The sequence below is a fragment of the Oncorhynchus keta genome, chromosome 19 (assembly GCF_023373465.1).
Source record: "Oncorhynchus keta strain PuntledgeMale-10-30-2019 chromosome 19, Oket_V2, whole genome shotgun sequence".
NCBI classification, from domain to species: domain Eukaryota; kingdom Metazoa; phylum Chordata; class Actinopteri; order Salmoniformes; family Salmonidae; genus Oncorhynchus; species Oncorhynchus keta.
Genome location: NC_068439.1, coordinates 72,750,288 through 73,006,660, shown reverse-complemented (window position 1 = coordinate 73,006,660; position 256,373 = coordinate 72,750,288). Strand labels below are relative to the sequence as shown.

Sequence of the window (256,373 nt, the reverse complement as noted above, 5' to 3'; positions counted from 1 at the left end):
TAGTGTGTAGGAGTGTGGTTGTCCATGGAATAAACACTTGTGAGAATAAACACCTGCAAGCTCTTCTCCAGAGCATTCTAAAAGAGAGATTCTTCCTGTCTCTCTCCCTGTAGGCCCTGGTCAAAAGCAGTTCACTACATAGGGAACAGGGTGCCACTTGGGATGCAGACAGCATCTCTCCATATTTCCCCTTCCCGTGAGTGACGATTCCCAAATCTAGGTTGTGTTGACATGGCCGTAAGGCCGTCTCTCTGCCTTGGCGAGAACTGCCGAGACAGCCTGGAGCTGACAGATTGGCAGGTAAGATCATGAAGATCAGGTAGCCATGTGACCAAGTGACACTCTCAGGTCCATGGTGGTGACGGAGTCGTCCCACAGTTTCTAGGTTTTGGGTGCTATATGTAGGAGGATGACGGAGGGATGATGTGGTGTTTACTCCAGACATAGCTTGTTATAGATTAAAGACAATCTTTACTCTGGGGTTTAGCCTGATCCCCAAGTACACGTCACTAGCTTCCTTAAATAGAAAGGATGTGTCTGGAAAAAAACATAGTCATTTAAAATACAGTACACTCGGATTTGTATTAGACTTCTTTGAAATCAATTTAGAGTTTATTCATCTGAACAGTGAAGAGTTATTTCATAACAGTGACGTTGAACAGTACTTCATTGAAACTTTCACTGATCAAAATGACAACATTGTCTGCAGACAAATCAGCTTCTGTGAGTTAAACCAGTCCCTATACCAATCAAGGTTGGTTAACTTAAAATATTAATATCACTCTTTGATGCAGAGCAAGAGAACAGTGTATCTTATTAGTTTATCTCATAGGGGCAGGGTGGTAAATGAAATGCAGGTATATTTAGGCATTGGTGGGTAAATTAAATGCAGGTATATTTAGGCATTGGTGGGTAAAAATTTATTTTTTACCAGCCACATTGGTGGGTGGTCACAGAGCATTTGGGAACAGTTTTAAAAAAAAACCAAAACCCAAATGTAGGCCTAAAATGTTTTAAAGAATTTATGATTTGTATTTCTTGCAACTTTCTGAAGAAGTTACGTCATGGGAATAATGGATTCGCTGAGAACATTACGAAAACAATGCGCAGCTTCAGTGGGGAAGAAGTCCATCTGTTGTATTTCTGGATGGCCAGATAGCTACCAACAATGACAAGAAACTGCAACGTTGGCAATCATAAGTGACTGGTTTCAGCTAGTTTCATCTTGTTATTGATACCATCTCTTGTTTTGAGGTGTTTTGACTGATTTCATGTCAATGCTAATATGGCAAAAAAAAATCACTAGCTAGATAACCAACAACTGTACTGATGTCTTTGAGAGACAACAAGTGCTCATTGTGCACATTTATTTATGTTTTCAAAAAAACATTGGATACGAAATATTGATTTACACATTGTCAACAATCTAAGCCAACCCGCTCTGTTTTGCGCATGTGTCAGCTCCGTTGCTAATAACCAACCCATAACAGTCTCATGTCGTCCTTAGCAAGAAGTATACGCTATTCACAGCTCCACCACTAGAGAGAGCTCTTTCATAACTTTCTGTAAATTCATATTCAACACGAGTGCTCTGTCGTCTGTCACCTCTCATCCACAAAACAAGCAAGTTTGAATCAACATGCAGTTGAAGTTAACGCCTAAGCATTTGTAGTTGGGTTTTTTTCTAGTAAGGGCACACAATAAAAGAAGTAGCAAAAAAAATACGTGTTGCCCTTTTTTAAAGTCTGCTTTTTAAAATGTCTTAATGAATCAAAATTGATTTTACATTCCTATGTGAGGAAATTCATGCTGTCCCTAAAATGTTGAGTCAGAAGGTACGTTATCAGGAAGTAACCCAGTGAGCAAAATTGGTTTGAAAGATATATTTTCCACGTATTTTCAGCGGTCTTTTGAAACTAAAAATGTGCTCATAGGGAAGGAGGGAATGATCAGCTCATTCCCAAGACTGCAATCTGCAGACCAAACCTAGTAAGCAAATACATTTTCATTGAACGTGGTATTATCATTGCCCCCACGCTGTATTCAACAGGCACACAAAAGCAACCATCAGTTATGAATCTTATGAAAACTGAACTGCTCATTGTTTACACTTAACTGCCATTGAATGTACAGTACCAGTCAAAAGTTTGGACACACCTACTCATTCAAAGGGTTTTCCTTATTTGTACTACTTTCTCAATTGTAGAATAATAGTGAAGACAACACATCTATGAAATAACACATATGGAATCATGTAGTAAGCAAAAAAGTGTTAATCAAATCAAAATATATTTTATATTTGAGATTCTTCAAAGTAGCCACCAATTGCCTTGATGACAGCTTTGCACACTCTTGGCATTCTCTCAACCAGCATCATGAGGTAGTCACCTGGAATGCACGACTGCGTGGCCAAACATGACTCAAACACCATCATTAAGTTTGCTGACGACACAACAGTGGTAGGACAACGATGATACAGCCTATAGGGATGAGGTCAGAGACCTGGCAGTGTTGTGCCAGGACAACAACCTCTCCTACAATGTGAGCAAGACAAAGGAGCTGATTGTGAACTACAGGAAAAGGCGGGCCGAACAGGCCCTCATTAACATCGATAAGGCTGTAGTGGAGCGCTCGAGAGTTTCAAGTTCCTTGGTGTACACATCACCAACAAACTATCATGGTCCAAACACACCAAGACAGTCGTGAAGAGGGCACGACAACACCTTTTCCCCCTTAGGAGACTGAAAAGATTTGGCATGGTTCCCCAGATCCTCAAAAAGTTTTACAGCTGCACCATCGAGAGCATCCTGACTGGTTGCATCACCGCCTGGTATGGCAACTGCTTGGTATCTGACCGTTAGGCGCTACAGAGGGTAATGCGTAAGGCCCAGTACATCACTTGGGCCAAGCTTCCTGCCATCCAAGATATAGGTCTTGGATGGCAGGAAGCTTGGCCCAAGTGATGTACTGGGCGGTGTCAGAGGAAAGCTCCAAAAATAGTCAGAGACTCCAGTCATCCAAGTCATAGAGTGTGTTCTCTGCTACAGCACGGCAAGAGGTACCAGAGCGCCAAGTCTCCTTAACAGCTTCTACCCTCAAGCCATAAGACTGCTGAACAATTCATCAAATGGCCACTGGACTATTTATATTGACCCCCCCCCCCATTTGTTTTGTACACTGCTGCTACTCGCTGTTTATCTATCTATCTACCTATCTATCTATCACTTCACCCCTACCTACATGTACAAATTACCTCGACTAACATGTATCCCCAAACATTGACTCGGTACCGGTACCCCCTGTATATAACCTCTTTATAGTTATTTTATTGTGTTACTTTTTATAATATTTTTTAAGAGACAAGTCAGACACACCACTGTAAGCCACACAGGAATGGAAAATTACTGCTGAGCCCTTAGAAAACACTGGACTATTGTTTTCTCCTGCAAGTTTGTATAACTGTATATGCATGGGCTTGGTCTCATGAGTAGAAGGTGTTGAGGTATGATGAATGGAGTGAATGATTGATTAATAAATGTAGTACTCCGGAGTGGTAGATTTATTTTGCAGATGTGGCTCTTTTCTAGAACTTAGAGGACCACAAAGGAAAATTATTTTATTTTTTACTTTTTTGTGTTATCCTCTATTATTTTAAATGCCTTGTATCCAATCAAATAAAAAACATATTTTGCTGTTATCTTTTATCATAACTGGGTTCAGATGTAATATCACTGTACCTAGAACACCTACTGACAAAAATTATTACAAGCACAATGTAAATAACTGAAGTTTCATTTCAAAATGCTATGTATCTACAGCACCTTCAGAAAGTATTCACACACAGACATATTTACACTTTGATAAAAAATGAAAAGCTGAAATGTCTTGAATCAACAAGTATTGAACCCCTTTGTTATGGCAAGCCTAAATAAGTTCAGGAGTAAAAATGTCCTTAACAAGTCACATAATAAGTTGCATGGACTCACTCTGTGTGCAATAATAGTGTTGAACATTATTTTTTAAATAACTACCTTATCTCTGTACTCCACACATACAATTATCTGTAAGGTCCCTCAGTCGAGCAGTGAATTTCAAACAAAGATTCAACCGCAAAGACCAGGGAGGTTTTCCAATGCCCCGGAAAGAAGGGCACCTATTGGTAGATGGGTAAAAATAAAAAAGCAGACATAGAATATCCCTTTGAGCATGGTAAAGTTGTTAATTACTCTTTGGATGGTGTCTCAATACACCCAGTCACTACAAAGATACAGGCTTCCTTCCTTACTCAGTTGCCAGAGAGGAAGGAAACTGCTCAGGGATTTCACCATGAGGACAATGGTAACTTTAAAACAGTTACAGAGTTGATTGGCTGTGATAGGAGAAATCTGAGGATGGATCAACAACATTGTAGTTACTCCACAATGCTAACCTCATTGACAGAATGAAAATAAGGAAGCCTGTACAGAATACAAATATTCCAAAACATGCAACCTGTTTACAAGGCACTTAAGTAATACTGCAAAACATGTGGCAAAGCAATGAACGTTTTGTCCTGAATACAAAGTGTTATGTTTGGGGCAAATACAATACAACACATTACTGAGTATTTTCAAGCACATTGGTGACTGCATCATGTTATGGGTATGCGTGTAATCATTATGTTTTTTCAGGATAAAAAATACAAAGAATGGAGCTAAGCACAGGCAAAATCCTAGAGGAAAACCTGGTTCAATCTGCTTTCCATCATACACTGGGAGATTAATCCACCATTCAGCAGGACAATAACCTAAAACACAAGGACAAATCTACACTGGAGTTGCTTACCAAGAAGACAGTGAATGTTCATGTGTAGCCGAGTTACAGTTTTGACTTAAATCTGCATGAAAATCTATGGGAAGACTTGAAAATGGTTGTCTCGCAATGATCAACAACCAATTTGACAGAGCTTGAAGAATTTTGAACAGCATAATGGGCAAATGTTGCACAATCCAGGTGTGCAAAATTCTTATAGAGTTACCCAGTAAAACTCACAGCTGTAATTGCTGCCATTTGTGATTCTAACATGTATTTTCTCAAGGCTTTGAATACTTAATACTATACTAAATAAATAAGATGTTTCAATAAATGTGCAAAAAAACATGTAAAACACGTTTTCCCTTTGTCATTATTTGGGCATTGTGTGTAGATGGGTGAGATTTGTTGTTGGCTGTAACACTACAAAATGTGGAATTAGTCAAGCGGGATTTATTATTTATTTATTTGATTATTTGTTACCTTAATTTAACTAGGCAAGTCATTTAACATTTAAAATCATTTAAAATTCTTATTGATATGAAGGCCTACCCCGGCCAAACCCGGACGATGCTGGGCCAATTGTGCGCCGCCCTATGAATAATTTCTGAAGGCACTGTATTTTGAGAAATATTGGTAAATGAGCTTTTATTGTTTAAAGAAATGGTGAAAGAGACACGAGTGTTTTTTCACTGTCTAATCATGGTGTATGGTTGTTTAGATGCTCTTATCTAGAGTGACACAGTCAGTGCATTCATCTCACGATAGATGAGACATTCACATATCACAGTCAAATATACAGGATAAGAACATTCCATTCCAGCTAAACAATGGATGGACACGGTTGCGTTTTGCAGAACAACACATTCATACACATCTCCAATCTGTGAATTAAACATGTGAAAACAGTCATACACACATATGAAGGTACCCATAAGCAATCATTTTTTATGAAAAAACACAAATGAAAAATATTGGTGGATGTGGCGTTTTGGAAATAAACTCTTCAACTATCCATATTAGATTCATAATAAAATTCCCATATCATAAGACAGCAAAATGTGTGATTTGTCCTGTTCCTGTAGCTAAGCTATAGGGAAGGAAGTTCGGTGCCGATGACGAGCACTGCTGTGAAAAATCTCTGGATTTGCTGACAACCTCTTTCTTAGTTGGCCTTTGCCCAATGTCCTGTTTTGATAGCTTGGGCCTTCGTGGAGTATGCAGAAGACCAAAGATTTATGTGCCTTTGAACAGGTTATGGTAGTAGGTGCCAGGCGCACCGGTTTGAGTGTGTCAAGAACTGCAACACTGTTGTTTTTTTAATGCTTGACAGTTTCCCGTGTGTATCAAGAATGGTCCATGGGCCAGCATCCCTGTGGAATGCTTTAGACACCTTGTAGAGTCCATGCCCTGATGAATTGAGGCTGTTCTGGGGGAAAAAGGGGGTTGCAACTCGATATTATGAATATGAATATGTATTATAAATGCATCATGAAATTAGGGCTCTATTCACTCTATATTGTGGAAGTTCAGAAGTTTAGAGACTGCATTCACTTGAAACACTGTATATATGCTCTTAATTGAAAGTTAACTTTACATTTCTATCAAATAATCTGTAATGCTTTAGGGATGCAGATTGAATAGAGCCCTTAGATCAACTGTCTAACCCCAATAATGCACCAAAATATAAGCTTGTTTTACTCTGTGTGTAAGCAATGTAATTAGAAACAAACACTGTACAGCTTCATTACATGGTTAAAACTACAATATTGATCTTGTGGATGGTCCTTGCATCCATAGTTCCATCTATGAATTTGGTTACATTTCACCAGACCCATCCCTAAACTGTTTACTCAAAAATGTGGTGGGGTGTTACTTTGCTGATTGTCTCTTTAAGTTTTTTGTTTTTTTTTGCAAAATAATCAACACACGTTTTGGAGGAAACATAAACCCCATAGGGAAGTCAAAAATCAACTAAAACTTCAAAAAAGTTAACTATATTATCTGGCATGTACAATATCGATGATTCATGCAAAAGCTGTTGCTCCTTTAGTTTATTATAACATTTTATTTAGTGAATAGGCAAATTCTTCTCAGTGGAGAACCGTGTGCCAGGCAAGCTTGCCTTAGTCAGAGTGAATCTGTTTCTAATGGAGTCCCTGGAGCCCATATTACAGCCTGTTACATGAGCAAACACAGAGAAGAACAGATGGCTGGAAATGTTTTGAAATGAAGTAATACATTCACCCATAACAAATCTCTCAGCAAACACATGCCATGTTTCCCCTGCTGCCACATGCTGTATTATCTTACTGGCCTGTAAGTTAAAGGGATACGTTTGGGATTTTAGCAATGAGGCCCTTTATCTACTTCCCCAGAGTCAGATGAACTTGTGGGTATCTCTGTGTCCAGTATGAAGGAAGTTAAAGGTAGTCTATACAGTATACTTGCTCTAACGCTAGTTAGCATTGGCTCGCAAAGCTACCTGTTAACTTCCTTCATACTGGACACACAGTAGATGAAAAGTCTCATTGGCAAAATCCGGAAGTATCCCTTTAAAGATAATGGGACTAATGTTTATGGCTAATTGTTGGATAGATACTCCACTGTGACATCCATCCATAGTTCCTAGTCTGATAGCAAGATTTACAATAACACCAGTTGTTGTTGTTGTTGTGTCAGTAGCACTATACCTACTCTTGTGTATAAGTCAATATGTAAATCATGTATATTGATATTGATGTGTAATGCAAATGATCAATCCATCACATTTTCTGATTTACGAATGTTCTACTGTTAAGGCTTCTTCCCCACCTACTGAATGTACTGTACAGAGCTGCATTAGTCACTTCAATTTACCTCATTATTCTCATTCAGTCTGTACCACACACACACAAACACACACACACACACGCACGCACGCACGCACGCACGCACGCACGCACACACACACACACACACACACACACACACACACACACACACACACACACACACACACACACACACACACACACACACACACACACACACACACACACACACACACACACACACACACACACACACACACACACACACACACACACACACACACACACACACACATCAGAGCTGCGTCAGTACATCCGGTCTCTTTGCACTCAGCCCTTTTTCCTGTCTCTTTCATCCCAGCATCATCTGATAAAACCGCAGCAGCCCACAGCTTCTCACAGCAGCAGTGGCGGACTTACCATTAGGCAGAAGAGGAAACTATCTCAGGCACCACATCATCAAGGGGCCTCATGAGCTGGGCATTCATTTTATAAATATATATAAATAAAATAAAAACTCAGTTTGAGGCCACTGTGGCCACTGTGCCCAGGCTAATGAGGCCACATTGTTGACAAAAAAGGCCACCACAAATGTACATTTGGAGCTAGTTTCTTATGACAAATGTTTTTTTGTTTTTAGTGGTGTGACAGCATCGAGGGTATTACACAAGGTTAAATTGAGTTCCTCAGTTAACCGATTTTTGTACTCTGACTTACTTGGGTAGGTGGAGGGAGTCTGGAAGGGTGTCTAGGAATCTTTTGGTTGTCCGAGAATTTTTAGCACGGCTTTTGATGATCCTTGGTTGGCGTCTGAGCAGATTCTTTGTTGCGATTGCAAAGGTAATAAAATGGTGGTCCGATAGTCCTGTTATGGCTAGGCGTGGCGCTACCGACCCACCTCGACAACATCCGGGGAAATTTCAGAGCGCAAAACTCTATTTACAGAAATAATAATATTAACATTCATGAAAATACAAGTGTCATTCATCAGAAAAATATTAACTTCTTGTTGATCCAGCTGCTGTGTCAGATTTCAAAAAAGGCTTTACGGCGAAAGCACACCATGCGATTATCTGAGGACATTTTTCAACCAGGCAGGTGCGCCACGAAAGTCAGAAATAGTGATAAAATAAATGCCTTACCTTTGAAGATCTTCTTCTGTTGGCACTCCAAAAGGTCCTAGCTACATGCAAATGATCCTTTTGTTCGATAGTCCTTCTTTATATCCCCAATAACTCAGTTTAACTGGAGCGCTTCATTCAATAATCCACCGGTTTCACTCCTTCAAAATGCACACTAAATGAATCCCAAACGTTATCAATAAACTTCTCCAAACAAGCCAAACAACGTTTATAATCAAACCTCGGGTACCTTAATACGTAAATAAACGATGACATTTAAGACGGAGAATCATTATTGTCTTTACCGGAGATAAACAACAAAGAACGCGCTCTCATCCACGCACATGAAAACACTACAGCCAAACTTTAGAAAAACTAAAAATTCTAGCTAATTTTTACAAAAACAAGCCTGAAACCTTTTTCTAAAGACTGCTGACATCTAGTGGAAGCCCTAGAAACTGCAATATGGGAGGTTTTCCCTTCATATTAAACATGATAGCCATTGGAAACAGTGGTAGGCTGAACTTTTTTTTCTGGATGGTTTTTCCACGGGTTTTCGCCTGCCATATCAGTTCTATTATTACTCACAGACATTATTTTAACAGTTTTAGAAACTTCAGAGTATTTTCTATCGAAATATACCAATTATATGCATATCCTAGCTTCTGGGCCTGAGTAACAGGCAGTTTACTTTGGGCAAGATTTTCAACAAGACGTCAAAATACTACCCCCTAGCCCAAAGAGGATTTATTAAGATCCACAATATTTGTTCAACGGGACAAAATAACTACCCAATGTTTATATCCCAGCACAAATTAGCTAGCAACAGCAAGCTAGCTAGCTATTTCCATAAATGTTTAATAGTTTTCGACCTGTCCCCAAATTAATATAGTTGGTTCAGAGGTTGTTTTGATATTTCAACCTGTGTCCTGATCGCGTCTGGTGTGGGAGGACAAAATCAAAATGCGAGTGATGGCGCACGCAGACGCACACGTGCACGCGGTCTAGGCAGCATGTAATGCAAAAATATATATATTTAGCTTTTAATTCAATAGGTAAACTAACGCATACAAAGCAGAAAGAGGACCATTACCAAATAATCTGCGGAACAACAAAACTATTTTAATCCCAAGATTGTCTGTCCGACCGCCCACTCCCGCCCGTAGTATGAAAAATGCCCATTCCCATGGGTCCCGCAGGCATCCAGTGGGAATGCAGCCCTCTAGTGCTGTAATTACACAACACTATGCTCATCATGTCCTAGTAGGATCAGATGGTGACAGAGGTCCCCGCAGGGCCAGGCAGCCAGGTAAGACCAGTCTACAGAGCTCAAGGCCTCTATCAACAATATCAGTGAATGATACATTCCATCTTGAATTGATGGGTGGACCTACAGTAGCTACAAGACAGCAGCTTAAATGTAAAGCTACAGTCTGGGATCTGGGAATAATGGTAATTTCAATTATTGAACCGTTGATTCTATTCTTAAATAATATCATGAATAAATGTACACCAATGTAATTCTTTGTCATGCCTCATTTTAGGAGGATCAGATGGTGACAGGGGTCTCAGCAGGGACAGGCAGCCAGGGAAGACCAGTCTGTGAGGGAGGTGAGGTGAAATATTGCAAATACAACACTTTCTTCTCTCTGTGCAGCAAACACTGTACAAGCCAGATACTATTTTAAGGCAGTCTGTCAAACCACCAAAGTTGATTTCCAAACTGTACCAAGGGTTGATAGAGGCTTTTCCCAATGACACAAAACATGTCAAATAAAAATGTGAGGAAGCTGGTAGAAGCTATTGATGATGATGAACTGATGTGTTTGAATGTCCAGTCAGGTTCATATCATCTCATAAATAAATTACTGCAGTTGAAGGCCATCCATAGGACGTACTATATGCCAGTGAAACTGAATTACATGCAGTCATAAATGTCATTCCTCTGCTTGAGGTGTAAAACACAAAAAGGGACATATTTGCATATGTTATGGTGTGAAATCTGGCAAAGAGTATGTTATTTTATCTCAGCAGGTCTACAGATTCTCACTTCTCCCTGTTTTTGTTTACTTGGAACTGTTGATACTGGAGACTGTTATCTGAAGAAACTGTGTAACCAAACATTTATAGCGGCTAAGAAATGCATGGCCATTAATTCGAAGGTTGATTATCCTCCCACAATGTCAAGTTATGTATCACTATATTAGATGCATTATAAGATTAAGTGTATACTGAGCAACTTTCATACGGAGTCTGTATTGAAAACATGCCCACGTCAGGGGAGATACCTATTTAGGCTGTTGGGCTGGTCAGTCCTGGCCCTGGGGGTCTGGCGTCCTGTGGGTTGTCACTCTGGCCTTTGCCTAACACACACAAAACCAGTAATTAACATTTCACTAAGAGTGTTGGAGTGTTGGGTCGGGGCGCTTGCAGGGTGGTGGACGACTAGGGAGAGGACAGGGTGACCCAGCTGTGTGCAAGTAAAAATAGCTCTAAAGTACTGTTAGTCCCATGAGATTAATTATAGGGAGGATTTGCTGTTTCTGTGTGTTAATGTATATATATATTTAAACCTTTCCCTTGGGCGTGAACTGGGAAGGAAATTGTGTTGGGAGTTGAGATATTGACTAGACTTGTGGGGGTCGGGAGTGCAGACGGCTCGGTCTGGCTGGCCGGTTTGGCTGGTCGGTCTGGCTGGCCTGTTTGGCTGGTCGGTCTGGCTGGTCGGTTTGGCTGGTCGGTCTGGCTGGCCGGTTTGGCTGGTCGGTCTGGCAGGCCGGTTTGGCTGGTCGGTCTGGCTGGCCGGTCTGGCTGGTCGGTCTGGCTGGTCGGTCTGGCTGGTCGGTCTGGCTGGTCGGTCTGGCTGGTCGGTTTGGCTGAAATATGATATAGTGGATGTCTTAATAAAGACAATGAAAGGTCTTTGACTTTACATTTACATTTACATTTAAGTCATTTAGCAGACGCTCTTATCCAGAGCGACTTACAAATTGGTGCATTCACTTTGTTCAAGAGTTCATTTATTCATTTGTTAGGTTATTGGTTAAAGGTGCAACACAATATTTATTATTGAATTACCTTTGATCTAGTTCAGTCTTATTAATCACTTAAACATATTTAAAAATGATCTCCAACCTAGCTTGATGACAATGGCCATTTTTGTTTACTTTTCTATTTTAAATGGAGACTGCATATTGGATTGTGTAAAAATTCAGAAATAAGCTTTAGATGCCCCAAAAATAGTGTATATCTTTGTCTTATAGAACCACAACGATAAGAGTCCAAGTCATTCGGATTACCAAGATCACACAAACATCTTCAAATGGAAACTGCTGTGTCTGCGTGTACGTGTGTGATGGTGACTATCAAGAGTGCAGTGATGGGCCTCAACATCATCTTATAACCGGACAGCACTAAAGTGGTCAGAACCAAACCAATCAGTTAGAAGTATATAGCGGGTGAGGGAATTCACAGCCGACTGCTCAGACGGGTGAGGGCATACCAGCCAACCGTTTTTACATGGTCCTTCTAAACGGATTTAGTGTCCAACAGTTTTTTACATGGTCCGTAATTTCTCCAGATGTAGTGACCAAACATTTGTACAATTACTGAACATTTGAGAAAGTTTGAAAATCACAAAATAAGTGACCATTATCTTGGCAAGAGTATCCAAAAGGAACTGATAAATCTGGTTCCACAAAAAACAATACAGGCAATTGTTGAGAAGATTAAGAAGGCAAAATACTTTGCTGTCATCATGGACTGCACGCCAGATATACGCCATACTGAAGAGCTGTCGGTGGTATTACAGTGTACAATAATTGCACATTGTTGATCATTGCTAGACAGCAATTTTCAAGGCTTGCCATAGATCTTCAAGCTGATTTAAGTCAAAACTGTAACTAGGACACTCAGGAACATTCAATGTCGTCTTGGTAAGCAACTCCAGGGTATATTTGGCCTTGTGTTTTAGGTTATTGTCTTGCTAAAAGTTTAATTTGTCTCCCAGTGTCTGTTGGAAAGCAGCCTGAACCAGGTTTTCCTCTAGGATTTTTCATGTGTTTAGCCAATGACAAGCATACCAAGAGCATACCCATAACATGATGCAGCCAACACCATGCTTGAAAATATAAAGAGTTGTACTCAGTAATATGTTGTGTTGGACTTGCCCCAAACATAACGCTTTGTATTCAGGACATAAATTGAATTTCTTTGCCAATTGTTTTTGCAGTTTTACTTTAGGGCCTTGTTGCAAACAGGATGTATGTTTTGTATTTTTATTCTGTCATTTAGGTTAGCATTGCGGAGTAACTACAATGTTGTTTATCCATCCTCAGTTTTCTCCTATCACATTAAACTCTGTAACTGTTTTAAAGTCACCATTGGCCTCTTGGTGAAATCCCTGAACGGTTTCCTTCCTCTCCGGCAACTGAGTTAAGAAGGATGCCTGTATATTTGTAGTTACTGGGTGTATTGTTAAAAGCGATATTAAATGTCTGATTTTTTTTACCCATCTACCAGTATATTTACTTCTTTGCGAGGCATTGGAAACCCTCCCTGGTCTTTGTCGTTGAATCTGTGTTTGAAATTCACTGCTTGACTGAGGGACCTTACAGATAATTGTATGTGTGGTGTACAGAGATGAGGTAGTCATTCAAAATCATGTTCAAAACAGACTGGCCTCTGCCTGGGGCCTCCAAATCACTAAGTCCACCCCTGCACGCCAGAGGAGGTATGCACATTGTGGCAACACACAGCAGGTGACTCATCAGTGGGTCCAAATGAAAGAAGAATATAATTCAGTCTTGTGACCAGTGACCACAGGGTTGGCTGCAGGGTCATGGATAAAAATATGTGAAATTGAGAAATATTCATAATACAAACATTGCTCAAGTGGTTTACTGGGTCACTTGAATGACCTACGATGGGAATGATTTGCTATTGGTAAGATAAACAAAGGAAAATAATCATAAACCAATTAGTCCGGATGGCTGTGTTCTGATAGCTGTGTTCTGATGGCTGTGTTCTGATGGCTGTGTTCTGATGGCTGTGTTCTGGGCTGTGTACTGATGGCTGTATTCTGATGGCTGTGTTCTGGGCTGTGTACTGATGGCTGTGTTCTGGTGGCTGTGTTCTGGGCTGTGTTCTGATTAATTATTGGATAGTCAAACAACATTTTTCAATTCATTGATTTCACGGAAAGTGAGCCTTCCATCAGTTAACCAACTATGGCAGTGTTGTGCATTTGTGGCCCCTCCCTCTTGGATAAGTGGATTCAGCACGGTGTCAAAATAGCAAGGTGGTGGGCAGTGCAATTGACTACTGACTGTCATTTTCCTGGCCTTTCACACAAGCTGGCTTGCTGCTTCAGAGCCTGGTGTTTGCGCTAGGGGTGATGGCCCCCCTCAGACTGTTGCTGTGATAGCGAGGGCTCAGCCATTATGCAAGAGAGGGATGGGGCACCAGGAGGGCTGTGGGTTTGTGGCTGCCAATATTCTATCGAAGCACCTTGGTTTTGGGTATTCTTTAATGAGGAATACCCCAGGGTGTTATTTTGTGACCTCTCCAATTCAAAAACAGTGGACTACATTGAACTCGTACATAAATTTACAGCTGTACTACTGCTTTTGGTATGCCAACAGCTAACACTTGTTGGCTTATTATGAGTGTATAATAGACTGATAGGCTCCTTAGTGACTGGTGAGCACTGTGTTGGGGACATTCCTAATATGGAGCCTGGCCTGCACAGATCGCTGACCTCAACTCTATCGAACACCTTTGGGATGAATTGGAACGCCGACTGTGAGTCAGTGCCCAACCTCACTAATGCTCTTGTAGCTGAATGGAGGCAAGTCCCTGCAACAATGTTCCAACAGCTAGTGGGAAGCCTTCCCAGAAGAGTGGAGGCTGTTGTAGCAGCAAAGGGCGGGACCAACTCCTTATTAATGCCCATGATTTTAGAATGAGACGTTTGACAAGCAGGTGTCCACATACTTTTGTCCATGTAGTGTACATCCCAAAAAAGCACAATCCCGAAACAATTATTCTATCCATGACCACAATATAATTTGAGTGTTAGTCTAATCACATAGACAAAATACAAGATCTTGTGAAATCCATCAGAGCAGATGTAATTTAAGATGTGCTGTGTCAATGATCTTTGCTCGTCCATATACTTATATGTACATATTCTCATTCACCCCTTTAGATTTGTGTGTACTAGGTAGTTGTTGGGGAATTATTAGATTACTTGTTAGATATTACTGCACTGTTGGAACTAGAATCACACTCACATTAACATCTGCTAACCATGTGTATGTGACCATTTTTTTTTTTTTGACCTCAAGCAGAATCCTGTCCCTCTGCTGAGGTTGCCCCTGGGGTCGGTAGGATCAGGGGACCTCATTTATGAACATAGATATTTATATACAGTACCAGTCAAAAGTTTGGACACACCTACTCTTTCAATGGTTTTTCTTTATGTGTATGAGTACTTTGTATGAGAACTTTTGACTGGTACTGTATACAGTACTGTGCAAAGGTTTTAGACATGTGGGAAAAAAAGTAAGTAAGTGTAAAGTAAGTGTTCTTTCAAAAATAGACATGTTAATACATTATATTTATCAATGAACAAAATGCAAAGTGAGTGAACTGCAGAAAAATCTACATCAAATCAATATTTGGTGTGACCACCCTTTGCCTTCAAAATAGCATACATTCTTCTAGGTTCACTTGCACACAGTATTTGAAGGAACTCAGCAGGTAGGTTGGCCCAAACATCTTGGAGAACTAACCACAGAACTTATGTGGATTTAGGCAGCCTCAGGTGCTTCTCTCTCTTCATGTAATCCCAGACAGATTTGATGATGTTGAGATCAGGGCTCTGTGGGGGCCATACCATCACTTCCAGGACTCCTGGTTCTTCTTTACGCTGAAGATAGTTCTTAATGACTTTCACTGTATGTTTGGGGTTGTTGTCATGCTGCAGAATACATTTGGGGCCAATCAGATGCCTCCCTGATGGTATTGCATGATGGATAAGTATCTGCCTGTACTTCTCAGCATTGAGGAGACCATTAATTCTGACCAAATCCCCAACTCCATTTGTAAAATTGCAGCCCCAAACTTGCAAGGAACCTCCACCATGCTTCACTGTTGAACCTCCACCATGCTTCACTGTTGAACCTCCACCATGCTTCACTGTTGAACCTCCACCATGCTTCACTGTTGAACCTCCACCATGCTTCACTGTTGAATCTCCACCATGCTTCACTGTTGAACCTCCACCATGCTTCACTGTTGAACCTCCACCATGCATGCTTCACTGTTGCCTGCAGACACTCATTTGTGTACCGCTCTCCAGCCCTTCGACGAACAAACTGCTTTCTGCTACAGACAAATATTAAACATTTTGACTCATCAGTCCAGAGCACCTGCTGCCATGTTTCTGCATGCCAGTTCCTGTGTTTTTATGCATAGTTGAGTCACTTGGCCTTGTTTTCAACTTTTAGCAAGCTATTCATACTAAATCAGTTGTCCCTGCCTCTGCCTTGTGCCAGGCTCAACAGATGCAGCTTCAGGCTCAGCATCCCTGTCCCCCATCCCCGTACCCCTGAACCAGCTCCACTCCCAACTGAGCAGCATTGTGTTGAATGACATGTCAGTTGGCATAATTGCAGGGGGTCCGTGGGATTTTAAAAAATATATTATTATCAAAAAAATAAAAATGATTCAATCCTTTTCAATGATAAGAATTCAAAAACTGTAATTATGTTTCCACATAATGATCTTTATATGAAACAAAAACAGCCTAGAGTCTGTATTGGATGCTGGACAGTTTGAAGCATTGAGTGACAGTCTGTATAAGTGACAGCCAATGTTAAAATAATACCTTCAAGTCATATGGCCAAGGTATGTCTCTGATGCAGACTGAAATATGGTCGTTTACTGACATATAGTGGTGGTGATACACAACTGCAGGTAATTTGGGTCAATATTCTACAGGATTCAGTGCTGTTACATTTTTTCTGTGTTGCATGCAGTTCATTTAAGTCAACAAAATGGTAGTAATTGAAATTTTGGTTATGATGTTATTACAAATGGTATTATATTATAGGATATATTATCATATGCGTCATGTACACTCTACAGAGCCAGGACCCTCTTCAAGTGGTACAGTTTTGTTAGGGAGGAGTCTGGAAGTGGAGGAGGAGGTGAAAGACAGTGCCGGCAGTACCAACGCAGATGATGAGGATGGAGCAAATGAGAGAAGGTGCACAGAAAGAGACGGAAAGTGAGGATGTTGAAAAACAAGCTGTAGATGGCGAGTTATGTGGGAGAGATTCAGAGGAAGATCATTTTCTATCAGATGATCCGGGTTTGTGGCCAGCAAAAATAACTGATATGGACAGGGAGACTATTGTTAGGAAATTGGCCACAAGAGATGAAGACCTAGAAATGCCACAGGATTCAGACGGAAACCTATTCCCAGAATGCTTGCAGTATACTAAGGCAGCCAATGGAAGAGAGAAGGTGAAGAGAGACTGGGTAATTCATAGCAAAAGTACTAATGCACTATATTGCATCCCATGTGTGCTTTTCTCCCGTGGACAAAAGATACCTTCCCTTAGTGCACTGAACAGTCAACATGGATATAAAATGTCCGATGTGAAGTGGCGTCGTATATATGATAAATTCCCAAGCCATGAGCCATGAGAGGAATAAGGCACACAGAGACTGCTACTTGAAGTGAAATAATTTGCAACAATCTGTAATGGCAATTAGTGGCATTGACTGTCAGTTGCAGAAGCAGATACAAACAGAAACTTAGAAAAATAGAGCTCTCTTGCAGAGAATCCTAGATGAAACACTGCACTTGGCATCAAGGAATTTACCTTTCAGGGGTTAAAACCGAAGACCTAAATGACATCCACAATGGTCATTTCCTAGGCACACTAGAGCTCTTGTCTCGTTACGATCCACTGCTGAATGAACACTTATAAAAAATCAGGGACAGTCTGACACATTATCTGAGCTCTGACATTCAAAATTAGTTCATTGAATTATGTGGCAGAGGAGTTTTGAAAATAATTCTAAAGGAAAGGGAGGATGCTATTTATTATTCTGTAATCTGTGATGCTGTGCCAGACATTTCCCATACTGAGCAGAATGTTGTGTTGTTAAGAAATGTGAGTTATAACAAAGAAACAGATGACTGAGAGATCACTGAACGATTTCTTGAATTCAAGAACTTTCACAAAAAGACAGGAAGTGAGATAGCAGAGATGATTGAAAACGTGCTTCATGATCAAGGGATAGACATCGGAGATTGCAGAGGGCAGGGATATGACAACAGGGCAAACATGTCAGGGAAAGTCAAGGGAGTCCAAGCCCAAATATGAAAGAAAAATCATCTGACTACCTTCTCACCTTGTGCCTCCCATACCTTAAATGTTGTAGGTGGTCAGGCTGCAGAGTCAAGCCCAGAAGTATCAACATTTTTTGGCTACATCAATCGCCTTTACACACCTGTTAGTGCCAGCCCAGAGCGATGGGCCATCTACAAAGAGAAAACAGGTTGCTCATTGTATCGCCTCTCTGATACCCGCTGGAGGGCAGGGATTGACAGTTATAAACCTGTAGTAAAACACCTACCTTCATCATCAAGGCCCTTGATAGCATACCCAGGAACATGCAGTCTCACCAGCGAGGCCAGAACAGAAGCTAGTGGTCGGAAGAACTACTTCATGTCATTCAACGCTATTGTCCTTCTCATTGTCTGGCTGAAAGTACTGCAATGCATTGAGGACATGTGATTCTCTAGTCAATAAAAATATCACTTGGCACAGAGGCAGCCAATATCAGAGCCTTAAAGGAAGAGATGCAGGCTCTTAGAGATGTATAGGAGTCTCTCCTGTCTGAGGCAATACTAATTGCTGATTGCTGGATGTTGCACCTCAATTTAGCAAGGAACACAGCCGCCAGAGGAAAAGGAAGAGATTCCACGATGAGACCTCTCAAGAGGAGACAGCTCAGGACAGTGCAGCAACGGTGTTTCAGAACACAGTGTTTTTTACTGGACAACATCATAAGTGACTTGGACACTAGGCTCCACACCACTGCAAAAATTGTAGAATAATTTTCTGCTGTTCTGAAAGTTGGGCAGATTAGTGAGGATAAAGTCTCTTCTGTGTGCCAACCACTGATCATGAAGTGAAGTTGAAGTTTCATATGCTGCCACTTTCCCCTCTTGGTCTCCTGGATGCAATTTGTAAGATGCAGCTGCAAAGCATTTATGGAGAAGTGTGCATTGCTTTACGTATATTTTGCACACTGCCTGTGAATGTAGCTGGTGGCAAGAGTGCTTTCAGTAAGCTAAAACTGATAGAAACTATTTGAGGTCCACTATATCCCAGGACAGGCTTTGTAGTCTTTGCATTCTGTCCACTGAAAGTCAGTTTGCTAGAAAGCTGGACTTCAAAGACTTGATCAGTGACTTTGTGAGCAAGAAGGCTCTGCACCAAGCTGAGCAAGGGCCAGTGTGTCACACCCTGATCTGTTTCACCTGTCTTTGTTATTGTCTCTACCCCCCTCCAGGTGTTGCCCATCTTCCCCATTATACCCTGAGTATTTAGGCCCGTGTTCTCTGTTTGTCTGTTGCCAGTTCATCTTATTTGTCAGCCTCTGCTTTTCCCCAGTCTCTCTTTTCTCATCCTCTTGTTTTTTTTAACCTTGCCTGTCCTGACCCTGTACCCACCCGCCTGACCACCATGTCTGACCCTGAGCCTGCCTGCCGTCCTGTACCTTTGCCTCATCTCTAGATTACCGACCTCTGCCTGACCTGACCCTGAGCCTGCCATCCTGTACCTTTGCCTCATCTCTAGATTACCGACCTCTGCCTGACCTGACCCTGAGCCTGCCATCCTGTACCTTTGCCTCATCTCTAGATTACCGACCTCTGCCTGACCTGACCCTGAGCCTGCCATCCTGTACCTTTGCCTCTGTTGCTGTAATAAACATTGTTACTTTGACACGGTCTGCATCTGGGTCTTACCTTCATACCTGATACAGTGAGAATTGTTAAATGGCATGTCTATGGATATTGGATCACTACACACATGATGCCCACAGGCTGAGAACAAGACTGAGAACAGACTAAGAACAAGATCTCAAAGTAATGGCTGGATTGCCATAAAATGTGTTGTGCACAATCAAGACCCTAAGTGGAAGAAACCTATTGATTTGATGACCACGTGACCTTTCCTCTAGCGCCACCATCAGGCCTTTTCATTTCCATTTGGTTTTCCATTTCCACTTTTCCAGCTGCTTATTTTCTAGTTGGTATGTAACTTAGTTCAACAATCTGCTGCTGATTTTATTATTTGGTTTGTCATATCATTCTATAGATGATAATGTTAATTTATTTTAATTGAAGGTTAATATTGATTTATTTTTTAAATTTTACCTTCATTTAACCAGGCAAGTCAGTTAAGAACAAATTCTTATTTTCAATGACGGCCTAGGAACAGTGGGTTAACTACCTGTTCAGGGGCAGAACGACAGATTTGTACCTTGTCAGCTCGGGGGTTTGAACTCACAACCTTCCGGTTATTAGTCCAACGCTCTAACCACTAGGCTAACCTGCCGCCCCGTATATATATATATTTAATTTATATTTATTTGAAGGTATTCATGAATTGAATTTTCAATTAAAAATTACATTTAGATTGTAGAAGATGGCCTTTAGCACATTTCTTATAGAGGGTCTTGTATCAAATAGTGAATTCCACTGTATGCAGAATGTTGCATGTATGTCTACACAGTGTTATATTTTCACAGCTCACTGTCAGTAAATATCGTACAGTAAATATTGGACTACAAGAGAGTTGCAAGCCTGCAAAGATAGAGTTATCTTTGAATGGTCGATTGGGTTCTGGAAGTGTGTAGATACAGCAATTGCGCAGGGTTTGAGTGGCCTGTGGTGGTGGGGCCCAATGTGATATCTTTTCTTGGGGCCCAATATGATATCTTTTCTTGGGGCCCAAAATCTGGCACCTCCCTATGGTATTCCTGGTCACAGCCGGTGGTGACAGTCTGGGATCGAACCCAGGTCTGTAGTGACGCCTTAGACCGCTGTGCCACCTGGGGGGCGGGTTACTTCTACCTCCAACATTGTGACCTTCCATTATAGAGCTTTGCTTAGGGTGTGGATTGAGGTCTACACAATCATATCATATCAGTTTTGTTCTTTGCACCAATGGAAAGTCTTCAAAACTATGAGCAAACCAACCTCTGTATTGAATACATGAAATTGGATTATGATGATACCGATGAATGAATCACAATGTGCTTATTTTTTACTTATTTATGACCATATTAAATGGGCTGAGTTACTAGCCTCTGCACTCTTCCATACTGTCTTTGGGAGGTCATGCTAGGTCTTTTTCACTATGCTCAACTCCATAATGTATGTTGAGTCTCTGATGTTATTTTCCTTCCTGGGCTTTACTCGACCTTGTCTCAAGGTAGCACTAGTGGTCTGTTGACATCCCTTAGGGGGTGTGGGGGCTGTGCTTTGGCAGAGTGCGTGGGGTTAACTCCTACCTGGTTGGCTCTGTCCAGAGGTGACTTTGGATGGGGCTACAGTGTCTCCCGACCCCCGTCTCTGTCTCCAGTATCTATGCTGCAATTGCTTGTATGTGCCGCGGGGGCTAGGGTCAGTCTGTCCTATCTGGTGTACTGTGTGATCTTAGGCATGATTTCACTAATTCCTCTCTATATGTCTCCCCTCCCGGAGGACCAGAGCCCTAGGACAACCTGCCTCAGGACATCCTGGCTGTGCCTGTCTCCAGGCCACCTGGTCATGCTGCTGTATCCCATTCTGCTGCTCTGATGTAGCCATCATGGTTATTATTTCACACTGCTCGAACCTTTGAACATCTTGAAAAACTATCTGGCCTTAATTAGACACACAAACTCTTAAACCTCTACGCGGTACAGCCAGAAGAGGACTGGCCACCCCACTGAGCCTGGTTCCTCTCTAGGTTTCTACCTAGGTTCTTGCGTTTTAGGGAGTTTTTCCTAGCTACTGTACTTGCTTGCTTGCTCTTTTGGGGTTTTAGGCTGGGTATATGTAAAGCACTTTGACAACTGCTGATGTAAAAACGGCTTTACAAAATACATTTGATTTATAAAAATGTGGATAGCAACACCTTGGGTCCATACTTGCGAACAATAGAAAACGTTTTACGGTCAAGCTTTTTCTTGACTCAAAATGCGCATCAGCCAATTAAAATCGTTGACGTAGTAAACAATTCATGTTAGCTGTTCCCATTACAGAACCTGACACATTTAGCTTTATGCTAATCTGACCAGGTGGCAGTGATTATTTCCGGTATCTGTCACGTCTACCCACCACCCCACCCCCACCCCATTTGGCTATTTGTTAGACAACTCGTCTATAATTAGATACATGTAGCTTCTCTTTTGTCATTATAAACTCAGCAAAAAATGAAACGTCCTCTCACTGTCAACTGTGTTTATTTTCAGCAAACTTAACGTGTAAATATTTGTATGAACATAAGATTCAACAACTGAGACAAACTGAACAAGTTCCACAGACATGTGACTAACAGACATTGAATAATGTGTCCCTGAACAAAGGGGGGTTCAAAATCAAAAGAAACCACCAGTATCTGGTGTGGCCACCAGCTGCATTAGGTACTGCAGTTCTTGCTGTGAGATGTTACTCCACTCTTCCACGAAGGCACCTGCAAGTTCCCGGACATTTCAGGGGGAAATGACCCTAGTCCTCATCCTCCAATCCAGCAGGTCACAGACGTGCTCAATGGGATTGAGATCTAGGCTCTTCGCTGGCTATGGCAGAGCACTGACAGTCTTGTCTTGCAGGAAATCACGAACAGAACGAGCATTATGGCTGGAGGCATTGTCATGCTGGAGGGCCATGTCAGGATGAGCCTGCAGGAAGAGTACCACATGAGGAGGAGGATGTCTTCCCTGTAACGCACAGCGTTGAGATTGCCTGCAATGACAACAAGCTCAGTCCGATGATGCTGTGACACGATGATGCTGTGACACACCGCCCCAGACCATTTACCATTTTGCAAGGTAAATCAATGTTAAAGTTTACATACTGTAGCTGGCCATATATGGATGTTACATTTGACTTTATGGATTGGTTATGTAGGCTTCTTCTAACCCATCGCTCTCTACCACATATAATAATATGATTAAATTATATCTTTACATTAAAAACCAAAGTCTATCAGAATTCCAGTACTTCCAAAAAATGTTATACCCCTTGATCTCCAAGAATAAGACTTGGAAATATGGAAGTACAGATTAGCCACATTGTTTTACCTGAGCATGACACCAAAACGAAGGACTTATTAGCCAGCGCTATTCTGTTGTTTAGGATGTTGTTGTCATGGAGGACTGATTGGCTCATTGATTCGAGTTGAAAAACAAGCGCTGCGCTCGTGGGATGGCATGCTTTGAGCACTACTGAAAAGTGCTATTTACATGTGAACAATGAATGCCATGTGCTTCATTTTCTATAGGCCTGTTGTTGACCTTTTTGTTGGTGACACTTTGATGTCTTGATAATATGCAGCTGTTTAAAGGGCAATTCCACAGATGAAATAATTACAAAACGGTCGCCCCTCCTGTGTTTTGGTAAAAAGCAGAGGGTTGGGCCTGGATAAATGTAACCACTCTCAGATTAATAGATAGAGAAATGGATGCAAGGATGACCATCCATGATATCAACATTATTGTTTTAACCAGGTTATGAGGCTATACAGTGTTTGTTTACATTTACAATGTTTACAAACGTTGGAGTAAACATGCTTATATTTTGGGTTCTAAAGGGGTAGGACAGTTGAACTAAACTCACAAGGCATTTACAAGTTATTTTCTTCAAGAATCAATATATATATATATATATATATATATATATATATATATATATATATATATATATATATATTTATTTATTTATTATTTTTAAGTCCAAAAGTCCAAAAATATATTATTTATAAGTCCAAAAATGGATGTAGCAACTACAGATGACCTCTAAGTCTTTCAACAGTGTGTGAGTTTGTGTCCATTAGGACTATGGATTTTTTTTTCTTCAGCATCAATTAGATTGAGCAATAAAAGCCCCACTTGTATTCCATAGGCTGGGATCCACACTGTGCAGCTGTTATTCCATAGGCTGGGATCCACACTGTGCAGCTGTTATTCCATAGGCTGGGATCCACACTATGCAGCTGTTATTCCATAGGCTGGGATCCACACTGTGCAGCTGTTATTCCATAGGCTGGGATCCGCACTGTGCAGCTGTTATTCCATAGGCTGGGATCCGCGCTGTGCAGCAGTTATTCCATAGGCTGGGATCCACACTGTGCAGCTGTTATTCCATAGGCTGGGATCCACACTGTGCAGCTGTTATTCCATAGGCTGGGATCCACACTGTGCAGCTGTTATTCCATAGGCTGGGATCCACACTGTGCAGCTGTTATTCCGTAGGCTGGGATCCGCACTGTGCAGCTGTTATTCCATAGGCTGGGATCCGCGCTGTGCAGCAGTTATTCCATAGGCTGGGATCCACACTGTGCAGCTGTTATTCCATAGGCTGGGATCCACACTGTGCAGCTGTTATTCCATAGGCTGGGATCCACACTGTGCAGCTGTTATTCCATAGGCTGGGATCCACACTGTGCAGCTGTTATTCCATAGGCTGGGATCCACACTGTGCAGCTGTTATTCCGTAGGCTGGGATCCACACTGTGCAGCTGTTATTCCGTAGGCTGGGATCCACACTGTGCAGCTGTTATTCCATAGGCTGGGATCCACACTGTGCAGCTGTTATTCCATAGGCTGGGATCCACACTGTGCAGCTGTTATTCCGTAGGCTTGGATCCACACTGATTCATAAGCAGTGATCCGCAATGATTCATAAGCAGTTTAAACTTTTTGAAGTTAACCATCATTGGGTTTAAATACACATTTAGATTTAGACAGCCATCCACAACATCCACAATCCGTAAGGCGCAAATAGCTAAATGATATGTAGATATCAATAATAAGTGATATCAGTATCACCGTAGACTACACCACTGCTGTCATCCTTACCTCCAAGGGTTTATTCAAATTGGATAATATTTGGATGCCGACAGCAGTCGCACCATTGGAAGATTAGACTGTAGCCTACAAAACCCTATACCTGCTCTTTTCCCGTGATCCATCAAACACATTTGGTGTGTCATCATAGTGGTCAGACTCACTCAGGTGGAACAAACTTAAACTTGCTCCTTTTTTCAATGATGATTTCAATGTCATTGAGAAAACAGAGAAGTGTCAAATATATTTCTTCGCAAACATCCTTTCTGAATTTAAAATGAATCCTCCCGAGTGGCGCAGCGGTCTAAGGCAATGCATCTCAGTGTTAGAGGCTTCACTACAGACCCTGGTTCGATTTCAGGCTGTATCACAACCGGCCGTGATTGGGCAGCGCACAATTGGCCCAGCGTTGTTAGGGTTTGGCCGGGGTAGGCCGTCGTTTAAAGTATCTGTAATCTGATTACAATATTTTTGCTGGTAACGTTTTTGTAATCCCTTACATCCCTTTGTAATCACTTACATCCCTTTGTAATCCCTTTGTAATCCCTTACATGTAACGGATTACAGTTACCATTTTTTGTAATCCCTTACATGTAATCCTGTATGTTGCCGTAGAATACTAAATAAACCCTTTCTCAACAGAATAATGTAATAGATTGATATAATGAATGCTTTACTGTAGATGGTGTCAAACTGAGCATTACATTCTCGCAAGATGCAGAAAGAAAGAAATCATATTTCTCCACTCTTGTTCTCAAGCCCAAATTTGGCCTACATTTGTTGTATCGTTTCACTGCAAGAATTGCTTAATTCTGCAGGAGTTATTATTAAGGCTATGTGAGAGGTTATAGATGTACAGTCAGTGTCCAGATATCAGTTTCCATTTCTATCACATCTTAACAGTAGTCTACAGTTCTCTTGACATGCCATAGGCCTATTTGAAGTCCCGTCTTGTGACTGTTGAATTTTCATGACGCCAAACAATCATCACACACAACGTCGTCTTTTACCACTTCACCAAATCTTTTCCAAACATGACTTTTCTGGCCCTCCCTTATTTTCAACTCTCCTTGTGCAGCTTTTGTCTTCTTGAATTAAACTTCGATAATGTCCTTTTTGCCTCCATGGATTGACGTTAACAGTTTCAAAATCATTATTTGGCGATTGGCTGTATAGGCAATTTGGCACGCAAACAGTTAAGCCCTAAAGTTTAGGTTTATGCACTAATGCCTAAAATAATGAAAGAAAAACCTCCATGTAGACTGTAGATACAAATTGCAAAATAATTATACATTTATGGATAAAAATAAAAATAAAGTATCTTTATTCAACCCGCCTTTATTGTGTTAGTGTGTTGCAAAGGGAAGTGCAACCAAGAAAGGCATTTTGAGACTGAGAAATTTTTTAAAAAAGTTATATTTTTCTAATATTCACAGCAATACACTGTCCAAAGCTCAAGTCAGCGTCTCGTCCAGTTTCGCTCGAAAGAAACACAATTGAACAACTTTATGGACCCCTTGGTTTTTCTGGGTCTTTGTTATTGATAGGCCTGGGGAGCGATGTTGAACAAGGCACTTAACCCCAACTGCCCCAGGGGCGCTGGACAATGGTGACCCTGGCCGTGACCTCACTCCCTGCGGGTGTCTCAGGGGAGTTGGGATATGGTGACCCTGGCCGTGACCTCACTCCCTGTGGGTGTCTCAGGGGGAGTTGGGATATGGTGACCCTGGCCGTGACCTCACTCCCTGCGGGTGTCTCAGGGGAGTTGGGATATGGTGACCCTGGCCCTGACCCCACTCCCTGCGGGTGTCTCAGGGGAGTTGGGATATGGTGACCCTGGCCGTGACCTCACTCCCTGCGGGTGTCTCAGGGGAGTTGGGATATGGTGACCCTGGCCGTGACCTCACTCCCTGCGGGTGTCTCAGGGGAGTTGGTATATGGTGACCCTGGCCGTGACCTCACTCCCTGCGGGTGTCTCAGGGGAGTTGGGATATGGTGACCCTGGCCGTGACCTCACTCCCTGCGGGTGTCTCAGGGGAGTTGGGATATGGTGACCCTGGCCGTGACCTCACTCCCTGCGGGTGTCTCAGGGGGAGTTGGGATATGGTGACCCTGGCCGTGACCTCACTCCCTGCGGGTGTCTCAGGGGGAGTTGGGATATGAAGAAACACATTTCCATGACACACTAACACTTGTACCAGTGTGTAAAAGGACAAATATAAGCACCCCCCCCTAAAAAAATATTTGTACTATTATTATTGAGTATGTAGTTGTGCAACAGTGTGGAGGGTAGTGTGAGTTCACTCTCCAGTCGGGATGGAATTTCCACTTTGTCACACACACAAAACACAAGATTTATCATAAGCTACACAAAACAAAAGATGTGTCAAAGGTTTGGTCACCTTGATGGAAGCTGTCAGTTTACCTGTTCAAGAAATTACAATGTTGGTTAATGCTGAAATTGCTCAAATACACACAAATTATTGTTGTTCACAGTTAATGAATGTGGTCCCAGGATTCTAGAGGAGCCATCGGCTTTTGGCCTAGTAACTGGCTTGGCATGGCCTGGGCACTGGCATGTGCTTATTTTACCACTCTAGGCCTGGCACACTGTAGAACCTCCAGTTGTTTACTCTCTGGCCTGGTAATCTGCCCTTTGGGGAATTTTGAGTTACTTTCACCCAACCTTTTATAACCTACAACCTCCTGTCCATGGAGGAAATGATAAGCTATATTTTATTTGAGAAATAAGTATGAATAGGCCATGGATTAGCTGAAGGAGTTAAGCCACCAGAATGGCCAAAAGCACATTTAACCTGGGGAGCTTTGGTCTCAGCTATTGGGTTGTACAGGCTTATTGGGCTATATATCAAGATTTAGCAGTGGAAAATATCAGGAAAGCATTACCAAGATTAGTCACACGACAGCCTATGGCTTTAGAGGCATGAATTCATAGTCTGAAAGTTAATTCCATTACGGCATACACAAACTACACAGGTCTGACATGGGGTTGATTTGTGTGATGCTGAATGTTAAAGTGAACAGTCATCACAATCAATTACGAACTATTACGTCTGTGTGTGTGTGTGTGTGTGTGTCCAGAAAATATGTCCTTTGTGGCCCAATAACAGTACAGTTTTACAACTACATAGACTGACCAGGTGAATCCAGGTGAAAGCAATGATCCCTTATTGATGTCACCTGTTAAATCCACATCAATCAGTGTAGATGAAGGGGATGAGACAGGTTAAAGAAGGATTTTTAAGCCTTGAGACAACTGAGACATGGATTGTGTATGTCTGCCATTCAGAGGGTGAATGGGCAAAACAAAAGATTGAAGTGTTTTTGAACGGGGTAGTAGGTGCCAGGTGCACCGGAGTGTGTCAAGAACTGCAAAATAACACATTTTCTGTGCATTCCTTAATGAATACAAACCTGGTTTGTGTATTTCTAGTTTCCATTAGTTTGGGTTTGTTCCAGTATTCTGTTGTCTCTCACCTGTAAAGGCCACGGTGGGGTGGTCCTCCAACCCCTCCTCCTCCCCCGACAGCATCTTGTTAGAGAAAGCCGTGTTAAAGAGGACCACTGTAACAGTCGTTACCTGACCAGTCACAGCATTAGAGAAAGCCGTGTTAGACCAATGGTTCTCCAACCTCTCCTCTGGGACCCCAAGCTCTTCCACGTATTTAAACTATTCCTGAATTAGCACACCTGATTCAACTAATGTCCAAGTTCCTCTTTAGTTTCATCAGATGTGCTAGTTCAGAAATAAATAAATACAAATGTTAAATGGCTAGGGGTGCTGGAGGAGAGGTTTGGGAAACACTGTGTTAGATAGAGGGGGCAGTACATATGAAAGAGAGAGAGATAGTTATTAATCACCTTTCTGTTTTCTGAGGAGGAGTGGACTACTGCAGAAAGACCCACCCTGGCTGCAGGCAGGAACAGGAAGAACACATACAGGAACAGGAAGTGAAGGAGAGAAAATAAGTTAGTGAGAGAGGGGATGTATCCCCCCAAATGGCACCCTATTCCCTATATGGTGCTATACCTTTGACCAGAGCCCTGTCCACTCAGTTTAGATCTGTGTTGTGTTGAGAGAGCTCCTGGTAAATTGTGAAAAATTGAGCAAGAGGTTGTTTGATAATGTGTTGTTTATTCTGTATCTCCTGTTTCTCTCCTGCACATCCCCGTGACAACGAGTGTGTGTGCTTGCACGTGTGTGTTCTAGAATGGTTTTGACCTTGCTTTCCTCAGATAAAATGGCCACTGAATGTCCCCCCAAGGCTCTTTGAACAAGGGAGGAGAGGGAGAGCGAGAAGGAGAGATTATAAATTACACTCCCTTTGATAAATATACTTTTTTAACAGCGCAATACAAATAGTATTTTGTTGATTAATTGATTGATATGATAAATAATTTTTCAAGTGTATGTTAGAATGTATCTACTGTAGTAATATGATTGTAAAAGGGAAGATGCTTGTCTCATCGCATCACTCCAACATTATTGCTTTGGTCAAAGGTTTTATCAGTTCTTGGGCCCTTATCCTTTTTATCTTTGCACCATTAAAAACAAAAACAACGACGGCCCAATGAAATAACATGTTGTCCATTTATAGGCCTCAGGGAAAACGAGGTGAACATTTCACACAGAAATCAACACAAACTTGGAATGGTGTGTTTTTCAGCATGGTGTATTTTTCAGTCTTGTAATATTCTATGTTGTACTTTTGGCTATGTAGATTGTACAGTAGGTTACTCAATTACATGTGTGATGCTCAGTGCACTGCTAAGCGGAGTAGCATGATGTACTACAGTACCCATAATGCTCTGTACATTGCATCCAGTTTTACTAAAGGCCTTTACACTATGGAGCACAGTACAATAAGTAACCAATCTCCTGTACAATAAGTAACCCAATACTTCCGTTTATCTTGAAAGATTAGCCAGACTGTGAAAATGTAAATCGTCAAGGTTACCAAATAGAATTCAATGAACTGAATTTATCAGTCTTTCCCAAACATTCCTCTGCACATCCTGTCATTTGTTTTGCAATCGCTGTCAATCAATGCATCTTTATTGTTAATGATATAGCTCCTCATAATCCTGAGGTCTTTATGATGACCGGAACAAGGTCGTCTGATAGGAGCATGCTCATCCAGATACTGGAACGTCCCCAGCTAAACATTTCCTTTGTTTTTCATTGTTACATACTGTACATGTCAACAATCCTTCAGATTTGATCATTTGTGAACTTTTGCATCTTACTGAAAGTGTTAGGTTTAACAACAGGCAGTGTTGAGGAGTAATAAACTACATGTAGTTCAACTAGTCATTTAATTACATTTTGCTGTAGCTTGGTGGTAGTTGAACTAAATTAAAATATTGGTGTTTTTTTTCAGCACATTACTTTTTGACATGTGTTGTAGCTAACTGCTGGAACTACACACTACTTTTTTTGCTAAATTAAAACCAAATATGGGTGAAGTAGGGAATATTTGGTTTTCTTTTCCGACATCTGACCTGCCCAATCCTCACTGAAACATTGTTTTTGTGTTTAATAAGCTAAATTGTATTTGTCACATGCGCCAAATACAACAGGTGTAGTAGACCTCACAGAAACACGCTTACTTACAAACCCTTAACCAACAATGCAGTTTTAGAAAATACAAAAAAAAGTAAGAGATAAGAAAAACAAATAATTAAAGAGCAGCAGTAAATAACAATAGCGGGGCTATATACAGGGGGTACCAGTACAGAGTCAATGTGCAGAGGCACCGGTGTCGAGGTAATTGAGGTAATATGTACATGTAGGTAGAGTTATTAAAGTAACTATGCATAGATAATAACAGAGAGTAGCAGCAGAGTAGAAGAGGGTGGGGGGAGGGCAATGCAAGTAGACTGGTTAGCCATTTGATTATCTGTTCAGGAGTCTTATGACTTGGGGGTAGAAGCTGTTTAGAAGCCTCTTCGACCTAGATTTGGCGCTCCGGTACCGCTTGCCGTGTGGTAGTGGAGAGAACAGTCTATGACTAGGGTGGCTGGAGTCTTTGACAATTATTAGGGCCTTCCTCTGACACCGCCTGGTATAGAGATCCTGGATGGCAGGAAGCTTGGCCCCGGTGATGTACTGGGCCATAAGCACTACCCTCTGTAGTGCCTTGCGGTCAGAGGCCGAGCAGTTGCCATACCAGGCAGTGATGCAACCCATCAAGATACTCTCAAGGTTGCAGCTGTAAAACCTTTTGAGGATCTGAGGACCCATGTCAAATAGGTTTTGTCATGCCCTCTTCAAGACTGTCTTGGTGTGCTTAGACCATGTTAGTTTGTTGGTGATGTGGACACCAATTAACTTGAAGCTCTCAACCTGCTCCACTACAGCCCGTCAATGAGGATGGGGGTGTGCTCGGTCCTTCTTTTCCTGTAGTCCACAATTATCTCCTTTATCTTGATCATGTTGAGGGAGAGGTTGTCTCATCGTTGCTGGTGATCAGGCCTACCACTGTTGTATCATCAGCAAACTTAATGATGGTGTTGGAGTCGTGCCTGGCCGTGCAGTCATGAGTGAACAGGGAGTACAGGAGGGGACTGAGCATGCACCCCTGAGGGGCCCCCGTGTTAAGGATCAGCATGGCGGATGTGCTGTCACCTACTCTGACCACCTGAGGGCGGCATGTCAGGAAGTCCAGGATCCAATTGCAGAGGGCGGTGTTTAGTCCCAAGGTCCTTAGCTTAGTGATGAGCTTTGAGGGCACTATGGTGTTGAACGCTGAGCTGTAGTCAATGAATAGCATTCTCACATAGGTGTTCCTTTTGTCCAGGTGTGAAAGGGCAGTGTGGAGTGCAATAGTGATTGCATCTGTTGGTGCGGTATGCAAATTGGTGTGGATCTAGGGTTTCTGGGATGATGGTGTTGATGTGAGCCATGACCAGCCTTTCAAAGCATTTCATGGCTACAGACGTGAGTGCTACAGGTCGGCAGTCATTTAGGCAGGTTACCATAGTGTTCTTGGGCACAGGAACTATGGTGGTCTGCTTGATACATGTTGGTATTACAGACTCAGACAGGGAGAGGTTGAGGTTCAGAGAGGTTCAGTATTACTTGCCTCGAAGCGAGCATGGACGTTATTTAGCTCATCTGGTAGGCTCGTGTCACTGGGCAGCTCTCAGCTGTGCTTCCCTTTGTAGTCTGTAATAGTTTGCAAGCCCTGCCACATCCAATGAGCATCAGAGCCGGTGTAGTACTATTCAATCTTAGTCCTGTATTGACGCTTTGGAGGGCATAGCAAGATTTCTTATAAGCTTCCGGGTTAGAGTCCCGCTCCATGAAAGCAGCAGCTCTACCTTTTAGCTCAGTGCGAATGTTGCCTGTAATCCATGGCTTCTGGTTGGGGTATGTACGTACAGTCACTGTGGGGACGACGTCCTCGAGGCACTTATTGATAAAGCCAGTGACTGAGGTGGTGTACTCTTCAATGACATCAAAAGAATCCCAGAACATATTCCAGTCTGTGGTAGCAAAACAATCCTGTGGTTTAGCATCTGCTTCATCTGACCACTTTTTTATAGACCGAGTCACTGGTGCTTCCTGCTTTCATTTGTGCTTGTAAGCAGGAATCAGGAGGATAGAATTATGGTCAGAGTTGCCAAATGGAGGGTGAGGGAGAGCTTTGAACCTGTCTCTGTGTGGAGTAAAGGTGGTCTCGAATTTGTTTTCCCTCTGGTTGCACATTTAACATGCTGATAGAAATGAGGTAAAACTGAATTTAAGTTTCCCTGTATTAAAGTCCCTGGCCACTATGAGCACCGCCTCTGGATGAGCATTTTCCTATTTGCTTATGGTGGTATACAGCTCATTGAGTGCAATTTTAGTACCAGCATCGGTCTGTGGTGGTATGTAGACAGCTATGAAAAATACAGCTGAAAACTCTCTAGGTAGATGGTGTCGTCTATAGCTTATCATGAGATACTCTACCTCAGGCGAGCAGACCCTTGAGACCTCCTTAGATATTGTGCACCGGCTGTTGTTTACACTTAAGCATAGGCCCCCGTCCCGTTTCTTACCAGAGGCTGCTGTTCTATAGAGTGTATAACCCGTCAGCTGTATGTTCTTACTGTCATTGTTCAGCCACGACTCGGTGAAACATAAGATATTACTGTTTTTAATGTCCCATTGGTATTTTAAATATGCTTTCAGTTCATCCCATTTATTTTCCGGCAACGTTAGCTAGCATGACGGAAGGCAAAGGCAGATTAGCCACTTGTCGCCTGATCCTCATAAGGCACCCTGATCTTTTTCAGCAAAATCTCTGTTTCCTTCTCCAGCGAATGCTGGGGATCTGGTCGGGTGTCTGTATTATATCCCTTCCATCCGACTCATTGAAGAAAAACTCTTTCTCTAATCTGAGGTGAGTAATTGCAGTTCTGATGTCCAAAATATATTTTCGGTCATAAGAGACGGTAGCAGCAACATTATGTACAAAACAAGTTACGAACAATGTGAAAAAACAAACAAAATAGCATGGTTGGTTAAGAGCCAATAAGACGGCAAGAATCCCCCCAGCGCCATCATCAGATACTCCAGAGTGATATGTTGCAATTTGTGTCTATGACATTTCAGATTTACATAAGAGCATTTTTCAAAGTAGTTTGGATGTAGTGAACTACTTTTTCATAAATAACTTTAGTGAAGTAAACTATATTTTTCTTTTGGATAGCTTTAGTGTGGCTTAACTTCTTCCAGTGTGAAGTAATTGGTAGTTTGGTAAACTATGTTTTCAGAGTAGCTTCCCCAACACTGCCAACAGATGTTGACTCTACTTTTGATCATGCTAGTTGAAGGGCCAGAACTCAAGTCAACTGAAGATATAACAGTACACACACAGTTATTATAACAACAACATCAACATGTGTATAAGTAGTTGATAACCGTGCATGTCTTTCACATGGGCCAATTGATCTAGAGCCATGAGATGGTGTTGTGCTAAATTCTTTATCTATTGATTACACAATAAAGAGGGCGAGTATTACACCTGGGTCATGTTGATGTCGTTGGCAGTTGGTTTATCAGTGAGGCGTTCATTATTGCAGGTTGAACCCACTCAACTCAACTATGATCAAAGTCTGAGAAAATGCTGAGTGAGGCATGAGGCATACAGTATACTCAGCCCTGGGGGAACATTAACCCATTCCTTCCTTTACTTTTCTCCCCCTCATTTCTTCTCTCCTTCCTTCTTTCACTCCCTTCCTTCAAAATGGTATCTGTTCTGTGAAGCAGTAGAAGAGACCTGCCTTGAGTAAAATACAATTATTTGCGTTGAATGAACTGTGTGGGTCTGTCACAAAAAAGTATAGTTTGCACACATTTTTTATTTTTTTTATTTCACCTTTATTTAACCAGGTAGGCCAGTTGAGAACAAGTTCTCATTTACAATTGCGACCTGGCCAAGATAAAGCAAAGCAGTTCGACAGATACAACGACACAGAGTTACACGTGGAGTAAAACAAACATACAGTCAATAATACAGTATAAACAAGTCTATATACAATGTGACATATCGTGTGTGACATACTGTAACATATCGTATTTCCAGGTGCATAGAGAACATTACATGTTTTGTGGAGAATCTAAGATCTCCAGTGTTGGAGTTTATTCCATTTTATTGTAACTACCCAAAACATTTTATCTCAAAAAGTGAGATAAAACATCAAACGTGAGTGACAGAAAAAATGTCTTTCAGCAGAGAGAGTTTTGAGCTAAGAGTGTCAACTTGGTATTGTGTCACTGTTGGTCACCATGTGTTCACCACTGTTGGCCACTTCGTTCCTGGGTGAGCATCATCATCATTTTACATGTAACATTACAACATTCCCTAATCTCCCAGGGATGGGACAGGTCTTTTCTCAGTAGGACTGTGTCCCAAATGGCACCCTATTCCATATATAGTGCTCAACTAGGGGCCCTGTTCAAAAGTAGTGCACTCCATAGGGAATAGAGTGCCATTTGGGACAGATCCTATACACAGTTGTCATGTGATTCGACTTCGAGGAAGGGGCTGTGTTGTGGGGGGAGGGGTGGGGCATTGTGGTATAATCCATTTTGGCAGTTATTTTCTCTTTCTAATCCTTTGGTGTTGACCCTCCTATAGGGCTCCCGAGTGGTGCAATGGTCTAAGGCACTGTATGTCAGTGCTAGAGGCATCAATACAGACCCTGGTTCAATTCCAGGCTGTATCACAAATGGCCTTGATTGGGAGTCCCATAGGGCAGCACACAATTGGCCCAGGGGTGTCTGGGCTAGGCTGTCATTGTAAATAAGAATTTGCTCTTAACTGACGAGTTCAATAAAAATATGTAGTCGAGTGGTTAGTTCCCCACTATGTCTATATGGGGATATAGACTGAGAGATAGGCATAGTGGGGAACTAACCACTCCACTACATATTTTTATTGAACTCGTCAGTTGCCTAGATCATTCCCATTACAGAGTATTCTTACGAGCTTGGCAATATCACTGACATTCTCAATGGTTCTTCCTCATTCCCCTTCAAACTGGCTGAATCATCACTCCAAGTCAGACTGGCTGCAGACAATCATTTATCCCAAATCCTGATTCACCCTGATGCAGCAGTGTCCTACACTGTGGACATTATTATTATTATTACAAATGTAGAGAGTCATTCATTACTAATAGTTTGATTTTGGTTACTTAATTTATTTATAGGAAATGATGGGTGTTCATACTGGTAGGGCCACATTCAGGGTTGTCTGTGTGATCTGATGTGTCTTGAAAAAACTTCTGATTCAGAACCAACTTTCAATGACCTCAACTTGGTAGTTTCGGTACCCTTATTATTTTGTTTTTCTGTGGAGAAAGCAGACGTGAAACTGTCCTGTCAGCAGTGTATTATGTAACTATTTAACTATCTCTTGCCCTTAAAGTCGCAGTGTGCCAAGCCCATTGAACCAAACTGCAGAGGTCATCTGTACTCTGTGGGGGAGGGTTAGGGGTTAGGGGTTAGGGGACAGCGATGGCAGCTAGCTCTCTGGAACAACAGTGGAGACTCAGGGCCTCACAGCTGCACTGACTGACCACTGGGTTCTGCCTCAGAGCCTTACCACTTGTTTATGCCTCACAGAGCCTCGACTGACCACTGGGCTCTGCCTCACAGGGCCTCACTGACTGACCACTGGGTTCTGCCTCAGAGCCTTACCACTTGTTTATGCTTCACAGAGCCTCGACTGACCACTGGGCTCTGCCTCACAGGGCCTCACTGACTGACCACTGGGTTCTGCCTCAGAGCCTCACTGACTGACCACTGGGTTCTGCCTCAGAGCCTCACTGACTGAACATTTGTTTATGCCTCACAGAGCCTCGACTGACCACTGACCACTGGGTTCTGCCTCAGAGCTTCACTGACTGACCACTGGGTTCTGCCTCACAGACTGACCACTGGGTTCTGCCTCAGAGCCTCACTGACTGACCACTGGTTTATGCCTCACAGGGCCTCACTGACTGACCACTTGGTTCTGCCTCACAGGGCCTCACTGACTGACCACTTGTTTATGCCTCACAGAGCCTCGACTGACCACTGGGCTCTGCCTCACAGGGCCTCACTGACTGACCACTGGGTTCTGCCTCAGAGCCTCACTGACTGACCACTGGGTTCTGCCTCACAGACTGACCACTGGGTTCTGCCTCAGAGCCTCACTGACTGACCACTGGGTTCTGCCTCACATGGCCTCACTGACTGACCACTTGGTTCTGCCTCACAGGGCCTCACTGACTGACCACTTTGTTCTGCCTCACAGCTGCACTGACTGACCACTTGGTTCTGCCTCACAGGGCCTCACAGCTGCACTGACTGACCACTTGGTTCTGCCTCACAGACTGACCACTGGGTTCTGCCTCAGAGCCTCACTGACTGACCACTGGGTTCTGCCTCACAGGGCCTCACTGACTGACCACTTGGTTCTGCCTCACAGGGCCTCACTGACTGACCACTTAGTTCTGCCTCAGAGCCTCACTGACTGACCACTGGGTTCTGCCTCATAGACTGACCACTGGGTTCTGCCTCACAGAGCCTCACTGACTGACCACTGGGTTCTGCCTCAGAGCCTTACCACTTGTTTATGCCTCACAGAGCCTCGACTGACCAGTGGGTTCTGCCTCACAGGGCCTCACTGACTGAACACTGGGTTCTGCCTCACAGAGCCTCACTGACTGACCACTGGGTTCTGCCTCACAGAGCCTCACTGACTGACCACTGGGTTCTGCCTCACAGAGCCTCACTGACTGACCACTGGGTTCTGCCTCACAGAGCCTCACTGACTGACCACTGGTTTATGCCTCACAGGGCCTCACTGACTGACCACTGGGTTCTGCCTCACAGAGCCTCACTGACTGACCACTGGTTTATGCCTCACAGGGCCTCACTGACTGACCACTGGTTTATGCCTCACAGGGCCTCACTGACTGACCACTGGTTTATGCCTCACAGGGCCTCACTGACTGACCACTGGTTTATGCCTCACAGGGCCTCACTGACTGACCACTGGTTTATGCCTCACAGGGCCTCACTGACTGACCACTGGTTTATGTCTCACAGGGCCTCACTGACTGACCACTGGTTTATGCCTCACAGAGCCTCACTGACTGACCACTGGTTTATGTCTCACAGGGCCTCACTGACTGACCACTGGTTTATGTCTCACAGGGCCTCACTGACTGACCACTGGTTTATGCCTCACAGGGCCTCACTGACTGACCACTGGGTTCTGCCTCACAGAGCCTCACTGACTGACCACTGGTTTATGCCTCACAGGGCCTCACTGCAGCACTGGGTTGCTCCACCCAGCGGTCTATGGGGGAAGCATGGTAGGACTGGTCATTATGTCCGTGGAGGACCAGACCATCTGTCTCACTGGCCTTGTTCACTGGAGTCCAGCCAGGTTGTGTGATGAGTGGGTGGGGTGAGGGTTGTTTGAAAAGGGGGTTTGGGGATGGTTGAGGGGGGGACACAGGGCTGAATTGAATGCTCTCTAAAAAAGGCTAGAGCAGGTGGACCAAAGCTCACAGGTTAAAAAGGTCTAACTGAAGCTAAAATGATTCCTCCTAGTCAGGACATTTGTAAGCACAGGCTACATCATCAATGTACGCAACAAAAGCTAAACGAATAGGTAGTCAACAGAAAACTATATCTATTGTGGTCCTTCTGTGGCTCAGTTGGTAGAGCATGGCGCTTGTAACGCCAGGGTAGTGGGCTCGATTCCCGGGACCACCCATACGTAGAATGTATGCACACATGACTGTAAGTCGCTTTGGATAAAAGCGTCAGCTAAATGGCATATATTATTATATTATATTATTATAAAAATCAGATCAGGGAAACATCCTCAGAAAGGTGTCTGGACAGATTAAACCAGCAAGTCATCAGCACTAGGGTTCCCGAGTGGCGCAGCTGTCTAAGGCACATCTCAGTGCTAGAGACGTCACTACAGGCCCTTGTTCGATTCCAGGCTGTATCACATCCGGTCGTGATTGGAAGTCCCATAGCGCACCATTGGCCCAGCATCGTCTGGGTTTGGCCATCCTTGTAAATAAGAATTGGTTCTTAACCGACTTGCATAGTTAAAGGAAGGAAAAAAAGATATACTAAAATGTTATGTAAGCTTTCAGCTATGGTTGATGACCAGAGGGAACATACTATTGCTAGAAATCTGTCTATAGAACATGCATCCCAATTCAAGTTAATGTTCTGACAATGGCTTCTGTCAAATTGCCACCTGATCAGCTTTATTCTTTCTAGAGACTATTTCAATACATACAAAATCCCACATTCAAAATGGTGTTACAGAGGAAAAAACTTTAAACCCAGACAAGAGACCTACCACATGCCGACCCCCACCTCCCTGAACCATTTGGCCACATTTTCCAATCACTATGGAGAGCAGCCTGGGACTCGAATGTAAATCAAGTGAAACAACGGTGAGTGCAGTGTTCAGTCTGGCCTGGTAAAAGCCAGGTAAATGTGGGCAGAGAGGCAGCAGGACGCTGGAATGCTGTATAGACTACTAGAGCAGTCTGGCTTTGTGGAATGCTCCCCCAGGGCTACTTACATAAGACCACCTGCCTCAGGGCTGTTCACTGGGCTACAGAGGTCGGCCAGGGGCTAATATGGCATACTGCCCTGCCTGGAGATGGACGCTAATTCTCAGTCACGAATGACATTTGTTCCCACTGTAGATTCCCTTTCAAAAGTACTGTAGATTCACTTTCAATGTAGATTTATTGTGGAAAATGGCATTTGAAATGGCTAAGAAGCAGTATGGTTACATGTATTTTAAGGCCTTCAAGTGGCTTTAATAGTCTTACTTCTAGACCAGTCTGATGGATCAGTATCATTGCAGATATTAACTGAGTGTGACTTAAGTGTAGACCTAATGTCCAAAGAAACAGTATGTAAATAGAGACACAAAACAGCTTAACAACTGTACCAAACAAGCATGTTTAATTTTCACAATGACACATTGACAGGTACTGTAATATATCAAAAACACATATCTAAAATCCAAAAAACAACAACTCAATTTGCACAGAGAGATCGAGTCTCAAAGACACCGAATAATAGTAACCAGACATTTTCAAAACAAAGGAACGTGTCAAAATGCATTTCCCAATACAATGCTTCTATACTGCATACACATTAACTCTGAGTGGATATCTGAAATGCATCCTTGAATCATCATATAAAATGATATCTTTGTGATGTTGATAATAAATGATACTGGATGAGGAATGATCAGATTTCCTTCTATCTGAAAAGGCCACTAAGATTACTGTCAAATCGGCACATGAAGCCTAACAAACTCATTCACTACAAAGAAAGGAGAAGCTTAGGCCCAAGTGACATTTCGATAAAAGTTATTCTTGCTATCTGAGAAAACAAGGAAGTAGGCTACTGTTTTGCAGCACTGTTAGCTTGTTTTGAAGCTCTGTGATTCACAGAACACTTCAGTTTGGTCATGCAACATCGCAGCAGAAGGACTAGAAACTAAAAACCTTCAGCATGGATTTTGACTAGGTCCCTTCCTCAACATATTCATGAGGAATATTAGTATGAATTTCAACAACCCATCTGAATGTCCTCCAGCATAGATTTAAAACAATATAGTTGTTGACATTTTGCAGTACACATTTATTTCAGTGATAGACGCACAGGCTTGCAAGGCCGATTTGATGTTTGTTGAAGTTTGCCAATACAAGCTAGGCTAACCTCCAGTACTTATTACAACTGTACTCAGTGCCATTTAAAATCAGTTTGAAATAAAGGCGAGGTGTGAATTTTATTTTTTAAACACAGCATCTGCTTTCAACTCACAGCCATTAAAACAGAGTCAAGGCCAGAAAAGTCAGAATTAAAAGTAAAATGCACCATTTCAACAAAAAAAAGTCTACAGCTTAGATGGTTGGTCAAATATTCAAGTGGCAGAACAATTACAAAAAATGTAATCCATCATCCAAACTAAATATTATGAAAGCATTGACAGAGAGAAATAGATCATTACTAAACTTAAATACATAAATATTTTTGTTGTAATATAATCATTTTCCATTGTGCGCCCAAGGCTAATAAAATAGAGATGTTCAAAGCCTATCCAACAGAAATGTAATAACACATAAATGAAAGGTTCAGAGATCGATTTTAAAAACCTGCGGAGTAGACAGGTGTGCGTTGCCTTGCATATGTAGTATTTTCTCTTTGTCCTTGTTGGAGTCTCCCCTTGTCCCTTCTGCCCTGCATTGAGAAGCTTTGGCACAGAGACACCATGGAGGGACAGGACCACACACACATCACAACATGGTGCTAATGAGGGGTAGGCCACACATGCAGCAGGCCAGACCAGGCTGAACCCCAGCCTGGGTGAGAGGTGAAGTCACAAGTATCATCAATGTGCTGCTCTCTGTGACACTCAGAGAGTGGGTCAGGGGTGAGGGGATCAGGGGTCAGGGGTGAGGGGGTAAAGGTGGCTAGGTGTAGGTTGTGAAGGTGGGGTAGGCAGTGGGAGGGTTAGGGGCTCAGAACAGAGGGTGTCATCAAACCAGACCGCGGCGGAGCCATTTTTCAACCCATCTCCAGAAACCGAGAGCGCTGTACAAACGACAACCCGTCGGCAAGTTTAGCCCGCACTTGAAAAGAAAAAAAAATAAAACTCCTCCGACTGTCTGATCTGGTCTCTCTCACAGAGAAGACTCCACCTCTCGGGTGATGACGACCTCGGGCTCCGGCTGAGGAACCACCTGGACAACTGCAGTGGCCGCCTGCTCCAGGACTGCTGCTCCCTGTGGGGTCTCGTTGATTACATCTATGGCCGAGGCCGCCAGCGCATTCCCCTCACCACTCAGGATCTTCTCCGAGCCTACCGGACCAGCACCAGCCACACCCAGCTTGTCAGCAGCGCCACAACACAGCTTAGGTGCGCACTGTGTCCGGCAGGAGAGCTCGCAGAGGGAGGCACTTGACTCGGAGTTGATGGTAACAAACTCAGGCTGGATGGTGGTGGCGTGGATGCCCTCGTCATGGAAGAAGTCCTTGATGCGCTTGGCCACGTCCATGTAGGACGTGGGGTCGTGACACTTTATGTGCGCCGTGGCGATGATGCGTGAGCCCGCCAGTTGCCAGATGTGCAGTTCGTGGATGGCCAGCACGCCTTCCAGCAAGAGCAGCCGCTCGTTGAGGCGATGCATGTCGATCTGCTTGGGCACCGTCTGCAGGAGGATCAGTGCAGACTCCTTGAGCAGTGGGTAGGTGGTGTAGAGCAGGATACCCACCATGATGATGCACAGCGTGGGGTCCAGGTACAGCACCCAGCACGGTCCCACCACGGTCCGTTGAAAGCTAGAACTGTTGCCGTCGGTGGAGTGGCTGTCGATGCATGGGTTGAAGCATGTCTCGCCGGGCGGGCACGGCCGCCATACGAAGGTGAAGATGAGGGCGTTGACCACCACGATGACAGAGCCCAGGGCGTCGCCCAGCACGTGTAGGAAGACGCCGCGCATGTTGAGCGAGGCCTCGTCGTGGCTGTAGTCCAGCTCCTCGTAGGGAGCGCTGCCGTTCATCTGCATCTCACTGTCGTTACAAACGATCTCTGAAGGAAGAAGACAGAGACGAGGGGTTAAAGAAGTACAAGGGAGGCAAAAGCACAGCCCTGTCACAAATTCATCCTTCCTTCCTTCTTAGCTACCTTAAAATAAGCATCAACCTATAAGTGATTAGATAGGTGAAAGCAGAGTGACCACTATCCCCAATGACAGGCAATTCAGATAGGTAGGAAGGATGCATTTTTACAGAGCCCACATATTTGAAGACAGGAGGAGGAATTTCAGAGAAAATGGTGGGGACTCTTCCAAGGGATGGAGAAAAGAAAATGGAGTTTTTTTTTTTTTTTTAAAGATGAGGAATGACTAATACATAAATTGTGAATGACTCACATGTCCAGCTGCAATTTATCAGCTGACTGGTCCAACTACTGACCCAAACAGAGCATAATGATTGATGACTGTGTCTGGGGTTTTGGAGGACATGGTTGAGGTACCGCGATAAACACAATCATAGGAAGCCGCGTCGTGTTAAACATGAAACCCATTTACTTTGACGTGGGAAAGAAAATAGGCCATAATACATCACCTGAGGCAGGCCTCCAGTTCTAGACATGAACTACAACCAGTGTGGTGGTGGAAGCCAGTAAATTAACCAACCCCAACCGACTCCCCTGCTTAACACCGAGGATCTTCAAATTGTCTGCAGACAAGTGAGACGGCCTAGCACTATGCTACAGCTCATACAGTTACATAATGGCCAATGGCACCAGAACTAGTGCTAGACTAATAGCCTCTTGCTTGGCACACAGCGACGAAGGGGAAATTTATCGGGCTTATAGTCTGGGTGTCGGTCACTGCCTTCGATGATGTATGGCTGTGTGGCAGCGACCAGTGCACGGAGAAGGGAGAGATGGGCAGAGCCTGACAGGCCTAAGGTAGGGGGCAAATGACAGTCTCCTGGTTCTACCATTTTCTGTACCAACAGGAAGCAAGGCAAAGGGCAGTACTCAGTTCCCAAACCTCAGTATCAGCAAGAAGATGGTCAAACAGTGTTTTACCTGAAACTGGAGGATCACCAAGTCAAAATCATGATATCCTGTTAATATGATAAAACAATAGGGGACATGAATCCCTGAAGGCATGTGACAGTGACTTAACACAATTATAAAACAGAAAGAAAAATGGCGTATAAACATGGGTTTTGTGGAGCCAACTTCCTGTTATGGGTGTAGCAGCACCAGTAGTGACAAAAGAGATCATGTGTCTTCATAAAAAGGTCACGATTTGAATGTGTAACAGTTCAAATATGCATAAAATTTACCCAATGCAATTGGAGAAACCAAATCAGGATGGTGAAACTCCTCCCAGTTTGGTTTTGTAACAGGTCATGACTCGTCCGCCACCATGTAAAACACGTCATACTCATTCCACACAGGGCCAAGTGTCTGCGAGTGTTTGCTCCATCTCTTGTACTTGATTGATGAATTAAGGTCACTAATTAGTAAGGAACTCCCCTCAGCTGGTTGTATAGGTCTTACTTGAAAGGAAAAAACTAAAAGCTGCAGACACTCGGCCCTCCGTGGAATGAGTTAGACAGCCCTGATGCAAGACATCTGCAGGCTGAGTGGGGGCTAGATACTTCCGATAACAAAGATCAACTCAAAAAAAACTTCTGTTACAGTGAGGGTGAAGGGGACACAGGTTAAGGAACCATTAGGTCTTTCACTGACAAGCTCAGAGGCAAAACCTCAGAGGTCATAATTATCCAGTTATTGCCTGATAACGACATAAAACATGGTTTCCTAAAGTGATGAAAATAATGAATGAGTTACAAGGTCTGTCTTGCGCTCTCATTAACTCTGCTAAAGGTACTTCAAAATGGGTGTGCAGAATGGACACAGCCATGGACCACGTTGTTCTGTATCAAGTCACTGCTGATACCAGTCGCTGAAGTTTATGAATATAACAGCCCTGTCCCGGTTCCTGTTCAAAACTTAAAGTGACTGGCTGGATTTCATCATGACGCTGCCAATACGGCTTTGACTGGTCTGGTAAAAAGGCTCCTACAGCTTACAGGGCAACAGATGATGCCCAAGCCAGGAGACACACATCAGCCCAGTTACACCTTTGAGATTGTAGTGGATATTGATCCCATCTACAATACTACAGAAGAAACCCAGCCAAGACCATGTGAGACTGGTATCTTGATCAACAGGGCAGTTGTGTTGAATGTCTCTCCTCAAAGGCAGAAATATCAACGGGTTTTCCATGTAAAGGACCCATGAGGGCCAACATGTGAAGTCCATATAAGCATGTCAAATTGGGTGTCAAATGAAAGCTAAGAGTCTATTTTTGAGAAATTACGACACACATATATATATATATATACAGTACCAGTCAAAAGTTGACACTCCTACTCATTCAAGAGTTTTTATTTTTAGTATTCTTTACATTGTAGAATAATAGTGAAAACATCAAAACTATGAAATAACATATGGAATCATGTAGTAAGAAAAAAAAAAGTGTTAAACAAATCTAAGTAGCCACCCTTTGCCTTGATGACAGTGTTGCACACTCTTGGCATTCTCTCAACCAGCTTCGTGAGGTAGTCACCTGGAATGCATTTCAATTAACAGGTGTGCCTGGGAAAGAAATTCCACATATGAACTTTTAGCTTCTTAAAGCGTTTGAGCCAATCAGTTGTGTTGTGACAAGGTAGGGGTGGTATACAGAAGACAGCCCTATTTGGTAAAAGACCAAGTCCATATTATGACAAGAACAGCTCAAATAAGCAAAGAGAAACAACAGTCCATCATTACTTTAAGGCAGGAAGGTCAGTCCGGAACATTTCAAGAACTTTTAAAGTTTAACCAAGTGCAGTTGCAAAAATGAAGTGCTATGATGAAACTGGCTCTCATGAGGACCGCCACAGGAAAGGAAGACTCAAAGTTAGCTCTGCTGCAGAATATATTTTCATTAGCGTTAACTGCACCTAAGATTGCAGCCCAAATAAATGCTTCAGAGTTCCAAGTAACAGACACATCAACATTAACTGTTCAGAGGAGACTGCTTGAGAATCAGGCCTTCATGGCCGAATTGCTGGTGAACAGATGAGCTCCACATGTGTGGCTCCCACCGTGAAGCATGGAGGAGGTGTGATGGTGACACTGATTTATTTCGAATTCAAGGCACACTCAACCAGCATGGCTACCACAGCATTCTGCAGTGATACGCCATCCAATCTGGTTTGAGCTTAGTGGGACTATTATTTGTTTTTCAACAGGACAATGACCCAAAACACACCTCCAGGCTGTGTAAGGGCAATTTGACCAAAAAGGACAGTGATGGAGTGCTGCATCAAATGGCCTGGCCTCCACAATCACCCAACCTCAACCCAATTGAGATGGTTTGGGATGAGTTGGACCGCAGAGTGAAGGAAAAGCAGCCAACAAGTGCTCAGCATATGTGGGAACTCCTTCAAGACCGTTGGAAAACAATTCCTCATGAAGCTGGTTGAGAGAATGCCAAGAGTGTGCAAAGTTGCCATCAAGGCAAAGGATGGCTACTTTGAAGAATCTAGAATATGTTTTGACTTGTTTAACACTCCTGGTTACTACATGATTCCATGTGTTATTGCATAGTTTGTCTTCACTATTATTCTACAATGTAGAAAATAGTAAAAATAAAGAAAAACCCTTGAATAAGTAGGTGTCCAAACTTTTGACTGGTGGTGTATATACACGCACATATTTTTTTTGACAATCATTTTCCATCCTAAAAAGTATGAATAGGCTTTGATAAAAAAGGTATTAGAAACACAACCAAAACGAATGTTGAAGTAAACACCCCTGCCAACTAATAAACACATTTAGTTCAGGATCATTTTCAGCCTTTTGTAAGTTTAAGAAACCTGACCTCGTGCCTTGAAATTCCATTGCCAAAAACCCACATATCTTCAAGATATTTTCTAATTTCTCTCACTCATGGAGGGAGGATAATGACATTTCACAGAAGTAACAAGGTATACCTATCAATTAGTTACATTATGAAGTGATTAAAACTCATTTGTTACCAAATCGGTAACAGACTTCCTGAAATTGTATTGGCTACAATGGGAAATCATAGTAGTCACAAACCACAATTGGGTCGACTGTACTGTTCTCCTTTCCTCTGGCATACCGTTAGGCTTTTGTTCAGATTAAATTTGGTCAGTCCGCCCTGGCCTTAATTTCAACGCCCATAGACGTCTGGACTGACCTTCATTTGATCCAAACATGGCCATCCATGATTGGTACAGTACATTCAATACATCAAAGAGTGTAGTACAGTAAAGAAAAGTAGAGTAAAGTTCAGTAGAGTACACAATAATTTACTGTTATGTGCGGAGCTTTAATGTCAACTCTTGTGAAACATAGGTGTCTATGGTTGGCTCAGATTTGGTCCGGTCCAACCAAATTTGATCTTGTTTGATGACGGAGCTCAATAAAATAATAGCCAGTGTGTAGAATATATAATAATATAAATATAATATAAAAACGGAGGATATTGCATGTTTATACATTTGTGTACCCATTTATGATACGTCACCATGATGACAATGACATTCATATAAACAATTATGCATTTCTGTGTAGTACAGTTCAGGGACCCATGATAATATTCCGTTACTGCAATTCTGTTTCCGGATGTAAATCCACTTATTTTTTTGCAACCTAAGGTGTTATATCATAGCTGACACCCCATTCTTTCTGCAAACAAAGTTAAATCTGAATTTGCAATATCATTACATTTTGATGACAGAATATCTCATTTTAAAATCAAGCAATACATTTGACAATGTTTCTACGATTCTACTAGATAAGATACATTACATTTTATTTTAATGGTAAATCTCTTGACTAACTGGGTAAATTAAGATGGCATACGCCTACTTACAATACAGGTGAATGCATATTCAAACTTCCATTTGAGACTTATATTAGCTTACTGATCAACAATATTTGCATAGAAGCATCACTCCAGCATGCCACACCTGTATGGAAGGACATCATATAGGAGAATAGAAAAGAACAGGGATGATTATGAAACTATTATTTTTTGTAAATTTCCATGATCTGGATTTAATTTTAGACGCCAGGACGCATCTCTAAACAACTCCACATGAGCCCTATTATTGGTAAATTACCTAAACTAATATTTGCAACAGGAGTTCGATTTAGGACACTGTCAACTCATCCATTTCTCTCAATACTTCACCTATCTGTTGGAGAACGAGCTAGCACGCTGCTGATTTTCCCCTGCTGGACATTCCTCGGCATTGTGCAGTACTCCTGGCTCAGGCAGTGATTGGCAGTTTGCATAGCAGCATTTTTGCAATGATCGAGAAGTACGAACAGACTACAAAAGGTTCATATCGACCCCACCGATTATCCGTGGTCCCCCCCAAAAAAAGGTTTTTGTTTTGCATATATTTAATTGAGTCTCGGGGCAATTCCATCCTTAACAAGAATACCACAGAGATAGCTTAGTTTGGACTAAAGATCGCTACATCTACGTTATTTAGCCAGCAAAATCCCAGAAGTTTCAGTTATTTTAATAAATTCCCTGTCTGTGTGAGATTATGTGAGTGTGCTCCGTCTGCCCCCACTCCCCAATAAAATATCTTATTTTAAATCGATGAAACCACATAGCTAGCCAAGTACAGTGGTTACAGCATGTTGACAGTATAGCTAGCTACTGTAATTGACAAATGATTGATATAACTTACCATGTCTACGTCTCTCGGTGTTCACGCCATTAGGGGGGCTGTTGTGGCTTCCTACCAGGTTGTTGGTCTCCTCTCCTGATGATCCATTCGGTCTTTCTGACTTGCATAGTTTACCCCGCTTGTTTTTCTTATTTCCGTGAGAATGGCCTCCTCCTCCGTGGGAGTGCCCGTGTCCACCACCTGCGTGTCCGTGGAACAAGCACAGCCCGAGGAGGTTGACCAGGAGCCCGGCGGCTCCCACACCGATAACTACATGGGGTTTCTCGATTTCATGTGGGTTGGTGAATCGCTCGACGGCCTCCAATATTATGGTAAAACAGAGAGCTGTGAGGAACACTGCGTTGACCAGAGCACCCATCACTTCAGCCCGGATCCATCCGAAGGTGTTTTTATTTGTCGATTGTGTTTTCTGAGCGAAGCGCACGGCCACCAAAGCCACAAGCAGCGCTATGACATCCGATAGCATATGAAAGGAGTCCGAAAGCATTGCTAAAGATGCAGTGATCCGACTGACGACAACCTCCACGATAAAAAAGCCAAAAGTCAATGAAAGCATGCATATTAGCCGCACACGATTAGGTTCACAAGCCATGTCTCTCCGCTGATCACTTGTTAACGTCAACTGAGTTAGCTAGCTAGCTAGCTTACGATATGCACGTACGATGTTACGGTATACTAGCTGTAACGTTAGCTACAACATGCGAGCCAATCGATAGGCATATGATGCGATTCCACCACGTCTTGTAAATATTTATACGGTCGCTAACAATTCGTCATTGTCGTACGATTACCACCGACTCCAATTCCAGATACAGCTAAGACCGACGTTGGTTCCTCAAAGGCAGACAATTGGGAACATTCAAAGACAAGGGCATATTCCAGAAACGTTGACCGTAGACTCCGATTTGCAGACGGCTGAAACTTTGCACCCGAGCCGGTAAAGTTTCCACACGGAATAAGGCGACGGAGGGGCACGCCCTGGTCTTTTGCTATTGGTTGTTAGGGATAAAGTAGAATTTGGTTGGTCAATTTATACAACCATTTCACGTGGACGGAGCCCGTCGTTGCTATGTAGCCACGTTGAGTAATGCAAACATTTAGACGTTGCGGACTCCAACATTCTGACTCATCATTTTTTAGGATGGTGTGAAGCATCCGCACACGGCCCCATGTCTTATTTCTGTGGTTAAACAAAATGTTATCCATCCGAAATACATTAGGTTAGACTACGTTTCAAACACCCAACTGAAAAGATTACTAAAGTCCTACTAGACTATAGGTTTAAATATAAATCGACGTATTATTTCGCAATCTGTTCTAACACTTTTGAGAGGTTAAATGTCCTGGCAATACTTCAATAGAATAAACAACTTTGAATGCATCTCGGACTGGGCCCTCACATTCACAGGATTCACGTTGGTGGAAGCGCTTTACCTGCAGATTTCTCCAAAGCCACTATCGAAACAGCTTTCAACCTTTCCAACATGAAGAGAAAATATAAGGATAAACGACGACCTCATGTGGGAGATACTGATAACTACAACCCTTCAGATACACAGTAGCCTACATACATCACCATACACCATACATCATCATACATTTAGTTTCCCATTCCATTGTTTGAAGTGAAACAAGCCAGTCAATCACCAGATAAACTCTACGAGGTGTGCACGGAGATCAATGCATGCAACAGAAACCTTCCATGTAGAAAAATAGATAATGTCGATATACATTCTGCGACAGTAATCACTCTGATTACATCGGCATTAAATGTTTACAAGAGGCCATTCACTACATGTTATGTTCCCACATAATTTACATGACCAAATTTAAATGCAAACTTATGTAAAGATGTAAATTAAGTTTAGAAACATACATTGGGGCGGCAGCGTAGCCTAGTGGTTGCGAGTTCAAACCCCCGAGCTGACAAGGTACAAATCTGTCGTTCTGCCCCTGAACAGGCAGTTAACCCACTGTTCCCAGGCCGTCATTGAAAATAAGAATATGTTCTTAACTGACTTGCCTGGTTAAATAAAGGTTAAAAAAAATACCAAGAGTTGAACTTCATGCAACCAAAATAATGTACAATGATGCCAATTTGAGAAGAAAAACAGGAGACAATTCAAGGGTAAAGATCAATCAGTTGACAGTTCAACAGAAAGTAATGTCTTGTCGGAAACTCAGAAATGTTCGACTTGCTTGCTCGTTGTAGAAAAATGATACCGAGTTTAACCATTTGGGAAGTATCAGAATCAAACAATAAGAAGCTCTAGGCAAATAACTTATGTTAATTTTAAATCGGAGATTCTGAATTTCCGACATCATGTGAACGCAGCATGGAACTTTGCACCCGAGCTGCTTAAGTTTCCACTTTCCACACATAACTAAAGGAAGGCCCTGGTATTTTGCGATTGGTTGTTAGAGATAAAGTACAATTTGGTTGGTCAATTTTTACAACCGTTTCACGTGGGCGGAGCCCAGCGTTGCTATGGAGCGACGTTACGTATTGCAAACGTTTCAACGTCATCGTTTGGAATGCGCTGCGAACTCATCCAAAATTCTGACTCATATTTTTAAGATAGTGTGTAGCATCTCCACACGGACCCCGTGTCTTATTTCTGTGTGGTAACAAAATAGTATAAATCCAAAATACATTAGTTTAGACTGCATGTCAAGCACGATTACAAACTGAAAAGACTTGGCCTACTAGACTATCATTATAAATAAAAATTGTGTATTTTTTTCACCCTCTGTTAAAACATCTTCGAGGGTTAAAATGTCCTACTTAAATAAACTGAACTTAGAATGCATCTAAGGCTGGGCCATCACATTCACATGATTCACTTTGTTGTCGGTGCTTTGAAGAGAAAAGGACATCTACATCATGTGGGAGATACTAATAACTACAAACCTTTAAATGTACAGTACATCAACAGGCTGCAAGTGTTTCCCTTTACATTGTTTCAAGTGAAGCTAGTCATTCACCAGATAAACTCTTTACTTGGTGTGAATGGAGCTCAACACATGCAACAGAAACCTTTCATTTAGAAGAGATAATGTAGGTCTACATTCTGCAACAGTAATCACTGATTAAGTCTGCCTTTAATGTTCACAAGAGGATACTCATTACTTATGTTCCCACATCATTTTCATGGCCAAACTTCTATGCAAACTGCTTATGTTTAGAAAACAAAAACATGTAAATGAAGTTTAGAAACACATTTACCAAGAACTGAACTTCATCATGCAACCAAAATAAAGTACATGATGCCCCTTTGAAAGAATAGGAGACCATTCAAGGGCAAAGGAAGAATAAAGCATTAAGGACAAAGGTCAATCAGTTGACAGTTATTCAGAAAGTGGACCTGTCTGAAACAGACATTTGTTGAAGGTCAACAGTGCCTGTTTATTGCCAACCCATCCCAATATCATATTTGCAAAACATTGACATATTTCCAGAACAGAAGTGTATGCGGGAGTGTACACCTATTTATACATCTTCAGATAATGTACTAACATTGCCCTTAAAATATATTTTAATGCCACCATACAGTATGTACATAGTAGTTATAGATCACATATTCACAAATCAGAACTTGAGTGCAATTCTGTGCATCAACAACACATTTTAAATGTCAAGGTTGAAAAAACACAAAACACCACTAAAAATATATCTGGCACCCAATATTTTGGCAATTTCACCATAGTATAAACCAATCACCATGATACAAATAAATTAAAAGCTACATAATTTCCCAATGGACCACTAGGTTTCAATAGCTCTGAAACTAATGTTAGTCAGGAAAACTAAAGCAGAGACCTGATACTTCTGGGTCACACCTCAGACGACCATATATTCATCCATCCACATGACACTGATAGTGAGGCCCTAAGCAGTAGACTCTGTGGGCTAGCGGATGCCTAGGATCTGCCAGCTCTTGAGCTGATATAGCCTCTCCACCTCCCCCAGGGCCTGGGCCCGCATGTTGGCTGCCTGTAGCCTCTTCTTCAGCCCCAGCTCCTGGCTCTTCACACTCTGCTTCTGATCTGGCCTCTGGTTCTCTTTGCTTTCTCCGGCAAAATGGACCTTCTTTCCAGGTGAAACGTTCTCCTCTCCCTCATCTAAGGGGCCAAGACAGCAAAGAGTTATACAATTTTATTGAACTCTACAAAAAAACAGCTTTAGATAAAGACCCTCCTTTGTAGAATGCCTCTGGGATTTTTCAGACTACCCAGAAATGTTCAAATTCACAACTTAACTCAACAATCAAATATGCTTCCCCCTTGTATTTAATTTAAAAACATGGTTACCCCATGGCTACTGTATATTATATTGAACTTCAATTACAAAGCAAAACAAGTATCCCTCATTTACCTCCTGGTTCCCACCCCATGTTTGTTGCAGGTTTTATTGCAGTAAAAAAAAAATATATATATATATATACACATTCACAAGGTTAAAATTAATAAATACACTAAAATGCTAAAATTTCCCCAATTACAGAAGTGAACACAATGCAATGCTCAGTTCTTCTCAATGTTCAGGGGGTCCAGAGGCCTTCGCTTGACTCCCATACCCATTTCATTGGAATAGAGCAGTGGCAGGGCCTTCTGCTGTTTCACCAAGTTGTAGCTCTTCAACAAACTCTCCGCTCTAAAACCAAAAGCAAACATTGTTGGGAGTCAAAATGGATTATACCTGCTTGCAGTTTTATAGCAAGCAATGAGATTATAACACCAAAGCAGGAAGCAAAAGTAGCATTAGCACAGCTTGGAGGAGGATTAAAGCCTTAGGATTTAGTCTGACAAACAGCCGTTTGCTGCATTTCAAGTAAATTAAGTGATCCAAGAGAGCACCGTTTTACCTGGCAAGCTTCTCATTTGATAGTCTCTCGCGAACACAAAGCTCCTGCTCCCGCTCTGTAGGAGGAACACAATCACCAGATTTAAATTAAACATACCTCAGGTTACAAACAAGTCAGTCTGTGTATACTCGGTAGCGTCGCCAGTGACACATTGACCTCCTTTACAACCAATCATTTCAACAAGACTGACCCCAAAAAACATGCACGTTCCAACACCACAGGGTCTCACTGTGACTAGGACATTATAGGGTCCAGGGTTGAATACATTGTCAATTCAGGACATTAATTGAAATGGACATTCACTTCCTGAATTGGCTGAGCTAAAACCAGAATTGAGCCCGACCCTGATAAGGGCAAATGACACTCACGCTCCAGCCTCTCCTCTCGCTCCTTCAGGGCCTTCTCCCTGTGCCGCAGCACCTGCTCCTTCAGTCTCAGCGCCACAATAGTAGGGGTGGTTGAAGACTCTGCAGGCTTTGGTTTCTCTGGATCAGCCGACCTCCTCCGGTGTCTTGCCTGCGCCCGCCTAAGTTCATCGGCGACCAGGTCCGCCAACAGGCTGCTCTGGAGAATGGACTCAACTGAGGGCCTCAGGTAGTCCTGGCAACAAGGCACAACAGTCAAATCGACAAAGCAAACTGGCAGTTTGAGTACAAGGGAGTGAGGGATCCAAATCTCTTGAAGTTGAAAGTGTGCACACGCACACACGCACACACGCTTGGTGATTCAGACAAACAATCATTTCAACAGAAGTGCAGCAGTGAGGAGTTGCTCACAAGATGCCCTGAATTACATATGGAGATCAGTGCTGTGAAACATGTTCCAAACCTTTAAATTGAGCATTCTGGACAGGAGTGTATTCAGCTCCTCTGAATACCGGTAGGGGATTCTCCTAAACTTTCCCTCTCGGATCTTCTCTGCCAGCTCTTTTTGGTTATAAGCTGTGAAAGGAGGCCTATATGGAAGAAATGCATGCGTCAGTCAGACTTTAATCTCATCTAATGCATTGACTGGGGGATATTGAGTAAGAATATAGATGACAGGCAAGGTTACTCACGATAAGGCACAGAGTTCGTACAACAAGCACCCCAAGGACCAGATATCTGATTTCTCATTGTAGGACATGCGATTTATTTGTTCCTGTAAAATATGGAAAAAAAGTGTCCACACATTGAAAAACTGATTAGAGAAGCTGAGTATTTCTCTAAAATCACAATGAAAAAAATAGATACTTTTAAACCATAATCATAGTTCGAGTCGGTATTGAAACACAGGGGAGTACAGACCGCCAGCAAAAAAGGCCTATATATACACACTTTGCTTAGGAGTGCATTTCACACTACTTTTGGATTCTAAATTGGATTGTAAGGCTCGTATGAATGTCCTGCGTAATATAATGTGTGTCATTGTAGCCAATCAACTGCATAATACTTAAAAACACTTCAAATCAGTTAAAATTCCCCTTGGCTAACTTTGCCACAACCTATATCATTGACCATTAGCATTCTAGCTCAGTGGTTCCCAACCTTTCTCAGATACTATACCATCAAATACATTTTTCTCTGCCCGGAGTAACCCTGAAGTACCACCTCATGTGAATTTTATCAGTAGGCCTATGATCTCATGAATCTTCTCTTCAACCCCTTGTGGATAGGCCAAGTACCCCGCAGGCATCCTAGTAACCCGGGTTGGGAAGCACTGTTCTAGTGAACTACTGCATCAAAAATAGGTATTCTAAGATCACAATCAAATGTTATCTCACCGAATGTTCAAGCAATAATCAAAACATTGGAAGAGATTGAGAACCCATCTCCCAAAGACCGCAGTAAATCTAGGCTGTTGAAAGGGCGCAGATGGCGAACGGCAGTTATCCCCCACGGTGGCAGTTGTTCACAGGGCTACTTGTTCATGACATGAATAGCGACTTGGAGTATAGGATTCACAATTATATGATTGCCTTTGCTACGGACTCACAGGAGACATGTAGTATGGGGTCCCGACAAAAGTCTTTGCGAAACTGGTGTCATGGTTCAGGATACGTGCGAGACCAAAGTCGCCAAGCTTGACATTCTGCTTGACATCCAGGAAGATATTGGCGGGCTTAAGATCTCTGTGCAGCACTGTGGCCCCACCATTGCTCCGGCGATGGCAGTCCTTCAGGGCGAGAGTGAGCTGTGCCATGACTCGCATGATGAATTCCTCCTCCAAGTAACGCCTGGACACCAGGAACACAACATACAAGTTTCATTAGTCACATGTAAGGGATACACATGGACGATGTCTAACGAAATGCTTTCTTGCAGGTTTCTTCTCAACAATGCAACAATAAATAATAAAAATGCGAACATAAAGTAAATGGCTCAATAGAATAAACATTTTAGCATAAGTATAATACAGGAACACGCAATTTATAGTCCAAAATACACACGTGTATGGGGGGGTATAAACTGGGCAATATACTAAGTGTCTGGTAGCAGCAGTTGTGATGTGTATGTAGCGTGTGTATGTAGCGTGTGTGTGTGTGTGTGTGTATACAGTGCATTCGGAAAGAATTCAGACCTCGACTTCCACATTGTTATGTTACAGCCTTATTTTAAAATTAAATTGTTTTTATCCCCCCTCATCAATCTACACAATACCCCATAATGACAACACAAACAGGTTGACATTTTTGCAAATGTATAAATAAAATGAAAGAACACATTTACATAAGTATTCAGACCCTGTACTCAGTCTTTGTTGAAGTACCTTTGGCAGTGATTACAGCCACGAGTCTTTTTGGGTATGATGCTACAAGCTTGGCACACCGAAATTTGGGGAGTTTCTCCCATTCTTCTCTGCAGATCCTTTCAAGCACTGTTAGGTTGGATGGAGAGCGTTGCTACACTGCTCTTTGTCGGGGTTCAAGTCCGGGCCACTCAACGACATTCAGGAGACTTGTCCCGAAGCCATTATTGCATTGTCTTGGCTGTGTGCTTATGGTTGTTGTTCTGTTGGAAGGTGAACCTTTGACCCAGTTTGAGGCTCTGGAGCAAGTTATCAAGGATCTCTGTACTTCGCTCCGTTCATCTTTCCCTCAATCCTGACTAGCCTCCCATCCCCTGCCACTGAAAAACATCCCCACATCATGATGCTGCCACTACCATATGGATGGTGCCAGGTTCTCTCCAGACATGACACTTTGCATCCAGGCCAAAGGGTTCAATCTTGGTTTCATCAGACCAGAGAATCTTGTCTCTCATTGTCTGAGAGTCCATTGGGTGCCTTTTGGCAAACTCCAAGCAGGCTGTCATGTGCCTTTTACTAAAGAGTGACTTCTGTCTGGCCACTCAACCATAACCATCCTACAGGGTGGCAGGTAGTCTAGTGGTTAGAGCGTTGGGCCAGTAACTGAAAGGTTGCTAGATCGAATTCCGAGCTGACAAGGTAAGAATCTGTCGTTCTGCCCCTGAACAAGGAAGTTAACCCACTGTTCCTAGGCAGTCATTGTAAATAAGAATTTGTTCTTAACCGACTTGCCTAGTTAAATAAAATAAAAAAATAAACATTTCAAAACTCAAAGGGTGTTGCACTGTCGCAGTTCACCACCTGGTGTCAGAGTGGGATGGCCATCAGAGAGGTGTATACATGACACATGATGAACAAGGGAACCAAGGTCAGCACAAAACACACACACACCTTTCTTTGATGCATCTGGTGATGAGGCTGGAGAGGTCACCGCCTTCACAGTGCTCCATAACGATGTACAGTGTGGTGTTGGTCCGGTCAATGATACGGTCATAATATCTCACAATGTTTGGATGCTTCAGTTCACGCAGGAGATTGACTTCGGACACCAGCATCTGCTTCTCGCTCTCAGCCATTGTGCCGTAGTCCAACTCCTTCCAAACTAGAATCTATGACGAAACCCAGACAACAGAACTAAACATGTATTGATTGGCCAAAGCGTGTTGATGTTGGGAAACATTTTAAAGATAAACATACATAGTGTAGGGTACTTTGGTTTTACGTCAAAATCCTGGTTTAGCTAAATGTTAGCAGTGTGGTTCATATGTATAGTTAGCTATATAAACACGAGCCATATCATAAAACCACACAGTTCCTCACAGTTGTAGGCAAACATGGCAAATGCTTTAGTATTGCTGATGTGGGGAGTCCTGGTGTTGTTCCCCGCTTAATGTCCAATGAGGTCATTTCTAAAATAAAATATGCCTGTCCACTTAGGGGACACCTTTTGTTTCGTCTCAAGAGCATCCCCCAGAGGCAAACGTTACGCACTGGCTCTGGTTACCTTGACAGGTGCAATGAGAGCATGCAATGCAAACATAGCTAGGTAACGTTGGTCGAACAACGCCGTACTAAACGGCGGAAACACTTACCTTGGCATCAGATTTCCTCCGTATTTTCTGACATTTTCCGTAAGACCCTGACCCTATGGTATACAACACCTCATAATCTTCAACACGAGATGGCATTTTGTCGTAGCGAACGTTAACGCTACTAGTATAGAACTAGTTAGCTAAATGCAGAATGCAATGCAAGGTAGCTAACGCAGCTATCGAAAGCAATAACGACTATTCTGGACGTTTTCTTTCTTAAAATGTCGTTAGCAAACGTAAATGCTGATTATATCTCTCCGATAACGTATTGATAAAATTGCTTGCTAACTACTCGTCAAAACAACGTGTTTTATGTTGATAACACAAGCGACGAAAGGGAAGCAGGGATTCCTTGCGGTGGTTTCAAATTGGTGCCTGAATTCTTCAATGTGATTGGTCCGTATACTACATATAGAATACTCTGATTGGCTGTAATGAAGACACAAGCTGCTGGTTGCTAGGCATCTGAAACCCGCGAGATTTGGCGCGGTTGTTTAAAGGGGAATAAATATTTTGCCGACGGGAACGGTTCTGATGATACCTCAGTGACGGAAACGTTCTATCAAAGACAGTACGATTGCGTGGGAAATAGATTTGCATACCGCATTTGTCCAAATTAAAATGTAGTAATGTAATAAGTACACAGAACCCCACATGTCATGTAGGAGACGCGCTTAACCCAGAGCGATTTACAGGAGAAATTACGGGGTAAGTGCCTTGTTCAAGGGCACATCGGCAGATTTTTTCGCCTAGTCAGCTCGTGGATTCGAGTCAGTGACCTTTCAGTTAGCGACATTTTCAGTTACTGGCCCAACGCACTTAAACGCGAGGCTACCTGCCACTACGTGTGTATCTCACCACAAGGTGGCAGAAAAAGCGAACTCTGCTTTTATCCTGCCCCATGAAACTGAAAACTAAAGGTGGCCACTGTCCATGCAAGTTAGAATAGAATAGCTTCGAGTGATTGTCTAGTACTTCCACACATCTATCTGATAACTTATCAAAGTACATTAGGTCCATATATGCCAGTTATAATATAATAAAACAAAATATAAGAAAAGAGAATAGAATATCCAGTGTAAATAAAAAAAACATTATTTTCGTGAACTCTACAATTCCACTCAGATTCTAGTGGATATCAAGATACAGACAGCCCTGAGCACTCTGGTGTTTTTAAAATATTTTTTACATATGCCTCATTGACTTTATAATCATTTTCTGCTGCTTAGCTTGTCATTGTGAGAACATGTGGCAGCCAGGCTGAGTTCTCTGTCTGTCCCACAGTCCCAGAGCAATGATGAATATGATTATCAGTCTGCATCATAAATCACTGTGTTAGACATTGTTAGCAGTTGACCTCACATAGCAAGTGCCACATTTTTGTGATCAACTGATCTACCCTCATCACAGAGAAAGTGATACCCTACAACACAACACTGCTCATTGATTTACTGCCTCCATTGACAGGGCGGTTGTTTGGTGTTTGTTCTAAGGTTGAGTGGGCCAGCTAGGCTAGATGATAGGCACCCATGAAATCTGCAGAGCGTATTGATTACTGTGAGGTACGTTGAAACTCGAAACAGAGACCTCACACTCCATCCGGGGATATCAATAGCCCTTTACCTGGGTCATATTCATTCATGCAACACCATCGCAAAACATTTTACAACAGAAAACAAAAAATTAGCATTTCTCATTGGACACGTGCAGGTATTCCTTCCGTTTCAGTTCACTTTCTTCTGTGTAGTGCCTAATGAGCATGACCCTGAACTTGTTAGTGTGAAATGATCTCGTCGTTGTCATCATATCACCAAGCATCTTCCCTGTTGTGATGCACTCTGTGAAAGACAGGGGCCCATGTAGACAGGCTAGTTTGCGACAACAATATCTAATTCCAATTATACCTGTGCACTTATTAATTGCCCCAAAAAGGTCATTGCCACTAGGGCTGTTTCCATGGCGCCGTCTCATGCACACAGGGGAGGCTATCGGGAATCAAGATCCAGCAAAACACGGTATCAATCCTCAGCAGCGGTGTCATGTAATTAACAAGGTCACCTGCAGAGTCCCTCTAGGGGCATACCGTGGTGACAGGCATCTTCAAATTACCCCCGTGTCACTCGTCTCTCTCCCCTGCCGTCACACTGCGTCGTACACACACACACGTCAGGAGGACATGGCAGGGCTCACGGTGCGATGTAAAAGAGTCTGTCTGTCACCACAAAGGTAATTTCCTACAGAGGGGCTGTTATGGTACCAGCGTCCCTCTTTCTGTAAGCAAGGCAGGAAAGTTGGGGTGCTTAATGTGAGGCTGACAACCAAAACAACAAAGACTGCCGGGGGCGACTAGGGCCCCTTGGGGGGCCACGCTAGATGTTACCCATCTCTCTGAGGGCCAAGAGCTAGGAGGGAGAGACAGTGGACCCCGTTTGAATGGCACACGATCACAACAGGGGTGTCAGTTAGTTTTCTTGTCTATATCCTTTGGTCTTTTTATATACCGTGTGTGTCAATGTGTATATGCTTGTGTACTGCGTATGTGTGTTTATGTATCTGCATGTGTGTGTGTACCGGCCATGCCCCTATCCGAGGAGTTGATGGGTCTTTGGTGTCACTGGGCATGGAAGGTGGCGGAGCTGGTGGCTGCAGGTGGCCTTCCCCCCGCAGATCACCCTGGCCTTCCCCCCGCAGCAGATCACCCTGGCTTCCCCCCCGCAGATCACCCCCTCCCCCCCCTGCAGATCACCCTGTGATGCATTTAGTGTACCTGTCACTGCAGGCATTCTGGGAGCGATCCTATAGCCTAGCTTACCTGCGGCTGGGCATGGTGGAGTCTGTGTGCAGTCAAGAACATACCGGTACGTGTTTGTTTCTACACTGATGTGTTCACATTGGCTCCGGGGTGAAGTTTCCCTCAAGGGACAGATCTAGGTTAAGCTTCCTCTCCCCTAATCCTAACCATCAGTGGGGGAAATGCAAAACTGAACCTAGATCAGCATCTAGGGCGGGGATCGGCAACTTTGATGAGGGAGGGGGCCACAAAAAAAAACATTATTCATCACGAGGGACCACAGTGGCTCATGGTTCTGCGTACCCACATCATATATATACATATACACAAGGGTGGCCGGCTGCCAGTTGCCCATCCCTGGTCTAGCGGCAACTTCATCCTACACCTTTCACATGGGTAAAACAGAAAATTACTAGGCATTCAGAGAAGAATATGTATGGGGTTGTTGTAAATGTAGATTATTAATATTAATTCTGTAGTCTCTGGCTTACGCTGGCCATGAAAATGCACAGCTCTGACACGTTGTGAAGAAAGGAGATCCCTGGTCTGACTTTGGTCCTCCCTCTGAATCCCAGATTAGTCGTTTTGCAGGTCAGCAGGGTCCTTATAGTCTCTCCTGTGCATCTTTAATCCCATTTTCCAGCTCACTTCCCAGTGCCTAGGCCCTGGCTACCCATTGGCTGCCTACAGCCATGTGGCTCTCGCAGAGACCCGGCCCCCCTCCTCCTCCCTTCCCCCATCACTCCAGCTGCTATGGCAATGACAAGCCAGGCCGCCCTTGCTCTAGTTCCTCGTTTATCATCCTATACATGATGTAACATTTTACTACATCTGCCAGTCAGGCGGCTTAGTTTAACAAGTGACCACAAGGCCTCTCATTCATGACCTCGCCCCATAGTGGTTTATGCCTACCTGGCAACAAATAAATGCAACAATCTTAGTAATTCAGTCCTGTGCCAAATGATAAGCCTAGAAGGATAAAGAAAAGTCTGCAGTGACAGATACTCTGTGTAGATAGAGCAAGTGTCTGTTCAGAAGGGTGCGAAACGTGACATTTTCAGATAGAGATGCATTTTGTAGAACAGGCACGATATTCTGTCATGCAGAATTGGACATAAAATTGTAATTAATAAATCTGACACTATCTGCAATGTTCTATAATGTTAATACACACCAGGAAGAAACGTGGTGGCATTCACTCACTTCCTCTAATATGGGCTCTGTTCAGAATGGCACAGCATAGCAAAACATTTTGGAATGGGAAATGAAAATCTATGAACGAATTTAGTTGTGCCTCCTCGGTTTGAAGGGTTTTCTATCCTAAGGACGACCCGTTTCAGAGCTGAAAGAGGATCTGTAATGTAAACTGTTGGGTCCCTGTGGCCAAATGACAGATGCCACCGTTAAACAAAGAGCAGAGACCAAAAGCAAGGACAGGCTTTAGTTACCTGGAGACCGCCCTGCGGCAACGGCATCACTATCAGTGCCTATATCAATAGAAAATGAGGAAATAAGCCTGACAATAAACCTGACAGATGCAATCAGAGCACCATAAATCACTATTTATTGTGCTGAGTTTCGGTGTGGGAGACAGGGGTTTGCTTACTCATACCACTCCAAGACATAGAAAAAAATACAAATACATTGTGAAAGAGTTTGATTCACAAATGTTACGCTCTCTTGTTATTTTTTAGTTCTTTCCTCACCCTGAGACATGGCTGAGCTGCAATTGTTTTTTTTTCTTCTTCAAATTAAGGAGTAGGCCTTCATTAAAAATGCCTCATGCACCGCAGTCTAAGTTCAATCAGGTCTCAATAGCTCACTAGTATATCACACATTCTATGAGAGTGACATACTGTAATTCACCCTCTCTACACATTCTCAGTATATTAGTGAGATAATGGCTCCTAATAAAATGTATATAAATATATTTAAATATGTATTTACATAAAACTCCAACAGAAGTTTGTGTGCCATCTGAAAAGGGGTGCGTCAGACACTTCAAAAACCAACATCAAATACTGACTATGAGGCAAAGAGAATGAGGCAGAGAGAATGAGGCAGAGAGAATATGAGGCAGAGAGAATATGAGGCAGAGAGAATATGAGGCAGAGAATATGAGGCAGAGAGAATATGAGGCAGAGAGAATGAGGCAGAGAGAATGAGGCAGAGAGAATGAGGCAGAGAGAATATGAGGCAGAGAGAATATGAGGCAGAGAGAATATGAGGCAGAGAGAATATGAGGCAGAGAGAATATGAGGCAGAGAGAATGAGGCAGAGGAAAAAACAGACAAGCTATCAGGATCTTTATGACCATCACTTTTATTCCAGCACAAGTTCTTTGTGTTGTAAAATGGCTGTGTAGCTAGGAAGAAAGGGAGGAGTACAAAATGGAAAATGACAGAGTTTCTACTGTCGTTTGTTAAAATTCTTAACGTTGTCATTGTTTTTCTTTCCTAAAACCATATCTAGAAAATATGATTTTCCCCTGCCTTGCTTTGGAGAAGCAAGAAAAAAGAAAAAAAGATGAAGCTTCATTTTGTGTCACTCTCTCACATTGAAAAGCAATCTCACGGGACGGCACAAAGATGACCGCTAAAAATGTACGTCCCGATCCTCAAATTGACTCCTGATCTCCCGAACCAGCCAGCCTTCTACCTTTCATACACAGCCTGTTACTGGACAGTATTATCCACAGTTTAAGAGGTAAATCATGACTAAAATGCATTCCGTTTGCATTCCTTAAACATCATGATTGTAGCTGTTCATCTAAAGCATAATACCTCTCAGGTGCGTTTATATATATTTTTTGATTAAAAAACCCCCCATGGTATTATTAAAACAACTTTTGGGAGAGAATTGGTGCATAATTGCTGGGCCGTGTCTGAATTCCCCTCCAATGTGAAGAGTGATTTCTTCCTGGATGGTCTAGTCTCAAATCAAAACATAATACCCTACCAATGGACAGCTTCTTGGTACCCCCCTAAGATCTAAAAGGACTGGATAGAGATCAGTAAATTGGCAATATCTTTAATAGGCTAGGTGGGAGATTTGCCATATACTGCACACATCAATCAAGTCCTTTTAACATCTCTAAGTGGGAATCATCCAGTGCCTAGGGGGGAGGGGCCTATGTCCCTGTCCCATTAATTCCACCAATCAACCACTTCAGAGCTGTGATTATGTCAAGAAAGATAAAGGAAAGGATGCATTTCAGAAGTATTCCAACAGGGCCATATGTGTATCAATGAGCAGTGTGACAGTGCAGGAGATGAGAGCCTGGCCGAGCCCTCTGGATTCATGAAGCGCGAATGAATAACATCCAGGTCAGAGGTCAAACCAAAGGTCAAGGAACAGGGAAGTGACTTGTCTCAAAAGCCGTTAGCTTTCTCTTCCTCATTTTTTTCTTGTTCTTTAAACATTTATGATATTTCAAAATTAAAAACAAATCAGAAATAGTACAGACCAAGAGAGAGATAACATCGGTTGCAGTCCCTCACAACATTGAATTTCTTCCTCAGCTTTGTTATGTACAAGAATAAACATACCCATGACGAAGGACAGTTCAAGTCATTTAAAATTGAAATAAAATCTGACCACTAATAGTGATTTGCTGTCGAAACTCCGTTATCGTGGAGCAGCGCAACATCAATTATATATATATAAGAGGGGGGTTATGCTGTAAATTTACAGTAACGACACCTATGAGTGTGTAAGCCAAAATCTCAAATTTCGAATGCAGAGCATTAGGGTAGCCACATCTATAAAAATAATATTTGTATTACGTCATTCCCCACCCCATTACTTAGATATTTGTAAAACTACAATATGGAGTCCAATGGGGGCAAATTGAGCTTCGTCCTCCTTTTTCAGTTTGGCTTGCCGAGACGTTCCTATGTGGACAGAGATCCACTCTGCTCTGTGTGTACGAGTGAGGACAGGGGGTGGAGAGAGTGTGAGGGGAGTTTGTTTTCAGGGTGGATCGGATCAGAGTGCTGTCCCAATGTGCCATCAGTGTTCTGTCATCAGCGTATGGGCACTGTTCCTCCTCCACTGTGTCCTCCTCCCCCCCTTGGTTCCAGAACCAGGTACCCCCAACCACATGTTGTGGAAACAGTCCTAACCAGAGCCTGACATCGTCGCCAGCGTCCCTTTAGGCCCAGACGGAGGGCCGCTAGTGTAAACAAGAAGATTCCCCTGCAGTCAGTCAGTTCAGAATACTGTCGAAGACAGACAGAGTAAAGCCTCCATGACTTCAACATAGATAGATAGCGACGACGACCACAACAAATGCAATGGCCGTTGTTAAGGGGAGGGGCAATTTAAAATAAACAAACATTAACAGCTACCATTCAGGAATATTTCCTGGAGTAGAAGAGGGGGGTAGTAGGGATCCTTTTAGTGCAATGAAGGCTAGAGGAGAGGGGTTGGCATGGTAGTCTCTGATGGTACATACCACAGCCCCCCCCTCTCTGTAGGGTGGGTCAACCGCAGAATCAGCAGGCCTGAAGCGAGGTCCAACTGGGGGTTGGTTCACCCGAGGGTGGGGGTTGGTTCACCCAAGGGTGGGGTTGGGTACAATGGCAGACACAATGCATACTCGCACACTGTAAAACTACACCTAAAGACCAGGAAGAGAGTCCACTTGAAAACACCCCCAGTTTCAGTCCTGAGCCCCATTCTTGATTTGAGAATGATGCTCCATTGGAGAGACCAACTAGATTGGGGCGTTTATATCCAAGTAGTAAGTTTGTGTAAATGATTCATGTTCAGAAGTATGGGCTTCAGTCAATTGTGTGTGTGTGTATGTCTGTCCGTCTGTCTGTGTGTGTAGGTATTCATGTATCCAGGGGGGAAAATAGCCTCCAACATGGCAATTTTTTTTCTCAGTTTCTCCCGGTTTTTGCTAAATGTACATTCATCCATCATAGGGAGGAGAGATGGCGCCGGGGCGGGCGAGCCATCGACTGATCCAGAAGCAGTGCCATTAGGGTCTGGTCCACTTTTAAACTCCATCCTCTTCAGCACACTCAGAACAAACAGCAGTAGAAGTACTGGAGGACGCTGTACCACAGGTAGCCCGAGGCAAAGGCCAGGGATTGGATGAGACAGAGCCGCACTGGGTCAAAGGTCATCGCCCGGGAGACGGCCTCCTTCTGGCCTTTCGGTGGAGGGAAAGCTCCTGTTGGGGGGGACACGGGAAGGAATACAGTCAGCGACATTGTGATCACGCCTCAATGTGGAGTCACTTCTCTGAAATAGAGGGAGAGAGGCCAGAAAGAGAGAGCTCAGAAAGAAAGGGAGAAAAAGAGGGAAAAAGAAAGCAGTGAATACTGACCTGTTTCGTAGAAGTGAGCCAGTAGATCCTCCTTCTCCACAAACCTCTGGTACAGCCAATCTGTCAGGGGCTTGGTCTCTACCGGAACCTCCTTTATGGGGTACACCCTGGGAGAGGATCAAGGGGAGAGAAGTATTACATTTAATTCAATTGATTTAATATGTTCCTATATGTTTGCGTTGGCAATGTATGTGGTTTCATTCATTCATTCAGACAGACAGACAGACAGACAGACAGACAGACAGACAGACAGACAGACAGACAGACAGACAGACAGACAGACAGACAGACAGACAGACAGACAGACAGACAGACAGACAGACAGACAACAGTATTATTTAAGTATTTTCTCAACGAAGGCTGGCTGCATTGATCGGTCTCCTCACTCCCTGAGCCGAGTCTATCCCAGAGAAGAGTCTATCACAGTGTGTGTGTGTGTATGTGTAGAGAGATGGGAGAATGAGCTGCAACCCAAGTTTGTTAATGAGTTTATCAGAGTGTGTGTGAGCGTTCGTGTGTGTGTGTAAGCAGTACAAGCCTCAGCTCTTTCAGGAGACTTCATTAACAGACAGGCTAATCACGGTGACAGGGAATCCATTCCTGCCCTGCCTTGCCCCTGACTCTACAGAGACACAGACAAACAGCAGTCCCAGCAAACAGAGAAATGCTGCAGGGCTGCCTCACCTAGCTGGTCCCAGATCTTGTTTGTGTGGTCTTGCAAACTTGGCAAGTCAGCACAAACGTATCTGCGACCAGGCTAAACCTCACCTGCCCATACGAGAGAAACCACAAACTCGGTCACTTTATCAGGGCTAAAAACTGCTGGCTGTTGTACAGTGCCGTGCCGGGTTTTCATTAGTCAGCTCCGTTGTCACAGGGCCTGTACAGAAATGGCCTGTATCACACCACGGCACTTCTGAGAGGATTGGATAGATCGAAACAATATGGTAGTAGCTCCACCCAGCTCTCTGATAGGCTTGTTGATCCTTTCAGATCCAAGTCTAGTCTCTTTTTTTATTTATTACTTTTTGTGTGTGGAATTTTACTCCTTTTTCTCCCCAATTTCGTGGTATCCAATTGTTAGTAGCTACTATCTTGTCTCATCGCTACAACTCCCGTACGGGCACGGGAGAGACGAAGGTCGAAAGCCATGCGTCCTCTGAAAAACAACCCAACCAAGCCGCACTGCTTCTTAACACAGCGTGCATCCAACCCGGAAGCCAGCCGCACCAATGTGTCGGAGGAAACACCGTGCACCTACACTGCACCCGGGCCCGCCACAGGAGTCGCTGGTGTGCGATGAAACAAGGATATCCCTACCGGCCAAACCCTACCGAACCCTGGTTCGAACCCTGATTTTTGGTGTTGTTTTAAAATGTTACATTTTTTTAACCTTTATTTAACTAGGCAAGTCAGTTCAGAACAAATTCTTATTTACAATGACAGCCAACCACGGCCAAACCCGGACAACGCTGGGCCATGCCGTTTAATCATCTTCTTGATATGCCACACCTGTCAGGTGGATGGATTATCTTGGCAAAGGAGAAATGCTCACTAACAGGGATGTAAACAAAAGTGTGCAATGTTCTTTTGAGAAATACGATTTTTGTGCATTTGGTACAGTTCGGGGAACTTCTATTTCAGCTCAAGAATCATGGAACCAACACTTTCCATGTTGCGTTTATATTTTTTTTCAGAATAGTTCCAGACAGCCTGACCTGAGAGAGAAACAACACTATTTATCTCTGTGTGTGCGCGCACCACTGTGGGTTCCTTTTTAAGAGAGTAGAATCCTAATCGCCATTCCATATTTAGTTGTTTATTGGGATAGGCGGATACGAAAGAGAGAAGGAAAGATAGAAGTAGACAGAGGATTAGATCCCAGGCCAACACGTATGGCATATGCACTGCAGCCTGTGATTGTAGCTGCTAGACCAGCCCCAGACCAGAAGGATCCAGTTAGCTCTCCAATAACACCTTTACCATAGAGGCTGTATAGACTTCATACAGAGTCAACCGGGGTAGCCTGCAGGCATACTTCACCCTGCACATAAACATTTGACTGCTAACTGTGGAGCGATACATTGGTTACATGCACACAATATGATTCTTGTGTATAGTCCAATTAATATAATAGTTAGTTTGAAACCTTGACATGCTTTGCAAGGACAACTTTTTCCTCTAATAATCCTGGAAACATCTGAAATCAGGCTACCTGATGGGACTTTTGATAAATGCAGAAAATAAAACATTTTCACAGTGACCATATTATTTGGACATATAAAGTTGGCATGTGAAGAAAAATCATGAGATGCTTACTTTGAGTTTTTCTGAACCCGTAAGATAGAGGCTACCGGTGCTGGTAGATCTGCAGATCAAATTCACCGCTGGAAAGCCCATTAAGCTGTTTACATGTCCTAATAATTAAAATGATTGCTCAGAAAACCAGGCTTTTTAAGTAAGCAATTGAGTAATTGCTTACTTTGATTTGGACCTTATTCCGATTAAGACAAGCAGAGTAAGGCGTTTACATGAATAATGTAATACTCTGGGTACTGCCATAATCAGTTTAATATCTAATCAATAGTGTGCATGTAAACATATTGATTGCTTCCAATAGGGGTTTGGTGTCTGATGCGACTGGGTCATGTCCATTAGGGCCTAACGTAGCAAAACATTTTACAACGGAAAACAAACGTTTCTTATTGGACAAGTAAAGGTAGTACCTGCTCGTTTTGGTCTGTTTTCTTCCGTTTGTGCCTAATGAACACAGTCCTGATAGAAACCATACACTGGAATTACTCAGGAGTGTTCAGCCAGCTTCACCTTCGACTTTTTACTAGGGTCGCCATGGCGATGCTAGTCCTCCAAGGAAACCAGTCCCTAAAATGTCACTTTTCATATTCATACTCCCAATAGACTAATAATCCCCACAGCCCTCATTATACACATCACCTGATTATACAGACAGGTGGAGAGAGGAATAGAGCTGTAAAGGAGAGCCGGAGAGAGGAATAGAGCTGTAAAGGAGAGCCGGAGAGAGGAATAGAGCTGTAAAGGAGAGCCGGAGAGAGGAATAGAGCTGTAAAGGAGAGCCGGAGAGAGGAATAGAGCTGTAAAGGAGAGCGGGAGAGAGGAATAGAGCTGTAAAGGAGAGCCGGAGAGAGGAATAGAGCTGTAAAGGAGAGCCAGAGAGAGGAATAGAGCTGTAAAGGAGAGCCGGAGAGAGGAATAGAGCTGTAAAGGAGAGCCGGAAAGAGGAATAGAGCTGTAAAGGAGAGCCGGAGAGAGGAATAGAGCTGTAAAGGAGAGCGGGAGAGAGGAATAGAGCTGTAAAGGAGAGCCGGAGAGAGGAATAGAGCTGTAAAGGAGAGCCGGAGAGAGGAATAGAGCTGTAAAGGAGAGCCGGAGAGAGGAATAGAGCTGTAAAGGAGAGCCGGAGAGAGGAATAGAGCTGTAAAGGAGAGCCGGAGAGAGGAATAGAGCTGTAAAGGAGAGCCGGAGAGAGGAATAGAGCTGTAAAGGAGAGCCGGAGAGAGGAATAGAGCTGTAAAGGAGAGCCGGAGAGAGGAATAGAGCTGTAAAGGAGAGCCGGAAAGAGGAATAGAGCTGTAAAGGAGAGCCGAAGAGAGGAATAGAGCTGTAAAGGAGAGCCGGAGAGAGGAATAGAGCTGTAAAGGAGAGCCGGAGAGAGGAATAGAGCTGTAAAGGAGAGCCGGAGAGAGGAATAGAGCTGTAAAGGAGAGCCGGAGAGAGGAATAGAGCTGTAAAGAAGGGCAAGAGAGAGGAATAGAGCTGTAAAGGAGAGCCGGAGAGAGGAATAGAGCTGTAAAGGAGAGCCGGAGAGAGGAATAGAGCTGTAAAGGAGAGCCGGAGAGAGGAATAGAGCTGTAAAGGAGAGCGGGAGAGAGGAATAGAGCTGTAAAGGAGAGCGGGAGAGAGGAATAGAGCTGTAAAGGAGAGCCGGAGAGAGGAATAGAGCTGTAAAGGAGAGCCGGAGAGAGGAATAGAGCTGTAAAGGAGAGCCGGAAAGAGGAATAGAGCTGTAAAGGAGAGCCGGAGAGAGGAATAGAGCTGTAAAGGAGAGCGGGAGAGAGGAATAGAGCTGTAAAGGAGAGCCGGAGAGAGGAATAGAGCTGTAAAGGAGAGCCGGAGAGAGGAATAGAGCTGTAAAGGAGAGCCGGAGAGAGGAATAGAGCTGTAAAGGAGAGCCGGAGAGAGGAATAGAGCTGTAAAGGAGAGCCGGAGAGAGGAATAGAGCTGTAAAGGAGAGCCGGAGAGAGGAATAGAGCTGTAAAGGAGAGCCGGAGAGAGGAATAGAGCTGTAAAGGAGAGCCGGAGAGAGGAATAGAGCTGTAAAGGAGAGCCGGAAAGAGGAATAGAGCTGTAAAGGAGAGCCGAAGAGAGGAATAGAGCTGTAAAGGAGAGCCGGAGAGAGGAATAGAGCTGTAAAGGAGAGCCGGAGAGAGGAATAGAGCTGTAAAGGAGAGCCGGAGAGAGGAATAGAGCTGTAAAGGAGAGCCGGAGAGAGGAATAGAGCTGTAAAGAAGGGCAAGAGAGAGGAATAGAGCTGTAAAGGAGAGCCGGAGAGAGGAATAGAGCTGTAAAGGAGAGCCGGAGAGAGGAATAGAGCTGTAAAGGAGAGCTGGAGAGAGGAATAGAGCTGTAAAGGAGAGCTGGAGAGAGGAATAGAGCTGTAAAGAAGGGCAAGAGAGAGGAAAAAAGATGACAGGGGTTTTTCTATACAAAAAGGCACTTTAAAAAAGTGCAGAGAACAGGAACGATTCAACTTCCCCACCAAAATCCCCAAAATTGATATGGCTGCAAACTCCCTTTCAAGTGCGTGTGTGCGTGTGTGCGTGTGTGTGTGTGTGTGTGTGTGTGTGTGTGTGTGTGTGTGTAAGCACATGTAAGGACAAGAGGTGCCTAGCTAGCTGGTGACCAGGCAACCATGGAGGTTATGAATTAAGTTGATTGTAGTCACGGCCCAGCAGAAAGTCCCCTAGGTGGGTTAGGAAAGAGCGTCTTGTCTCCTGCCTCTCTCATTACTGGGCCTAATGAGTCTTTAGCCTTAATCTGAGCCTGGCCCAGCAGTAGCAGAGAAAGGGGCCTCTGGGAGCCAGAGTGGGGTCTGGTGGAGGGCTGGAGGGGCCATGGTTCACACAGATCACCCGGATGTCAGCATCATAGCCCTCAGAGACCAGAGGGAGGTCCGTACCGGACTGGCTGGAGCACTGGGTCATGTTAATTCGGACCAAACTGACTGTGTTTTTGAACAAACACAATCTTGGATGCAGTGGACGGTGGAGTGGGCAGGAGAGCGAAAGTGAATGCCTCTAGAATGACAGGGCTGTACAAAGTCAACCCTTGATATAAATCATAGAGATCATTGTGATGCCATCGGAAAAGAAGACTAATCAAAGTGAAAGTCATACGAAATGTATATGGTAAGCCATCCACCTTATGAGAAGCCGTCGGTGTGAGGAGGCTGGGGTCCCCTACACAGCTGAGCCTAGATCGGAGAGAACTGAAGTGAAGTGCATGCCAAGTGTGCACTGCCTTATTAATGTGTGTGTGTATGCACCCTCAAACACAAACACGTGCTCACACACAAACACGTTTGTTTGTACTCTAATCAGTGCAGTAATATCAAGGGAAAAGCAGCTAAGGGAACCTGAGGAGATGAACGCTGTCAGAGGAATGGACTGAACTTGGCTGGGAGTGAGTGAGTGTGTGTGAGCGTGTGTGTGTGTGTGCAATCTCCTTTAATGAATAGCTGTAGAGCGGCAACAGAGTGACAGAAACAGCTTTTTTAACAGCCTTGGCTTTAGGCTTCACCCTACCTGAATGCCTTAACCAGGGAGTGATCTATGAAGTCCTAGTGTCATATCTTAAAGTATCCTTTTCAGCACTATCCCTTTAATTCCAGGTTGACATGAGGCTAGCGCCACTTTAATGGGTTATGGTTCCCAAATGGCTCCCTATTCCCGATATAGTGCACTACTTTTGACCAGAGCCCTGTGGATGGGAGTGGGGGAATTCCTAACAGTGCCACACCAACTGTAGGCTTCTGACTGAGGCTATTTCGCTACCTTTTAAGTAGCTGCTTTATGTTGCGTACAGCACTATCAGTGTAATGGCTGTAAAGTAGGTTCAAAGTCCTCTCTGTCTGCACAGAAGTTAGGGCGGCTTCTCCGTACCGCAGCAAGGGCGGCTCCTCCGTACCGCAGCTAGGGCGGCCCCTCCGTACCGCGGCCCCTCCGTACCGCAGCTAGGGCGGCCCCTCCGTACCGCAGCTAGGGCGGCCCCTCCGTACCGCAGCTAGGGCGGACCCTCCGTGCCGCAGCTAGGGCGGCCCCTCCGTGCCGCAGCTAGGGCGGCCCCTCCGTACCGCAGCTAGGGTGGCCCCTCCGTACCGCAGCTAGGGCGGCCCCTCCGTACCGCAGCTAGGGCGGCCCCTCCATACCGTAGCGAGGGCTGCCCCTCCGTACCGTAGCTAGGGCGGCCCCTCCGTACCGCAGCTAGGGCGGCCCCTCTGTACCGCAGCTAGGGCGGCCTCTCCGTACCGTAGCTAGGGCGGCCCCTCCGTACCGCAGCTAGGGCGGCCCCTCCGTACCGTAGCGAGGGCTGCCCCTCCATACCGCAGCGAGGGCGGCCCCTCCATACCGTAGCGAGGGCTGCCCCTCCGTACCGTAGCGAGGGCTGCCCCTCCGTACTGCAGCTAGGACGGCTCCATACTTCCGTCTGGACAGTATGTCACATGAATAGGGGTTACTATGGAGTCACAACGTCTCAATGTCCCTACTTTGCTAATTAGCAGTGATCCATTAGTGGCACTCCAGGCACCTTGTCACCTAATTTATCAGGTGATTTACTGGACAACAGCACATTTAAGTTTATTTTCAGCAAACTTAACATGTGTAAATATTTGAATGAGCGTAACAAGATTCAACAACTGAGACAAACTGAACAAGTTCCACAGACATGTGACTAACAGATATGGAATGATGTGTCCCTGAACAAAGGGGGGGATGAGAGAGTCAAAATCAAAAGTAACAGTCAGTATCTGGTGTGGCCTCCAGCTGCATTAAGTACTGCAGTGCATCTTCTCCTCATGGACTGCACCATATTTGCCAGTTCTTGCTGTGAGATGTCTTTCCTGTAACGCACAGCGTTGAGATTGCCTGCAATGACAACAAGCTCAGTCCGACGATGCTGTGACACACCCCCCCCAGACCATGACAGATCCTCTACATCCAAATCGATCCCGCTCCAGAGTACAGTACAGGTACTGTTTTAGTCGTCTCACAGTACGGACATTGCAATTTATTGCCCTGGCCACATCTGCAGTCCTCATGCCTCCTTGCAACATGCCGAAGGCACGTTCACGCAGATGAGCAGGGCCCCTTGGCGTCTTTCTTTTGGTGTTTTTCAGAGTCAGTAGAAAGGCCTCTTTAGTGTCCTAATTTTTCATAACTGTGACCTTAATTGCCTACCGTCTGTAAGCTGCTAGTGTCTTAACGACCGTTCCACAGGTGCAAGTTCATCAATTGTTTATGGTTCATTGAACAAGCACGGCAATCAGTGTTTAAACCTTCAACAATGGAGTTCTGTGAAGTTATTTGGATTTTTACGAATTATCTTTGAAGGACGGGGTCCTGAAAAAGTTTAGTTTGACTTAGTTTAGTTAGTCTGGGTAGCTATTTTGTTAACTATTTAGCAGTCATAGCTTGGGGGTAGAAACTTTTCATGGTTCCAGAGTGCAGTAGTACAGTGAACAATCTATGACTAGGGTGGCTGGAGTTTATGACAATTTTTAGGGCCTTCCTCTGACACCGCCTGGTATAAAGGTCCTGGATGGCAAGGAGCTCGGCCCCAGTGATGTACTGGGCCGTACGCACTACCCTTTGTAGTGCCTTGCGGTCGGATGCCAAGCAGTTGCCATACGAAGCAGTAGAACTTTGAGGATCTGAGGGCCCACACCAAATATTTTCAGCCTTCTGTGGAAAAAGAGGCATTGTCGACTGCGTTGGTGTGTTTTGACCATGACAGATCCTTAGTGATGTGGACACAGAGGAACTTGAAGCTCTCGACCTGCTCCACTACAGCCCCGTCGATGTGAAAGGTGGAGTGCTCGGCCCTCCGTTTCCTGTAGACAACAATCAGCTCCAACAAGCCACACTGCCAGGTCTCTGACCTCCTCCCTATAGGCTGTCTCATCGTCATCAGTGACCAGGCCTACCACCGTTGTGTCATCGGCAAACTTGATGGTGTTGGAGTTGTGCGCAACCACGTAGCCGTGGGTGAACAGAGAGTACAGGATGGGACTAAGTACATAACCCTGAGGGGCTCCAGTGTTGAGGGTCACCGTGCATATGTGTTGTTGCCGACCCTTACCACATGGAGGTGTCACATCAGAGAGTCCAGGATCCAGTTGCAAAGGGAAGTGTTCAGTCCCAGGGTCCCTAGCATAGTGATGAGCTTGGAAGGCAATATGGTGTTGAACACTGAGCTGTAGTCAAATCAAATCAGTGCATACTTTGAGTATGCGTCCTGGTAATCTGAGTATGCGTCCTGGTAATCTGTCTGGCCCTGCTGCCTAGTGGATATTAACCTGTTTAACCTGTTAAGTCTACCCCCTACTTTTTCGAACATTCTGTTAAAAATCGCGCAACATTTCAGCGTCCTGCTACTCATGCCAGGAATATAGTATATGCATATGATTAGTATGTGTGGATAGAAAACACTCTGACGTTTCTAAAACTGGTTAAATCACGGCTGTGACTATAACATAACGTGTGTTTCATCGAAAAGCGGAAGAAAAACTGATCACCAAAATCTGAAAAATATATCAATGCGCCACTTGCATGTATTGTCTATTGAAAGCAAATTAGATGGGGCTGAGATTGCAAGTCCTACAGCTTCCACACGATGTCGCCAGTCTTGTCAATTGCCTGCGCTTTGTTTCTTGGTCAAACGAGTAAGAGAGCCCATTCCTTCCGGTCTCCGACAGGATGTTTTGGAGTAGAAATTTCTGAACATGATTTCAAGACGTGGAGCTATTGAATACACATCGCCCCGTGATCAATTTGATATATTATTAACATTTACTAATACCTAAAGTTGGATTACAAAAGGATTTCGAAGTGTTTTGTGAAAGTTTATCGTCGACTTTTTTAATTTAAAAAAATGACGTTGCGTTTTAAAACAGTGTTTTTTCCTTGATCACACACTCTTCATAGATCGATATTTAGGGTATATATGGACCGATTTAATCGAAAAAAAGACCCAAAAACGCGAACGTTTAAGTTCCTTGCTCAGAACATGAGAACATATGAAAGCTGGTGGTTCATTTTAACATGAGTCTTCAATATTCCCAGGTAAGAAGTTTTAGGTTGTAGTTATTGTAGGACTATTTCTCTCTATACCATTTGTATTTCATATACCTTTGACAATTGGATGTTCTTATAGGCACTATAGTATTGCCAGCCTAATCTTGGGAGGTGATAGGCTTGAAGTTTCAGAGAAACATAGGATATTACAGTTCTTCAGGTCTCGTTGATAGAATTGTCTCGAACGGAGCTCGTCCAGTTTGTTCTCAAGTGATTGTAAATTCGCTAATTAAACAGAGGGTGGAGGTGGATCATTTACTCTCCGCCGTAGTTTCATCAGGGCACCAGCACGTCGGCCTCTATATCGCCGTCTCTTTATTATCCTAGTGTAGGGGGATTAGGGCCTGGTCAGGGGTGAGCAGTATGTCTTGTGCCGCCGTTTTATTTAAGTAGAAATATTAATCCAAATCAAGGTTAGTGATCGCTGTTCTGAATCTGTTTATGGTCGTAGGAAACGATGGAGGTAACATTATGTACAAAAGAACAGAAAATCAGCGCATAAAACCCCAAAATAGCAGAGTTGGTCAGGAGCCTGAAAAACAACTGCTATACTTCCCATCGCCAATCTTCCTCAGAATGAATCTATAATTACAAGATCTGAACAAGAGCCTTAACATGTTCTTATTATATGTTCTATGATGAAGAGGGCCAGACCAAGATATGGATCTCAACCTGGCCAAGCCTTAAAGCCAACAACCTGGCTGAGCCCTAAAGCCAACAACCTGACCGAGCCCTAAAGCCAACAACCTGGCTGAGCCCTAAAGCCAACAACCTGACCGAGCCTTAAAGCCAACAACCTGGCTGAGCCCTAAAGCCAACAACCTGACCGAGCCCTAAAGCCAACAACCTGGCTGAGCCCTAAAGCCAACAACCTGACCGAGCCTTAAAGCCAACAACCTGGCTGAGCCCTAAAGCCAACAACCTGACCGAGCCCTAAAGCCAACAACCTGGCCGAGCCCTAAAGCCAACAACCTGGCCGAGCCCTAAAGCCAACAACCTGGCTGAGCCCTAAAGCCAACAACCTGGCCGAGGCCTAAAGCCAACAACCTGGCCGAGCCCTAAAGCCAACAACCTGGCCGAGCCCTAAAGCCAACAACCTGGCCGAGCCCTAAAGCCAACAACCTGACCGAGCCTTAAAGCCAACAACCTGGCTGAGCCCTAAAGCCAACAACCTGACCGAGCCCTAAAGCCAACAACCTGGCCGAGCCCTAAAGCCAACAACCTGGCCGAGCCCTAAAGCCAACAACCTGGCTGAGCCCTAAAGCCAACAACCTGGCCGAGGCCTAAAGCCAACAACCTGGCCGAGCCCTAAAGCCAACAACCTGGCCGAGCCCTAAAGCCAACAACCTGGCCGAGCCCTAAAGCCAACAACCTGGCCGAGCCCAAAAGCCAAGAACCTGGCCGAGGCCTAAAGTCAAGAACCTGACCGAGCCCTAAAGCCAACAACCTGACCGAGCCCTAAAGTCAAGAACCTGACCGAGCCCTAATGCCAACAACCTGGCCGAGCCCTAAAGCCAAGAACCTGGCCGAGGCCTAAAGCCAAGAACCTGACCGAGCCCTAAAGCCAACAACCTGACCGAGCCCTAAAGTCAAGAACCTGACCGAGCCCTAATGCCAACAACCTGGCCGAGCCCAAAAGCCAAGAACCTGGCCGAGGCCTAAAGTCAAGAACCTGACCGAGCCCTAAAGCCAACAACCTGACCGAGCCCTAAAGTCAAGAACTTGACCGAGCCCTAATGCCAACACAACGCAGCCCAGCCCTGGATAGAGACTAAGAGGATGAGAGAGGTACAGAGATAAAGAGAGAGGTGTCAGTATAGTTGGGGTCAGTCATTACCTGTAGTGTACATGTGTGACCGTGGGGGGTCTGTAGCCAAAGATCCACGTCTGGATGTCCATGGGCCTGGCTTTGGGGTACGCTATGGTCACATCCACCACCCACTGTAGGCCTTTGGGTTTACTACCTGCACAGATGGAGATAGAGAGAGTTAGGACATGAATGAGCATCACAGGCAGACAGTGAGGATGATATGGACAGGGGAGAGAGGTGGGAGATGAGGAGACAGGGCAGAAGGGAAGAGAGAGAAAGAGGGATGACAGATTGGAGGGAGAGAGAGTAAGTGACTAAGGGGTGTGTCTGTGTGTATGTCTGTCTGTCTGTCTGTCTGTCAGAGTGGGTTGTGCATCCTTAGGCTGTGACAGAGGGGACGAGAGAGGCTGAGGGGGGTTGAAACCATAAGGAGAGGAACGTCTGGCCCAGACACAGGCTGTGTATGAAAACCTTAGTAGCCGTCACATCCTTGATCCTCCGTCCTTGTTTCCTTAGTTCCTCTTCAAAGCTCATTGGAGGGGAGGATCCATAGTCCCTCCCTCAGATCTACTCCTCCAATGAGCTTAGAGAAATTGAGGAAGCGAGGAGACAAGGATTTGAGGATTAAGTAAGCTTTTCAGACACAGAGCCATGGCATCACAGGGCGGACAGAGCTAGCAGGCGAGGTAGGCAGTGACATGGTCCAGGTGATTATCTGAGGATAAACCTCATCGCTCAAGCCGAGCCTCTGATCTGTGACATAAGGCTGCAATGGCCTACAAATACAGATGTAGCCTGTTTGGCCTTTGTGTGTGACTGTCGGAGACTGTGTGCGTGTGTGTGACTGTCGGAGACTGTGTGCGTGTGTGTGCGTTGGAGACTGCGTGTGTGTGTGCGTTGGAGACTGCGTGTGTGTGTGCGTTGGAGACTGCGTGTGTGTGCGTTGGAGACTGCGTGTGTGTGTGCGTTGGAGACTGCGTGTGTGTGTGCGTTGGAGACTGCGTGTGTGTGTGCGTTGGAGACTGCGTGTGTGTGTGCGTTGGAGACTGCGTGTGTGTGCTTTGGAGACTGCGTGTGTGTGTGCTTTGGAGACTGCGTGTGTGTGTGTGCGTTGGAGACTGCGTGTGTGTGTGGGTTGGAGACTGTGTGTGTGTGTGCTTGTGTGGGTTGGAGACTGCGCGCACGTGTGTTGGAGACTGCGCGCGTGTGTGTTGGAGACTGTGCGCCCACGCGTTGGAGAATGTGTGCGTGTTTGTTAGAGAATGTGTGCGTGTGTATGTGTTGGAGAATTTCAAACTCAGTGAAGAGGTGACTCCGGCAGAGTTGCAAAGAAAAAGCCACATCTCAGATTGGCCAATAAAAAGTAAAGGTTAAGATGGGCAAAAGAACACAGACACTGGACAGAGGAACTCTACCTAGAAGGCCAGCATTCCGGAGTCGCCTCTTCACTTTTGACGTTGAGACTGGTGTTTTGCAGGTACAATTTAATGAAGCTGCCAGTTGAGGACTTGCGAGGCGTCTTTTTCTTAAACTAGACACTATAATGTACTTGTCCTCTTGCTCAGTTGTGCACCGGGGCCTCCCAATCTTTCTATTCTGGTTAGAGTCAGTTTGCGCTGTTCTGTGAAGGGAGTAGTACACAGCGTTGTATGAGATCTTCAGTTTCTTGGCAATTTCTCGCATAGAATAGCCTTCATTTCTCAGAACAATGATAGACTGACGAGTTTCAGAAGAAAGGTCTTTGTTTCTGGCCATTTTGAGCCTGTAACTGAACCCACAAATGCTGATGCTCCAGATACTCAACTAGTCTAAAGAAGGCCAGTTTTATTGCTTTTTTTAATCAGACCAACAGTTTTCAGTTTTTTGTGCTAACATTATTGCAAAAGGGTTTTCTAATGATCAATGAGCCTTTTAAAATTATAAACTTCGATTAGCTAACACAACGTGCCATTGGAACACAGGAGTGATGGTTGATGATAATGGGCCTCTGTACGCCTATGTAGATATTCCATAAACAAATCTGCCATTTCCAGCTACAATTGTCATTTACAACATTAACGTCTACACTGTATTTCTGAACAATTTGATGTTTTTTGAAATGGACAAAAAAAATGTGCTTTTCTTTCAAAACAAAGGGCATTTATAGGTGACCCCAAACTTTTGAACGGTTATACACACACACACACACACACACACACACACACACACACACACACACACACACACACACACACACACACACACACACACACACACACACACACACACACACACACACACACACACACACATATATATATATACACACTACCGTTCAAATGTGTGTACATGCGCGGGCGTGTGTTTTACAAATTTAAAGATCAGATGGAGGAAGAAGAAAAAGATTGTCAATTTCCGCAGGTCTTTCAGACTAAATCACTTAACTGCACTTGGACAACTCTGCTGTCTCAAAACTTTGCTAAGATGAACACAGACAGAATGAAAGCAGAGTTCTGATGCTGTTCAACAGAACATCTATTCCTGCCTGGGCAATGTTGAACATTTTGTATCAGGCCAACAGTGTTCCAATCTCCATGAGGGTAACAGGGATCTGGTTCTCTGCATAGTGAAAGCCGAGCAGCCGCAAGTTCCGAAACAGGCGTGGTGCCAAGCTATCACTACCTCCCTGTAACGCAGTGACAAACAATACTGTAATGACAGCACAGCCATTAATTTGATACCACATCGCAGTAGCCTGGATGCTGTAAACAGTTAGAGGGAGCATACACAGGGTGTCCATCTCAAATGGCAACCTATTCCCTATAGAGTGCACTACATTAGACCAGAGCCCATAGAGAGTAGTACACGAATAGAGGAAGTGGGATGCACACAGGGACAAAGGTCTCCCTGACAATGAGGCTAGTCAGGCCATGCTCTTAACCAATCAGGAGGTTCCTGGGTTAATGGACACCTGTGATTAGTCACTGAGCACGGGAAAATCCCATACACAACTTATCAAAAACCAAAAGGCATAGCACCAAGCGAGTCATCAACTAACTGCCGAATGCGTTGTCATCCCTGTACCTTGTACAAGCGGCCATTAAGACTACAACGTTTCCCCTGCATTTCCACATCAGCCCGTTTAACAGCAGTTATCAGATTGGCAACCATGCTTCGGTTGAGTGGCTTGAATAGGCTGAACAGGCCAAGCCACCAGCGAGAAACTCGGCAGTCATTGGCTTTGGGTTTACACATTCTGTTGTTATTTACCCCGGGTGACATAGAGGGGCCGATACACAGCGGTGGTAGAGGAGAAGCGAGGTGGCAGCGTGCTGTGTAGCTGATACACAGCGGTGGAGGAGAAGGCAGAGAGCTGTGTGGCTGATACACAGCGGTGGAGGAGAAGGCAGAGAGCTGTGTAGCTGATACACAGCGGTGGAGGAGAAGCGAGGTGGCAGCGAGCTGTGTGGCTGATACACAGCGGTGGTAGAGGAGAAGGAGCTGGCAGCGAGCTGTGTGGCTGATACACAGCGGAGGTGGTGGAGAAGGAGATGGCAGCGAGCTGTGTGGCTGATACACAGCGGAGGTGGTGGAGAAGGCAGCGAGCTGTGTGGCTGATACACAGCGGAGGTGGTGGAGAAGGAGCTGGCAGCGAGCTGTGTGGCTGATACACAGTGGTGGAGGAGAAGGAGATGGCAGCGAGCTGTGTGGCTGATACACAGCGGAGGTGGTGGAGAAGGAGATGGCAGCGAGCTGTGCGGCTGATACACAGCGGAGGTGGTGGAGAAGGAGATGGCAGCGAGCTGTGTGGCTGATACACAGTCGAGGTGGTGGAGAAGGCAGCAAGCTGTGTGGCTGATATACAATGGAGGTGGTGGAGAAGGCAGAGAGCTGTGTGGCTGATACACAGCCGAGGTGGTGGAGAAGGCAGCAAGCTGTGTGGCTGATATACAATGGAGGTGGTGGAGAAGGCAGAGAGCTGTGTGGCTGATACACAGTGGTGGTGGAGAAGGAGACGGCAGCGTGCTGTGTGGCTGATACACAGTGGTGGTGGAGAAGGAGATGGCAGCGTGCTGTGTGGCTGATACACAGCCGAGGTGGTGGAGAAGGCAGCAAGCTGTGTGGCTGATACACAGCCGAGGTGGTGGAGAAGGCAGCAAGCTGTGTGGCTGATATACAACGGAGGTGGTGGAGAAGGCAGAGAGCTGTGTGGCTGATACACAGCGGAGGTGGAGAAGGAGATGGCAGCGTGCTGTGTGGCTGATACACAGTGGTGGTGGAGAAGGAGATGGCAGCGTGCTGTGTGGCTGATACACAGCCGAGGTGGTGGAGAAGGCAGCAAGCTGTGTGGCTGATATACAACGGAGGTGGTGGAGAAGGCAGAGAGCTGTGTGGCTGATACACAGCGGAGGTGGCGGAGAAGGCAGCGAGCTGTGTGGCTGATACACAGCGGAGGTGGTGGAGAATGCAGAGAGCTGTGTGGCTGATACACAGCCGTGGTGGTGGTGGAGGAGGAAGAAGCAGAGAGCTGTGTGGGCGATACATTAACATCAAATCCCATTTCCTCCAAGTGGCCCAATATCTGCCTGTGTGAGTCAGCAGAGTGAGGCTCTCGGCACCATCTTCATTTCACCTATCATGAAGGTTATGGCACTCTCCAGTCACGTGGTGTTTTTTTGTTGCTTTTTTATAATGATTTATTACAAAAAAACACAAGGAAGGGGTAACATAAAAGTATTAGAACACGAAGGACAAACAATACAGCATCAAGACACTATCAAACATGTATCAGTCTCCGCAACAGAGCTATCCTTATGTGTGAGGGTGCGTGTGCATGATAGTGATATGAAATATATGTCATAGTTTCCTTTTTCATGATCACAATCTTGTGAATCCCGAACCCTCCAAGATGCCCCCACAGCTGTCCCTCAACCATTCGAGACCCCTCCCACAGTCCCCCTCCCCCAGAAAAATTAAAAATAAAATGAATTCCATTCCCCACCCCCAAGAACCCCCCAATGCACCAACAACCAAGAGAAAAAAGGAAAAGACAAGAAAACAGCAAACAATGCAAAAACAAAAACACACAAAAAAGTTAAACAAAGGACATCAAGGACAAACTGAAATCGGAACAGCAATGCCCACTTTATATGTTTGTGTGCATGTCTGGCACTATTAAATGTATGTGTGTGTTCTTATATGTGTTTAGTGAAGAGAGAACACGTGGTGTTTGTTTACAAGCACACAAAGACGAGAAACCAGAGCCTTGTGAGTCACTCACTATTGTGCAGAATACACCAGGTGATCTAATTACAGTATGGAATTCACAACAAAATGTTTCTCAGCTAGATATCATCTAACTATTAAGTTAACTGTCTAAAATGTGCTAAATGCTATGCAGTTGTGCATTCGATTTGCTAATTTAGTAGCTAGTTAGCCATCTAGCTAAGTGGTTAGCTTCTTCCATTTAGTTAGAGTTCTCTATGGGATTTTACATGTACTTGTTAGCATCGCTAACCTTCGGATTACAGAGTATCAGTGGCGTTTAAAAACAGCCCCTTGTGTTCACTGCCGGTATTACCGAATATCCCAGTATGGCACAAGGTCGGTATGAAGGTATGACAATCTGGATACAGCCCAAGCCTTGTGTTTGTGTGCGCCTGTCTGTGTATGTGTGTTTGTGCTCACGCCTGTGTGTATGGGTGTATGCAGCCTGGGTGAGGAGGGGTAAAATAAACATGTCATTTTCAGAGCATTTTCTTAATTGCGGAGATATCCTCCCACACAATCAGTGTATTTAGGCCTGGTCCCCAGAAAGAGAAATTAATCTACCGATAACTGTCGCTGGGGGTCCAGGGAACCTCAGTTGCAATTTCTGGCTCCTTCATGTGTGACACTGTCTGTGTTTCGCCACCCCCATCCATCCAGCCCACGCCCTCCCATTTAAAACAGTATTCTCAGAGGGCACTACAACAGAGAAGTGATGATTTGATGCGAGTATTCCGTCAACAGGCAGCAAGCTCAATACAAAACTCCCATTTGATCAAGATCTGCACCACACATTCTGTGTATAGGAAGAGTGACAATATTTACAGGAACAGTATGGTAGTTTGAAAGAATAACTGTCAATATTTATCAAAGAGTCTACCAGTGAAATAAATTAGTTTTGAGAGTTGGATGTGTAGTTTACTGACAGTGTGACAAGATTTGCCACAGGGAGGTATTTTGAAAGAGTTATTTTACTTGAAAACTAGGCCTACTCAAAACGTGTTTTTATTAATCCACTTTTTTGGATGGAATCAAAAGCTTAAGATAAATTGTTGAGTCTCATGCCAAAATCGCATGTCTGATTACTACTTCAATACCCACAATCTCCTTCCCCCCCATTTGAAAAGTATAGAACGAAGGCGTGTTATACTCTGGGAAGCACAGGCATTGTTGATAACTGCCCGGGAGAGTCAAAGAGCAAGAAGAAGAGCGTGTGTGTGTGTGTGTGTCGGGAGCTTCTTCCTTGACTGTGTTAACGTGTGTCTCAACGGATGGTGATGCGTCCTGACAACATATTTTCCAGGAATCGGTGACTATCTGGAATCAGGTAAAATACCCTTTAAACCAGGGTAGGGTCGATTTGAATGGAAGTCAATTAATTCAGGTCGTCAACTGAACTTCCAATTCAATCATTGAAAAAAAGGGCACCAATGTTCAATGACTTCTCAATAAACTGAAAATGAGAAGCTTTTTATATTAAAATTATAATCGCTTAATAATTTCAATTGACACAAACCCTGCTTCAAACACATGAGACCTTTGCTTGGTGAGCCCTGGTGGCTGACCTGATCCTAGATGACTATAATAGGTGAACAGATGGTTCTGTCTGTACCCGTCCTCGATAGTCTGACAGGATTAGGGCGGGGGGGGTCAGAGTCCTCTCAGACCTCAGGTGACTAGGAATTTGGATGCAGGGTAAGGTGAAACGGAAGAGCGCGCGCGTGTGTGTGTAGGGAGCTTCTTTCTTGACTGTGTTAACGTGTGTCTCAATGTGTGTGTGAGAGAAGTGACAATAGTAAAAGAGTTTATGTATGTACATGGTGTGTGTGATCCATTAGCTCCCCCTCCCTGCCCTTTGTGTGTGTGTGTGTGTGTTGGTTACCAACCTGACTGGCTGGGGTGCATCGTGCTAGCCTCCTTCCCCAGGCTGCCGTTCTCCTGCTGCGGTCCTAGGGTCTTCAGGATCACCTGGGTGGCGCCTAGTCGCGGCAGCGTCACGTGCGTCAGGGGCGGTAGTGAGTTCTTCTTGGCAAACGCCTGGCTGGTTTCCCGTCGCTTGCGCAGGAAGCCGCCCTCCGGGAAGAGCACGATCCACTTCCTGTCGCGGCTGCGGTAGTACCGGTCCAGGTGGTCCTTTAGGTAGATCAGCTGCTTGTCCCGGTACGCTTTACCCTGCAGGGTAATCAAACACAGAACGGGGTGTCATGAGGGCGCTATCAGGGCTGTCTGCACGAGGGACAAAGTTTAAATATGCAGAAAATGTAAAGGGTCCGCACACTAAATGATTTTGCAAAAAGCTTCCTCTTTAATTTGTTTTATTCTTTATTACTGTGGTGGTGTACAGTCATGGCCAAAGGTTTTGAGAGTGACACAAATATTAATTTCCACAAAGTTTGCTGCTTCAGTGTCTAGATATTTTGGTCAGATGTTACTATGGAATACTAAAGTATAATTACAAGCATTTCATAAGTGTCAAAGGCTTTTATTGACAATTACATTAAGTTGATGCAGAGTCAATATTTGCAGTGTTGACCCTTCATTTTCAAGACCTCTGCAATCCGCCCTGGCATGCTGTCAATTAACTTCTGGGCCAGATCCTGACTGATGGCAGCCCATTCTTGCTTAATCAATGCTTGGAGTTTGTCAGAATTTGTTTGTTTGGGATTAAGGTCTGAGGAGTTTCCTGGCCATGGACCCAAAATATTGATGTTTTGTTCCCCCAGCCACTTAGTTATCACTTTTGCTTTATGGCAAGGTGATCCATCATGCTGGAAAAGGCATTGTTTGTCACCAAACTGTTCCTGGATGGTTTGGAGAAGTTGCTCTCAGAGGATGTGTTGGTACCATTCTTTATTCATGGCTGTGTTCTTATGCAAAATTGCACCCCCCCTTGGGTTGTGCCGTGGCAGAGATCTTTGTGGGCTATACTCGGCCTCGTCTCAGGATGGTAAGTTGGTGGTTGAAGATATCCCTCTAGTGGTGTGGGGCTGTGCTTTGGCAAAGTGGGTGGGGTTATATCCTGCCTGTTTGGCCCTGTCCGAGAGTATCGTCAGATGGGGCCACAGTGTCTCCCGACCCCTCCTGTCTCAGCCTCTAGTATTTATGCTGCATTAGTTTGTGTCGGGGGGCTAGGGTCAGTCTGTTATATCTGGAGCATTTCTCCTGTCTTATCCGGTGTCCTGTGTGAATTTAAGTAAGCTCTGTCTAATTCTTTCTTTCTCTCTCAGAGGACCTGAGCCATAGGACCATGCCTCGGGACTGACTACCTGGCATGATGACTCCTTGCTGTCCCCAGTCCACCTGGCTGTGCTGCTGCTCCAGTTTCAACTGTTCTGCCTGCGGCTATGGAACCATGACCTGTTCACCGGACGTGCTACCTGTCCCAGACCTGCTGTGTTCAACTCTCTGGAGACAGCAGGAGCGGTAGAGATACTTTGAATGATCGGCTATGACAAAACAACTGACATTTACTCCTGAGGTGCTGACCTGTTGCACCCTCGACAACCACTGTGATTATTATTATTTGACCCTGCTGGTCATTTATGAACATTTTAACATCTTGGCCATGTTCCATTATAATCTCCACCCGGCACAGCCAGAAGAGGACTGGCCACCCCTCAAAGCCTGGTTCCTCTCTACCCAGTACAGCCAGAAGAGGACTGGCCACCCCTCATAGCCTGGTTCCTCTCTACGTTTCTTCCTAGGTTCTGGCCTTTCTAGGGAGTTTTTCCTACCCACTGGGCTTCTACGCCTGCATTGCTTGTGGTTTGGGGTTTTAGGCTGGGTTTCTGTACAGCACTCTGTGACATCAGCTGATGTAAGAAGGGCTTTATAAATACATTTGATTTGATTTGACAGAGTGATCTCCAGCCTTGTCCTCAACACTCACACATGTGTTAACGAGAGAATCACTGACATGTCAGCTGGTCCTTTTGTGGCAGGACTGAAATGCAGTGGAAATGTGTTTTGGGGATTCAGTTAATTTGCATGGCAAAGAGGGACATTGCAATTAATTGCAATTCATCTGATCACTCATAACATTCTGGAGTATATGCAAATTGCTATCATACAAACTGAGGCAGCAAACTTTGTGAAAATTAATATTTATGTAATTCAAAACGTTTGGCCATGACTGTACACAGAGGGAAAACATTTCAAGACGTATTACAGCAGAAAACTAAAATCTTATTGGACAAGTCCAGGTAGTCCCTGGGTGTTTCAAATATTTTATTCTGTTTGGTGCCTAACGAACTAGTCACAACCCAGTTTAGAGGGTACACTACACTATCAGTGTAACACTCAGCCAAGCTACATTGAAATAAATGGACAGCAAGGTTCATATGAGCTGTGGTTCCATTAGCAGTAGAGATAAAACTGGCAGGGTTTTTGGATTGATTGCCAGTTAGGCCAGGTTCAGAAGCAGTTTAACAGGCATCAACACACTGAGGCTGGATTCATGTGCCAGTATTGGGTTTCTGTATTTGTGTGATTAGTACATATGGTATGTTATACAATAGAGTTATACATGTTGGTCAAGTTATGTACGCTATGGCTTTTGTAGTGTCGGCATGTGCCTTCATGTTCGACTCAATTTCTCAACCCGTAATAATCTAAACCCCAAAACTTCATACACAACCTTAAAAATACTTTTGGACAGCTGAAGCAAGCACACAATTTTTCCTTCAGGACAATTACCTTTTCTAGTTTGCATGTGTCGGCATTTGCCTTCATATTTGTATGAGAGAATGTAAGTGAGTCCAAGTAGAGCTCCCGATACTTGGTACAATATGCAGTAACATCATTCTAGAACCTTGGCTGCCAGGTTGTGTGTGTCAGCATTCATGCTAGTGTGAGTGCCATGTGGCGCAGTCCAGGTAAAGAGCATAGTATGTAGTAATACATCATACCAGATCCATATATTTTCATAAGATGTAAATATATGGCTCTGCATCACACTGTCTACTGTTGTGTTATGTATGTTGTGCAATTTGTAATTTTAAAGCTTGTATGCGTGCGATGCATGCCAGTCCGGTCAGTCCAGCCTAAGTAAAGAGCGTGGTGCCAACAGTGCAGATGTTCACTGTGTGAGGTATTTGGAGGGAAGAATGCGAGCCACGTGACAGGAAGGCCAGAGGACCTCATGATACAATCACAATACTTAGGTGCCGTATATAGCGATTCTCACATTTCTACATGTACTGAGATTCAATACTGCGATTTAATGTTCCAAACATATTGCTCACTATATGTCTGCTGCAGAGAGACAAGAGATAACATGATATAATTAGTTTTGGTCAGTCATGGAAATAAGTGCTGTAAACATGCTGGCTTTATTTAAAAATAATATAGAGAAGCTAAAGGTTGAAAATATCAGAGTTTTGGCGCATTTACTTTATGATTATTTTTACAACTCAATACTTGGGAGTCAAAGTATCGATACATCATCCAAAATAATATTGCGATATGTAACTATCCACCCCCCCATCGCCACTGTCCGTCTGGCCCCGTCCATCTGTCTGCTTGCCTCTGTCTTCTCTCTCCGTCTGTCGGTTCGTCCCCCAGGCAGAACACTGCTCTCTGTTCTTTTGTCTTCCAGCTGCTCCCACACTGCAGGCTGGGTCACTCCAGGACAGGGGGCTAAACTACTGTACAGTACCATAACACTGCTCTACTGTCCACTGGGCCTGTCTGGCTGTTCCCTGTTAGGAGGTGGAAGCTGTAGCCGTTTCCTGCCTGGCTGTTCCCTGTTAGGAGGTGGAGGCTGTAGCCGTTTCCTGCCTGGCTGTTCCCTGTTAGGAGGTGGAGGCTGTAGCCGTTTCCTGCCTGGCTGTTCCCTGTTAGAAGAGGAGGCTGAAGCAGTTTCCTTCCTGCTGCGCTGATATACTGCTCAGTTGGAGTGCATGGGTAATGAGTGTGTGTGTGTGGTAGGTAATAAAGTAGGTAAAGTGTGTGTGGTAGGTAATAAAGTGTATGTGTGTGTGGTAGGTAATAAAGTGTATGTGGTAGGTCATAATGTGTATGTGTGTGTGGTAGGTCATAAAGTGTATGTGTGTGTGGTAGGTAATAAAGTGTATGTGTGTGTGGTAGGTCACAAATTTTATGTGGTAGGTCATAAAGTGTATGTGTGTGTGGTAGGTCATAAAGTGTATGTGGTAGGTCATAAAGTGTATGTGGTAGGTCATAAAGTGTATGCGGTAGGTCATAAAGTGTATGTGTGTGTGGTAGGTCATAAAGTGTATGTGGTAGGTCAAAGTGTGTGTGGTAGGTCATAAAGTAGGTAAAGTGTGTGTGGTAGGTCATAAAGTAGGTAAAGTGTGTGTGGTAGGTCATAAAGTAGGTCAAGTGTGTGTGGTAGGTCATAAAGTAGGTAAAGTGTGTGTGGTAGGTCATAAAGTAGGTCAAGTGTGTGTGGTAGGTCATAAAGTAGGTAAAGTGTGTGTGTGGTAGGTCATAAAGTAGGTAAAGTGTGTGTGTGGTAGGTCATAAAGTAGGTAAAGTGTGTGTGGTAGGTCATAAAGTAGGTAAAGTGTGTGTGGTAGGTCATAAAGTGTATGTGGTAGGTAATAAAGTGTATGTGGTAGGTAATAAAGTGTATGTGGTAGGTAATAAAGTGTGTGTGGTAGGTAATAAAGTGTTTGTGGTAGGTAATAAAGTAGGTAAAGTGTGTGTGGTAGGTAATAAAGTAGGTAAAGTGTGTGTGGTAGGTAATAAAGTAGGTAAAGTGTGTGTGGTAGGTAATAAAGTAGGTAAAGTGTGTGTGGTAGGTAAAAGGACAAATACAAACATTGGTGAAAAGGTAAAACACATTTTTAGGCATTTTCTGATTTTTAAAAAAATAGATAGAGACGATGACAGTGTGGAAAGATGGATAGAGGTTGCCAGAGCGCAGAAGGCCAGATTCAAACCTATGCCGACACTGTAGATGTGTGTGCCGGACGCTGCGGCATTAACCTTCCGCTAGATCAGCCAGACCACATAAAACGATATCTGATTACAAGAGCAGTTAGGTAGTCATCAGCTGAGCAAAAGCCAGCCAGATGGATCGAGGTCTCTGAGAGTCTGTCTGTCTCACCTGTCTGATGAAGAAGTCCCCATGGATTAGAGACACCAGGCCGAAGTTAGTGTACTTGAACACATGGTCCATCAACCACATCATCTTCCTCACCACCTAAAGGACAGAATGGAACAGACTGTGGTCACACACACTCTATAGCCATAGGTCTGGACACACACACACAAACAAACACACACAAATATTCTACGTAGCCAAAGATGCATCTGTGCGCACACACACAAAAACACAATCTATATAGTCATAGGTATGAAGACAGTCTACGTAACCCTGCTGATCAGCTTTGGCCCATTCTGCCATTTTGGTCACTAACTTCTTTCAGCACTAAGAGGATAACTGGGCTGAGGAAGCATGTGATGAGGTGGATCATGTCATCATGTTGGGTGCACCACAAATTAAAACAGGCCCCGCTCTCCACCTCTTCCAGAAAAACCCTAACCCTCAAAACTGCCACAATTCACCCCCTCTTCATTCCCCAAACCAAGTGCTCATCCATATGATGGCAGTGGGCTGCGTGTAAGGTATCTGGAGCATCAGCATTTGTGGGTTCGTTTACAGGCTCAAAAAGGCCAGAAACAAAGACCTTTCTTCTGAAGCTCGTCAGTCTATTCTTGTTCTGAGAAATGAGTGGGAGGCCCCAGAATAGAAAGAGTGGGAGGACCCAGTGCACAACTGAGCAAGAAGACAAGTACATACGAGTGTCTAGTTTGAGAAACAGACGCCTCACAAGTCCTCAACTGGCAGCTTCATTAAATAGTACCCGCAAAACATCAGTCTCAACGTCATCCAATGGAGAGGCGACTCCAAGATGCTGGCCTTCTCGGCAGAGTTCCTGTGTCTGTGTTCCTTTTCCCATCTTAATATTTTATTTTTATTGGCCAGTCTGAGATAAAGGTTCCCTTTATAGCACACTACTTTTGACCTGGGCCCATAGGGAATCCCATAGGGCTCTGGTCAGAAGTAGTGCACTATATAGGGGACAAGGTGCTATTTAGGACGCCGTCAGTGAGTTTGGGACAGATCCATTGGCTGAGGGACTGGGTTCTCGCATCCCATCACAAGACGTGCCAATCTTTTCAGGTTAAACTGGAGGGAGGCTGAGAATCAGATACTTGCTGGCTAGCCAGAGTACAATATCAGTCAACATGTAGATGTGTGTGTGTGTGTGTGAGTGAATGTGCGGATGACCCTGTGTGTGTGCGTTAGGAAAATGTGGTGCCAGATATTTGACTACATTTTGTTGAGAAATTTAGCAGACCCATTTACATTGGCTGTGTAACCTTATTAGGGCATCCACCCATGGTGCTCAGAATGACAGAAATCACATTTAGATGACAATTAATCTTTAAAAAGTTCCCACACGACTTCTTTAGCTACCTACAACTACAAAACTTTATTAGGGTGACTCTCAAGGGACAATGGAACCTACCTTAGATGTCACCTATTGAACAACTCTGCCACGCAGACCAACCACTGTCCAAGACCATTTCCCGTGTTTACAATGCTCTTATGTCAGGACTAACACTGCCTGGGCTAGATAAAGCCCGACTTAGATGGGAGAGAGATCTGGGTATTGATCTTGATGAGGATCTATGGAGTGACCTATGCAGGGGATGGGGTTACATCCACATTGAACTCCAGATACAGACTGATCCAGTTTAATTTCCTCCATCAGCTCTATATCACCCCATCTAGACTGCACAGGTTCAACCCAGATATCTCCTCCCTATGTATTAGATGTGGCTCAGATGAAGGAACATTCCTCCATTCCACTTGGCAGTGTTCAAAACTACACGGTTTCTGGCAGGGGGTATGCGATACCATATCCTCAATTCACGGGGTTGCATTCCCTTTAGACCCGGAGGTCTGTCTACTGGGTAACCTTACTAACACCAATCTTAGGCAAAGCCATACTATAAAGCTAACAGAAATATTGCTAGCGATTGCCAAGAAATGTATTGCCTTGAAATGGAAATTGGATTCCTCCCTGCCAGTTGCAATGTGGCTTTCGGAAGTTAATTGTTGTATCCCTTTGGAGAAAATCACTTACTGCTTGAGGAATAAGTTAAAGACATTTTACAGAATTTGGCAACCTTTTATTGACTATATGGAGAATCTCCCCCCACATCTCATTGATTGAATCTATATATAATCCTCACATAATGTTTCACACGTAATGTATATTATGTAGCCTACGGCAGGTGATCCAATGTCTCGTTATTTATTTATTTAAAAAAAATATATTTTAAATTTTTTATTATTGTATGTTTGTTTATATAATTATAATTATAATTTATTTTTGTTACGTCCGTCTGTTACTTTGTCCTATCGTTGTCTAATATCTTTTCACTTTTGTTTTGAATGTTCTTAATTGGAAAATGCAAAAATAAAAAATAAAAAAAATAAAATAAAGTTCCCACACAGTCATCCTATTTCCCAAGTAAAAATTGCCTTTGAATGACCAAACCATAATTCGAAATATTTTTATGTAATTAAAATGCTCAGAATTTCTCCGAATCTCTAAGTACCAGGAAGCATAAAAGAACAGGCGGTGAGCGTATATTCATGAACTCGTCTTGACTAACAGCTCTTTGAAACACCTTTGTGGTCGTTTCCAGGTGACAAGGTAAGCAATGGGCAACATGTTGTTGATGACCTGGGTCCGGTTTCCCAAAAGCATCTTAATTGGAACTACCCATCCCGGATCCGGGAGAATTGTCATTAGCATAGCCTCAAAAAAATATTACTAGAAAATATTCATATTCATGAAATCACAAGTGCAATATAGTGAAACACAGTTCAGCCTTTTGTTAATCACACTGTCATCTCAGATTTAGAAATTATGCTTTACAGCCAAAGCAAGACAAGCATTTGTGTAAGTTTATCGATAGCCTAGCATAGCATTATGTCCAGCTTGCAGCAGGAAGCTTGGTCACGAAAATCAGAAAAGCAATCAAATGAATCGTTTACCTTTGATGATCTTTGGATGTTTTCACTCACGAGACTCCCAGTTAGACAGCAAATGTTCCTTTTGTTCCATAAATATTATTTTTTATACCCAAAATATCTCCGTTTGTTGGTCACGTTATGTTGAGAAATTCACCGGAAAGAGAGGTCACAACAACGGCAAACAAAATTCCAAATTATATCCATAATATCGACAGAAACATGGCAAACATTTTTTAAATAATCAATCCTCAAGGTGTTTTTCAAATATCTATTCGATAATATATCAACCGGGACAATTGGCTTTTCAGTAGGAGCGAGAGGAAAAATGACTACCTCTGTCCGAGAGCCCTCAGCTGGCCACTTACGCAATGTAGTCGTTTACGCTTATTCTTCAACATAAAGGCGCGAAACTACATCAAAATGCTGTAGACACCCTAGGGAATATGTAGAAAAGGGAATCTCGTTGATATCCCTTTCAATGGCCAATAGGGGTGCATAGGAACACAACGGTTTAAAAATAAGAGGCATTTCCTGATTGGATTTTCCTCAGGGTTTCGCTTGCAATATCAGTTCTGTTATACTCACAGACAATATTTTGACAGTTTTGGAAACTTTATAGTGTTTTCTATCCTAAGCTGTCAATTATATGCATATTCTAGCATCTGGTCTTGAGAAATAGGCAGTTTACTTTGGAACGTTATTTTTCCAAAAATAAAAATAGTGCCCCCTAGTTTCAAGAGGTTAAGTGTAAGTTCCTCGTTAGAACCTTGGTAGGAGCATTATTAAATGGTAGGAGCATTATTACATCTTGGAGCTGTTCCCCAAAACCATCGTTATTAAAGTTGCAATGTAACTTTTTGGGAGACCTGACCAAAATCACATAGAAATGTGAGTTATAGATCTGTTACGCGTCGAAAGCAAGAAGCGGTAGATCTGTTCTATGTGCGATATTTCTATGCTTCATGTGCTTAAGCTCTGTTTTTGCATTTTTTACCCTTAGTTTTGTACACCAGCTTCAAACAGCTTAAAATACTATATTTTGGGTTATTGATGATACAATGAATCTCTACACAATGCAAACTAGTAGGATTTTAGCAACCAGGAAATAGCTGAGTGATTTCTGCACATTACACCTTTAACGTTGCTTTTGAAAACGCTCGTAATCTAAGGTCTGCTTCAGACCACTCGTAGAACTGCGAAGTGCGTCGTTAGATGCTTTTTTGCCCTCCCTCATCACTTAATACAAAGATCTCTGCCATAACATAGAATCACATGGTTAATCCGTCTCGCTGTGACTGCAATGTCAGAACAGTGGACTACAAATACAAAAGTTGCCAATGTATTTGTAATTGATAAAAACAAGTATAAAAAGATGCTTAAAATAAAAAAACTAAATGACTGCATTAAAATAAACAGCAAGCTATAGGCCTATTTCAATCATATTGAAATATATTTAATGTTCAATCAAATGAGCTCTATTTTGATACTTGTAGGCTAGTCTGTAATTTGTCGCCTAATGGTGTGCCAAATCAGGGATAATGCATTTTTATAGGGTAAGCGTTAGAATAAGCTGCCTCAATATTAGAAGCCATATGTTGTAATATCTCTGAACCGATCCGTCGTCAGTATTTTGAAATCAATTTAATGGCGGGGGTTCCTACTAAGCTAACATATGGAATTGTGGTCATACCATGGAGTATTTAGATATTGTAGGACCCCTTAAGGTATTAACATTTTTTGGGTGAAATACATAATTTGTCCTTACAGCTAATAGTCCATGGAAACGTTTGCTTCAAACATGGATAAACAGTTCGTACAAAAAAAAATATCAAAGGTTCGAACTGTGTCTGTCCTAAATCTGAGAGATAAGAAAGATCAAGTATTTAACCCTTTATTTTAGGGACTAAACTATCTCCATATACAGTGCATTCGGAAAGTATTCAGACCCCTTGACTTTTTCCACATTGTTACGTTACAGCCTTATTCTAAAAATGAAATAGTTTTTTCTCCCCTCATCAATCTACACACAATACCCCATAATGACAAAGCAAAACAGGTTATATGCATAAAAAAAAAAAGTAATATAACATTTACATAAGCATTCAGACCCTTTACTCAGTACTTTCTTGAAGCACCTTAGGCAGTGATTAGAGCCTTGAGGCTTCTTGGGTATGACTCTACAAGCATGGCACACCTGTATTGTGGGGTTTCTCAAATTATTCTCTGCAGATCCTCTCAAGCTCTGTCAGGTTGGATGGGGAGCGTTGCTGCACGGCTATTTTCAGGTCTCTCCAGAGATGTTCGATCGGGTTCAAGTCCGGGCTCTGGCTGGGCCACGGAAGGACTTCGAGATTTTTCCCGAAGCCACTCCTGCATTGTCTTGATTGTGTGCTTTGGGTTGTTGTTCTGTTGGAAGGTGAATCTTCAACCCAGTCTGAGGTCCTGAGTGCACTCTAGCAGGTTTTCATCAAGGATCTCTGTACTTTGCTCCATTCATCTTTCCCTCTATCCTGACTAGTCTCCCAGTCCCTGCTGCTGAAAAACATCAGCAACCATGCTTCACTGTAGGGATGGTGCCAGATTTATTCCAGGCGTGACACTTGGCATTCAGGCCAAATATTTCAATCTTGGTTTCATCAGACCAGAGAATCTTGTTTATCATGGTCTGAGAGTCCTTAAGGTGCCTTTAGGCAAACTCCAAGTGGGCTGTCATGTGCCTTGTAGTGAGGAGTTGCTTCCGTCTGGCCACTCTACCATAAAGGCCTGATTGGTGGAGTGCTCCAGAAATGGTTGTCATTCTAGAAGGTTCTCCAATCTCCACAGGAACTTTGCCAGAGTGACCATTGGGTTCTTGGTCACCTCCCTGACCTTTCTCCTCCGATTGCTCAGTTTGGCCAGGCGGCCAGCTCTAGGAAGAGTCTTGGTAATCCACTGTGTTCTTGGTGACTGTCAATGCTGCAGACAGTTGTTGGTTCCCTTTCCCAGATCTGTTCCTCGACACAATCCTGTCTCGGAGCTCTACGGACAATTCCTTCGACCTCATGGCTTGGTTTTTGCTCTGACATGCACTGTCAAGTGTGGGACCTTATATAGACAGGGACCTCATTTTTGTGACTTTTCAAATCATGTCCAATCAATTAAGACTTACCACAGGTGGACTGCAATCATGTTGTAGAAACATGAAGGACAAGCAATCGAAACAGGATGCACTTGAGCTCAATGCAGAGTCTCATAGCAAAGGGTCTGAATAATTAGGTAAATAAGGTATCTGTTTTTAACTTAGGTTGTTAGAAATGTTTTCACATTTATTCTGTGTTTGTGAGAGTCTCCTCTTTTCATAGAGGGGTTATTAAAGGAGGGGTTTGTCGGTTCGGATGCTACAGACAGTCTCATGGTCTGTCTGACAAACACCGCTCGAGCTCTGCAACCATTCACCGCAGATGGGGAAGGGCGACATTTGCGGATGCAGTGGAGTGAGACACAGCCCATGCAACAACAACAAAAAACATCTCTAGCCTATACTGACGAACTTATGGCAATTGTTTTGTTATGCTAATTAGATGTCCTTGGCGGCGCTGACATCGACTCTAGGGGGTTAAGGAAAGATTTGAATGGCAAAAGCTGAACCGAGAGCAAAGCTCCCTTACTTTCGATCTGATCAGCTCCAACAACGCACTTAGCGACTGTTCTCTCTGTATAGGCCTGACAAGGAGTATACAATAAGTGTACTGGACAATTTATTGGTGCCTCTGCATTATCATTATTAATGACAAGAGTTGTATTTATCAGACATCTAATTGATAATTTACAATAGGCCAATATAGCCAAGAGATGTATCAACATGAACACTCATGAGAAATAAAGGTGAGAAACAATGGTGAGACATTTGACATAAATTATTAAAGCCATAAGCCTAATATAGGCACCCGGCCACCCTACAGTGTGCAGGACCCCATTGATTCGCACAATTTAACACTCATCTCCAATCCGAATGCTTGATTTAAAAAATGTTTTTTTTAACAAAAATGTGACATATCATGTAAAATTAATTACTTAGGGTTTAGGAAATGCAACCAACTACAGAGATTGATGGGGAGGAGAGCGGGAGAGGAGGGGAGGCTCAGTCACACTCAAGATTGTAGCGCGAGACAAATCCAGATATGGCCTCCTAGTCAGGCCTCTCACATTGGGTATACAGGGGTCCTGGGATGGATAGCTCACACAGCTCCCCCACATACAGAGCTGGATCAAGGGTGACCTCATTGAAGAGGACATCCAGGAGCCTGTCTACGTATATATGCCATTTTACGTAGCCTGTAATGTTTTTGAAAATAGAAATGTTTGTTAAATGGGTAGTGAATTTTATTGTATTTACTGTTGTAGGTTATGATGCTATTTTTTTGTAAAAGTTTTCAATGTTTGCATTTTGAATGTGTGTGTGCGCCTGAAATGCTCAATTGACTTGAAATGAATAACTATCCCTTACAATATGTTGGGTCTCTTCACAGCATATCCCTTCTTTTCCTTGTGAAAGCTGATTATGTATCACAGCATTCCTGCTGTGGTGGTTGTCTGGGAAGCTGTGCAGTCAGTAGATGTTGAATTTTCTAAAATGTCTATCATTACAGCTTGATGATAGTGGAAAGACAAAAAGGTGATGGAAATGATTAGCCCCAATCTACATCAACTGTAAGACAAAAACAAACAATGGAATGTCAGAATATGATTTTCAGAGGTAAATTACAAATACCACACACGCCGCAGCTCCTTTTGCAGCCAACATTCCTTCATGTCAGCTGTGTGCTGGCAATTCTCAGAGGGCTTGAAGATGTATGTTGAAGAAATGTTGAAATGTTGGATGTTGAAGAAAAAACATTGGTGTGTTACAGAAAAATATACCATTCACAAGTCAAAACAGCCACAGTTACAGCCACAGCATCAGACTAAAACTCTGATACTTACATTATGGTCAGCGCTTGCGAGATCCATTTCAATGATGGCAAAGCATCCGTCTTCAGGATTAGCTTCCTGGCAAGACCCATCAAATGTTCTCCCCAACTGATAGTGCAACTTCGCTCGACATATTCACTTCACACACGTGACATGGTCATACTTTTTGGTGCAGCCTGTTATCCAAAATGAAAGTGTAGCCACTGCTGTCGGATGTGTTCATTCTTCAGATAATAGTATAACATTAAATTAAACACTATGGCATCCAGTCACAACAGTGTGGCTTTTCTGCCGTGCTAGTTGGTAGCCTGCTCGCTAACAGTAACACAGGTGAAAAGGGATTAGTTACCAGTATGGTTCTGCCACATTCCGCTTGAGCAATCGTACAGTTTGTAAACAAAGCTTGAGTGAAGTGAGTTTGTGTTTATACACCTTTATACCACCTACCGTTAACCAATCATTTCAATGCGCAGCTCTACGGAGCACTCCACATTGTTACAAAATTTGGGAGGCGTATGGCGTCGCTGTATGGAGCTCAATTATTCCTCTGCAAGCCTCGAGTCCACGCATTTACTTCACACGCTCCACATGGAGCCTCCGGACCACATTATTGGATCAAGCATAAATCAGCTTTTACTCTATCAGGTCCTGAGCCTGCGGGTTTTGTGTTCTATCTGATAATTAATTGTCCCTGATTAGAGGGGAACAATGAAAAAAGCTGTGAAATTGGCTTCGAGGTGCAGAGTTGAGTTTGAGGGCTATAGATCGATAAGACCAGTCAAATACATTTACTGCGGCTGGTATTTCCATAAATATTTTTTTTTGCTAAAAAGCATTATTTTGCTATGGGATTTATTCATCTCCTGGACAATTAGCCAGAGGCAATATTATTGCCAAATGTCGGCTAACGGAAACCCTGGTTGAAAATGCCCTTTTTGTTACAAGTTTTAACAGAACGATGCATAATGCACATTGATCAAACTCATTTCTTGTAGAAGGCATTACAGAAAACTAACAGGTCTCATAAACAATCTCTTAAGCATAAGCCCACATGCTAGTGAGTAGCCAGCTAATATTTGTATTTTATGTTTTGCCAAGTGCGACCTATTTGCTAGCTAACAAGGAGAACAGTTGAATTGTTATGAACACACCCTTCTGTCCATCTCCAACTGTTTGAACAGCATGCTAGCCTGTCCACGTGTTGAAATCAAGTGACCTATCTTATTTCTCAGAATGAGTTGCCAATTCCACATATAAATTTGTGTTTTATTCTTATTGCACATTTATAAAAATACAGCTAGTATAATAGTATTTTTGGCTAAAATGCTGCTAGCGGTACCGTGACAAACTGAGCATACATTTTCCAGAATCAATGTGAATTGATACTGCCATTTTAGTAGTGTCTGTTCTGTTCTCAATGTGAGGAGTTGAGACATAAAAATTGTATTGTTAGAAAAGTTAACTTCTCTATTACAGTAAAATAATGTCTCAATGCGTTTCAGTGTCCATATGAACAATTCTGTTGGATCAAAACTGAAATGCAAATAGAGAGCTGAAGAAATAATCTCTTCCTTACTGCTGTGAGTAGCAGTGGGAGGGGCTTGGTGTGTGTAAATATTAAGATGCACACAGTCTACAGTCATTGAACACATCGCAGAAGGATCCGACACCATAAACACGAGAGCAAGCGGACATAAAATGCTAATAAAATGTAAAAAAAATTAAATGGATTTGTGCAATACAGGCATTCTGAAGATCACACCCCAAACAATAATTAATTTAATTAATTAAATATTGCACAGGCCCAGCCCTAAATTGAGCCATAAAATTGCATTGAAATTGCTTAGGAACTATGCACACTTTGGAGAGGTGTGGCCACGTGGAGACACCAGTTAGTCCTCTCACTCAAACTCTTGTCATTTTTTTGTCTTATGTTGCACCTACCCCACATTTTACAGGAATAGTCTTATGTTACTGAATGTATCCAGGGTATTTTAATATTTTATCTTTAACAAATGTAGAAAAACATACAGTAAATGTAAAATGCACATTAAATCAACAGTGTAATGTTTGGATTCAGTATTGTATCAGGTAAACTGTTGGGTACACACCTTTGGTCTAATACATGCCCCCTTTCAATTGCTGCAATGGTTATGCATATGTTTTTCATACTTCTTTTGTAAGAAACATTTCAATTTAGCCCTATCCAGTTAGGTCAATCCCCATGAGTGTAACTGGATGAAACAGCTTAAAATGTGCAAATTTGACATTCCTAAGATAAACAAAGAAATACCACTAGATTTGAACTCCAGGCTCAGGTCTTTGGTCATTATCGCTTCTGTCCTTTTACCTTAATTATTTACTTTCACACAGTAGAACTTTGGTTAAATATGTCATTTTGGTTAAATATGCAAGTCACAAATGACGATATCTTATCTTTGTCAAACACATTCCAGGTAGTGTGTGTCACTGTGGATACTAGATAGTCAGTTTGTCCTGCTGCTACAATGGCTAATTATTAATATCATTCATCTGATAAGTAATATTATGCAATAATGTTGCGGAGCAGAATAGCAATCTCCCTTGGAGAATAGAACTGCTTCAGTGAATATTCCAACCCACACACAATCATCAGCCCACCTTGAGCAGTATATTAAGCAGGATATCACACCCAGACCATAGCCCTGAGTGCCCTGTGCAGCTCCCCCGTGATCAGCCCACCTTGAGCAGTATATTAAGCAGGATATCACACCCAGACCATAGCCCTGAGTGCCCTGTGCAGCTCCCCCGTGATCAGCCCAACTTGAGCAGTATATTAAGCAGGATATCACACCCAGACCATAGCCCTGAGTGCCCTGTGCAGCTCCCCCGTGATCAGCCCACCTTGAGCAGTATATTAAGCAGGATATCACACCCAGACCATAGCCCTGAGTGCCCTGTGCAGCTCCCCCGTGATCAGCCCACCTTGAGCAGTATATTAAGCAGGATATCACACCCAGACCATAGCCCTGAGTGCCCTGTGCAGCTCCCCCGTGATCAGCCCACCTTGAGCAGTATATTAAGCAGGATATCACACCCAGACCATAGCCCTGAGTGCCCTGTGCAGCTCCCCCGTGATCAGCCCACCTTGAGCAGTATATTAAGCAGGATATCACACCCAGACCATAGCCCTGAGTGCCCTGTGCAGCTCCCCCGTGATCAGCCCACAGAGAGAAGCACAAGATTGAACTTCACTTAACTTTATAGAGCAGTGATGACCAATCCGGTCAATTGCCAAACATTTCTGTAAAAACCCAACGATAAAGACTTGTGTTCCTATTTGTTTTTTAGTTTTTTTATTTCAGCTCAGGCTGTTGGCAGTAGGTGCACCCAATTCAGCTGCCCCGCATGCCAGGTAGGTGAACTGTTGCCAGTTTGAACCATTTCATCTGTCTGAAGGTCCAAACTCTGCCTTCCCGGCAGGTCCAGAGAGCAAATCAAGTGCACTATAAGGCTTACCACTGGTCTGCAGTAACGTAGCAGGCATAAAAGATTGCTACAGCAAAGTTGATACTGTCAGTGCGACACGAGTTTCCCAATCAGCTGGAAGAAGGTGTCCCTTTTTGGTCATTGTCAGTGGAGGAAAGGGAGAGCAGAGGGAGGATGAAAGGCAGACCCTCAGTCTGCTGCCCTCTCCTTCCGCTCAGACTGACCATCAGATGCCAGGCACCATCAGTCCAGTAATATAAAAATAAAAAGCGAATTATTTCAAATGTATGCTCACTCAGCTGTGCCACAAGTAACACAGCAAAGGATCTATTATCAGTGTGATCATATAGCCTACCTCACTGTTTTAGAGTTTGCCCTGTTAACACCAACATTTCCCTTTTCTGTGGCACTTGTGATTGAATCAACACAATATTAGCCACTTTCAATGCAATGAACTATGCAAGAGATTTTGCTGCAGGCAGAACAAATCGGAGTAGGACTCTATTGCATTGACACGCACTACTCAGCAAACACAATCAGAGGTGGAGTAGGCCTACATGCAAATAGACCATTGCCATACATTGATCTGTGCCATTTACTTTCAACTGGACTGGAATTACAGCGTGAGTATATGAGCTTGTTTTGAGATCAAAGCGAGAGCTGCATGTATCCACGAATGCACATTTTGTTCATATGTTTTGCTAGTTAGTGAGTTATTAGCCCACATATATTATTTGTAGTCAGCAATAGGGGAGTCATTGCTTCCTACAAGAGCACAAAACTTGTACATTCCTAGGCATCTTTGAAAAGCGAGTCAGGCAAAGAGCTTTTTTTGTCTTAAAGGGGCAGTGTTGTATCCTGAGACAAGCTTGAATATGCAAAGTAGTCAATAGGCAGAGGGTAGCATCATTTGTCTAATTCTCTGTAATAATATTATGGGAATAATAATGCATTTATTTGTGGTTTCTTGCATCAACATTTTCAGTCACCTCTTAGTCTGAAGGACAAGTGATTAAACAGGTTAATGTCAAGCCCTACATGTTTCTACCGAAAGTCTCTTGGAATGTACGCCTATATTGAACACCACACACAGGCTGCTACTGTAGGCTGAATGATACAACAGCTATTTCCATGTTAAAATGTTAAGGGATTTATTTTCACCACTGTTTTTAATGGTAGGCCATTTTGGTAGGCCTACATATAGATCAAATAGCCACAGTAGCCCTCTATGGCCACTGTTAAAACGGAAAATTACAAGTGGGTACAGCCTCAGTTTTCACAGTAAACAAGCGCTGGAAGTTGCACCGAATTTTCAATGTCCAGTTTTGCGCTCAGTAGACCTGACATTTTTTTCAGTGCAGGATTTTAAAATATTTTTTAAAAAGGGAAAGTTGGTCCCCAGAAACACAATCATCCAACCACATTCCAGACATCCGAGTCAAGTGCCCCTAAGTGGGTTGAAAGAGTTCAATTCAGTACCAGTCAATTCAAGACATTTTGTATGGAGAAATAGTCCTACCTCTTACATTTAAGGACAAGTTTAACTGTCACTTCTAGATCTGTTAGTTTCATCCCTGAATTCACTTGAAGTGATTCGTAGTCTAGGACAGGGTTTCCAAAACTCAGTCCCGGGGCCCCGTTTAGATTTTGCCCTAGCACTACACAGCTCACTTAAATAACCAACTCATCATCAAGCTTTCATTATTTGAATCAGCTGTGTAGTGCTTGTGCAAAATCGAGGACAGAGTTTGGGATACCCTGGTCTAGGAGGCTACATTTCAATGCCAACTATGGAGGTGTCCATTACCGTGCCCTTGTCCTGCAGGCACATCATGAGGGTGCACACGTCCCCTGTGGCTTGGTGGTTGACGATGACCATGGCTTCCTCTTCAGAAAGGGGCCTTACATCGTCGCCCCATTCCATCACTGGAGAAGACGCAACACAAATGAAGTTAGTGGACACATCACAGTGACTGCACTTCACATCACTTCAGAGGATTCATAGCTAGGCCTACATCCTATCAAACATCTAACAGCAAATCACTTCAGAGGATTCATAGCTAGGCCTACATCTCATCAAACATCTAACAGCAAATCACAACTTGTAGACCTACATTTTTTATTTTACCCCCCTTTTTCTTCCCAATTTCGTGGTATCCAATTGTTAGTAATTACTCTCATCGCTACAACTCCCGTACGGGCTCGGGAGAGACAAAGGTCGAAAGCCATGCGTCCTCCGAAACACAACCCAACCAAGCCGCACTGCTTCTTAACACAGCGCGCATCCAACCCGGAAGCCAGCCACACCAATGTGTTGGAGGAAACACTGTGCACCTGGCGTCCTTGGTTAGCGTGCACTGCGCCCAGCCCGCCACAGGAGTCGCTGGTGCACGATGAGACAAGGATATCCCTACCGGCCAAACCCTCCCGAACCCAGACGACGCTAGGCCAATTGTCCGTCGTCCCACGGACCTCCCGGTCGCAGCCGGCTGTGACAGAGCCTGGGCGCGAACCCAGAGTCTCTGGTGGCACAGCTAGCTCTGCGATGCAGTACCCTAGACCACTGCCCCACCCGGGAGGCCCAGGCCTACATTTTAGTACAAAAGCTTGAGAAGACCCGTTCAAATTAGACTATGTGTCATCACATTATCCAAAAATAGCTTTTCCTTGTGAAAGGCCCATGTTGCGCTGAAAGAACACAACCATAACACGACATTGGAAAGCAACTGAACACTAAAGAGGTAATCTAGACATTTAGCAAATTCTATACCAATCTTGGAAAGAATGTTTCGCCATTAAGTCAATGCCTAAAAACACCACACCACTTTGGTTTCAAAATGGACATGGGCCAGTCTTTATCATTGATGCTCATTAAAGTAGAACTTTCTTGGACTCCAAGACTCCACCCATACGTAGAATGTATGCACACATGACTGTAAGTCGCTTTGGATAAAAGCGTCTGCTAAATGGCATATATTATTATATTATATATTACTCCATTCTACCCTGGCTGATTTACATTGGCACACTATTCAAGAGATAGCGTGCTTAATGGAGTCTAACATGGTGGGTGACAACAATAGGCCTTCCACATAATAAACAAACAAGCTTCATTTGTTATTTAACTCAATTGGACAAGGGTGAGTATTAATAACAGTAGAGCGACCCCTCTGGAGACCTGGGGGAGACTTTTAGGGTATCACTAAAGAACTAAAGCCACAGAGTTAGACAAATCAATGAAAGATTGTGAGTGAATCCCCATGGTTCTGGGAGGCTCTTGCTGACTGAGGGCCTGTGTAATGCTAATGCTAGCGAGCCCAGGGGTGCCTAGCTAGAATGTACTGTTCTGTGGGAAGGCTAGGTTGGTGGAGCGTGCAGAGTTACATTTTCAAGGGATTACTGGCCAAATGAGTCCCAAGAAGTGGACTAGAACAGAATATGGCTTAGCTATGGCATGCAAGACCAAAAAAACATTTTAAATTATAATAAACCACTCACTGGTAGCTGGGTTAGCATTTTAGAGCAAATGTGAATAGAAAACATAAATATACACTTTTGATTGCCCACACAATGTGGAAATTTGCCTTCATGGAGTCATTGCCATCAAACAGTATAAAACACTGATGGCATAATAAACATGAAGTCTGTAAGAGTCATTGAGATCGTCCCTTTTAGTCTTCACGATGACAAGACAGAAAATGTTTGGCCAACGGTAAGATCTCTTTAGGCCGTTGCTAGGCGATATGATATCTGATCTATATGCAGCAGCCCTGAGGAAACCTTTCATCGAGTGTTCCATTCTCTCATCATAATGATGAATACCCACTGAAAACATTATTAACGGTCAAGTTAGCACAGTCCTACGATTACATGCTTGAGTTACCCTGTTGAAAAAGGGCACAAGTGATCGCTCACTCCTGAAACGAATTGTAGGAAATGGTGTTTATCAAGTGTCAAATCAATAGATTCTTGGCAGATTTCCAATTGCAATATTAACATGAAGACAACAGCTAACGGGTATAAGATACACAGACATGAAATCCAACCCTACTACTGTTGAAATAGCATTATGTACAGCCTAGGCTAACCATAACAGTATCACCAAAAAGACAAAGAAAGGATGAGAGTTGTGAGTCCTGTACATTTGGCAGCACACTCAACAAAGTGTACAGGACCTGGTCGCAGGCTGGTTTCATGGTAGGAATAATGACAAGCAAAATAGAAGCAACTCTTTGTCACCACCATCAAATTCTACTCAGCATATGGGCTGCTTGGTAGTCGTTACACAGAAAACTAAGCTAGCCCATCGATCACAATTCATGACAAATTCAGGCGAACATGCTTCGTCCATGCCTCATCCCATTCAGATACCATGTTGACTTGGATTGCAAAAACAATTACAGTAATCTTAAATGAACTGACTGACTGAGAAATGGGAATGATCTGACACATTGACAAGTTGAAAGTGTGGGAGTGCTTGGACGCCCATTCAAAGAAAACATGTTCGGCTTGCTACTTTGTCAAGCCTGGTGAATTTCAATGATACAAAGTGCTCAGCCGAGACAAAGGCCTCGTTCAACACGGCTTCTGTGGAGATGTTTCACTCCTCGTTGATTGTCTCAATCAAGAGGGTTTTGTTGGGGGGAATTAGCCCTTTGAGTGCCCATAACACAGCAAGGTCAGGACCCATTCCCTGAAGTGGGGCAAGTATGCATCAGAAAAGGAGCCTGATGGAAAGAGAAAGGCCCGATTAGAAGCCATTGTTATTCACCAGAGATTTGGGGCTCTCAAGTGGTAGTGATTCACAATGTCGAACAGTGCTCAATGACATTGCCAAGTTCTCCAAATGATGGAGCTAAGACGGTGTCTCTCACATGACTTTAGGCCTATCTCCACAAAAAGAAACAGAATGTAAAATTTAGGGAGCAACACATCTTTATTTTTTATTTTACCTTTATTTTACTAGGCAAGTCAGTTAACAACAAATTCTTATTTTCAATGACGGCCTAGGAACAGTGGGTTAACTGCCTGATCAGGGGCAGAATGACAGATTTGTACCTTGTCAGCTCGGGGATTTGAACTTGCAACGTTCCGGTTACTTCAGGTTACTAGTCCAACGCTCTAACCACTAGGCTAACCCCTGCCTCTCAGATATCAAGTGAAAAAACGTAAGTGTAAAAGTGTCACTGTGGCTTCTGTGCTGGTAGTTAGGCCTATTTACATGTCAGGCTACTGCTTGCCTTGTCATTTTCATATTCAAATACACATACAACTGTTCCATTGTACATATAACTGAGCATGTGACATCAAGGTGGGAAATTAACTTCTTGGTCCAACAGCCACTGTTGCAGGTAGCCAAAAATAATAATATACCAGCCACTTAAATATTATTACCCTAGAAATTACAAATAACAGATGAGCATGCTTTGTAATGTTTCTAAAACAAGAAATATATTACGAGTAAGAATAAGTAATGTGGTATATAACTAAATTCAAGTTATGTGCCCGGAGTATTTTAAACAATGTATCTTAATGTAATTGAGATACAATAGATGTAAAGCAGATGAACAGTTCTACAAATGAACATCAAGAATCAGCAAAGCGTCTGCCCTGCCACAAAATGCTGATTGATACAGCTTAGGCTAGTTATAAATAAAGTTCAGGGCGCTATGCTGAAAGTTTTTACTGGGAGTACATAAGTTGAAATTTAGGAGCACAATGAATGTGTTAATGATCAGAAATAACTAAAAGTTAATGAATGAAAGACATTTGGATTGTTCCACGCTAAATCAAGCACAATGTAGCCCCAAATATTTGAGTCATTAGTAGAGATAAAACATGTTCTGCTACCCCTTTAAGGTGTGGGCCGTTACCAGCTAACGGGGCACTCCATGTCTGTCAGATACGACAATCTCCATGTCTCTTCAATAGCAGCAGACAATTGCAGAAAACTTAAACTAATATTTAAAAACATTGTGTGAACAAAACAAATGTAACTGGCCAAGAAACACAGGGACTAAGTCACACTTTAGTAGCGTTTCGGGTTAAACAGACCCAACTTCTAAATTAAAAAATGTTTTTTTAAATATAACAATCACAAATGCTCTGTGACCACCCGCCAATGTCGCTGGTGAAATAGACATTTTGTCCAATGCCAAAAATCTACCAGCATTTGGCGGGTGTTAATTACCCATCCTGTGTGACATCTTCAACATCTTTTGTCAATATCAAAATCAGCCCGATATCAGCTCAATAGCAGTCAGGTTTATCTAGTCTACTCATCATGCAAACAAAAAAAATGTCAATGAGTATAGGAGGGAAAAGCAACTTATTTGCCAGCCTCGATTCATTCCCACCTCAGGAAAGACATCCTAATCCCCATTAGAATAGAAATTGAGAGCAAGCAGTATGACACAATGACAGAGCCCCTTCACTCTCGGGGGTCCCAAGTCCCCCAGAAGGGTTGATGAAGGTCACGTAGCCATGCCTCCATCATTAAGCAGCAGGTAGCCTAGTGGTTAGAGCGTTGGACTTGTAACCGAAAGGTTGCAAGATCGAATCCTCGAGCTGACAATGTAAAAAATATGTCCTTCTGCCCCTGAACAAGGCAGTTAAACCACTGTTCCTATGCAGTCATTGAAAATAAGAATTTGTTCTTAACTGACTTGCCTAGTTAAATAAAGGTAAATAAAAATAAAGTGCTGATGTCCTCCATTGTGTGGAGTAAGAGGAATAGGTGATATTTGAGAGACAGATCTACAACATGGCTGTCATGGATCATTCATTAGGGAAATTGTCTGAGAAACAGCCCGGCAGCATGATAGTTGAGTAAAAAGGAACATTTTTATTCCGTTACGGGGGTCACTGTCCCCGTCACACACCCCTTTCCTCTAGGTCTCTCAGGGAGAGTGGTGATTTTGCAAGACACTCAACCCTCCTCTCCAGTATATTAACATGTGCACATGCTCATCTTCTCTCAGTGAGGCTACAGAAGGCAGAAGAGGCATCATTATACAATTTCCTGTGACTCACTTCCTGTGTCAGGTTATTTAGAAGTATGCAGTCAGTATCACTTAACAATAGAAATAGCCCATGACGGGAAAAAATATTGGAAAATCAAATTACTGCTTTGACTTCAATACAAATGCCCTTTCTCTCATGCATTAAAAATAAATTAATGTAATGGCTTGATGCCTTTACCCCTAAGGTGATCATTTTTCAATCGTTTGTATGAATTAACATGGGGGCTATCAGACATAATTTGTGCAAAGTAGAGCGGGTCAATGTTCAAAGTTACAGGACAGGACAATGCAGCCAATTCTTGGGATGAATAAATAGGACTAGAGACCAAAATCAGGTCAGGATCACCACGGCCTGCTACAGATTAAATACGGCCGATTGTCACCAGCCCAGAAATACCAAGGCAAGTAATGTAAAATCCACATTTCTAATGGTTTCAATTTCAACCTAATACAGGCTACTCGAGCTTGCTTGTTCTTAACATTACAATTCATCTATTGGGATAAAATATTGTCTAACAGATTTGTCAAATGAATATACAGAAATAAAAAGCAGCATGGCCAAATTACGTTGAACGGGAAGACTTTCACAATACTACGGAACAACAACGTGACCAAATAACAGGTCAACATTTCTAATCTTGAGTCAGTCTCAAGGCACATAGTATATACAAGTTTTGTTGACGTTGAGTGTGAGGTTATTTTCCTGACACCACACTCCGAGGGCCCTCACCTCCTCTCTGTAGGCCGTCTCGTCGTTGTTGGTAATCAAGCCTACCACTGCGGACGACACAACAGTGGTAGGCTTGATTACCAACAACGACGAGTTGATGGGAATTGATGGGAAATGATGTAAATATATCACTAGCCACTTTAAACAATGCTACCTTATATAATATTACTTACCCTACATTATTCATCTCATATGCATACATATATACTGTACTCTATATCATCGACTGCATCCTTATGTAATACATGTATCACTAGCCACTTTAACTATGCCACTTTGTTTACTTTGTCTACATACTCATCTCATATGTATATACTGTACTCGATACCATCTACTGTATGCTGCCCTGTACCATCACTCATTCATATATCCTTATGTACATATTCTTTATCCCCTTACACTGTGTATAAGACAGTAGTTTTGGAATTGTTAGTTAGATTACTTGTTGGTTATCACTGCATTGTCGGAACTAGAAGCACAAGCATTTCGCTACACTCGCATTAACATCTGCTAACCATGTGTATGTGCCAAATACAATTTGATTTGATTTGATTTGATATGCTCTTCCAGCATTCCATTCTAGTGGGATAAAAAAATATATATATATATATATATAAAAGCAATAAAATCACTGCATGCCACCGTTCTGTGAGGCTGAAATCTGATCATACTTATTATTATTATTATACTTCCTCAGCTAAGATAATTTTAAGTCTTTAGAGCAAATATTATCTTGAAATCTTTTCCACTGCACCAGCCAGTCATTGGCTGCGCTGTCAGTGGAAACCTAATCCCACCCGTCCCAGCCTACAGGGCCAACCTTGTGCACTTCAGTTAAAATAACAACCCAATGTCTATATGCCAAGACAAATTAGCGAGCTAAATTGTCATAAATGTTTTATGCTTTTTGACCTGTCCCCAAATTAATATAATTAGTTCAGACTTTTTGATATTTTAACCTGCGTGTTCTGATCGTATCTGGTGTGGGTGAACAAAATCAACTTGTGGAAGACCGCATATGGTCTGGTCAGCATGTCATTCACAAGTGATAATGTATAATTCACAAGTGACAGGCTAATATTGCCACCCATCAGACTGTTCTTGATTTAATCTCGTCTTTACATATACTAAATAATATGTGTGAAATTTGTTTTGATTTAGAAAGGCTCATTATCATGCATCTGTCTGGAAACGGGCAGAGGGAAAAAATACATGTCATCTATGTACTTAAATAGTTTGTCTCACGCGTTAGTTTGTCTCAGTTTGTCTCACGCGTCGTATCGCTAGCAGCATTTTAGTCAAATAAAGATTGTTATACTAGCTAGCCTGTTATAAATGTGCAATAAGCATAAAACAATTACATAAGGAATTGGCAACTCATCTGAACAAAATGGACAGGCTAGCATGTGGTTCAAAACAGTTGGAGACTGGGTACTAACTAGCACGTGGCCTTGTGCTTGAGACCGGTGTTCATTTTCTAGAATACCTGCTACATTATTAATGAACGTGCATTTATGCATGGTTCTGGTCACATTTGTAAAAAAAGTACATTTTTATAAAAACAGACCTGAATGCCAGATCAGTGATTAAAGCAAAAAAAAAAAAAAAAAAAAAAAGCAGGTACAACTATTTTGATATAATAATTAAATTACAAGTGAGTCAGTCGTATGGTTGTGGAAGGAATATATTCAGCCTCGGTATGATTACACAAGCTCTGAATTCATTAAATAATGTCTCTGTTTTAAATGCAGTGGATTTGACCTTAAATTGTACAACAAAGTTTATTAAGAGAAAGCATTAAAATGATATACATATACACAAACACAGTCAAAAGTTTGGACACACCTACTCATTCATGGGTTTTCCTACATAATAATAGTGAAGACATCAACACTTTGAAATAACATATGGAATCATGTAGTTACCAAAATGTTAAATCCAAATATGTTATGAGATTCTTCAAAGTAGCCACCCTTTGCCTTGATGACAGCTTTGCACACTCTTGACATTCTCTCAACCAGCTTCATGAGGAATGCTTCTAAGTAGATGCAGCGGTCTAAGGCACTGCATCTCAGTGCTAGAGGCATCACTACAGACACCCTGGTATGAATCCAGGCTGTATCACAACCGGACGTGATTGGGAGTCCCATAGGTGAGAGCAAAATTGGCCCAGCGCCGTCTGAATTTGGCCGGTGTAGGCCGTCATTGTAAATAAGAATTTATTCTTAACTGACTTGCCTCGTTAAACTCAACCCAAACCATCTCAATTCAGTTGAGGTCGGGTGATTGTGAACGCCAGGTCATTTGATGCAGCACTCCATCACTCTCCTTCTTGGTCAAATAGCCTTTACACAGCCTGGAGGTGTGATGAGTCACTGTCCTGTTTAAAAACAAAATGATAGTCCCACTAAGTGCAAGCCAGATGGGATGGCGTATCGCAGCAGAATACTGTGAGACCATGCTGGTTATGTGTGCCTTGAATTCTAAATAAATCACCGAGTGTCACCAGCGAAGCACAGCCACACCATCACACCACCTCCTCCATGTTTCACGGTGGGAACCACAAGAGGAGATCTGTTCACCAACTTTGCGTCTCACAAAGACACAGCGGTTGGAAGCAAAAATCACAAATTTCAACTCAGACTAAAATGACAGATTTCCACCGGTCTAATGTCCATTGCTTGTGTTTCTAGGCCCAAGCAGGTCTCTTCTTCTTGTTGGTGTCCTTTAGTAGTGGTTTCTTTGCAGCAATTTGACCATGAAGGCCTGATTCAAACAGTTTCCTCTGAAGAGTTGATGTTGAGATGTGTCTGTTGCTTGAACTCTGTGAAGCATTTATTTGGGCGGAAATATTAGGAACAGTAATTCTAATTAACTTATCCTCTGCAGCGGAGGTAACCCTGGGTCTTCCTTTTCTGTGGCGGTCCTCATGAGAGACAGTTTCATCATAGCGCTTCATTTTTGCAACTGCACTTGAATAAACTTTCAAAATTTCATATTGACTGACCAGGTCTTAAAAGGACTGTCGTTTCTCTTTGCTTATTTGATCTGTTCTTGCCATAGTAAGGACTTGTGTCTTTTAGCAAATAGGGCCATCTTCTGTATGCCACCCCTTATTGTCACAACACAACTGATTGGCTCAAACACATTAAGGAAAGAAATTCCACAAATGTACTTTTAACAAGGTACACCCGTCAATTGAAATGCATTCCAGGTGACGACCTCATAAAGCTGTTTGAGAGAATGTGCAAAGATGTAATCAAGACAAAGGTTGGCTACTTTTAAACAAATCAAAATATATTGTATATTTGAGATTCTTCACACTTCTTTGGTTACTAAATGATTCCATGTGTCATTTCATAGTTTTGATGTCTTCACTATTATTCTACAATGCAGAAAATAGTAACAAATAAGGAAAAACTCTTGAATGACCGGGCCCTTACCTGGGCACCTGTCTCGGTCTACTACGGCAGGGGCTCTCACCCAGGCCACCCTTCTAGCATTGGGGAACATCCCATGCCATGTTGATTTCCGCACATTTGTATGAATTAACATGGGGGCTATCAGACAGAACTTGTGCAAAGTAGAGCGGGTCAATGTTCATAGTTACAGGACAGGAAAATGCAGGCAATTATTTATTGTGTTGAATAAATAGGACTAGAGACCAAAATCAGGTCAGGATCACCACGTCCTGCTACAGATTAAATACAGCCGATTGTCACCAGCCCAGGAATGCCCATGCAGAGTTCATGTAAAATCCACGTTTCTAAACAAATAGGTTTTAATTTCAGCCTAATACAGGCTACTAGAGCTTGTTCACAACATTACAATTCATCTATTGAGACAAAAATAATGGTTGACAACAGGTCAGATTTGTCAAATGAATATGCAAAAATTAAAAGCGGCATGGCCACACTACGTTCAACGGGACAACCAATGTGACCAAAGAACAGAAAGTCAACATTTCTGATCATGAGTCAGTCTCAAGGCACATAGTATATGATCTTCCAGATCTTCCAGCGTTCTATGCTAGCGGAATCAAAAAAAGAACAAAAAGAACTAAGATCACTGCCACCGTTCTGATAATACTAATATTTTTCCACTGGACCAGCCAGTCATTGGCTGCGCTGTCAGTGGCAACATAATCCCCTCCTGCCGGCCTACCGGGGTACCCCTCTTGGCCTACTGGGGCAGGGGTTCCCTAACTTTCTCACTCAGGCCTTCCTTCCAGCAATGGGGAACATCCCACGCCATGTGTATTTCTAAGGCACAAGAACTGTGCATTCTACTATCACAACTTTCAAGAATAAGTTGAAAGCTGGAGGGAGTCGGAGTCACAACCACCCCCAAAAGTGAGCACGCCACAGTTTGGGAACCACTGTACTAGAGCACCTGTCTCAGCCTTAGTGGAGTGAGGTGACGGGGTGCAGCTGTTCCTCAGTGGAGTGAGGTGACAGGGTGCAGCTGTGCCGATATTTTTGCAGGAATCTCCTTGCGAATGATTTTGCCGAAAATTGTATCTCCGCCGGCCTGGGCAGCTTGAGCTTTTGCTATAAAAAAATAATGAACTCTTCACAAATTTGCATGTGCCTTAGTGGAGTGGTGTGACAGGGAGTGCTTAGTGGGGTGGTGTGACAGGGAGTGCTTAGTGGGGTGGTGTGACAGGGAGTGCTTAGTGGGGTGGGGTGACAGGGAGTGCTTAGTGGGGTGGTGTGACAGGGAGTGCTTAGTAGAGTAGGGTGACAGGGAGTGCTTAGTGGGGTAGTGTGACAGGGAGTGCTTAGTGGGGTGGTGTGACAGGGAGTGCTTAGTGGGGTGGTGTGACAGGGAGTGCTTAGTAGAGTAGGGTGACAGGGAGTGCTTAGTGGGGTGGGGTGACAGGGAGTGCTTAGTGGGGTGGTGAGACAGGGAGTGCTTAGTGGGGTGGTGTGACAGGGAGTGCTTAGTGGGGTGGTGTGACAGGGAGTGCTTAGTGGGGTGGTGTGACAGGGAGTGCTTAGTGGGGTGGTGTGACAGGGAGTGCTTAGTGGGGTGGTGTGACAGGGAGTGCTTAGTGAGGTGGTGTGACAGGGAGTGCTTAGTAGAGTAGGATGACAGGGAGTGCTTTGTGGAGTAGGGTGACAGGGAGTGCTTAGTGGGGTGGTGTGACAGGGAGTGCTTAGTAGAGTAGGGTGACAGGGAGTGCTTAGTGGGGTAGTGTGACAGGGAGTGCTTAGTAGAGTAGGGTGACAGGAAGTGCTTAGTGAGGTGGTGTGACAGGGAGTGCTTAGTGGGGTGGTGTGACAGGGAGTGTTTAGTAGAGTAGGGTGACAGGGAGTGCTTAGTGGGGTGGTGTGACAGGGAGTGCTTAGTAGAGTAGGGTGACAGGGAGTGCTTAGTGAGGTGGTGTGACAGGGAGTGCTTAGTGGGGTGGTGTGACAGGGAGTGTTTAGTAGAGTAGGGTGACAGGGAGTGCTTAGTGGGGTGGTGTGACAGGGAGTGCTTAGTGGGGTGGTGTGACAGGGAGTGCTTAGTGGGGTGGTGTGACAGGGAGTGCTTAGTGGGGTGGTATGACAGGGAGTGCTTAGTGGGGTGTTGTGACAGGGAGTGCTTAGTGGGGTGGTGTGACAGGGAGTGCTTAGTAGAGTAGGGTGACAGGGAGTGCTTAGTGGGGTAGTGTGACAGGGAGTGCTTAGTAGAGTAGGGTGACAGGGAGTGCTTAGTGAGGTGGTGTGACAGGGAGTGCTTAGGGGGGTGGTGTGACAGGGAGTGTTTAGTAGAGTAGGGTGACAGGGAGTGCTTAGTGGGGTGGTGTGACAGGGAGTGCTTAGTGGGGTGGTGTGACAGGGAGTGCTTAGTGGGGTGGTGTGACAGGGAGTGCTTAGTGGGGTGGTGTGACAGGGAGTGCTTAGTGGGGTGGTGTGACAGGGAGTGCTTAGTGGGGTGGGGTGACAGGGAGTGCTTAGTGGGGTGGGGTGACAGGGAGTGCTTAGTAGAGTAGGGTGACAGGGAGTGCTTAGTGGGGTGGGGTGACAGGGAGTGCTTAGTGGGGTGGGGTGACAGGGAGTGCTTAGTGGGGTGGGGTGACAGGGAGTGCTTAGTGGGGTGGTGTGACAGGGAGTGCTTAGGGGGTGGTGTGACAGGGAGTGCTTAGTGGGGTGGTGTGACAGGGAGTGCTTAGTGGGGTGGGGTGACAGGGAGTGCTTAGTGGGGTGGGGTGACAGGGAGTGCTTAGTGGGGTGGGGTGACAGGGAGTGCTTAGTGGGGTGGGGTGACAGGGAGTGCTTAGTGGGGTGGGGTGACAGAGAGTGCTTAGTGGGGTAGTGTGACAGGGAGTGCTTAGTAGAGTAGGGTGACAGGGAGTGCTTAGTGGGGTGGGGTGACAGGGTGCAGAGGAAGTCATATGACAGGTCGTATTTCCACCCTGCTTTTTTTAAGGTAAAAAGATACATGTAATTTTAAACAAGGTTACTTTTAATAGCGACTAGCATCTGTCATATAATCTGAGCCTAGAGAAAAGTTGTCTTCAGGCCTGGAGGGAAGGCAAAGTCATTCAGCTACCAAAGAGTGGTAAAGTGACCTTTACTGGTTCTAACAGCAGGCCTATCAGCTTGGGTTAGGGTTAGCAAACTGTTGGAAAAAACTGTGTTAGACCAAATACAATACTATTTATACATAAACAAACTTACAGACTTTTAGCATGCTTATAGAGAAGGACACTTAACATGTACTGCAGTGACACAAATGACTGATGATTGGTTAAAATAAATATAGAATAATAAGATTGTGGGAGCTGTACTGTTAGATTTCAGTGTGAAAACGTGTTAAGGATTTTCAACTTCTGCCATATTATGGCTTCAGAGCTATCTAATAGAACTCAAAGGGTTTTCTTGAATAGAAGCTTCTTGTCAAACATGTTAAATGTGGCGTACTGCAGAGCAGCTCTCTCGGCCCTCTTCTCTTTTCTATTTTTACTATTGACCTGCCATTGGCATTAAACAAAGCATGTGTTCCAATGTATGGTGATGATTCAACCATATATGCATCAGCAACAGAGCTAATGAAGTCACTGAACCCTTTAAAGAATGCAGTCTGTTTTGGAATGGGTGGCCAGTAATAAACAGGTCCAGATCATCTAAAACTGGTAATGAATGTTGTGGCTGTTAAACAAGGTGAGACTAAACTACTTGGCGTTACCTTAGATTGTAAACTGTCATGGTCAAAACATATAAATTCAATGGTTGTAAAGAAGGGGAGAGGTCTGTCCGTAATAAAGAGATGCACACTCCAAAAAGCAAGTACCGCATGCTCTAGTTTAGTCTCATCTTGATTATTGCCCAGTTGTGTGGTCGAGTGCTGCAAGGACAGACCTAGTTAAGTTGCAGCTGGACCAGGAAAGATCGGCACGTCTTGCTCTTTTTTTTTTATAATCAAAGGGCTAATATAAATAAGATGCATGCCATTCTCTCGGCTTTGAATAGAGACCGACTGCATCACTTATTTTTAGAAAAGTGTAGAAAATTCCAAATGGTTTGCAGTCAACTTACGCAAAGCGCTGACACACACTTACCGCACCAGACATGCCACCAGGGGTCTTTTCACAGTTCCCAAAACAACAAATTCAAGAAACCATACAGTATTATATAGAGCCTTTATTGCATGGAACTCCCATTTCATATTGCTCAAATGAACAGCAAACCTGGTTTAAAAAAACAAAACTCACGACAACACATCTCCCCTATTTGACCTACATAGTTTGTGTGTATGTATTGATATGGAGGCTACGTGTAACATTTTTACATTTATGTAGTTCTGTCCCTGAGCGGTTGTCTATTAATGTTCTGTATCATGTGTTTCATGTTGTGTGGACCCGAGGAAGATCCCAATATAGAGCATTTCTCCTTCGCCAAGATAATCCATCCACCTAACAACTGTGACATATAAAGAAGCTGATTAAACAGCATGATCATTACACAGGTGCACATTGTGCTGGGGACAACAAAAGGCCACTAAAATTTACAGTTTTGTCACAACACCATGCCACAAATGTCTCAAGTTGAGGGAGCGTGCAATTGGCATGCAAAATGCAGGAACGTCAACCAGAGCGGTTGCCAGAGAATCTAATGTTAGTTTCTCTACCATCAGCCGCCTCCGTCATTTTAGAGAATTTGGCAGTATGTCCACCGGTTTCACAACCGCAGACCACGTGAATGGCATCGTGTGGTCGAGCGGTTTGCTGATGTCAATGTTGTGAAGAGTGCCCCATAGTGGTGGGGTTATGGTATGGGCAGGCATAAGCTATGGACAACGAACACAATTGGATTTTATCTATGGCAGTTTGGATGCAGAGACACCGTGACGAGATCCTGAGGGCCACTGCCGCAAGCAACTCATGTTTCAACATAATGCATGTCGCATGGATCTGTCCACAATTTCTGGAAGATTAAAAAAAATCTGTTCGTCAGTGGCCTGCATACTCAGACATGTTACCCATTGAGTATGTTTGGGGATTCTCTGGATCAAAGTGCACAACAGAGTGTTCCAGGTCAAGCCAATATTCAGCAACTTCGCACAGCCATTTAAGAGTTGGAACACTCCACAGGCCTCAATCAACAGCCTGATCAGCTCTATGCAAAGGAGATGACGTTCTGTTGCATGAGGGAAATGGTGGTCACAACAGATACGGACTGGTTTTCTGATCCACGACCTTAACTATGATAAGCAACAGATGCATATCTGTATTGCCAGTCATGGGAAATCCATAGATTAGGGCCTAATTTATATATTTAACATTGACTGATTTCCTTATACCTTCCACTTCATGATTGTGTCCCACTTGTTGTTGATTCTTCACAAAAAATACAGTTTTATATCTTTATGTTTGAAGCCTGAAATGTGGCAAAAGGTCGCAAAGTTCAAGGGGGCCGAATACTTTCGCAAGGCACTGTATGAACTGTAAGGCAGTAAAATGTTAGAAATATTGCGTTTATATTTTAATTCAGTATAATTGTTTTGTTTACTCAGGTGCACTTGATCTGATATTAGGTTTTGGTTAAAGAACTGAACATTAAGAATCAAAAATATGCAAAAGTAGAGAAAATTAGAGAGGGGCAAATATGTTCAGTATTTCAAGTTTAGCAGTGCATTCAGAAAGTGCTTGACATTTTCCAGATTGACTGACCTTCATGTCTTAAAGTAATGGTCTGTCATTTCTCTCATTTCTCTTAGCCCCACCTTGACTCTATCCACATTGTTATGTTACAGCCTTATTCTAAAATGGGTTAAAACATTTTCCCCCCTCATCAATATGTATTATAAAAAAAATGTATGTCATAAGTATTCAGACAATTTACTCAGCGATAACAGCCATGGTTATGATCTTGGCACCTGTATTTGGGGAGTTCATCCCATTCTTTTCTTTTCTGAAGATCCTCTCAAATTGTCAGATTGCAGGGCGCTCCCCATACACAGCTATTTTCAGGTCTCTGGAGATGTTTGATAGGTTCAAGTCCGGCCTCTGGCTGGGCCACTCAAGGACATGCAGAGACTTAGTTGTGTACTTAGTGTCACTGTCCTGTTGGAAGGTGAACCTTCGCCACAGTCAGATAACCTGCTCCAGAGTGCTCATCAAGGATCTCCCCAATTTCATGGTGTCCAATTGTTGTAGTAGCTACTTTCTTGTCTCATCGCTACAACTCCCGTACAGGCTCGGGAGAGACAAAGGTTGAAAGTCATGCGTCCTCCGATACACAACCTAGCCGCACTGCTTCTTAACACAGCGCGCATCCAACCCGGAAGCCAGCCGCACCAATGTCGGAGGAAACACCATGCAACTGGCAACCTTGGTTAGTGCGCACTGCGCCCAGCCCGCCACAGGAGTCGCTGGTGCGCGATGAGACAAGGACATCCCTACCGACCAAGCCCTCCCTAACCCGGATGACGCTAGGCCAAATTGTGCGTCGCCCCATGGACCTCCCGGTCGTGGCCGGTTACGACAGAGCCTGGGCGCGAACCCAGAGACTCTGAGGCACAGCTGGCACTGCAGTACAGCACCCTTAACCACTGCGACACCCGGGAGGCCCCCGATATGCTCACTCAACTATGGGACCTTATAGACCGGTGTGTGCCTTTCCAAAACATGACCAATCAATTGAATTTAACACAGGTGGACTCGAATCAAGTTGTAGAAACATCAAGGATGATAAATGGAAACAGGATGCACTCAATTGAGTCAAATAGCCTAGGGTCTGAATACTTTGCAAAAATACTGTGACATTGTGTAGATTTTTTACATTTTAAATTCATTGCACTGTATTTGCAAGCTTTTTATTTTTTACTAGGCAAGTCAGTTAAGAACAAATTCTTATTTTCAATGACGGCCTAGGAACTGCCTGTTCAGGGGCAGAACGACAGATTTTGTACCTTGTCAGCTCGGGGATTTGAACTTGCAACCTTTCGGTTACTAGTCCAATGCTCTAACCACTAGGCTACCCTGCCACTAGGCTAACAAGGAGAACAGTTGAATTGTTATAAACACAGCCTTCTGTCCATCTCCAACTGTTTGAACTGCATGCTAGCCTGTCCATTAATGAAAAGAAGTGATCTCATCTTTGACAGAGAAAACCTGCCCTAGAGCTATCATACATAGCTACTGGATCTCCGCCCAGTCAGTGCTGAGCAAATAAACCCTCCTCTTGCCTCATCTCTCCCATTAATGGAGTTTCTGTTTTTAAACAGGGTTAGCTGATTGAGTGAGGGAGGAGAAGAGCATAAACTGTGGTTTTGGAGTTTATTTGGTTTCCTAGGAACGCCGAGACTCCCATGAAGATAAAAAACAAACCCTCCTCCACAGTGAGTCAGGAAGTCTTTACTCCCAAAATGCAACTCCCAATCTGCTCCAAACTCTTGCAGATCCAATGCTTGAAACCAACCCATTTAGACTTTTATTGGAGAAAATGGAATATCAGCTTTCACTGAGAATGCAGATGACTTAGCCTCATAATTAAGTCCAACATTTAAGCAAAGACCTAGATAAAATGATTCATTACAATGACATTGTATGTGGCATAATTCATCTTTAACTGTTGGGCTTTAAAAGATGACACAATCTGAAAGATTTCCTGCTTTTCAAATGGTTTCTGAAGCTAGGTTTCCAGCCAATTGGCAGATTTACCATTCGAATATTCTATAACCCGCATAAAGAAAATATGCACATTTTCCCACCAGTGTTGTTTCCACAGATAAAAATCACTGCTTGATGACAACGCACAGTGCACTCTTTCATTTTAAGTTTTCAAGTACCCCAAAAATAACACTTTGCACACTCTTGGCATTCCCTCAACAAGCTTATTGAAAAATGCTCCAACAATCTTGGAGTTCCCACATATGCTGCGCACTTGTTGGCTGCTTTTCCATCAATCTGCGGTACAACTTAGCACAAACAATATCAATTGGGTTGATGTCAGGTGATTGTGGAGGCCAGGTCATCTGATGCAGCACTCCATCAGTCTCCTTGTTGGTCAAATAGCCCTTACACAGCCTGGAGGTGTGTTTTGGGTCACTATCCTGTTGAAAAACAAATGACAGTGGGACTAAGTGCAAACCAGGTGGGATGGCATATCGCTGCAGAATGCTGTGGTAGCCATGCTGGTTATGTGTGCCTTGAAATCTAAATAAATCACAGACAGTGTCACCAGCAAAGCACCGCACACACATCACACCTCCTCCATGCTTCACGGTGGGAACCACACATGCAGAGATATGTTCACCTACTCTGCGTCTCACAAAGACACAGTGGTTGGAACCAAAAATCACAAATTTGGACTCGTCAGACCAAACGACAGATTTCCACCAGTCTAATGTCCAATGCTCGTGTTTCTTGGCCCAAGCAAGTCCGTTGTTTTTATTGGTGTCCTTTAGTAGTGGTTTCTTTGCAGCAATTTGACCATGAAGGCCTGATTCACACAGTCTCCCCTGAACAGTTGATGTTGAGATGTGTCTGTTACTTGAACTCTGTGAAGCATTTATTTGGCCTACAATCTGAGGTGCAGTTAACTCTAATGAACTTATCCTCTGCAGCAGAGGTAACTCCGGGTCTTCCTTTCCTGTGGCGGTCCTCACGAGAGCCAGTTTCATCCTAGAGCTTGATGGTTTTTGCGACTGCACTTTCAAAGTGCTTGACATTTTCCGGATTGACTGATCTTCATGTCTTAAAGTAATGGTCTGTCATTTATCTTAGCCCTATTTTGTAAAAGACCCAAGTCCTTACTATGGCAGGAACAGATCAAATAAGCTATCTTCTGTATGCCACCCCTTTGTCGCAACACAACTGATTGGATCAAACGCATTAAGGAAAGAAATTCCACAAATGTACTTAACAAGGCACACCTGTTAATTGAAATGCATTACATTACCTCATGAAGCTGGTTGAGAGAATGCCAAGTGTGCGCAAAGGTGTAATCAAGACAAAGGGTTACTACTTTGAAGAATCTCAAATATAATTATATTTTTTTGGTTACTACATGATTCCATGTGTTATTTCATAGTTTTGATGTCTTCACTACTATTCTACAATGTAGAAAATAGTGAAAATATTAAAAGCCTGGAATGAGTAGGTGTCTGAACTTTTGACTGGTACTGTAACGTACATAAGTATTCAGAACCTTTGCTATGAGACTAGAAATTGAGCTCAGGTGCATCCTGTTTCTACGATCATCCTTGAGATGTATCTACAACTTGGAGTCCACGTGTAGTAAATTCAATTGATCAGACATGATTTGAAAAATACACACCTGTCTATATAAGTTCCCACGGTTGACAGTACATGTCAGAGCAAAAACCAAGCCATAAGGACAAAGGAATTGTCCCATAGAGCTTCGAGACAGGATTGTGTAGAGGCACAGATCTGAGGAAGGGTACCAAAACATTTCCGCAGAATTGAAGTCCGAGAACACAGTGGCCTCTATCAATCTTAAATGGAAGAAGTTTGGAACCACCAAGACTCTTCCTAGAACTGGCTGCACGGCCAAACTGAGCAATCGGGGGAGAAGGGCCTTTGTCAGGGAGGAAAACCAAGAACCTAATGGTCACTAACAGAGCTCCAGAGTTCCTCTGTGTAGATGAACCTTCCAGAAGTACAACCATCTCTGCAGCACTCCACCAATCAGGCCTTTATGGTAGAGTGGCCAGACAGATGCCACTCCTCAGTAAAAAAGGCACACGACAGCCCACTGGGAGTTTGCCAAAAGGCACCTAAAGGACTCTCCGACCATGGGAAACTAGATTCCCTGTTCCGATGAAAACAAGATTGAACTCTTTGGCCTGAAGGCCAAGCGTCACGTCTGGAGGAAACCTGGCACCATCTCTACAGTGAAGCATGGTGGTGGCAGCATCATGCTGTGGGGATGTTCTTCAGCGGTAGGGACTGGGAGACTAGTAAGGATCGAGAGAAAGATGAACAGAGAAAAGTACAGAGGTCCTTGATAAAAACCTGCTCCAGAGCGCTCAGGACCTCAGACTGGGGCGAAGGTTCACCTTCCAACAGGACAACGACCCAAAGCACACAGCAAAGACAATGCAGGAGTGGCTTCGGGAGAAGTCTCTAAATGTCCTTGAGTAGCCCAGCCAGAGCCCAGACTTGAACCCGATCAAACATATCTGGAGAGACCAGAAAATAGCTGTGCAGCGTTGCTCCCCATCCAACCTGACAGAGCTTCAGAGGATCTGCAGAGAAGAAAATGGGAGAAATGCAACAAAACCAGGTGTGCCAAGCTTGTAGCACCATACCCAATAAGACTTGAAGCTATAGTCATCGCAGCCAACGGTGCTTCAACAAAGTACTGAGTAAAGGGTCTGAATACTTGTGTAAATGTGATAACATTTAAAAAAAAAAAATTAGCACAAAAAAAATCTAAAGAACTGTTTTTGCTTTGTCATTATGGGGCATTGTGTGTAGATTGATGAGGAAAACAAACAATTTATTCAATTTTAGAATAAGGGTGTAACGTAACAATTTGGTGGGTGTTTATATTTATCCTGTCTCACACGTACAAGTGTGTATTATACGCATGTGAAACAAATCATTTTTTATTTTATTTTGCATATCCCAACTCCCCCAACGAAACACCGTCGAACGGTGGGACCATGACCAGGGTCAGCCATGATCAGTCGCTAGCCTGGAGCAATTAGGGTTAAATGACTTGCTCAAGGATACAGATATATATAGATAGATATATATATATATATATATATTTTACATTGTCGGTTTGGATATTCTAACAGTCAACATTTTGGTTACTGGCTCAACGCTATAACTGCTAGGCAACCTGCCACATTTCCGCAGCCCTCAGTGGCAGTGCTGTTGGGCTGAAATACAAACTCAGTATTGTGGTTTTCAGTGTCAGCATTGAAGCTTTCTCAACAGTCTAAGAATGCCGACCATAATGGAGAGAAGAGGGAGGAGGATGACAAGTTGGATGGCTGATGGGAATACCACCCGTGTGATATATACAGTGCCGTCAGGAAGTATTTATACCGACCTATTTCACAACCAGAATTTAAAATTTATTAAATTGTTTTCTCCCCCCCACCCAGCTACACACAATACTCCATAATGACAACGTTATTGTGGAACATTTGCCTATTATTATTTTTTTAATTCTTCAAGCTCTGTCAAATTGATTGTTGATCATTGCTAGACAAGCATTTTCAGGTCTGGCCATGGATTCAAGTAGATTTAAGTCCAAACTGTAGCTCGGCCACTCAGGAACATTCCGACTTCTTGGTAAGCAACTCCAGTGTAGATTTGGCATTTTGTTTTAAGTTATAGTCCTGCTTTAAGGTGAATTCATCTCCCAGTGTCTGGGATTTTGCCTGTGCTTAGCTCAAATCGGTTTCATTTTTATCCTTTAAAACTCCCTGGTCCTTAACGATTACAAGCACACCCATAACATGATGCAGCCACCACTATACTTGAAAATATGGAGAGTGGTCCTCAGTAATGAGTTGTATCGATTTGCCACAAACATAACACTTCATATTCTGGACAAAAAGTAACATTTTTTGCAGTATTACTTTAATGAGTAATACTGTATCTTTGCAGTGACTGGGTGTATTGAGACACCATCCAAAGTATAATTAATTACTTCACCATGCTCAAAGGGATATTCAATGTCTGCTTTTTATTTTTACCTAGGTGCCCTTCTTTGCAAAGCATTGGAAGAACTCCCTGGTCTTTGTGGTTGAACCTGTGTTTGAAATTCACTGCTCGATTGAGGGACCTTACAGATAAAGTTGTGTGTGGGGAAAAACACATTGAGGATTGATTATAAAAAACGTTTGCCATGTTTCTGTCGATATTATGGATCTAATTTGGAATATTTTTCGGCGTTGTCGTGACCGCAGTTTCCAGTGGATTTCTCAATCAAACGTGAAGTACAAACGGAGGTATTTCAGTTATAATAATAATAATAATAATAATAATAATCTTTATGGGACAAAATGAACATTTGCTGTCTAGCTGGGAGTCTTGTGAGTGAAAACATCCAAAGCTCATCAAAGGTAAACAATTTAATTTGATTGCTTTTCTGATTTGTGACCAAGTTGCCTGCTGCTAGCTAGGAATAATGCTATGCTAGGCTATCGATAAACTTACACAAATGCTTGTCTTGCTTTGGCTGTAAAGCATAATTTCAAAATCTGAGATGACAGGGTAATTAACAAAAGGCTAAGCTGTGTTTCAATCTATTTCACTTGTGATTTCATGAATATGAATATTTTCTAGTAATATTTTTTGTCCGTTGCGTTATGCTAAGTGTCAGTTGATGACAATTCTCCCGGATCCGGGAGAGGGAGTTCCAAGTTAACTCAAGACATTTCATTGGTTATTTTTAAATTAGTAAAAATAAATTCCACTGACATTACAGTGACAAACTCAATTTAATCCATTTAAAATTTCAGCCTATAAGACAATTTTTAAAAAATCAAGGAAGGGGTGTGAATATTTTGAAGGCACTGTAGGCTATTGAAAATGTGTGGTTGGGAGAGTGGTAAAAATATACAGGTCCAGATCTTAGACACACTGCACCACAACGTATAATTTCAAAATTATATATAAAATTGCTACCGCCCTCACTTTTCTCCCAAACACAGTACTTTCCCGAAATTCTCCTTTAACCAGGCGTAGATAAGTGACAGTAATTATGTTGACAAGGACTTGAGTGGCTGCAGCAATGAGTCACGCAAGATACTACGACTCATGGCAGCTTTAGCAGTCATTTACCTGTTCCTTAAAGTAACAGACCTGTAAGTAACTACTGACCTTGTGTAAACATTTGTCATATGTGGAGGATGGGGCATGAAGAAGTCAGGAAAACCCCCGTTGTGCATAGGCAGTCCGGTCACAGACTCCAACAAGGACAAGGTACTATCCCAGCAGTTCAGCAAGCTCTTAGCTTACCTGCCTTGGTACAGGGGTAACCTCATCTGCAATATGCTCATCAAGGTCCCATTACACAAGTTGCAAAAACAAGCCCAGGTGTTCTAGAAGCAGACGTCTATGTATTATTTATCAGCAGGCCATGTTCATTACTTTGTAAAGATTTTGCTCTGAGAGAGCAACGTGGCTCCCAGACACCCAATTGAAAGGAGGGAACGAGTAGAGGTCGATCGATTATGATTTCAACACGATACGATTATTGGAGGACAAAAAAAGCCAATACCGATTAAATCGGCCGATTTTTAAAATGTATTTGTAATAATGACAATTACAGAAATACTGAATGAACACTTATTTTAACTTAATATAATACATCAATAAAATCAATTTAGACTCAAATAAATAATGAAACATGTTCAATTTGTTTTAAATAATGCAAAAACAAAGTGTTGGAGAAGAAAGTAAAAGTGCAATATGTAACATGTAAGAAAGCTAACTTTTAAGTTCCTTGTTCAGAACATGAGAACATATGAAAGCTGGTGGTTCCTTTCAACACGAGTCTTCAATATTCCCAGGTAAGAAGTTTTAGGTTGTAGTTATTATCGGAATATTTCTCTCTATACCATTTGTATTTCATTAACCTTTGACTATTGGATGTTCTTATAGGCACTTTAGTATTGCCAGTGTAACAGTATAGCTTCCGTACCTCTCCTCGCCCCTACCTGGGCTCGAACCAGGAACACAACGACAACAGCCACCCTCGAAGCAGCGTTACCCATGCAGAGCAAGGGGAATAACTACTCCCAAGTCTCAGAGCGAGTGACGTTTGAATCGCTATTAGAGCGCACCCCGCTAACTAGCTAGCCATTTCACATCGGTTACACCAGCCTAATCTCGGGGGTTGATAGGCTTGAAGTCATAAACAGCTGAGCTGCTGGCAAAACGCACAAAAGTGCTGTTTGAATGAATGCTTATGAGCCTCCGGGTGCCTACCATCGCTCAGCCAGACTGCTCTATCAAATCATAGACTTAATTATAACATAACACACAGAAATGCGAGCCTTAGGTCATTAATATGGTCGAATCCGGAAACTATCATCTCGAAAACAAGACGTTTATTCTTTCAGTGAAATAAGGAACCGTTCCGTATTTTATCTAACGGGTGGCATCCATAAGTCTAAATATTCCTGTTACAATGCACAACCTTCAATGTTATGTCATAATTTCGTAAAATTCTGGCAAATTAGTTTGCAATGAGCCAGGCGGCCCAAACTGTTGAATATACCGACTGCGTGCAATGAACACAAGAGAAGTGACAATTTCGCCTGGTTAATATTGCCTGCTAACCTGGATTTCATTTTCGCTAAATACGCAGGTTTAAAAATATATACTTCTGTGTATTGATTTTAAGAAAGGCATTGGTGTTTATGGTTAGGTACACGTTGTAGCAACGACAGTACTTTTTCGCGAATGCACACTGCATCGATTATATGCAACGCAGGACACGCTAGATAAACTAGTAATATCGTCAACCATGTGTAGTTCCAACTAGTGATTATGATTGATTAAGTTTAATTCTAGATAGCAACTTACTGTGGCTTCTTACTGCATTCGCGCAACAGGCGGGCTCCTCGTGAGGCAGGTGGTTAGAGCGCTGGACTAGTTAACCGCAAGGTTGCAAGATGGAATCCCTGAGCTGACAAGGTAAAAATCTGTCGTTCTGCCCCTAAAGAAGGCAGTTAGCCAAAAACAAAAATACTGCCCCCAAAGGTTAAAGAAACGTACCCATTTGAAACAGCCTATTTCTCAGCCCCAGGAACTAGAATATGCATATAATTGTCAGATTAGGATAGAAAACACTAAAGTTTCCAAAACTGTAAAAATATTGTCTGTGAGTATAACAGAACTGATATTGCTGGCGAAAGCCTGAGGAAAATCCAATCAGGAAGTGCCTCTTATTTTGAAACCTCTTTGTTCCTATGCATGCCTATCCTCCATTTGAAAGGGATATCAACCAGATTCCTTTTTCTATGGCTTCCCAAAGGTGTCAGTCTTGACAGTTTCAGGCTTTTATTTTGAAAAATGAGCGTAAGTGGATAGGTGGGGGCTCCGAGTGAGTTTTGTACAACTGAGTAAAGCAGCCATGGTTTCTCCCGCTGTTATTGAAAGACCTACACACTCGGTTGATATATTATCGAATATATATTTTTAAAACAACATGAGGATTGATTATAAAAAACGTTTGACATGTTTGTGGACTTTATGGATATTATTTGGAATATATGTCTGTGTTGTTGTGACCGCTCTTTCTTGTGGATTTCTGACATAATGCAACAAACAAACGGAGGTATTTTGGGTAAAAAAATTATCTTTATGGAACAAAAGGAACATTTGTTGTGTAACTGGGAGTCTCGTGAGTGAAAACATCCGAAGATCAAAGGTAAACGATTAATTTGATTGCTTTTCTGATTTGTGACCTAGCCCACCGTTCCTAGGCCATCATTGAAAATAAGAATGTGTTAACCGACTTGCCTAGTTAAATAAAGATTAAATAAAAGGTGTAACAAAAAAAATACAAATTATATATCTTTTTTAATCGGCGTCCAAAATGACCGTTTTTTTTGAAAACTTGAAATGGGCCCTAATTCAAATCGGCCATTCCGATTAATCGGTCGACCTCTAGTAAAGAGTGCCGAGGGGAAAAACACACCTACAGTGCCATCAGAAAGTATTCAGCCCCTTTGATTCCCCCCCCACATTGTTACGTTACAGCCTTATTCTAAAATGTATTAAATTGTTTTGTTCATCAATCTACACACAAAAATAATGAAGCAAAAATAGGTTTGGAAATGTTTGCACATAATAAAAAATTCATTCAACAGCTTACAGACGGTAGGCAATTAAGGTCACAGTTATGAAAAATTAGGACACTAAAAAGAGGCCTTTCTACTGACTCTGAAAAACACCAAAAGAAAGATGCCCAGGGTCCCTGCTCATCTGCGTGAACGTGCCTTAGGCATGCTGCAAGGAGGCATGAGGACTGCAGATGTGACCAGGGCAATAAATTGCAGTGTCCGTTCTGTGAGACGCTTAAGACAGCGCTACAGGGAGACAGGACGGACAGCGGATCGTCCTCGCAGTGGCAGACCACGTGTAACACCTGCACAGGATAGGTACATCTGAACATTACACCTGCATGCGGGACAGGATGGCAACAACTTCCCGAGTTACAACAGGAACGCACAATCCCTTCATCAGTGCTCAGACTGTCCGTAATAGGCTGAGAGAGGCTGGACTGAGGGCTTGTAGGCCTGTTGTAAGGCAGGCCCTCACCAGACATCACCCGCAACATCGCCTATGGGCACAAACCCACAGTCGATGGATCAGACAGGACTGGCAAAAAGTGCTCATCACTGACAGGTTGCGATTTTGTCTCACCAGGGGTGATGGTCTGATTCGCGTTTATCATCGAAGTGCTGTGGGGGCTGTGCTTTGGCAAAGTGGGTGGGGTTATATCCTTCCTGTTTGGCCCTGTCCGGGGGTGTCCTGATGGGGCCAGTGTCTCCTGACCCCTCCTGTCTCAGACTCCAGTATTTATGCTGCAGTAGTTTGTGTCGGGGGGCTAGGGTCAGTTTGTTATATCTGGAGTACTTCTCCTGTCCTATTCGGTGTCCTGTGTGAATCTAAGTGTGCGTTCTCTAATTCTCTCCTTTCTTTCTCTCGGAGGACCTGAGCCCTAGGACCATGCCCCAGGACTACCTGACATGATGGCTCCTTGCTGTCCCCAGTCCACCTGGCCATGCTGCTGCTCCAGTTTCAACTGACCTGAGCCCTAGGACCATGCCCCAGGACTACCTGACATGACTCCTTGCTGTCCCCAGTCCACCTGGCCATGCTGCTACTCCAGTTTCAACTGTTCTGCCTTACTATTATTTGACCATGCTGGTCATTTATGAACATTTGAACATCTTGGCCATGTTCTGTTATAATCTCCACCCGGCACAGCCAGAAGAGGAGTGGCCACCCCACATAGCCTGGTTCCCCTCTAGGTTTCTTCCTAGGTTTTGGCCTTTCTAGGGAGTTTTTCCTAGCCACCGTGCTTCTATACCTGCATTGCTTGCTGTTTTGGGTTTTAGGCTGGGTTTCTGTACAGCACTTTGAGATATCAGCTGATGTACGAAGGGCTATATAAATAAAATTTGATTGATTGATTGATCAAAGGAATGAGCGTTACACCAAGGCCTGTACTCTGGAGCGGGATCGATTTGGAGGTGGAGGGTCCGTCATGGTCTGGGGCAATGTGTCGCAACATCATTGGACTGAGATTGTTGTCATTGCAGGCAATCTCAATGCTGTGCGTTACAGGGAAGACATCCCCCTCCCTCATGTAGTACCCTTCCTGCAGGCTCATCCTGACATGACCTTCCTGCATGACAACACCACCAGCCATACTGCTCGTGATTTCCTGCAAGACAGGAATGTCAGTTTTCTGCCTTGGCCAGCGAAGAGTCCCGTTGAGCACGTCTGGGACCTGTTGGATCGGAGGGTGAGGGCTAGGGCCATTCCCCCCAGAAATGTCCGGGAACTTGCAGGGGCCTTGGTGGAAGAGTGGGGTAACATCTCACAGCAAGAACTGGCAAATATGGTGCAGTCCATGAGGAGGAGATACACTGCATCATTTAATGCAGCTGGTGGCCACACCAGATACAGACTGTTACTTTTGACCTCCCCTTTGTTCAGGGACACATTATTTTATTTCTGTTAGTCACAGGGCTGTGGAACTTGTTCAGTTTATGTCTCGGTTGTTGAATCTTGTTATGTTCATACAAATATTTACACATGTTACGTTTGCTGAAAATAAATGCAATTGACAGTGAGGACGTTTCTTTTTTTGCTTTGTTTAAATTAGATCTTTATTTCCTTTTCAGGACATTGGCAAAAATGTTTTAAAAAAAACATGTTTTCACTTTGTCATTAATGGGTAGTGTGTCCATTTTGAATTCAGTGGAATAAGTCAAAGGGTATGAATACTTTCTGAAGTCACTGTAGGTTAAACATTTACAAGTAGGTGTACATGACAAATACAAGGGGGATGACCTGTTCAACATGAACTTCCTAGTTCCTACAGACAGTAGATATTAGTTTTGCACTTGAGATACAACCATCCTGAAAGGGGATCAGGTAATCATTGAAAAAGGTTGTTGCCTTCAATAACTTGATTACAATGATCCCACAACACCAGTCTGAACCATGTAGGCTAATGACCAATAGTGCGTGTCCACCATAGCCCTTGCATTCATAGCTATCCCAAGTTTCAAACAACTCTGAGCCAAGGAAAAGCATGTTGTGTGGCAGCTTACCTGTATAGCCTGCAACCCAGCCCCACAGTGACACCATTGCCAACATCCATTTGAACATTATTCCTTCAATGTGCCAGAAATAGTGACTGTCCATTATTCTCAGAGGTTGAAGAAGAATGCAGTAAAGGCAATACGAAGGGATTGCTACACAGTTATTGATGAACACAAAGATGAAACGAAGGAAGGCGTTCAAGAGTACCCAGCCCAGTTTGCGGGCGCCTTCTAGAAGCTGTGCCATACTGATACACACTCCTGTAGGAAGAGGGAGAAAACCAGTAAGCTAGCTAGTAAATACATTTCAGACTGGTGCATTTCTAATGTGTGTAAAAACTTGACATTGACAAGTAAACATGGCTAGCTAAGACTATCACACTGTAAGCTAGCTAATAAATGTAGTTGGCTACAAATATTGTTTGGTCGTTATAAATTGGAGAGCACACAAGCTAGGTACAGTAACATTTAGACACCTGAAAAGGGAAGCAGTCTTTCTAGAGGCTACAGTGAAATGCTTACTTACACGCCCTGAAACAACAATGCAGTAAAGAAAAATAAACAAGTGCTAAGGAAGTATTCACTAAAATAAACTGATTTAAAAAAAAATTATATATATATATATATGATTAAAGATCAACAATAAAATAACATCAGCGAGGCTGTATAGGGGAGGCGTCAATGCAAATAGTCCGGGTAGTTAATTGATTAGATGTTCAGTAGTCTTACTGCTTGAAGCTGTTTAGAAGCCTCTTGGAACTAGACTCGGCACTCTGGTACTGCTTGCCGTGTGGTAGCAGAGAGGACAGTCTATGACTGGGGTGACGGGAGACTGACCATTTTTAGGGCCTTCCTCTGACACCGCCTGGTATAGAGGTCCTGTATGGCAGGAAGCTTGGCCCCAGTGATGTATTGGGCCGTACGCACTATCCTCTGAATTCATGTACCAGCAATCGGTTTTATAGCTACACATGATTCTACGTTACATAGTTAATATTATTGAGCAGGACTCAGGGCGGATACCGCCGGGTTCAAATCACATCACTAGTCCAAATCTTGGGAGACCAGCCAAAAGTGTTCTTTGCATTGAATGAATGAACCTACAACACAGTTTTCTGCGTCCAGTGGTTTCCGTAACTAGCTAGTTAGCTATTGAGATATACATACTATTATTAATAACAAAGTAATTAGTAATTACATTAACGATAGCTAACTGTGTTGGAATCTTTACCCAGGAAAGAAAGTCAACCAGTTCGTTAGCTAATTTTTGCCCAGGTGCTCTGACTGAAGCAAGCGGCAAAACTTGTCCACAAAAACTACTTAGCCAGCTAGTAACGTTAGACCAGTAGTTTATTTAACTAACTAGTTATAGGTACAACGGTTGTTACAAAGCTGCATGGATAAGCGTGTTTCGGCTAATGTTACCTGGCTAGCTAACTAATAAACCAACGCCGCCGTGACTCAACATGCTATGTCATTGGTTTTAATCATGTCTTACTAGTTAACATTAGCTAGTAAATCAAATCACGGTCAGAGGTTTGTCAGCTAGTTAGCTAAACATCCATGTTCTTATCATACTCACCCAATCTTACTATCACTCCGTCCAAATGCCGGACGATAAAACAAGCCAGCTAACGTTAGAGATAGCTGGCTTAAAATGGATGAACACCAAGTCACATGTATTTAGTTAACATGTTAGATCCTTCAACGTTGAGTAATACATCATCCTGTCTATGTGCCGTTCAGACTCCGGTCACGGATAGCTCGCCGCTATCCATGTATTGTAACGTCTTCTTTAGCGTTGCTGGGTTGTTCTCAATCAATGGCACTCGAATAATTCCATCGATGCAACATCAGTTAGCTAACTAACGTTAGTAGATCGCAAGCAGGATAGCCAGGCATCAGCTATATCCCTTGCGTCTCTTTTAATCCAAATGCAACAATCCCTTGATGAAAGAGCCATATAACACGCCTTTATTGTTTTAATGCAAAGGCGGCCGCGTTTCAGTTCGTACATCGGGTGATGTTGAATAGATTCTGCCGTCTGCTCCTCTAGCTTGTAAAATCCGTTCGATTATATCTAGCTATTCTGCAGCGGCCACCAGAGGAGAATCTCTGTCGTTCTTCTTCTTCGGGAATTATGTTGGCGGATCGCATCCAATTTAAACTGCATCCCCCTGCCACCTACTGTACTGGAGTGTGAGGCCATTCACGGCCAAAATACATTTATTTGTGTTAAGGTACAATACAATTTGAGAAAGGGAAAAATTCCATTGGCAACTATTATCCATTTAAAATTAAACAATATTTATATAACAAAGAAACACCCCATTCCACAATTTATCTCCTCTAATCCTTCTCCAGACCTAAGGTCTGGGAGGACAGAACACTACCAATCAACACCCTCTGCAACTGTACTGCAGTAAAACCTCACAATCCCAAGTATTTGCCGCTGCCACCATAACCTCTATTTTCTGTGACTTTCGATCCATTTCTGCCGTGCAATTGACAACCATAGCTATGAATGCCAAGAAACCTACCTTACTGAAGCACATATTCTTCCCATCACTCTCTGCCTACTCACAGGAATCATCTCAGGATCCCTCACCCTGTAACCATCTACCTCCCTCTTCATTGCTTCAGCATACAACACTTTCTGTTACTCTGACAACAACCTCAACCTGCCTTTCTCTCACCGGACACCTCTGATCTCCAGCCCCATGGGCACTCCCACAACTTTCTCCACCGAAACTACATATTCCTTCGTCTCATGCCCTCCTGCATACTTCTCATATCTAGGACTCTCCCTCCTACATACTGCTGCGAGAATCTGTGTTTTGGGATTATCTCCCTGCCCTCTGACTTTCTCCTCCAATGGGTTTTGAGAAGGAGACGAGGGGAGAGAGGACGTGAGGAGTATGCAACTGAGATCTTCCCTATGGCGACGATGCTGACCAAAAACTTGGATTTGAGCAAATGCCGACTGTCACCACCGACCACCAAATGATTTTGAGCCAGAGATGATGATCAGTAATTTGTTTTACAAATAAATAGTATCAGTGTCTACATCAGTCCATCACTGAAGCTATTGTGGAATAAAATGAACTGTACCTAACTGAAAAAAACATACATTTCTGAAGGACATGTAACAATAACAGAAGGGGCTGCATACAAGTCAAATTGATCAAGATACTGTCGTCCATCCATACTTGTTCCAAATATCATTATTACCGCTCAATGATTTTGTTTTGCCACCATCGAACATTATTCTACAATAGTCACTGACCGCCCCCTGCTGGTCTTGTGAAGAACAGCGCCGAGTAAAGCGATGGAAGGTGGAAATTGTTTAGAATACTTTCACTGGCAGTCAAGGGCACCTTATGCTGAGGCGGCCCTTCCCATGGAGAATTTAATTTAATTTAATGGCTAAATGCTGCATTCTCTTCACTAAACTACAGATGGAGTAAGTAGCTTTGCTGAACATTTATATTTCCACTTTACAAGTCCTTTATTGAAAGCTAATTAAGGCACAAAGATATATTAAGTGATGTATAATATTAATATTGTGATCTTGCAGACATTGATTTAGCTTCGATCTAACTTCATTAAATAAGCACCATTCACCACAAATACGCCTGATTAGCCTGTTCTCTGGGCAGCCGAACGAGCAGAGCAGACTGTGCGTTATGTAGAGAATCCCGCACATGCGCAGAAGCTTTGGCTCGAGCTGTTGGGAAAAGGGTTCCAGACAACTCGGATCCGCAGCCAATCCGTATAATATAATGGGCATTTGTCCTACTTCCCCCACGTGACAACAATTAAACTACACTCGCACAAAGACGGAGCTTCAGTAAAATGTGGTCTTTAACAATTGGAAAATGTATAGAATATTAGTAAACAGTCACCTGAAATTCTGCCAGACAAGCAACCTACTGGGGGGGGGGGGACAAGGCAATGGGTTAGAGGGGTTTTATGAGGGTATCACTGGAAGCGGGCATGTACACTACTCCTCTGGGGTGGCCGGGGCCGGCTTGGGCCTAGCCTACTGTGCCTGCTGCTGTTGGTGGTGGTGGCAGAGCTGCTGGGAGTAAAGGTCCTCCGGGGACTGTTGGAGCGAACCATTGAGAAAAGCTCAGCATTGCATGTAGATAGGTTTGGCTGCTAGGCTGAAGTAGCAAGGACATGCACATTAAGAGAAGATGATATCCAGGCCATATGACACCCAGACCATACTCTATTTTTGTAGGAATACATTAACCAAGACCATACGTGCATTCATGACAGCTGAACGTGCTGTGGTCAGCAGGATACAGGAAGAAAGATGTAGGCAAGATAACTGATGACTAACACGTAAAACATAAGCATGCAGTACATACATTATTTTTAGAACATGGAAAGAGTTCTGCCATCGTTGTAGCCAAAAGCAGATACTAAGGGGGAGTGGCTTTGTTTGCATATGTGATGTGCACAGGTGCTGTGTATGTATAAATGCAGAGAAAGTGTTAAGAAGCGGCGGCTATTCCGCGGACCCAACTTGTATTAAAGTCTACATTGAATTCAAAAGTTCTTCTGAGTGTATTATATTTCTATAGACAGTATTATATTTCTGAAACAATTATCTACGACAGGACTTGACCGACTTGACTCCATGCAGATCTCGTCCACCACTGAGGCCTCCAAGTTAACCGTGTGGCTGCCCAGGATGGAAAAGATGAGCAGCAACTAGGTGCTGAAGTAGTCGTTGTGGGGCTCCACACGCTGCTCAATTTCATTGGTCTTGCTGACCAGTGGAATCTAACAGGAAATTAAATATGCTAACCATTGGTAGTTGTACTATTTTTTCTTTAAATTAAGATAAAAGTTCTAAAACCATAGTAGCTAGAGACATTGTAACAGTATAGGAGTACAGCCTCAACAACTTACAACATCAGCCCATTACGGTATACTGTATATAACCATTGCAATATTCATTACTAGGGCAGGGGGTGGGATAGCTGCAGAGTCACCTAGTATTCCAGCCCACCAGTCTTGGTCTGGAGAGCGGAGCTGACGTTGAGGCAGACAGACTGAATCTTGCCGAACAATCCGGGGGTAGAGCCATGCTGCACCACGCCCTCCACCTTCAGAGGCAGCTGTTGGTTGTTCTGCACCGGGATTGGCTCGGTTGGGGTCCGAGGAGATGGGGAGAGAGCAAGCTGGAAAAGAAAAAAATGTACAATAAGTCTGGATCAATTTCAATAAATAATTTAGATGCAAAATACCACTTCTAAAAGGTAATTCCATATATGATATACATTTTACAGCGTACCAAATACCAATGCATCAAACGGCCCCTAAAGCAAGAACTGAGCTCCAGTAGTGTATACCCAAAAGTATTTCCATTGCTTTAGTTAGTTCCCTTAAAATACTGGTTGACTGGAGGTTCTGGAAGAAGTACCTCTGGAAGGACAGTGCAACATTAAGCAGAGATATGACCGCGTCACATCAAATGACTGCACACGGACTATAAGCAGGTGGCCAGTCACTGACCGCCAGGGAGGTGATGCCCTTCTGGTAAGAGCGCAGGGCCTCGGTGATGGCCGCCATAGCTACACTGGAGTCTCTGTCCTCCAGGCCGCTAAGACACAGCACGGCCTGGGAGAACTCCTTTAGACCGTTGAGCCAGAAGTAGAAATGCTCAGAGGAAACATGCGTCTGCAGACTCTGGTACAGCTTGCTGGAGAACTCATGGCAACCCTACAGAGAACAGAGAGGGCCAGACAGGTCAGAACAGACACATCAGGACAGTAGGGTGGAAATACTGCTACACTGATATCTAAGGCATCAGCATCAGTAACTAATGACTAAGGCTTGAATACTAACTTGAGTTTTCACGGAAGTCTGCCAATGACATCAATGCATAATTTATGCAAGTGTCAAGTTTAGCATGCACATTTAGGATTCCACCCTAAATGAGGGCAACAAAGATCTTATCTATAAATACAGTATAGGTCTAATCTTTCCTCTTTACTTACTTCACCGAGAGAGGACTACAAGAGCCTCCTTAACATCACTCACTATATTAGGTTAATTTGACAGGGACAATAATTAACATTCCTGTAAATGTCCAGATTTAATGAGTCTTGACTTCCCACAGACTAGAAACTCACCATGCGCGAGGTCTGCCAACCGATGGCCATGTTCTCCAGCTGCTGCTTGATCACCGTCTTCACCTCCGCCGACAGGGACGACTGGCTAGCCACAAACACCACAGTCGCCAGGGAAAGGTGACACATGCCAGATGTTAGTATCTAGTAGGTGATGATTGGAGAACAGCTTTGGAAACAACTTGAATAGACTTCACACACAAAATTTATCAGAGACCATTATGACATATGAGAACAAATCAGTGCTCACTTCTTAGCTTCCTATTAACCCTTTACACTCGTGGGAATTTGCCTAAAATTAAATGTTTCAATTTCAATATACTTTTATGACTCAAAGAAGAGTCTTCAACTATAAGGTGCTTTTTTGAGCTCTCCTAGCTGTGTCTTGGAGGAAAGAGAGCAAGCGCACTTGTAGTTGTTTTGAACACAACCCTGCATCCCTGCCATCACACAATTACTGTTGTTGTTTACGAATCCAAAAACGGTCCATTATAAAATCGCAATCTAGGTCAGGTAGGCATTATTTGAAAGCTTTTTATATTGCCAACATAACTAGCTAAGTTCTAAAATACAATATTCCAGTGTTAGGCTTTAAAAATGCAATTCAGGGAAACAGACCGGAATTTCGATGCGCATAGAAAGGAGTCATAAGTACGTTCATGTGTGTGTGCCGCCACTAATTTTCTTCACAGTAGACAAACATAGGCTCATTCTATTGAGAACAACCCAGGGTATGACAGTATGTCATCTTGTAACTGTACATCAAATATAGGCTCATTCTATTCAGAACAACCCAGAGTATGACAGTATGTCATCTTGTAACCCTCCATCAACATAGTGATCATAAACGTTGACACTGTATATTATATGACTTTTATAATATGGAAATGTGAAGTGCATATTTGGACTCACGGGTGTTTGGCTTGCTTGTATGACATCAAAGCAGTATTTATTATAATCCTCAATATCTCATCTATTAAAATATATCAAGTCATCTTAATTTACAACATTTCCCTCACTCAGACAACAAAACGTGCAGAAGTTGCCCAATTAGCATTTTTTTTTCAAATTCAATTTAAATACTACACTTTTACTTGTCCCCTTAGGGCAATAACAGTTAGTATTAGTGCTTTGTGTATCTCTCAGCAGGAGCACCTGCAGCTTGTCGGTGAAAGAGTGAATGGCCACCCGGTAGAAGTCCACCAGATCCCCCAGCATGCCCTATCCCAGCACGGGCAGCTGGGTGGCGATGGCCGCCCAGGCGTGGCATATCAGCACGTTTGAGGGGTCGCAGGCCGAGTGCAGCTGGGGGCGACTCTTCAGCAGCTGGACCAATGAGGTGAGAGCCATCTGGGTTGAGAGAGGGAGAGAGTAAAAAGTACACAATTACAACAAATGTGTTATAACTGTTTATTATAGATTTTATTGTAAACTATTGATAAACTAATAGCTAATCAACTACAGTTTACATGGCACTTTACATGACTACCAAGGAGGCCAAGCATCTTTTCCCCTCACTGTACAAGTACTGTATAGACACTTGGACCAGGGTGCTATTCACCTTGAGCGTGGCCTGAGTTCTGGGGCGGTCGTCCTGACTGCAGAGCACCAGCAGAGACTCCACCCCCATCACGGTGTCCTGCTCCAGATGCATCATGTCTGGGGAGGGAAATCAGGACAATACCGTTAATATAGATACCACTTTCATCCCTAAATAACACAGGCCAGGCAGAAACAACCATTACAAAAAAAAAACATTTTCTTGGCAAAGAACAAAACACTGCAGTTAATTAAATGGACGAGTGTTACTTTATTACAGACAATCCCTAATACTGTACTGGTATCTGTGAAGATCTGTGAAGACCTTGGAGTGCACCAAACCCATTTTAACATGAATTAGTCCACTAATGGAAGTTTTTCTTATGTAGAACCTATTTTGGATGGCTGTGAAGTGTGAAGACCTGTGATGGTCAGGTAGCTAATTAAAGATGAGTGAGAGGACATCTCATCCTACTACCCTATACACACACCTTTCTCTGGATAGGAAATGGCGATGTTGGCGGGCACAGTGACTCCATAGGCAGAGAAGGCCAGGTTGCTGTGGTAACAGCATTCCTGCGCTAGCTTAACAAGGTCAATGAGCCGAGAAGGGGTGAAAGCATCACCTGAGAAACAGAAAGAAGGAATGTTTTGGAAAGTTTTGAACCCAACTTCAGTAATTGACTGAATGTCACAAAGCCCCAAAACAGCAGGGCTGGTAATCACAAAGAGTCTTCGAGTAGGTGTGCTGGTAAAGGATCAGTTTTGTTAGGTAATAACTCCTACTCTGTGAAGCTTTTTGAATACGTTGTTGAATATGTAGTAAATATATATTTTTTAATGATTTACATGAAAGTCAGTTTGAGAATAGCTACAGTATGTAAGCAAGGTAATGCATTTCAAGGAAAATAAATTAACACAGTATTATGAAAACATGGATTATCCTCATATAATAACCAATGAAAGATAATTCACCACTCGCTGTTGGATTATGGAGTAGGGAATTTGCAGGTATGTGTGGGACACAAGACCCCACCTGAGTGTTTTCTCTGTTCCAGAGATAGGTGGCCTTTTTAGCCAGGAGCTTCAAGTCCTGGATGGCCAGTCTCTTGACTGTATTCCTAGGGTCCTCCTTCATGTACTGGAGAAACAGCTGTAACTTCAGATAGACAGAGAGAACAGACTATACATTAAACATTATTCAAAGCCTCCTACTGATCTCACAGAAACTTAATCTAAGGAAAGGAGTTTAGATGTTCTGGCCTGGGTGGGTGCTACAGCATGTTCTCCACTTTTGCTAAGCTATGCTGTCTTGGGACTTCAAGTGCATATAATAAACAGGTCATTTGTCACTCAAATTCTGTACTTGGACATCTGTTTGTCTGTTTTGAATTAGATGTACTCTGTCTGCTGCGGTGATAGGTGTCATGCCAAATAGCATCCAGCTGCCAAAAACTAAATTTGAATTGTGAGACTAATGATGACCAATCTTGCAAATCTGAAACACAGCTACTGTGTGGAATGTGGACTAAACCACCATCATAATAATCAAGCTCTAATGGAAAGTCAAAGAGAGCAGCATGCCATGATACCTGAGCATGATTGCTCTGGTCACAGGGTCGTTGCTGTGGACCGAGGTAAAGTCAAATTCAGGTTGGATAGTCGACGGATATTTGTCTGTAGTTTTCCATACGTCCACCAACAGCAGTTACGGACCGTCAACATAGTGACAAATGTAATTTTTCAAATTTCAATAGCTCTTTAAGCATTACTCCTAAAACGTTGAAAATTGGCTGTTGCTAACCCGATGGCATAGACACACACATTGCACTCACTTATTTTGTCGGTTTACATCTCACACCATTTTAAATTATTTATTTACATTTCTGAAATTCAATAGCGTCTTGTTCATGTGACCCATACACCTCAAACATGGTTCATAGTGTACACTCTGTGGGCCAACACATTGCACACCCTTTTGTTTGTCCATTTGCATCTCATGAGATTTTATGAGAATTTTTAAAAGATTAAAATTTCAATAGCTCCTTAGTCTTATGACCTACAACCCTCAAACTACTTTCAGAAAATCCACTGAGTAGCCTTATATGTAGCACAACCTATTGTTTGTCCATTTTAATTTCACACGTTTTAACATTCATTTTTAATGTTTCGAATTTCAATAGCTTGTGTGACCAACCTACAACCCTCAAACTATTGTCAGAATATCCCCTGACAAGCCTTATATATTGCACACCCTTTTGTTTGTCCATTTTAATCTCACGCAATTTTACATACATTTTTCAAACTTTCTCATTTCAATAGCTCCTTGGTCATGTGACCTACTGACCCCAAACAAGGTTCAGAACGTCCACTTCTATGTTGCACACCCTTTTGTTTGTCCATTTTCATCTCACAAGATTTTACATTAATTGCCTGCTCTGCTCCCCTGAAGGACAGTGTCACTCACACACCTATTCACTTGGGCCTTCTCCCTGGGGCCTTCCTGTACTCCAGGCAGGCCCCATTGACCTGGTGACCTCTGACTCCATGCCTCTACTTCCAGACCGACTGCTCTATCCCTGGGCCTGAGAGCGTATACTCCCTGGAACTACAGACCTCCAGACCTACTCTCCCTACCCGGTCAACACCCCTCTTACTGGGCATCACCCATCACCAAGTCTCAGCCATCTCTATAACTTGCCCACCAGCGGAACCGGGGCATCCACACTTAAGCACCCCTCCCCGGACTGGGAGTGTCTGAATGTAGCTAGCTAGTTTTAGTTTTTTTTATCACTGTGACGAATAGCAAACAAGCTAGCTTGTCATTTTAATTGTAGTAGCTAGCTTAGTAAGCTAGTTGCTTGATGACTGGTTAACTGTACACACCTTTGTCCAACTCCATGAAAGCTGAATTTGTATCAAATGATTGTTCCCCATAACCAGCCTCTGACAAGAATGGACGTGCAGTTAAAAGCGACATTGCTTATATTTGAGATTTCACGTGAAATAACTTTATATTCTCTTCAACGGTATCAATTTAGCATGTTTTTTAAATCTTTTTTATTAATATCAAATCAACACATAAAGCACATGAGGGAACACAAGAATACATAAATTACAAACAATAGACAATCAAGCTAGGGGGTACAATATCACATTACAATTACACAAGGACCTTAAGGGACATGCATATAATTACAATTCTAACAGCTTTTTTGTTAGTAGAGCATTTAACCGTCTTAAAATACAGTTCCATTTCTTTTTGTTGGGTACGAAAATGTGGTTTTCTGTTTGTAAATTTACATTTGTGTATATGAAATTTGGCCAAAAGAATAATGAAATTAATTACATAAAAATTATTCCGCTTATTTCTATTGTATGTAAAGAATCCAAACAGTACATCTCTCCACAATAGTGTAAAATCTTCATAAATGTGTTCAATTATAAACCTACTGATGTCTTGCCACAGTTTTCTTACATGCATACAATGCCAAAAAATATGCACAACTGTTTCTGGGTGGTCATTACAAAAGGAGCAATTTGAGTTGATGTTTTCCTTAAACGTCTTCATATAGTGGTTGGCAGGATAATATTTATGAATAATTTTAAAGGAAACTTCCTTAATTTTGTTAACAAGTAGGCATGTATGTGGCAACATCCAAACTTTTTCCCAACAGATATTATCAATAAATCCATTCCAATAAGGCATGACATAAGGTATAACATCCTGCTGATCAATTTAGCATGTTTCATTCCGCACAAAGGTAGAAAGTGACGTGATACAGGAAGTGTCAGCTTTCCAACCAATCAGCGAGTGTGATGTAGGTTTCGCGGGGGATTTGTGTTATATTTATGTTACTTAACAACAACAAAATATATATATATATATATGTGTATGTTACTTCAGTACGCGCGAATGGGGAGCCACGAACTGATGACCACCGCACAGAAATCCATTAAAAAAAATCGAAATATTAGAAAAATCGTCTCGCTTCAGAAATGCTTTTTCGCTCCATTGTCGACAGAGGAGTCCGTAGACGGAGGTGCAATGGTAACAATGTCAACTTATAGTGATCCAGACAGTATTCCGTCTGGTTTGACTCTTATTAACGTTAACTAGCTATAACTTTAGTTAACCTAAGTAAGCTAGCCGTCTACTTCAGCGTTGTTGGCTACTAGGCTGGCCATTGTGTGTCGACTATAGCTAGTTCAATCTACTCAGTCGATTGATGACTCGTTCATTTAAAAAAAAAAACAATATTATCCTGATCATGTTACTATCTTATTTATACTCGATGCCATATTTTAATTGAATATATGTGTCTTGTTAATTGTTGTTGTGGGAAGTACTGGTAGCTAGCTCTACCTAATGACTAACGTGTAAGCCAAGGAAGGACCTACTCAGGCCGGACGGGGTTTAGGGTGGCTCTCCATACAGTATTACACTGCATGTTCCTGAGTGGCTATTTGTTTAATTCCCAACAGACCTCAACCCAAAATACAATTTGTCCTCTCTGCTGGACTGCTACCAGTGTACCCGTCATGATGAACACATCACATACGGGAATCTGGGGGTCGCCTTCGCTACAGGTAATATAATAAATATTGTACTCAGTCTTTGAGGGGCGACAACTATAAATCACTGTCCTGATTTCGTTATTTATTTGATTTATTTATTTATTTGTACTGCTTATTTTCCTGGCGATTTCAGCCCCGGGGCTGCAGGGCGTCCTTGCAGTGGCCAGTGAGGAGGGAGTCCTGAGGCTGTACAACACAGAGAACCGACAGAGTCCACTGCTGAAAGGTATGTTATGCCTGAGTGACAGAATCACACCACCAACAGAGTAACTCTAGTACCTTGTTTATTCGGCTCAGACAACAGATTGTATGATCATGATGCTCCCTTATGATGCAGACCTCCTAGGAAGGTTGTGAGGCACACCACTAGTTGTGTGACTAGCCAATAGTTGTCGCAGCTGTCTGAATCACCAGTCTGGCTTGTTTTGTTGATGGACCATGAAATATCATCAGAGGCCAATTGAGGTACAAACTTAATGTATTCTATTCCACAGAATGGTTGGCACATGATAATGCTATCTGTGACCTTGCTTGGGTGCCAGGGGAGGCTAGCTTGGTGAGTAGAAGTTTTTCCTGGTTGTTTCACACAATGATCAGACTAGTATTTTTTTATAGACATTTTGTAGGACACGTGATAAAATAATGTTTGTATTTTCACCATCAGGTGACTGCGTCAGGTGATCAGATGGCCAAGCTGTGGGATGTGACAGCAGGGGAGCTCCTTGGTAGCTTCAAGGGGCACCAGTGCAGCCTCAAGTCTGTTGCATTCACACAGCAGGAGAAAGGTACATTTCTAATCAATTCTATATAACTTTATTGCCCCAGAGTGGCAGCGCATGATACGTTGTAGACATTCTTCCTGAATGCAGAGACACTGCTTGCTCCATGCTCCAGCCATGCCACAAATATTTGATTAGTCGTAGGCATCATCACTGACCAGCTTCACAGCTCAGCTACTGAAAACAAAGCTCTTCTTAAACGACTGCTGCAGAGTTTCTGTTTTACCCCAGGAGACCCCGTGCTTTTTAGGCCAAATACACACTTAGTTTTTTGTGTCCGGACACTTCTTCATGAGTAACCATGGTAACCGTCCACTCTGGCTTCTCTCTTCTCACACAGCTGTGTTCTGTACTGGGGGCCGAGATGGGAATATTATGGTCTGGGACACAAGGTGCAGCAAAAAAGGTAAGGCCAGATATAAAAGTGATTCGGATATTCTTTAGTGTAAACAATGTTTGAGTTTTTCAGTGAGTAATCTTGAAACCCGGAACTAAAATCTTGGGTTATTGCATCAGATGCTTGATTAAGTTCCGCTGGGACACGTGTTAGAAAATATACTATAACGTGGAGCGATAGCAGGCCGGTAGCTCCACTCCCCTCTCTCTGCAAGTTGGCCAAATTTCCCCTTTCCGAAATTCGAAAAGAGGCGTACACCTGTCCAAATGATCAGTTACAAATAAAATAATGAAAAAATCAAAGTACCTTGTTAGTCATCGCTTCCTACAGTTTGTTGGCAGACGCTACTATACCAGTTATGTTATGTAGTCTGTCCAAAAGAGATTATTCGGTGAGTAATGGAGTTTGTTTTTCCCTCAGATGGCTTCTACAGGCAGGTAAAGCAGATCAGTGGAGCTCACAATAAGATGGACAGAAACACACTCTCTAAGACAAAGAAGAAACGCCCCGGCACACGCGGCATGGACCCCTTTGTGGTGAGTGGTAATACCCTAATACCCTTAACTGACTCGGTGTCAGCTTTGTTTTTAATGTTGAATAGTGGACTGGGATAACTGATTGTCTCCATCTCTCTTGTAGGACTCCCAGCAAAGTGTCACGGTGGTTCTGTTCCAGGATGAACACACACTAATCTCCTCAGGTGCTGTTGATGGGTAAGAATAATCTAATAACACAGGACCATATTCATTGAGACACACCGTAACATAATGTTTTACAACGGGAAACTAAAGCAAGCATTTCGTATTAGACAAATTCAGATGGTACCACCCTGTTTCCTTGCTTTTTTTGCAAACTGAACATGACCAGATGTCGTAAGGATGTATGTGAAGCCTGCATCACGCAGAATGATCCTGACATTAATTGTGACGTATTTATCCTCCTAAACAGGATAATCAAGATGTGGGACCTCCGGAAAAACTACACAGCGTACCACCATGACCCCATCTCACTCCAGGTGTACCCGTACCCAGGGACTAGCACACGGAAGCTAGGTGGGTTTTCTCAAACATGGCTATGGCCTAATTTGAAATCTTCAAAATTGCATCTTCCCTATGTTGAATTAGGCTAATAATTTGTCAGATCTCACTGGATTGGTAAAAGTTCTTTGGTGTCTGGAACTCCTACTTTCACCTCGCCAACAGTATCAGATCAGTGATTACTTCAAGGAATGAAGGAAACATTTGACAAGTATTCAAATAGGGCCTAGGTTGAGACAATTTTTGGGGTTTCCCAGTGTAGAACCTAGCCTATGTTGTTTCTGTGACAGGTTACTCAGGGCTGGTGTTGGACTCCACTGGCTCCAACCTGTTCTCCAACTGCACTGACAACAACATCTACATGTTCAATGTCAGCGGGCTGAAAACCACTCCAGGTAAACAAATGCTCCATAAAAAGCTAATTCTATGTTATTATGTTTCTATGGCTACATCCATCAGAAGCATGTCTGCATTCAGCCCATGACTTTGTTTTATAGCAAGTTAGTTACCACCCATTCACATTCAGCTCCAGCACGCCATTGTTTCAATCTGCCAGTACCACTTTTTACCACCAGATGGGGCTGCACACTACTTCTGTTCAGTTGAGGCTATTTGATGTATGGGAAGCTGTCTGTCAGTTTGGCAAAAAGGCAATACTTTGGGAAGATTAATTTTCTTAAATAGCTAGTTGTACAGCATGGGGTTGCCAACCTTTTCAAAATGTTGTGTGTAATTCCCCTTTTATTCTGGATGTGGCTGTTTTAATTGCACATTTAGCAAGTGAGGAATGTGCTGGTCTAGCGATGGTTCTGTACTGCTCATTTCATGGCAAAGTTAGAAAATAATAGATAATGATATACCTCTGCCAGGTAAGCCTATTTTTCAGTTAACATTTTAATTGAGAAGATTTTGGGGATAGTATTTCTGTCAACCCACAAGATGGTTGTCACATCCACTGGCTGGCTACGCATGGAGTGCAAGACAAACGAGCGCACCACATAGACAGACAGGGACAATACTACTGGAAATTAATGATTGTGTTTGGCTTTTTAAACCAATATTGACAAAGTAAGTGTGGGATAATGTCAATGTTGCGTTGATTAGATATTAGCTGGGAGCTAATGGTGTCTGATATTTGTGAGATTTATTTATGACAGTTTGTGATGGAACACCTGAAAATTGCATGTACTTTCAGAATTGTTTGCTGACCATCGACCTGTTGGAGACCCCTGTTGTACAGCATGACCCCTGTTGTACAGCATGACCCCTGTTGTACAGCATGACCCCTGTTGTACAGCATGACCCCTGTTGTACAGCATGACCCCTGTTGTACAGCATGACCCCTGTTGTACAGCATGACCCCTGTTGTACAGCATGACCCCTGTTGTACAGCCACATAATGAATTTGGCTAGTGTCATTCATGTGCCTGACACGTATCATAATAAATTGTCTTTACAATAGCCCAGAGGTTGTTGAATGGCTGAGTGGGTACCTCCGTGTACAAGAGACTGTCTGACTGAAAGATGAGAAATAACTCTGTGTTGTTAATGAGTCATCAAAGTCTGGGTTGTGTTCATTGGGACATGCAACAGAAAACAATTCAGGTTGCAATGGAAAGAGAAAATTAGCTGTTCTTATTGGACAAGTCCAGGTAGTCCCTCCCTGTTTTACTCAATTCCCCTTTGGTGCTTAATGAACTGATCGTTTGTGTGAATGTATTGATATTTAATTCTGTCCTTGATGTTCTTGTCTATTAATGTTCTGTATTATTTCATGTTTTGTGCGGACCCCAGCTGCTGCTTTTGCAACAGCTAATAAGTAATCCTAATAAATACCAAATACGGCCCTGGTATTGTTTGCAACCACTATTCCTTAGGAATTAGCCAAGAATGTGGCCCAGGGGGCTTTGACCTACCATGTGACCAGTCTCTTGACCAATCAAGAAGTAATATATGGAGAGCCTCTTCAGGATCCTATTTGTTGACCACTTTGTGTATTCGCACTGTGTACTCTGAACAACTGAAATGTTGTTCTGGTGGTTTCAATGTCTAGTTCTGTGCAGGTTATTCCTGATGTTCATGTCTTTCTATTGCAGTGGCAGTCTTCGGTGGTCACCTCAACTCCTCGTTTTACGTGAAGTCCACTGTTAGCCCCGACAACCAGTTCCTGGCTAGTGGCTCAAGTGACCATCATGCGTACATCTGGAAGGTGAGCTGCCATTTTGATTTGACCAATCCAGTGAAAACCTTTGAAAGGCAGACTGATAGACGATGGCTGACAAATCAACATGCTTTGACTATTCTATCCATGCATTTATTAGTGTCTTACCAACTTATATTTCGATTTCAGATCTCCGACCCAAAACACCCTCCCATGATGCTTCAGGGCCACAGCCAGCAAGTAACCTCCATAGCATGGTGCCCCACAGATTTCACAAAGGTGAGATCCAAGATTTGGTCAATTTTTCAGATTAGTTTGAGAACACTCATCCTACAGCAGCCAGGAAAGATACCCTTTAAGCTGCCTTTATATCCGTTCTGTGTCCCTGGAGAAAATGTTTTGTTTGATCTGCTCATTCTAAATATTATTATTTTGCCATAAAACAGAATTGTGGTCTGGAGGTGGAGGTGCAGGTGCAGGTTGGTAACCTGGGTAGACCAGACTAAAAGCTGTGTTCACCATTGAAACAATGATGAGTGCAGCATTCAGTCTGGTTTAACCAGGCTAGGAGAAGTGCAGGTTGGGGCCCTGTGTAATCTCATGTTCTGTCTTGGCAGATTGCTTCCTGCTCTGATGACAACACCATACGGATCTGGCGTCTGGACCGGGGTACAGATGGAGCAAAGTCTTCTGTCGGAGAGGCCAATCTGGTGGGCTGGGCATGTCCTAAACCTGCCACCACCATGCCCAGTCCAAGTGAGTACCACTACTGCTGCTATCTATCAGTAGAGAGGGGGTCCATTAAATGTTATACATTCCAGTCAATTAAAGAATTGGATAGTACATGGTTCATCATTACTAAAATGGCAGTATCTAAAATTCCATATCCATTGCTGTGGTTACATCCTCAAATGCTTTTACTGGTCTGTATAGCCTGTATATTTCCAAGCATAACAAATATGACTATCTCCAATGATTCTTGAACAAGCTGAACTCTTGATTGAAACTAAAACTCTGTTTCTCTCTCAGTGCCTTTGAACCAGGCGGAGTGCACCCCAGCCAAGAGTCCCTGGCCAAGGCATCTGGGGGCCCTGGCCTCCCCCCAGCCTGCTGCCTGTGCCCCCAGAGGAGCAGACCTGCCTCTCGCCTCATGCACCACCGCCGCCTCCCCCCTTCGGGCCCAGGGCTCCAGGGCCACCCTCATGCGTCAGAAAACGCCCTCCATCAGCAACTGGTTTGCCCGGACTCCCGGGGAACAGATCACCCCTCCTCTCCGCAAGGTGCTTAGCCCCTGTCCCATCCCTACCCTTTCCTCGGAGAGGACGGCCAAGCGCCGGCTGGAGAATGTTGACAGTGGGGCGGCAGGGGGCTGTGAAGGTTCAGGGGAGTGTGACTGCATCACAGGGCTCTACCCCGCAGCCAAGAGGAGCCGAGGACTAGCAGGAGTGTGCTGCCCTAGCCAGGAGCCACCTCATGCGGCCACAGAGAGGAGCGAGGCCTGGGGAAAAGCAGACCTCCAAGTAGAAGACCAGAGGCCTGTCCCAGACACACAGGCTGACAAGGAGAAGAGCTCTCCAAAAGGGGCAGACTGGTTGTCAGCAATGAGCCAGAAGCTGAGGAAAGGTGTGGTAAAACCCAGCAGCACTCCCAGAAGCACCAGTGCCCCCAAGAGGCAAGATGGCAGGATACCGACCTCACCAGTATACACAAGATCCTAAAATTACAAGTTGACCAGAAATGTATGAAGTCTATTGATGTTCTTAACAGGATTTGCGCCATCTCTTGGACGTGTTTTTCATAATGTGATAACACATGGTGTTCAAAATGTAGAAAAAACATTGATGTCTCTTACTGCATAACCAGGAACCTGTTATCATTTACCTTTCTGCTGTTCCCTCCTTCTCCCAGGCAATGTCCTCTCCCTCCTGGGCAATGCGCTCACTGAAATCCATTAAGAAAATATCTTCCGAGTTCCAGCGAAGGACTTGGGAGTGATCAGCTTGGAATAAAATGGTTTTCTCCGTGCTGATTCAGAGACAATATTTATATTTGTAATAAAATATATATTTCCTATATTTGTATTTTAATTTGGATCACTGTTCAACATAGAGAAATCTTTTTAAAGATATGAGGGTTGATTCTTAACCTTAATATACCCAATATTGCACCCATTTGAGAATCCTTACAATGAGTTTTCCACTCAACATAGAAGACAAACTTACAAGAGATTCCTGTTCTCACGTTTTTATTTTGTACATTACCTTTTGTATACAATGATCCGCTTCCCCTCCACCAATCTTAACCATTAAATGTGTCTAGGGGCAACTTCACCCTAAGTTTGAATTCCAGTCTTGGTTCCCCATTCTGAATAATTAGCTGTGTCACTACCATATCACACTATAAGTCATGAGTATTCAAAGGCCACGAGACTAAAATTACCATTAGTAAAGTCTGTCAGATTTCCCTACAAAATATTTAGATGATAATGCAGCAAGCAAGTCCCTAGACATGACAATACTTATAAAAGTAGATTAAAACCAAACTTTGGGTGAGTTAGTAGTGTTGTTAGTACTACATTATAACAGTTCACAGCCCATGCAATGCTGTTCAAAGGTTTCTGACACTGGTCTCCAACCTGTTTTTCCAGTATACTTTCCACTTCTGTTGTTGTAATGTGTTTGCACTGTGTTAATCCTGTCTTCACATAGACACATTTTTACTGAAATGAGACTAAGAATGCATGATAGTTTGTAGTCCTGTCAACCTGCAACATTCTTTTGTGTCTGTCTGAAACATGGATGTCTGGTGTCTGAGCTAGTGCCTCCATCATGAGAACATTTTCTTCTGCTCTCTGCATGTGATCACATGTGCAAAGGTTAGCATGCTACTAGTGCTGGGGGCTTACATTCAGAGGATCACATGATTGTGGGGTCAAACAATCTTTTTAACCTCACACCCACCACACTGTTGGATCTCTGCTGCAAATATAGGAGACATTAATTGGATGTTAATGTATCCTCTGATGGATAAATATATCAAAAGAAGCACTCGCCTGAAATGACAATGTTGACATTTTTCGTTTATATGGACACAGTATCCTGCCTATTTATAAACCTTTCCAGTTGCCAATTTACTATGATTTGTTTTCTGTGCATATTGTCACATGGTTTAGAGCCCGGTCTTCAATTGGTTTAAAAAAAGACACGAGCATGCCTGTTTCAACATTTTGGTTGGACACTGCAGTTGTCTGTCAAAGACGTAAACTTTTGTCACAAATGCAACCCGACAACGATGTACTCATAAAGCTGTTAATGTTTGCACTGAGTTTGCAGTGTGGCAGCTTTTTACATGGAATTGTATAATCTAATAAATCGAAAAAGTTATTATTGACGTCCGAGCACAAGTAAAAAGTGATTATCGGTGTGTTCAGTGCAACTCGATATTTCCGACTAAATGGACACGGGAAAGTACTGAACATGACTCCATTGGCGCCGTGGTTCTTCCGATATACGAACGTTGCTGAGTAGTTCGAGGTTGCCAGACTTCATTCGTCCAGACTGTTTTTCATTTTGACAAAGCCAACTACTGCTAGAAGACACGGAATACAATATTTATTTTTCTTGTGGAAAATAGTATGAATTTCATCATGACAGTTCGCTTTAAATTGTAAATGTTCATATTATCTAGGTAACGGTACGTTTTAACGAAGCAGCTAGCCAGATAGCTAACGTTATCCAAGCAGCCAGCTGGCTAGCATTAGCATTTTTTGTCATTTAAAAAGCTAGCACTGACAGCTAGTCTTATGCTAGTTAGCATAGGTGTTCTCTCTGAAGTAGCTAACGTTAGCCGGTTAGCGATACAAATGACAATTATAGCAACAGGTTGCTATATTGCAGAAATTACAATTTAAATATACACAGCAATTTAGTTAAGCAGTGTTTCTGCTGTCAGTCTATTAGCTAACGTTTACCTAGATACGTTTTCTCAAATCTGTCATGAGTTGGCTGGCTTGTTGATACGCGTAGCGTTAGCTAACGCTAGCTAGTCTTCTAAACAGCTCGCTGGACTCAACAAGCGGGACGAAAATGCGGGCTTTACATGGAAACTGATTAACTAGCAAGCTTCAGTGGATCAAACAAGCAGAAGGTGTTTTTCAAAGTTTGCTGCCTACGCCATTTCAAGTTGCAGAAGATTTTGATGCTTCTGAACTGGGAGACATAGACCACTTGTGGGAAACCCTAAATCTATCGTTGGTGCACATGTCCAAAAATAATTTTACGATACAGTTGATGCTTCAAAATGTCGGCTATCTCTGCGTCTGAGAAAGTGGACGGGTTCACGCGAAAATCAATGAGGAAGGCCCAGAAACAGAAGAAATCTCAAGGGTCGTCCCAGTTCCGAACTCAAACTTTTACCGAGCTTTCACCCTTGCCGCAGCTCAAAGGTAAGAAAATAAAAAATGCTGCCTGAAATAGTCTCAAGTGAAAGGGTGGCGGTGTTTACACTTCCCGTTTACTCTAGCAAACGTTATCAATACCTGACGTAGTTGGACATTAACTATTTTCTACCAAGCTGTACAGAGATAAAATGTGTTGGTCAATGAAACGCGGAAGCTTTGGGTAGCTAATGACAGTTGCATTTTCAGCCTCTGTTCTTTGACACCCAGCTGTGATGTATGCTCACAGGGAGGACTGAAGTGCAATCCTGGCAAAGTAGGCTACATCGAGAGAATGAGAGATTGATCTAATTGCTGATACTTTTGTGTATATTGTGCACTGCCTACGTTTTAGCTGGTGTGAAATCTCCGTCACTGCCTGTCAATTTCTCCACTCAGAAATAGCACCTTTGTTATTTATGCATGGTAATTGCTCTTGACAGCTATATATTTTGTACAGTCCTACTAGTCACGACGCATCTGGATAGTTGTTGGTTATTTTCCTGTACAAGACATATGGGCCAAGGCCAGACACATGCATTAATTTATATTTTGAATCCATGAAAACTACAGAGCCCTCTAAACATCGGCCTACTACATTAACTTTATATTGTTTGTTTTGGTAAGGAGAAGCCTGCATATGAATTAAATGTTGCTTTCTGAGAATTTCATCCTAGCTGGAGAGTGATATTTTGTACACCTTGGCAGCCAGTAGAACTGTAATGTAGCCTATCTGATCTATACTGAACAAAAATATAAAAGCAACGTCTAAAACCAACGTGTAAAGTGTTGGTCCGCACAGCTATTGAAGCGGACTGAGACAACATTCCACAGGCAACTCTGTGAAGGAGCTGTCAATACTGGCCGGTTTTCTGATCCACACCCCTAGCTTTTTTAAGATGTCTGACCAACAGATACATATCTGTATTCCCAGTCCTGTTAAATCCAAGATTAAGGCCAAATGAATTTATTTCAATTGACTGATTTCCTTTATATGAACAAAAATATGTTGTGTTTATTTATGTTCAGTGTAGCTTCTGTCCTGGGCCCTGAATGTAGTGGCAGATTGCTAAATTACAGGTAGCCTTTGTTTTACTCAGAGGTTCTTCAATATGGAGTCTTGACATAGAACAGTGACATTGAAGAATGTTCACCTTACCTCATATCGTGCAACATTGCAAGTAGTTTCACTGGAGGGAATGGGAATTGTATGCTGCCAGTGCATTGTTACTGTTAAATCTGAGTCTGTTGCTATGCCCTGCCATATGCCCTGCAATTTTTGTTTTATAGGACATTTCAAGATGGATACTATAACAGTTGCCTCAAAATGAACATTTCCAAGGTCAAATTCCTCAATCCAAACTGTTGTCACACAGTGAAACCTATAGATAGGGATTACATTGCTTCATGCTCAGCAGTATTATTGGGATTGAGAGAGCGGTTCAGAATCCAAAACCACTTGGCACTTAAGTGCATACCTCCTTTTTATTCTTCATTCAGCAATTATGCCAAATTCATTCCTGGCCACACATACTGTATCTCAATCACATGTGTGAATTGAGCGCCAGTGTTGAACTTCTCCTAGTCAATCCACACTTTGCACGATCAAGAGCTTGGTTATTATCTGATGAACTCCTAGTGTGTGTGTGTGTGTGTGTGTGTGTGTGTGTGCGAGACAGTCCGCTATATCTGGGGCCTTGGATGGGGCAGTGAAGATGGGACTGAAAGCCTCACACTGTAGCCTAAATGAGGTGATTGTGGTGTGCGTTTTTAAAAAGCAGGGTTGCCACCCTAGTATCAGGATCCAGCCTGGGTAGTAATTGTTCATTCAACCATCATGAATTATTCCTGACGGGAGAATTGACTAGATAATCCAAACCAGGTCATTTGTACAGTTCATTAAAGGAAGTTGTTCCCCAAATGCAGCTACAAGGCATCTGTGTTACAATGACAATTTGATCTTTAATGTTTATGCAGAGTAATTTATTGAGCCCCAATAGAGAATTATGTGTCGCTGAAGCCTTTCTGGGAGAGAAATGTCAATGTATTCAGGAATATGAAAGAATGTATCTCCTTTCACCTTAAGAGTCCATATTGGAAACTCAAGAGTCACAATATCATCACGTCTACTGCATGGTATGAGGGAAGACTGCTGAAACTTAATTTGCTAAAGCAAAACCTCTTACTGACTTCAGCAGTCAAGTTCAGACAAGTTAGCCTGCCAACATGTTGAAATGACGAGGGGGAAAAGTGCAGACACTGAACCTTGGGCCTACATGGCATTGACTAGGCTAATGCTGCTTATGGATTGAGGGAATGTTTGACTTGTTTATTTGTGACTTTTCACCTTTTGTTTGGTTAGAAACTTAATGTGCCATTATACACTACTCTGAATAAAGTAATTGATGGATATTACAGATCTTATTTTATTTTACCTTTTATTTAACTAGGCAAGTCATTTAATCTTAAGCCCACCTGACACGCAGGCGTCCCATCTAGCCATCAGGAAATGCAAATGCGCCACGCCAAATGCTAATAGCACTCGTTAAAACTCAAACGTTCATTAAAACACACATGCAGGGTACTGAATTAAAGCTACACTCGTTGTGAATCCAGCCAACAAGTCAGATTTTTAAAATGCTTTTCGGCGAAAGCATGAGAAGCTATTATCTGATAGCATGCAACACCCCGAAATACCTGAAGGGGACGTAAACAAAATAATTAGCATAGCCGGCGCTACACAAAACGCAGAAATAAAATATAAAACATTCATTACCTTTGACGAGCTTCTTTGTTGGCACTCCTAGATGTCCCATAAACATCACTATTGGGTCTTTTTTTTTTTATTAAATCGGTCCATATATACCCTAAATATCGATCTATGAAAAGTGTGTGATCCAGAAAAAAACACAGTTTTAAAACGCAACGTCATTTTTTTAAATTACAAAAGTCGACGATAAACTTTCACAAAACACTTCGAAATACTTTTGTAATCCAACTTTAGGTATTAGTAAACGTTAATCTATCAAATTGATCACGGGGCGATGTGTATTCAATAGCTCCACATCTTCAAATCATGGTCGGAAATCTCTCTTCCAAAACATCCTGTCGGAGACCGGAAGGAATGGGGTCTGTCTTCCTCGTTTGACCAAGGAACAACTCCCAGGCAATTGCCAAGACTGGCGACATCGTGTGGAAGCTGTAGGACTTGTAATCTCGGCCCCATCTAATTTGCTGTGCCATAGACAATACATGCAAGTGGCGCATTGATATTTTTTCCACTTTTGGTGATCAGTTTTCCTTGGGCTTTTCGACGAAACGCACGTTCTGTTATAGTCACAGCTGTGATTTAACCAGTTTTAGAAACGTCAGAGTGTTTTCTATCCACACATACTAATCATATGCATATACTATATTCCTGGCATGAGTAGCAGGACGCTGAAATGTTGCGCGATTTTTAACAGAATTTTCGAAAAAGTAAGCCCTAAGCTTAAGTGGTTTTAAGAACAAATTCTTATTTTCAATGACGGCCTAGGAACAATGGGTTAACTGCCTGTTCAGGGGCAGAACGACATATGTACCTTGTCAGCTCGGGGGTTTGAACTTGCAACCCTCCGGTTACTAGTCCAATGCTCTAACCACTAGGCTACCCTGCCGCCCCGTGTGTCACAAGCGGCCCCACACCAGAAGGACTGGTGCCGAGGGAGAGAGCTTAGGGGGCTTCGGGCTTCCCTCGGTGGGATGGTGTCCCACCTGCGCCCCCCCCCCATGACCTGCAGCAGCAGGCTTCCTCTCCTGATCTTTAAACTCAGAGAGGGAGGGGGGTGGGTATGGAGCACATTCTTTCTCCTCTGTTTGAATGTAAATGGACTACTAATGCCGATTTATAGAAATAAAGCTGATCAGTAAAGTTCTCAATTAGTCTATTTCATTAGTGTTTAGTTGCTAGTACTAACATGGTTAACTAGCTAGTATGTGGTTTCATGGCCCTTTCGATTCTGCGAGATAGTTGTAGTCGACCATAACCTCCTAGGCTACTCTTGTCTGAATGCGTGGCATTTTATTAATGATGTCGCCGACTGGTTCAGCTCTGGGCGATATGCTGGAGTGACTCGCACCCCTTGAATGGAGGATTGTGTAGGGGAGGGGGTTGGTATGTGGGTGGAGTGTTTTGTCGGGGGCAGTATTCCAGGCCAGTGACGTGTTACTGCTTGTATGCATTGAGAACCTTTTGAGACTCAGAAAACTCCCGACATGAACTCTGAGGGAGTACATGAAGAACAGAGTGGGAGATAATCAGATGTGCACCATGTTGCATAAGGACAAAGTGCAAGTACAAAGAAATGTGTGACTTGTTTTCAGCATTTCTGACAGAATGACCTGCAGAATGAATAGCTCTGCAAGAATGCATGTCTATTTGAGTGACGTGACAGTAATTAGGCACAATGGTTGGGGGTGATGACAGGAGCTAACTGGACTTCTTGGTGAGGTTATGATCGCCATGACAGGGATGCTCGTGTGTCGTCAGGCAGGATTCTGATTCACCCCACCAGCTCTCTTGCTCTCCCTCTCTCCTTCCCTATTTCTCTGGAGCAGAGACCTCATCGCTCTTGTTTTGGCTAACCTAATCTGTATTTTCTTCTGATCCCCATCTGTATGCCAGTGAGAGTAATCGGAGAGGTAGCTTAATGTTGTCTTGAGTGAAATGGGTTGCACAGTGGACGAGTTGCTCACCTCTTCTGTAGTGTGGCTAGGCTCTGATGTGTTGATTTGAGCGCTGATTGTTATGGCAAATTAATTTGGGACAACTTATTTGTGGTTAGCACACTGTGTGGTTGTTTGACTCTGCTCAGGTGTGGGCCCCACACAGAGGTTTACGCCTCGCTCATTTGATTCATGACTGGTTTCGTCAGTGGTTCCCAGGAATGCTTCCTGCCTACTCCCCAGAGGACCCACTCTGGTTCCCCCTGTTGTTCCCAATCAGCTACAGGTCGATTTGCTATGTCATTCACGTTTAAGTGTTCCCTGGGTATTAAGATGGATAGGTGAAGGCCTGAACTGTTTTGATTTCTGTTAAATCCATATCCTTGACAGGGAGCGATGTGGTTGAGTACCTCCGGTTTGATATAATTGGCTTAGCTGTGTCTGCACAACACTGATAGGGGAACAACAGCTTTGGTTTCATATTTAATGCCTCCATCCTCACATCACCTCTTTGTGTAAAAGTCATTTTACACAAATAATTAACAATTTTATTAATGTTGTGAAAGTGTTTTCCTCTGGTATAGTCCTCAATAAGCCCACACAACATGGGCATATTTCCCAAAAAATAAACAGCTTGGCATTGCTCAAATTTCTTGACGCATTCTAATAGGCTACCCGTCATAACTTAATGGCATTATTACAGTTTAACCCACAATCTATGCATCATGACAATAGCCTAAATGTGAGTTTTCTCAGCTTCAAGTTCCTTGGTATCCACATCAACAAACTAACATTGCCCAAGCACACCATGACAGTCGCGAAGCGGGCACGACAAAACCTATTCCCCCTCAGGAGACTGAAAATATTTTGCATGGGTCCTCAGATCCTCAAAAGGTTCTACAGCTGCACCATCAAGAGCATTCTGACTGGTTGCATCACTGCTTGGTATGGCAACTGCTTGGCCTTCGACCGCAAGGCACTACAGAGGGTAGTGCGAACGGCCCAGTACATCACTGGGGGTCAAGCTTCCTGCCATACAGGACCTCTATACCATATACCACATCTAGTTAAATAACTACCCGGACTACTCGCATTGCCCTTCCCCTCTCCACACCACTGCCACACTGTTGTCATCTATGCATAGTCATTTTAATTAACTTGACCAAAATGTACATACTCCCTCAACCAACCGGTGCCCCTGCACATTGACTCTGTACCATATATAACATTTTTTTTACTGCTGCTTATCTGTATTTTTCTTAAACTTCACTGTCGGTTAGGGGCTCGTAAGAAGCATTTCACTGTAATACCTGTATTCGGGACATGTGACTAATATAACATTTTATTTGATTCATGCTATGTTTGTGCTCCTTCCCAATATAAAGTAATTGGTCAGTTTGGGTAAGTACCTGTGTGCAGGAATGAGAGGGGCTGTGGAACCTGTTGTACAGAAGCTAAATGGCTTTACTACACAATGTTTGGCCAGCTATAATGCATGAATCACAGTATAGCACGCTGGGGAAGTACTGCAGCTGTAGATATTCTGATCTTTCATCCTGCAGTAGAGATTCTGGAGTGTTTATAGCCCCATGTTGTGTGATAAGACACTGAATTGACGACTCACTGGGAGACCTGCATTGTTGCCATGGCAGCCAGAAGCCCTGCAATGTATTTCTCAAAGCATGCTAGACCAATTTTTATTTTATTTTTTTATTTTTTTGGTTTTCTTGAAGATTCATTTAAAGTCAGACTTCAGCGGTGTTCTAAAGCTGGTTTCTGATCAAACCCTTGCCATTCTGGAGCAATTAAAACACTAAGTTAGGTCGATGGCTAAGTCTGTGTCCTGCTTTGTTAAATACACAAAGTTGCCATTGACAACTCCTGACTAATAGATTGATAGGCTTTGTCATATGACTCACTTGTTTCCACTGTGTGTGCTAAAACAGGGTTTCCCAAACTCTGTCCTGGGACCTCTCCTGTGTGCATGTTTTTTTCCCCCCCCTAGGACTATACAGTTTATTCAGATAATGAAAGCTTGATGATGAGTTGGTTATTTGAATCAGCTGTGTAGTGCTAGGGCAAAAACCAAAACTTTGTTTACATATCAAGAGGTTTCGGTGTGCTGTTTTGATTTGGCTCAATGGATTAGTTGGTCTCTTTTTATTCATATGCAAACTGACTCATTTGCAATGGATGCTTGTCAAGTGGTAAATATGAGTGTAGTCTAGTTGTTTGCCATTTGTTCATGTTTTTCAAAAGAAGACAAACGAGCAGAGGACATGCTCCCTGTCAACCACAACCAGACACTTTGGAGATCACTTACATCAAGTTTAGCCTATTGTTAGCCCATCACAGCCTGAGGCAGGGTAGCCTAGTGGTTAGAGCGTTGGACTAGTAACCGAAAGGTTGCAAGTTCAAATCCCCGAGCTGACAAGGTCGTTCTGTCGTTCTGCCCCTGAACAGGCAGAACGACACCATCTACACTAGGCCGTCATTGAAAATAAGAATTTGTTCATAACTGACTTGCCTAGTAAAATAAAGGTAAAATAAAAACATGAAATTCTGTGTGTAAATTATGGGTGGGAAAGCAAAAAGCAACCTTGGGTCTTGGCTGCAACAGTGTGTAACTACAGGGTTACAAGATCAAATCCCCTGGTTGATGATTATGTAATACAAATATTATGCATTACAAATAGAAAGCAGTACTAAATGTAACCTGATGTTATTACAACATATGGGCCAGACTGAACAATGTGGAACATATGTCTTTTATTTTTTCTTAGGTGATTTAGATGTGTGGGACAAGATTTAGTACCAATTTGTAAGTCGCTCTGGATAAGAGCGTCTGCTAAATGACTTAAATGTAATGTAAATGTGTAGTGTTATACCTCTTCATGAGGTCAGACATGTAAGCACAGCCCCCTCGGTTAGTCTGGCTGACAGACGTCTTTCTCGAAACCCAGTACAGAGCTCCACAGTGCGACCATTTTACTGGCATATGCGCCTAAAAATAGATGTGGACGATCTGTAGAAGTCAAGTATGAGCACGTGCGAGTTGATTTATAGCAAAGAAAATGCTGCCATAGCTATTTTCAAAGTATTTCTGACGTTTTGTCTCATAGCTGTTAGCTAATCTCATAAAGAACTACGAACTCAAAATAAATTGAATCTTTCAGCACGGGCACTGTTGCGCGTGGTATCCTTCTCTCACCGCAACGGAGCTGAGCGCACTGTGAAGTGCTGAAAGATATGTTTTGAGCATAGATGTTGGTCGAATTTACCCAATACTCTACTAAAGGGTGACTTTTTCCTTGTTTCTTGGCCATTTACGTCGTTTTGTTCACAATCTTGGTTGTTTTTCAATGTTAGTTTGACCTTGCTCAACTGCTAGGGAAGAAATATCGGAGAATCGAATTTATCTGACAGACAGGAGTGCCTCGTTACCACGGTAACGGCCCACCCCTTAAAAGGGCAGCTGATCATTGTTCTCATGTTCAAGAACTTTGTGTTTTCTTATCATGAAAACACTAACTCAAATACTTTCGTTGTGTGCCTAAATTTATTTTAGGAGCACATGCTCCTTGTAACGCATTGATCACACCGACAGCGTCATTGCATGCAGCATAATTTGGATTTGTATAAAACAAGTTCAACATGTACCTTCTGCTGCCATTTCTGTCAAGCCATCTACACATATAGTTTGATGCATATGTTTGATAAATCCAATGTACGCAACACATCAAATGCACTGCAAATGCCTTTGCAACGCAATGCTGCAAGACAAACGCAGCGTTTCATTGGAAATGAATATAATTATGGTGTATCAAAATGCAATGTTGCTGTCGGTGTGATCGAAGCGTAAGAAATATCAGCATAGACACACACCTGCGCTGCGGATTCCTGGACGACAACCTCATGAGCATGATTGCAATGCCTACCAGGTGTGTGTGTGTGTGTATATATGTATGTATGTATATTCTATATATAAAAAATAAAAATAAACTTATTTTGAACTTCACAGGACCGTGTAAAAGCCCGGGCTTTGTGCGTTGGCGACGTCTACTCTTAGCTGAATGCCCGGGCCCTTATGGACACCAGGGTTTTTATTTATGGTGTGTTGAGTGTTTGTTATAAGAAATCAGACTGTGGGGAACTTGCCGAGAGTGCATTGGTTGTATGTGGACACTTTGTGTGCACTGACTCACTCTCCAGTGCATTCTAGTGCAGAATAAGTCATGCTTAGCAATTACATTGAGTGTCTGAAGGGAGCAGTCTTCATTAAAACGTAGACAGATTTCCAGAGTAGATACAATATTACCTCATCACACCTGCAGCTGAGCCTTTTTTACCCCACAGTCTCATGAGGCCTATTACGTGATCAGCTACACTGTCATTTAATCATATTCAAATATTCTAGTATAGTGTTATTTCCTTGTTATAAACCTATCGATCCCTTGGGATTTTTTGCTAATTGTTCTTGCTGTGTTTAACACGTGTTCATTGTCAAAGAGTAGTCGGCATCAGGCCCACTAGGCCTCCTGTTTTTGTTGCAACACACTCTTTAATCGTCTCTTTGACTGCTCTTTTCTGTTTTTGTCACATGCTCAGCCGGCATCATTCGGAGTGAACCCTAAAGAAGCCTTTGCAACTGGTGTGAGAAGCAGACCTGACTGACCAGTCTTCCCCCAACCGGTTTAGCAACTGCAGTGGATTGTGCGGTATCAATCGACATGCATTAATGCCCACAGACTAGGCTACAGTAGGCTGTAGACTGTCTGTCACTCCCTCATTTTATGACTCGCTTCACATGTTCATGCACTTTCTGTTTTCAATCGACCCCTACGTCGTTGCCATTTTGTACTGGGCCTGTCAGTTCTAGGCCACTTTTTTTCAAAGCTTGACAGTGACATGAGAACCACATGTCTGTTTCTTTTGATCTAATCCCCCTGTGCTGTCATACCCATATTTAATTTATTCTCCATTGCATAAGGTCGTCTGACCCCTCCACTCAGAGGTTGCTGTCTATTTTTACAGTGTGAGAGGGTGGGAATATTCTGTGAAAGTGAATCGGCTGAATAACTAAATAAAGTTCAGGACTTGACCTATCAATATGTAAGCTAATAGGGAGGAGTAACGAGGTCCTGTGAAAGCTGCACCATGACTATCTAGAATGGAAACTGGCAACAAGTCCCGTTGGCACCAATCTACAATTTATAGCTTAATTTACAGTACACGTTTCTGATAACCTGCCAGTTGACTGAGCAAATCGTTAGGGCAAGTGTCGCTGCACTATTGTCTGCAAGCAGGCCTAAAGTGTAAACCCTGTTCTCTTTTGCGTCTCTTTCAGATTGATGTGGCGTAGCAATGTAACCTACATTCTGTAATATAGAATGTGTTCCTTGTGTGATTGGGAATATGATCATAAAGCACAAGCCTTATCAGGAGCCAGCGCTAGTGAAGCAGTGTCTTGTGTCCAGCGGTGGGGAAAGTACTCAATTGTCATACTTGAGTAAAAGTAAAGATACCTTTTTAATAGAAAATGACTCAAGTAAAAGTGAGTCACCCAGTGAAATACTACTTGAGTAAAAGTCTAAAAGTATTTGGTTTTAAATATACCTAAGTATCAAATGTAAAAGTATAAACCATTTCAAATTCCTTATATTAAGCAAGCCAGACGGCGCATATATATATGTTTGTTTGTTTTTTACGGCTAGCCGGGGCACACTCCAACATTCAAACATAATTGACAAACATTTGTGTTTAGTGAGTCCGCCAGATATCAGAGACAGTAGAGATGACCAAGAATGTTCTTTGGTAAGTGTGTGAATTGGACCATTTTCCTGTCAATGTAACGAGTACTTTCGGGTGTCAGGGGAAATACAGTGGGGCAAAAAAGTATTTATTCAGCCACCAATTGTGCAAGTTCTCCCACTTAAAAAGATGAGGCCTGTAATTTTCATCATAGGTACACTTCCACTATGACAGACAAAATGAGAAGAAAAAAAAATCCAGAAAATCACATTGTAGGATTTTTAATGAATTTATTAGCAAATTATGGTGGAAAATAAGTATTTGGTCAATAACAAAAGTTTATCTCAATACTTTGTTATATACCCGTTGTTGGCAATGACAGAGGTCAAACGTTTTCTGTAAGTCTTCACAAGGTTTTCACACACTGTTGCTGGTATTTTGGCCCATTCCTCCATGCAGATCTCCTCTAGAGCAGTGATGTTTTGGGGCTGTTGCTGGGCAACACGGACTTTCAACTACCTCCAAAGATTTTCTATGGGGTTGAGATCTGGAGACTGGCTAGGCCACTCCAGGACCTTGAAATGCTTCTTACGAAGCCACTCCTTCGTTGCCCGGCCGGTGTGTTTGGGATCATTGTCATGCTGAAAGACCCAGCCACGTTTCATCTTCAATGCCCTTGCTGATGGAAGGAGGTTTTCACTCAATCTCACGATACATGGACCCATTCATTCTTTCCTTTACACGGATCAGTCGTCCTGGTCCCTTTGCATAAAAACAGCCCCAAAGCATGATGTTTCCACCCCCATGCTTCACAGTAGGTATGGTGTTCTTTGGATGCAACTCAGCATTCTTTGTCCTCCAAACACGACAAGTTGAGTTTTTACCAAAAGGTTATATTTTGGTTTCATCTGACCATATGACATTCTCCCAATCTTCTTCTGGATCATCCAAATGCTCTCTAGCAAACTTCACATGGGCCTGGACATGTACTGGTTTAAGCAGGGGGACACGTCTGGCACTGCAGGATTTGAGTCCCTGGCGGTGTAGTGTGTTACTGATGGTAGGCTTTGTTACTTTGGTCCCAGCTCTCTGCAGGTCATTCACTAGGTCCCCCTGTGTGCTTCTGGGATTTTTGCTCACCGTTCTTGTGATCATTTTGACTCCACGGGGTGAGATCTTGCGTGGAGCCCCAGATCGAGGGAGATTATCAGTGGTCTTGTATGTGTTCCATTTCCTGATAATTGCTCCCACAGTTGATTTCTTCAAACCAAGCTGCTTACCTATTGCAGATTCAGTCTTCCCAGCCTGGTGGAGGTCTACAATTTTGTTTCTGGTGTCCTTTGGCAGCTCTTTGGTCTTGGCCATAGTAGAGTTTGGAGTGTAACTGTTTGAGGTTGTGGACAGGTGTCTTTTATACTGATAACAAGTTCAAACCGGTGCCATTAATACAGGTAATGAGTTGAGGACAGAGGAGCCGCTTAAAGAAGAAATTTCAGGTCTGTGAGAGCCAGAAATCTTGCTTGTTTTGTTGGTGACCAAATACTTATTTTCCACCATAATTTGCAAATAAATTAATTAAAAATCCTACAATGTGATTTTTTTTCTCATTTTGTCTGTCATAGGTACACTTCAACTATGATGAAAATTACAGGCCTCATCTTTTAAGTGGGAGAACTTGCACAATTGGTGGCTGACTAAATACTTTTTTGCCCCACTGTATATGGTGTAAAAAGTACATTCTTTTCTTTGGGAATTTAGTCAAGTAAAAGTTGGCAAAATTTTAAAAGGAAAGTACAGATGCCAATAAACAAAAAAATATCTAGTATTTTTACTTAAGTACTTTACACCACCGATGTCTCGGGTTTTTGTTAAAAGTTAGGCCAAATGTAAAAGGAGTTTCTTGAACTGTGGAAACCGTTGCTGCTGAAAATTAGTCCCTTTTTTTGGGGGACCTTTTCTACGGTAATAAATGGTGTGCTCAAGTGTGATACCGAGGTCTGTTTTTAATTTATTTTTTATATCTGCAAACTGCCCCTTAGTGCTAGGTTCGCAACGTGGCATTTTCATTTACCTGACCCTGCCTCACACAGGAAGCGGCGCAGGTCCTAATCCAGGCACTTGTCATCTCCCGTCTGGATTACTGCAACTCGCTGTTGGCTGGGCTCCCTGCCTGTGCCATTAAACCCCTACAACTCATCCACAACGCCGCAGCCCGTCTGGTGTTCAACCTTCCCAAGTTCTCTCACGTCACCCCGCTCCTCCGCTCTCTCCACTGGCTTCCAGTTGAAGCTCGCATCCGCTACAAGACCATGGTGCTTGCCTACGGAGCTGTGAGGGGAACGGCACCTCAGTACCTCCAGGCTCTGATCAGGCCCTACACCCAAACAAGGGCACTGCGTTCATCCACCTCTGGCCTGCTCGCCTCCCTACCACTGAGGAAGTACAGTTCCCGCTCAGCCCAGTCAAAACTGTTCGTTGCTCTGGCCCCCCAATGGTGGAACAAACTCCCTCACGACGCCAGGACAGCGGAGTCAATCACCACCTTCCGGAGACACCTGAAACCCCACCCCTTTAAGGAATACCTAGGATAGGATAAGTAATCCTTCTCACCCCCCTAAAAGATTTAGATGCACTATTGTAAAGTGGCTGTTCCACTGGATGTCATAAGGTGAATGCACCAATTTGTAAGTCGCTCTGGATAAGAGCGTCTGCTAAATGACTTAAATGTAATGTAAATGTAAGTCTCGCTCAAGCAAACTACAAGAGACATCCCCTTGCATTGGCACCTTTGTCATAACACTGTCCCCCGAGGCCTTCTTTTTCAATTCCAATTTTCACATCAAGCCAGTTTGCCTTGTCGCATCATAGACATCCATCAGCCACTGGTTGTTTTCCATGTTCCAATTTTTTTTTTTTTTTAACTAAGTCATGTGATCGTTTGTTGTGCTTGCTGAAATTGTCCTGACACCTTAGCTGTCAGTCTCAATTGAATCTTGGGTTCACCCATAACAGGATATTCAGGTTTCTCCCATGGCTGCAGGTGTTTTTTGTTGTTGGTTGTTTTTGCCTGTCAACCAACAAGATTGGAATAGCATCTCATGTGATGAGTAGTCTCCAACTTGACCTGAAGTCATGCAATAATGATGATGATGATAATAGCCATATTTATATTCTATGACCGTCAGCCTCTCAATGTGTGTTTTTGTCTCATAACTGTTTCTCTCTCTGTCTGATCATAATCATAGGACTGTGTCACAGCATTGGCATAATCACAATCATAATTGGGTGGATGTTATGGAATAGGTTAGATAGGTAAGGTCTTAGGAGTGTGATTAGACACTACCAAGTCCACACTCCATCCCCAGGGGGCAGCATCAACCGGGTTAGGTAATATGCTCAGCCAGGAAGCCTTAATTACTTAGGTGTGGACAATTGGGATGATCATCAGTCCTGGAGAGAGAGGAGGCCAGATTCCTCTCAGCCCAAGTTTCTTTGTGTTAGTTAACCTCTTTAGTTGGGCATGCCTTTTGTAGTTGTTTATTTTGTCGCCTTGAACATATGAATAATCTGACGGGACCGGCTGACCTAGAGGTCAAGATGGAGCTGGTCCTGGGTTCTGTGAGTTTGCAGTCTCCTGGGTACATGTACACACAACACGGTCCTCATACGCTGATTTCTTACACAGATGCACTTCTTAAAACGTGTTGCAGACCAGTTAGCTAAGCATAAGATCCCTAGACTTTGCGAGCATATATCAATATTAGTAGTTTAGTTATTTGGTTTCTTAACTGTTCTGCTATCAAATGATGTTCAGTAGATACAGTGCAAAAGGCAAGCTGCTCTCATTTCTGTACTCTTGAGTAGAGGTCGACCAATTTTTTTTAATTGGGGCCGATTTTCAAGTCATAACAATCGGTAATCTGCATTTTTGGATGCCGACTATGTCCGATTACATTGCACTCCACGAGGAGACTGTGTGGCAGGCTGACCACCTATTATGCAAGTGCAGCAAGGAGCCAAGATTAGTTGCTAGCTAACATTGACTGTTTTTTATAAGATACGTTTAATCTTAACATAATCACTAGTTAACTACACATGGTTGATGATATTACTAGTTTATCTTGCTTGTCCTCCGTTGCATATAATCGATGTGGTGCCTGTTAATATATCATCGACTCACAGCCTACTTCGCCAAACAGGTGATGATTTTACAAGCGCATTTGTGGAAAAAACACTGTCGTTGCACCAATGTACCTAACCATAAACATCAATGCCTTTCTTAAAATCAATACACAAGTATATATTTTTTTAAACCTGCATATTTAGCTAAAAGAAATTAATGTTAGCAGGCAATATTAACTTGGGAAATTGTCACTTACCTTGCGTTCTGTGCAAGACTCAGGGTATATGCAGCAGTTTGGGCCGCCTGGCTCGTTGCAAACTGTGAAGACCATTTCTTCCTAACAAAGACTGTAATTCATTTGCCAGAATTGTACATAATTATGACATAACATTGAAGGTTGTGCAATGTAACAGCAATATTTAGAGTTATGGATGCCACCCGTTCGAAAAAATACAGAATGGTTCCGTATTTCACTGAAAGAATAAACATTTTGTTTTCTAAATGATCATTTCCGGATTTGACCATATTAATGACCTACGGCTCCTATTTTCTGTGTCTATTATAATTAAGTCTGATTTGATAGAGCAGTCTGACAGAGGTGTTAGGCAGCAGCAGGCCTTTAAGCATTCATTCAAACAGCACTTTACTGCGTTTGCCAGCAGCTCTTTGCAATGCTTGCTTCACAGCTCTATTTTATGACTTCAAGCCTATCTACTACCGAGATTAGGCTGGCCGTACTATAGTGCCTAATAAGAACATCCAATACTCAAAGGTATATGAAATACAAATGGTATAGAGGGAAATAGTCCTATAATAACTACAACCTAAAACTTCTTACCTGGGAATATTGAAGACTCGTGTTAAAAGGAACCACCAGCTTTCATATGTTCTGAGCAAGGAACTTAAAAGTTAGCCTTTTTACATGGCACACATTGCACTTTCACTTTCTTCTCCAACACTGTTTTTGCATTATTTAAACCAAATTGAACACGTTTCATATTTATTTTAGACTAAATTGATTTTTATTTGTATTATATTAAGTTAAAATAAGTGTTCATTTAGTATTGTTGTAAATGTCTTTTTTTATGTTAGATTTGAATCGTTATCGGCGTTAAAATCACAATCGATCGACCTCTACTCTTGAGTGTTCCCATGTTTTCTCGTGTGCACGTCAGCGGTTGCAATAACGCAGGATTCTGTGTTTTCCACACAGAATAGGAACGATACAATGCAGAAAAGATATCTTGCTGCTGTGTTTTGTAAAGGCAGATCAAAAATGCTTATTGTCATTTCTGTTATCGGTCACAGTTCGAGCCAAATCATGAGTGTAAATGACATTTTGTGCTGCAGTTTCACTTCTTCACTCAGATGAGATATCTTTGCTCTTGTCTTGACCGATAAAACTCCCATACTTTTCTCCGATTGCAAGTTTAAAAAAAATATGCCGTGTATATATAATGTCCATTTTTATAGTTTACACCACAACTTGAGTCATTCCTCACCGCTCTCTCCATGCTGCTTTCCACACAGACCTAGCCACGCCCCCTGTTGCTCAAGGAGCACATTTTGTTGTTGCTTGACCACGAGACACTTGCATTCAGTTTGCCTGGTCAATGCAGCACATGCAAAAATGTTGATGACAACGATGTTTCCACTTTGATCTTAATATAAATCCACAAGCGTTCTAGAATTACACTGTTTGAGTTTGTCTTTTTTTAATAGAAATTCAGCTATATTGTGTTAGCTGCTAATGCTAGTTAGCAAACGTAGCTCGCTAATACAGCCTGATAACAGTGCTGGTGTAGGCCTAACAGTATCTTCTAAATCAAAGAGGATTATGGTAATAATACCCCCAAATATAAAAAATACTATCAAGAGCTGATGTCACCTTCCAGCTCTTACTGAAACCTACCATGAAATCACCCACTGAGCACCAACGGACACTGCATGTCCATCGACTTTGAAATATGGTCAGTCCACCCTGGCCTTGATGTTAACGTCCACAGACGGACTGGACTGAACCAAATGTGAACCTATCATGGACGTACGTGCAATCCGTTTTGTCACCAAAGCCCCATATACTACCCACCATTGCGACCTGTACGCTCTCGTTGGCTGGCCCTCGCTTCATACTCGTCGCCAAACCCACTGGCTCCATGTCATCTACAAGACCCTGCTAGGTAAAGTCCCCCCTTATCTCAGCTCGCTGGTCACCATAGCATCTCTCACCTGTAGCACACGCTCCAGCAGGTATATCTCTCTAGTCACCCCCAAAACCAATTCTTTCTTTGGCCGCCTCTCCTTCCAGTTCTCTGCTGCCAATGACTGGAACGAACTAAAAAAAATTCTGAAACTGGAAACACTTATCTCCCTCACTAGCTTTAAGCACCAACTGTCAGAGCAGCTCACAGATTACTGCACCTGTACATAGCCCACCTATAATTTAGCCCAAACAACTACCTCTTTCCCAACTGTATTTAATTAATTTATTTATTTTGCTCCTTTGCACCCCATTATTTTTATTTCTACTTTGCACATTCTTTCATTGCAAAACTACCATTCCAGTGTTTTACTTGCTATATTGTATTTACTTTGCCACCATGGCCTTTTTTTGCCTTTACCTCCCTTCTCACCTCATTTGCTCACATTGTATATAGACTTGTTTATACTGTATTATTGACTGTATGTTTGTTTTACTCCATGTGTAACTCTGTGTCGTATCTGTCGAACTGCTTTACTTTATCTTGGCCAGGTCGCAATTGTAAATGAGAACTTGTTCTCAACTTGCCTACCTGGTTAAATAAAGTTCAAATAAAAAATAAATACATTTAAACTCAGTTTTTCACAATTCCTGACGTAGTAAAAATTCCATCGTAGGTCAGTTAGGGTCACCACTTTATTTTAAAAATGTGAAATGTCAGAATAATAGAGAATTATTTATTTTGGCTTTTAAATATTTCATCACATTCCACTCAATTTTTGTATTTGGTAGCATTGCCTTTAAATGGTTTAACTTGGGTCAAACGTTTCGGGTAGCCTTCCACAAGCTTCCCACAATAAGTTGGGTGATTTTGGCCCATCCCTCCTAACAGAGCTGGTGTAACTGAGTCAGGTTTGTAAGGCCTTCCTTGCTCGCACACGCCTTTTCAGTTCTGCACACAAATTGTCAGTAGGATTGAGGTCAGGGCTTTGTGATGGCCACTCCAATACCTTGACTTGGTTTTCCTTAAGCCATTTTTCCACAATTTTGGAATATGCTTGGACCCATTTGCGACCAAGCTTTAACTTCCTGACTGATGTCTTGAGATGTATTTTAACTATATCTACATAATTTTCCTTCCTCGTGATGCCATCTATTTTGAAGTGCACCGGTCCCTCCTGCAGCAAAGCACCCCCACAACATGATGCTGCCACCCCCATGCTTCACGGTTGGGATGGTGTTCTTCGGCTTGCAAGCCTCCCCCTTTTTCCTCCAAACATAACAATGGTCATTATGGCCAAACAGTTCAATTATTGTTTCATCAGAACAGAGGACATTTCTCCAAAAAGTACGATCTTTGTCCCCATGTGCAGTTGCAAACTGTAGTCTGGTTTTATGTCGGTTTTAGAGCAGTGGCTTCTTCCTTGCAGAGTGGCCTTTCAGGTTATGTCGATATAGGACTTGCTTTACTGTGGTTATAGATTATTTTGTACCTGTTTCACAAGGTCAAGGATATTGACCTCCCGTCAGTAGAGGATGCCTGGTTGTTCTTTAAAAGTGCTTTCCTCACCATCTTAAATAAGCATGCCCCTTTTAATTAAAAAAAAACTAAGACCCGATATACCCTTTGATTCACTCCAGACTTGACTGCCCTTGACCAGCACAAAAACACCCTGGCGTACTGCGCTAGCATCGAATCGTCCCCGCGATATGAAACAGTTCAGGGAAGTCAGGAACCAATATACACAGTCAGTTAGGAAAACAAAGGCTAACTTTTTCAAACAGAAATTTGCATCCTGCAGCACTAATCACAAATTGTTTTGGACATTTTTATTTAAAAAAAAGAAGCAGTAATGTCTTGACTCTAAGTATTCAACTCCTTTTGTTATGGCAAGCCTAAATAAGTTGAGTCAATTTGCTTAACAAGTCACAAGTTACTCACTCTGTATGCATTAATAGTTTTAAATAAGAAATAAGTAAATAAGAATTTGTTCTTAACTGACTTGCCAAGTTAAATAAAATAAAATACAGGGGTCCTTCCTAACTCAGTTGCTGGAGAGGAAGGAAACCGCTCAGGGATTTCAATGAGGCCAATGGCGACTTGAAAACATTTAGAGTTTAATGGCTGTGATAGGTGAAAACTGAGGATGGATCAACAACATTGTAGTTACCTCACAATACTAAGCTAATTGACAGCGAAAAGCCTGTACAAAATAAAACGATTCTAAAACGTGCATCCTGTTTGAAACAAAGCACTAAAGTAATACTGCAAAAAAAGCATGGCAAAACAATTCACTTTTTGACCTACATTCAATGTGTTATGTTTGGGACAAATCCAATACATTACAGTACCACTTTCCACATTTTCAAGCGTCGTGGTGGCTGTATCAGGGGCGACAGCGTAGCCTAGTGGTTAGAGCGTTGGACTAGTAACTGAAAGGTTGCAATATCAAATCCCCTAGCTGACGCTCTGCCCCTGAACAAGGCAGTTAACCTGCTTTTCCTAGGCCGTCAGTGAAAATAAGAATGAGTTCTTAACTGACTTGACTAGTTAAAGGTAAAATAATATAAATAAAACATTGTTAAGGACTGGTTTTTCAGAATAAAAAGAAATCCTAGAGGAAAACCTTGTTGTTTGCTTTTCACCAGACGCTGGGATATTCATTCATTCACATTCCAGCAGGACAATAACCTGAAAACACAAGGCCAAATCTACACTGGAGTTCCTTACTAAGAAGACAGGGAATGTTCCTGAGTGGCTGAGTTAGTTTTGACTTAAATCTGCTTGAAAATCTATGGCAAGACCTAAAAATGGTTGTCTAGCAATGTTCAACAACCAATTTGACAGAGCTTGAAGAATTTTGAAAAGAATAATGGGTAAATGTTGCACAATCCAGGTGTACCCAGAAAGGGGATTATAACATTGATTCAGGGGGTTGAATACTTATATAAAGTTATATTAGTGTTTTACTTTTAATACATTATTTTTTACAAATGTTAGAATTTGTCTTCCACTTCGACATTAAAGAGTATTTTGTAGATCATTGACAGAAATTCAAATCCCACTTTGCAACACAACAAAATGTGGAAAAAGTCAAGAAGTGTGAATACTTTCTGAAGGCACTGTACATTTAGTACAGGAGGGGACTGAACACACCATTGTGGGGCTCATGTGTTGAGGAGGTAATGTTGCATAACATCACCAGATGGGGGCTTGACGGACCAATTTTCTTCTGTGGCATCACGCAATAGGAAATAATTGTATCTGCCTTTTATAAAGTCATTTACAGTGCTTTCTTTAGACTGGAATATTATATTAAGATGGTAGGCTATTCAAGAAATACATTGTTTCATCTGACATGTCCAAGCAGGAATGCATGATTCTAGATAGTTTGCTGTGCAACCTAATCCAGTGATTGTCATTAATTGTGGGTGGACAATAGTGTATTGTTATATTTTACTGTTAAAATACAGCTCAATTTTGTTCAATCGAGATGACTTTGCCTATGTCTTTATGTGCAGTAATGTTACAGGCAAATTTATTATGTGACTAACTCTCCATATGAGGAAGTAAACTCAAAACACATTAGCTAGATCGGTCATGCTAAATATGCATTCATCTACCGGTAAATTTAATGTCCTACAATCCCTATGCACTTGCAATGGCCAATGCAAAATTGGGCATTTTGCAAACGCTTTCTCTTAAAGCCATATCTACTATCTCGGTTGTGAAATAGTTGCTATTGAGCTCAATATTAGGTGAGACATACAAATTATACCAACAAAAACTGCGAACAACCGTAGTTGCATTCAAACCCATGCATTTCCCACAATTTGGATTTTGAAATGCTATACAATCGGAAGCCTTTTTTGACTCCCAAAATGCACATCAAGTGGCTCGCTCATCATAGCAGCAGGCCCTATCTAGTGAGACAGGCCTAGGCAGACACTTTTTCATTACAGGAATCATAAGGATGATGCACTTTACTGTTTGACCAAATCATGGTTTTAGTCGCCCCCCAAAAAACGGACACTTTTTAGTAAAGTGGCCATGTAGTGAATATTCAGCTCGCACTGATGCAACCAATAGAAAATGTAACTCCCACAGAAAAGTCAAAAGGTCGCAAAATACAACTAAATGGTCGCAGTCTGAAGCCCTGCCCCTTGACATACTGTAGCTATATTGTTATCAAAGTTATGTCATAAGTAGTGGTCTGACATTGCAGCAAGCTAACTAGCTAGCATTTTCCAATCTGTTATTACCTGAGCGTATATACTGGAATGATGTGCTTTCAGATATCTCTTGAGCTTGGTAGTTTTTTTCTTCTTCCTGTCTACTTGTGGGTGCTAACGCTGTCTTCTCGCATTGAAATGTTGCATGTGGGCCTCCCGAGTGTCGCAGCGGTCTAAGACACTACAGATCCGGGTTCGATCCCGGGGTGTGTCGCAGCCGGCTGTGACAGGGAGACCCATGAGGCGACACACAATTGGCCCAGCGTCGTCCGGGTTAGGGGAGGGTTTGGCCGGCCGGGATGTCCTTGTCCCATCGCGCTCTAGTGACTCCTGTGGCGGGCCGGGCGCATGCACGCTGACATGGTCGCCAGTTCTACATGTTTCCTCCAACACATTGTGGCCTGCTTCCGGGTTAAGCGAGCAGTGTGTCAAGAAGCAGTGTGGCTTGGCAGGGTCGTGTTTCGGAGGACGCATGGCTCTTGACCTTTGCCTCTCCCCAGTCCGTACACATGCATGTTATTCAATCATTGCACCCACACTGCTCGCGAGCGTCTGCGTAGCCAGGTGCAAAAATAGAACTTGGTTCTATTTGTGACGCTTGACACGCTGGAAGTCCCGCCTCTCCCATCTCCTCATTGGTTTTTAAGAGCATATACCCACGTGGGTGATTGCAAGATTAACTGAGATCCACACTATATTTCAGTTGTTGGTGGTAATACACCTTAAAGTTGGTTGCCAACCACCATATCAAATCAAATGAAGAAGCCTGAAGGAGGAGCGATTACTGGAAACGAACTCCGTTTACCCTTTTATCTGTGGATTAATTGTCGGAGTAGAGGACCTTGTGTATGCATTTCAAGGAAAATAACAACCCAATGTTTATATCCCAGGACAAATTAGCTAGCAACAGTAAGCTAGCTAGCTATTGCCATAAATGTTTAATGCATTTCCACCTGTCCCCAAATTAATATAGTTGATTCCGAGTTCGTTTTGATATTTCCTTATGCGTGTCCTGATCGCGTCTGGTGTGGGTGGACAAAACCGACATGCGCGCGATGGCGCACGCACAGTCTGGTCCGCATGTAAGAATCGATCTGTAGTCAGCACTGATATTACAACACCACAATTTCCACAACATGTTTTACTCCAGTGTCAGCTCGTGGATCCTCTTATTTGGTGTTGTACCCCAGGTTTTGTTCTGCTGTGGAGAGGCCAGCATTTCACTCCAAATGACTCGGAGCCACACTCATGCACATAGACTGCGAAAGCAGATAGCACTATAAAAGAGGCCCATAAAGCTTTCAGCAGGTCCTTAAATAACCATCTACAGTTTTGTGACAGTCACTAGAAATAGACGCCTTACATTGCACCCTCAGCAGGGCCAGTGCAGTATCTGGTTGCTAGGTGACGGTAATGCGGAGCAGGTTTGCTGTTGCTCCTGTGATATGCTGCTGTGCTCTAGTGTCAGTGTTTCTCAATAGGAGAGAACATAAAAAGGGCATCAGGCCTGCTGCATCTCCTGTAAGAAGTGTGAGCCTAGACCATTTTGTACGTATAGGCTAAGGCTGTGGCGGTCATGAAGATTTGTCAGCTGGTTATTGACTGTTAATTAACAAACATGTTTAGCATCTCTAGGCCTCCACATACAAGCTGCTGAGGCATGCCTTTTAGAACATCTACATTTTAAAGAATTCCAATCGATTTAATATACACCATCACAATAAATGCATTATTATTATTTTAGGTAGGTCTAAAGAAACATGATATGGAGAATTTATTTCAGAAGAAACGCATACGAGTTGGCCTACTGTATGTTATCTGGCTATGCACCATACCATAGGCTGGAAGCCAGTCATTTAGCAGACTAAAATATATGCTTTTATCTCCTGTCATTACGTTATGATTTTGTAAGAATAATATAATTGAACTTTGAAAATGGCAATGATAAGCATATGTGATCATTTGAAACAACTCTAAATCTAGCATATAGGACCTATTTGATAATAGGTGATATTCTGCCCAAACAATGTATGCCATGGGCTCTCCAACCCTGTTCCTGCAGCTACCCAGTGTTTATTTTGGGAAACCAAGTGAAATCTTTTTGGGAACATTGATAGTAACATGTTTTCACAACAAAACATATTTCAACTGTTGACAGCCCCTATCTCTGCGTGCTCAAGAAAGAAATTAAGGAAAGAGGACATGGAAATGCATGGTGGTGAGATATTCTGTAGCTAAAGGTAATATCAGCTTAGTAATTATAAAAAAAATCCCTATTACTAGGCTATTCAAATGCAAATTGACAATAATTGTAGGCTAACACTGTAAGCTGCCCTGCACAATCAATGAACCAACCGCATCGCCTAGGCCTTTACGTTCTCTCCTAGACTCATGGATAGAACGTTTGGAGCATAGCATAAGGTAACCATTCCATCATGTATGCATAATAGTACAGTCCACACTCAAAGGCGATAACTAGAATGTGTTTAATTCTGGAGTATATGCTAGACCAATTATGTACCAAGACCTCTTAAATCTGTAAAAATATATATATGACGTTCATAATATCCGGTAGGCTATGTAGGTCTATTGTGTAGGCAGTCATTTTAGTTTTTAGTTTTTTAGGGCGTGGGTGGGCTCATGGAACATATGCATGTGCACCATTTCTAATATGCGTATGAGTGTTCTACATGCAACATCTGAAATGCTTTGAATTAATCAGCACCTTCCACAGTGCCTTCGGAAAGTACTCTGACCCTTGACTTTTACCAACTTTCTTACGTTACAGCTTTATTCTAAAAATGGATCTGAAAAAAATCTAAAATCCTCAGCAGTCTACACACTACCCCATAATGACAGTGAAAACAGGTTTTTAGACATTTTTGCAAATATAACAAATAAAAACCTTTTTATTTACACAAGTATTCAGACCCTTTGAGACAGACTTGAATTTGACTTCAGTTGCATTCTGTTGTTGAGGGGGGGTGGAAATTATTTGATACATTTTACAATAAGGCTGTAAAGTAACAATGTGGAAAAAGCCAAGGGGTCTGAATACTTTCCAAAAGCACTGTCCATTTTGTTGTTGGGCTTTGAAACAAAATCCACCATGACAATGTTTTCCACTCCGTTTCAACTTCCTGTTGAACTTTTTCCTTCAATTTTTTTCTGGCCTAATGGTGAGTTTTAAAAGCATGATACTGTTTTAATAAGTGCTTGTGATTTTGCTATCTAATTTGCATTGATGTCAGAGTGGTTAGAGAGACAATAGAGCACTGAGTACTAGGCCATTAGCAGGTTGGGTACTACCAACGCATGTCCAGAGCGCATAAAATGAGATTACCGTGACTCAACGGTCACGTGGAATTTGATTGCGGTCATGATGGTGTGGCGATAGTCACCGCAACAGCCATAGGTCTACCATTTTAAAGCACCAGTCCTCTGTAGGCTACATGTAGGTAATGTGTTTGTCCTTTGTCATTCCATTCCCTTAAAAAGCCTCCGGTTTGTGCGCTGTCATTCAACTGCAAGGATGTTTTTCTGTCTTTTTGGGTCCTACTTATCATGTGTAGGATGAGTATGACCCATGGGTCCTAAATGAGAAAAAGGCCATTAGCTAGATTGCAATGGAAGCTGAAGATGGGGATTGACTCCTTTTGTCACAGTGAGTCCAGGTCATTACTGAGAGATACTAAAGAGCTTAAGGCCTGTAATCCTGGGGCTCCTCCAGCCTCAGGTGCTGGCTGTCTCCCAGACCTGGATCACTGAAAAGTCTTTAACGTGCCTCTCGCTCCAGAGGTAAACAAACAGACGCTCCCATACTTTACTGTATGTAAGCAGACAGTCGTTCTCTCTCCATTCTCTCCTCCTCTACCTTATGCATGTTTGCTCTCAAACATACACCTCACTTTGTCTTCCTCTGTCAACAGGTCTGAGTACATTCTGTGTCTGTGTTTGGTTATGAAACGACACACAAATACAATAGACAGAGCAAGATCAATTTGCCAATACGATTTCTCCATGCCATCAGCTATGCAAAGGTCTGTTACAAAACAAAGGCTTTTTGCATGTAGTGCTCACCAATCAGTCACAGTGGGAACACCAGTTAATTGGAGTGAACCTGTTCATCTATTATGTGTGTACATCTGTTGTGCATATAAGCTAGTAAACCGGTATTGCAGGGTAACTTCCAACATCATGACATTACAATTGCTAATGGCTAATCTCATTCCACCTTATGAGGAGGATTTAACTTTTTCCCACATGCGATTAAGGATATCCTTTGTTCTTGTAGACAATTTCTCTTGAAGGAAAACCAATGGTGGTCCATTTACTGTAAGATGAAGATGGCAGGGCTTTATCTTTAAATCTCCCCAAACCTCTGCCCCGTCGTCTTCACCAGCATTCTAATCCCCAGCTCTATGGCCATAGGCCTAGTTTAATCATGTTTCTCCTGGTGGAAATATTTCATTTCTCTCTTCTAAAGCCCTCCTAGGAATGTGTGCAACAAAGCATCTTTTTTTGAGAGAGAGAGAGATGTCAAAAATAGCTGCGGATGGGGAGACTTGTCTCCATGTCAGGCTGTATCTTCCAGTCTCAGCCAACTCTGCTGCTCCCAGAAGGTTAGAGATGATTTCCTCCATTGCGATCAGGGAGGGAGGTTTCTATTTGGAGGCAATCTGGGTCTCCTCCTTTTAGATTGCTTACAGAGAACATGTACACTACTGTCAAATCAAACTGTATTGGTCGCTTACACATGTTTAGCAGATGTAATTGTGGGTGTAGCGAAATACATGTGTTCCTAGCTCCAACAGTGTAGTAATATCTAACAATGCACACAATCTAAAAAGTAAAATAATGGAATTAAGAAATATTAGGATGAGCAATGTTGGAATCCAGAGTATAAATATACAGTGCATTCAAAGTATGCAGACCCCTTGACATTTTCCACATTTTCTTACATTACAGCCTTATTCTAAAATGGATTCAATTGTTTTTTTTTCTCCTCAATCTACACACAATACCCCATAATGACAATGCAAAAAGTTATTTGTTTTTTAAAAATGTTTGCGTATTTATAAAAAATAACATTTACGTAAGTATTCAGACCCTTTACTCAGTACTTTGTTGAAGCACCTTTGGCAGCGATTACAGCCTTGAGTCTTGGGTTTGACGTGACAAGCTTGCACACCTGTATTTTGGGGAGTTTCTCCCATTCTTCTCTGCAGATCCTCTCAAGCTCTGTCAGGTTGGATAGGATGTGTCACTGCACAGCTATTTTTAGGTCTCTCCAGAGATGTTCGATTGGGTTCAAGTCCAGAATCTGGCTGGGCCACTCAAAGACATTGAGACTTGTCTTGGTTGTGTGCTTAGGGCCATTGTCCTGTTGGAAGGTGAACCTTCGTCCTGAGCGCTCTGGAGCAGGTTTTCATCAATGATCTATATTTTGCTCTGTTCGTCTTTCCCTAGTCTCTTAGTCCCTGCCACTAAAAAACACACCCACAGCATGATGCTGCCACCACCATGCTTCACCGTATGGATGGTGCCAGGTTTCCTCCAGACGTGACTCTTGGCATTCAGGCTAAAGAGTTCAATCTTGGTTTCGTCAGACCAGAGAAGCTTGTTTCTCATGGTCTGAGAGTCTTTAGGTGTCTTTTGGCAAACTTCAAGCGTAAATTCCAGTCACTGATTTAATAACATTTGCTCTTGTATTTCAGTTTTGAAAAATATAATAACAATGTAGTGGACAGAACTAGCCATTAATGTCCCTGTACGCTTAAAGACAGATTCAATGGCTGTAGCATAGTATATTCGACAGAATGATTAGCTAATAACTATTTGAGAAATTATGAATAATAAGCATATGCTTTTACCTGATAATAGACTACTAATGATAATATAACAACTTCAAATACTGAGCTAGTAACTAAGTAGCCTAGGTAAACTTAGCTGACCTTCAATTGAGGGAATTTAGAGACATTTTTACAACTCATTGAAAATAAATACATGGGCAAATGTTACCAAACATGATAATAATTGGCCTGCTTTACGGTAGGCAGCTAATTGTTAAATTACACTTTCCATCCATCCTTGGAAGGCCACTGTCTCTGCGCTGATCGCCTGTGAGTGAGACGATGCTAGCTAGCCAATGGGAGCGTAGTAGAACGTCCCTCTGAGTAACGGGGCGTGGTTTAGGCTGATCTGCATTGGGGGAAAGAACTACGCTGTTCTGAGGGCAAAAGGGGATGTGCAACTCAAAACAAGGAAAGTATTCTTAACGTTTTGTACCAGAGTATGTAACAGAGCATGCACAATTTAACTGAAGCACGGCGTGAGATTTTCCAAAGTCTGGAGTGTTGTTCTTCTCGCCTGCTCCAGTAGAGCTCACTTCAGGAGCTATTGCCCCTTTAGCTACTGTCATGGAGTTCGCTAAATATTTTCATTAAGAAACTGATAAAACACAGGTGCAAAATCAAGGTGACTTAGAAAGATCAGGATAAAATGCAAGAGGACTGCAGTGATGTGGTGTCCACAACTAAAGAATCATCATGGAATCTGAAAATACATGTATTCCGAGAGCATGATGGTGTACTTTTACTCTGTGCACATGCTAAAAGAAAGGACCGAGGTGGGTAGATAACTGTGTCATTGTAGCAAAGTATTTATAAACAAAAAATCTGTTCTTTTAAACCTTTCGTTCATTATTGTTCTATTATCAATACAAAAGGCCATAATTGATTTTTGTCCCAATGGGTCTGGCATATTACCACGTTCAAGTTGCTTACTGTTTTAACCTATAGAAAAATCAAAACACATCTCTGCCCAGCCTGGCAAGAGTGGCCAAAAGGGTGTTTAGCATCCCCAGTGGCTCTGCAAGTGTGGAGAGGATATTCTCTGCAGATGGCTTGCTCTCCAGGGATCATTGCACCACAGACTGGCCAAACTCATGTTTCTAAAAAATGAATTCAAAGGCACTAATAAGTCATTTTTGGTTTAATTTGTATTTAATTCTAAGTAAGTATATATGCGCAATTTATAGACTAATGATTTAATACAACAAAATGTTTAAACGCTGAGTGCGTTATGTCCCTACCAGCTTTTTGTGTTACAGAAGGCTGCAAATCAAATCAAATGTATTTGTCACATACACATGGTTAGCAGATGTTAATGCGAGTGTAGCGAAATGCTTGTGCTTCTAGTTTCGACAATGCAGTAATAACCAACGAGTAATCTAACTAACAATTTCAAAACTACTACCTTATACACACAAGTGTAAAGGGATAAAGAATATGTACATAAAGATACATGAATGAGTGAAGGTACAGAGCGGCATAGGCAAGATGCAGTAGATGGTATCGAGTACAGTATATACATATGAGATGAGTATGTAAACAAAGTGGCATAGTTAAAGTGGCTAGTGATACATGTATTACATAAAGATGCAGTAGATGATATAGAGTACAGTATATATGTATACATATGAGATGAGTATGTAAACAAAGTGGCATAGTTAAAGTGGCTAGTGATACATGTATTACATAAAGATGCAGTAGATGATATAGAGTACAGTATATATGTATACATATGAGATGAATAATGTAGTGTATGTAAACATTTATATTAAGTAGCATTGTTTAAAGTGGCTAGTGATATATTTTACATCAATTCCCATTATTAAAGTGGCTGGAATTGAGTCAGTGTGTTGGCAGCAGCCACTCAATGTTAGTGGTGGCTGTTTAACAGTCTGATGGCCTTGAGATAGAAGCTGTTTTCAGTCTCTCTGTCCCAGCTTTGATGCACCTGTACTGACCTCGCCTTCTGGATGATAGCGGGGTGAACAGTCCTTGATGATCTTTATGGCCTTCCTGTGACAGCGGGTGGTGTAGGTGTCCTGGTGCTTCACAATATTTGTGTATGCTATAGCTTTGAAATAATATAGCCTAAATAATACTTTTTTTTTCATTAGTCTCCCTGTTTGGCTCATGATCTATTTAGAGTTTTTATATGCTGTATTTAATATGAAATGTAACCTATTTGAAATGGTGTGTTTACTTTTTCATGTTTATTCAAATACTTTCATTCAAATCATATGGTTTTGTTTCAATACTTCAAAACCAAATGGTATGTCCAGGTAGTCACAAAAATAGATGGGTGTTGGTTAAATTGTGGTTTTAATGAATGGAGGGAATTTAGAGCTGTAGTTTTTGAGCAAGGAGTGGTTTTTAGCAGAGCGTTTGGAAAGGATGTGGGACACCAGGTACGCTACATGAGCTTGGAGGAGAATATCTAACTGCTCAACTCCACTCACGTACGCAGTAGTTGTATGTATGTTAGTGTCATTTTTTTATTTCACCTTTTATCATTTGGCTGGCCAATTAGTAATCCAAAATGCAATGACTGTCACACCCCTACTATACCAAGATTGATTTGCTATGGCACAGTAAGCCTAGTTATGATAACTAGAGTACTGTAACTAATGTATCGGGTCAAAACTAAATCCTGGCTCCAGTTTGGACAAATCAAAGGGAGAGAAGAATAAAAACAATGTTTAACTTGGTAGTCTCTGTTGGCCATGTCAAGGTAGGACGGTGCGACTAGAAGTAAGACAACACGCCTAGAGATGCACAAGGAGTAGTGAACTTTTCCACTCTTTCTCTAAGTGCACCTAAATCACACAATGCCAGAGGTGCTCAGGGGGGCTGTGGTTTTGAATATAACTGCGTGCCTTACCCCAGCACATTAGCCAGGGAATGCACTCCTTCACCTAACTCTTACAGAGCTAAATCAGATGTTGTTTACAAGGTAAGGATGGAAACCACCAGGCAACAGCACTTACCTCACACATCCCATAAAGGCTGGAACCCAGAGTTCCCCTGCCCTAAGCAAAGAATTCCAGTCTCAGACAGGCCCTACGCTACAGACAGCAGTAGACTCTTACTGTTGCTCACAGAGGAGGAATGTAAGCTGTGTGTCTGAGCGAGCAGCAGCGGATAAGGATCCACGGTATGCAGGAAAAAAAGAGGACGAAAAAATGTCTTACGTAAGACTCGCTAACCCAGAACACAATGACGCCTGATGCATTATGGTACAATCCACTCAGCCTTTGCCTGCCTGCTTCAGACCGAGGACTTCCCAGATTATAGAACCCAATTCTCTCAAAAGCACAACATTATGGGGTATTGGAGAACTGCTCTTTCTGCTATGTGACGAGACCTGAAGCCCTTCAGCAACCCACGACAAACTGAAATGCATGAAGTGTGTAATAGCCCTAAAGCCAGGTGTGCCTAACCTTCCCTGAGCTCCTCTCATAGCGCGATATTTCCAGATTCCCTATTTCCGGAGTCCATATAGTTAGCCAAATGCATGCTTACTGCTGACTTTAGTCTCCCAAGGCTTTTGATCCAAATTTAATCAAATGTTATTTGTCACAAGCATACTGTGAAATGTTTAAATACAAGCCCTTTCCCAACAATGCAGAGTTAAAAAGCAAGACATTTAGAAAATATTAACTCTGTAAATAACGATCTCCAGCTGGAACAAATGTCTGCTAATGATACTTTCCACTGCAACAGCCAAACGACCGGACCCTGTTGGAGTTCTGATGTGTCACGCCCCTGTCAGTCCTTCCATGGGCACAATTTCACTAGGTTCGAAACCGCGGAGGAAATTCCTGTGGAATGTTCTGGTGCTACCACCTGTACACCTTTTGTTTTGTAGATATGTGGTAGTAGAGTAAGGAACTGAGGGCACACACTTAGTGTGTTGTGAAATCTGTTGTGTGAACCAATCCCACTTCCTTATTTGCTGGACCCCAGGAAGAGCTAATGGGGATGTGTGAAACGCTTTGCCTAGTTTGCTGTGTACAGTACAGACAGAGCTTTGTAACGTACATGGGAATCCATCTAGGCCCTTACAGTAAGGCCACGCTAATTATGAAATAACACATGCTGGAATCGCCTGGCTTCATAGAGGTTTCTTTTAGACCCTAATGCAGGGTTCCCCACCTGGCAGGCTGCGGGTGGTCTCATTTGGCCCCACAAGTTTTATGAGCAAAACATTTTTTTTTTGTTAGACATAGGACTGTAAAAACACCAGGAAATCAGCTCCAAGTGATTTTAATTTAAGAAATCTGTTCCTGTGTGTTCCCACCAAAAAAGAGAGGTGTGAGCATATTCAAATGTAAGCATGGTTTGAAATTGTTTTATTCAAACATATGTATTTTATTTATTTAACCTTTAACTAGGCAAGTCCTTTAAGAACAAATTCTTATTTACAGTGACGACCTACGAAGAGGCAAAAGGCCTCCTGTGGGTACGGGACAAAAAAAAAACGCATCACGCCAAGACACTACATAAAGAGAGACCAAAAACAACATGGCAGCAGCACAACATGGTACAAACATTGTTGGGCGCAGACAACACCACAAAGGGCAAAAAGGTGGAGACAACACATCATGCGAAGCAGCCACAAGTGTCAGTAAGTGTCCATGATTGAGTCTTTGATTGTAGAGATGGATGGATATTTGCAGCACGTTCCAGTCGCTAACTGCAGCAAACTGAAAAAAGGAATGACCCAGGGATGTGTGTGCTTTGGGGACCTTTAGCAGAATTGTGACTGACAGAGCGGGTGTTGTATGTGGAGGATGAGGGCTGCAGTAGGTGTCTCAGATAGGGGGGAGTAAGGCCTAAGAAGGTTTTATAAACTGGATCTTGCATCGGTATACAGAGATGACCAGTTTATAGAGTGCAGTGATGTGTGCTCTTATAAGGAGCATTGGTGGCAAATTTGATGGCCGAATGATAAAGAACATCTAGCCGCTCGAGAGCACCCTTACCTGGCAATCTATAAATAATATCTCCGTAATATAGCATGGTCATCTGGTCATGGTCATCTGAATTGGGGTTCTTTTGGCACCTGGGGTGAAAGAGCGATTATGATAGAGTAAACAAAGGCTAGATTTATCTTTAGCCTGCAGCTTTGATATGTGCTGAGAGAAGGACAGTGTACTGTCTAGCCATAATCCCAAGTAATTGTATGAGGTGACTACCTCAAGCGCTAAACCCTTAGCGGTAGTGATCACACCGGTGGGGAGAGGGGAATTCTTCTTACCGAACCACACTAACTTTATTTTTGAGGTGTTCAGAACAAGGTTAAGGGCAGAGAAAGCTTGTTGAACACTAAGAAAGCCTTCCTGGAGAGCGTTAAACACAGAATCTGGGGAGGGGCCAGCTGAGTGTGACTATCATCTCAAATAAAAATGTATTGGTCACATACACGTGTTTAGCAGATGTTATTGCGAATGCAGCGAAACGCTTGTCCGTATAAATGGATGAGAGCTTCCTACTGCCTGAGATATGTTGTTGATGTAAATTGAGACGAGCGTGGGGCCTACGATCGAGCCTTGGGGTCCTCCCTTGGTGACAAGCAGTGACTGAGACAGCAGATGTTCTGACTTTATACACTGCTCTCTTTGAAAGAGGTAGTTAGAAAACCAGGCCAAAGACCCCTCAGAGACGCCAATACACTACCCACAAGAATGGAATGGTCTACTGTATCAAAGCTTTAGCCAAGTCAATAAAAATAGCAGCACATTGCTTAGAATCAAGGGCAATGGTGACATAATTTAGGACCTTTTTAAGGTTGCAGTGACGCATCCATTACCTATTCGGAAACCAGATTGTGTACCATAGAGAATACCATAGACAGACATAAAGAAACCCAGTAAGTTGATTATTGACAAGTTTTTTTCAACACTTTTTATAAACAGGGCAAATTAGAAATAGGCCTATAACAGTTAGGATCAGCTTGATCTCCCCCCTTTTAAATAAAGTATGCACTGTGGCTGCCTTCCAAGCAATGGAAACCTCCCCAGAGAGGAGAGAGGCTCTGCGATGATAGGGGTTGCAACCTTAAAGAAGAAAGGATCTAACCCAGATGTTTTTTGAGGGTCAAATTTAAGCAGCTCCTTAAACACCTCAGACTGTGACCGCCTGCAGGGAGAAACTGTAGCGGGGCAGGGGGGGAAAGGAGCATCGGGGTTAGTCGCATTAGAAGGGCTGGGAGATGTTGCCCATCCAACATTTCCCAACAAGGCATGGCTGAGTCAAATAGGAATTCTGACTTAATGAAGTGGTGATTTTTAAAGAGCTCAGCCATTGTGCTCATGGTCAGTAACAACCGCATCATCAACATTAAGGGCCATGAGTAGCTGTGAGGAGGAGGGTTTATTCTCCAGCTCTTTAACCGTTTTCTCTTGGGGTTAGACCTACAGAGAGAGAACTGCTCCTTTAAATTAATGTAACTAACTTTTGGCCTTCCAGATCGCCTGAGTGCACACGTATTTCTCATTTGCCTAAACGACAGCCAGTCAGCCTGAGTATTTGTGTGGTGAGCCTTTCGCCAAATGGTGTTCTTGATCAAATCAAGTACATTTTTATTTTTCACATGCACCGAATGCAACCGCTGTAGATCTTACAGTGAAATGCTTACTTCTTGAGGTGGAGTAACTCTGCCAGATCATAGTTGAACCAGAGGCTGAACCTGTTTTTTTAATTCAAATGTTCTTTATGGGGGTGTGTTAACAATACCACTGAAAATATGTTTTTTAAGGTACAAGAGGGTATCAAGCTGATTCTATACCAATTTACAGAGGCCAGGTCATGAAGGAAGGCTTGCTCATTAAAGTTTTCCAGCAAGCGTCTGTGACATCAGGACATTTAACTGAGCAGCCCATACGAACACAGTCTGTAAAACGGTGATCACTAAGGCATCAGTTTTCTGTAATGACCTATCAGGATTATTTGTGAGGATTAGGCGAGTAGCCTTTTCTGCATGTTTGGAGTCCTACCTTGTGGGATTGATAATGATCTGAGAGGGATTTATTGTTTTAGGACTTGGTCAGGTGGTTTAGCATGTCCCAGTTTAGGTCACCTAGCAGGACAAATTCAGATTTAGTTTAAGGGTCCAGGAGAGAGTTTTGGGCAGGTAGGGTACAAGCTGGTGCTGATGGTGGACGATAACACCCAGCAACAGTCAAAGAGCTATTTGAAAGTGTAATGCTTAAGTAATGCTTAAAACCAGCAAATCCACAGACTTGGTGGAGACAACCGAGCACTGAAGGTGTTCCTTGGTAAAGATTGCCACTCTACTACCTTTTGGAAGATCTGTCTCTCCGAAAAAGGTTATAACCAGAAAGATTAACGTAAGTGTTAACACTCGTTTGTTCATTCTTTCTGTTTGGGCTTCTTCCGGTCAATTTACGGTCTGCAAATTATTTGTAATTTAGTTCCAGCTCCCCGACCATCCATTCAACAAAAAAATCTTCCTGTGGCTGAATCTAGTAGATCAGTTATTCCCAAACTGGGGTACACAATGCCATCGGGGGTACGCCCCCAAAAAAGGGATTCACTTTTTAAATATTTTTTTATGTCCATTTTTATATTTTCCAACGGGGCTATACATTTGGGTGAGGATTTTTTTCTCTTTCTCTCCTTAGTAGCCTCGTTTTCACTGCCAAAAATTAAATTAAACCATCCAGTGTTCAGTGAAATAACGTGATTTCAAATACAGGTAGCCTAGTCAAATAATTAACATCCAATCACATTAACCATTATTCTCTCGCGGGAATTCCACTATGTCGCTAAACATAGCTGCTGCTCATTCAGTTTGCTTGAAAATTGATAAATGGTTTTAAAAAAGTACGGCCCGCATCCATCGAGACACATACCAGCTCTACTGATAGTACTGCTACTACCAGCAATACAATACCTGCACAATGAAAGTTGTTCTGCTTCAACGAGCACATCCAATGCGAGCATCAGTAATTCTACATTTGTTGTTAGCCCAGCTAGCATGGACACTGACAGTTGTGAATCTGATTCAGTCAAAGAGCTACTGCCCATTTACCCGGGAAAGCGCCGAACAACAGACGGACGTTGGACCATCAGAGGCACAAATATGATGAGAACAACATTGATTTGGGGTTCACTTATATTGGGAGTCGTGCCTTTCCTCAGCCACAGTGTGTTATAGTACTTTTGTATATATCTCACAACGCGTTGAAACCTTCACTCTTGCGCAGGCATTTAGAAACCAAACATGCCAATTTGGAAAACAAGCCACAGAGGTTTTTTTGAGCGAGAATTAAGACTACTTTCGAGTAGTAGGACATGTATAAAAGCAACAGATACTATTAATAAGAAGTGGCTAGAAGCATCTTATATGGTGAGCTACGGAATAGCTAGGACAGGCAGGCCCATACTATTGTGGAGGACTTAATTCTTCCTGCTGCCGCGGATATGGCTGGGACAATGCTGGGGAAAAGGCCCAAAAAAACTGTACATATAATGCATTTCACGACACATCAATGACATGGCAGGAAACGTTTTGAAACAATTACTGCTTCGCATACAAGCCAGTGAATTCTATGCTTTACAGCTGGATGAGTAAACCGATGTGGCGGGCCTGGCACAGCTCCTGGTATATGTCCGTTGCGTTTATGGGGGGGTCAATTAAGGAAGACATCCTCTTCTGGAAACCAGGACAACAGGAGAGGATATTTTAAAGTACTGGACAACTTTGTGACATCAAATGGACTTTGGTGGTCGATGTGTTGGTATCTGTACTGATGGTGCGAAAGCCATGACAGGGAGACATAGTGGAGTGGTGACATGGGTGCAAGCAGTTGCTCACTACGCCACTTGGGTACACTGCAGCATCCACCGAGAGGCTCTTGTTGCCAAGGGAATGCCTGACCATTTGAAAAACGTTTTTGACACGACAGTGAAAATGGCTAACTTTGTTAAAGCAAGGCCCCTGAACTCTCGTGTATTTTCTGCGCTATGCAATGATATAGGTAGTGACCATGTAACGCTTTTACAACCTACAGAAGTGCGTTGATTATCAAGGGCCAAAGTATTGACACATTTTTTTTTTTTAATTGGGAGACGAGCTTAAAGTTTTCTTTATTGACCATGATTTTCACTTGTCTGACCGCTTGCATGACGACAAGTTTCTCACACGACCGGCCTATCTGGGTGATGTTTTTTTTCGCCTGAATGATCTGAATCTAGTATTACAGGGACTCTCTGCAACTATATTCAATGCGCGGGACAAAATTGGGGCTGTGATTTAACCTCTGGGATTTATGGGACTGTAGCGTCCCACCTCGCCAACAGCCAGTGAAATTGCACGGCGCCAAATTCAAAACAACATAAATCCCATAATTAAAATTCCTCAAACACCATTTTACACCATTTTAAAGATAAACTTGTAAATCCAGCCACAGTGTCCGATTTCTAAAAGGCTACACGACGAAAGCCCACCAAACGATTGTTAGGTCAGCACCTCGTCGCAGAAAAACACAGCCATTTTCCAGCCAAAGAGAGAGAGTCACAAAAAGCAGAAATAGAGAGAAAATTAATCACTAACCTTTGATCTTCATCAGATGACACTCATAGGACTTCATGTTACACAATGCATGTATGTTTTGTTCGATAAAGTTCATATTTATATCCAAAAATCTCAGTTTACATTGGCGCGTTATGTTCAGTAGTTCCAAAACATCTGGTGATTTTGCAGAGAGCCACATCAATTTACAGAAATACTCATAATAAACATTGCTAAAAGACACAAGTGTTATGCATGGAATTTTAGATCCACTTCTCCATAATGCAACCGCTGTGTCAGATTTTTAAAAAACTTAACAGAAAAAGCAATAATCTGAGTACAGTGCTCAGACACAGAAACAAAGCCATACAGATATCTGCCATGTTGTGGAGTCAACAGAAGTCAGAAATAGCATTATAAATATTCACTTACCTTTGATCTTCATCAGAATGCACTCCCAGGAATCCCAGTTCCACAATAAATGTTTGTTTTGATCGATAACGTCCATCATTTATGTCCAAATACCTGCGTTTAGCCCAGTAATGCAAATTCATGAGGCGCGAGCACTAGGTCCAGACAAAGTCAAAAGGTTCCGTTACAGTTCGTAGAAACATGTCAAACGATGTATAGAATCAATCTTTAGGATGTTTTTAACATAAATCTTCAATAATGTTCCAACCGGAGAATTCCTTTGTCTTCGGAAATGCAATGGAACGCAGCTAACTCTCATGGGAGCGCGAGAGACTGAGCTCATGGCACTCTGCCAGACACCTGGTTGAAACAGCTCTCATTCCCTCCTCCTTCATAGTAGAATGTACCTGTAAATGTTTTAAAGACTGTTGACATCTAGTGGAAGCATTAGGAAGTGCAATATGACCCCATAGACACTGTATATTCGATAGGCAATGACTTAAAAAATGACACCTCAGATTTCCCACTTCCTGGTTGGATTTTTTTCTCAGGTTTTTGCATGCCATGGGTTCTGTTATACTCAGACATCATTCAAATAGTTTTAGAAACGTCAGTGTTTTCTATCGAAATCTACTTACTATATGCATATTCTAGCTTTTAGGCCTGAGTAGCAGGCAGTTTACTCTGGGCACCTTTTTATCCAAGCTACTCAATACTGCCCCCCAGTCCTAAAGAAGTTAAGAAGTTCTGTCTGCATTAACAAGGACAACACACAGGTCTTTCCAGCATTTGTATGATTTGTTTTGGTGTGCAAATGAACTCAAGCGTACAGACCATGTCAAATGTGATATAGCGAAGCACCTGAGTGAGTTGGGTGCGCAACTTTCCCTGAAACGGATGACAAATAACTGGATTCGTTATCCCTTTCATGCCCTGCCTCCAGTCCACTGAACAAGAGAGCCTCATCGAAATTGCAACAAGCAGTTCTGTGAATTTAATCAGAAGCCACTGACAGATTTCTGGATAGGGCTGCACGCAGAGTTTCTTGCCTTGGCAAATTGCGCTGTTAAGACATTGGTGCCCTTTGCAACCACGTACCTATGTGAGAGTGGATTCTCTGCCCTCACTAGCATGAACACTAAATACAGGTACAGACTGTGTATGGAAAATTATTTAAGACTTAGACTCTCCAATACAACCTGAACATTGCAGAGTTATGAGCATCCTTTCAAGCGAGTTTTTCCCAATTTTCGATGATCAAATAAAGTTGTGTTGGCTGAATATAGAGCAAAATTATTGAATTAATATTTGAGCCCTGGTCTTATAAGAGCTCTTTGTCACAACCCAACTCGTGGGAAGTGGCAAACTCACACTCCATTCTTATGTTTAATAAATGTATTGTATAGTGTGTGTGTGTCTGTGGCAGGTTTACAATGATGGCAAAAAACAACATTTGAGAGTGCGCTGACCCTGGTGCTAGAGGGGGTACACAGCTGGAGGTTGAGTGTTTGAAGGGGTACGGGACTATAAAACGTTTGGGAACCACTGATCCCTGCCCTAATGCTTGTTCAATTTGGAAGAAAAATTGTGTTAATCTGGAGAACGTTGCGACATAGGCTGTCTTAAATACGTAAATAGCCCAGCCTTTGTTTTTTTTCTGTGATTTTAGTGAAAGCTCTGGAAGTGTCAAAGTCAAGAAAGCAAGACTTTCCCCTGTGAACAGGAGGATTAAAGATGTCATGTCTCCTGTGTGAGCATCAGAAATTAAAGGAAATTGCCCTGTAGATCTTGTGCATCACCGCAGCCAGCATAGTTAATGTTTAACGAGCCGTTGGCATAGTGGAGTTGGCAAGGCCTTTCACACAGGTACATGTTATGGCTAAGGCCCGCCCTGTGTTTTGTGCAATCATGTGACATAGCAAGATTTTATCCTGTGTTTTAAGCCTTGTCCAGAAATAAGAATTACATCAAAAATGAAAGCAATTGTCTGAGGATGGTGCTGGACCATCTGACATAAAAACAAAAGGAGACAGTTTGACAAAAAAGCTTTAAAGGTAGACTCCGTGAAATGACGTTGCCACGAGCAGATATTGAGATGCAAGAACTTTGCTCTCACGCAGTCGCACTGTATCTGTGCAGTGTGGTAGCCAAAGCACCAAAACAGCGGAGAAGTTGAGCCTCACACTTCAACGCTCTTAGTTGTTGCGGAAATTTACCAACTATGCTGCTTACTTTCTGCATACAAGTCCAAATCCAGGCATGTCACTTGACTGCACAAAACTCAGGACCCTAGTTATGTGCCTTTCTTAGTTTTCAGGCCTCGTGAAACATCTGGCATTTTAAAAAAAAATGCCTTTATTAAAATGACAATAGAACAGTTTAAGGTAAACACTGCTTGTTTGAGCTAAAACACTCACCTGTTTTTGTCATAAGAGAGCAGCTATAGGCCTAGATGTAAGTATTATTTTTTGCTTCGTTAAGTGCCTGAGATTGCTTTATTGACTTTGTTGCCTAACCTGTGCTGGTAAAAGTCAAATGCCAACCCACTTGTTTCTACAGTGTCCTCCTGAATTATTGGCACCCTAGGTAAATACAAAAAAGGCTGGGAAAAACTGTAATCATTGTTTGTCAGCTTGATCTTACTCAACATATCATATGCATCTTACCTTTAATTGAGTTAAACACTTTTTTTTAAACAATTATATCAAGAAAGTATTATTTTATTCAAAAACATGCATGCCAGTTATTGGCACCCCTACAAATTCTTATGAACTAAATCAAATTGATGTATATTCCGATTTTATGATTTGTTAATTTTAAAGTTCATCTGAGTCTTTGGCAACTCCATGACTTCCTGTTTCACCGGGGTATAAATATGAGGTGGTACACACAGGCTAAACTCTCTTTGTCATCCTTCAACATGGGAAAGGATAGAGAACATACAAATGAAATGAGACAAAAGGTTGCTGACCTTCACAAATCAGGCAATGGCTATTAAAAAGGTAGCTACGCGCCTGAAAATACCCATCTCCACTATTAGGGCAGTAATTAAGAAATGTAAAACTGGAGCTGTAATGAACCCGCCTGGAAGAGGACACAAGTGTATTTTGCCCCCACGGACAGTGAGAAGGATGGTTCAAGTGGCAAAAAAATCTCCAAGGATCACAGTTGGTGAATTTCAGAAGTAGGTTACATCTTGGGGTTACCAAGTCTCCAAAACTACAATTAGGTGCCATGACCAAGTTATTTGAAAGGGTTGCCAGAAGAAAGCCTCTGCTATCACCAAACCACAAACATGAGCGCCTGGAGTTTGCTAAATGTCATTCGGAACTTTGATTGGAACCAGGTTCTATGGTCTGATGAGACTAAAATGTTGTTTTTTTGCAACAAACAATAGAGTTGGGTTTCCATGGTCATGCAGAAAGATCCTAATTCCCACTGAGAATGAAGTATGGTGGTGGATCTGTGATGTTGTGAGCCTGTTATACATCCAAAGGCCCTGGGACCCTTGTTAGGATACATGGCATCATGGACTCCAAGTACCAGGAGATTTTAGGTCAAAACCTGTCTGCCTCTGCCAGTAGGCTAAACCTGGTTCTTCGTTGGATCTTCCTGCAGGACAACGATCCAAAGCATACCTCCAAATCTACACAAATGGTTCGCTGACCATAGACGTTTCACAATGGCCGTCCCAGTCCCCTGACCGAAACACCATTAGACAACCTATGTGGTGAGCTGAATAGGAGAGTCCAAAAGTGAGAGGACCAAGGACTGAAGGATCTGGAATGTTGATGTAAATCCCTGGTCTTCTCCCACCTTATCAAACATGTATAGGAGACGACTCAGACCTGTTCTCTTGGCATCTTTTTTGTTCATATTTACCTCCGGTGCCAATAATTCATGAGGGCACTATCTACTAGAGATAGCATTTCACTGCACCTGCGATAACATCTGCAAAACTGTACGCGACCAATAAACTTTGATTTGAGTTTGAGTGTTCTTGGAATTCACGTGATAGGGAATTATAGGTCATAAAATATCCCGGGGTCAGTTGCCACAGTGAAGTGATTTTACTTTGTGCATGTCAGTTTTGATACAATAACATTTCCACATGTAAGGAAAATGTAATGATACATTAGCTTAGTGGCCATCTGAAAGAAAGGGAAAAAATAATAATGTTGCTTAATGGGTGGGAAAAGGAAAGACCTTCCAGACGAAAGGCAGTTTCCATTATGACAAGCATATCCTGTTCAGCAATGCCTCTCTTCCTCTCGCTCTGTTCTCGAGCCCATCATCCACAACAAAGTTTGAGTGCTCTCTGACCAAACATACTGCACATTATGTGGTTCAGCAAGCCCGTCACTGAGGCCTCTAAAGTGAGTTAGGATGTTGTCAACATGGCACTCTCTATTAGAGCCCGACCAATATATATCGATTCACCGATTTATTATAGGCCGATATTGGCCTTTTACCGCTATATCGGTATGGGACGATAATTCAACCAATGTGTAATAAATAGGATGAAAAAACATATCTCATGCTTATCTGAACACTTGCGGACATTCTCATGATCTCATTATTGTCACAATGTATTAAATCAACATTTGAAGCATAGTTATTGAACAATTTCTCTTTTGGGTGGCAAATTCTGAAAATTCACTGTGGAAAAATTACACTTTAATTTCCCCGCTGTAAAAGAGTATATCGGTCTCTGCAAGTTTTGTCCCCAAAGAAATCTGTATCGGACAAAAAACAAGATTAACTTGGGCTCTAGTCACTATTCATTACTCTATTACAGCATTGAACCACAAACACTATGGACATTTCATAACTGTGTTTCAGCATAGAACAACCACACATTCTTCCCTGAGTCGAAATACTGTATGTGTCCAGGAGAGAGTTGGAGCTTTAGGTAGCCCTGATTTTTAGATGGTGGTCAGTCAGTCGGGGATGGTACTACCAGAGATATTAAGGAAAGAATGAGATAGGAATCCCATTTGGCAATGAATGCTAAATGTATAACACCCAACCCAGCAGACTGTCGACCAATCGCGTTCACGTTGTCATGCTGCGTTACACAGTTGCTAAACTAATCATCACGCAATCCCTTCACAAATTTAAGTGTCACTGTTCCAAAGCTATACAATATTAGAGAGAACAAGTTAATTATCTCACCTCAGAAAATATTTCTAATTTTGTACTTGTTCACTAAATGCATGCTAATGTTGGGTTTTTGAGCTAGTGCACAATTGACTTTGTTCCACTCCTTGAAGGAGAGCTGTCCTTGTCCCAGAATCGCCGGGAATGCTCTGCATGGCTCATTGACGACGCATGGGCAATATACACAATGGGCATTAATACGAGTTTCCCATCTCCTCAAAAGTGTCTCTGGTACTATGCCTATCATTCTTTTTCAAGGCTTCTTCATCCTGATACCGTATCAGTTAAGAGCCATAACCCTACTGCTAGGCTAGCCCAACACTGTGCTGTACTATACTGTTCTGTCACGTCATTTCTGGGTGGCTGCAATAAGTGCTGTTTGTAGCCTGGCAGGGATCAGGTTTGACAGCTCTAATAACCCTGCACACACTCACCGTCTAATCCATAAATGGCTTTATGATAAAAGCTAGAGTGACTGGGTTGGCTCTATTGAGTTTTATGTCAAATGCCCGTTGATTGGAACAACACTGACTACCTCCAACTACCAAGGTTAAGGGCTTGTAAGTAAGCATTTCACTGTAATGTCTACCTACACCTGTTGTATTCAGCGCATGTGACAAATAAAATTAGATTTGAAATTGAATTGAAATCGTATCTGGATCCTTGCCTGTGTTTAATGTAAATTATAGTCCTCACATCTGTTTTCACAGGCTGTGTAAGCATTTGGCCTATTACGATTCGAGGTACAGTATGCGTTGTATGGAGTGTTTACTAAAAACCTATTAAAATGTTCCATTAGGATTACTCTCAACTGCACCTATTGTATCAGTGTTCTGTTCTGTGACTACACATAAGCCAAGTACCTGTAAACTTGTCATTCAGAAAATGTCTGTTTGGCCTTGCACTGAGGATGTGAATTGAGGCCTCTGTATACTGTGTAGTTTGGCTCTGTTTCAGTCAGTATTGACATCCAATCTGCCCATGAATTTTCATACAGTTTTGTACTTTTCTCGTCGTGACGGGTCTTTTCCTAAGTTACATTCAGTTGGGCTGCCTTGGCAACAGTTACCTGCAGTTTGTGGGTAATGTTGTTTAGGCTACAAACCAGGCAAGCTTTAGTTGACATCGATACCGTGCAATGGTTGTACAGTCGCCCCATTTAGGAGTCTTAAGGCTAAATGACAATGTAGACTAAAAGTTGTTTCCATGTCATCTCTGGTTCCAGATGCACCCTCCACAGAGCAGCAGGAGTTGTTCACCCAGAAGCTCCAGCAGTGCTGCATGCTGTTTGACTTCATGGACTCTGTCACCGACCTGAAGAGCAAGGAGATCAAGCGGGCCACGCTCAACGAGCTGGTGGACTACGTCTCCACCAATAGGGGCGTCCTGGTAGAGGCAGCCTATCCGGAGATCTCAAATATGGTGAGTGGGCACCTTACACTAACAGCCTTTTCACGCTACTGAGTAAAACCAAGCTGAGACTAGCTGTACGGTGCTAGCCTATTTACGCATCCTCCATAGTTGCTGAAATGGACAATGTGAAGAAAATATCCAGACCAGCGTAGAACAGTTTGTGTTAGTACAATAGTGTGAAAATGGTATACCAGAAATCTATTTTGTTTTGTCACGGTGAAACAATTAAGCACCCTGTCCCTAACATAGAAGTTTCATCAAGCAACATTGGGAGATTTTCTACTCCGGAGACCGGATTTTCTACTCCGGACTCCGACATTGTTTGTCCTAATATTTCTACATTTCTTATTTCCATTATTTTACTTTTTAGATTTGTCTGTTGTTGTGTATTGTTAGATATTACTACACTTTGGAGCTAGGAACACAAGCATTCCACTACACCCGCAATAACCTCTGCTAAATATGTGTATGCAACAATACATTTTGATTTGAATCTTTTATCTTGGATAGAATGCTTCTACAAAGGAGCGAAAGTGGTCATTTAAAACATGAACTTCAATTGTAATAAGGGTTTGAACGAAGAAGAAAAAGTACTGGGGCCTCACGAGTGGAGCAGAAGTCTAAGGCACTGCATTGCTGTGAGGTGTTGCTACAGACCCGGGTTCATTCCCACAACCGTCCGTGGAAGGGAGTCCCATAGGACGGCGTATAATTGGCCCAGTGTCATCCGGGTTATGAGAGGGTTTGGCCGGGGGGGGCTTTACTTGGCTCAACGCACCCATAGCGACTCCCTGTGGTGGGCCGGGTGCCTGCACGCTGTCGCCAGTTGAACAGTGTTTCCTCCTCTGCGGCTGGCTTCCGGGTTAAACTGGCGGGTGTTAAGGAGCGCAGTTAGACAGGTCATGTTTCGGGGGACAAATGACTCCTCCACCTTTTCTTCTCCAGAGCCCGTTGGGGAGTTGCAGCGATGAGACAAGACTGAAATTGGGGATTAAAAGTGGGTCAAATACAAAATAATAAATAAATATACATTTAGAAAAAGGACTGATTTTGCTCATGGCTTTGTTATCAAAACAACTTTCCATACTCACAAAAAGCTTATTTCTATACAATTTGTGTGTGAATTTGTTTACATCACTATTAGTGAGCATTTCTCCTTCACCAAGATAATCTATCCACATGACAAGTGTGGCATATCAAAAAGCAGATTAAACAGAATGGTCATTACACAGGTGCACCTTGTGCTGGGCACAATTAAAGGCCACTCTAAAATGTGCAGTTTTGTCACACAACACAATGTCTCAAGTTTTGAGGGAGTGTACAATTGGCCAGCTGACTGCAGGATTGTCCACCAGAGCAGTTGCCAGAGAATTTAATGTTCATTTCTCTACCATAACCTGCCTTCAACGTTGTTTCAAAGAATTTGGCCGTACGTCTTATGGAAGCTCGTCAGCCTTACCGGGGTCTTGACCTGATTGCAGTTTGACTGTTTTCACCGACTTCAGTGGGAAAATGCTCACCTTCGATGGCCACTGGCACACTGGAGAAGTGTGCTCTTCACAGATTAATCCCAGTTTCAACTGTACCAGGCAGATGGCAGACTGTGTGGGCGAGCAGTTTGCTGATGTCAATGATGTGAACAGAGTGCCCCATGGTGGCGGAGGGTTATGGTATGGGCAAGCATAAGCTACGGACAACAAACACAATTTTATTTTATCAATAGCAATCTGAAGGAACGTGTATACCGTGGCAAGATCCTGAGGCCCATTGTCGTGCCCTTCATCCGCCGCCATCACCTAATGTTTCAGCATGATAATGCACGGCCCCATGTCGCGAGGACAATTCCTGAAAGATGAAAATGTCCCAGTTCTTCCATGGCCTGCATACTCACCAGACATGTCACCCATTGAGCGTATTCGGGATGCTCTGGATTGACTCGTACGACAGTGTGTTCCAGTTCCCGCCAATATCCAGCAACTTCACACAGCCATTGAGGAGTGAGACAACATTCCACAGGCCACAATCAACAGCCTGATCATCTCTATGCGATGATGTGTTGCGCTGCACGAGGCAAATGGTCACAACAGATACTGACTCGTTTTCTGATCCGCGCCCCCATCCTTTTTTTTAAGGTATCTGTGACCAACAGATACACATCTGTATTCCCAGTCATGTGTAAACCATAGGATAGGGCTTAATTGTTTTTTTTCAATCGACTGATTTCCTTACGATTTGTAACTCGGTAAAATCTTAGAAATGGTTGCGTTTTCATTTTTGTTTAGTTTAGATCTTGAATAGGAACAGCTGTCATTCTTTGAGATGTGAAATGAAAGGGCCTTAGGATATAACCTTGTTGCGCACTGTACACAGTCGCTATTCTCTGAGCAACCTGGGAAAGAGGCAGTGCTCCCAAAGCCCTCACACACCTTCATCTCCAGTCAGACCCAAAGATTACCCAGACCTCTTAATCACCTCGCTCATCCTTTTGCCCTTGTCTCAACCCTCACCGCTAGCCATGGTGCCAGACCAGACAGGGAAGGACGACCCAAATGCCCCCAGTCAGTTTCCAGCACTCCTTCAGTTCAGCACTAGATCACCAGGATTCAGGAAGCAACTAGCTGTCTCTTCTCCATGCCACCTTGAACTACTGTCTCTGGCATCCACTGCTTTCCTCTGCTATGCAGTATATTTATTGCATTTATTCATTGATCTTAATATATCAATCAAATGTATTTATAAAGCCCTTTTTACATCAGAAGATGTCACAAAGTTCTATACAGAAACCCAGCCTAAAAAAAACCAAACGGTAAGCAATGCAGATGTAGAAGCACTGTGGCTAAGAAAAACTCCCTTGAAAGGCAGGGACCTAGAGAGGAAACAAGCTCTGATGGGTGTGGCCAGTCCTCTTCTGGCTGTACCAAGTGGAGATTATAAGAGTATATGGCCATTAAGGCCAGATTGTTCTTCAAGATGACCAGTAGGGTCAAATAATAATGGTGATTGTCAAGGGTGCAACAGGTCAGTACCTCAAGAGTAAATGTCAGTTGTCTTTTCATAGCCAAGCATTCAGATGTTGGGACAGTAGGTGTGGTAGAGCGAGAGAGTCGTTTAACAGCAGGTCTGAGACAAGGTAGCAGGTCCGGTGAACAGGTCAGGGTTCCATAGCCGCAGGCAGAACAGTTGAAACTGGAGCAGCAGCACGCCCAGGTGGACTGGGGACAACCAGGAGTCATCAGGCCAGGTAGTCCTGAGGCAGATATCACATTTTAAGGGTGTGTCAGACAGAATAATTGTTTATCCAGATGTCATTTTATGGGATTTCTATCTAGGATGATCAGCCCTGCATTACCTGACATTTGGCATGTACGATTGCTCCAGGCAGCCACATTATCAAAGGAAATCACATTTTATTTGTCACATACACATGGTTAGCAGATGTTAATGCGAGTGTAGCGAAATGCTTGTGCTTCTAGTTCTGACAATGCAGTAATGACCAACAAGTAATCTAACTAACAATTCCAAAACTACTGTCTTATACACAGTGTAAGGGGATAAAGAATATGTACATAAAGATATATGAATGAGTGATGGTACAGAGCAGCATAGGCAAGATACAGTAGATGGTATCGAGTACAGTATATAAATATGAGATGAGTATGTAAACAAAGTGGCATAGTTAAAGTGGCTAGTGATACATGTATTACATAAGGATGCAGTCGATGATATAGAGTACAGTATATACGTATGCATATGAGATGAATAATGTAGGGTATGTAACATATTAGGTAGCATTGTTTAAAGTAGCTAGTGATATATTTTACGTCATTTCCCATCAATTCCCATTATTAAAGTGGCTGGAGTTGAGTCAGTGTGTTGGCAGCAGCCACTCAATGTTAGCGGTGGCTGTTTAACAGTCTGAAGGCCTTGAGATAGAAGCTGTTTTTCAGTCTCTCGGTCCCAGCTTTGATGCACCTGTACTGACCTCTCATTCTGGATGATAGCGGGGTGAACAGGCAGTGGCTCGGGTGGTTGTTGTCCTTGATGATCTTTATGACCTTCCTGTAAAATCGGGTAGTGTAGGTGTCCTGGAGGGCAGGTAGTTTGCCCCCGGTGATGCGTTGTGCAGACCTCACTACCCTCTGGAGAGCCTTGCGGTTGAGGGCGGAGCAGTTGCCGTACCAGGCGGTGATACAGCCCGCCAGGATGCTCTCGATTGTGCATCTGTAGAAGTTTGTGTGCTTTTGGTGACAAGCCGAATTTCTTCAGCCTCCTGAGGTTGAAGAGGCGCTGCTGCGCCTTCTTCACGATGCTGTCTGTGTGAGTGGACCAATTCAGTTTGTCTGTGATGTGTATGCCGAGGAACGTAAAACTTACTACTCTCTCCACTACTGTTCCATCGATGTGGATAGGGGGGTGTTCCCTCTGCTGTTTCCTGAAGTCCACAATCATCTCCTTAGTTTTGTTGACGTTGAGTGTGAGGTTATTTTCCTGGCACCACACTCCGAGGGCCCTCACCTCCTCCCTGTAGGCCGCCTCGTCGTTGTTGGTAATCAAGCCTACCACTGTTGTGTCGTCCGCAAACTTGATGATTGAGTTGGAGGCGTGCGTGGCCACGCAGTCGTGGGTGAACAGGGAGTACAGGAGAGGGTTCAGAACGCACCCTTGTGGGGCCCCAGTGTTGAGGATCAGCGGGGTGGAGATGTTGCCTACACTCACCACCTGGGGGCGGCCCGTCAGGAAGTCCAGTACCCAGTTGCACAGGGCGGGGTCGAGACCCAGGGTCTCGAGCTTGATGACTAGCTTGGAGGGTACTATGGTGTTGAATGCCGAGCTGTAGTCGATGAACAGCATTCTCACATAGCTTTTCCTCTTGTCCAGATGGGTTAGGGCAGTGTGGTTGAGATTGCATCGTCTCTGGACCTATTTGGGCGGTTAACAAATTGGAGTGGGTCTAGGGTGTCAGGTAGGGTGGAGGTGATATGGTCCTTGACTAGTCTCTCAAAGCACTTCATGATGACGGAAGTGAGTGCTACGGGGCGGTAGTCGTTTAGCTCAGTTACCTTAGCTTTCTTGGGAACAGGAACAATGGTGGCTCTCTTGAAGCATGTGGGAACAGCAGAATGGTATAGGGATTGATTGAATATGTCCGTAAACACACCGGCCAGCTGGTCTGCGCATGCTCTGAGGGCGCGGCTGGGGATGCCGTCTGGGCCTGCAGCCTTGCGAGGGTTAACACGTTTAAATGTTTTACTCACTTCGGCTGCAGTGAAGGAGAGTCTGCATGTTTTCGTTGCAGGCCGTGTCAGTGGCACTGTATAGTCCTCAAAGCGGGCAAAAAAGTTATTTAGTCTGCCTGGGAGCAGGACATCCTGGTCCATGACTGGGCTGGTTTTCTTCTTGTAGTCCGTGATTGACTGTAGACCCTGCCACACGCCTCTTGTGTCTGAGCCGTTGAATTGAGATTCTACTTTGTCTCTATACTGACGCTTAGCTTGTTTGATAGCCTTGCGAGGGAATAGCTGCACTGTTTGTATTCGTTCATGTTACCAGTCACCTTGCCCTGATTAAAAGCAGTGGTTTGCGCTTTCAGTTTCACGGGAATGCTGCCATCGATCCACGGTTTCTGGTTAGGGAATGTTTTAATCGTTGCTATGGGAACGACATCTTCAACGCACGTTCTAATGAACTCGCACACCGAATCAGCGTATTCGTCAATGTTGTTATTTGACGCAATACGAAACGTCTCCCAGTCCACGTGATGGAAGCAGTCTTGGAGTGTGGAATCAACTTGGTCGGACCAGCGTTGGACAGACCTCAGCGTGGGAGCTTCTTGTTTTAGTTTCTGTCTGTAGGCAGGGATCAACAAAATGGAGTCGTGGTCAGCTTTTCCGAGAGGAGGGCGGGGCAGGGCCTTATATGCGTCGCGGAAGTTAGAGTAACAATGATCCAAGGTTTTTCCACCCCTGGTTGCGCAATCGATATGCTGATAAAATTTAGGGAGTCTTGTTTTCAGATTAGCCTTGTTAAAATCCCCAGCGACAATGAATGCAGCCTCAGGATGTATGGATTCCAGTTTGCAAAGAGTCAAATAAAGTTTGTTCAGAGCCATCTGTGTCTGCTTGGGGGGGAATATATACGGCTGTGATTATAATCGAAGAGAATTCTCTTGGTAGATAATGCGGTCGACATTTGATTGTGAGGAATTCTAAATCAGGTGAACAGAAGGATTTGAGTTCCTGTATGTTTCTTTGATCACACCACGTCTCGTTAGCCATAAGGCATACGCCCCCGCCCCTCTTCTTACCAGAAAGATGTTTGTTTCTGTTGGCGCGATGCGTGGAGAAACCCGCTGGCTGCACCGCCTCCGATAGAGTCTCTCCAGTGAGCCATGTTTTCGTGAAGCAAAGAACGTTACAGTCTTTGATGTCCCTCTGGAATGCTACCCTTGCTCGGATTTCATCAACCTTGTTGTCAAGAGACTGGACATTGGCGAGAAGAATGCTAGGGAGTGGTGCATGATGTGCCCGTCTCCGGAGTCTGACCAGAAGACCGCCTCGTTTCCCTCTTTTACGGAATCGTTTTTTTTTGGGGTCGCCGACTGGGATCCATTCCATTGTCCTGGTTGAAAGGCAGAACACAGGATCCGCGTCGTGACAATCATATTCTTGGTCGTACTGATGGTGAGTTGACGCTGATCTTATATTCAGTCGTTCTTCTCGACTGTATGTAATGAAACCTAAGATGACCTGGGGTACTAATGTAAGAAATAACTGCATAGTTTCCTAGGAACGCGAAGCGAGGCGGCCATCTCTGTCGGCGCCGGAGGGACTTATACAGTGCCTTGCGAAAGTATTCGGCCCCCTTGAACTTTGCGACCTTTTGCCACATTTCAGGCTTCGAACATAAAGATATAAAACTGTATTTTTTGGTGAAGAATCAACAACAAGTGGGACACAATCATGAAGTGGAACGACATTTATTGGATATTTCAAAAATTGGGCGTGCAAAATTATTCAGCCCCCTTAAGTTAATACTTTGTAGCGCCACCTTTTGCTGCGATTACAGCTGTAAGTTGCTTGGGGTATGTCTCTATCAGTTTTGCACATCGAGAGACTGAAATTTTTTCCCATTCCTCCTTGCAAAACAGCTCGAGCTCAGTGAGGTTGGATGGAGAGCATTTGTGAACAGCAGTTTTCAGTTCTTTCCACAGATTCTCGATTGGATTCAGGTCTGGACTTTGACTTGGCCATTCTAACACCTGGATATGTTTATTTTTGAACCATTCCATTGTAGATTTTGCTTTATGTTTTGGATCATTGTCTTGTTGGAAGACAAATCTCTGTCCCAGTCTCAGGTCTTTTGCAGACTCCATCAGGTTTTCTTCCAGAATGGTCCTGTATTTGGCTCCATCCATCTTCCCATCAATTTTAACCATCTTCCCTGTCCCTGCTGAAGAAAAGCAGGCCCAAACCATGATGCTGCCACCACCATGTTTGACAGTGGGGACGGTGCGTTCAGGGTGATGCGCTGTGTTGCTTTTACGCCTAACATAACGTTTTGCATTGTTGCCAAAAAGTTCAATTTTGGTTTCATCTGACCAGAGCACCTTCTTCCACATGTTTGGTGTGTCTCCCAGGTGGCTTGTGGCAAACTTTAAACGACTCTTTTTATAGATATCTTTAAGAAATGGCTTTCTTCTTGCCACTCTTCCATAAAGGCCAGATTTGTGCAATATACGACTGATTGTTGTCCTATGGACAGAGTCTCCCAACTCAGCTGTAGATCTCGGCCGTTCATCCAGAGTGATCATGGGCCTCTTGGCTGCATCTCTGATCAGTCTTCTCCTTGTATGAGCTGAAAGTTTAGAGGGACGGCCAGGTCTTGGTAGATTTGCAGTGGTCCGATACTCCTTCCATTTCAATATTATTGCTTGCACAGTGCTCCTTGGGATGTTTATAGCTTGGGAAATCTTTTTGTATCCAAATCCGGCTTTAAACTTCTTCACAACAGTATCTCGGACCTGCCTGGTGTGTTCCTTGTTCTTCATGATGCTCTCTGTGCTTTTAACGGACCTCTGAGACTATCACAGTGCAGGTGCATTTATACGGAGACTTGATTACACACAGGTGGATTGTATTTATCATTAGTCATTTAGGTCAACATTGGATCATTCAGAGATCCTCACTGAACTTCTGGAGAGAGTTTGCTGCACTGAAAGTAAAGGGGCTGAATAATTTTGCATGCCCAATTTTTCAGTTTTTGATTTGTTAAAAAAGTTTGAAATATCCAATAAATGTCGTTCCACTTCATGATTGTGTCCCACTTGTTGTTGATTCTTCACACAAAAAAATACAGTTTTATATCTTTGTTTGAAGCCTGAAATGTGGCAAAAGTTCGCAAAGTTCAAGGGGGCCGAATACTTTCGCAAGGCACTGTACATTAGCATGTGTACTTATTCTCAGCTTACTGCGAAAACGCTCTCCCCGGTTTTAGCTTGTCGTCTAGCTGGCTAGGTTTAGGATATTTACCAACCCATACCAGTGATAAACGTAGCCATGTCTTCGACAAATGGCAGTACACAAACAAAATCAAGCTCACTTATTTTGCTAGCTAGAAAGAAGTAGCCTCAAATTCATTCAGAAACAGAGGAAGAGGATAGCTAGCCATATCAAGCATTTCAGTTTAGCTCACACTCGGCAGTAGACCCCACAAACACCTTAAAAACTTGCCCTATACAGTAACGGTGAACTCCTTCGTGGACAAAACTACTCTTTCCCCATAGTACAAGCCTATCTATAGTATGACAGCATCAGCAGTTAACTACCAACAGCTGGTAGACATGTTTACATTTGGTTAGTTTTATCAGCGTCATTTAGATGAAGACGTGCGCTAAATGCGTTATAGCTAGCTACTGTTAGCATAGAGATACCAAGCTAGCTCTTTCACTTACCCGATTGAGTTCCATGCTCTCTTAAGCCTATGATAATGCTCGGTCTCTGCTGGTGCTGCTGGCTGTTTGACATGCTTTAGAAGCCACAGTAATGGTAGGGACAGCATCCACTTTGAGAAGGAACTTCTTGCTGAAGTCCTAATTCCATTGTTGATAGCCATGGAAGTTCTAAAATGGGTCCCTCAGTAGATGCCCAATTTACCCGCTTCATTCTCATATCCCACTTTTTTTTAAACTTTTGTCATTCATCGTGGGATTTTTTTCCGAAGTTAGAGCTGATTTGGCAAAGAACCTCACCCAACTTTTTGAACAACTTTGTATTATAACAATTGATTTAAGAGTTTGTAATTTGGGAATGTTTTCTTGGTATTCTAAGTTACTATTGTATGCATTGAGAAATAAGTGCTACACTTCCTTTAACCGCCCTGGTAGAGCTTTCACATGTAGTTTGATTATTTCGATGACATGCATATGATGGAATCGGTGAGAGTTGGCCAAATGTAGCGTTCAGTTGTGCTTAAACCACCTCTTTCACAGGTAATGTGTATGTAACGGGAAGCATCCTGTTAAACTGTGGAGTGTGGTTGAGTAGCTCTGTCTTTTTCTGTAATAGGTAGTCACTCTTGAACACAAAGAAGCCTGGCCAGCCTCAGTGACTCACTCACACAGCGTTTACAGTGCCACGGATACGGACTCACTCTGCGGCGCTGCCAGGGAAACCGCTGATTACACACGGGGATAGGTTATCATCAGCACATCCTTAGCTATCGCGGCAAGTTACTTGTCTGTCATAGGTAATTGTGTAGGCATCCTTCCTAGGAAGACCTATAGATTTTGATATAGCAAATCGATAAACATGCCCATCCAGGGACCGCTGCTTGATTATACTGCTGGATAGGTTGTTGACTTGCCTGTCTTGGGTGTTGATTGCTACCTGTGTCTACCTGTAGAGTTACCTCACAACTGGGCATGTTAGGGTTAGTCATTAAAGTTGCTCTCACCAACAGCACCACATCGATCAGGAACCATGGTGGACAGATGGGCAAGGGTGTCCTCGGGATTCTCCATTCAATGCATCTCATGATAATGAAGTGGTGGGTGTTGAAGTGCAGTCCATTATGCCTGAGCCACAGCGACCACTTTGATCATTGAGGCAATGGAGAGTACAAACAGGTAGATCATAAATGTAACCATGGCTCTCGCTGAAAAAAGCATCTGCCCCTGGGTGCTGATAGATGAAGGGTTTAGCCTCTAGTTGCCCACTCTGTTTGACACACAAGAAGTGTAATATGAAAGACAATCTTTACAGCTGCACAGCTGTCTCAGTTCAAGGTGAAGAATGTTTGATTGACTTCATATTGTGTAGGTTTTGCCGCCTTCTTTTGTCAGCGATGAGGATGGGAGGACCGAGGGCTTACGCTGAGATACTTTCAGAGCTCTGATTTACATTGAATTCTGTGAACTCTGGCATTTATGGTATAATAGGTCCATTAAACTACATCTATAACTGGATGATTCATCTCTATCCACACCTTCTCCATCCTTTTCCTGCGCCCTTTTACACTTTTGTACAGCACCCTTTGCTTTTTCACTCTCTCAAATACACACACACACACACACACACACACACACACACACACACACACACAGTACAGATTTAGCCTGGTCCCCCGCAGATACCACTGAGTGGGGCGTTGCTGTGTCACACACACACAGTCCCTCAATGACCCCACACGGAGCTTAAAGCCTTCTGGTGCCATTAGTGCATTTCACTTAGTTATCGACCCCAACCCTGGCTAGAGACACACCCCTCTTCTCTTTCTCTCTTATTTGCTCTCTCTACCATACACTCTCCTGTTCCCTATCCTTCATTTCTTTCCTTGTGTTCCCAATCTCCCACTGTGCATTTTGACATGTTTGATATGTGTGCTGTGAAATAATAATAGTCATGTCCATGCAGGGGGTAGTCAAAGTACATTCATGGTATGACACCCTATTTTCAGACTAACACAATCATATATGAAGGGGAAAAAATATGCAGGTATTTCTTCTGGAAATCGAAAAGGGGCTGATGTTACAGTAAATAAATTATTATACAGCATTATAACATTACAGCAAGAATGGCTTAATGCTGCTACAGCAGCACAGCAAGAATGAGCTAATAGTGCTACAGAACAGAGCTAATAGTGCTACAGAACAGAGCTAATAGTGCTACAGAACAGAGCTAATAGTGCTAGTATTTGTGTGTGTGTGTGTGTGTGTGTGTGTGTGTGTGTGTGTGTGTGTGTGTGTGTGTGTGTCGCAGTGGTTGTTATCAGCCCGGGCAGTTGTCTTGAGGTATTTGGCGTCAGGTTGGGATGAGTATCACACTGTTACTTTATTTCCCGCCTGGCAGCCCTCCCTGGAATGTGGCCCATGTGACACCACCAGCAGCCAATCACCAAGGCTAGAGAAATATGCCTCTGAGTGAGCCCAGGGAAAAAAAACTCCCATTTTCTTTCACTGGCTTGTTTGGGATCAGCTGGGCATGTTCAACACAGGGTGGTGAAGAGAATGCACCCAAAGCAGTGATATGAAGCTGTGTTAGCTACTCTCATCTAACACATGAAATCACATACACAGATTACATCAGTTAAGGGAGAACCACATAGTTTAGAAAAAGAGTTGAACAATTTGTCCTAGTTTTACTAGCCTCGGACCTGTGTCCCCCACTCTCCACTTTACGAACCAATGCAGAATTTGATTGTTCAATGCAAGGTTATTGTCCAATGTGTATTTTTCTTTCTTTCCGTCTGTTAGTTCACTCAGTTTGGTGTTGGGTGTCCCTAATTGAGGTTGTCGGTTAAGTTCGGTCCTCCTTGAACACCTTAGAGGTGACTGGAGCGTCGTAGCTGCAGATAAAAGGCTTTGTCACCGGCTGTAGTGGGTTGTCTGGCGTCTTATCCCGTATCCATGGCAGAGTGGCCCAACACCTAATGAGATCTGGCCAGCTTAAACCCTGAATGGAACTACACAGAGACTGCGGAGCGAGGCATGGCTGCACCTGTAGACCATCCAGGGACCCAGAGAGGTGTTATTGAGGTAGAATAGGTTCCTTGAAGTGACGGACAGGAAATTCAATACCACCCTGAATACCACTTCAAGGCCTGTCTTCAAGACGACTCTCTTAGGCACAGCACTACAGTGTCATCAGATTGAGCAGCTTTCATTCTAAATGAGACATGAACTTGGTTCAAGGAAAGGCGAAGCACATACATAGTTATTCCCGAAGTAGCTAAACAATTCAAAAGTAATTCCAATACATACTTCCAACAATTTTTCAACACACTATCTGTGTGTGAGTGGCAGGGATGTGTGACTGGTTGCTTATTTGAACACCAGTGGGACTCTGTCTATAGTCTGGATCATTAGTCTCCCCCATTCCCCTCCTCCCTCCCTCTTCCCAATGTCTCCTTTTCTCTTCTTCTCCTTATGGTCTCTGTCTATGTTCCTGAATAAAAATATTTGTTTCCAACACACACACGCACACTGTCTCTCTCTAACATCCACCCACCTCCTCCACCAAGGCAGTGAGATGCAAGACGGTATACAACAGCACCCCGTTGCTTTAAAAACCTCGGCCAGTGAAAGGAACACTCTAAAGCGTTCTTTACACCAAGGACATCAAAGCGACCCAAGTTGTTAGTTAGCTCCAGCTAATTACATATGGCGCCATCTTTGTGGTGTGGGTACCGTGCACTCTCGGAGCCTGTCGCAGAAGAGGGCTCTGCCTGTCATGAAAATGAAATGGTATAACAGCACTTATGTGTTTAGCGTTGCACATTGTTCAATGGCTGCTGCCAGTGCCATCCAAATAAGGATATTTCATTCAATGTATGGTTCAGTGTGCTCCGTATGTTCAGTGTTATCCAGCCACCTCTGCGGAAGGCCAATTTTTATAGTCAATTAAACTCTAAGGAAATGGTATAGTAAGTAGCTCTTCGGCATCTCAAAAGTTGCATTACTGTCAGCTGAAGAATGTTTTACTCCTTTGTCACCCCTTTAGAGCTGTGTGGCTTGTCAAACTGACAATAGGTAATTGGGTGTTGTCATACACACACACACACTGTGCAGAATGGTAGCACTCTTGCCAGCCTCTCCGTCGTCGTGTGTGTCACTCTCCAATTCCTCCAAGGCTAAAAATAAACCTCTGCTGCAGTGATCGTGGTGGTGATGACCTGCCTCCAAACCGAGTCTCCAGCACAGAATTGTAATGGGGAGATGTGGCTGATGCAGAATCCTTAATGGATTTATCTTTGCCCCCCTCCGTTTTGATTATATTATTCTCTACCCTTTGCCACGGTAGATGTATTGAAACATGCTTAGTCATAATCAAGTAAAAGGAAGTTGTCCTATGCCCTGTAAATTACTGCCAGTTGTGTTTATGCAGCACAGCATGAATATGATTTGCTCTGCCGGGTCACGATAGTTTTCAAAACCCAGACCCTCAATCTTGTTTTAAATGTTTTAATAGAGTTCACCTTCTAATTAAACAAACAGACAATAAATACACGGCTCCACTCAGTGTTCTAGAATGCAGGAAAATGCGGGTCAGTTCAAGACCGTGCTATATGAATACTTCGTTTTCTTTACCCTGTGTCATAATCACATGCACCAATCATTTGTAGTCTGAACGATATTATAGCCGTAATATGCTTGTAGCCTACTCGACATTGTTGATGAAATACCAACTAACACGCTCGCCATGCGCATCTGATTAATTCATTATGAATAGGATTCATTTCATTTAATTATTTTACATTTTTAATTGTATCCACAATGTAACAAATAATTAAACTGTGGTTCGAACTTTAGCAAACAAGCTAGTGTGAAAACGTCAGCAAAACAAACATTGTCAACATAAATGTGCGCCTACTTCCTCATTTCCCTCCTTTGCATTCTATTTTCTCCTTGTCAAAAAGGGTGCGTGCCAGAGCAAAGTAAACATTTCAGGACTCCGGTGCCCCTATTTTTGTCATTAGTCTCTCTAGGTGATCAGAGCCTATGCAGGAGCATTTCTTGGGTCAGAATTTGGTTCTGGCAACTGAATCCCCTTTCAGCTCAAACACTGGACACGAGTAGGACCACAGCACGCTGTGAGCTGAGCGTGTGCTGGGAACACGTTCAAAATGCCACTGACTGAGACTCCCGCCACATGCACCCTCCCCACAGACCGGCAGATAGAATACCAGTGGTTTGGAGGGTTGATGAGACGTTTTGGATAATTGCAGCGAGTCTATTAAAAGCTTACTTATGTCATGGTCCAAACACAATACAATGTTATGTCATGGTCCGTACACAGTACAATGTTATGTCATGGTCCGTACACAGTACAATGTTATGTCATGGTCCGTACACAGTACAATGTCCTTCTGTAGCTCAGTTGGTAGAGCATGGCGCTTGTAACGCCAGGGTAGTGGGTTCAATCCCTGGGACCACCCATACGTAGAATGTATGCACACATGACTGTAAGTCGCTTTGGATAAAAGCGTCTGCTAAATGGCATATTATTATTATTATTATTATTATGTTATGTCATGGTCCGTACACAGTACAATGTTATGTCATGGTCCGTACACGGTACAATGTTATGTCGTGGTCCGTACACGGTACAATGTTATGTCGTGGTCCGTACACGGTACAATGTTATGTCGTGGTCCGTACACAGTACAATGTTATGTCGTGGTCCGTACACAGTACAATGTTATGTCGTGGTCCGTACACAGTACAATGTTATGTCATGGTCCGTACACAGTACAATGTTATGTCATGGTCCGTACACAGTACAATGTTATGTCATGGTCCGTACACAGTACAATGTTATGTCATGGTCCGTACACAGTACAATGTTATGTCATGGTCCGTACACAGTACAGTGTTATGTCATGGTCCGTACACAGTACAGTGTTATGTCATGGTCCGTACACAGTACAGTGTTATGTCATGGTCCGTACACAGTACAATGTTATGTCATGGTCCGTACACAGTACAATGTTATGTCATGGTCCGTACACAGTACAATGTTATGTCATGGTCCGTACACAGTACAATGTTATGTCGTGGTCCGTACACAGTACAATGTTATGTCGTGGTCCGTACACAGTACAATGTTATGTCGTGGTCCGTACACAGTACAATGTTATGTCGTGGTCCGTACACAGTACAATGTTATGTCGTGGTCCGTACACAGTACAATGATATGTCATGGTCCGTACACAGTACAATGTTATGTCATGGTCCGTACACAGTACAATGTTATGTCATGGTCCGTACACAGTACAATGTTATGTCATGGTCCGTACACAGTACAATGATATGTCATGGTCCGTACACAGTACAATGTTATGTCATGGTCCGTACACAGTACAATGTTATGTCATGGTCCGTACACAGTACAATGTTATGTCATGGTCCGTACACAGTACAATGTTATGTCATGGTCCGTACACAGTACAATGTTATGTCATGGTCCGTACACAGTACAATGTTATGTCATGGTCCGTACACTTGCGTTTTCAGAATGTAAACACATTTTTTTATGCTTTTCGTTGTTGTGCGGAACATAATTTTTCTAAGTTGTGCTTTAGCTAGGCTACATCTCCATGCACTGTTAGAAATGAGTGACGAGTGCTACATTTCTATGTAAACAGCCCACAGGCCTCGCAAATTCTCTCTAACACACAGACACGTACGTATACATGTGTTTGATATACACACACACTACTCCGGATTGTAGGGGTTAGGTTACCTCTGCAAACAGTCGTTAGATCATACAATGGTTTTACTCTTCCTACAGTGCCTTCAGAAACTATTCACAACTGGTTTTTTTTGCACAATTTGTTCTTTCATAATGGGATTCAAATGGATTTAATTGTAAAAAAAAAAAAAAAAGGGGTCAATCTACATAAAATACCACAAAAAAAAATCAGAGTCCATTCAACTTGTGACTTGTTAAGCATTTTTTTTTTTTTTTACTTCTGAACTGATTTAGGTTTGTCATAACAAAGGGTTGAATACTTGACTGAAGACATTTCAGCTTTTCATTTTTAATTAGTTTGTAAACATTTCTAAAACATAATTACACTTTGACATTATGGGGGTATTGTGTGTAGACCAGTGACACAACATGTCAATTAAATCCATTTTAAATGTGAATACTTTCTGAAGGCACTAAGTAATCTCTTTTATTTGTGGTACCTAACTTTGAATGCTGAATTTAAACCGTTCTGTGAGTGTGTTAGTCAGGCCTTCTTTATATGTTGGACATTTTTGAGCGGACTGAACAATACAATAAAACTGTTTCCATGCATCCTAGAGTACATTCGATTAGGCCTGTCCGTACTTTCTAGTTTTTTAACAGAAACTTGTCTTTCAGTCCCAAGATTTTGAGGAGTGCCGCATCTCCCTCTTCTCTCCTTCAACCCTCCCTGTATGTTTGGATTGTTCTGTGGCTGTGTTCATGATAAAGCACCCGCACAGCAGATATCAGCCTACTTATCATCCCTCACTCAGCATATTAGTGGAGTAGACTGCTACTGTTCTCTGGATATTAATACAATGATAGGAGACTTGCAGCTTTCATCTCCCTATATGCAAGGGAAGTCTCCCTCTGTTTCCCAGCTGCAGTGCAAGCTGTACACATCTACATTGGGGAAAAGATGTGTAGCTGAAATTGTAATTAATTTTCTGTCTTTGTTTTGATTATAAGTTGGTATAACCTATTGATATGCAACCTGGTCACTCACTACTAATTTCCTAGATATCTTAATTTCTCTATAAAGGCCTAGTGGGCTAGTTAGTCTGCAATATATTTTATACCATGTCTGTTCTGGTAGTGCTACCATAATACTGTGTACCGTGGGGAAGGACATCTAGAGGCCTGCACAGGCATGAATTTTAAGCCCTACCCATGCCCCCGACGTTCAGGCCCTACCCATGCCCCCGACGTTCAGGCCCTACCTATGCCCCCGACGTTCAGGCCCTACCCATGCCCCTGACGTTCAGGCCCTACCCATGCCCCTGACGTTCAGGCCCGACCATACCAATGCCAATGCCCCCGACGTACCCCGGCCCCATTGCTTCTGCCAGATTTAAGGCCCTGGCCGAAATCAGAAATAACTTCTTCCATTAGTAAATTCATTAGCTGCTCCTATGCCTGTCATTGCTCTTTATGCACAGCTCGCTCTGCATGCACTCTGCCCATGACGCTCGGAGTCTGAGTATCCATAGCAACAGCTCTGCTTGGGCTGCTCTGCTCAATGAGACATGAGAGAGCAGTTAGCTACTTTATGTCACTCTAAACTCAGACAACTCAAGTAACATTATTTTCTTTGAAATAATCTCTCCTGTTTTATATTTGATGAGGTTGAAGCACTTCTGACACAATGTTGTGATCTTAGTCAGATATGACTACTGTGCATCACAGCACAAGCAAATGGCTCAACTTCAATATGTTAGTGATCAAATTAGTGATACCCGAGCCCTGCCCATACCCTAGTTATTGATTTTTTTATTTTTTATTAAACGGGCCCTACCCGATGTATAATCTAAGGTGCTGTATCACATCCGGCCGTGATTGGGAGTCCCATAGGGTGGCTCACAATTGGCCCAGCATCGTCCTGGTTTGGCCGGGGTAGGCCGTCATTGTAAATAAGAATTTGCTCTTAACTGACTTGCCTAGTTAAATAAAGGTAAAATAAATGTTAATTGAGGTCGGGTAGCAGAGCTCTAAGGGCATCCCGTTCTGATGTCCTGGGAACACCCATCATCCCAGGTATTAAAATGCATTGATTGAATTATGAGTTACACCTACCATTACAAATGTATCTAAACGAGAACTTTCTCACCAGAAGTTGTGGTGATTAAGAAGCTAGGCCTTTCTGTTTTTTTGTTGGGGGGGGGGTTTAACCCCCTTTTCGTGGTATCGAAACTATCTTGTCTCATCACTACAACTCCTGTACGGGCTCGGGAGAGACTAAGGTCGAAAGCCATGCGTCCTCCAAAACACAACCCAACCAAGCCGCACTGCTTCTTTAACATAGCGCGCATCCAACCCGGAAGCCGGGTGTGCCGGAGGAAACACTGTGCACCTGGCGACCTGGTTTGCGTGCACTGTACCCGGCCCACCACAGGAGTCGTTGGTGCACTATGAGTGCAAGGATATCCCTACCGGCCAAACCCTCCCTAACCCGGACGACATTAGTCCAATTGTGCGTCGCCCCACAGACCTCCCGGTCGCGGCCGACTGCGACAGAGCCTGGGCGCGAACCCAGTGTCTCTGGTGGCACCGCTAGCACTGCAATGCAGTGCCCTATACCACTGCGCCACCCGGGAGGTCTAGGCCTTTATCTTAATTTCTCTGACTAAATATAGGACACTTGAATCTCCTGATGTGGTCATATTACTGGAAAACTGTTTAAATAAGTCCGGGATAAGGAGGCTAGGACTATCATGAGGCTTTTAAGGAAGTCGACAGCAGCTAGGCTTTTGGCTATGAAGTTTTCCCTCAGGACATCAGCAAATCCACAGTGTAACTTTTTAATGTAGCCTAGTATTCTTAGACTTCAGTCTGATTGTTACAACGGGCCAAACTGCATTGGACATGAAATGCCTTAGGAAATATCATTCTGGTTATTCTTTCATGATGTATTTTATGAGTGGAAACCTAATGAATAATAAACAGTGTATTGTAATACCTCTTGTCTTGTAATATGTCTTGTGACCACCTGTTTAATCTTTGAATTTCATGTAGCTCTCCAAACCTAAGGTCGAAGTTGACTATGTCCAGTGGGTAAAAGTTTGCCGTTTGTCCATGTGCTTTTGCGTCAGTTTTTTTTGTTGCAGTTTTAGTGTGTTCATGAAATGCCCTCTTGTTCACAGATCTGCACCAACATATTCCGGACTCTTCCGCCGAGTGAGAACCCTGATTTTGACCCAGAGGAGGACGAGCCTACTCTCGAGGCCTCATGGCCACACATACAGGTAAAACCACGTCACTTCTACTTGACCTCATTTTAACTCTACTTTTTTTTAAACACGTGTTATACCTGGTATTATGCGCTATATGTATATTTCATTTGGCTCAGATTTAGTTTGTTGACTTTTCCCAGCTTGTCTACGAGTTCCTCCTGCGATTCTTGGAGAACCCAGACTTTCAGCCCAGCATCGCCAAGCGCTACATTGATCAGAAGTTTGTGCTGCAGGTAAGCGTCGCAATCTGATGTCACCCGTCAATGACCCTTATCCCCTCAGATTTCAGACCATTGTCAGTCAAATGGCCACGTGACATCGCCATCAGCAGGGGTGTGTGTATTCACTAGGAGGCAAACGGGCCAAAACATTGAACTTGTCCAATAAGAAAGTCTTGTTTTCTGTTCTTAAAGTTTTCAGTTGCATACACCCCTGGTTTGACAGTGTTGTTCAAAGCTATTGTATTAATTACCAAATATTGTAGAGACTTTCATTTTCTGTTGTTTACTGATGTCACTGTCTGTTCTCTGTGGAACAAAAAGGGTGCACACAGAAACAAGGCCAAACTAAGTGAAGTCAAGAAGACAGACCTGGCAGCCTGACAAGCCTCAGATGCTTAACATCTTCTCTTCAAAAGACTCCAGTACAATACATCAAACACCAACCATGTTTGAATAATCATTTGGTAGATGAATCTGTTTTGTTAAAGTGGTCATTTTGATTTGGCTTTGAACAAAAGCGGCACTGATTTGCAATTCCGTTTTGCGCTCCAGAGCAGAAAGGTCAGAGTATGACCGACCGAAAACAATGAACATGTTTGATTGATTATCTCTCCTGGCAGTTATCAAAGCCTGTTTTTTTTTTCAACATTACATCCTGTGAAAGTTAGTTTGGAGCATAACATTTTACAAAGAGTACATTTCTTCAGTGTTAGTCTCAGTATTTAGCCTAGCTTCTCACGGGCACATATGCCCTGGTCCCAGAGTGCCCGAGTATGTCTCAATGGTATTTCACCATCTTAACGTCCCACCTTGGGTCGTATTCATTCGGCACCAAAAGGTAGAAAACCAACTGAAATTGGAAGAGACAACCTGACATTTCCGTTACAAAACGTTTTGCTGCGGTGTGCCCTAATGAATACGACCCCGTCTCACCCTTGCTGGAGCTCTTCAGCGGTAACCTGCTGGGGCTGTGCCGTGCGTATTTATCGAGCCGTCCTCCTCTCCCTAGAGCGAGGGAATAAACGGGGACGAACGCTATGGCCTGGAATGTTGGCTGAGCTGCAGCATCCGAGGTGCTCTGGCTGAGTTTCCATGATGCGAGTGGTGGAGTGGTGTCGTGGGGAAGCTTTAAATAGCACCCTATTGTTTACTCTGTTGGAAGGGAAAAGGGGGACTGTGGTCGGAAAGAGGCTGGTGAAGGGGTCGGGCTAAGGGGGGGACAGAGGACAGGCCCTGGGTTTTTTTTTCTGTGGTTTTATTCTGTGCTCTCTCCTGTTTCTCTATGACTTTTGGAGACAGACCTTGACATGGGAGAGGGACTGTACAATCAGTTCACATGGGAACGTTAGTGTATTTATAGCCGAATGTATTTCATCAGGTTGAACTGTCAGGACATATTTTATGCATAGTTATTTATTAGGGAAATTGCACTCTCTGTGAATGTAGTAATCTTTGAAATTGTGTATTACGTGCAGGGAGGAAGGAAGTACAGCCCTGTCATTACCAGAGTTACGGAGGTGTTGTCACCATAGATCGGCTTCCTGTCGCTCTGCTGATGCTGGACAAAAAACTCCTCTCAAAACATCCACATGAAAGCCTTAGGTGGCGTACTCTCAAATATTCAATCAGTTTGAAGATATTAAAGCATAATTTTAAATGTTTCCAGGTGATGTACATATTGCGGCGGGCACTGGTTTTTCTCCCAGTTACTGAATGACCACTAAAGAATGGAATACCTACAATTGTACCATGATATTTGATTAGAAAGCTCTCTTTCAGTGTTTTGATTTTTAACAAGGAAGCATTTGAGTCCAGATCTTTATGTAGCCTATGTTTCTTGTCTCTGGATGTGTCACAGATAGTCATCATGCAGAGCTCATTGTGTGGTTAGTAGCTGCTGCTGTGGTATGATCATAATGACCGTGTCTTCACTGTCAGCTATGTGCTTGTCAGGGCAGCGGGACTGAGAGAGGGCATGGCAGGGGAAACACTCAACACATTCTGTTTTGACTGGCTGACTGGTTGATTGGTTGGCTGACTGATTGACTGGCTGGCTGGTTGACTGACTGACTTGCTGAAGGCAGTGAGGAGTTATTCTCACCAGCCCTGCCCATATCCTGAAACTGAACAAACCCTTTGCTGTTGAACAAGGCTTCTAGTCACTTGAAAAGATGCTTTGCTAGAACTGAACTGAAACCTATTGTGAGTCATGCATTCAAATTACAGTGACACTCTCTCTTCCCTTGTTCCTCGCTTTTTACTTTCTGTTTGAACCTATATCTGTCTCTGTATACTGTGTATGTCTGCACAAGCACAAAATGTTGTACCCTTAAGTAGTGTTAAACAGTATTGCCTCTGCTTCCTGTATATAATACAGGTTGGGCTACTGACTGTAGAAAGAGGCTGTTTGCACAAGTCTAATCCCAATCATTAGATATATGCTGTGAATCCATTAAGCCCTGTGTTGTCAAAACATGTTCTCCCCCTCCTAATGCACGGTTAGCCTGTCCAGGCAGAGCTCTCTGTGAGGGGTCTGGCTGTGACGGTCTCAAATGGCACCCTGTTCCCTATAGGGAATCCCATAGGGCTCTGGTGGAAGGTAGCGCACTGAATAGGGTATAGTGTGTTATTTCCGATGCAGCCCGAGTCTCCAATTGAACTATTCTCATCTAGGTGGGATTATTATTAAATGGCGCCGTCACGTCATTGGCACGCAGCGAAAGGAAGAGCGCTCCAGGGGGGGCTGTTTTTACCTTTGAGCACAGACTGAGGCTTAGCCGGGGCAGAGAGGAAGAGCGAGGAAGTGCTGGAGGTCACAACCTCCCCGTGGATACACCCCAATTATTTACGTAGCTACTTCAGACCCACTTCCTCCCTTCCTCCCTCTCTGATTTCTCAATCAACTGCACACAACTAAAGTGTAGACTGTACGCGCATTACAACAAGCCCGTATTAAAAGTCTCTATCTAGAGCTCAAATGCATGCATGCACACGTGCATAGTGTGTACACATAGCTCACAACGGGGTGCGACGATTGCTTTTCTGTCACGTAGTGTCAAGCTCACCTGACACCTGAAAGGCATTGACATGCACTTTCTTTTAGCTTCTCTCAGAGAGCTGCACATAAACAGACAGGATGAGTATCGGCCATTTTGTTTATGCACCATTCTCCTTCCATCCCGGTCTCAGTGGGTGTCTGTGTTTTGTAAAAATAGAGACCTGTTGTTCTGCTTCCCTATCGATAAAACTGGAGGTACTTTCTCTGAGGTTTAGCAGAATGTCGCTCTTTGTTTTGCTGCTTTTATCTGCAGCAGGAAGTAGCCTTAGACCTGCAGAGAAAATAACTACTTTGAGTGTAGCTTTTAGAAACCTATTGGCTTCTTCTGAAAAATAGTAATTTCAGTTCAACCGTGACTCATCAGTAATGACCCTTTTGCAGAAAAAAATTGAAATTGTTGGAGGTTGGATGTAACAATAGCTCTGTCACAGTGGCAACAGCTCTGGTGGAGATTCCTGCAGTCAGCATGCCAATTGCACGCTCCCTCAACTTGAGACATCTGTGGGATTGTGTTGTGTGACAAAACTGAACATTTTAGAGTGGCCTTTTATTGTCCACAGCACAAGGTGCATCATCATGCTGTTTTAATCAGCTTCTTAATATGTCACACCTGTCAAGTGGCAAAGGAAAAATGCCCAGTTAACAGGGATTTAAACAGATTTGTGAACAACATTTTTTGAAATATTTCAGCTCATGAGACATGGGATCAAAACTTTACATGTTGTGTTTTTGTTCAGTATATAATGTGATTTAAGATTATGCTAACTTGCTAGCTTGCAAGATCAAACTTCTTGGTTACAGCAGAGACAATCAACCCCTGCTGGATCAAGATTCCTGCTCCCTAAATTGTTTTCTGCGTCCAAAAAACATCCCCTGTGTGGACTGCCGGTAATATTGTATACCCCTTTATGGTACAGGAACACTGCCGGTAATATTGTATACCCCTTTATGGTACAGGAACACTGCCGGTAATATTGTATACCCCGGTATGGTACAGGAACACTGCCGGTAATACTGTATACCCCTTTATGGTACAGGAACACTGCCGGTAATACTGTATACCCCTTTATGGTACAGGAACACTGCCAGTAATATCGTATACCCCGGTATGGTACAGGAACACTGCCGGTAATATCGTATACCCCGGTATGGTACAGGAACACTGCCGGTAATATCGTATACCCCGGTATGGTACAGGAACACTGCCGGTAATATTGTATACCCCAGTATGGTACAGGAACAGTATGAAGGTATGACCATTTGAATACCACCCAGCCCGACAGAACACAAACCTGGTCAGAGCACATCTATAATGTCTCATTAGCTAGGTGGTTAGACTGTGTTGGCTTAGCTTGTTAGCACCAATAGTGTAACAGCCCTCTACTTTTAGGATATTTTCATCATTCATACAGTGAAACGTATCGACTGACTGACTGATGACGAACATACAGTACTGTGTCCCTCTGGGAGCTTTGTCTCTGAGACTTCATAGGCTCTTCTTCGATGACCCTGCAGAACAGAACAATTCGCTCCGCTCCGAGACCCCAATGCTACTGTAACATAACAGACACAGCAGAGGTCAAGTTCAGGACAAAATGCATTAGCCTCTGGGTGAAATCCCACTGGTCGGGTCTTGATCACTGATGGTGATTGAATATTGACCCTGGCCCCGGGCCCCCTGCATGGCTGAATCATAGTCTTGTCCGGGCCACGTTCCAACACTACCAAGCAACATCCTTATCTATGGCCTATTTCCTTGTCCTCGCTGATTTGAGCGGACTTGATGGATGCAGGCTAGGTAGCATTGCAAGGATAAAGGTGAAAACAGCAGTTAGCTGTAAATTAGCTTCCTCCATTTGGAGTGATGACATAAGGTCATACAATAGGTCAAAGGATATTAAGAGTATTGGGAAGCAGCCTAGTATCATCTGTGTGTCTGCAACAGAGGAGTCTGCTGCCTCGGTGCCAAGCTGGGGGAGGAGGGCTGGACTGTAATGGAGGAGGCTGCTGCCTTGGTGCCGGGCTGGGGAAGGAGGGCGGGACTGGAACAGGGGCACTACTCTGCTGGAATGGCAACCCTGTCATTGTGGTCCTGGCAACCTCATAAAATGACGAAACCCACATTTTAGGAACTGGCCGACATCAGCACTAGCTAGGCTATTCCTCTGGGCTCAGTGGCATGTTCCACACCGCTCCTCTCCTTTAAACAGTAACGTTACAGTACTGATCACTGATACCAAAATCGCTCCTCTCCTTTAAACAGCAGCTGACATTACAGTACAAAGGACTGATCCTAAACCGCTCATTTCCTTTAAACAGCAATTTCCCCACCCACACGACGCCATACACGTGGTTTGCGGATGTGAGGCCGGTTGGATGTACTGCCAAATTTTCTAAAACAACATTGGAGGCAGCTTATGGTAGAGAAATTAACATTACATTATCTGGCAACCGCTCTTGTGGACATTCCTGCAGTCAGCATGCCAATTGCACACTCCCTCAACTTGAAACATCTGTTGTGTGACAAAACTGCACGTTTTAGAATGGTCTTTTGTCACGAGCACAAGGTGCACCTGTGTAATGATCATACTTCTTGATGTGCCGCACCTGTCAGGAGGATGGATTATCTTGACAAAGGAGAAATGCTCACTAACAGGGATGTAAACAAATTTGTGCTCAACATTTGAGAGAAAAGCTTTTTGTGCGATTGGAAAATTTCTGTGATTTTATTTCAGCTCAGGAAATATGGGACCAGCACTTTACATGTTGTGTTTTATATTTTTGATCAGTGTGTATATACAGCACCAGAACCTACAGGGTTACATCATATATATGTAAGCAGTTGGTAGCTGCAATAAGATATAAGATATCATTTGATTTATGTCTGTTCTTGGCTCTGATGACTAGTAGGTAGTGGCAGGTAGCCTAGCGGTTAGAGCATTGGGGCAGTAACCGAAAGGTCGCTGGTTTGAATACACAAGGTAAAAAAGGTCAAAGCTCTGTCTTGACTATATTTGTCACATTTGGTGATAAAAACATAGTAAGTTTTAGTTGAAACTGTCTTTAAATCATGTTTATTTAATTTTCATACCACCCTCTGTAGGTATGACTGGGACCTCTGTATGTTTATGCTGCTATTTGTTCCTATACATTGGTTGGTTGTTTAGCAACGAAACCGACAGGTGCGGCAACTATGGGGTGAAACAGATGGGGTTGGCTTAAATTGTTGTAAAATATATTGTCTCTAAAGTTTATTGAAAATATAAATAAACAAGCTCTTATTGTCTCTCATGCATCGTTACAGTTGTTTTAATATTACTGATTATGGCTTCTATCAATGTAATTGTCTGCATCTTTTCCAATCCCCCATATACAGTGGGGCAAAAAAGTATTTAGTCAGCCACCAATTGTGCAAGTTCTCCCACGTAAAAAGATGAGAGGCCTGTAATTTTCATCATAGGTACACTTCAACTATGACAGACAAAATGAAGGGAAAAAATCCAGAAAATCACATTGTAGGATTTTTTAATGAATTTAAATTAAGTATTTGGTCACCTACAAACAAGCTAGATTTCTGGCTCTCACAGACCTGCAACTTCTTCTTTAAGAGGCTCCTCTGTCCTCCACTCATTACCTGTATTAATGGCACCTGTTTGAACTTAGTATCAGTATAAAATACACCTGTCCACAACCTCAAACAGTCACACTCCAAACTCCACTATGGCCAAGACCAAAGAGCTTTCAAAGGACACCAGAAACAAAATTGTAGACCTGCACCAGGCTGGGAAGACTGAATCTGCAATAGGTAAGCAGCTTGGTTTGAAGAAATCAACTGTGGGAGCAATTATTAGGAAATGGAAGACATACAAGACTACTGATAATCTCCCTCGATCTGGGGCTCCACGCAAGATCTCACCCCGTGGGGTCAAAATGATCACAAGAACGGTGAGCAAAAATCCCAGAACCACACGGGGGGGCCCAGTGAATGACGTGCAGAGAGCTGGGACCAAAGTAACAAAGCCTACCATCAGCAAGGGCATTGAAGATGAAACGTGGCTGGGTCTTTCAGCATGACAATGATCCCAAACACATCGCCCGGGCAACGAAGGAGTGGCTTCATAAGAAGCATTTCAAGGTCCTGGAGTGGCCTAGCCAGTCTCCAGATCTCAACCCCATAGAAAATCTTTGGAGGGAGTTGAAAGTCCGTGTTGCCCAGCAACAGCCCCAAACATCACTGCTCTAGAGGAGATCTGCATGGAGGAATGGACCAAAATACCAGCAACAGTGTGTGAAAACCTTGTCAAACGTTTTCTGTAAGTCTTCACCTCTCTCATTGCCAACAAAGGGCATATAACAAAGTATTGAGAAACTTTTGTTATTGACCAAATACTTATTTTCCACCATAATTTGATAATGAAATTAATAAATTCATTAAATCCTACAATGTGATTTTCTGGAATTTGTTTTCTCATTTTGTCTGTCATAGTTGAAGTGTACCTATGATGAAAATTACAGGCCTCATCTTTTTAAGTGGGAGAACCTGCACAATTGGTGGCTGACTAAATACTTTTTTGCCCCACTGTATATGCCAATTATGTGACGATCCGACCGCATTCTGTCCCCTATCAACATTTTATTTATTTTGTAATATTTTTTAAACTTTTGGCGCCATAGAGAATTACATTAGAAAGTAATCAAGATGACTAGCTTGATTAAGCTCCCGCCATGTATATCTCACTAGGTCAGGGTATTTAAGCCTCCATATATCCACTAATTCCAATATATCCATGACATTCATGATTTCCTTAAGTACCTGAGGGTGATAGTGTGATGTCCTTTATGGGTCCATAGAGGTATTTTAAACCGTATTATAATCTCCCACCATAATAATAGACTTGTGTTGCTTGTAGGGTTGATAAATTGTTATATCTATTTTCAAAGAAGCGTGGATCATCATTATTTGGACCGTATAGGTTAAGAAGCCATGGTCCAATAACATTTAAAATCATCTACCTTGAGGATCTGTTTGGACAATTTGCATAATTTAATTAATATTACTGTTAATTAATATTGTCACCCCTTTTGAGTTTCTTTGCCCATGGGAGAAATATATTTCGCCCCCTGTCCTTTTTCCACAAAACGTAATCTAAAATTGTTGAATGAGTTTCCTGTAAACCAATAGATTATATATTCCTTCTCTTTTAGCCAGGTAAATACGGATAGTATTTTCTTATTATCTGCTGAGACATTACAATTATAACTGGCTATACTTATTTCACTAATTACCATAATGAGACAAGTTTCAATTCCATTTATCATAATATATGTTTGTAAATGTACCATGATGATTGTCTATATAGCTGTACCATGATAATTGCATTGCTACTATGTAAACCTCCAATTGTTCCCAACTATTCCACCTCCTCATCCCGAGTTGGGTTGTCATCCCAGTGACCGGTAGACCACCCATGATCCCATGGTCCCCGAGAGACCAGGACCCCTCCTTCGAAAAGAGCACAGTGCCACCCACAAAGCATAAGCAGATCAACCGATAAAACTCGCTGGCCATGGCAGAACACTGACATTCCTGTCTTGCAGGAAATCACGCACAGAACGAGCAGTATGGCTGGTGGCATTGTCATGCTGGAGGGTCATGTCAGGATGAGCCTGCAGGAAGGGTACCGCATGAGGGAGGAGGATGTCTTCCCTGTAACGCACAGTGTTGAGATTTCTTGCATTGACAACGAGCTCAGTCTGATGATGCTGTGACACATCGCCCCAGACCATGACAGACCCTTCACCTCCAAATCAGTCCCGCTCCAGAGTACAGGCCTTGATGTAACGCTCATTCCTTCGATGATAAACGTGAATCAGACCATCACCCCTGGTGAGACAAAACCGCGACTCGCCAGTGAAGAGCACTTTTTGCCAGTCCTGTCTGATCCAGCGACGGTGGGTTTGTCCCCATAGGCGACGTTGTTGCAGGTGATGTCTGGTGAGGACCTGCCTTACAACAGGCCTACAAGCCCTCAGCCTCAACTCAGCCTAATGCGGACAGTCTGATCACTGATGGAGGGAATGTGCATTCCTGGTGTAACTCGGGCAGTTGTTGCAATCCTGTACCAGTCCCGCAGGTGGGGTGTTGGGATGTCTGGATCCTGTGCAGGTGTTGTTACACATGGTCTGCCACTGCGAGGACGATCACCTGTCCTCCCTTTCTCTCTCTCTCTGTCTTAGGCGTCTCACAGTACCGACATTGCAATTTATTGCTCTGGCCACATCTGCAGTCCTCATGCCTCCTTGCAGGATGACTACACTGCTCACATCGCGTGCATTTAGAAATCTATGTTATTCCATTATTGCACCCACTGCTCGCGCGCACCAAAGAGCGTCTGCGATGCCAAGGGCTAATATAGAAGTCAGTTCTATTTCTGACGCAGATCATGCTGCAAGTCCTGCCTCTCCCATCTCCTCATTGGTTAGAAGCAGGTACCCACGTGCCATCACCTCATTGGTTATACCCACGCGTGTGACTGAAAGACGAATGAGGCACCTCATTTATGAAAGTTGCCAATTGCAATATAAAGTCAAGAGAAGAAAAGGAGGAGAGATGACTAGGAACGATTTGGTTGACCGTTTTATGTGTGGATTAATTGTCGGAGTAGAGGACCTTGTGCATTTCAGGTAAAATAACAACTCAATGTTTATATCACAGGACAAATTAGCTAGTAACAGCAAGCTAGCTAAATGGGACAAATTAGCTAGCTATTGCAAGCTAAATTGCCATAAATGTTTAATGCTTTTCGACCTGTCCCCAAATCAATGTCATTGGTTCAGAGTTTGTTTTGATGTTTTAACCTGCGTGTCGTGATCGCGTTTGGTATGGGGGGGACAAAATACCTTTATGCACTATGGCGCATGCACGCAGACTGTTTGGGTTCTGTGTTAGGCACGTTCACGCAGATGAGCAGGGACCCTGGACATCTTTTGGTGTTTTTCAGAGTCAGTAGAAAGGTCTCTCTAGTGTCCTACATGTTCATAAATGTGACCTTAATTGCCTACCGTCTGCTGTTAGTGTCTTAACAACCGTTCCACAGGTGCATATTCATGGGAAACAGTGTTTTAAACCATTTACAATGAATATCTGTGAAGGTATTGGGATTTTTACGAATTATCTTTGAAAGACAGGGTCCTGAAAAGGGGACACTTCTTTTTCTGCAGAGTTTATTTGTAATAATGTAGGTAGTTTATGCAAAGGATTGTTACCTCTTACCAGTATTGTCATTACAAAAGTTACATTTTGGCAAGCAATTATTATTTTAGCCAACAATTATTGCGATTCATCCTATATTGTCCCTCACATCTTTACAACAGTTGTGGGATACACAGACACACTCAACCCCTTTCTCCCACACACAACCATATGCTCAACAGTTGCACCATCCCAGAGCCCAACTCGAGAAAGGTCTTGATTTACGAACGCATATACAGTTGCAGCTGAATGAGAAGGCCTGCAAAATTGATAAAAAAATGGTCAGAAATGGGGAGATTTGGTTAACCATTGTCACATCCTAGGTGATGGAGGTCAGATATACATACCCCTTTCCCCTGAAACACCCACAACATGTTCCCCCGTAGTGACTATATTCACAAGATTAGTATTGAATTGCATGGCCTCTAAAGGCACATGTGACATACAATATGGAAATCATCTGTTGTACCTATGTAGGAAAAAATTTGTTGTAAATTATTTTGTCTTGGTTAAAACAATTTGTCATCCGGTAGACTAATTAAATTTCCAATATTCTCGCCCTATAAGAGTAATGTGTTTACCAATTATTCTCGCCCTATAAGAGTAATGTGTTTACCAATTATTTAATGGTCCGACCTCATTCTGTCCTCTATCAGCACTATTTAAACGTTTGTTGCCAGCGAAAATGACAAGGCAATCAAGACGACTAGCTTGACTGAACCTGCTCCATGTAGATCTCAATAGGTCAGGGTATTTAAGCCTCCATATGTCATGTCCACTAGTTCCAATATATCCATAATATTTGTAATTTCCTTAAGCGCGTGAGGGTGATAGTTTGTAGTGTGATTTACTTTACGGTCCATTGAGGTACTTGAAACCGTATTATCTCCCACTAATAATTGTGTCATGTATTGCCTGTAAGCTCGATAAATTATTATATGTATTTCTAAAGAAGCGTGGATCATCATTATTTGGAACATGTAGATAAATTAGCAAAATCTCTTTATAGTCCAATAGCATATGTAAAAGGATCCGCCTTTCGTAACGTTGTCAGGTAACTCGTCTATTGACAATTTTGGTAATCGGGCCTGGGTATGGCTTTGCTTTAGGTGCCTTTGCACCGCGCCTGTAAAATAGAATTGAGTTGAAACACCACTGTTACCATAGACACAGCCGAGTCAGAAACAAAACTTTCGATTCTCGGTTTGAAATGCTTTGAAATGACACTGGGAAGCAAGGAAATAACTTTTTGCTCTCTCTCTCTCTCTCCTCGCTCTCTCTCTCTCTCCCCCCCTCTTCTTTGACCTTGGCAGCTCCTGGAACTGTTTGACAGCGAGGACCCCCGGGAGAGGGACTTCCTGAAGACGGTCCTGCATCGGATCTACGGGAAGTTCCTGGGGTTGCGGGCTTTCATCAGGAAGCAGATCAACAACATCTTCTTGCGGTGAGTGAATAGTGAAGTGCCCCTCTCTCTTGTTCACAGGAGCAAACAGCGGGGCCTCCTTCGAAGACACACAGAACCACACAGGTATCCGTCAAACTGAGTTCAACCCCCACCGCAGCTCAGCACCTAAAAAGTCCATGGTCGTATTCATTAGGGCTTATCGTAGCAAAACGTTTTCAACTGGAATAGAAAAGTAGCGTTCCTCGTTGGACAAGATCATGATTAACCGCAACCTTCCCTGTGTTCCTGGGAGCCCACTCCTGTCAGTTGACTTCCCCTCTTCTTTGTCTATGCCCTGGCTGAGAAGGGAACTGTCCAGCTTTCTGTCCATTCCCTGGCTGAGAAGGGGAACTGTCCAGCTTTCCGTCTATGCCCTGGCTGAGAAGGGGAACTGTCCTACTTTCTGTCAATGCCCTGGTTGAGAAGGGAAACTGTCCTGCTGTGATCGTTTCCCTGGCAGGCTTTCCTAACCAGGTTCTTTCAGGCAGCAGCAGCTTGGGGACAACTGGTAGATAGATGGGACATGATCAAGCCTACGTCAGAGCCAAAGTACAACTGGTGTCAGTGGCTGAACACATTTCACAGGTTTTATACATGCTATGATTCGACTCTGAACATCGATGTTAGCAGAGGGGGCCATCCTCATGTCTCTATCCCTCTCTCTCTGCTCCGTTGTGTCCTATCAGAGCCAAATGCTCCGCTACTCAGTGTGTAGTCATTTGTAGTTTGATTGTGATGGTGTGTTTGTGTTCTGGTAGGTTCATCTACGAGACTGATCACTTCAACGGAGTGGCCGAGCTCCTGGAGATACTGGGGAGGTGAGTCCAGAGGTGGTGTGGTGGGACGCTGGGAAGGTGGTGGGACGCTGGGAAGGTGGTGGGACGCTGGGAAGGTGGTGGGACGCTGGGGAGGTGATGGGACGCTGGGGAGGTGATGGGACGCTGGGGAGGTGATGGGACGCTGGGGAGGTGATGGGACGCTGGGGAGGTGATGGGACGCTGGGGGAGGTGATGGGACGCTGGGGGAGGTGATGGGACGCTGGGGGGAGGTGATGGGACGCCGGGGGGAGGTGATGGGACGCTGGGGGGAGGTGGTGTGGTGGGACGCTGGGGGGGAGGTGGTGTGGCGGGACGCTGGGGGGAGGTGGTGTGGCGGGACGCTGGGGGGAGGTGGTGTGGCGGGAGTTCAAGCATGCATCAACTGCATCAACATATATTGTTATCAAGCACCTGACTCTAGCAGCAGTGGCACAGCGAGCTCAAGGAACTAGGACATGCAACCATTTACACTCGTATGCCAGAATATCTCCATTTGAGCTAATATACTCACCACTACATCAGTAGGTCCCTTTAGTGTTGCTACAGGCTTTTCTGCTGTTAGCTCCCCATCCCCACAGAATTCTGGGAAACTCAATCACACTGCTGACCTCTGCCTTTTCCACTTTTTGAGCTAAAGGACGCAAGTGGCTCTTCCTGTTTAGTTTTATTTGCAGAAAGTGTTCTTTTGTTCCAGCAGTGAAATGTCTCTCTGGCTCTAGCTATGAATAGTCATCTCTGCTTCTCAGACCGCCTACCCTGCTCTCTGTGTCCTCAGATATTCTGGATATGGGGGGGGTTCTGTGGGCTGCATCATCCATACTCTCTGTGTGTGTGTGTGTGTGTGTGTGTGTGTGTCTCATGCATGCGTGTTTGCTAATGCTTGCTTCTCAAGGCAATGATTGATTGAAGTGTTGTTTTTGTCTATCTGCAGCATCATCAATGGCTTTGCACTGCCATTGAAGGCGGAACACAAGCAGTTCCTGATGAAGGTGCTCATCCCCATGCATACCGCCAAAGGACTGGCCCTGTTCCACGCACAGGTAACCAAATGTGTAACTGATGCTCAATTAAGTTATGAATCCATACGTGTTAAGAGAAGAGGTAGAGCTAGGATTGGAACTGGAATGAGCATCTCCACCCTCTCTTTGAAAACTACATGCCGAATGTCCCCTCCACTTCCAAAATTCAAAATATGCTAAATCATGATTTGTCCAAAGCACCGGAACTAATGTTGTTGGTTATCTCATGCGGCCCGTCATATCACGACAGATCTACGGTACCATTTTTGTTTACGTAGTCTGTCTACGAGAGATTACCAAATTCCTAATACCAGATTAATAAATATCCCATTTTAAAGGTGTTGATTTGAAATACTCACTCTCACTAGACAACAACTTTTCTCTTTTTAGCAGCTATCTAAATCTGAGAAATGTACCTGGCATAATGTAGGTTTTAAAAGGAATTCTATGTATAAGTTCATACAATATTATGATATGGTAATTAGCCTAGCTATCCATTTTGTTCTGTCAGGTCAGGCTTTGTGAACAGTAGATGACCCAAATGCCTTGTTAAACATAACTCTCATGAGCTGAAGTGAACTGCGCTCTGAAAAAAAGCCTTGGATAACAGTGCCATCTAGTGGCCGTAGAATGAACTTGAAAGCTCTGATAGTATTGTGTACAGGACATACCACATTGGGAACGTTTCTGTTAACAGTAAGTAAATAATATCAATACCTGTTCTGTTTCCTTTTAGCTGGCCTACTGTGTCGTCCAGTTCCTGGAGAAGGACCCCACCCTCACAGAGCCGGTACTCTAACCAACTAACATTCGTCACGTTGTTCTACCCTCGGGACACTAGGTTCTGCTCTCCCTTGGAGCTGTAGGAATGTTGATGTGTGCTAGGAATCTGTGCACCTTTCATGTAGGGGACAAACAATGTTGGCTTTCTCTAACAAGTTTGAGTCCAAAATCATGAATAGTTCATATGGTACCTAGCTAAATGGCATGTAAAATGCTGCAGCACTATCGACCTATGTACAGTACTGTAGGTTTGTTGACTAAAGACAAAGACAAAAAAAACTAAAGGTATTTCCTTGGAACTTAGTGTCATCTGTTCAACCCTCAGGTGATTCGGGGGCTGTTGAAGTTTTGGCCCAAAACCTGTAGCCAGAAGGAGGTATGTCTGTCTGTCATGACTGGTAGATGACACCCAACATGCGAACAGATGCTGTACCTTGTATACCATAAGTGTGGTTCTGAACAGTTTACCTGGTTCTCTTGAACATATGACTTCCTCATGTGTCTGTTGTTTCCCACCTGTCCTAGGTGATGTACCTGGGGGAAATGGAGGAGATCCTGGATGTCATTGAGCCCACCCAGTTCAAGAAGATCCAAGAGCCCCTGTTCAAGCAGATCTCCAGATGTGTGGCCAACCCCCACTTCCAGGTACAGTCTTGACTTCCTTGACCTTCAACTTACTTTTAGCTCCGAGTGGAGCAAATGGCATCAATAAAAGTGCGTCTCCAGCTAACCCTGATCTGGGACGTCTTTAGTTTGTTTCAGGTGGTTCCTCATACAGTATATTAAGGCTATTTCTGTTCCTCCATTTACTGCTACATGTACTTTTTTCCCTTTCATTTTTCATAATGACCTCCTCAAGGAGCTTTCCTGCACTTCTCTAAATGGGTTTTCAATCTGATAGTGGAGCTGTGAAAATGGCTGCCCTATACGTAACATGTTCCTGTCATTTACTGCCAGCCTGGCTCATTTCTTGTTGATCCCAACAGGTAGCGGAGAGAGCCCTCTACTTCTGGAACAACGAGTACATCCTGAGCCTGATTGAGGAGAACATCGACAAGATTCTGCCTATCATGTTTGGTAGCCTGTACAGAATCTCCAAAGAACACTGGAACCCGTACGTATGCCAGTCTCCGGTTCTCAACTCATTTTTTCTTTTAATTTTTTTCTTTGACCTTTTATCTAACTTGGCAAGTCAGTTAAGAACAAATAGTTTGCCCCTCAGGGTGAAGCATTAACAAGCAACGCCATGCTTAATACTGAACTCTCTTACCTGTATTTGGCATAGAGGTTGGGGTCTTATGTTATCCCTCTCTAACTAACTATGTACGTATGACAAAATGGTCATGTCTACAGATATCAATGTCATGTTTCCTCCAACATCATGTCACTGAAATATCAAAGGAATGTTTTTCCAGTTATTTAATCTCAACAATGCTACTGTAGGATTGACTGAGAGCCGGTAAATATCCTCTGGATGTATTTAAGTCAGATGCCATTGTCCCCTGTGTGTTTCCAGGACGATTGTAGCTCTGGTCTACAACGTGCTGAAGACCCTGATGGAGATGAACAGCACACTATTTGACGAGCTGACAGCCTCTTACAAATCAGACAGACAGCGGTGAGTGAGCTCCAGCTCTTATATTCATTCTTGTTCTGCAGCCCGAACAGTTATAGTTCACAAACTATTACAATAACTAGTCAGGTATAATTTATGAAGCGTGGAAACAAAGCTGCATGGTACAACACACTGGATTACATAAGTTCTGTTAGCTAGCGTTTTTCAAGGACAGTCGGGTCTGACAGCGTCTTCTGTGTGTCCGTGCGTGCGTGACGTTGCATCCGTGCGTGATGTGCGTGACGTGCGCCCGTAACGTGCTTGTGTCTCTCCAGGGAGAAGAAGAAGGAGCAGGAGAGGGAGGAGCTGTGGAAGAAGCTGGATGAGCTGAAGCTGAGCGACGCAGCGGCTCTGGTGCAGAACAACAGCCACGGGCTCCAGAACGCTGCCCAGAACAACAACAGCAACAACAACAATCACCAAGAAAACCAGGAGAAGGGCACCGCTGTCATTGCAACGGACCATGAAGACCCTGTCATCGCCATGGATACCGCAGAGAATGTCAAGGGTGTCAAGACTGCCAAATGACACAGGACTCCATTTTGTACTCTGTAACGGTTTCTAGGCCGTCTGAGAACTGTCAGGGAGGGGCTTGGGGGTGATGGGGAGGAGGGGCTTGGGGGTGACGCGGAGGAGGGGCTTGAGAAACTAGCCACACAAAAAAAAGAGATAAACCTCATCAGTATGTTAAATCTATATACAGTAAAACAACTACAAATGCCAGAAATTCTCCTTTGGCAGAAAACGTATATTTCAACTTAAGACTATTTTGGGATGTTAGTGTGACCACAGTATATTGGTAAACTTTTTTTGTCTGATCAAAGAATTTATCCTTTCACATTTAGTTTCTTAACTGAGAAGTTTTTTTTTGGGGGGGGGTGATATTCAATGTATGAAAATATAGGAGGGGGAGAAAATGACTTGAAAATAACCTTTCTGATTGTGCTGCACTTCGAGAAGCTAAATGGCTATTTTAAGATGTCTATTTTGTATGTGCTTTCATCACTGCTGCCAACATAGGGGTGCAAACTGTAAGGAAGAGGGGTTCGGGGGTGAGCTTTGGAGGGTGGGTGGGTGGGGGGCTATGGAGAGAGGACTGTGTTAATAGTCTATACATAGGAGACCTGAGTGAATGTCACTATCATGAGGTCTTGTGTTTTCGGGTGTTTGGTATATGTATCTGAATACATGAAGCTTAATGTTATAGCCGTTATTATAGCACATTCAAGAACTGCAGCCATACAACCTATTTACAGTAAGTATTTGAAATGAGTTTAGTTTAGAGAAACGAACGATGAAACGGGCACAGATTTAAGTAAGTATAACATATTTTTCCAGTCTGAATAGAGAATTGATTAATAGATAATGCAGATGTAGAAAAAGGTAATGAAATGAGCCATATATTTTTTTCCAGAGTATTGTTAAAGGCAGAGATGTGGATTTTTGAAGCCAGATGGTGGCAGATTGCCGATAGTCTGGTTTCTGCAGATTTAAACGTGGCTGGATGAAGTGTGTGAGTATGTGGGTCAGGGGTGTTTGCTTTAACGTGTCTGTTCTCTATTGTAGGTCCAGTCTTTTCTGATGCCTTTTCTGTCAGAGTGTACCATTCCAATCTCTGTGACATGCAACTGTGTGGGGAACCTGTTTTGTAATAACTGACCTTATCTAGGTTTTAAATAAAAATAAAGTCTACCATATGTTTCTACTCTAAAACCACAGGACTATGGCTCTTTCTTTCGTATTGAGTAGCAGCGACACGTTGTCACCAGATGGCGCCAGAATTTAATATTAATCTTCTGTGGGAATTGTAGTACTCTTATTTGAAAACCTATCTATCAAAAGTTAAATATAGGCCTTTATTCTATCAGATCAAGCGTTGACCCTCATTGGCAGACATCCACATAGCAGATGTTTTGGAGGTGTAACCGATATGAACTGACCAATAGGTTAGTGGCTGCCCGTCCTTATTGGTCCGTGCTATCCGGACCGGGATCCTTGGGACATCCATACCCTAACCATTGTACATTTCAACTTCAATGCGGTAGGGACCTCCCAAGGATTCCAGATAGCATATCCATATTATCCCTACAGTGTTAAAGTTCAAAGCGGCGATCGAAAGTGTAGGCTAATGCATGTTTTCATGTTCATTTGGATGGGGTATTTATTGCTTCATTATAATTGATGCGTAGACAATAGACAAGTATACATTCAAGTGATTGAACTTGTAACACGGCTGAACGGGATTTGTCAGATTATAAAGTCGGGTGGTTTAGTTGCATCCAATGGCAGTGCATAGAGCTAGATAGAGGAATTGTCTTTATCTGTTTCATTACTGCAGTGGTTCACAACTCCGGGCCTCAAGTATCCCCAATGATACACATTTTTATTATTTATTTATTTGTTTTTTATTTCACCTTTATTTAACCAGGTAGGCTAGTTGAGAACAAGTTCTCATTTGCAACTGCGACCTGGCCAAGATAAAGCATAGCAGTGTGAACAGACAACACAGAGTTACACATGGAGTCAACAATTAACAAGTCAATAACACAGTAGAAAAAAAAGGGGAGTCTATATACAATGTGTGCAAAGGGCATGAGGAGGTAGGCGAATAATTACAATTTTGCAGATTAACACTGGAGTGATAAATGATCAGATGGTCATGTACAGGTAGAGATATTGGTGTGCAAAAGTGCAGAAAAATAAATAAATAAAAACAGTATGGGGATGAGGTAGGTAAAATTGGGTGGGCTATTTACCGATAGACTATGTACAGCTGCAGCGATCGGTTAGCTGCTCAGATAGCAGATGTTTGAAGTTGGTGAGGGAGATAGATTGTAGTTCTGGAACAGCACACCTGATTAAACTTGTCAACTAATCATCAGGCCCTCAATGAGTTAAATCAGGCACGTTTGTCTGGGGCTACAACAAAAATGTGTGCTGTTGGGGGTACTCGAGGACCGGAATTTGGAACCACTGCATTATAGCCTCTGTGACAGCATGGGCAGCACCATTTAGGCTATGCCATTTTGAAGTACTCAATTTTCTTGACTATTGGCTGATCCATCCTGATGACCCAGTTGGACATGACACCAAAAGGGTCACCAGGAGGGATCAGCCAATGAAGTTGGAAGTCTCACCCAGTTGACCACATTAAAATGGTGGAAGCCCTCGATGGCGCTGCCCATGCTAATATTGCCTTTTGTCCAATAGAGGCCTCTATCATTCTCTATGCGCGGATCTGATAGAATCTTGCCATTCTTTTTTTTCAAAGTATTCAAACCCAGCACAGGTTTAGCATTTGAATGCCTTAAAGTTTCCTTTAAAAATCTAACTTTGGAATTTTCCCCTCTGATCTTCTACATAACCGCCACATTTAAAATGAAAATCATTTTTAAATGTATTGGGGCATTCAAGTTTTATTTAGAAAAAGTTGAGGCGAGCAAGCAAATATTTGTTTTTAAATGTAGTATACCCTCTTATTAAAATACTATAGCAACCTTAGTTCAACACCAATCAAGAGATGTTAGCCTCTTAGCCTAGGCATAATCTGTGAGGAAGTTGTGTATCTCTTTGCTGGAAGCCTGAGGGCATTATTTTTTGCTAAACTAGAAAAGTGTCGAGGGGCATTTCATTAAATGTATACTGTATGGCCTTACAAATTGAAATCTGGGATGTCTTGATGACAACAGTATCCTCAGTGGTTGGGATGTAATCTATAACATTTTTTTTTTTTTTTTAAGTTTTTAGAGTGAAGATTTAAAGGGGCAATCCAGAGTTGAAACAATAACAAAGCACCCACCTCCCGCCACTTGTTTTTTGGTAAAAAGCAGAGGGTTCAAATCAATATCAAATCGAATGTTATTAGTCACGTGCCGAATACAGGTGTAGACCTTACAGGGAAATGCTTACTTACGAGCCCCTAGCCAACAATGCAGTTTTTTAAAATAATTAAAAAATATATATATAATAGAATAAGAAATAAAAGTAACAAGTAATTAAAGAGCAGGTTGCGGCTGGAGAAATGTAACTACTCTCAAATTCATAGATCTATGGATGCAAGGACTGACCATCAACATTATAGTTTTATCCATGTTTTGAGGCTGTACTGTGTTTTATTTACAAACATTGGAGATGAATAAGCTTATATTTTGGGTTCTGATGGGAGACGACACTTGAACTAAGCTCATGAGGCAAAACCTCTTCAGGATTTAACTTTTTTTTTCAATTTTCAGCTAAAATGACACACCTAAATCTAACTGCCTGTAGCTCAGGACCTGAAGCAAGGATATGCATATTCTTGATACCATTTGAAAGGAAATACTTTGAAGTTTGTGGAAATGTTGCTTTAATGTGGGAGAATATAACACATTAGATCTGGTAAAAAAAATAATACAAAGAAAAAACCTGTGTTTTCTATGTATTTTTTTGTTCCATCTTTGAAATGCAGGAGAAAGGCCATAATATGACTTAGGAGTCTTGGCGCAATTTAGATTTTGGCCACTACATGGCAGCAGTGTATGTGCAACATTTTAGACTGATCTAATACACCATTGCATTACTGTTCAAAATGTGCTATCAAGTCTGCCGAAATGTGCCTAATTGGTTTATTGGTACATTTAAGTACATAACTGTGCACTCTCCTCAAACAATAGCATGGTATTATTTCACTGTAATAGCTACTGTAAATTGGACAGTACAGTTAGATTAACAATCATTTAAGCTTTCTGCCCATATAAGACATGTCTATGTCCTGGGAAATGTTCTTGTTACTTACAACGTCATGCTAATCACATTAGCGCACGTTATCTCAATAACATACAGTGCCTTCAAAAAGTATTCACACCCCTTCATTTTGTCCATTATTTTTTTTGTTACAGCTTGAATTGAAATAAATAAAATTTAGATGTTTTTTTGGTCACTGGCCTACACACAATACCCCATAATGTCTAAGTGGAATTATGTTTTTCAAAATGAAATAAAAAAAAAAGAAAAGCTGAAATGTATTGAGTCATGTTAAAATATACAACTAAAATGTTTCCATTTGTGTTCCTTTCTTGTTTGAGTACACACAAACAATATACAATGTAACAACAAAATCTTAGTCTTTACACTGAAATAGGTTCTGATAGTAGTGTTTTGAATATGTCATCAGTGTGATCTCGGTTGTCACTAAGTTCAATTAATTTGATGTGTGTGTCTGTATCATTAGTATGCAGAGTTCTATTTTGAGCAGGGAGTACATGATTTGCATCGCTGTGTTTCATTTTGCAAAATGTCTGTGGGGTTTGGGGAAATTAGCTGTTTTGTGTTTAGATTTTTGAGTAGAGAAAAACTGTAATCACGTCAGACCAACAAATATTTGTAACATCATCCACAAAAGAGTCACAGCAAAATATTTTGTATGATCTCTTATACACTATTTGGGGCCCATACACTATTTTAGGCCCAGCTGTTGGGCCTAAAAACTTTCTCTTGCCTGGATATAGCCACTATATTGTGTGTGATCACTGCATTCAATGGGTGCAGATACAGCTTTAGAACAAAGTTCTACAGTATTAGTCAAAATGTGATCGTCGTTGTAAATAAGAATTTGTTCTTAACTGACTTGCCTACTTAAATAAAGGTTCAATTAAAATAAGGATGTGCCAAGTGAACATGCAACCACAACACTTCAATAACACTTGACATAAGATCTTCTCTTAGCATTACAGGTATATGGCATTTCTGTCTTTTCTATAGATGTTATATCCTTGTATTGCTACTGCTGTATCATCAAATTAATTATCTAAGTGAGTCTCATAATAGTTTTAACATGATTTTATAATGACTATCTCATTTTTGTAGCCCACATATACAATTATCTGTAAGGTCCCTCAGTCGATCAGTGAATTTTAAACACAGATTTAACCACAAAGACCAAGGAGGTTTTCCATTGGTAGGTGGGTTAAACAAAACAAAAAAAACAGACATTGAATATCCCTTTGCGCATGGTAAAGTGCACAATTACACTCTGGATGATGTATCAATAAACCTAGTCACTACAAAGATACAAGCGTCCTTCCAAACTCAGTTGCCGGAGAGGAAGGATTTCACTGAGGGCAATGGCAACTTTTAAACACTGACAGAGTTTAATGGCTGTGATAGGAAAAAACTGAGGATGGATCAACAACATTGTAGTTACTCCACAATACTAACCTTATTGACAGAGTGAAAAAAAGGAAGCCTGTACAGAAAAAAATATTCCAAAACATCCTGTTTTCAACAAGGCACTAAAGTAACACTGCCAAAAATGTGGTAAAACATTAACTTTTCGTCCTGAAAACAAAGCTTAATGCAATACAACACATTACTGAGTACCACTCTCCATATTGTCAAGCATAGTGGTGGTTTCATCACGGGCCGCCCCCAGGTGGTGAGGGTAGGCAACAACATCTCCACCCCGCTGATCCTCAACACTGGGGCCCCACAAGGGTGCGTTCTGAGCCCTCTCCTGTACTTCCTGTTCACCCACGACTGCGTAGCCACGCACGCCTCCAACTCAATCATCAAGTTTGCGGACGACACAACAGTGGTAGGCTTGATTACCAACAACGACGAGACGGCCTACAGGGAGGAGGTGAGGGCCCTCGGAGTGTGGTGTCAGGAAAATAACCTCACACTCAACGTCAACAAAACTAAGGAGATGATTGTGGACTTCAGGAAACAGCAGAGGGAACACCCCCCTATCCACATCGATGGAACAGTAGTGGAGAGGGTAGCAAGTTTTAAGTTCCTCGGCATACACATCACAGACAAACTGAATTGGTCCACACACACAGACAGCATCGTGAAGAAGGCGCAGCAGCGCCTCTTCAACCTCAGGAGGCTGAAGAAATTTGGCTTGTCACCAAAAGCACCCACAAACTTCTACAGATGCACAATCGAGAGCATCCTGGCGGGCTGTATCACCGCCTGGTACGGCAACTGCTCCGCCCACAACCGTAAGGCTCTCCAGAGGGTAGTGAGGTCTGCACAACGCATCACCGGGGGCAAACTACCTGCCCTCCAGGACACCTACACCACCCGATGTTACAGAAAGGCCATAAAGATCATCAAGGACATCAACCACCCGAGCCACTGCCTGTTCACCCCGCTATCATCCAGAAGGCGAGGTCAGTACAGGAGCATCAAAGCTGGGACCGAGAGACTGAAAAACAGCTTCTATCTCAAGGCCATCAGACTGTTAAACAGCCACCACTAACATTGAGTGGCTGCTGCCAACACACTGACACTGACACTGACTCAACTCCAGCCACTTTAATAATGGGAATTGATGGGAAATGATGTAAATATATCACTAGCCACTTTAAACAATGCTACCTTATATAATGTTACTTACCCTACATTATTCATCTCATATGCATACGTATATACTGTACTCTATATCATCGACTGCATCCTTATGTAATACATGTATCACTAGCCACTTTAACTATGTCACTTTGTTTACATACTCATCTCATATGTATATACTGTACTCGATACCATCTACTGTATCTTGCCTATGCTGCTCTGTACCATCACTCATTCATATATCCTTATGTACATATTCTTTATCCCCTTACACTGTGTATAAGACAGTAGTTTTGGAATTGTTAGTTAGATTACTTGTTGGTTATTACTGCATTGTCGGAAATAGTAGCACAAGCATTTCGCTACACTCGCATTAACATCTGCTAACCATGTGTATGTGACAAATAACATTTGATTTGATTTGATTTGATCATGTTATGGGTATGCTTTTAATCATTAAGGACTTGAGGGTTTTTCAGGATAAAAAAAACTAATGGATCTATGCACATTCAAAATCCTAGAGGAAAACCTGGTTCTGCCTGCTATCCACCTGACACTGGGTGATAAATTCACCTTTCAGCAGGACAATACACTGGAGTTGCTTACCAAGAAGACAGTGAATGTTCCTACAGTAAGTAGCCAAGTTTAAGTTTTGACTTAAATCTGCTGAAAATCTATGGTAAAACCTGAAAAGGGTTTTCTAGCAATGATCAACAACCAATTTGACAGAGCTTGAAGAATTTAGAAAATAATAATGGGCAAATGTTGCACAATCCAGGTGTGGAAAGCTCTTAGACTTCCCCAGAAATGGAGTGAATCCTTACCACTGCTACACCTGGCTATCAGCAGCACCTTGTCTGGCAGTGAAACAGTTCATTCAACCTCATTTACTGACTTTAAAAAAACATACAGTTGAAGTCGGAAGTTTACATACACTTAGGTCGTTTTCCAACCAAAACTTGTAGTCGGTTAGGACATCTACTTTGTGCAAGTCACAAGTCATTTTTCCAACATTTGTTTACAGACATATTATTTCACTTATAATTCACTGTATCACAATACCAGTGGGTCAGAAGTTTACATACACTAAGTTGACTGTGCCTTTAAACAGCTTGGAAAATTCCAGAAAATTATTTCATGGCTTTAGAAGATTCTGATAGCCTGTGGACGTATTTCAAGGCCTACCCTCAAACGCAGTGCCTCTTTGCTTGACATCATGGAAAAATCTAAAGAAATCAGCCAAGACCTCCACAAAAATAAATGCAGACCTTCACAATTCTGGTTCATCCTTGGGAGCAATTTCCAAATGCCTGAAGGTACCGCGTTCATCTGTACAAACAACAGTACGCAAGTAAAACACCATAGGACCACACAGCCGTCATACCGCTCAGGAAGGAGACGTGTTCTGTCTCCTAGAAATGAACCTACTTTGGTGCGAGAAGTGCAAATCAATCAAACAGCAAAGGACCTTGTGAAGATGCTGGAGGAAACAGGTCACAAAAGTATCTATATCCACAGTAAAACGAGTCCTATATCGACATAACTTGAAAGGCCACTCAGCAAAGAAGAAGCCACTGCTCCAAAACCGCCATAAAACAGCCAGACTACGGTTTGCAACTGCACATGGGGACAAAGATCGTACTTTTTGGAGAAATGTCCTCTGGTCTGATGAAACAAAAATAGAACTGTTTGGCCATAATGACCATTGTTATGTTTGAAGGAAAAAGGGGGAGGCTTGCAAGCCAAAGAACATCCTCCCAACCGTGAAGTACAGCGGTGGAAGCATCATGTTGTGGGGGTGCTTTGCTGCAGGAGGGACTGATGCACTTCACAAAATCAATGGCATCATGAGGTAGAAAAATTATGTGGATATATTGAAGCAACATCTCAAGACATCAGTCAGGAAGTTAAAGCTTGGTCTTACAAATGGACAATGACCCCAAGCATACTTCCAAAATTGTGGGAAAATGGCTTAAGGACAACAAAGTCAAGGTATTGGAGTGGCCATCACAAGGCCCTGACCTCAATCCTACAGAAAATTTGTGGGCAGAACTGAAAAAAGCATGTGCGAGCAAGGAGGCCTACCAACCAGACTCAGTTACACAAGCTCTGTCAGGAGGAATGGGCCAAAATTCACCCAATTTATTGTAGGAAGCTTGTGGAAGGCTACCCAAAACATTTGACCCAAGTTAAACAATTTAAATGCAATGCTACCAAATACTAATTAAGTGTATGTACATTTTTGACCCACTGGGAATGTGATGAAAGAAATAAAAGCTGAAATAAATCATTCTCTGTCACGCCCTGACCTTAGTTATCTTTGTTTTCTTTATTATTTTGGTTAGGTCAGGGTGTGACACGGGTGGTTGGTTTTGTTTTTGTATTCTCTATGTGTCGTTGCATATCAGCACTCGTGTTATAGCTTCACGTTCGTTTTGTTATTTTGTTAGTTTGTTTAGTGTTTTTCGTTTAAATAAAGAAGAATGTATTCATCTCACGCTGCGCCTTGGTCTCCTCGTTATGACCAACTTGACATTCTCTGTAACGGCGTTCTTCGTTTGTCGAAAGAGAGTCGGACCGAAATGCAGCGGAGGGGAAGCCCGGGACTGAGGGGAAGCCCGGGACTGAGAGGAAGCCCAGTACTGAGAGGAAGCCCAGTACTGAGAGGAAGCCCAGTACTGAGATGAAGCTCAGGCAGGTAGTAGGCTCCGGTAGATCCTGGCTGGCTGGCGGATCTGGAAGATTCTGGTTGACTGGCAGATCTGGAAGAGACTGGTTGACTGGCAGATCTGGAAGAATCTGGTTGACTGGCAGATCTAGAAGATCATGGCTGACTGGCGGACCTAGCTGCTCTATGCAGACTGACAGCTCTGGCTGCTCCATGCAGGCTGACAGCTCCTTGCAGACTGACAGCTCCTTACAGACTGGCAGCTCCTTGCAGACTGACAGCTCCTTGCAGACTGACAGCTCTGGCTGCTTCATGCAGACTGACAGCTCTGGCTGCTTCATGCAGACTGATAGCTCTGACTGCTCCATGCAGGCTGGCAGCACCTTGCAGACTGGCAGCTCCTTGCAGACTGGCAGCTCCTTGCAGACTGGCAGCTCCTTGCAGACTGACAGCTCCTTGCAGACTGACAGCTCTTTGCAGACTGGCAGCTCTGGCTGCTTCATGCAGACTGACAGCTGTGGCTGCTTCATACAGACTGACAGCTGTGGCTGCTTCATGCAGACTGACATCTCTGGCTGCTTCATGCAGACTGACAGCTCTGGCTGCTTCATGCAGACTGACATCTCTGGCTGCTTCATGCAGGCTGGCAGCACCTTGCAGACTGGCAGCTCCTTGCAGACTGGCAGCTCCTTGCAGACTGGCAGCTCCTTGCAGACTGACAGCTCTTTGCAGACTGGCAGCTCTGGCTGCTTCATGCAGACTGACAGCTCTGGCTGCTTCATACAGACTGACAGCTCTGGCTGCTTCATGCAGACTGACATCTCTGGCTGCTTCATGCAGACTGACAGCTCTGGCTGCTTCATGCAGACTGACATCTCTGGCTGCTTCATGCAGACTGACAGCTCTGGCTGCTCCATGCAGACTGGCAGCTTAGGCTGCTCCGAACAGGCAGGAGGCTCCAGCAGCGCTGTAGAGGAGGAAGGCTCTAGAAGCGCTGAACAGGCGGGAGACTCCGGTAGCGCAGGAGAGGAGAAAGGCTCTGATAGCGCTGAACAGACAGGAGACTCCAGCAGCGCTGTAGAGGAGGAAGGCTCTGATTGCGCTGAACAGGCGGGAGGCTCCGGCAGCACAGGAGAGGCGAGGCACACTGTAGGCCTGATGCGTGGTGCTGGCATTGGTGGTACTGGGCCGAGGACACGCACAGGAAGCCTGGTGCGGGGAGCTGCTACCGGAGGACTGGTATGTGAAGGTGGCACAGGATGGACTGGACCGTGAAGGTGTACTGGAGAGCCTGAGAGCAGGACTGGCACAGGACGTGCAAGGCTAGGTAGGTACACAGGAGGCATAGTGCGTGAGGCTGGCAACATTTTTCACCAGCCGACTAACACGCACCTCAGGACGAGTATGGAGCGCTGACCCAGGTGCCATCAAATCCCCGACACGCTCCGTCGGACGAATCTTGTACCTAAAGCACCAAGCTAGCAACTCCCTCATTACTCTCCACTCCACTTTGCCCATTAACTCCTTCACAGTCTCTGCTTCGCTCACCTCTAACACCGGCTCTGGTTCTGGTCTCCTCCTTGGCTCCTCACGATTAACAAGGAGAGTTGGCTCAGGTCTGTCTCCTGACTCAGCCACTATCCCTCTGAGCCCCCAATAGATTTTTGGGGCTGACTCACAGGCTTTCCTCTGCGCCGTCGTGATTGCCTCTCCAACTCCATTCTCCTATAATCCTCTTCGCACTGCTCCAGCGAATCCCAGGCGGGCTCCGGCACTCTCTCTGGGTCGACCGCCCACCTGTCTATTTCTTCCCACATCGTATAGTCCATACTTCTGCTGTCCATAATGTCCTCATAACAGCGTCTCTCAGCTCTCGTAGGTGCCTCCTTTCGCTGCTCCTGCTGTCGCTGCCTGTAACCACGCCACTCGGTCCGTGTGTGGTGGGTGATTCTGTAACGGCGTTCTTCGTTTGTCGAAAGAGAGTCGGACCGAAATGCAGCGTGGTGGTTACTCATGTCTTTAATAAATGAATCGCGATACATGAAATAACTTATACAAATACAAAACAACAAACGGAACGTGAAAACCTATTACAGCCTATCTGGTGAACACTACACAGAGACAGGGACAATCACCCACAAAATACACAGTGAAATCCAGGCTACCTAAATACGGTTCCCAATCAGAGACAACGAGAATCACCTGACTCTGATTGAGAACCGCCTCAGGCAAACTCAGCCAAACCAATACTAGACACACCCCTAATCAACCACAATCCCAATGCCTACAAAAAACCCAATACGACAATACAATAAACCCATGTCACACCCTGGCCTGAACAAATAATTAAAGAAAACACAAAATACTAAGACCAAGGCGTGACATTCTCTCTACTATTATTCTGACATTTCACATTCTTAAAATAAAGTGGTGATCCTAACTGACCTAAAACAGGGAATTTTAACTAGTATTAAATGTCAGGAATTGGGAAAAACTGAGTTTAAATGTATTTGGCTATGGTGTATGTAAACTTCCGACTTCAACTGTAGCTGATATGGCTGACTTGCTTAAACAAATATGTTTTCTACTGACAATTGAGATGTACAAACTGTGGCATAAAGGGACGACAAGCGGATATGAGGCGATCCGTAATTTCAATTAAGACATTAATGAGCGAGCTAGGACGGACATAGTCAATATAACTATTTGTTCAGCACTTTTGAAATGTACAGCAACAGGATTCAGAACATGGGTCGTTCTTAAAGTATTCACCTTGCACACCAGGTCAGGACATATAAACAGACAATGAAAGCTCTTTTATTTTTATTTTACAAATATTAGAATTTGTATAGATCGTTGACAAAATATTACAATTAAATGTGTGAATACCTTCTGAATGGGCTGTATGTCCAAAAATTGATGTCGCAACTCCAGATTTACCCTTTATTACACCCAAAAATGCTTATTATAAAGTGTAAAAGGGGTAAAGGAGCTAATTTATTGTGGTAGGATGTTTATCAATTACATTTCTTGCCAAAAAGTGAAATAAAGTAGAGTCTGAATCTGAACATGATTGATAAGCACACAGCAATTATTTATATACACGGGAAAAGTTTTCAAGTCTTCATATGAAGATAATTGGATAAAGTGCATGCTGTGCACCTGAGTAATGGGTATACCATTCCAGTGTTTAATTGCTATATTGTAATTACTTCGCCACCATGGCCTATTTATTGCCTATCTTACCTCATTTGCACACACTGTATATAGACATTTCTACTGTATTACTGACTGTATGTTTGTTTATTTCATGTGTAACTCTGCGTTGTTGTATGTGCCGAAATGCTTTGCTTTATCTTGGTCAGGTCGCAATGAGAACTTGTTCTCAACTAGCCTACCTGGTTAAATAAAGGTGATTTTTTTTTGTTGATATATATATATAAAAATAATGAGTCACACACCCAAAATAGTCTGTCTTTAGCTAGAAGGTACAGTGTATCTATAGCTGTATGATTCAACACAGAGAATAAAGGCACCGTATAGAGCAGTCCAAGGTATATGGCCAGTCTGCTGCAACCTGCAGAGCATTTTGTATTATTCTGTATGTAAATCCGACAACCTCCATTTAGTATGATATGTTACGTTTCGTATGATATGTATTAATTTGTAGATGTCCATCATCCATTCCGTATGATATGTTATGAATGACAATTTGTATGATATCTTGCAAAAGATATATGTAAGAATTCCAATTTGTTGTGGCTAACATTAGCTAGGTGGCTAGCTGGTTACAGTTAGGGGAAGCTTTAGCTAAAAGGGTATAGGTTAGGGTAAGGGATAGCTAACATGCTAAGTAGTTACAAAGTAGCTAAAAGTAAGTGAAAATTTGCTAATTAGCTAAAATGCTAAAGTTGTCACTGATGAGATTCAAACACGCAACCTTTCGTGTTGTACACCCACCCATCCACCCAGCCTTAAGTATATCACACTAATATGATGGTCCCGGTTTTACATTTACTATGAGACCAGGCTGCAACTCCACAGGCTTCAGAGAAAACATCTGTCTGAGTTTGACCAAATAATCCCGTCATTATTGGTCTCTTCAGAGATAGCGACTAGAAGAGAATACACATGATAACTGATGGCGCGAGTGTAGGACATTTCACTTTATGCTAAACACGAGATGACTGACACGAACATGTGATCCAATGCCACGAATATTTGCTTTTGCTGGCTTTTAAATGTTGAGTCGGATTCAAAAGTGAGGTGATTTTCCTTTTCCTGAATTTGTATCCAAAATGATCTCCCTAAATTTGTCAGAACGCACAGATGTGTGTGGGAACCGGACGGTCTCTATTTTCTCCTCCAAACTCGCACCTGGTGCTGATATCGGTGTGGGATTAACAATCCTGTCAATCGGTGAGTTGGACTTCGTTATTATCACTTTCATATCTGATCATCTAGAAAAAATGTATACTAGAATATAGACACGCTGATGTTGATGCCAAATTGATTGAGATTTATAGCACATGTTATAAAAAATATATATTTTCGTGGTCAGGCTCTTCCTACAAATTAGACTTTAGAAGGAACCGTGCGCAATACAGGATATTAACGACTTTGTGGACAATAGTAAATCATACAGATTTATGTGTAAAATATTTTAAATGTTTGTTTCACAGACTTTATTCATATTTTAAAATATTTAATGTAGCTTATTTGTGGTAGGTAAGTAATCCACAGTACTATGTATAGCCACCTGCATACAGTATACTGCATTCGGAAAGGATTCAGACCCATTTACTTTTTAAACATTTTGTTACGTTACTGCCTTACTCTAAAATGTATTAAATTGTTTTTTTTCTTCTTATCAATCTACACACAATACCCCATAATGACGAAACAAAAACAGGTAGATTTTTTGTGTGTGCAAATGTATTAAAAAAAAACGGAAATATCACATTTATTCAGACCCTTTATTAAATACTTTGTTGAAGCACCTTTGGCAGCGATTACAGCCTCGAGTCTTCTTGGGTATGAAGCTACAACTTGGCACACCTGTATTTGGGGAGTTTCTCCAATTCTTCTCTGCAGATCCTCTCAAGCTCTGTCATGTTGGATATGGAGGGTTGCTGCACAACCCTCCCTATCTCCCGTTATCTTGGCTGTGTGCTTAGAGTCGTTGTCCAGTCTGAAGTCCTGAGTGCTCTGGGGCAGGATCTCATCAAAGATCTTTCTGTACTTTGCTCAGTTCATCATCCCTCGATCCTGATTATTTATGTAAACTCCAAGCGGGCTGTCATGTGTCTTTTACTACGGGCTTGCTTCCACCTGTCCACTCTACCATAAAGGCCTGATTGGTGGAGTGCTGCAGAGATGGTTGGACTTCTGGAAGGTTCTCCCATCTCCACAGAGGAACTCTGGAGCTCTGTCAGAGTGACCATCGGGTTCTTGGTCACCTCCCTGACCAAGGCTCTTTTCCCCTGATTGCTCAGTTTGGCCGGGTGGCCAGCTATGGGAAGAGTCTTGGTGGTTCCAAACTTCTTCCTTTAAGAATGATGGAGCTCTACTCTACTATGCGGACAACTACAAATACCTCGGTGTCTGGTTAGACTGTAAACTCTCCTTCCAGACTCTTATTAAGCATCTCCAATCCAAAATTAAATCTAGAATCGGCTTCCTATCGACTCATATCTCCCTCACTAACTTTAAGCATCAGCTATCAGAGCAGCTTACAGATCATTGCACCTGTACATAGCCCATCTGTAAATAGCCCATCCAACTACCTCATCCCCATATTGTTATTTATTATATTTATTTTTTATTCTCCTTTGCACCCCAGTATCTCTACTTGCACATTCATCTTCTGCACATCTATCACTCCAGTGTTTATTTGCGAAATTGTCATTATTTTGCCGCTACGGCCTATTTATTGCCTTTACCTCCCTACTCTTCTACACTGCTTTGCTTTATCTTGACCAGGTCGCAGTTGTTAATGAGAACTTGTTCTCAACTGGTTTACCTGGTTAAATAAAGGCTAAATAAATAAAATAAAATACTGTCTCGGAGCTATACGGACAATTCGTTCGACTCCATGGCTCGGTTTTTGCTCTGACATGCACTTTCAACTGTGGGACCTTATATAGACAGGTGTGTGCCTTTCCAAATCACGTTCAATCAATTGAATTTACCACAGGTGGACTCCAATGAAGTTGTAGAAACATCTCAAGGATGATCAATGGAAACAGTAGGCACCTGAGCTCAATTTTGAGTATCATAGCAAAGGGTCTGAATATTTCTGTTTTCTATTTGGAATAAATGAGCAAAAATGTATAAACCTGTTTTTGCTTTGTCATTATGGTATATTGTGTGTAGATTGATGAGAAAAATAATAATATTTCATGTATTTTAGAATACGGCTATAACGTAACAAAATGTGGATAAGTCAAGGGTCTGAATACTTTGCACTTGATATCACTACAATTGACACTTTATAGAAATATCAATATTTCATGGTATTTTTAGAACATGTGTCAAATGTAGTGTTATAGATGGCTATACCTAGTAAAATGTGGTCTCAATGATATTACAGTTCACTAAGTGTATTGTATTTCCTCTCACCTGAGGTTCTGTGTCCACCTGTAAAATTAAACAGACATGATGCTTGGTTTGTAAATACACTCAGGAATGGGCATAGCATTTTTTTGTGACCAAATGTTTATTTATTTTGTTACATACATACATTTTTAAATCCAAATGAGTCAAAATTATATTTTTGATGTGAGTGGGGCCAGTCTTTCTTTTTCCTCCAAGTCTGTTTGAGCTATCATGCCAACTCCATGTCACTCGTCATTGCAAAAATGTTTGTCTTGACAATGAGAAATGGACTTAACATGATAGCACAAAGTCATCTGGGACCAGGCAACGCTGATTTTCTTCATCTTTTCATCATCCTTTCATTTGTCTCTGTGTCAGCCACAGGAGGTTGGTGGCACCTTATTCGGGGAGGACGGTCTCATGGTAATGGCTGGAGCGTGATTTCCATGTGTTTGATGCCATTCCATTCGCTCTGTTCCAGCCATTATTATGAGCTGTCCTCCCCTCAGCAGCCTCCACTGGTGTCAGGGGTGTTATTTGTACCTCTATTGGAATATCTGACAGTTTGTGATTTCTGTTTCTACAATAAGACTATCAAAGTTTTCTTCTTTTAGAGTTCAGTAGTTCATGTGTTTGTTGTATGGGCCTACTTCATTTCAGTATTGCGGACACATGTTATTGCAGACATAGGTTATTATTTTGAGTCACCTGAATGCCTTATTGCCTGGAACAGCTGCTATTTCAGGAAATCCATCACTCTCTATCCACGGTGACTCGTGGCTCAGTGGTTCCTTAGTGGTGTATTCCCTCTGTGTCCAGCAGAATTATTTCTCACACCTCCTCTGTGATGTTTACATATTGAGTGAACACACCACAGGGGGTTAGCTGTGATTGCCAGCCAAACACCTTAACAGTAGAACGGTCATCCGGTGACTGGTATCTGTCTTACAGGAACATGATACTGTAGGTCTTATATAATGTCAGGTGTAATACATGGAAGTGTTGGTTTAATATTTCAGACAGGTTATATTTAGGATCCATTCTGATCACTGCTTGAGGAAACTTTATTTTCGAAGATACCTGTGGTTATTGCACCAGATCTTACAGTATATATTCAGACTACCATGAGAAATTGCAATGTCAGAATGTATCAGAATGTCAGAATGTACACAACAAATGACACAATAGGAAATACACAAGAAAATGCAAAAACCATTCATGAAAAACAATCCAACTACAGACCATATCAATCATCACTCTCTTCTCCCATCTCTATAGAGATTCTTTGTTTCCCCTTTCTTGTCTCTCTTCCAACCAGTGCTTCTGTCCGTCCTCGGCAACGGCCTGGTGCTGGTCATCTCCTACCGACGGAGGAAGAAGATGGTGGATTCAGAGCTCCTCTGCGTCAACCTGGCCGTGGTGGATTTCCTATGTTGTATCTGTTTCTACCCGCTGTCCATTCTGTCATCGTTTAATCATGCCTGGCTGGGGCACCACGTCACGTGTGTCTACTACGGTCTGGGCTGCTATGTATTCGGCCTGTGCGGCATGTTCACCATCACCGCCATCAGCGTGATCCGCTATCTGAAAACATTCTATAACCTGGTCTATGGTGAGTAGAGCCTAGTCTATTTGGAGGGGGGGCAGCCTGGTCTATGGTGAGTAGAGCCTAGTCTATTTGGAGGCGGGGCAGCCTGGTCTATGGTGAGTAGAGCATAGTCTATTTTTGGGGGAGGGGGGCAGCCTGGTCTATGGTGAGTAGAGCCTAGTCTATTTGGGGGGGCAGCCTGGTATATGGTGAGTAGAGCATAGTCTATTTTTGGGTGGGAGCCTGGTCTATGGTGAGTAGGGCCTAGTCTATTTGGAGGGGAGGACAGCTTGGTCTATGGTGAGTAGAGCCCAGTCTATTTGGAGGGGGGCAGCCTGGTTTATGGTGAGTAGAGCCTAGTCTATCTTGGGGGTCGCGGCCTGGTCTATGGTGAGTAGAGCCTCCTCTATCTGGGGGGCGGGGGGGGCAGCCTGGTCTATGGTGAGTAGAGCCTAGTCTATCTTGGGGGGTCGCGGCCTGGTCTATGGTGAGTAGAGCCTAGTCTATTTGGAGGGGGGGCAGGCTGGTCTATGGTGAGTAGAGCCTAGTCTATTTGGGGGAGGACGGGGGGCAGCCGGGTCTATGGTGAGTAGAGCCTAGTCTATTTGGGGGGGCAGCCTGGTATATGGTGAGTAGAGCATAGTCTATTTTTGGGCGGTAGCCTGGTCTATGGTGAGTAGGGCCTAGTCTATTTGGAGGGGAGGACAGCTTGGTCTATGGTGAGTAGAGCCCAGTCTATGGTGAGTAGAGCCTAGTCTATCTGGGGGGCAGCCTGGTCTATGGTGAGTAGAGCCTAGTCTATCTTGGGGGTTGCGGCCTGGTCTATGGTGAGTGGAGCTTCCTCTATCTGGGGGGGCAGCTGGGTCTATGGTGAGTAGAGCCTAGTCTATCTTGGGGGGGGGGGGCAGCCTGGTCTTTGGTGAGTAGAGCCTAGTCTATCTGGATGGGTCGCGGCCTGGTCTATGGTGAGTAGAGCCTAGTCTATCTGGGGGGGGGCAGCCTGGTCTATGGTGAGTAGAGCCAGTCTATTTGGAGGGGGGGCAGCCGGGTCTATGTTGAGTAGAGCCTAGCCTATTTGTTATGGAGGGGGCAGCCTGGTCTATGGTGAGTAGAGCCTAGTCTATTTGGAGGGGGGCAGGCTAGTCTATGGTGAGTAGAGCCTAGTCTATTTTGGGGAGGGGGGCAGCCGGGTCTATGGTGAGTAGAGCCTAGTCTATCTGTTGGGGGCAGCCTGGTCTATGGTGAGTAGAGCCTAGTCTATTTGGGGGGGTCGCGGCCTGGTTTATGGTGAGTAAAGCCTAGTCTATCTGGGGGGGGTCGCGGCCGGGTCTATGGTGAGTAGAACCTAGTCCATTTGGGGGAGGGCGGGGGGCAGCCGGGTCTATGGTGAGTAGCGCCTTGTCTATCTGGGGGGGGCAGCCTGGTCTATGGTGAGTAGAGCCTAGTCTATTTTTTTTTTGGGGAGGGGGCAGCCTGGTCTATTTTTTTTTTGGGGGGGGCAGCCTGGTCTATGGTGAGTAGAGCCTCGTCTATTTGGAGTGGGGCAGCCTGGTCTATGGTGTGTAGAGCCTAGTCTATCTGGGGGGGCAGGCTGGAGTACCAGATAGTGGGGTTTGCATGTTTGGGACTATTCTATTGGTTTTGTTGTAACAGGTAACGTCAGTATTACATTTACATTTTAGTAATTTAGCAGATGCTCTTATCCAGAGCGATTTATAGGAGTAATTAGGGTCAAGTTCCTTCCACAAGGGCACATCGGCAGATTTTCACTTTGTCCTGTCGGGGTTTTTGAACCAGCGAACTCTATTACTCTATATCTATAACTCTATATTTCACCAGTCTAAGTGAATGCTAGACTCCCTACAAGCTTACCCAACCTAGCTGCTGCACACTACACAAAGTACAGATACCCCCAAAACGACTTAAGTAAAAATACTTCAAAGTACTACTAAGTAATTTACACAAATGCTCCCAGCTGCTGCACAATGCACAAACAAAGTACAGATACCCCTAAAAATGACTTAAGTAGTACTTTAAAGTATTTTTACTTAAGTAATTTACAGAACTGCTCCCAGCTGCTGCACACTACACAAACAACCACTGACTCAGTGTGACATTAAGTGAACAACAACATGAATAGAATTAGCTGATATCATCTTGATATGAAAATCACACTCAGGACCTTGTTCTGTGTTGTGTTATCTGTAAGCGTTGTGTGTGTGTGCGCATGTTTAGTGTATATGTGTGTGTGTGTGTGTGTGTGTGCACGTGTGTGTGTGTGTCATCCTACTCCCGAAGGCACTGCATCTCAGCGTCACTACAGACCCTGGTTCGATTCCAGGCTGTATCACAACCATCCATGATTGGGAGTCCCATAGGGCGCGCATAATTGGCCCAGCGTTGTTCTGGTTATGGTTTGGCCAGGGGTAGGCGGTCGTTGTAAATAAGAATTTTTCTTAACTGATTTGCCTCGTTAAATACATGTTATATAAAATGTAAAATATAAATGCTGTTTGTGTCCAGTGGGATCTTTCCAGGAAGTCTCCAGGGACTAATATACAGTACCTTCAGACAGTATCCATACCACTTCACTTTTTCCACATTTTGTTCTGTTACAAAGTGAGATTAAAATGGATGTGTCATTTTTTGTCAACGATCTACAAAAAATACTCTGTAATGTCAAAGTGGAGAGAAAAATCTAACATTTGTTAAACAAAAAATATGAAAAATAAAACACTAATATATCTTGATTTGTATTCAACCTCCTGAGTCAATGTTACAGTCACCTTTGACAGTGATTACAGCTGTGAGTCTTTCTGGGTAAGTCTCTAAGAGCTTTCTACACCCGGATTGTGAAACATTTGCCCATTATTATTTGACCAATTCTTCAAGCTCTGTCAAATTGGTTGTTGATCATTGCTAGAGAACCATTTTCATGTCTTGCCATAGATTTTCAAGTAGATTCAAGTCAAACTGTAACTCGCCACTCAGGAACATTCACGGTCTTCTTGGTAAGCAACTCCAGTGTAGATTTGTCCTTGTGTTTTAGGTTATTGTCCTGCTGAAAGGTGAATTCATCTCCCAGTGTCTGGTGGAAAGCAGACTGAACCAGGTTATGTCAGCTATTATGCCATATTATGACATGGTTATTACCGTGTCATAACGTGTTATGGTGCTGGATGTCAAGTAACGTGTAACCATATTATAATATATGACAATATGACATCATCATACAAAGCGGGCAACGTCCTGCTTACAGACATCAACAACGACAAACTTAAAATCTGCAAAGACTACCACTACTACCACTACTGTTGATGATGGTGATGATGATATTATCAGTAAACAGAAAATCACCGCTCTGTAAGTTTTTTCTCTGTGGTCTATTTATAGGCTGTATTTATAATGTATTGCATACACACTTATAGTTAGTTATACAGGCTTGATCTCTCTCTTGTTGTAGCAACAACAACTCACCATCCCTAGGGTGGCTATAACAGAACGCCTGCTGCCCTGTTCTGTCCCTGATAGACATTAAAGACAATATGGGCACAATTCCACCTAGCCTATCACAGGGCAAGGTGGAGGTGCTGTAATACTACAATACCTTGGAAAACTAAATGAAGGGCCTATGATAGGGGGCTAAGGATCGATTTGGATTTTAGCGTCTTCTGTCTCGCTCTCACTTTGTGTTTGTGTGTGTATGTGTGCGTGTCTGTCTGTCCGTCCGTCCGTCCGTCCGTCTGTATGCCCAGTGGCTCCTGAGTGGCACAGCAGTCTAAGGCACTGCAGTCCGTGGTTTACATCCAGCTGTGATTGGAAGTCCCATTTGGCGGCGCATAATAGGCCTGGCGGCGCACAATTGGCCCGGCGTCGTCCGGGTTTTGCTGTTGTAGGCCATCATTGTAATAATAATTTGTTTTTAGCTGTCTTGCCTAGTTAAATAAAGATTACATAAAAATAAAAATAAATCTCTCTCTCGCTCTCTCACACCTCTCGCTCTCTCGCACCTCTCGCTCTCTCGCACTCTCTCTCTCTCTCTCTCTCTCTCTCTCTCTCTCTCACTCTCTCACACACACCTCTCTATTTTTCTCTCTCCCTCTCTCTCTTTGTCTCTCCAATTAACTAGTAGCAGGCTTTCCGCTCTCCTGTGTTAATTGTTAGAGACGAGTAGGGTGCTCAGCCCTGAGTACTGGGATCAGGTGTGGATTAGGACAGGAGATGAGGGGAATAATGCCACGGGACAGGTTAGTCATCAGTCAATCTTCTCATCCCAGTCGGGAGCCTGTGAGATCGATTGAGGTTCTCTAATTACCATCTATGTGTCAGATCAATGGAGACCACATAGCATTTCTTTTGGAGAAATGTCCTTATTTGCCCATGGACTTTACATTTATGTGCCATAACTGCAATATTTTTAAGCCAATATTCTATAAGACAGGTATTCAAGGTATTCAAGCAGTAGAGAATTTGAGGTGCGGTACTCAGTACTGGTGTTTTCTGGCCCACATCAAACACTGATTAATCACTGAATCATCCAAACACAATGACAATCCTAGATGTCACCCTCCCTTTAAGAATATAACCAGGCGATGGGATGTCTCTTTCCTTGCAGCAGTCTGGCTGGATGGTGCCAACATCCGGCTGGTGTGCTGTGCCTCGTGGCTAATTGCTGCCGTCTGGTCCTCCTTCCCCTTGTTCGGCTGGGGCGAGTACGTCCCCGAGCCCTACGGCCTGTCCTGTACCATCGCCTGGCACAGCTACCACACCTCCTTTAAAGACGCCTTCTACGTCATCTGTTCCTTCTCTTGTTTCATGCTGGTGCCTGTCCTGCTCATCGTGATGTCCCAGATCCAGATCCTCTATAAAGTCTATCATTTCACCTACGCCTTGTCAGCCCGGGGGATCCGGACCAACCTGCGCCATGCCGAAAAACGTCTCTCCATGGTGAGAAGGGTTTTATGTCCTGCTGAAAGAGGAACCACGGTAATGTGCCTGAACCTCTCTGACTTAGCGGAGGACTGTCTGTCACAGTGCATACGTCTTTCACTCAGGGAGAGCGGATGTAGAGCTTACTGCAGCGCTAGATAGAACTTTTACGTTCTGTCACAGTGAACATAGTATCTTTATATTTGGTAGGTTTTCACATACAGTACCAGTCAAAAGTTTGGACACATCTACTCATTCCAGGGTTTTTCTTTATTTTTACTATTTTCTACATTGTAGAATAATAGTGAAGACATTAAAACTAGAAATAACACATGTAGTAACCAAAAAATTGTTAAACAAATCTGTTCATCCTGCCGTGTGCTCTGGCATTATACAGTCTGGATGACCTCTTATGTCATATGTTATAAGTTATTATGTTATTACATATGTTATTACATGCTATGTAAGAGTCTACATACCAGCATAACAGGGTGTTATGTCATTTATCCTCTGTGTCACATTATTACATCCTCTGTGTCACATTATTACATCCTCTGTGTCACATTATTACATCCTCTGTGTCACATTATTACATCCTCTGTGTCACATTATTACATCCTCTGTGTCACATTATTACATCCTCTGTGTCACATTATTACATCCTCTGTGTCACATTATTACATCCTCTGTGTCACATTATTACATCCTCTGTGTCACATTATTACATCCTCTGTGTCACATTATTACATCCTCTGTGTCACATTATTACATTGAATGGAATGACGTGCGTCATAACCATGTAATATTTCCTTATAGAGTGTGCACATACACATGCACATACACATACACATGCACATACACCTTAAGTAAAGTGACATTCATTTGAGGTGGTATAAAACAGTGAAGAATGTGCTTATACCACGGGATGAGTTGAAAGTATCACAAAAAAAGGACACGTTATAAGAAAACACAACACAAAATAGAAAGCCCAATTATGGGCAAAAGAGCAGATTAAAAAAAAATCTGAATTGGGCTGCCTCTGTCAATGCAGCCCAAGGCACGTATGCCATTTTTGGGCTGCATTTTGCTCAGTAAAGTAAGTACAGAAGTCAGTACTAGTGGTGTCATTAGGTAGGCTTGAATTAGCTCCATATACAGAAGCCAACTCTAATGTTGAAAGAGTTGGCCTAAGTACATACTGTAGATTTGAATCTACCCAATGATACCAGTTATTGTATGAGAGTTTACGAGATATAGTTGGATTTAGGCCTCCCAAGTGGCACAGCGGTGTAAGGTACTGCATCGCAGCGCTGGAGGCGTCACTACAGACCTGGGTTCGATCCCAGGCTGTGTCGCAGCCGGGGTTGACCAGGAGAACCATGAGGCGACGCACAATTGGCCCAGCATCGTCTGGGTTAGGGGAGGGTTTGGCCGGCTGGGATGTCCTTGTCCCATCGCGCTCTAGTAACTCCTTGTGGCAGGCCGGGAGCCTGCACACTGACTTTGGTCGCCACCTGTACAGTGTTTTCTCCAAAACATTGGTGCTTCTGGGTTAAGTGAGCAGTGTGTCAAGAAGCAGTGCTGCTTGGTGGGGTCGTGTTTCGGAGGACGCATGGCTCTCGACCTTCGCCTCTCCCGAGTTTGTATGGGAGTTACAACGATGGGACAAGACTGTAACTACCATTTGGGGGTAAAAAGTCAAATTTAGCAAATAATGTATGGATTTGGGTCTAGATATTGGACACAACATAATGTCTCTGTCGTCCCCCTCAGATGTTCTTCTGCATCAGCCTTGGCTTTGTGACGGCCTGGGCTCCCTACGCCGTTGTCTCCTTCCTCTTCATCTTCCATAAGGACAACAGGTACATGGCGCCTGGGGGCTTCGTGTTCCCCGCACTGTTCGCCAAGAGCTCCCACATCTACAACCCCTTCATCTACTTCTACTTCAACAAGGCCTTCCGTCAGGAGCTGCGCTGCCTGTTGCGCTCCTTCTGTCCCCGGTTAGCCAGCAACCGTGTGGGGGTCCGCTCTGCCATGGGCCAGGAGGGACTCCCCGGGGGGCCACATCCCATCCAGATCCAGCTCCAGGAGCTGGGGATGTCTGGAGGGGGAGTCCTAGGGGAGGAATAGCAGCAAGGACACGGGGAGCACACTTTGGGGCGATCTCCTGCTGAGTGTCCAAGATCAGAGTGACCCCCTTGGCTGTGGACCATAGACCTGTCCAGTGCTTGACTTGGGCAGGAGCTCACCAGAGCTGAGCACCGGCACCTCAAATGTTCTACTGCTTGAGCTCCTGTTCCTCTTATAGAATATGAACTCAAAAGTATTGTGGAGTTCTTGAACCTAAATATGAACAGTATTGGCACCCAAAATGAGTACCTGCACCTAAGTCAAGTCAAGCACTGGCACCTGTCTAATAGTTCCTTCCCATTCCCACCTGAACACTGATTGGATGATGAGAAAGAGAGGGGAGTGGACTCTGCAATAGGTTTGCTATAAGTTGAAAAGTGAATTGGGGTTGGTGCTCCTGTGACTGAGGCTGAATCACAAATCAGTCCCTTCCCCTCATCCCTCAGCCCTCCATTTGCACGTTCACACGTGCCTCCACAATATGCACACGTGTCTGACAGCTAAGGGAGTGAAAAGGATTGAAGGTGTAAGGGCTTATTAGCCACTTTAACTGAGCCAGCAAGTTACATGTTGCGTTTATATGTTTGTTCACTATATATGCCATGTGCATTTTGTTTGTGTCTGATTTCGAGATTTGACACGTTACAAATGAAATATCTCCCAAATTAAATGTTTGACCTGTTACTGTAAAATGACAAGGGGGATTTGTTCATTTGAATTTCATGCTTGTTTTGTTATTTAAATGTGGAACATGAATTACATCATTTAAGTCATGTGTATCCTGAAGTTGATGAGTTTATTTGATCCCCTTGCCACTTAAAGTCACCCTCAAAGTTTTGTCAGTAGCACATTACATTGGAAGCAGTACAGGAAGTACATGGGAAGTACGTTGATCCTTCCGCAGAAGCAGTGACAGGGTGCTACCATAGGAGGGCCAGTGAGACCAGAGACAAAGAGCTGAGGCCACAGAACCAGGAACAGGCCAGCAAAGACTCCCAGCCAATAGGAAGAGCTCAGCATAATGTTATGGTAACACACAGACAGCACTGGACTAGAGTACAAGATGAGAACAAGGAGTAAAAACATTTTTGTCTTGTAAAAACTCAAATTCGCCAATTCTTAATAGCATTTCAGGCCTAAGTGGATTTATAACAATACCTAAATTGTAATGAAAACAACATGAAATCAATGGTTTATGTATTAATCTTGTCCACCAGCTGGCTTGCTTTCTCTGTCTATATGGGGTAGCAAATGAGTTGGGGGACAAGGTTATGTAGTGTTTGTATAGTCAGTTGTGTAGGGTAAACACAAATAATTGCAGTTTACACACTTTTGGGGGGTGGACAGTTTACTCACCTTTTGAGAAAAAAGCTTTGAAAGTATAGGGAGCTTAACCTTTTTTCACTGCCACAGGTAATCAAAGCTTACCCATCTATTTATTTTACCACTAGGCTACATCACTGGTATAGATGATGACGCTTATGACTGGGCTACATCACTGGTATAGATGATGATGCTTTTAAATGACTGGGCTACATCACTGGTATAGATGATGATGCTTTTAAATGACTGGGCTACATTATGCATAAAAAACTCATGTATTTTGTTTTATTTTACACTAGTGTTCCCCATGGATTTGAATTGTCTGTTAATACCTTCATCTTCTGATTAAGATTCCATAAGATTTGTACTTGTGCTTGGATGCACACAGTACATGGATCTACAGTGCCTTCAGAAAGTATTCACACCCCTTGACTTTTTCCACATTTTGTTGCTACAGCCTGAATTTAAAGTGGCTAAAATGTCGATTTTGTGTCACTGGTCTAAACAGAATACTGCATAATGTCGAAGTGGAATTGTGTTTTTAGTCATTTTTCACAAATTATTTAAAAATCTAAAGCTGAAATAATTATTTTGTTATAGCAAAACTAAATAATTTCAGAAGTAAAAATGTGCTAAACAAGTCAGATAATAAGTTGCATGGACTAATGGTT

General features: G+C 43.0%; 7 protein-coding genes and 1 long non-coding RNA gene across 9 annotated transcripts; 4 read left to right on the top strand and 4 right to left on the bottom strand.

Annotated features, from left to right (window-relative positions):
- Positions 1 to 39,355: 39,355 nt before the first annotated feature.
- slc30a1a (solute carrier family 30 member 1a) lies at positions 39,356 to 48,804 on the bottom strand. The gene is made up of 2 exons (XM_035794559.2): positions 47,736 to 48,804; positions 39,356 to 42,015 (listed from the first exon to the last, which is right to left on the bottom strand). The coding sequence occupies exons 1-2, from the start codon at positions 48,325 to 48,327 to the stop codon at positions 41,108 to 41,110; spliced, it is 1,500 nt and encodes a 499-aa protein (XP_035650452.1). The 5' UTR covers positions 48,328 to 48,804; the 3' UTR covers positions 39,356 to 41,107.
- A 2,014-nt stretch (positions 48,805 to 50,818) lies between these two features.
- Positions 50,819 to 57,377, bottom strand: nek2 (NIMA-related kinase 2). Its single transcript, XM_035794558.2, has 9 exons — positions 56,980 to 57,377; positions 56,279 to 56,496; positions 54,575 to 54,815; positions 53,658 to 53,740; positions 53,429 to 53,555; positions 52,969 to 53,200; positions 52,601 to 52,655; positions 52,313 to 52,389; positions 50,819 to 51,857 (listed from the first exon to the last, which is right to left on the bottom strand). Exons 1-9 carry the CDS (start codon positions 57,073 to 57,075, stop codon positions 51,646 to 51,648), a joined length of 1,341 nt encoding a protein of 446 aa, XP_035650451.1. The 5' UTR covers positions 57,076 to 57,377; the 3' UTR covers positions 50,819 to 51,645.
- Positions 57,378 to 62,073: 4,696 nt separating this feature from the next.
- lpgat1 (lysophosphatidylglycerol acyltransferase 1) lies at positions 62,074 to 131,659 on the bottom strand. Its single transcript, XM_035794557.2, has 8 exons — positions 131,096 to 131,659; positions 129,523 to 129,774; positions 101,804 to 101,922; positions 88,630 to 88,725; positions 83,444 to 83,729; positions 76,338 to 76,464; positions 65,109 to 65,215; positions 62,074 to 64,952 (listed from the first exon to the last, which is right to left on the bottom strand). The coding sequence occupies exons 2-8, from the start codon at positions 129,758 to 129,760 to the stop codon at positions 64,801 to 64,803; spliced, it is 1,125 nt and encodes a 374-aa protein (XP_035650450.1). The 5' UTR covers positions 129,761 to 129,774; positions 131,096 to 131,659; the 3' UTR covers positions 62,074 to 64,800.
- On the top strand, positions 82,710 to 86,627 carry LOC127909471 (uncharacterized). Its single transcript, XR_008071341.1, has 2 exons — positions 82,710 to 82,884; positions 84,785 to 86,627. It is a non-coding gene; the product is annotated as an uncharacterized LOC127909471 (long non-coding RNA).
- A 2,860-nt stretch (positions 131,660 to 134,519) lies between the features above and the next one.
- ints7 (integrator complex subunit 7) lies at positions 134,520 to 138,336 on the bottom strand. The gene is given in 7 exon segments (XM_052468964.1): positions 134,520 to 134,708; positions 135,043 to 135,249; positions 135,663 to 135,780; positions 136,807 to 137,009; positions 137,221 to 137,318; positions 137,690 to 137,824; positions 138,225 to 138,336. Coding segments are annotated over 7 exon segments (1,062 nt in total).
- A 2,626-nt stretch (positions 138,337 to 140,962) lies between these two features.
- Positions 140,963 to 148,225, top strand: dtl (denticleless E3 ubiquitin protein ligase homolog (Drosophila)). Of its 2 annotated transcripts, XM_035794555.2 has the most exons (15): positions 140,963 to 141,249; positions 141,684 to 141,788; positions 141,910 to 142,002; positions 142,271 to 142,332; positions 142,441 to 142,561; positions 142,896 to 142,961; positions 143,373 to 143,488; positions 143,592 to 143,665; positions 143,901 to 144,004; positions 144,280 to 144,384; positions 146,086 to 146,198; positions 146,340 to 146,429; positions 146,768 to 146,906; positions 147,180 to 147,773; positions 148,059 to 148,225. In XM_035794555.2, exons 1-15 carry the CDS (start codon positions 141,198 to 141,200, stop codon positions 148,103 to 148,105), a joined length of 1,881 nt encoding a protein of 626 aa, XP_035650448.1. In that variant the 5' UTR covers positions 140,963 to 141,197; the 3' UTR covers positions 148,106 to 148,225. The 2 variants fall into 2 exon arrangements, with proteins under 2 accessions (XP_035650448.1, XP_035650447.1); XM_035794554.2 differs by lacking the exon at positions 148,059 to 148,225 and having other exon boundaries at positions 147,180 to 148,050.
- A 1,218-nt stretch (positions 148,226 to 149,443) lies between these two features.
- Positions 149,444 to 230,848, top strand: ppp2r5a (protein phosphatase 2, regulatory subunit B', alpha isoform). The gene is made up of 13 exons (XM_035794556.2): positions 149,444 to 150,594; positions 193,780 to 193,976; positions 212,836 to 212,937; positions 213,066 to 213,158; positions 224,770 to 224,900; positions 225,659 to 225,718; positions 226,650 to 226,758; positions 227,474 to 227,527; positions 227,846 to 227,896; positions 228,046 to 228,165; positions 228,507 to 228,634; positions 229,037 to 229,138; positions 229,411 to 230,848. The coding sequence occupies exons 1-13, from the start codon at positions 150,450 to 150,452 to the stop codon at positions 229,661 to 229,663; spliced, it is 1,545 nt and encodes a 514-aa protein (XP_035650449.1). The 5' UTR covers positions 149,444 to 150,449; the 3' UTR covers positions 229,664 to 230,848.
- A 12,585-nt stretch (positions 230,849 to 243,433) lies between these two features.
- opn8c (opsin 8, group member c) lies at positions 243,434 to 254,531 on the top strand. Its single transcript, XM_035792750.1, has 4 exons — positions 243,434 to 243,554; positions 247,051 to 247,344; positions 251,936 to 252,267; positions 254,023 to 254,531. The coding sequence occupies exons 1-4, from the start codon at positions 243,434 to 243,436 to the stop codon at positions 254,377 to 254,379; spliced, it is 1,104 nt and encodes a 367-aa protein (XP_035648643.1). The 3' UTR covers positions 254,380 to 254,531.
- Positions 254,532 to 256,373: the final 1,842 nt, after the last annotated feature.

Bases quoted from the DNA above. Each gene is read 5' to 3' on its own strand.
- slc30a1a (XM_035794559.2), bottom strand. From the start codon at position 48,327: ATGGCTTGTGAACCTAATCGTGTGCGGCTAATATGCATGCTTTCATTG. The intron at 42,016-47,735 runs GTAAGTTATATC...TTCTTCCTTCAG, and splicing joins CACCGAGAGACGTAGACATG to AGATCGTTTGTAACGACAGT.
- nek2 (XM_035794558.2), bottom strand. From the start codon at position 57,075: ATGCCATCTCGTGTTGAAGATTATGAGGTGTTGTATACCATAGGGTCA. The intron at 53,556-53,657 runs GTGAGTAACCTT...TCTTCCATATAG, and splicing joins TACGAACTCTGTGCCTTATC to GCCTCCTTTCACAGCTTATA. The intron at 52,390-52,600 runs GTAAAACGGTGC...TTTTGGTTTTAG, and splicing joins TCAAATGAGAAGCTTGCCAG to AGCGGAGAGTTTGTTGAAGA.
- lpgat1 (XM_035794557.2), bottom strand. From the start codon at position 129,760: ATGGCACAGCTTCTAGAAGGCGCCCGCAAACTGGGCTGGGTACTCTTG. The intron at 83,730-88,629 runs GTGAGACAGACA...ATTACCCTGCAG, and splicing joins GGGACTTCTTCATCAGACAG to GGTAAAGCGTACCGGGACAA. The intron at 76,465-83,443 runs GTTGGTAACCAA...CCATCTGTGCAG, and splicing joins GATGCACCCCAGCCAGTCAG to GTAGTAAACCCAAAGGCCTA.
- dtl (XM_035794554.2), top strand. From the start codon at position 141,198: ATGCTTTTTCGCTCCATTGTCGACAGAGGAGTCCGTAGACGGAGGTGC. The intron at 141,789-141,909 runs GTAATATAATAA...TGGCGATTTCAG, and splicing joins GGGGGTCGCCTTCGCTACAG to CCCCGGGGCTGCAGGGCGTC. The intron at 142,003-142,270 runs GTATGTTATGCC...TCTATTCCACAG, and splicing joins ACAGAGTCCACTGCTGAAAG to AATGGTTGGCACATGATAAT.
- ppp2r5a (XM_035794556.2), top strand. From the start codon at position 150,450: ATGTCGGCTATCTCTGCGTCTGAGAAAGTGGACGGGTTCACGCGAAAA. The intron at 193,977-212,835 runs GTGAGTGGGCAC...TCTTGTTCACAG, and splicing joins ATCCGGAGATCTCAAATATG to ATCTGCACCAACATATTCCG. The intron at 229,139-229,410 runs GTGAGTGAGCTC...GTGTCTCTCCAG, and splicing joins TACAAATCAGACAGACAGCG to GGAGAAGAAGAAGGAGCAGG.
- opn8c (XM_035792750.1), top strand. From the start codon at position 243,434: ATGATCTCCCTAAATTTGTCAGAACGCACAGATGTGTGTGGGAACCGG. The intron at 243,555-247,050 runs GTGAGTTGGACT...TCTTCCAACCAG, and splicing joins ATTAACAATCCTGTCAATCG to TGCTTCTGTCCGTCCTCGGC. The intron at 252,268-254,022 runs GTGAGAAGGGTT...CGTCCCCCTCAG, and splicing joins CCGAAAAACGTCTCTCCATG to ATGTTCTTCTGCATCAGCCT.